Source organism: Barbus barbus (assembly GCF_936440315.1).
Source record: "Barbus barbus genome assembly, chromosome: 42".
Taxonomy (NCBI): domain Eukaryota; kingdom Metazoa; phylum Chordata; class Actinopteri; order Cypriniformes; family Cyprinidae; genus Barbus; species Barbus barbus.
Window position 1 is genome coordinate 705,632 of NC_136720.1, and position 277,756 is coordinate 983,387.

At 40.9% G+C, this 277,756-nt stretch overlaps 9 protein-coding genes across 19 annotated transcripts; 5 read left to right on the forward strand and 4 right to left on the reverse strand.

Moving 5' to 3' along the window:
• Nucleotides 1-1,398: 1,398 nt before the first annotated feature.
• On the reverse strand, nt 1,399-13,050 carry LOC306861588 (uncharacterized protein). The gene is made up of 3 exons (XM_079403956.1): nt 12,997-13,050; nt 10,927-11,304; nt 1,399-3,617 (listed from the first exon to the last, which is right to left on the reverse strand). Exons 2-3 carry the CDS (start codon nt 11,270-11,272, stop codon nt 2,443-2,445), a joined length of 1,521 nt encoding a protein of 506 aa, XP_079260082.1. The 5' UTR covers nt 11,273-11,304; nt 12,997-13,050; the 3' UTR covers nt 1,399-2,442.
• Nucleotides 13,051-36,976: 23,926 nt separating this feature from the next.
• On the reverse strand, nt 36,977-63,930 carry LOC306861356 (uncharacterized protein). The gene is made up of 3 exons (XM_079403574.1): nt 63,877-63,930; nt 59,541-59,918; nt 36,977-41,753 (listed from the first exon to the last, which is right to left on the reverse strand). The coding sequence occupies exons 2-3, from the start codon at nt 59,884-59,886 to the stop codon at nt 40,390-40,392; spliced, it is 1,710 nt and encodes a 569-aa protein (XP_079259700.1). The 5' UTR covers nt 59,887-59,918; nt 63,877-63,930; the 3' UTR covers nt 36,977-40,389.
• A 25,124-nt stretch (nt 63,931-89,054) lies between these two features.
• Nucleotides 89,055-138,679, forward strand: LOC306861602 (NACHT, LRR and PYD domains-containing protein 3-like). Of its 2 annotated transcripts, none has more exons than XM_079403974.1 (10): nt 89,055-89,138; nt 110,071-110,345; nt 110,457-110,519; nt 111,074-112,841; nt 112,984-113,157; nt 114,520-114,693; nt 114,793-114,966; nt 126,309-126,482; nt 137,341-137,387; nt 137,738-138,679. In XM_079403974.1, exons 2-10 carry the CDS (start codon nt 110,084-110,086, stop codon nt 138,265-138,267), a joined length of 3,366 nt encoding a protein of 1,121 aa, XP_079260100.1. In that variant the 5' UTR covers nt 89,055-89,138; nt 110,071-110,083; the 3' UTR covers nt 138,268-138,679. The 2 variants fall into 2 exon arrangements, with proteins under 2 accessions (XP_079260100.1, XP_079260101.1); XM_079403975.1 differs by having other exon boundaries at nt 89,068-89,138; nt 114,832-114,966; nt 137,738-138,677.
• Nucleotides 138,680-161,989: 23,310 nt separating this feature from the next.
• LOC306861658 (putative nuclease HARBI1) lies at nt 161,990-163,021 on the reverse strand (the record flags this gene model as incomplete). Its single annotated transcript, XM_079404059.1, has 1 exon — nt 161,990-163,021. The coding sequence occupies one exon, from the start codon at nt 163,019-163,021 to the stop codon at nt 161,990-161,992; it is 1,032 nt and encodes a 343-aa protein (XP_079260185.1).
• Nucleotides 163,022-167,040: 4,019 nt separating this feature from the next.
• LOC306861659 (uncharacterized protein) lies at nt 167,041-190,489 on the forward strand. 4 transcript variants are annotated; one of them, XR_013783492.1, is made up of 4 exons: nt 167,041-167,095; nt 172,879-172,995; nt 189,118-189,604; nt 189,774-190,481. XR_013783492.1 is itself a non-coding variant. In XM_079404060.1 (3 exons), exons 2-3 carry the CDS (start codon nt 172,911-172,913, stop codon nt 190,041-190,043), a joined length of 1,011 nt encoding a protein of 336 aa, XP_079260186.1. In that variant the 5' UTR covers nt 167,041-167,095; nt 172,879-172,910; the 3' UTR covers nt 190,044-190,489. The 4 variants fall into 4 exon arrangements, 3 of the variants coding, with proteins under 3 accessions (XP_079260186.1, XP_079260187.1, XP_079260188.1); XM_079404060.1 differs by having other exon boundaries at nt 189,118-190,489; XM_079404061.1 differs by lacking the exons at nt 167,041-167,095; nt 172,879-172,995 and adding an exon at nt 177,328-177,447 and having other exon boundaries at nt 189,118-190,475.
• An 11,946-nt stretch (nt 190,490-202,435) lies between these two features.
• Nucleotides 202,436-217,310, forward strand: LOC306861640 (polyglutamylase complex subunit TTLL1-like). Of its 3 annotated transcripts, none has more exons than XM_079404034.1 (10): nt 202,436-202,580; nt 202,873-203,031; nt 207,090-207,298; nt 207,378-207,558; nt 207,632-207,769; nt 209,622-209,730; nt 211,591-211,734; nt 213,878-213,964; nt 214,244-214,407; nt 216,160-217,310. In XM_079404034.1, coding segments are annotated over exons 1-10 (1,320 nt in total). In that variant the 5' UTR covers nt 202,436-202,578; the 3' UTR covers nt 216,287-217,310. The 3 variants fall into 3 exon arrangements, with proteins under 3 accessions (XP_079260160.1, XP_079260159.1, XP_079260161.1); XM_079404033.1 differs by having other exon boundaries at nt 202,436-202,544; XM_079404035.1 differs by lacking the exon at nt 202,873-203,031 and having other exon boundaries at nt 202,436-202,544.
• Nucleotides 217,311-222,411: 5,101 nt separating this feature from the next.
• On the forward strand, nt 222,412-241,741 carry LOC306861629 (protein kinase C and casein kinase substrate in neurons protein 2-like). Of its 4 annotated transcripts, XM_079404010.1 has the most exons (12): nt 222,515-222,631; nt 224,037-224,325; nt 226,791-226,846; nt 226,923-227,079; nt 228,895-229,130; nt 230,077-230,229; nt 231,390-231,565; nt 231,773-231,893; nt 233,158-233,282; nt 235,141-235,290; nt 235,536-235,720; nt 241,028-241,741. In XM_079404010.1, the coding sequence occupies exons 3-12, from the start codon at nt 226,793-226,795 to the stop codon at nt 241,135-241,137; spliced, it is 1,467 nt and encodes a 488-aa protein (XP_079260136.1). In that variant the 5' UTR covers nt 222,515-222,631; nt 224,037-224,325; nt 226,791-226,792; the 3' UTR covers nt 241,138-241,741. The 4 variants fall into 4 exon arrangements, with proteins under 4 accessions (XP_079260135.1, XP_079260137.1, XP_079260136.1 ...); XM_079404009.1 differs by lacking the exon at nt 224,037-224,325 and having other exon boundaries at nt 222,412-222,631; XM_079404012.1 differs by lacking the exon at nt 235,141-235,290.
• Nucleotides 241,742-242,716: 975 nt separating this feature from the next.
• LOC306861799 (ADP-ribosylation factor GTPase-activating protein 3-like) lies at nt 242,717-255,221 on the forward strand. 2 transcript variants are annotated; one of them, XM_079404281.1, is made up of 16 exons: nt 242,717-242,883; nt 243,157-243,275; nt 244,346-244,418; nt 244,500-244,631; nt 245,464-245,544; nt 245,631-245,709; nt 245,790-245,849; nt 245,937-245,986; nt 247,216-247,352; nt 247,446-247,577; nt 251,839-251,964; nt 252,034-252,129; nt 252,270-252,384; nt 253,537-253,624; nt 254,522-254,655; nt 254,726-255,221. In XM_079404281.1, exons 1-16 carry the CDS (start codon nt 242,815-242,817, stop codon nt 254,741-254,743), a joined length of 1,509 nt encoding a protein of 502 aa, XP_079260407.1. In that variant the 5' UTR covers nt 242,717-242,814; the 3' UTR covers nt 254,744-255,221. The 2 variants fall into 2 exon arrangements, with proteins under 2 accessions (XP_079260407.1, XP_079260408.1); XM_079404282.1 differs by having other exon boundaries at nt 242,726-242,883; nt 243,157-243,481; nt 243,522-244,418.
• Nucleotides 255,222-268,022: 12,801 nt separating this feature from the next.
• On the reverse strand, nt 268,023-273,378 carry LOC306861567 (cytoskeleton-associated protein 4-like). The gene is made up of 2 exons (XM_079403921.1): nt 272,626-273,378; nt 268,023-269,235 (listed from the first exon to the last, which is right to left on the reverse strand). The coding sequence occupies exons 1-2, from the start codon at nt 272,914-272,916 to the stop codon at nt 268,264-268,266; spliced, it is 1,263 nt and encodes a 420-aa protein (XP_079260047.1). The 5' UTR covers nt 272,917-273,378; the 3' UTR covers nt 268,023-268,263.
• Between the last annotated feature and the right edge of the window lie 4,378 nt (nt 273,379-277,756).

Genomic DNA, 277,756 nt, shown 5'->3' on the forward strand with positions numbered 1-277,756 from the left:
TGTCTTAACGGACTCAAACGGTGATTAAAATGCCGAAGCTTCATTTTCATTGTAAAGATGATGGCACACACTACACATGAGACCAAAATTTCCAAAATGCAAACTTAATGCACAGCTAGCTAGAAGCTAGCGCTAAACCATTATCCACGAGTGAACATGCTAAAGTTGTCCTAATATCAAACAACATCATTACAGTCATTAATATACATGATGATATCGATACATCAATAAACTTACTCAAGAGCGTTCAGCGCAACCGTGTCCCAGCAAAGAAAGTCTCCACTGATATGGCTCTCGTCTCGTGCTCTGTGGTTCAACCGTTACAGTAAAGGCGTCCGCCTCTGCGGATCCGACATGGGTCCGCTCAGGATCCGCTGAATGACCGTAGAATTTACGGCACCGCCCGGAGGCGGAGCTGATCCTCCAGGCGCCAAAACGAATGTGACAGTCACGCGGGTTTGGCGACTTGAAGGCGGATCCGCCTAGGAATCTCCTGCTGTGTGGGTAAGAGCTAGTAGCAGCAGTGAAGCAAGCCCCGCCTATCTGCTACTTGCTGAGCGCGTGAGAGAAAGTTCTCGGGTTTTTGCTAGAGAAGAGAGAGTGAGTGAGACGAGGCAGCTACACAGAGCGATCTTCAAAACCCCTCCATGTAAGTGATCAATTCAGAGAAAAGTGATCAGATACAACAGAAAAACAGGATTTCTGATCTGATGCTATGATATGAAGGAGTTGTTGCCGGAGTGGGAAGCGGATGAAGCGGAGGCTTGTGAGACCGATCGATGCAGACCCACGGAGCATCCATGTCCCACCAATGAACTTCCTTGTTTGAAAATATATCAATTCATTGCCTTGGTGAGTTAAAACGTTAAAGTCAAACATTAACTTGCCATTTAAAAAAAAAAAGTGCCGCGAATCTGATCGAAACGAGAGTATCGAAACGAGGTGTGTTTTATATAGGCCATGCGAGCCGAAGTGGATAGAACATGGACTAAAGCTAACGCACGTGTGAAAATGCTAAGGAGCTAATGAAGTATCAAAGTATGGTATTTAAGTGTCAATGTGTTCAATAAGTGTTAAAGCGTTAAGTTAATATATTATTTGAAGTGCATACATGTGATTTGATGATGAAATTGTTTGAATTGAAGATTAATTATTGTTCTGCCTTGTGTTTTGTCAAGGCTGGTTTTTTTGTGAGATTCAAGTTCTTCTGTGCTGAGTTCCCTGATTCCTGCTGGACGCACGAGGTGCAGTTTGTATATGGCGAGCCACCCACGGAATCATTTTCTCTGTTGAATTGTGTTTTGAGCATCGAACTGGTAGGAGGATTCTTTCTTTTACTTTTGAACCAACGGGACTCGGACTCATTGAGATCATCTTGTTTTTTATTTTTTCCTTTTTGATTTCTCAACGAAAGACATAATTGTGATCCTGAACTGCTCTGAAAGAGTCAACAGTTCTCTGAACTCATCTATCCAATTCATGAAATCAGGTTAACTGAATTAAATAGCCAAATCTTGAGCCTCTGATTCACATTGGACGGATCATTAAATTTTGTGGAGAAAGTGATTCATTTGCAATTGAAAGTGGAAATTCAGAACTTCATTCTGTATATTGGATCAAACTTATGGTCTATTTGATCATATTTTTGAGGTATTCAAGTTATTGATAACAATATTTTGGGTGAAAGCATTGTCTATTGTTTTCTTTAATTTTGTTGCATTACAAGGAATCTGACAGTGTTGAATTTTTTGCACGAGTTTTATTTTATTATTCATAAGCGTATGTCCAATTGAGTCGAAAGTGTTCAGAACTGTCCAAAACTGAGTCCACGCATCTGTAAAAAAACAACAACAAGAGTGTGAATAATATTATCATTTATTGTACTGTACTTGTAGTACTTGGGGTCCTTCACAGACCTCCTGGCACTCGGTATGTTTATTGAGTGAGGGGTCTGTGACTATTTGTTAATCGAATGAATAATTGATTTGTTAAATCTAATGAACAATTGTGTTTCGGATTACTCCAAATGCTACAATACAGATTGTGTAAAAGCAACTTTACAGAATTAAATAGGTACAACAGTGTGTAATAATGCAAAAGGACAATAGATGGACCAGCAGTTCAATTCCAGGCTGCAACACAGGTCAGATTGTGCAGAGGACCTCAAAACAAACATTGGTATGCAGTTTTCTCAATTGGTTGCCATCCCCTGGTCTAAATTAAAGGGTGTCTGCTTAATATTTGAAACTATAGCAAAGAAGATGGTCAGGTGAATAGTAGAAAGGTAAACGATATAAAAAAAAATATATAATACAAATAATAAAAAAAATGTAGTCAAAAAGTTAAATCAGATGAAGCTCACTTTCAGCTGTGGTGTGTGAAAGTAACATTGTTTTCTAAAAGATAAACATATTCTATTGCCTCCTTTTTCTAAACCTCTTGTCACGCTATGGAAATCAGAATTATCTTTACAGAATGAGTTTGCAAATGCTGTTTCAGGCTTGTGTTATTTTTGAAACTCTTTTCACAATGAGGACACTTGTAAGGTTTCTCTCCAGTGTGAACTCTAATGTGAATCCTAAGGTTTCCTTTAATTGTGAAGCTCTTTCCACACTGAGGGCAGGTGAAAGGTTTCTCTCCAGTGTGAATTCTTATGTGCTCCTCCAGCTTTGCTCTTCTTGTGAAACCCTTTTCACAGTGAGGGCATGTGTGAAGCTTCTGTACAATGTGACGTTGTACACTATTCTTCAGGCGATTCCTTTCAATGAAACATTTATCTCCAGCGTGAATCCTCATGTGCTGCTTAAGGTTTCTTTTATATCTGAAACTCTTTCCACACTCGTCACAATCAAAAGGATTCTCTCCCTTGTGAATTGCCATGTGACCCTTTAAAGTTTCGTTTCGTGTGAAGCTCTTCTCACACAGTTCACAGGAGTAAGGCTTCTCTCCATTGTGAGTCTTCATGTGGACATTAAGTTTTTTTTTCATGTCAAAACTCTTCCCACACTCTTGACAGGAGTAAGGCTTCTCTCCAGTGTGAACTCTCAAGTGACATTTAAGATCTCCTTTTAGTGCAAAACTTTTCCCACACTCTTGACAGGAGTAAGGCTTCTCTCCAGTGTGAAATGTCATGTGAGTCTTAAGATTTGCTTTTATTGTAAAACTTTTCCCACACTGTTGACAGGCATAAGGCTTCTCTCCAGTGTGAACTCTCATGTGAACGTTGAGACTTCCTTTTAGTGTAAAACTCTTCCCACACTGTTGACAGGCATAAGGCTTCTCTCCAGTGTGAACTCTCATGTGAACGTTGAGACTTCCTTTTAGTGTAAAACTCTTCCCACACTGTTGGCAGGCATAAGGCTTCTCTCCAGTGTGAATTCTCATGTGAGTCTTAAGGTCTCTTTTTATTGTAAAACTCTTCCTACACTGTTGACAGGCATGAGGCTTCTCTTTAGTATGTACTCTCATCTGGCCTTTAAGGTTCCTAGCTTCTGTTTCATGAGTCTGCGAGTCACTCAAAGATTTTTCCCCAGTCATGAAATCATGGCATTTCTCATCCTCATTGTTCTCTTCCATTTCATTCAGGTCTTGACTCTCCTCTTTCAGTGGCATCAGGTCTAACGTCAAAATAAACAAAAACAAGTTAACATCAGATTATTTGTACAAGCAACAGGCATGTAAATCATCAAATCCAACATGTATGCTAAGTCCTATATCCTCTAACCAACTACAAAAGGTTTAACCTGTAATCTTAAAACCAAAAGGTTATGAAACAGCATGTTAGATATACAGATTTTCAAGGCATTTTCACTTTTTTATTGAAAGTATAAAAAGGAAAGGAACAGACATGGGACAGGAAGAATGGGACATGATTGGGAAAGATCCACGAGGCAAGACTCGAACTTAGGATGCCCAAAGCGCACTAGCGTTGTGCCGACAGTATTGTGTGTCGACGATAGTCAGAGATATCGCCTGTTGCTGATGCCTATGACGATAGCAAGACGATTATTATTATAATCCATCAAAAATAGATCTAGGCGCTAATCTTTAGCGAAGCAGCGTGGAGAGCCACTTCTGAGATGCTTCAGATACGTGCGCGGCGCGGCTGGTATAAACACAGGCATTGATTAGAGTGGCCGCGATCAGCTCCGGTGGCCGCGTCGGAGCCGTAACGCACCGCAGACGTGTGCAGCATAAATAAGGGGGAAGAGATTTATTCATCATACTGTGTCAATAGCTTCACTGATTATAACGGGAGTGTTTTTAAAGTGCGTAATACTCGCGCTAGAGTGAATACTCATGTTCTTTGCTCATTTTCTGTAGCTGTTTTTTGAATAACTAAGCTTTATAATTAGTAACTTACAATGTTTCTATAAAATTGTTATACAAATACAGTCATATTAAAACATTAGGCTGCTTTTAGCCATATACTGGAGTTGGTTCACTATTCGGCAATGAAACTAAGTAGGTAAATAAATTAGCATGATAATATTGTGTATCGGCAATCTCACAGGCTGATGATAGGACAATATGTAAAATGAGCATATCGCCCAACACTAAACATGTCGGCATGCTGCCCATGAGGCTATCGGAGATACAAAGTGGACAGGCCAAGGGCGTACGTTTGCTTTTCACACTGGTGGGGAGTGTGAAAAGCAACCCCCCCCAAGTGTAAATGCATCTGGTCGTTGAAACCACATATGAACATTTTACTTCTCCCAAAATATGAAAATAATAAATGTGTGAGAGTGTTTTATAGGCTATATGGCATGTTATAGTCAGATATGACAGCGCTAATGCAACAAGCATCACCGTGGATGAGTAGCCGAATATTTCTTCAGGACGCCGACACGCAAACTGCTGCGAATGAATGAACTAAAAGTAAGTTGCAGACTATTAACACACAATCATCTTCTTTACAAGTACTGAGACTAATCTATCTTTCCAGTGCTGATGCCGCGCTCTCTCCTGTTGTGGTCTCTGATCTTGAAATTAGCTCATAATGAATAAAATGCAGCGCCTGTGTAGGATATCAGAGACTGAATCAGACAAAGTGAAGCTGCGATCAGAACATTGAAACATGAGAAGCTGAGATTCCAGAAAGAGAGGCTCCAAGAAACAGGATATCATAAATCTGTCCAGATTCCTAGCTCCAACTTACTGAAGCAATCCTAACTTAGCAAGCCTCTGTCACCAAACAGCTTGCAACACTGAGATAAACGAACACTTATTGATAATCCCAATTCAAGAAGGAGACTGTCAAATTTGTTGCAAGTAATCAAGACTGATGGTCACATGTAAGCCTGTGATAGAAGATAACTCTCTCTTGGGCGGGTCTCCACACATAGAAGACAGCCCAAACCAACATTCCTTTGTCTAAAGAACATGCCTTCGTTCTCCATAGAACTACACAAAGACTTTCTTTTTCATATGCCCATAAAATCATCCTAAAAGGACATTTTTATGCAGAACCCCACATATGATTTTAATATCATTGTTTTAATCACTCATTGTGTATGTCTTGCTTTTAATAAGTATTGAAAAGCTCGAGCCTTAAAGAGAAATATGCTGTGAATGTTTCTTCCAATCAATTCTTTGTCAAATGCATCATAGTCTTATTATGAAATCATGTTCAAAAGGTATACTTTGCCAAAGCCTGTAAAATTCAGACCATGTGACTGATAACAAGCTGATTTATTATGTAAGGCACACACCCTAGCTAAGATAATAGCCTATCTAATTGGTCAAGACATCCAGATGGGACGGTCTGAAAGCTGAGTTTAAAACTCTTGTCCGCTTTCTCCTCCCTCTCTCTTACTCTTTACGCTCTTACCCCTGCTCTCCAACCCTTGTCCCTCTCACCGAGTGCTGCTCTTTGAGCGTGCTCTGGCCCACGTGCCATAATGAGAAGGAAAACAACTTAGTCTCGTTACATCCTTTTAATTTTATTCTTTTACTTTAGTTTCTTTCCTTTCCGTGGAGTTTCGTGTGTTAATGTAAGTTTGATACAAAGTCCAGCTTCGACTGCACTCGCTTCAAACTTCCAGCAAGCCAATGCCCAAAGACCTCACTACAAAGACTACTGAACTTCCAGCCAATCAGACACTTCGGGGAACCGCCTTTCTGCAAGGAGACACAAAGGAAACCCGTAACACAGGCAAAGCAAGCAAGTACCTCCAGATTATAACTGAATTAGGTGCATTTAATATAAATTTTAGCCTCATTGATAAACTCAAAGCGAGGGTTAAATAAGTGATTGATGGTTGTTCAGGTCTATGCAATTGAACATATTGCTGTAAACTTGGGATTTCACATTTCCATTCTCTTAAACTCATTCTTTCCTTACTTTCTCTCTTTCTGCAGCGTGTGAATGTGTGTGTTCATGTGTTAGATTAGTTTATGTCTTAAGTTTATATAAATAAAATCTGATTTATATTGAAATCAGACACTCTGTTGGTTTAAATCTAGATTAAAGAACGATATGAAGATCTCTTTAACCTGGTTTACACACATTTCTATAAATCAAATCCTTTGGAATATTTTCCATAACACACAATGCACTTGTTACATCGTAAGAAGAATGACATCTACACTAATATTAGTCTGTTTCTTTCTTATTCCGAGATCACCGTAGCCACTCAGATCCAGACTGTATCCAGATCAGATGGTCACTGCAGCCACCAGATCCAGTCCCTATCTAGTCCAGATTGTGAATCAGCACCTAGAGATGACCTCTACAGCCCTGAATGTCAGCAGAAACCAACTAGTGTCAACTATATGAGCCCTAAACACAAATCTCCTGCGAAGATCTCGACCGCCATCGGCACAGACCACGGGAATCCAACGAGTCCTCTTCTCAATTCTGACTTCTTGTACTCTGGAATTTCATGGTTTCATCTGGCCAGAGGAGAACTGGCCCCCTGACTGAGTCTGGTTACTCTCAAGTTTTGTATTTTCCCCCTCTCAATTTCTGTTTTGGTGGAGTTTGATGGAGTTTTGTTTCCTTGCCACTGTCGCCGTTGGCTTTCTTAGTTGGGGACACATAATATCTAGCATTATTGTTGACTTGCTCGCACACTGATTGTGCATCTATTTGAACTGAACTATGCTGGACAATTAAATCATGGAATCAATGATGAACTGACTTTATCTGGAAAATTGTGTTAACCATCATCCTCTTGCATTATCGACATACTCTTTTTCTGGTTTATACTGTAAAGCTGCCGAAGTTTTGAATATTGCCAGCTTCCATGTGCATCACAGGAAAATGTGAAAAACAAAAACAGTGTTTATTACATTTCCTTCCAAAAAAGGAGAAAATATTTTTCAGTCTCATTTCCTTTTAAATGCTAGGATTTTGAGGAGTAAAGGTGTTTTAATCAGAGTTATTCATGTCTGGAGAGAAAGTAATGTTTACAACACCCTGAATTAATAAAGTGATTGTGAGGATGACAATAAAAAAAATTACAAAAATATCAATTATAGACAACAAATCTCACTCACATTCACACTTTTGCTTTTTACAAGTGTACTGGTAGATGGGTCAGAGACAAAAAGGTGTTGGCAAGATGAGAAAAAAAAAAAAAAAAAATTAAAAACATGTTTTACGTTTACCATCCAACCTGACAGAACTGGAGAGGATCTGCAAGGAGGAATGGCAGAGGATCCCCAAATCCAGGTGTGAAAAACTTGTTGCATCTTTCCCAAAAAGACTCATGGCTGTATTAGATCAAAAGGGTGCTTCTACTAAATACTGAGCAAAGGGTCTGAATACTTAGGACCATGTGATATTTCAGTTTCTCTTTTTTAATAAATCTGCAAAAATGTCAACAATTCTGTGTTTTTCTGTCAATATGGGGTGCTGTGTGTACATTGATGAGGAAAAAATTAACTTAAATGATTTTAGCAAATGGCTGCAATATAACAAAGAGTGAACAATTTAAGGGGTTCTGAATACTTTCCGTACCCACTGTATGCTGAAAACACCTCTGTTTTCTAAATAATCTTTGACAAATTATGTATAATAATATGGTTTTAAATATATTTTTACTAAACTAGATGATTGCATTTTATTCCACGTTAATGTTCCTGTATATAATTATATTTTTATGAAAAATACTGGTTACGCCAATTGACACAAACCAGTTACACCACTTGTCCATGTTGCCAAAGGCCATTGTTTGTTGAAGAAACTGACACTGAAAATCAAGCATGACTGTCAACAAGTTCAGCTTAAGTGTTTTTTTTTTTTCAATGTAAAAAAAATAAATAAAATCTGGCAACACAAAATTATCATAGTGATGAACAGTGAACTTATGTCTCATATTGTAATTACTTTTAAGAAACAATATCTGACAAGAAATCATCAGTGATGAACAGTGAACTCGACTCGTATATTTAATTTTCTTATTGTAATTTTGTACTGTATTGTGGCATCTATTTGGGGAAAAAGGGGCTCTGTTATATCATATTAATTATAAAATATCAGAAATGTAATGAATTGTACATGCTTAAAAAACTTAAAGGAACACTTTGAAAACACATCAGATCTCAATGGGGAAAACTATCATGCTGGATATCTATACTGATATGGACTGGGTAATGTGTTAGGAATGAAAGCATGCCACATTGTGTGATGGAAATTAAAATTATCAACCTAGAGAGGGTTGAATTCAAAGACACCCTGAAAATGAAAGTGAAAAAAAATGATGCAGCAGGCTAGTCCATTTTGCTGAAATTTCACTGCAGCCACTCAAAATGGTACTCAGTAGTTTGTATGGCCCCCACGTGCTTGTATGGATGCCTGACAACATCGGGGCATGCTCCTAATGAGACGACGGGTGGTGTCCTGAGGTATTTCCTACCAGATCTGGACCAGGGCATCACTGAGCTCCTGGACAGTTTGAGGTGTAACCTGGCGGCTTTGGATAGACCAAAACATAATGTCCCAGAGGTGTTCTATTAGATTTAGGTCAGGTAAACGTGGGGCCATTCAATGGTATCAATTCCTTCATCCTCCAGGAACTGCCTGTATACTCTTGCCACATGAGGCCGGGCATTGTTGTGCACCAGGAGGAACCCAGGAGCCACTGCAACAGCGTAGGGTCTGACAATGGCTCCAAGGATTTCATCCTGATGCCTAATGGCAGTCAAGGTGCCATTGTCTAGGCTGTAGAGGTCTGTGCGTCCCTCCGTGGATATGCCTCCCCAGACCATCACTGACCCACCACCAAACAGGTCATGCTGAACGATGTTACAGGCAGCATAATGTTCTCCACCGCTTCTCCAGACCCTTTCACGTTTGTCACGTGCTCAGGGTGAACCTGCTCTCATCTGTGAAAAGCACAGGGTGCCAGTGGCAGACCTGCCAATTCTGATGTTCAATGGCATATGCCAATCGAGCTCCACAGTGCCGGGCAGTGAGCACAGGGCCCACTACAGGACATCGGGCCCTCAGGCCACCTTCATGAAGTCTGTTTCTGATTGTTTGGTCTGAGACATTCACACCAGTGGCCTGCTGGAGGTCATTTTGTAGGGCTCTGGCAGTGCTCATCCTGTTCCTCCTTGCACAAAGGAGTAGATACCGGTCCTGCTGATGGGTTAAGGACCTTCAGTGGCCCTCTCCAGCTCTCCTAGAGTAACTGCCGGTCTCCTGGAATCTCCTCCATGCTCTTGAGACTGTGCTGGGTGACACAGCAAACCTTCGGGCAATGGCACGTATTGATGTGCCATCCTGGAGGAGTTGGACTGCCTGTGCAAACTCTGTAGGGTCCAGGTATCGCCTCATGCTACCAGTAGTGACACTGACCCTAGCCAAATGCAAAACTAGTGAAAAACTTTGCAGGGGCCTCCACCTGTAAAACCATTCCTGTTTTGGGGGTCGTCTCATTGTTGCCCATCTAGTGCACCTGTTGTTAATTTCATTAACACAAAGCAGCTGAAACTGATTAACAACCCCTTCTGCTACTTAACTGACCAGATCAATATCCCAGGAGTTTAATTGGACTTGATGCTATACTCCGATTAAAGTGTTCCTTTAATTTTTTTTAGCAGTGTATTTTACAGACTGCTACTTTGGCTAACATTTTTTATCAGTGAATTTATGTTCAGATATAGACACCCACTTCCTTCTGCCACATTTTTTAATCATTGACGTATGTACATATTACATTATATTATATGATACTATTTATTGCTTAAGGGGATAATTCACCCAAAAATTAAAAAAAAAATCCTTTGACATTTGTTTTGTACTTCTAATTCGTGACCTGTGTTCCTCTGTGATATAATTTCCTGTCACATGATCTTCTTCCAAAATATTAACAAAATGGCTTCTTAAATGGTGGTTACACCGCCTTGACACTCAAGGAATTTGACTTGACTCACATAATTCCCCAAGTTAATCATAATATCCAGAACAATGGTGCTCGATTTACTTTTATTTACTATTAAATAGTTCTAACGTAAGATTATGCCAAACTAGCTGATCTGCTGTTTTGAGAATTTCACCTTTTTAAACAAGATCAATTATTTGATTATCTTTTATGGTTACACCGCATTGACATTTTTGCAATCATCCCCCAAATATTCTCTTAAAAATAATTAAATCCAGAAATGTTAGACTTGGTCCACAAAAAAAGAGAATGTATGCAATTAATTTGCACATTTATTTTTAAATTCGAACCCTTTTAAGTTTAATTAAACCATATAGACACAAAAACAATTAGCATCACGTCATTGACCCAGATACTGTTGCAAAACTAAGTGATAGAAAGTAATGTTTTTCATTATTTTAAATTCAGAAATAGATACTGGGCTTAATGTTACACAAAATACTTGTTTTGTTTTGGCTATTTACTGTTTATCATCATCATTTAATATGTGAGATAAAGAGATTCATGAGACAGAATGAGTGATGAAACTGACCTGTTTGTTCCTCAGTATCTTCATGTTTGACTTCATTCTTCACGTCTTCACTCTCCTCTTTAATAATCATCTCTGTTTGTTCCTCAGTATCTTCTTGTTTGACTTCATTCGTCTCCTCTATAATATACATCATCTCTGTTTGTTGCTCAGTATTTTCTACAATCATCATGTATCCACTCTCCTCTATAATATACATAATCTCTGTTTGTTGCTCAGTATTTTCTACAGTCATCACGTCTCCACTCTCCTCTATAATATACATCATCTCTGTTTGTTGTTCTTCAGTATCTTCATGTTTGAAATCTTCAATCTTCAGGTCTTCTCTCTCCTCTTTAATAAACTCCATCTTTATAACCGTGTGCTTCAGCAGGAGTTTTTCTGTGTGTTTAAGATAAGAATAATTAACAGACAGATCTCTGTGTGTGTCTCAATCAGCTCCCTACTTCAGTAGTCAGTGCACTAGTTCAGAAGTCTGCGCACTAGTTCAGAAGTCTGCGCACTAGTTCAGTAGTCAGCGCACTAGTTCAGGAGTCAGCGCACTAGTTCAGTAGTCAGCGCACTAGTTCAGTAGTCAGCGCACTAGTTCAGTAGTCAGCGCACTAGTTCAGGAGTCAGCGCACTAGTTCAGGAGTCAGCGCACTAGTTCAGTAGTCAGCGCACTAGTTCAGTAGTCAGCGCACTAGTTCAGGAGTCAGCGCACTAGTTCAGGAGTCAGCGCACTAGTCAGCGCACTAGTTCAGTAGTCAGCGCACTAGTTCAGGAGTCAGCGCACTAGTTCAGTAGTCAGCGCACAGGAGTCAGCGCACTAGTTCAGGAGTCAGCGCACTAGTTCAGTAGTCAAGGCACTAGTTCAGTAATCAGCGCACTAGTTCAGTAGTCAAGGCACTAGTTCAGCAGTCAAAGCACTAGTTCAGTAATCAGCGCACTAGTTCAGTAGTCAAGGCACTAGTTCAGTAATCAGCGCACTAGTTCAGTAGTCAAGGCACTAGTTCAGTAGTCAGCGCACAGGAGTCAGCGCACTAGTTCAGGAGTCAGCGCACTAGTTCAGTAGTCAAGGCACTAGTTCAGTAATCAGCGCACTAGTTCAGTAGTCAAGGCACTAGTTCAGCAGTTAAGGCACTAGTTCAGTAATCAGCGCACTAGTTCAGTAGTCAAGGCACTAGTTCAGTAGTGAGCGCACTAGCTCAGTAGTGAGCGCACTAGCTCAGCAGTCAGCGCACTAGTTCAGCAGTCAGCGCACTAGTTCAGCAGTCAGCGCACTAGTTCAGCAGTCAGCGCACTAGTTCAGCGCTGAGTTCAGTAGTCAGCGCACTAGCTCAGCAGTCAGCGCACTAGTTCAGTAGTCAGCGCACTAGATCACCAGTCAGTTCAGTAGTCAGCGCACTAGTTCAGTAGTCAGCGCACTAGTTCAGTAGTCAGCGCACTAGATCACCAGTCAGTTCAGTAGTCAGCGCACTAGTTCAGTAGTCAGCGCACTAGTTCAGTAGTCAAGGCACTAGTTCAGTAGTCAAGGCACTAGTTCAGTAGTCAAGGCACTAGTTCAGTAGTCAAGGCACTAGTTCAGTAGTCAGCGCACTAGCTCAGCAGTCAGCGCACTAGATCACCAGTCAGTTCAGGAGTCAGTGCACTAGTAAGGGAGTCAGCGCACTAGTATGGGAGTCAGCGCACTAGCTCAGCAGTCAGCGCACTAGTTCAGTAGTCAGCGCACTAGTTCAGTAGTCAGCGCACTAGTAAGGGAGTCAGTCAGAGTGAGAGTTAATAACCTGATTAAACAAAAACACTCAAAACGAGCACTGCAAATTAATACAATAAGGCAAATTATGCAGAATCTTAACAAGTTGAAATCAAGCTGTTATTGTTTTTATCTCTATTTGTTTATCAGGACTGGTCAGTGAGCAAACAGTGTTTGTGATGAACAGAGACTGAAATGTTTACTCACAAAAACCGTTCGTTATTGTTGTTAGAAGTATGACAGTGTTACATTCATTAGTAACTCATCTCACAGTTCTCTATTTAATTATCAAAGAGAGTTGTTTTTGGTTTAAACTCCTGAAATGATTAAAAACAAACCTTTCTCCAGCAGAAACACGGATGCGGGAGCGCGGCGCAGCCTTATGACGTCACCACACCAAAATAAAAGTCCCGTTCACGCGCTAAAAATAATAATAGAAATTCACATACAGAAAACACATTCAAACAATCAGATCATGGATTCATTCAAAGAATAAATAAAAGGGTAACACTTTAGAACAGGGAACATTTATTCACTATTAACTATGACTTTTCCCTCAATAAATTCCTAATTTGCTGCTTATTAATATTTAGTAAGGTATTGTTAAGTTTAGGTAAATCCTTAGATCAACTTTGAAGTGGGAGATATTGGGCTTCCTTTCTGACCATTTACATTTGTGTATATAAAACTTACCTAATAATATTAGAAGATTTAACATAAAGATGTGACTCTTATCCATATCTTTTTTATCAAAATAAAATATAACATCTCTTTTTCTTATATTAATTTTAGATCCACTCAACCTAGTAAATAAACATTCAACATCAATCCAGAAAAATTGAACATACATACAATAAAAAAAGATGCAAAACAGTCTCTACATCCATTCCACAAGAAACACAACGTTCAGAAAGATCAGCTCTGTATCTCTGGAGAAAATGCTTAGCTGGATAAATTATATGTATCATTTTAAGTCCAAATCAGTTTCCAGTTGATATTTTCAAAGTGATTATTCCAGAAGTACTTACTTCGAAATGTTGCAGGGCAATGAATCATCCTTGCATAAAGCCTGACTGACTATCATCTATGATTGCATCTAAACATAACTTTATTCTTTGAGCAAAAATGTGGGACAACAATTTTGTATCATTATTAATTAATGTTATAGGCCTCCAATTGTCAAGAAGCAAACAATCCTTATTAGGTTTAGGTAACGATGTAATTAGGCCTTGACACATAGATGGGGGGAGCTTACGGGCTTCTATAGCTTCCTTAAAAAACAATAACAAAAATTCAGAGATGTAGGAATACTTTATAAAATTCACCTGTTAAGCCATCATTCCCCGGGGATTTATTGTCTTTTAACTTACTAATATTCTTTTTTAGTTCTTCTAAGGATATATCTTGATCACAAACTTCTTTCTGAGTTTCGTCAATACCTTGTGCAACATTTTTAATATGAGAAAGAAAATTTGAAATATGGCTACTTTGTTCAGAATATAATTTTTTATAGAAATCTTCCATAAAATCAGAAATTGTTTTAGGATCTTCAGATATCTGCTCATTAATTTTAAGTTTATATATATTATTAACACTAATATTTATTTTTTCTAAATGATGAAAATATTTGGTATTCCTTTCACCATGTTCTATCCATTTCCGTCTAGAACGAATGAAGGCCCCTCGTGCCAAATTTTGATAGATATTATCCAATTCAGATTGTAATTCAATTAACATATTAATATCAGATTGTGTTTGCTCATCCTTTTCATAAATAAGAATAATTTCCTTGTCTTGTCTCATTCTTTTTTCCTTAGATAATTATTTTCCCCTTTTAATTGCCATATTATGGATCTGAAATTTTGTATCTGAAAAAAACTGAGGGTTCTATTTTTGTTTCTTCCACACTATCTAATAATTAATTGGAAATAAGCCAAAAATCAATCCTGGATCTCTTGGATAAATCTTTGTTGTTCCAAGTGAACTGGATTTGATGTGGATTTTTTAGTCTCCACACATCACAACAGTTTAAGTGCAAACAGAGATTATTAAATTCTCCATAAGTGCCTCTTATGAATCTTTGAGGATGACAGTCCTTAATAGGATCATTTATGCAGTTCCAGTCGCCCCCAAATATTAGTTTAGCATTAACAAAAGAATTTAACAAGGCATTTATTTTTTCTTCAAATTCAGCAAAAAGAAGTGTGTTTCTTTGGCTGTTATTATGGCCATATATATTACCTAAAATAAAAATATCCTCCATAAATTCAACAATTATCCATCTTCCTGAGTCATGAACTACATTGTTTAGGCTTTTCCCCTGAAAGGAGCCCTTTAATATAGCAACACCCGCTGATTTACTGTTTCCATAAGACATCCATATATTGTCTCCCCACTGATTTTTCCAGAAATTAAAATCTGAGGCTAAAGCGTGTGTTTCTTGTAAAAAATAAAAATCTGCCTTGAAAGATTTACAAAACAAAAAAAACAGCTTTCCTCTTAATCTGTTCTCGTATACCCCTCACATTAAGCGAATACAATGAAAAAGACAAAGTGCAGAGTAGAACAAGTAGTTAACACAAAAACGTAGGTTTTGAGTAGGGATGAGCGAGTACAGCATTATCTGTATCTGTATCTGTATCTGTATCTGTACTTGGACTGGGCGGGGCCTAACTCGGAAGTGGGCGGGATTTAACCTTGAAGTGGGTCGGGTTGTCTTGGAATGGGCGGGGCTTTAACCGGTATGTTAAAAAAAAAAATCTCCGACAGAGACGCGAGTCGCATTCTACCAAGCACCACGTCTGAACAAACCCCACGTTTACCAAAACTCTACTGGTTAATAAGTAAGTACTGCAAACCAAAGTAAAAAACAAACCTGAAGCTGAAGAAACCCTAAACTTTAACGGAAAAAACCCGCGAACCTGAGTGACTGAGGGAGAGAGCGCGCGTGCTGTTCTCTTCTCAAGTGTTCTGTGTGTGAGTGAGCAGAGCGGGACACAGCAACACAATAAATCTGTATGTGTGTAGGGGAGGGGCGCTGTGACTAGCCTATCACAGAACGCAGACACAGTCAGCTACCCAATGATAATTTTTATTCAATCCGAACACAGATATTGACTCGTATTACTCGTATGATACTCGTACTCGGCAAAAGTGCTTTATCCGTACCGGATACTCGTTTCAGCCGAGTATCCGGCTCAACTCTAGTTTTGAGTAGAACAAAGAAACAAAATGATTTTCTAGACCTTTTGAGTGCAAAGTATTTAACAAGCAAACAATGGATTATAACTCTCTGGCCTTTCAAAATTCAAAGTTTATGTATACTGTATGAGCTTGCATGCCACTAACTGCAATTTAGAATGAAATAAAATTTCTTAACGAAAGGCATACAAATTACCCATCATTCTTCTCCTTAACGACATATCAGGGCTTTTTCACCATTACAATCTTACTTCTTTACCATCGATGATGGCTCTGGCTCCAACGAAAAAAGCTTTTTTTCCTTGCTTTTGTAACGGTCAGTGGTTGTAGTCACAGAGGCGCAAGACGAAGGTATAAACAAAAAGGAATCTTTAATAAACAGCTTCAACACACTTAAGACACTATATTTACTCTAGATCGGACAAACATAATGGCAAAACTGAGGACTTATAAAGGGAGAGTAGCAAACAAGGAAACAAGGTAATTAATTAAACACAGGTGATGACGATCATTAATGAACAAAACTAGGTCAGAAACTAAAACAGGAAGAACCAAATAAGGAAGAAACAGAACAAAACCAAAACTGACATATTACAGTATCTCCCCCCCCCCGGAAGGTGCGTCCCGCACCGTAACAGTAACATCGGGGAGGGGGGGCGGGCGTCCTGGAGGCTGGAGCAGGACCAGGATAGGACAGGGAAGTCTCCAGGACGGATCAGGAGCCTTGGGAGACCATGGCAGGACTGGAGACTCAGGAGTCCATGGTGGATCCGGAGTCTTGGGAGGCCATGGCAGGACTGGAGAATCGGGAGTCCATGGTGGATCCGGAGCCTTGGGAGGCCATGGCAGGACTGGAGATTCGGGAGGCCATGGCGGATCGGGGTCCTTGGAAGGCCATGGCGGATCGGGGTCCTTGGAAGGCCTTGGCGGATCGGGGTCCTTGGGCGGCCTTGGCGGATCAGGGAGCTCCGCGGCCTTGGCCATTGGCCTGGCCACACAGGCTGAGACTATTTGGCCCCCCCCAAAAAATTTCTTTGGGAAAGTTCCCCTCTGGGGGCCACATTGGAGGAGAGGGTTCATGGAGGCGCTCTGGAGGAGCGGGCACTTGAGGGCGCTCTGGAGGAGCGGGCACTTGGGGGCGCACGGGAGGCGCGGAGCTGGACAGAACCAGCGGAGACGAAGGAGAGCTGGACGGGACCAGCGTAGACGCAGGAGGGCGCTCTTGTAGCGCGGACACCTGAGGACAATCTTGCAGAGCGGACATTAGAGGGTGCACGGGAGGCGCGGAGCTGGACGGGACCAGCGAAGACGAAGGAGAGCTGGATGGGACCAGCGGAGACACAGGAGGGCGCTCTGGTAGCGCGGACTCTTGGGGGCGCTCTTGCAGCGCGGACTCTTGGGGGCGCTCTTGCAGCGCGGACACAGGGGATTCGGGATCGGCACTCCTGGCCGTAGTCTGGGAACTGGATTCAGGATCGGCACTCCTGGCCGTGGTCAGAGAACTGGATTCGGGATCGGCACTCCTGGCCGTGACTGGAGAACTGGATTCTCGGGGTTCAGGATCGGCACTCCTGGCCGTAGTCTGGGAACTGGATTCGGGATCGGCACTCCTGGCCGTGACTGGAGAACTGGATTCTCGGGGTTCGGGATCGGCACTCCTGGCCGTAGTCTGGGAACTGGATTCGGGATCGGCACTCCTGGCCGTGACTGGGGAACTGGATTCTCGGGGTTCGGGTTCGGCACTCCTGGCCGTAGTCTGGGAACTGGATTCGGGATCGGCATTCCTGGCCGTGGTCAGAGAACTGGATTCTCGGGATTCGGGATCGGCACTCCTGGCCGTGACTGGAGAACTGGATTCGGGATCGGCACTCCTGGCCGTGACATGAGAACTGGATTCTCGGGGATCGGGATCGGCACTCCTGGCCGTGAATTGAGAACTAGATTCTCGGGGGCACTCTGAAAGCGCGGATTCAGAGAGGCGCTCTTGTAGCGCGGAGCTGGACGGAGCCAGCGGAGATGAAGGATAGCTGGGCGGGACCAGCAGAGACGCAGGTGGGCTGGACGGGACCAGCGGGAACTCAGGTGGGCTGGACGGGACCAGCGGGAACTCAGGTGGGCTGGACGGGACCAGCGGGAACTCAGGTTCTGAGCTGAGGACTGGGTCTGCTCTGGGAGCTGAGAACAGGGGACGGGAGGCAGACTTTAGTGTCGAACGAACGGACATGATAGGTGGGTCCCGTACCACCGCTCTCAGGTCGGCGCTGTTTGAAACCCATTTACGGGCTCGTGGGCACTTAGAGATCGCCACGGGCGAAGTTCCGGCTAGCGGTCGGAGACTCTCCAGAACCCTGATGACTGTCTCACTCCAGTTGAGGCCGGAGGTGTCAGGGAGCTCTAGCCGCTGGTGACAAGTGATCCCAAGCAGGAACAGTATCCTTAGGGTTTCTCCCTTGAGGGAGCTGGCGAGGGCGAGCGGAACATATGCTCGTATATAGTCCAGAGGGTCCCTGGTGGAGTTGGCCAACGTGATGAATTGGAGGCGTTCATCCATATTCGGTGTGGTCCGATCTTCTGTAACGGTCAGTGGTTGTAGTCACAGAGGCGCAAGACGAAGGTATAAACAAAAAGGAATCTTTAATAAACAGCTTCAACACACTTAAGACACTATATTTACTCAAGATCGGACAAACATAATGGCAAAACTGAGGACTTATAAAGGGAGAGTAGCAAACAAGGAAACAAGGTAATTAATTAAACACAGGTGATGACGATCATTAATGAACAAAACTAGGTCAGAAACTAAAACAGGAAGAACCAAATAAGGAAGAAACAGAACAAAACCAAAACTGACATATTACAGCTTTCGTGCCTCTTCAATTTGTGGCCACAGTTTAATGCGTGTCTCTTTGTCTTTTGTGATCAGGTCTTCGCCGAACTTTAACTTCTTTGTTTTGAGGAATTCCGAGTTCTTTGCGCATTTCCATACTCTTTCTTTGGTTGATCTGGACGTAAATCTCGTTATCACCGGTCGAGTTTTGCCACCTTCTCTCCGTCCGATCCTGTGGCTCAGATCAGTTTGGGAGCGCAGATCCTCTCCGGAGTCTTGAATGACAGTCTTGCAGATGTCGATCACACGCTGTTTAACATCTTCTCCCTCTTGCTCTGGCAGACCATACAGCCTCAGGTTCCATCTTCTGTGATAGCGTTCCATTTCGTTCAACCTGTCCTCCAGACCAGTTATTCTCTTCTGATGATCATCACTTGCCTTCTTAACTGTTGTTATTTCTGTTTTCATATCTTGAACTTCGTTGAAGAGAAACTCTGATGATTCCTTTAAGGCCTCGATAGTGTCTGCATTTTTCTTTATCAAGCTTGCAAGATTATCCGCATTCTCTTTTATTTTTTCAGCCACAAGTCTCACAATGTTGTCTTGCAATTCGGAGAGTGTAGGTTCAGCTTTCCCCTTCTTTGCGACCGGAGTGCACGGACCTGAATCAGGAAGAGGGATAACTCGTCCATCGTAATTAGTGTAGGAATGCATATCACCTGCTTTAACAACTTCCATAACATCCTCCGTTAAATCTCTGTTTTCTGTTGTAAATGAGAGCATCTTTTTACCTTGGTCTCTTAGTCTTTTTTCTGTCATCTTTGGTTTTTGCAACTATAGTCTGACAAATGTTGGGCAACAGATCACGTCAACAAAGAGTCCGAAATCTTTATCTCAGTAAAACCAACAACGAAAAAGAAATGGGGAAACTTAAAAGAAATTAGTGCAAACACGAAAAATATTTCCACGTGTTTGCACTAATCAATTGTAGCGTTTAAGGTTAGAAAATCATTTAGCATCTCTTAGCCTTGAATATCGACAACTGTCCCGGCCGCCATCTTGCACGCGCCAATATTCTAGTAATATGCATGCTAATAAGCAGCTAGTTAAAAGACCATAAAATAAAGTGTTACCAATCAAAGCTGTAAATACCACTGATATTGTTAAAAAGCTTCAGGTTTATATCTAAATGTAAGAAAGTGTGAAGTGATTGCAATTATGACACCAACTGCTGAGCATTTGTGATATTCTCAATCATTAATAAAGTCAAGTATCTTGATCTTCATATTATAAAGATTAGAAAGAACTTAAATATTTCAAACTCATTAAGAATTTGTAGTTTATTAATTTGTGGTTGTAGAGAGATCTACACTTCAGTTTGTTAACTAAAACTCAATCCTTATTATGATGAATAAATAACCATATTTTTTTCATCTCATTTTCTCCATAGAATATAAAGGCAATAAATAAAATCCCATTTCTCTTTGTTTTACTTAAAGGGCAGTGACTGTAAAGAATTACGCTGATGGGTTTAAAAAATATTTTGTCTGAATGAAAAACGTACATAAAAATAGTTAAAATCATTTCCTCTAAAATCATTTCCTCTAAATAGTAATGAAATATAGCTCTACAGGTATATCCATTCTTGCAAACTCACAACAGGTCAGAAAAGTGACATAGTGTGGAATATAAACCTTGTAGGGGGTCTGGAGCTTGATCTCCCAGTTGATCGTCCAGAGTCTTGTCACGTCCTGTCAGTTGCACCCAGATCTTCGAGATTCATGAACTCCTCGTCTGTCCTGTCCTGTCACACTTATGAACTTTTGTCTGGCTCTGAACCAGCTGAGGAGGCCATCTCTGAACTCTCACCCTGTTCTGAACCAGCCATGTTTGTGAACTGTCTGTCCGTCTCGTCTCTAAAAATGTGCAAGGAGTGTGTATGTCCTGAATAAAATTGCGGATGCGAAGACATTATCTATATATAGATCCTTAAATGTTACAATGCCCAGTGTTGACGACTGAGTGAAAGTCCTATCCATCAGTGAGGATGGGAAGGCAACATTTGCAGCAATAGGTGCCAAAATTGAAAAGGTTTGTAATCTGAAATAATGTCTAAATTGCTTACAAATTCTCAGCGTAGTTTTAACAGTTATATTTTTGGTATAAGGAGAAGATGAGCATTTAATGGGAGCATGTAATAAAAGCTGCCAGTGAAGTAGGCATACAGTATCAAACTTCCATGGTGAGCCATCCAGATGAATCGTGAAAGTTATCTTGATTTAACCAGCATTGCATGACCCTAAAATTTGAAGCCCAATAATATAACTGTAAATTAGGTAAAGCCATACCCCCAAGTATTTTAGGACTCTGAAGGAATGTTTTACTAATTTTGGGGCCTTTTGTATTCCAAATTAATCTTAGAATCAGAGTATCAACTTTGTGGGAAAAAAAGTGTTGACATTTAAAACATTTTTAGCAGCAGAGTTTATTGGAAAAATCCCACTCTTGTTCAGATTCAACATATAACCAGAGATCAGCCCAGACAACTTTAAAGTATTCAGAGCTATGGGTACTGACCTGCCCAAATCTGAAATGTAAAGGAGAAGATCATCTGCATACAAAGACACTTTTTGTTCTGTGCCTATTCTTTTATTCCCAATATAGGGGAATCAGACCGCAATGCAATAGAGAGGGGCTCAATAGCAATGGCAAAGAGAACTGGACTCAGGGGGTATCCCTGTCGATTAGACCGGTGGAGGGTAAAGTATCTTGAACGAGTGTTATTGGTTTTGACAGAAGCTTGAGGGGCAGAATAAAGTAATTTCACCCATGAAATAAATTTCCCACCAAAACCAAATTTCTCTAATGTATAAAACAAATATTTACATTCCACCCGGTCAAAAGCTTTCTCTGCATCTAATGAAATTATAGCTTCTGGGACAACAGAAGAAGAGGGATTGTATACAATGTTAAACAGTGTTCTAATATTAAAAAAGGAGTGCCTATTTTTTTTATAAACCCAGTCTGGTCTGGGGAAATGATGGATGGTAAAATGGATTCCAGACATAATGCCAGCAGTTTTGATAAGAGTTTAAAGTCCACATTAAGAAGACTGATCAGGCGGTAGGAGGCACAATTTAAGGGGTCTTTATTTTTCTTTAAAATTCAAGAAATACAGGCCTGGTTAAGTGTTTGAGGGAGCCTAAGCAAATCAAATGATTCAAGGTACACGTCAATCATAATTGGGGCCAATTTATCAGAAACGTTTTATAAAACTCTATTGGGTACCCATCCGGGCCTGGACATTTACCACATTGCATCAACTTGACAGCCCGAGTGAGCTCTTCTATAGTAATGGGTTCCTCTAACTCAGAGGTCCCCAACCACCGGGTCATGACCCACTACTGGGTCGCGAGAAAGTTCTGGGGAAAATGTTTATTGATAAGACGTTCTGTTATTTATTGTGCGTAAATGTTTTTCTAATTATTCTGTATTTTCGTTGTATGCGATTGATATGGAGTAGCAATTTGACTGATCTGTCATGGCTAGGGCTTTAAATGGATTGCAGTTGATCCGTGATATACGGACCAGGTCCAGACCCCACCGTTTGGCATGTGATTCACAGATTAATTTGCCAGTTTACACGTTCAAGCTATTTAAAACCACAAGAAGAAGAAACAAAACAGACTCAATTCATTACTTGCGCGCTGTCCTCACACAAACCCGAAGTGCGCTCAAGCATAGAGACCTGTTTCAGACAGCGCAGCATACCAAATTGATTCCTCTTTCATGTATCCCTGCGTTTAATGAGACATATGCATGGGGGGTTGCAGTTACGTCACAATACTGTAAATATTTCTGTTTTAAACCATGAAGACGAGCCATTGGATATCACAAAACCAACGTGCAAACTTTGCGCAATAGTTATGCTGATGAACGTCTTAACTTCAGTCATACAGAAAGTGAAAGTAAAAAAAACTGGAGTTTTCTAATCAAGATTCAAGAGTTTTATTTGTCACATACACAATTATACAGGGTATAACCAGCAGTGAAGTGTAGGTCAGGTCCGCTCCAAGGACAGTGCAATTATATAGAATACAAATATTAAGAAGGAGAAGTACAAAACATAAAATAAAATAAAAGAATAAAATAAAATAAGATAAAAAATATAATATAAATGTGCAGGTCAGTATGTTGTTGACAAATAGTAATAAGAGGAATGTGCAAAAATAATGTGCAAAAAGTTGTACAGGGTATTTGAATAGCAGCAATATGAGGTAGAGAAAAATTATGAATAGCTTATTGATATATGATATTTACATGGAGTCAAGTGATATTATGACACAGAGTTAGAGTTTAGGAGCCTGATGGCCTGGGGGAAGAAGCTCCTCCTAAGTCTCTCAGTTTTTGCCATCAGGCTACGGAAGCGCTTACCAGATGGAAGCAAAGTGAATAGATGGTTACCAGGGTGATTAGAGTCCTTGATGATTTTGACAGCTCTATTTTTGCAGCGTTTGAGGTAGATGTCCTGCAGAGAGGGGAGAGCAGACCCTGAGATGCGCTCAGCTAAGCGCACAACTCTCTATAGTGCTTTGCAGTCCTGATTGGAGCTGTTTCCATACCACACTGAGATGCACTGAGTCAATACACTTTCTATGGTCCCTGAATAGAAAGTTTTCAGGATTGCTGGTGAGACCCTGAATTTCCTCAGCTGTCGCAGATGGTACAGTCTTTGCCTGGCTTTCTTAACCTGTGTTTGGATGTGTGTAGTCCAAGTCAGGTTCTCGGAGATGTTTACGCCAAGGTACTTGAAGCTACTCACCCTCTCCACAGGGGTCCCACTGATCCTGAGAGGAGAGTAGGGCTGCTGCTGTCTCTTCCTAAAGTCCATGATCAGCTCTTTAGTTTTGCTCACATTCAGAGAGAGACAGTTGTCCTGGCACCATGATGTGAGTCTCTCTACCTCATCCAAGTATGCGGTCTCATCGTTGTTGGAGATGAGGCCCAGAACCACAGTATCATCAGCAAATTTGATAATAGATGTGGAGCTGTGAGAGGACACGCAGTCATGCGTGTAGAGAGAGTAGAGCAGGGGACTCAGGACACAGCCCTGTGGGGCTCCTACGTTCAGGGTGATGGAGTTTGAGGTGAACTGGCCAACTTTCACCACTTGAGGTCTGCCGGTGAGGAAGTCTTGAATCCAGTCACAGAGTGAGGAGTTTAGGCCGAGGTCTGTGAGTTTAGATGCCAGCTTGATGGGGACTATAGTGTTGAAAGCTGAGCTATAGTCAATGAATAGCAGCCTTACATAATTCCCATTGTTGCTGTCCAAGTGTGTGAGGGAAGAGTGGAGAACGTGAGAAATGGCATCGTCCGTGGATCTATTTGGGCGATAGGCAAACTGAAGAGGGTCCAAAGTATCAGGGATGGAGGAGCAGATGTGGCTCTTTACAAGTCTCTCAAAAACCTTCATGACGATAGATGTGAGGGCAACTGGGCGATAGTCATTCAGGCAAGAGGGTTTATTGTTCTGCATTAACAGCGCATATTCTCTCAGAGACGTATCTACTTCAACGTGCTGATAACAGTATAAATGAATAGACCCGTTATACTGTTTTAAAGACCCCATCCACTTTTAACCCTCTTCATAATACTTGTATCTGGATCTAAGCATTAAATTATCTGCAGAACTTGATGAAAGAATGTCAAATTCTGCCTGTAGAGTGAGACGCTCCTTGTATGTATTTGGGCATGTAGAGACTGCATATTTATTATCTATCTGAGCAATTTTCTGAACAATTTCAGATAGTTTTTGTTTCTTCATTTTTTCCCTATATGCAGTGTATGAGATGATCTCCCTCCTTAAATACACCGTCATGGTTTCCCAGAGAAGGGAAGTTGAAACTCCTGGGGTTTTGTTTGCTAATAAAAAAAACATTTAATTGGATACAAATTCCACAAAACGTTCATCTGTGTAACGGAACGGGTCGGACACAGAAGGTAAGTGAAGTCACAAGGTGTTTATTTACAGGGTGAACAGCAAACAGCAATCGTGTGGATTCTTCGGACTTGGTGAGTGTCAATTTGTGAGGTTAAAGTAATAGGAATGTCAATCACAATCAGTCTCTCTGTCTTGACAGATCCTGGAGATGTGCAGCGTCAGAGCGGCAGAGACATACGAGGATTCGACCACGCCACCGGAGACAGACGAGGAGGATGACTGGAAGAGGACAAGGCAGAAGGTGAGTGATGACAGGTAAGTATTAACAGGTATCTATACTCAGCTTGTAGGGGAGTAGAGACGGTCCAGGTAGCAATCCTGAGATCGGAACTTTGCAGTGCTTGTCACGTCACTTCAAGATCGGAACCAGAAGTGAGCTGAGGGAAGTGCTTTTATGAGTGTGGTGATAGGAGATTGATGAGGTGCAGGTGCGGGTGATGATTGGAGATACAGGTGACAGTGATGAGTGACGGGGAAGACGGGCCATTCTGTGACAATCTGACAGCATGCAAGTGTTTGAATGCCAAAGAGGATGTATGCCATCAAGCTCCTTAATACAAATTCTCAAACTAACTGACACATGGATCGATTGCTTCAGTCTCTCCCTGTCTGTTGTGCTGCTGAGAGTTTGTAGCTCCGCTTTTTTATTGAATCTTTACCTTACTTTCACTCTCTGTTATTTAAAGTGATAATATATAACTTAATTCCCACCATATTTCTGGTATTATCTATCAAACTAATCTAATTTGATCATTCACTTTTTAAAACCGCGAGTGCAGCGCATCAGCTTGTTACTCGCAGTTCCATTTGTGTTTCTATTCGCGCCTATTATTGTTTTCTTTTTCTTGCTCTGTTTTCATTTCTCTCTCTCTCCGTTTTCACGAGTTCATCAAACAACAGTGGTAAGTGGTAAGTTAAGTTGGTATCATTCATCAGTCACGGTGAGTAATGGCTTCTTCTCCTGCTATTGTTGTTTGCACTTCATGTCACATGTATAGTTTATCTCTCTCTGTCGGCGATGAGGGATTCACATGTGATAAATGCAGGGAAATAGTTAGGCTGACAGAGAAGGTTTCAGAATTAGAGACACGTATCCAAACTTTAGTTGAGGATAGTAAGAATGTGTGGGCTGTAGATACTGCTTTGGATGCGACTAGCTCAGGGAGTCCTGTACATTGTTTGGTTCCGGTTGAGCCCGTGCAGCAGGGCAGCTGGGTGACTGTGAGGCGGCCTAGTCGCGGGCCAAAACACCACTCTTCCGTTTCGATCAGAACATCAAACAGGTTCTCCCCACTCAGTGAAGCACCCACTGAGAAACCTGATGAAAGTGCTCTAGTAATTGGTGATTCTATTGTACGGAACGTGAAAATAGAGACACCAGCCACCATAGTCCAATGTTTACCGGGAGCAGAGCGCCTGACATCTTGGCAAATTTAAAAGTGCTGGCTAATGCTAAACGTAAATTCAGTAAGATTGTTATCCACGTCGGCGCTAATGATGTTCGACAGTCGGAGATCACTAAAAATAATGTTAAAGAGGTGTGTGAATTTGCAAGTACGATGTCAGACACTGTAATATGCTCTGGCCCGCTCCCTGCTTACCGGGGTGATGAGATTCATAGCAGACTGTTGTCACTCAATGGCTGGATGTCTAAGTGGTGCCCGCAGAATAACATAGACTTTATAGACAATTGGACGAGTTTTTGGGGCAGAACTGACCTGTTGAAAAGAGATGGTCTTCATCCCTCCTGGGGTGGTGCCGCTCTTCTCTCTAGAAATATGGCACATAGTCTTAGAGTTCGTACTTGACTAACTGGGGCCCAGGTCAGGAAGCAGACAGACTGGCTAAACCGACCGTCTGCTAGCCGCCTCACGTCACAGAAATCAGATAATTCTCAGCACATAGAGACTCCTTCACCTAGATATCACACTATAGAGACTGTGTCTGTTCCCCGAACTAGAAAATACAGAAGACATCCCAAACCAAATTAAGAGTAACAATTTAATTCATGTTCAACAAATAAAAAAAGTCTACAATACAGAGAAACAATTGATAAAGCTTGGCTTACTGAATATCAGGTCCCTTTCTACAAAAGCACTTTTTGTAAATGATTTGATCAATGATAATAATCTAGATTTGCTCTGTTTGACAGAAACATGGCTAAAACCAGATGAATACATTACTTTAAATGAGTCCACCCCCCAAGATTGCTGCTATAAAACTGAGCCACATCCAAAAGGTAAAGGGGGAGGTGTTGCTACAATTTATAGCAATATTCTCAGTATTTCTCAGAGAGCAGGCTTTAAGTATAACTCGTTTGAAGTTATGGTGCTGCGTATAACATTATCTAGAGAAACACGTGTTAGTGATAAATCCCCTGTGATGTTTACTGGCTACTGTATACAGGCCACCAGGGCACCACACAGACTTTATTAAAGAATTTGTCTTTATTGTACAATTAAAGTCTTAATTGTTGGTGATTTTAATATCCATGTCGATAATGAAAAAGATGCATTAGGATCAGCATTCATAGACATTCTGAACTCTATTGGGGTTAGACAACACGTTTCAGGACCTACTCATTGTTGAAATCATACTCTAGATTTAATACTGTCACATGGAATTGATGTTAGTGGTGTTGAAATTCTGCAGCAAAGCGATGATATCTCAGATCATTATCTAGTCTTGTGTAAACTCCATATAGCTAAAACTGTAAATTCTACACCTTGTTACAAGTATGGTAGAACCATCACCTCTACCACAAAAGACTGCTTTGTAAGTAATCTTCCTGATTTATCTCAATTCCTCAGCATATCCAACAGCGCAGAAAAACTTGATGATGTAACAGAAACTATGGACTCTCTTTTTTCTAGCACTTTAGATACAGTTGCTCCTTTATGCTTAAAGTCCGGTACACACCAAGCCGACGGTTGGCCGTCGGGCAGTTTTTGTTTGTCGGCCGACGAAGTCTTCTCAGTGTGTTCCGCGGCGTCGGCTGAAGTTGGTCCTCGTCGGCTTGTTTTCGGCCGATTCGACATGTTGAATCGGCGTCGGGGCTCGTCGGTCAGTCGGGCCATCTGATCATTCTGATTGGCTGTTCAGCTGGCGAACCAGTGCGCGAGAAAAACCCCCCCGGAAGTGACGAAGTAAGTAAACGACGAAGTCAAGAGGGAATACACAGAACGCTCATCATTTGTTTGCATTTCTCATTCCGACACGTGAATATTTAAAAAAAGATATGGCTGCCTGGAACGAGGCAAGTGAAGATGAATTGATTAGCATGATCCAGGAAAGGCCAGCTTTGTATGACATTAAGGAAAAATGTTATGTCAACCGTGTGGCAAAAGCTGAGCTGTGGCGTGAGATCGAAAAGAAACTTGTTATATCAGGTAAGTTCTCCATTTTGTCAATTGAGGTCTTTAGAAACTTGTTTATTTTTCAATAGTCCATGAATTTTGTAGAGCAAAAAGTAACATTTGTTGGTATTACAAATAGTCATGACATTGACATAACTACACATAATGCTTACAAAAATTGACTTTGCCCCTCAGAGAAAGAGCTCAAGAAGCGGTGGGATTCATTGCGAACCCAGTACATGCGTTACAAGAAACATGGACCCTCAGGAAGTTCTGGAGCTCAGAAGACTGGCAGGCAGCAATGGATACTGAACCGCCTGCAGTTTCTAGAGCCTCACACAAAAAGGAAGGAGAGCACTTCAAATCTAACGATCAGGGTAAATAAACAAATCTCTCTCTCTCTTTTTTTTTTTTTTTTTAAATATATTGTATTGCAGAATTATACAAACTATTTTAGTCATTATACATATTCCAGCATAGTTTCTAAATTATAAAATAATAGACAGAATTTTAGACATCATATAAGTGATTTATTTGAGCACTAAAAAATACTAAAATAATTATTTGAGTAATAAAGGAAAAACAAATAGAAAGAAATTGCTTTGTATATAGTATGTATACTGAAGTATTCTGATTGCCAGACATGAAGTGATATTGGCAGACATGGTCATATAGTCAGTAATCACACGCTGATGTGCTTCCATAAAGATGAGCTGAGTCCACAGACATGAGAAAGGAGCCTTTGCAAAGCACATACATAAAGCCAAATACTCCAAGGCTAATGGGAAGCGCAGGAGGCTGCAGGACGAATCTTCCAGCGAGGAGTCCACATACTTGATACGCACCATCGGCAAAACTCTGGAAAAGTTGGCATCACAGGAAAACACCAATGATGCCATCTCAGCTTATTATCTGATATAATTTAGAACACAGAATGTGGAATTTGCCACCACATGTACTGCCACATTTCCAGCATGAGGTTGACAATTGCATTTTCAGATACTCAGTGGGCCACAACCAAGCACTGGATGCATCTGCAGGGCTCTCAAGTGTCACGCATTGAGCGTGACAGTCACTCATTTCGGTCTATTGTCACGCACTCCCGCCACACATTGTATTTCTCACGCAGAAAAAACTATAATATATTTAATATACCGCAGCGCCCAACATTCAAGCGCGTCTCCCCTGGAGTTCTTAGTCGAGCCTGCCACTTATCAGCCAATCAAAAAAAAAGAAATAGGCTACACAATAGCCAATCAGAAAATAGCACTATTGTATCTGGGTAAGATTTAACGCAACAACCAATGAAAAAAAGCATCCTGAAATTGTTCACCATCTTCCTCGTTCACCCACAGAGGAAACCACTGGAGCCCCGAGCATCACTTTGAGCACAAAGTAAGTAATGATCTCCTGTTACAGCAAATTCACAACTTGTTTGACAACTTGACTGCTGTTAGAGAATGTTTCCCAGATAATTAACATCAGTTTTTCATGAGTGTCTGTTACTTAGCCAACAGTTTTACAGCCTGTTCACTGACAACATCTGCTCAGAACAAGTAGTCTAGGCCTAGTCATATTTTCGTTATCACACGATGACTGACATATTGTCACATTATAAATATATCTCTCTCCAATAGGCTTAATAATTTTATTAGCACTAAATTAATTCAAGTGTATTGCATAGTTGATGTTATAGGTCACTTTTAAAATCATGTCATATTTTATAATTATATCCTGGCCATTGATGCATTAATCATTGCATCTGTCTTTCAAAGATGTCAGGTAAAAGGCAACTAAGCATCCTTTCATTCACCCTGAGAGGAAAGTCCCCCAAAAAGGGCAGGTTACAGGATGCTGGCCCAGAGAAGGTGGTGAAAATGGTAGGCACATTAGAGGAGGAGACAGAGGAAGAGACGGTGCAGGTGGAAGATGAAGAGACAGTGAAGGTGGAAGATGAAGAGACAGTGAAGGTGGAAGATGAAGAGACAGTGCAGGTGGAAGATGAAGAGACAGTGAAGGTGGAAGATGAAGAGACAGTGCAGGTGGAAGAGACGGTGCAGGTGGAAGAGGAAGAGACGGTGGAGGAGATGGCTAAGGCTATTGAGAAATAGAGGCCCCTGGTTCCTTTTTTCAAAGGTGACTGGCTTGAACCAATTTGGGAGGCTATCAAAGATCGCAGCCTTGGTTTTAGTGCTTCCACATTCTAATGCTGATGCTGAGAGGGTATTTTCGATGGTTGGTTTGAACAAAACCTCAACACGAAACAGCTTGTCTCTGGACGGGACATTGTCCTCAATCATGACCCTGAAAATGGCTGGGCTTGAGCCGAACTGTTTCAAATGGGAGCCAACACCACAAATGATAAAGGAGTACAAAAAGGCAACAAACACTTACAACAAACACCAGTCATAATCTCTCTCTCTCTCTCACACACACACACACACACTCGCACTCATACACACACACACAAAAATTGAATAAACACTTTGTATTTGGTTAAATTGTCAGTGTCATGTGTCAAATATTTTCTTCTGCAAGTCTGAGCAATTATTAATATTAACAACAAAAACACTAATAATAATATTATTAATGGAACACCCCCATTGCACACCCCCGGGTGGGGGGTGGGGGGGGGATGAGATGTCACTCTTGCCTGTCTTCAAAACTTGAGAGCCCTGCATCTGCCAATCAGTATACACACCTGTAATACATTATATAGCAAAAGTGTAAACAGATTTTTTTAGCATATTGTAAGCTGCATTGTTAATATGTTATGCACAGTTGTAATTATAGTTCTTGCAGTCATTATAGTTCTTGCAGAATTCTATGTAGACTTTAAAGTATCTATTGATTTTTTTTTTCTTAAATTTGGATAATCTTGGATTTTTTTACTGATTTTAGTATCTAAACAGATTTGTTTATCATATTGTAAGCTGTATTTTAAATATGGCATGCACAGTTTTATTATATTATAGTTCTTGCAGAAATCTGTGTAGACTTTAAAGTATCTACTGTTTGTGTTCCTTTTATATCATTGCCTTGTTTTTTTGCCTGATGTTATTTTTTTAAATAAAACACTTGACTTTGGGTAAAAGGTACTTGCATTCACAATTCTTTATGTAAAAAAGGATCACAAAACACAATGATGTAAAAACCTAACCTTTATTTAGCAATGTCACACCATCTTCATAAAACAGAAACCAAGGTTTTTATCAAAGACTGGAAACAAACAAGTTTGTCACATGCTTATATTTTGCCCCACTGAAAGGGCACTGCACCAATGTCTGAATTAAAATACTGGCACAGTTTATCCCTGAGCTGTTTGGTGTGTGTTGTACTGTTGGTTGTGTGTGGCAGAGAGGCCTGCTGTAGGCCAGGGTCTTGTCTCCATCTTCCTGGTAGAGTGTCATGATCTAGTCCTTCCTGGTCGATTCCTGCCATGTATACTTAACAGCACTCTGTACGCAGAAAGTTGTGCAAGGCACAGCAAGCCAAAACAATGTCTATGGAAAATGAATGCTTGTAATTGTAAAATGTTGATCCAGTTCCTGGTGGGGGACGAATGTTGATGTGCTTCCCATCCAGAGCACCCAGGCAGTTTGGGAAGTTCCACTGAGCCTGGAATCCAATGGCTATTTTCTGCCACTCTTCCACTGTGTCTGGGCACTGAAAATCAACAGAATTACAACAAAAGGTAGTTTTAATTGTCGACCCTTGATGACTTGTAGTCATTTTGGCATATTTCACTGTCTGAATGTGTACAAACTGCCCTATCAATGTTGAAGAAGAAAAAAGTAATAAAACCGATGCATGTATACCTTCAGGTATTTCTCTTTTAAGACCTGGTAGATTGCTGCACAGGTTTCAGGAATGAACTGCCGAATTATAGTCATTCCCACTCGGAACTGGTAAGAGAGGCTCTTGAAGCTTTCTCCTGCAAAGATTACAATCACATAACTCTATTATCGATGTTCCACACCTTTTACAGAGTCAAATCAAACACTTTTAATGCATTTTCATTACATTACATTAAATCAGATTATTGTTATCAATTATTAAAGGCATTGTGCTATAAACATCCACAATTATGTTTTATGTTGTCTCTTTTTAAGTAAGCTCCAACTGCCATCCGAAATAATCAAATTATTTTCTATTTTATAATGCTGAATGATACACCGACATAAACACAACTGAAAAAGCGTTGTAATGTAATATTCAAATAACGAATAACCTTTAGCTTGCTTACCTGTTGCCAAGAACCGTAGTGTAATCATCAGACGTTCCCCTACGGAGATACAATCCCGGTAGTTCGTATTTCTGCTCTGTACAATTGGACTGATAAGTTCTTTTAACCTATTAAACTGAACAGGAAAAAGCCGAGCAAAATTTTTAAAATCAGAGGTTTCACCTAACTCGAGCTCTCGACACAGGTTCGGGAAAGCCCCTTGAGCCTGTCTCTGGAGTATCCATGGTTTCACCCATTTAGTGCGCTTGCTCTGTATTTTTCGCGGCCACTTCTTCTTTTCCTCTTCAACAAGCAAAAGACCAAGGGCTGACAAAGCCAGTGCCATTTGCAACGTGTCAGACATTTTCAAAATATCAAGATTCCGTCTGTGGTGAGCGAGATTCTGATCTGATTTCAGGCACCTTTGTTTATGTTTTGTATCCCTTTAGCTCTTCCGGTTTCCGGCTTTGAGTAACAAACACAGACTACTGCCACCTGCTGGTACGGAAAGTAATTTCTTCTTTACGCAGCCGCAGACCGACGTGCTACTTGGTCGTCGGGTGTCGAGTGTCGGCTTGGTGTGTCAGGGCAACTTTGGACCCAGACGCTGCCGAAGTCGGCAGACGTCGGCCGACCCCGCAGTCTGCTTTCGTCGCCACTAGTTCGTCGGCGTTGGCTTGGTGTGTACCGGGCTTAAGGAAGATCAAAGAAACCCGTCTGACTCCGTGGTATAATGAGCACACTCGCACCTTAAAGAGAGCAGCCCGGAAAATGGAGCGCAGATGGAGGAAAACAAAACTAGAGGTATTTCGTATAGCCTGGCGGGAAAATACCCTATCCTACAGAAAAGCATTAAAAACTGATTACTTTTCCACTCTTCTAGAAGAAAACAAACATAATCCCCGGTATTTATTCAATACAGTCACTAAATTAACGAAAAATAAAGCATCAACAGGTGATGGCATTTCCCAAGAGCACAGCAGTAATGACTTTATGAACTACTTTACTTCCAAGATCGATTCTATCAGAGATAAAATTGTAACCATGCAGCCGTCAGCTACAGTATCGCATCAGATAGTGCACTATAGATCCCCTGAGGAACAATTCCACTCATTCTCTACTATAGGAGAGGAAGAATTGTATAAATTTGTTAAATCATCTAAACCAACAACATGTATGTTTGGCCCTATTCCATCTAAACTACTAAAAGAGCTGCTTCCAGAAGTCATAGATCCTCTTTTGGCTATTATTAATTCATCACTGTCATTAGGATATGTCCCCAAAACCTTCAAACTGGCTGTTATTAAGCCTCTCATTAAAATAACCACAGCTTGACCCCAAAGATCTTGTTAATTACAGACCGATCTCAAATCTCCCTTTTCTGTCAAAGATGTTAGAAAAGGTAGTATCCTCACAATTATATTCCTTCTTAGAGAAAAATGGTATCTGTGAGGAATTCCAGTCAGGATTTAGACCGTATCATAGTACTGAGACTGCTCTCATTAGAGTTACAAATGACCTGCTTCTATCATCTGATCGTGGTTGTATCTCTTTATTAGTGCTTCTGGATCTTAGCACTGCGTTCGACACTATCACAACATTCTTTTAAATAGACTAGAACACTTTGTTGGCATTAGTGGAAGTGCATTAGCATGGTTCAAATCGTACTTATCTGACCGCCATCAGTTCGTAGCAGTGAATGAAGAAGTATCATATCGATCACAAGTGCAGTACGGAGTACCTCAAGGCTCAGTACTAGGGCCGTTACTTTTCACGCTTTACATGTTACCCAGGAAACATGGTGTTAGCTTTCACTGTTATGCTGATGATACTCAGCTCTATATTTCTTCACGGCCCAGTGAAACACAACAAATTGAGAAACTAATGGAATGCATAGTCGATATAAAAAAAATGGATGACGTGTAACTTCTTACTGCTAAATTCTGAAAAAAACAGGTGATAATTATCGGACCTAAAAACCCCACATGTAATAACCTAGAACACTATCTAACACTTGATGGCTGCTCTGTCAATTCTTCTTGATCAGTTAGGAACCTAGGTGTGCTGTTTGATAGCAATCTTTCATTTGAAAGCCATGTTTCAAGCCAACCTCTTTGAACTGTTACCATCTGGTCGACGCTACAGAGCTCTGAGCACCAGAACGACCAGACACAGGAACAGTTTCTTCCCTCAGTCAATACATCTCATGAACACTCAATAAATAAACGTGGAACACACAACTAATACATTATCCATTCACCACACTCACTTATTTTATTTTTATTTTCTCATTTCTAATTTGCACATACTTGACCTGTACATACATAGTCGCCTATATTATATATTATATATTGTGTATTTTTTATTTTTTTGCTGCTTTGTACATTGGTTATTGGCTATTTCTTGTTATTTTGTTTTATTACCTCTGTCCTGTCGCTGTCTTTTCTGTTGCACTGTGGAGCTTCTGTCACTATAACAAATTCCTTGTATGTGTAAACATACTTGGCCAATAAAGCTCATTCTGATTCTGATTCTGATGTTTCCAGCATCTGTAAAACTGCGTTTTTCCATCTCAAAAACATATCTAAATTGCGACCTATGCTTTCAACGTCAAATGCAGAAATACTAATTCATGCGTTTATGACCTCAAGGTTAGACTATTGTAATGCTTTATTGGGTGGTTGTTCTGCACACTTGATCAACAAATTACAGATGGTCCAAATTGCAGCAGCTAGAGTCCTTACTAGAACCAGGAAGTATGACCATATTAGCCCAGTTCTATCAACACTGAATTGGCTCCCTATCAAACATCATATAGATTTTAAAATCTTGTTAATTACTTATAAAGCCCTGAATGGCTTAGCTCCTCTGTACTTGAGCGAGCTCTTATCACATTATAGTCCTCCGTGGCCGCTGCGTTCTCAAAACTCTGGCCATTTGATAATACCTAGAATATCAAAATCAACTGCGGGCGGCAGATCTTTTCCCTATTTAGCACCCAAACTCTGGAGCAATCTACCTAATACTGTTCGGGAGGCAGACACACTCTGTCAGTTTAAATCTAGATTAAAGACACATTTCTTTAACCTGGCTTACACATAACACATTAATACACTTGTATTATTCAAATCCGTTAAAGGATTGTTAGGCTGCACTAATTAGATCAACCGAAACCGAGGACACTCCTCATAACACATGATGTACTCTTTACATCATAAGAAGAATGGCATCTACGCTAATATTTGTCTGTTTCTATTCTGTTTCTCAGTCTGTGTCCAGATCAGATGGTGGATCGGTGGATCGGCGCCGGGAGATGGTGTGGCCCTGACCACTGGATGAGCATCGGGGACATATCCCCAGTGAAGACCTCAACTTAAAATACAATAAACTTAAAATAAAACACATACCTAAAAATATAATAAAACTGCATAATACTATTATTGTTAGAAATTGTAACAATATAAAAATAGAAATATAATACATTTATACATTTAAAGTTTTAATTAAAACAATAAGTAAACAATAATATCCTGGCCAGAGGAGAACTGGTCCCTCGACTGAGCCTGGTTTCTCCCAAGGTTTTTTCTCTATTCTGTCACAGAGGGCGTTTTGGTTCCTTGCCGCTGTCGCCTCTGGCTTGCTCAGTTGGGGACACTTAATTTCTAGTGATTATCGTCAATTTGATTTCACAGATACTATTTAAACTAAACTGAGCTAGACAATGACATCTCTGAATTTAATAATGAAATGCCTTTAAACATAAAATTTTCAGGTAATCTTGTTATTATACATTACTGACACTCTATCCTCCAATTTGATACTGTTAAGTGCTTTGACACAATCTGTATTGTTAAAAGCGCTTTATAAATAAAGGTGACTTGACTTGACATGGTCTGAAACAACAATAGCATTGTATGAGCATGACTCAACAGAAGAGACTAGCCTGTTGTCTATGAGACAACGTTAAACTCAACATTAAACACTTCCATAAAAGACAAAATCACACGTGCAGACTTTGAGGGTGTATTATGTCTAGCAGAGTCCAGTTCAGGATCAATACAACAATTAAAATCACCTCCCATAATGATATGATGCAAAGAAAAATCAGACAGTATAGAAAACAAATGTCTGAAAAAAAAATCATCATTATCCCAGTTTGGTGCATAGACATTACCAAGAAGTATTGGAAAGTCACTGCTTGTACCTGAGGCAATGACAAATCTCCCATTAGAGTCTGCAATGACATCGGAACACACAAAGGACACTGATTTGTGTATGAGAATAGTGGCACCCCTGGCTTTACCCTGAAATTTGGAGTGGAATACTTGACCAACCCATCTTCTCCTTAACAGTAAATGATCATGAATTTTGAGAAGAGTTTCTTGAAGATAAACAATGTGAGCACCTAGATGTTGGAGGTGATGTAATATCTTGCTTCGTTTAACTAAAGGGTGGGCAATTAATTTTCCCAAGGGGCCACATGACAAACTTGGGCGGTTGCAGAGGGCCATGGGGCGTGTCTATGGGGGAAGGGGTGGAGTCTTTTTCCCTGGAATATAGCCATATCCCCGGTAACTGCAGTAAACAAAGCCGCAGCAGCGCCTGACTTTGAAACTTGCAGTGCTCATATTTAATTAAACCATAGCCTTTTGAAGTGTAAGCTATATCTCAATTTACATGTATAGTTTTTTATTATTATTATTTTATTATAAGCACCAAGTATTCTCCTCCCATACCAGTGAACTTTTTCTGTCACTGCAACTTCCCGAACAGGCGAATACACACACACACACACAAAGTCGTATGCCTGAGGAAAAAATTTATTTAAAACATGTTCATATTTTAGAAAATGTAGTTAATATTTGCATCATTAATGATTTATCGTGTCCACCTGCGACCCACCCACAAATAATCAGAATGCATTTTTTTATTACCCGACCCACGGATTATCTGCGGATATAACCGCCATCCACACATCAGATATCAACAGCATCACTGGGTTGTAGGTTGCCAAGTTGAGGGGACAAATGGGTTGAAATTTGAGTCTCGATTGTGAGAGACGGATGCATTTCATACAAGATCTGGCAACTGGATAACCTTGGAATATGTTGACGCGATTATTCATATAATGAGTTTTGGGCCATACAAATTATGGGAGTTTTAACGGAGGCGAATGTAGCATTTACAGGTGCTGGTCATAAACTTAGAATATCATGAAAAAGTTGATTTATTTCAGTAATACCATTCAAAAAGTGAAACTTGTATATTAGATTCATTCATTACACACAGACTGATACATTTCAAATGTTTATTTCCTTTAATTTTGATGATTATAACTGACAACTAATGAAAGTTCCAAATTCAGTATTCCAGAAAATTTGAATATTGTGAAAATTTTCAATATTGAAGACACGTGGTGCCACACTCTAATCAGCTAATTAACTCAAAACACCTGCAAAAGCCTTTAAATGGTCTCTCAGTCTAGTTCTGTAGGCTGCACAATCATGGGGAAGACTGCTGACTTGACAGTTGTCCAAAAGATGACCATTGACACCTTGCACAAGGAGGGCAAGACACAACAGGTCATTGCTAAAGAGGCTGGCTGTTCACAGAGCTCTGTGTCCAAGCACATTAATAGAGAGGCGAAGGGAAGGACAAGATGTGGTAGAAAAAAGTGTACAAGCAATAGGGATAACCGCACCCTGGAGAGGATTGTGAAACAAAACCCATTAAAAAATGTGGGGGAGATTCACAAAGAGTGGACTGCAGCTGGAGTCAGTGCTTCAAGAACCACCACGCACAGACGTATGCAAGACATGGGTTTCAGCTGTCGCATTCCTTGTGTCAAGCCACTCTTGAACAAGAGACAGCGTCAGAAGCGTCTTGACTGGACTAAAGACTGCCCACATCTGTTTTCGCTCAAGATGACGACATAATAGTGAGTTTCAGACGATATGTGTGCACCTGCTATTGTTAATGATCTAGTTTCTCAACTGGTTTAAAGTAATTTTACCAAACTCTGCGAAAAATGTATAAATGGACCACTGTCTCGCGGAGTAGCGGGTAAACACGTCTTACATCCTTTGCAAGGAACAGTTGCCCCAGTTCATAACAACTAAGAAAGGATATTTTCTTGGCCACAGAAAATCCCTTCCTACAGTATTAATGCATTAGAGCAGGGTTTCTCAAATCTTTCCCTGGAGGTTGAATCTGATGCAGTTTAACTCCAACCCTGATCAAACTCACCTACCTGTGATTTTCTAATGATCTTGAAAAGTGATTAGCATGCTCAGGAGTGTTTGATTAGGGTTAGAGCTAAACTCTGCAGGAATGGTCCAGAATTGAGGATCCCTGCATTAGAGCATGTAGCAAGGGTCAAAATCATAAAGGGACATTATTCACCAGCAGGACCAGAAACTCATGTAATTTGTGCACAAAAGTTTTATTAACTAAACGCCAACACATTTAACCAAACTAAGGAAACAAACATACAATCATTCATACATGAGGAAAGAGCAGATGAGACTTAATAGATGAAAACATCAGGAAACCAGAGAATGAAGCTATGAAAAGAGTCAGTTAACTACCCGAGTAAAACCATCAGTGCCACTTATTAAGGAGTCTATAGCTAACACTAAACCTCTGTTTTGTTTAGTTAAATGTACAATACTTGCATTGCCTTTGTCATTGACAAAGGTCCAGATGCAGTCTCGGATATAAGTCTAGATGGTTTCAAGGTTTTGGACTTGCGATCAGGTTCTGCCGGGTTTGAAGAGTGATGAATTCCAAAGATGTCCTGACCCGATGGTGATTGGGAGTTTTTCCCCCGGTAGAAAGTGAAGAAGAGGTAAGAGATGCATCTGCTATGATCCGAGGACCTTTGGTTGAATGGAAAGACAAGACCGAAGCCTGGCACACTTAATGGTAGCTCTAGCTCATTTCCTCATTTTCTCAGCATCTAAAAGAAGCTAAAACTCTGTGTCAAGACCAGCCAGGTGCGTTTGCGCCAGCTCTGGGACTTAGTCACTAGAAGACGAGAAGGTGATGAGAGACGAGTGAAGAGACTAAAAGCTAGTCGGGTCACTGAAGTGAGGCCTTTTATGTTCTGTGGAGGTCACACCTCTCGGGGGTCAAAGAGCCAATGGTGACTTGTACTTCTGGTGGGTAAGTTTAAGACTCTTTGTCTCCAGACATGGTAATTTGCGTATGTAATTCAACTTGGTGTCGATGCAAAAACTACTAAAGATTCTTAGAACACCAATATGTTGCATATATACCAACATATAATATATACTCTCATTTAGATCAACAGAAGACAAATTCGTAGATACTCAACATGTCATAGGTAAGATTACATGAACGAGTGGTTCTATCATAAACATGCATAAAACAGTATATAATACAAAAGACCATATACAAGAAGGCAGTAATCATACACAATGACCTGGGGATATGCAAGATAGGAAGGTCATAGAAAACTTTGTCTATGAATTAATGAAAGAGGTCATTTCCTATAGCAGTATGTGTCAGAGAGCTGGGTTAGGGAAAAGATTCTCTCTACATACTTTTAGGTCGTAAAGTTATCTGATCTGGCTTGTCATGGTAACCAGGGGCCTGGGGTCCTTCACAGACATCCTGGCACTCAGTATGTTTATTGAGCGAGGGGTCTGTGATTATTTGTTAATCTAATGAATAATTGCTTTGTTAAAACTATTATTTGTCGAATTAGTCCAAATGATACAATACAGATTGTGTAAAAGCAACTTTAAAGTATTAAATGGGTACAATAGTGTGTAATAATACAAAAGGACAATAGATGGACCAGCAGTTCAATTCCAGGCTGCAACACAGGTCAGATTGTGCAGAGGACCTCAAAACAAACATTGGTATGCAGTTTTCTCAATTGGTTGCCATCCCCTGGTCTAAATTAAAGGGTGTCTGCTTAATATTTGAAACTATAGCAAAGAAGATGGTCAGGTGAAGAGTAAAAAGGTAAAGGATATAGAAAATAAAATACAAATAAAAAAAAAATGGCCAAAAAGTTAAATCAGATGAAACTCACTTTCAGCTGTGGTGTGTGAAAGTAACACTTTCTATTGCCTCCTTTTTCTAAACCTCTTGTCACGCTATGGAAATCAGAATTATCTTTACGGAATGAGTTTGCAAATGCTGTTTCAGGCTTGTGTTATTTTTGAAACTCTTTTTACAATGAGGACACTTGTAAGGTTTCTCTCCAGTGTGAACTCTAATGTGAATCCTAAGATATCCTTTATTTGTGAAGCTCTTTCCACACTGAGGGCAGATGAAAGGTTTTTCTCCAGCGTGAATCCTCATGTGCTGCTTAAGGTTTCTTTTATATCTGAAACTCTTTCCACACTCGTCACAATCAAAAGGATTCTCTCCCTTGTGAATTGCCATGTGACCCTTTAAAGTTTCGTTTCGTGTGAATCTCTTCTCACACAGTTCACAGGAGTAAGGCTTCTCTCCAGTGGGAGTCCTCATGTGGACATTAAGTTTTGTTTTCATGTCAAAACTCTTTCCACACTCATTGAACGTCTTCTCTCCAACATGGATTTTTAAGTGGATTTCAAAGCTTTGTTCTTGACTGAAACTTTTCCCACACTGTGGGCAGGTGAAAGGGCTCTCTCTCGAGTGAACTCTCATGTGGCTATTCAGACCTCCTTTTAGTGCAAAACTCTTCCCACACTCTTGACAGGAGTAAGGCTTCTCTCCAGTGTGAACTCTCAAGTGACATTTAAGATCTCCTTTTAGTGCAAAACTTTTCCCACACTCTTGACAGGAGTAAGGCTTCTCTCCAGTGTGAAATTTCATGTGAGTCTTAAGATTTGCTTTTATTGTAAAACTCTTCCCACACTGTCGGCAGCCATAAGGCTTCTCTCCAGTGTGAACTCTCATGTGTACGTTAAGACTTCCTTTTAGTGTAAAACTCTTCCCACACTGTCGGCAGGCATGAGGCTTCTCTCCAGTGTGAACTTTCATGTGAGTCTTAAGATCTCTTTTTAGTGCAAACCTTTTCCCACACTCTTGACAGGAGTAAGGCTTCTCTCCAGTGTGAACTCTCATGTGAGTCTTAAGATTTCCTTTTAGTGCAAAACTCTTCCCACACTCTTGACAGGAGTAAGGCTTCTCTCCAGTGTGAACTCTCATGTGACATTTAAGATCTCCTTTTAGTGCAAAACGTTTCCCACACTGTTGACAGGAGTAAGGCTTCTCTCCAGTGTGAACTCTCATGTGAGTCTTAAGATTTGCTTTTATTGTAAAACTCTTCCCACACTGTTGACAGGCATGAGGCTTCTCTTTAGTATGTACTCTCATCTGGCCTTTAAGGTTCCTAGCTTCTGTTTCATGAGTCTGCGAGTCACTCAAAGATTTTTCCCCAGTCATGAAATCATGGCATTTCTCATCCTCATTGTTCTCTTCCATTTCATTCAGGTCTTGACTCTCCTCTTTCAGTGGCATCAGGTCTAACGTCAAAATAAACAAAAACAAGTTAACAAGATTATTTGTACAAGCAACAGGCATGTAAATCATCAAATCCAACATGTATGCTAAGTCCTATATCCTCTAACCAACTACAAAAGGTTTACCCTCTAATCTTAAAACCAAAAGACAAGGTTATGAAACAGCATGTTAGATATACAGATTTTCAAGGCATTTTCACTTTTTTATTGAAAGTATAAAAAGGAAAGGAACAGACATGGGACAGGAAGAAGGGGACAGGATTGGGAAAGATCCACGAGGCAAGAACTTAGGATGCCCAAAGCGCAACAGCACTAGGGTTCTGCTGATAGTATCGTGTATCGATGACAGTCAGAGATATCGCCTGTTGCTGATGCCTATGACGATAGCAAGACGATTATTATTATAATTCATCAAAAATAGATCTAGGCGCTAATCTTTAGCGAAGCAGCGTGGAGAGCCACTTCTGAGATGCTTCAGATACATGCGCGGCGCGGCTGGTATAAACACAGGCATTGATTAGAGTGGCCGCGATCAGCTCCGGTGGCTGCGTCGGAGCCGTAACGCACCGCAGACGTGTGCAGCATAAATAAGGGGGAAGAGATTTATTCATCATACTGTGTCAATAGCTTCACTGATTATAACGGGAGTGTTTTTAAAGTGCATAATACTCGCGCTAGAGTGAATACTCATGTTCTTTGGTCATTTTCTGTAGCTGTTTTTTGAATAACTGTAAGCTTTATAATTAGTAACTTACAATGTTTCTATAAAATTGTTATACAAATACAGTCATATTAAAACATTAGGCTGCTTTTAGCCATATACTGGAGTTGGTTCACTATTCGGCAATGAAACTAAGTAGGTAAATAAATTAGCATGATAATATTGTGTATCGGCAATCTCACAGGCTGATGATAGGACAATATGTAAAATGAGCATATCGCCCAACACTAAACATGTCGGCATGCTGCCCATGAGGCTATCGGAGATACAAAGCGGACAGGCCAAGGGCGTAGGTTTGCTTTTCACACTGGTGGGGACATAACAGCAGGAATAATATTGTGTAATATTGTGTATCGGCAGTCTCACAGGCTGATGATAGGCCTGTGCTTTGTACATTCAGTTAAACAACATAGGCTATCACAGCGGTTCCCAATCCCAGTCCTCGCGCCTTTGTGTCTTTGTTTGTTTGTTTTGGTAAAATTATGAAAAAAAATCTAGAATTTAAGGAAAATAAATTAAAAATCACCAAAAATAACAAAACCTACATAAGTAATTAGAAAAAATATATATATAAAAAAACAATTCTGGACTGGAAAAAAAATTGTAGCGTTGAGGGTATTCGGGTCATTTTGACCCACGAGGGACTCTTTTGTTATAGGTTGGGGAGGGACGGATGAAGGTTAAGAAAGACTGTTTTGTGGCCTTACTAATGCTGAAGATAACTTTGTGAAGCTGGATGTTCAGCAATACAAATTGTGGAATGAGCTTGTGGAAGCTATGGCGGCCAACCCTGATAACTCTTCATTGGATAAGGCTCAGATTGAACTTCTCCTGTTGCGACAGGCTCAAAGGAAGGATTTTGCAGAGGAGTATGGTGCACTGCAAACAGGGAAAAGTGTTCCATCCAATAGTCGAAAGCATCTGGAATGTGCAAAATGGAAAGGTAAACCGACCGTTCCTAGGATGGCTGATCTTCCTTCACCTAAGCTCCCTTCTGGTCCACAGGAATGGACTGTATTGGGCCATTTGTGATCAAGTTTGGTCGCAAGACTGAGAAACGATGGGGATTGCTTTTCAAATGTCAGACCACTAGATGTGTTCATTTAGAACTGCTGACTAGTCTTGATGCTGATAGCTTTTTAATGGCGCTCTGTCGTTTTATAGCTCGTAGAGGACAACCTTATGAAGTGATCTGTGATTAAGAAACTAATTTCTATGGGGGCGAAAGTGAACTGAAGAGCGCCTTTGACCAATTAAGTCCAGTCTTGCAAGAGAAGTTTTGGAATCATCAAATCAAATTCACCTACAATCCTCCTTATGCTCCACATTTTGGAGGAACGTGGGAGAGGGAAATTCGATCTATCAAGTCTGCACTTCGATCCGTCTAGGGAAGTCAAGTTGTTACTGAGGAAGTTCTAACAACTGTATTGGTGGAGGTTGAGGAAATGTTGAATTCCAAACCTTTAGGTTATGTCTCTTCTAATGCTAATGATTTGGATCCTGTTACTCCTAATTTGCTCCTTATGGGGTGGCGAGATTCTTCATTACCTTAAGCAATTTTTGCAGATTCTAATACTTGATCTCACAGAAGATGGAGACATAGCCAGGTTTTGGCAGATCAATTTTGGACCAGTTTTATCAGGAATTATCTGCCAAGTCTACAAGTTCGCCAAAAATGGCAGCAAGAGCAAGGTAACTTGGGAAATTCTGATGTAGTTATGGTTTTGGACCCTCGACTTCCCCATGCTCTGTGGCCCATTGGCAAAGTACTAAACACTTTCTTGGTCAAGGACGGTCGTATTAGAGTTGCTGAAATAGAAATCAAAGGAAAATCTTATGTACATCCTGTCAGCTGCCTTATTCGTTTACCCTTTATTAAGGATCAGGTTTGAGTGTTATGTCATTGTGGTTTTCTAGATTTGAAAATTTGATGTCATATTTTGGGGCGGCTATGTTGGAAAACCCTATGACATGGGGACTGTAGCTCCACCCACTGTTGACAGCCGCAGCCTATTTTGACTCCAATTAGGGGCCTTTAAGAAGGGTTACTTCAGAGCAGCAGTCAGTTCACTCCTTGATTGCTGCTCTGGTTTTCTTTCATGTGGTGTTGTGGCTGTGTACCAATGTAAGTTCAATGTTTGTTTGGATTTTATGCAATTTATTGATTGCTTAACTTATTTATTTATATATTTTTCTTGTACATTTAAGTTCAGAAACCAGTCTGATACACCTATGGAGAGAATGATGTACTGGCATTGGTAAAATAAATCTTGCAAATGGATGTTGCCTGAAGATGTTTTTACTGACAACCCATTGTGATGCTCCCTTTACAAATTAGCTACCACTAAGAGTATTTTACACGCACACTTTAATGCACTTTGAAAGGAACACGTACACTCGTTTTGAACTGGAATCATGGCGGAATATCCTGTGACGTCCACTTCGAAGGGCACTTAGAACAAACTAAGTAGGTGGGGTGGGGTTGGGGGGGTTAACTGGGATTGGGAAATGCTGGGCTATCAAGTTAAAGTTAAAGAATGTCTGCGGCGACTCAGGACACTGTTCTGAATCCAGCCATGGCGCAGAGCACCATTCACATAGTTTTCCATAAACGGATTATCTTTTTACACTAACTCCGTCCACCAATGTGGGATTAGGCTAGTCAACACTGCAAAAGATGGCTGTCGGTCGTCAGCTCCAATGGCGCAGAGGATGCAGTGTGTGTTCTACTCTTTTTGACGTGATCGACCCGAGTTCGAATCCACCTTCTGGCAAACTTTTTTCAGGAGGTTGTCTGGGCCGCATTCCAGACAAAACTGGACAAGTGTAAACGCATCTGGTTGTTGAAACCACATATGAACATTTTACTTCTCCCAAAATATTAAAATAAATATGTGAGAGCATTTTTTAGGCTATATGGCATGTTATAGTCAGATATGACAGCGCTAATGCAACAAGCATCACCGCGGATGAGTAGCCGAGTATTTCTTCAGGACGCCGACACGCAAACTCTCAAACGCCCTCTCTCCTGTTGCGGTCTCTGATCTTGAAATTAGCTGATAATGAATAAAATGCAGCGCCTGTATTTCTTTCATTAACGTGAACTCCGTTAAATTTGCATATAGACGGTTTCAACGGCAACAACATAAACGTCACTGCACATGCGCGCTGGCCCTAATTTAACTTCCGGTAGACATCCAAATAGAATCAGTAACAACACTAACAAGTCCCACTAGAGCAGATTATTTTTTGATAACTAACAAAATATGCTTGCTGCGGAAATCAGACAGACTGAGATACAGCGACAACTACTTGGACGGACTTATTAAAAATGCAAATTCATTCTCTGCCAGCAGGAGGCGCTTTAAAGCGGGAGAATTAGAGGTTTCCCCGGAAACGGCCATTACACAAAGCAGCCATGAGCTTACAAACGAATATCATTAAAATAAATCCCGCCTACGGAAATTCAAATGTTTGGCTGTTGGGGAGAACGCTTGGTTGAGCACTGCACGTTTCAAAATCAAAGTTTTTGTGCACTATTTTTCAAGTGTTCTGAAGCTGTTCCATAGTTTAATCTAAGGTACAGATAAATATAGTCATTAAGTTCAAGTTCATGTAAACTCTTTTCTCCGCTGCGGCTGTCTGTCATCCTCCATTCAGCATTCAAACTGCGTGTCACGTTCAGTTACTACAGTCAAACTCTCTTCAAGAGCGCACAGTAACTTAGGTTTAAAACTGCTAAAAGAAAAGGATCAATAAACTTATGCACAGATTTAATACACTACGTATCAATATCTTTTCCCTTTGTACTTTGAACTTTTCTGTGTGGACTTGGAGGGCTGCTGTGACTCCATGTCACTTCAAAAGCATCATTCTGTGCATGGGATGCGCATAAGCGCTTTGTTCCGCTCTTTACTGTAGATTTTTGTTTAATAATACTTTTGCGCAATGAAAGATTAATAGTCTTTCTTGTTATGTCCTATCTAGCATGTGTTGCTGCCTTCATTACTGTGCTGATTGAAAATAAATTACTTTTAATTTTATAGTATATAGGCTATTTATATATAAATGCATTTGCTTGTTTTTTCATGAATGTATTTACAATACAAAGAGCAGTGTGTACCATTTTACCAGATATAGTCCTACTAGGGCTGGGCGATATGGCCAAAAAAAAAAAAATCAGATTTACGATTTAAATCGATTGCCCCCTACTTAAAATCAATCTGCAGATGACAAAGAAATTGTTCAAAACAAGTTCTAACTTTATTGTTTTGATTTCCCCTTCTGGGATTTGATCTGGATTCCCCCCATTGGGGATAACATGCAATCAGAAACAACAAGCCAAAAAGACAGTAAAAATGTAACATAAAATAATGTAACATAAAATGTAACATAAGACATAAAATTGTGTGACACCCTTTGGCCCGAATTGTGAATTCGTATTCAGAAAGGCACGGAAAACAAATAATGAATGCTAACTGTTGCCTGTGGCGACATATATGCAAATTCCTTCTCTGCCAGCAGGAAGCGCTTTTAGAGGCGAGAAATAGCAGTTTCCCTGGTAACGCTGTACACAAATTAGTGCTCTGCTCACAAACGCTGCTTTATCAGACATCATATGCAAGATGAAATGAAAATGACATCCAAAATGTTTTGAAGACAGTCGATTTCCTTCAGATATAAAGACACCCGCACCGTGTTTAGATTTTGAAACGTGCAGTGCTTGTTTATTCAACGAAGTCAAAGCGTTTTGAAAAACGAAGTTTTGATACTGTGGCAGCCCGCCACAAATAAATATGGTAAACACTGCATTACAGTACATCAAATTTCACTTACCACATAAACAGAGTAAGGAGAAATGACTGAGGACGATGACAAATGATTTGCAGATCCTGAGTACCATGAGAAACATCTAATCTTGTAAAATGTGTGGTAAGTACTGCCGCTCCATAAACAGAGTACGAGCGATCGAAAGTGAAACTAAAAAGCCATCGTGCATTCAAAGGCAGTTTCATAGCGGCTCCCTGATGCCCGCAATTTTATTTAAAGTATGATTACCTAATGATAAAACTGCGAGAGAAAGTATTGAAATATATATTTATCTGCCATCTCATATTTACACCCTTTAAGGAGTTCCGCAGTACGTGTCATATATTTTATTAGGAAAAACTGATTTTCATTCAAACAAGTCGAAGTTAACTACACATTCGAGTTAATCGATAAAATTGATTTATCGCCCAGCCCTAAGTCCTACACTTATTCACTTTTATTTGTGAATAAAAATGTTTCACTAGGGTTTATAAAATTGTGCACCCATGATTTTTCGAGAGTATCTTTTGCAGCTGAATCATCTACTAACCTAGTTTGTAATCGTATTTTTGACATTTCATTTGTTATTTTTCATTAAAATGAAGTTATCTATATGTAGTAGATTGTGTTTAACAAACAAAAGACTGACAATCAGGTTAAAACAGAGAAGTATAGAAATTCTACATCGATTTAAAAAAAACTGTGCTGGTATCAGATTGGATCGTATCGGCAGATACTCAGAATTTTCGGTATCGGATCGGTTCTGGAAAAATGGTATCGTTGCATCCTTAGTAATAATGTAAATTATATGAAAAATAATGTGATTTTTGTGAGCAAGAGAGCATGTTCTAGTACACCCCCAAAACAAAATCAAGACTTTGTAAAAGAGCATAATAGGACCGCTTTAAGAAAATATGCTATTTTCAAAGTGCAAATAGCTGCTGCCTTCCATAAATCACATTAGTCCCAATTTGGGACTCCCAAATTATTGTACATAATGACTTCATCCTAGGCTGGAAGATTGTATACTTTGCATCTTTCCGCACAGCGTTTGTCTTTCTATCCGTATGCTTTATATAAGTGAAGTGAAGTGACATTCAGCCAAGTATGGTGACCCATACTCGGAATTTGTGCTCTGCATTTAACCCATCCAACGTGCACACACACAGCAGTGAACACACACACACACACACAGCAGTGAACACACACACACACACAGCAGTGAACACACACACACAGCAGTGAACACACACCCGGAGCAGTGGGCATTTATGCTGCAGCGTCCGGGGAGCAGTTGGGGGTTCGGTGTCTTGCTCAAGGGCACCTCAGTCGTGGTATTGAGGGTGGAGAGAGCGCTGGACATTCACTCCCCCCACCTACAATCCCTGCCGGCCCGAGACTCGAACCCGCAACTTTCGGATTACAAGTCCGACTCTCTAACCATTAGGCCACGACTTCCTATAGATAGCTATATATAGAACTATTAATATACATACATAATTCCAGAAGTCAACTTTTGTTAACTGTTTTGGATTGCAGTCATTAACTTGCTGCAATACCTGTGAGTTGGCGCTATGCTTCTCGTCCGGTGTGCAACTACCTTATGTTCTTATGCCGCTCATGTATTAAATGTGGGTTCTTGATAGTGAGCAGTTTTCTAGCGTATTTACTTTAGCTTCTTAGGTAATATCAATGCTATGATATATATTAGATGTGTCCTAAATTACAAAAACATATACATTGTTAAGTCCTGAGACGTGTTTTTGATTGTTTTGTGTGTCTTGAGGTGTGTTTTCTTTTGTCATTGTTTTTCTCTTTTTCATGTCTACTGCTGTCACTGTCCTGGAGGTGACTGGATACACCTGTTGCTGATTTGCTACCTATTCAATTCAGCTCCACTGATTGGCTGCACTCAGGAGGAAGCCAGCATATAAAACCAGTATTGTCTCAGAGCGAACTGAGAGGGAAAGGGTTGCAGATTGTAACCTGTCACACAGACTTCTTTTCTCTGGCTCCAGACAACTTTATTATGTTTTGTTGCTATTACAGTACTTGAGTAAGCTCTTTGAGAAGAACTCTAATAGTTCTTCATGTCCTCTGCAATCTTAAAACTCTGGCCATTTGATAATACTTAGAAAATCAAAATCAACTGCGGGAACCAGATCCTTTTCCTATTTAGTGCCCAAATTCTGGAACAATCTACCTAGCGTTGTTCAGGAGGCAGACACTCTGTCAGTTTAAATCTAGATTAAAGAACCATCTCTTTAACCTGGTTTACACACATTTCTATAAATCAAATCCTTTAAAGGATTGTTTGGCTGCATTAATTAGGTCAACCAGAACCAGGAATACTTTCCATAACACACGATGCACTTGTTACATCGTAAGAAGAATGACATCTACACTAATATTAGTCTGTTTCTTTCTTATTCCGAGATCACCGTAGCCACCCAGATCCAGACTGTATCCAGATCAGATGGTCACTGCAGCCACCAGATCCAGTCCATATCCAGTCCAGATTGTGAATCAGCACCTAGAGATGACCTCTAGAGCCTTGAATGTCAGCAGAAACCAACTAGTGTCAACTATATGAGCCCTAAACACAAATCTCCTGCGAAGATCTCGACCGCCATCGGCACAGACCACAGGAACCCAACGAGTCCTCTTCTCAATTCTGACTTCTTATACTCTGGAATTTCATGGTTTCATCTGGCCAGAGGAGAACTGGCCCCCTGACTGAGTCTGGTTACTCAAGTTTTTTATTTTCCCCCTCTCAATTTCTGTTTTGATGGAGTTTTGTTTCCTTGCCACTGTCGCCGTTGGCTTTCTTAGTTGGGGACACATAATATCTGGCATTATTGTTGACTTGCTCGCACACTGATTGTGCATCTATTTGAACTGAACTATGCTGGACAATTAAATCACGGAATCAATGATGAACTGACTTTATCTGGAAAATTGAGTGTTAACCATCATCCTCTTGCATTATCGACATACTATTTTTCAGTTTTATACTGTAAAGCTGGTTTGACAATCTGTACTCCCATGGTGGCACAGGATGGTCAGGCTCACTGTGGGGATTGGGCTCTGGACAAGAGGTGGCTATAGGCTCTGGTTCCGTTGGGGCATCGGCTCTGGCTCCGTGTTCATGGTGGGCATGAGCTCCCTATCTGCTCTGGGCTCTAACATCATAACCATGTAGTGGGGGGTGCACTAGCTTGGCTCTGGAATCGGCTGCGTGAGAGGTGCAAGGTGGGGCTACTTCCACTTCACCCATGGTTTATTTCTACAACCCCAAATCAGAAAAGGTTGGGACAGCATGGAAAACGCAAATAAAAAAAGAAAGTAGTGATTTCTAAATTTACTTTGACTTGTATTTCATTGCAGACAATATGAACACAAAATATTTCATGTTTTGTCTGGTCAACTTCATGTCATTTGTAAATATACATCCTTTCCTGTCATTCAGACCTACAACACATTCCAAAAAAAGTTGGGACAGGAGCAATTTAGGGCTAGTAATGAGGTAAATTGGTTAAATAATGATGTGATTTGAAACAGGTGATTGTAATTATAATTTGGTAATCATACTATTTAGCAGAAAGTCTGTTGGAAAGCGTAAATGAATAGCGCATCGATGAAGGAAAAATTGTGTGTGTTACCACAGACAACGGCGCTAATATCGTTGCAGCCATACGGCAGTTAAATTGGCAGTGACTTAACTGCTTTGGGCATAATTTGAATGTAGCCATTACCAATTCACTACAAAAGGAGAAGGGCAGTACAGACCGAGCGTTTGGCGTTTGCCGGGCAATTAAAGGGCAGTTCTCGAAGAGCTGGCACAGAAGACGTGAACTCATGAGAGCGCAAAAAGAGCTTAACATCCCTCATCACTCTCTCGTAACGGTAAGCTATAGGCTATCCAGTTTTATATGTTTTGATATATTTTATTCCAACACCAATATCGATAAGTATTTAATAGGCCTGACATAGCCTAACATTTTTACATAACCACACTGTTAATGGATACAGTTTGACAGAATACAACATGCAAGTTAGATCTATCTTTAAAAAAAACAAAACAAATATAAAACACTATGTTTTATATTTATGTTAAATGACACTCATTTTTAGAAAAAAATACAGCCCGTGATTAATATTGTTTATTTATTAATTGTAGGACTGCCCCACGCGCTGGGGCTCAAAGCTAAAAATGACTGAAAGGATTCTGGAGCAGGCTCCAGCAATACGCCGGGTGTTTGCGGATGACAAAAGCCGGCGTCCACTACCAAACTTAACCTGGCAATATATTTCAGTCCTGGAGGCAGTAAGCAGCGGGTTAAAGCCTGTAGCAGACTTGACCGACGTTTTGTCAGGAGAGTCTTTTCGTCTGTCACCCCAGTGCTCGAGCACACACGTCGCACTTTAGCGGAATCAGATGACGACACACAGCTAAGCAGAAAAATTAAGACAGGCATTTTGAAGGAATTAGACTCCAAATATGACAATATCGCAACCCAGAAACTTCTCAGAATCAGCGCTATGCTTGATCCCCGCTACAGAGGTGGCTTTAATGTGGACAAAATGGAGCAAACTAAGAACGAACTCCTTGATGCAATTAATGACTGCCTTCAAAACAAAAATCACGAGAATACTGAAGAAGAACAACCAAGCACGAGCTCTCAAGAAACGCCTTTGAAAAAGAAAAAAAAAAATCACATTGAGTGGTCTCCTTGGAAAGGCCAAAAAACCCCCCACAAGCGACGCGGATCGGGCAGCGACTGAGCTTACGGCCTATCTTTTGGAGGATGTAATTGACGGAGAAGAGAATCCACATGCGTGGTGGAAGAATAACGAACGTCGCTTCCCCTCATGTCTTGTGCAGTCCGAAAATTCTTGTGTGTGCCTGCATCAAGTAGTCCGTCGGAGAGGGTTTTTGGCACAGCAGGTCAAATTGTCACTCCATTCCGTAACGCTTTAACCCCGGAAAAGGTGAATATGCTGGTTTTCCTGTCCAGAAATCTGCGTTAGATGAACTCCTCAGGCAATGTTTAATAAATGTTAGGTTCAATAGCCGTGTGGAGTTTTTCCGTTTGTTTGTTTTATTCTTAAGTGTTATAACATATATGTTATAAATATATTGGGTCTTAAATCGAAATAATGCATTTTAATTTTTAGTTGTGATTTTCGAACGCAGTTGATTTAATTTTTTTTTTTTTTTTTGGACACCCACCATTTGTTTTCAAACGGAAGAATTTGTTGAATAGCCTATGGGTTGCTGATAAATGCAGTTTGTCAATAAATGTAATTTGATTTGCTTTTTCTGTGTTTCATTTGCTTAATTATTATAATCCTATTATTTCTGTTCTGCTAGTGCTAATTAATGTTTAATATTTCTAAAGATATTTTAAACTGTAGTCAAAGTATAGGCTACAGTGTTGCTTTTTAACGCGCTTCTCTGCACAATGAAAATAGACAGCGGCTTCTTATCAACCTTTTAATGATGTGCTTTAAGGTGTATGCATGCATTAAAAACAAAAAAGGTAAGTGAATGATAGGCTTGTACTAGGCTATTAAAATTTATATTTAGCTCCTTCCTCTTTATAGCCTAATTGTTATTTTCCGATATTTTCGATTATCGTGTGGTACTGATTTTCAACATAGACATTGTGATTCTTAAGAGACATCGTCGATATATGATAATATCGTCATATCGCCCAGCCCTAGCCGACAGTAAATCACCTGTTGCCTGACATTTCACCAAGTTAAATCATTAAGTTAATGAACTGTCATTTTGTGGAATAGATATAATACTTCTGAAGCGTCGTCATATGAGTTTGGAATGTGAATTATTACAAACTGAAACTAACTGGATTTTTTTTTGTCTTAACACCGTACAACCAAATGGTTTGAATGAAGATTTCAATTTGTCTAGTTTTTTTTAAATAATGTATTTGTTGTTTTTTTTTGTTCACACATTGGTCAATTATATTATGTTGGATTGTATGGAGATTTAGATTTTTTTTAGATTTTGTATCTTTCTCTGATCACGGTTTGGTTCATCTTATTCCATCCTACAGGCAGAAACTTAAGTCTGCAAAGCCTGTATTAAGATCTGTTAAAAGATGGACTAATGAAACAGAGCAGGACTTACAAGCCTGTTTCGACCTGACTGATTGGACTGTTTTTGAAGCTGCTGCAAATGATCTGGACGAGCTCACAGAGACTGTAACATCTTATATCAGTTTCTGTGAGGACATGTGCATTCCTACCAGGACTCATCTATTCTACAACAATGACAAACCATGGTTCACTGCCAAACTCAGACAGCTCCGTCAGGCCAAAGAAGATGCTCACAGAAAGGGGGATAAAGTCTTGTACAAACAGGCCAAATACACACTGGAAAAGGAGATCAGAGCGGCAAAGAGGAATTATTCTGACAAGCTCAGGAACAAATTCTCTTCCAGTGATCCTGCTTCAGTGTGGAAAGGAATGAAGGATATCACCAGCTACAAGACTCCATCCCCCAGCACTCTGGAGAATCAACACCTGGCAGACGACTTAAACGATTTCTGGCCCCCATCTTCACACAGATCTTCAACAGATCACTGGAGCTGTGTGAAGTCCCCTCATGCTTCAAACGCTCCACCATCATCCCCGTCCCAAAGAAACACAAAATTACTGGACTTAATGATTACAGACCTGTGGCCCTAACGTCTGTGGTCATGAAATCATTTGAAAGACTGGTCTTGGCTTATCTGAAGGACGTCACTGGACCCCCTGCAGTTTGCCTACAGAGCAAACAGGTCTGTGGATGATGCAGTCAACATGGGACTGGACTTCATCCTGCAGCATCTGGACAGACCAGGGACTTATGTGAGGATCCTGTTTGTGGACTTCAGCTCTGCTTTTAACACCATCATCACGGAAACCCTTCAGAATAAACTAACCCAGCTCTCCGTTCCCACCTCCGTCTGCCAGTGGATCAACAGCTTCCTGACAGACAGACAGCAGTTAGTAAAGCTTGGTAAATTCACATCCAGCACTCGAACCATCAGCACTGGAGCTCCTCAGGGCTGCGTCCCCACTGCTCTTCTCCCTCTACACCAACGACTGCACATCTAAAGACCCCTCTGTCAAGCTCCTGAAGTTTGCAGACGACACCACACTGATCGGCCTCATCCAGGACGGTGACGAGTCTGCTTACAGACAGGAGGTTAAGGAGCTGGCTGTCTGGTGCAGTCTTAACAACCTGGAGCTGAACACGCTCAAAACTGTGGAGATGATTGTGGACTTCAGGAGAAACCCCCCTGCTCTCCCCCCACTCACCATCATGAACAGCACTGTGACTGCAGTGGAGTCATTCAGATTCCTGGGCACCACCATCTCTCAGGACCTAAAGTGGGATATTCACATTGACTCCATTGTCAGGAAGGCCCAGCAGAGGTTGCACTTTCTTCGCCAGCTGAGGAAGTTCAACCTGCCACAGGACTTACTGAAACAGTTCTACTCTGCCATCATTGAATCCATCCTCTGCACCTCAATAACTGTCTGGTTCAGCTCAGCTACCAAATCTGACCTCAGAAGACTACGGAGGGTAGTCCGGACTGCTGAGCGAATCATTGGTACAACCCTCCCCACTCTCCAAGAACTGTACTTATCCAGAGTGAGCAAAAGGGCTGGTAAAATCACTCTGGACCCCTCAGATCCAGCACACTCCCTCTTTGAACTGTTACCATCTGGTCGACGCTACAGAGCTCTGAGCACCAGAACGACCAGACACAGGAACAGTTTCTTCCCTCAGGCAATCCATCTCATGAACACTCAATAATAAACATGGAACACACAACTAATACATTAATACATCCATTCACCATATTTATTTTTATCATTCTAATTTGCACATACTTGACCTGTATATACATAGTTGTCTATTATATATTGTACTTTTTTTTTTTTTTTTTGTACATTGGTTATTGGCTATTTGTTGTTATTTTGTTTCATTACCTGTGTCCTGTCCTGTTACTGTCTTTCTGTTGCACTGTGGAGCTTCTGTCACTACAACAAATTCCTCGTATGTGTAAACATACTTGGCCAATAAAGCTCATTCTGATTCTTTCTAGATCTCCTCTGGATATATTTGTAAATTGCCATTGAAGTAGGCTAAATGGTCTGTTACAGATTCATTAATTGAATTGATTAGATACACGTGTGTTGAGATGTGGAAAATTAATAGGAAAATGAACCGTTTCAATAGTGTGTGAACACTGGAGGAAGGTCCTGCGTGACCGAAACGTTTGTTGATTTTAACATGCACTGAGCACTTTTTTGCACTTTATAAGAATAAAAGATAGCAAGTCTCTCGGCATGTAATCCTTTTATTTGGATATGCAACAAACGAATTAACATGTTTAGAAGCCTTCCACTGGACTTTATGATACAGAGAAACGCAACACGGCCTAAAAGAGAAAGTAATCTTTAGGAGAAATGAATTTTACTCCAAATACACCCGTTAAACTTGTAACTGCAAACAATTACATTACGGCTCTACTCTTGAGTGCGATGGGCAACGGTGAGAAATTCAGCGCGAGCGGGATCCAGAAAACTGTCTTGTGCAGGACTATAACCCAAAGACTGAACCAAGAGAACTGATTAACTACAGACAGACCCTCATCTGTAACATACTAGACAAATACTGTACTCTCAGCTGTGCTGTGAAGTTTTGAATATTGTCAGCTTCCATGTCCATCACAGGAAAATGTGACAAACAAAAACAGTGTTTATTACATTTTTCTCAAAAGGAGAAAATCTTTTTCAGTCTCATTTCCTGTTAAATGTTAGTATTTTGAAGAGTAAAGGGGTTTTAATCAGAGTTATTCATGTCTGGAGAGAAAGTAATGTTTACAAGACCCTGCATTAATAAAGTGATTGTGAGGATGACAATAAAAAAATTAATTATAGACAAATCTCACTCACATTCACACTTTTGCTTTTTACAAGTGTGATGGGTCAGTGACAAAAAGGGGTTGGCAAGATGAGAAATTAAAAAAAAAAAAACATGTTTTAAAAGCATGCTTCAGGCATTTTAAAATGTGCACGGCGTGTTTATGTTGATTTTATGTAATTAAAAATGACATGCACCATTTTTTACAAAAGTTAAGACTGATTGTACATGAAAATGTCAAGTGGTGTAACCGCCAAAGAATGAGAAATATTAAATATTTTACCCACCAATATGGCATGTAAGCTTACTCAGAAATAAATACTTCGTTTTAAAATATTACACAAAAATAAATCTTAGAGTTATCTCTAAATGTACATTTTAATGCGTTTTGCAATATATGGCGGAACATATGCTGAAAACACCTGTTTTCTAAACACCTGTTTTCTAAATAATCTTTGACAAATTATGCATAATAATATGGTTTTTAATATTTTTTTACTAAACTAGATGATTACATTTTATTCCACGTTAATTTTCCTGTATATTATATTTTTATGAAAAATACTGGTTACGCCAACTGACACAAACCACACCACCTGACCATGTTGCTTCTACAGCCAAAGGCCATTGTTTGTTGAAGAAACTGACACTGAAAATCAAGCATGACTGTCAACAAGTTAAGCTGAAGTGCTTTTTTTTTTTTTCAATGCCAAAAAAAAAAAATTATAATAATCTGGCAACACGAAATTATCATAGTGATGAACATGTCTGATACTGTAATTACTTTTAAGAAACAATATCTGACAAGAAATCATCAGTGATGAACAGTGAACTCGACTTGTATATTTAATTTTCTTATTGTAATTTTGTACTGTATTGTGGCATCTATTGGGGGAAAAAGGGGCTCTGTTATATCATATTAATTATAAAATATCAGAAATTAAATGAATTGTATTTTACAGACGGTTACTTTGCTTAACATTTTTTTTATCAGTTAATTTATGTTCAGATATAGACTCCCACTTTCTTCTACCACATTTTTAATCATTTATGCATGTACATATCACATGATGCTATATATTGCTTAAAGGGATAATTCACCCAAAAATGTTTTTAAAAAAATCCTCCAACATGTTTCTTTACAAATCCTCATTTTGTACTTCTAATTTGTGACCAGTGTTTTGTTCCACTCTCTCCTCTATGACTCCGCATTCGTCACTTCTCACCAGAGCTTACGCTACATCCTACATCATCCGCTGGAACACCACTCTCTCGTGAACACGCGTACGACAGTTAGCAGAAGCTAGAGATTACGGTTTATAAACGCGCATACAGCGGTTAGCGGAAGCTAAAGTTTTAAATACAGATATTTTGCTTACAAAAGCACATTGATTCGCTTCAGGAGGACTTTATTAACCCCAGGAGCCATCTGGAGCACTTTTTCATGATGGATGGATACAGTTTATTGGACTTCTATTTGACTATTGAATATCACCCATTCATTATAATGCTTGGAAGAGCATTATTTTAATATAATGCTGATTGTATCTGTCTGAAAGAAGAAAGTCATATGCACCTTGGATGGCTTGAAGGTGAATAAATCAGGTGGTAATTTTCATTTTTGGGCGAACTATCCCTTTAAAATGTTAAGTGAATAGTATAGAAATATGCATTAAAGCTAAACATTTAAAAAACACTAATGTTATGCAACATAATCATTTTATCCTAGACTTGCAGAGCTTTAAAGGTGCAGTGTGTAGTTTAGCGGCATCTAGTGGTCTCCCTTTAGAGAAGCTACGGTGGCCGATACAGGGCTAAGATGCCGTCGTTTGAGATCGCGGAGAGCAATGAGGTTTCTTTACAAAGGTAAATTAAGGAATTATATTTACTTAATTATTCAATAAACCGATGTCATTGCGAATATTGCTGTTACTTGTTCATCATTGTGTCAGTGTTTTTTCGCAAGAATAACAGTGATGAAACGCGCTCTGTAGAGCAGTTTGTCCGTTAAGGGCTACTGTAGATAGCTGTAGAACATGATGGCGTCTTCCATGTGAGGGGACCCGCGGTATATGGAGGTAATAAAAACATGACGGTTCATTATGTAAGGTCTTTATACTCCTCTGAAAACATAGTTATGTATATTATATTGCATTTCTGTCTATAGATCATCCTAAATATTACACACTGCACCTTTAATAATAAGGTTGTAGATAAAGAACCAGTTTCTCAAAAAATATAACATTAACACACTTGAAAATAATTTAAAACAGTAGGTTAGTTTATATTACATCTTTAATCAGCATCATAAACTAGTGATATTTGACTAAATTGGCCCCTAACAGAAAGGCTTGTAATAGGCTTGCACGTTTTAACCGGTTACACCACTTGACATTTCAATTTAAATAAAAAAAAAATAAAAAATTGACAGGCATTTTCACGGACACCTCTGTAAGTACATGGCCTTGGTGGAAACATTTCAAATGTAACTTTTAAAGTTCTTACTCATTTTTATAATAATGATGAATTATCAATGTATTCCTGAGGTCATACCATTTTACATCTATGCCTAAGAATACCTGACCATACCCTAAAATGTCAAATTATTTCACATTTTAAAGCGAGTTACTAACATTTGCATGCAGCAGTTAGTATCACCAGAGGTCCTTCTCTGTGATATAATTTTCTGTCACATGATCTTCTTGCAAAATATTAACAAAATGGCTTCTTAAATGGTGGTTACACCGCCCTGACATGCAAGAAATTTGACTTGACTCTCCTAATTCCCCAAATTAATCATAATAATCAGAACAATGGTGCTCCATTTACTTTTATTTACTATTAAACAGTACTACTGTAAGATTATGCCAAACTAGCTGATCTGGTGTTTTGAGAATTTCACCTTTTTTAAATAAGATCAATTATTTGATACAAAGTTTTTACAGTTACACCGCATTGATATTTTTGCAATCATGCCCCAAATATTCTCTCAACATGAATTAAAACCTTTTTAGACTTGGTTCACAAAAAAGGAGAATGTATGCAATTAATTTGCACATTTATTTTTAAATTCGAACCCTTTTAAGTTTAATTAAACCATATAGACACAAAAACAATTAGCATCACGTCATTGACCCAGATACTGTTGCAAAACTAAGTGATAGAAAGTAATGTTTTTCATTATTTTAAATTCAGAAATAGATACTGGGCTTAATGTTACACAAAATACTTGTTTTGTTTTGGCTATTTACTGTTTATCATCATTTAATATGTGAGATAAAGAGATTCATGAGACAGAATGAGTGATGAAACTGACCTGTTTGTTCCTCAGTATCTTCATGTTTGACTTCATTCTTCACGTCTTCACTCTCCTCTTTAATAATCATCTCTGTTTGTTCCTCAGTATCTTCTTGTTTGACTTCATTCGTCTCCTCTATAATATACATCATCTCTGTTTGTTGCTCAGTATTTTCTACAATCATCATGTATCCACTCTCCTCTATAATATACATAATCTCTGTTTGTTGCTCAGTATTTTCTACAGTCATCACGTCTCCACTCTCCTCTATAATATACATCATCTCTGTTTGTTGTTCTTCAGTATCTTCATGTTTGAAATCTTCAATCTTCAGGTCTTCTCTCTCCTCTTTAATAAACTCCATCTTTATAACCGTGTGCTTCAGCAGGAGTTTTTCTGTGTGTTTAAGATAAGAATAATTAACAGACAGATCTCTGTGTGTGTCTCAATCAGCTCCCTACTTCAGTAGTCAGTGCACTAGTTCAGAAGTCTGCGCACTAGTTCAGAAGTCTGCGCACTAGTTCAGGAGTCAGCGCACTAGTTCAGGAGTCAGCGCACTAGTTCAGGAGTCAGCGCACTAGTTCAGGAGTCAGCGCACTAGTTCAGAAGTCTGCGCACTAGTTCAGGAGTCAGCGCACTAGCTCAGCAGTCAGCGCACTAGTTCAGCAGTCAGCGCACTAGTTCAGCAGTCAGCGCACTAGTTCAGCAGTCAGCGTACTAGTTCAGGAGTCAGCGCACTAGTTCAGTAGTCAGCGCACTAGCTCAGCAGTCAGCGCACTAGTTCAGCAGTCAGCGCACTAGTTCAGCAGTCAGCGCACTAGTTCAGAAGTCTGCGCACTAGTTCAGGAGTCAGCGCACTAGTTCAGTAGTCAGCGCACTAGCTCGTTAGTCAGCGCACTAGTTCAGTAATCAGCATACTAGTTCAGTAGTCAGTTCAGTAGTCTACAGTTCAGTAGTCAGCGCACTAGTTCAGTAGTCAGCGCACTAGCTCAGTAGTCAGTTCGGTAGTCAGTGCACTAGTTTGGTAGTCAGCGCACTAGTTTCGTAGTCAGCTCCCTAGTTCTGTAGTCAGCGCACTAGTTCTGTAGTCAGCGCACTAGTTCTGTAGTCAGCGCACTAGTTCAGTAGTCAGCGCACTAGTTCGGTATTCAGAGCACTAGTTTGGTAGTCAGCGCACTAGTTTGGTAGTCAGCTCCCTAGTTCTGTAGTCAGCGCACTAGTTCAGCAGTCAGCGCACTAGTTCAGCAGTCAGCTTGGTAGTCAGCGCACTAGCTCAGTAGTCAGCGCACTAGCTCAGCAGTCAGCTCACTAGCTCAGCAGTCAGCGCACTAGTTCAGTAATCAGCGCACTAGTTCAGTAGTCAGCGCACTAGCTCGTTAGTCAGCACACTAGCTCAGTAATCAGTGTACTAGTTTAGTAGTCAGTTCAGTAGTCACTGTACTAGCTCAGCAGTCAGTTCGGTAGTCAGCGCACTAGCTCGTTAGTCAGCGCACTAGCTCGTTAGTCAGCACACTAGCTCAGTAATCAGCGTACTAGTTTAGTAGTCAGTTCAGTAGTCACTGCACTAGCTCAGCAGTCAGTTCGGTAGTCAGCGCACTAGTTTGGTAGTCAGCTCCCTAGTTCGGTAGTCAGCGCACTAGTTCAGCAGTCAGCGCACTAGTTCAGCAGACAGTTCAGTAGTCAGCGCACTAGTTCAGCAGTCAGCGCACTAGTTCAGCAGTCAGCGCACTAGCTCAGCAGTCAGCGCACTAGCTCAGCAGTCAGCGCACTAGTTCAGTAATCAGCGCACTAGTTCAGTAGTCAGCGCACTAGCTCGTTAGTCAGCACACTAGCTCAGTAATCAGCGTACTAGTTTAGTAGTCAGTTCAGTAGTCACTGCACTAGCTCAGCAGTCAGTTCGGTAGTCAGCGCACTAGTTTGGTAGTCAGCGCACTAGTTTGGTAGTCAGCTCCCTAGTTCAGCAGTCAGCGCACTAGCTCGTTAGTCAGCACACTAGCTCAGTAATCAGTGTACTAGTTTAGTAGTCAGCGCACTAGTTCAGCAGTCAGCGCACTAGTTCAGCAGTCAGCGCACTAGTTCAGCAGTCAGCGCACTAGTTCAGCAGTCAGTTCAGTAGTCAGTGCACTAGTAAGGGAGTCAGCGCACTAGTTCAGTAGTCAGCGCACTAGTTCAGCAGTCAGCGCACTAGTAATGGAGTCAGTGCACTAGTAAGGGAGTCAGCGCACCAGTAAGGGAGTCAGCGCACTAGTTCAGTAGTCAGCGCACTAGTTCGGCAGTCAGCGCACTAGTTCGGCAGTCAGCGCACTAGTTCAGCAGTCAGCGCACTAGTTCAGCAGTCAGTTCAGTAGTCAGTGCACTAGCTCAGTAGTCAGCGCACTAGTAATGGAGTCAGTGCACTAGTAAGGGAGTCAGCGCACTAGTTCAGTAGTCAGCGTACTAGTATGGGAGTCAGCGCACTAGTTCAGTAGTCAGCGTACTAGTATGGGAGTCAGCGCACTAGTATGGGAGTCAGCGCACTAGTTCAGTAGTCAGCGCATTAGTAAGGGAGTCAGTCAGAGTGAGAGTTAATAACCTGATTAAACAAAAACACTCAAAACGAGCACTACAAATTAACTTAATACAATAATGCAAATTATAGTTCAGTAATCAGCGCACTAGTTCAGTAGTCAGCGCACTAGCTCGTTAGTCAGCACACTAGCTCAGTAATCAGCGTACTAGTTTAGTAGTCAGTTCAGTAGTCACTGCACTAGCTCAGCAGTCAGTCCGGTAGTCAGCGCACTAGTTTGGTAGTCAGCGCACTCGTTTGGTAGTCAGCTCCCTAGTTCAGTAGTCAGCGCACTAGTTCAGCAGTCAGCGCACTAGTTCAGCAGTCAGCGCACTAGTTCAGCAGTCAGCGCACTAGTTCAGCAGTCAGCGCACTAGTTCAGCAGTCAGCGCACTAGTTCAGCAGTCAGCGCACTAGTTCAGCAGTCAGCGCACTAGTTTAGCAGTCAGCGCACTAGTTCAGTAGTCAGCGCACTAGTTTAGTAGTCAGTTCAGTAGTCAGCGCACTAGTAATGGAGTCAGTGCACTAGTAAGGGAGTCAGCGCACTAGTAAGGGAGTCAGCGCACTAGTTCAGCAGTCAGCGCACTAGTTCAGCAGTCAGCACACTAGTTCAGCAGTCAGCGCACTAGTTCAGCAGTCAGTTCAGTAGTCAGTGCACTAGCTCAGTAGTCAGCGCACTAGTAATGGAGTCAGTGCACTAGTAAGGGAGTCAGCGCACTAGTATGGGAGTCAGCGCACTAGTTCAGTAGTCAGCGCACTAGCTCAGCAGTCAGCGCACTAGCTCAGCAGTCAGCGCACTAGCTCAGCAGTCAGCGCACTAGTTCAGTAGTCAGCGCACTAGTTCAGTAGTCAGTGCACTAGTAAGGGAGTCAGCGCACTAGTTCAGCAGTCAGCGCACTAGTTCAGTAGTCAGTGCACTAGTAAGGCAGTCAGCGCACTAGTTCAGCAGTCAGCGCACTAGTTCAGCAGTCAGCGCACTAGTTCAGCAGTCAGCGCACTAGTTCAGCAGTCAGCGCACTAGTAAGGGAGTCAGCGCACTAGTTCAGCAGTCAGTGCACTAGTTCAGCAGTCAGCGCACTAGTTCAGCAGTCAGCGCACTAGTTCAGCAGTCAGTTCAGTAGTCAGTGCACTAGTTCAGTAGTCAGCGCACTAGTTCAGTAGTCAGTGCACTAGTAAGGGAGTCAGCGCACTAGTTCAGCAGTCAGCGCACTAGTTCAGCAGTCAGCGCACTATATCACCAGTCAGTTCAGTAGTCAGTGCACTAGCTCAGTAGTCAGCGCACTAGTAATGGAGTCAGTGCACTAGTAAGGGAGTCAGCGCACTAGTATGGGAGTCAGCGCACTAGTTCAGTAGTCAGCGCACTAGCTCAGCAGTCAGCGCACTAGCTCAGCAGTCAGCGCACTAGTTCAGCAGTCAGTGCACTAGTTCAGTAGTCAGCGCACTAGTTCAGTAGTCAGCGCACTAGTAAGGGAGTCAGTCAGAGTGAGAGTTAATAACCTGATTAAACAAAAACACTCAAAACGAGCACTACAAATTAACTTAATACAATAATGCAAATTATGCAGAATCTTAACAAGTTGAAATCAAGCTGTTATTGTTTTTATCTCTATTTGTTTATCAGGACTGGTCAGTGAGCAAACAGTGTTTGTGATGAACAGAGACTGAAATGTTTACTCACAAAAACCGTTCGTTATTGTTGTTAGAAGTATGACAGTGTTACATTCATTATTAACTCATCTCACAGTTCTCTATTTAATTATCAGAGAGAGTTATTTTTGGTTTAAACTCCTGAAATGATTAAAAACAAACCTTTCTCCAGCAGAAACTCGGATGCGGCAGCGCGACGCAGCCTTATGATGTCACCACACCAAAATAAAAGTCCCGTTCACGCGCTAAAAATAATAATAGAAATTCACATACAGAAAACACATTCAAACAATCAGATCATGGATTCATTCAAAGAATAAATAAAAGGGTAACACTTTAGAACAGGGAACATTTATTCACTATTAACTACGACTTTTTCCTCAATAAATTCCTAATTTGCTTATTATTAATATTTAGTAAGGTATTGTTAAGTTTAGGTATTGGGTAGGATTAGGGATGTAGAATAAGGTAATGTAGAATTAATATGTGCGTAATTGCTACTAATAAATGGCTAATATTCTAGTAATATGCATGCTATAGGTAAGAGACCCTAAAATAAAGTGTTACCAATCAAAGCTGTAAATACCACTGATGTAGTTAAAACGCTTCAGGTTTATATCTAAATGTAAGAAAGTGTGAAGTGATTGCAATTATGACACCAACTGCTGAGCATTTGTGATATTCTCAATCATTAATAAAGTCAAGTATCTTGATCTTCATATTATAAAGATTAGAAAGAACTTAAATATTTCAAACTCATTAAGAATTTGTAGTTTATTAATTTGTGGTTGTAGAGAGATCTACACTTCAGTTTGTTAACTAAAACTCAATCCTTATTATGATGAATAAATAACCATATTTTTTTCATCTCACTTTCTCCATAGAATATAAAGGCAATAAATAAAATCCCATTTCTCTTTGTTTTACTTAAAGGGCAGTGACTGTAAAGAATTACGCTGATGGGTTTAAAAAAATATATTTTGTCTGAATGAAAAACTTACATAAAAATAGTTAAAATAATTTCCTCTAAATAGTAATGAAATATAGCTCTACAGGTATATCCATACTTGCAAACTCACAACAGGTCAGAAAGGTGACATAGTGTGGAATATAAACCTTGTAGGGGGTCTGGAGCTTGATCTCCCAGTTGATCGTCCAGAGTCTTGTCACGTCCTGTCAGTTGCACCCAGATCTTCGAGATTCATGAACTCCTCGTCTGTCCTGTTCTGTCACACTTATGAACTTTTGTCTGGCTCTGAACCAGCTGAGGAGGCCATCTCTGAACTCTCACCCTGTTCTGAACCAGCCATGTTTGTGAACTGTCTGTCCGTCTCGTCTCTACGAATCTGCAAGGAGTGAATTTATTTTCTTATAAAATTAATTGTGAGGCCAAAACTCAGGAACTCTCCCGAATACAGATGCCATGCAAAACTAATCTGGAGAAGAGATCTCCAAAGAGGACAAACAACACCACCCTGACAAACTTAACTCCTTGATCATTTATGACCCCCTTCTCCCCCCGCCCCCTCTGGCTCTCCCCAAAAACCAAGAATATCTATATGCCAAAAGTGTTATATCTTGGCAATGTTGTTTTTCCCCTTCACGTTTGGTATCATTTTAAAGGTCTCTGTGCGATTGGTAAACTGGTCTCAATTTCACAGTAGTCACTTATACTATGAGAAATATTGAAAACTTAAGTGAATTCTGTACTTCTGTTGTGGGTGGTCTCATTTCAAAATCTGATAAGCATTGTTCTACACCAGGTGGGACCATTTGAGCACGAGAGCAGCTTCTACAGAGGCTTATCATTCCCATTCAAAGATGTAATCTGTGGGGGCTGAGAATAAATGTTTATGGCCCTTTTCTTCTGTTAGTATTTTAGGGAAATCGGTGGTCCAATAGAGGGCGCAACAGGATAAGAAATTATGCTTCGTTTCCAAACAAATGACAAATAAATGCATACTCCGAAAGCACTCCACGGGACATGAGAGATTATTACTGGATACTCTCAGTTGAACGGGAGAATGCACGTTTTAAACAGCTTATTGTACAGATAAGTTAATCGCCGTTCTAATCTAATGCACTGCTGCACTGTAACGCACACACATAGGCTTCAGACAGTGGCACATACATCACAAGCACATCGCACGTGCACAGAATCATTCAGCGCGGAAATGTATTGTCAACACTGTTCTGTGATTTCTCAATAAAATAGCTTAGAAACTGAAAAGTTCTAGCATATATTTCTTAACTAAATCCCACAGCTTCACTACTAGTAGAGAGACACTGCCAGGTAGAATTAATTCACACGCAATCGCTATCTCACTAATGCTGAATGTAATCTTTATTGTGCTACTTATCTGTATCTGATTTAGAACGAGCAGAAATCTGTGAGAAATATAATGACCCAAAGACAAAATAACTGACTAAAATGAGCTGCTATAGGAGCAATAGCCATGTGGGCAGCGCTGTGTTATATGCCAGCTTTCCACAAGGTGTTTGAGTCACAGCTTCAGGCTTTTTTGTTCATTAATGACGTCATCAGCGACTAGTCAACTTAGATTCGACTTTCATCACAAAAAACTTGACTTTAAAAAGCCAGAAGTCGTTCAACCCCTACAACATATACACATAGGCTAGTTAAGTTTAAAACACAGGATTACTTTACTGGAAGGGTTCTTTGAAATATTTAGGTAACAGTTTGTTGATGCTATGCATTTTAGACCATGTGTCTTGTGTTAAATTAGGATAACAGTTACTTGTGTGACTATGCTAAATTGTTTGTCTCCTTGCATAGATTACTTGGCTATTTCCCATATAGTCACAGTATCTATGTACAGGAGCAGGGTTGCCACGCGGCTACAATGTGCTTCACAATTGCATCATCCTTTCCAAATTGGCTTCGAATTATTTGGTTATGTAATTGGCGTGATACAACTTTACCTGATTAGTAATAAATTGTTATATTTAATTTATTCTGATCTCTTCAGAAATAATTTTTCAAGTAGATTAATGTGTAGTGGTATTTCCGCAAATCTGCGTTCAGGACAGATAATACCAAAGCACCAATAGATGAACCATGGGCAACACCATGAGGGAGACTTTGGATCTCTGACTGTCACTGGCTTAACACGGTGTAGCTCTCGGTTGTAGGAAAAATACACTTTTTGTTATGAGTATGCAGGCGCAGCTCACTTAAAGGTATTATAACCACTTTGCATCCTCTGAGTAAGTTCAGAACTGGCGAGTTTGTGTCTGTGGGTTCACTGTTGGCCGAGTGAATTGCTAAGAAATACCTGGTCCCTAATGAACGAATAATTAAAAGTATGGGATTTCCAGAATAATCAAATATCTAAATTAATATATAATCGATATTTGTGATAATTTTTTTATTAGAAACTTTGCCTAAACTTAGTGATCACTTAAAATTGGAGTCAGATTGAAAACGGAGCTAGACTAAAATTTAAACTAAATCCTGATAAATTCAGAAGCACTAGTCTGTTCACCCTATCCCAGTCAATACATCCTGTGTTTAGCTGTCTGCTTATCTGATTTCATTTCCAGTTTCAATCTATGAACCTGTTATTTGCCCCACTAATCCAGTTACGACCCCAGAAACCTTACCTGAGCTCCCAGTAGGCTCTAGTAGCCTTGTCACAGCCCAAAGACCCGCCTTTGAACTCTTAACCCTGCCTGTCATGAGCTCAGAAACTACAGATGCATTACATGTCTGTCCCATTACCCCTGTCAGTGCTAAAGGAACAGTTTATGAACTGTCTGTCCAGTTTCAGTCAATGAGCCAGATTTTGAACTATTTCCCTGTCCGGTTTCAGTCAATGAATCTAGGTGTGAACTGTTAACTCATCCAGTCTTTGCCAATGATTCCAACGATTAACTTTCTGCTCGTTCAGTTGTCACCAGGGAGCTTTTTGTGTTTCTGCTCCACCGTGGTGGTCTTCTGTCTGGTTCTGGTGGTCCTCTGCTCCACCATGGAGGTCTTCTGCTCCGTCATGGTGGTCCTCTGCTCCACCATGGAGGTCTTCTGCTCCGTCATGGTGGTCCTCTGCTCCACCGTGGAGGTCTTCTGCTCCGTCATGGTGGTCCTCTGCTCCACCGTGGTGGTCTTCAGCTCTGCCGTGGTGGTCCTCAGTTCCACCTATACTGCCGGATCTGTCCTGGTTTCCTGCTCTGCCAGCTTCACCCTGGCTCTCTGCTCCGCCTTGGCATCCTGCTCTGCTGTCTTGGCCTCAGTCCACTTCCACATGGACCTGGCCCTCCGTTCCTCCCCCTGTCCCGCCTCCACTCCACCACCCTCCTGTATTGTACTATCTGGGGAGCGTCTGGAAGCCGCTCCTTGGGGGGGGGGGACTCTGTCATAAATCCATTCCATGGACTTCTATCCGCTTGACTCTCACACAACACAGATGGTTACATGTCACTCCGGACTACAGTTCCCATCATCCATTGCACTGATTACACGCACACACACAGCTGCATCCAATTAGACACGCTTTATAAGCCTTGGATATCCTCTTTCGGATCACCGAGTATTGTCTGCGTATATCTCTCTCCTAGTGACAGCAACTTCACGGAGCCATTCCATGATTCCCGTATTCTGGAAGTTTATAGCCTGCCTTGTATTTTTCTCTTGCCTTGTCGTTTGGACTCTGTTTGTGCCTGCCTGGACTATTATATATCTATACTGTGTATTTGGATTATCTCTCTTTGTGTTGCCCCCTGGATTACGTTCGCCGCCGATCGACCCCATCTTCTCACTGAACAGCTCTTGTGTCTTGCCCGTGCCATACCTGTTTGCTGTTGTTTGACCCTGCCTGTGTTTCGACCAGGTTTACTAGTAAAAGCTTGCAGATGGATCTGCATGCCTCACGCCTCTGTCTCCCTGTTACAGGTTACACTGGTTGGCGCTCACGTGAATATTAATCAGGATACCACATCATGTGTGGGGTCATTATGTACAGGCGAGTGTAACAGAAATTATTAGAGTGCCTCAGATTGCATTTTGCTTTATGGATTATTTCAAGCAGGTAATAAAGTTGAACGACGTTAAGTTTAAACTACTTCTGTGACTGTTCACATTTTGTAAATAATTAATAGTTACATGTGTTTCTCAGTAGCCTATTCTGTTTACCTAATGATTACAGAACTGATCACCAATTAGGTAGTGTTGGAAGACAACGACAATAAAGGCATATTTCTCAGAATTTCTCCCAGATTATTTGTTGACATTCTATAACAGTAGAACTGTACGTTTCTCATGAATGACTGAGATTAAGCTTTTTAAATGTGTATAATTTCATGTTTAAATAAATATTTACAAATATATTGGTGTTGTTATTTTGTGTCTCCCAATGTTGTCTGTATATTTTTAAAAAATAGCCTTTAAATTATAGGCTGATAGCTCAAGACCACACAAGAACTTGGAATTGCATGTTTCCGTGCTCGAATGTTGTTCTACACTCAACTGAACATCATTTTTGATTCACAACCCTCACAATTTCATCAAAGGTTAGCATAAATATTAAGCTTCAGTTGCATTACCTGTTGTATTCTGTAGCAACGCTGTAGAATGTTGGTCAAATTAAGACAAGTTATTTCAATTGTATTTATGTCTAACCTCAAAACGAATTACAGCTCATCCATTCACCTCATCCTTCTCATAAGTGAACACGAAAATGCACCGGTGTTAACTAAAGTTATGTTATTCTTAGTCGAATAAGTAGTTTTAATATTATTATTAGCATTTTCTGTTGTAGTTGTTTTCCCTCTTCTAGCCTCATTAGTAACACAGACAATTTTTGTGCCAAAATGTTTACTAAATTACATTATGAGTTAGGATTTGCTCCATGAATATAGCTCTTTTCAAACAGAGCTGTACATATTATCCCATATATATATATAGATGTTCCTTGATGACATGCTCTGCGCGTTGAACAAAACTCAAGAAGAGAAGTAAGAAAGAGACTACTTTTATGTTTTATGCCATAATTCAAAACATTGGTGCCATTCCAAAAGGTAAGTGCAAGCTGTAATAAAAATGGGAAAATTGGTTTATTTGTGTATTAGTGAAGAGGATCGCACAGAACCTGTGCAAGCACGACTCTTAATTGTATGTTTGTTTGTTGTTGTCTCATACTTTTAGATACTCTGTTATTTGTAAATGCTACTGCTTCTGTTATCTTTTAATATATGGTTTTAGAAAATCGGATTTAGAACACGCAGAAATCTGTGAGAAATATAACATCCCAAAGACGAAAGAACTGATCAAAATAAGCTGTTATAGGAGCAATAGCAATGTGGGCAGCGCTGTGACATATGTGATAGCTGGGCACAACGTGTTTGAGTCACAGCTCAAGTTCAAGTCAAGTTGAGCTTTATTGTCATTCCGCTACATGTGGGGACATACAGTGGAACGAAATGTCGTGTCTCGCAGGACCACGGTGCTACATAAATACAGACATACAACAAAGTAAAAACACTATAAACCTATACACAACTAACCTACTGACAGATTTAACTATAAGTATACTATATATAAGTATTTACCCTATACAAACTAAAAAATAGAAGATAAAAAATACAAACTATACGAATGCTTTGAGTTCAGGGCTCTCACAGCCTGGGGGAAAAAGCTGTTGAGCAGTCTGGCGGAGCGGGCTCTGATGCTCCGATACCATCTTCCTGATGGTAGGAGCGGGAAGAGACTGTGGGAGGGATGGGTGGAGTCCTTCAAGATGCTGTTGGTTTTGCTGGAGTAAGAGCCAGGTGGAGGGTGGAGGAAATTGCATCGCCCATAGAGCGGTTTGGACGGTATGCAAACTGGAGCGGGTCGAGTGTGTTGGGGAGGCTGTTTTTGATGTTGTGCATGACTAACCTCTCAAAGCACTTCATCATGATTGGAGTCAGTGCTATGGGACGGTAGTCATTTAGACAGGACACAGGTGATTTCTTTGGTACCGGTATGATTGTTGTGGATTTGAGATATGTGGGGACGATTGCCTGGCTCAGCGAGGTGTTGAAGATATCTGTTAGGACATCTGTCAGCTGTGCAGCACAGTCTCTCAGAACACGGCCAGGTATGTTGTCAGGACCCGCAGCCTTGCGTGGGTTAATCCTAGATAGGGTCTTCCTTATGTCGGCTGGAGACAGACAGAGCGCCCGGTCGTTGGGAGGTGTGGGCAGTTTTTGTGCAGGTGTGTCATTCTGCATTTCAAACCATGAATAAAAGTGGTTGAGTGCATCGGGGAGGGATGTGCCATCATCACAGACCTGTGGCGGGGGCTTGTAGTCTGTGATGGTCTGAATGGCTTGCCACAGGCTCCGTGTGTCTCTGCTGTCTGTGAAGTGATTGTTGATTTTTTTAAGCATATGACCGTTTTGCATTTTTGATGCCACAGGACAGATTGGCTCTTGCTGTTTTGAGGGCCGCTTTATCTCCTGATCTGAATGCTTCATCTCTGGTCTTTATCAGCCCACGAACCTCTGTTGTCCATGGCTTCTGGTTTGCACGTGTGGTGATGGTCTTGGTGACTGCTTACATCAAAAAGTGCATTGATGATGTGACAGTCACAGTTTCAGTGTACTCATGCAGGTCTGTGTGGTTGTTGTAGGTGGCTGCCTCTTTAAACATGTTCCAGTCTGTGCACTGAAAGCAGTCTTGTAGTGTTGAGGTATCATCATTTGGCCAAATTGTGATGAGTTTTTGAACCGGTTTGGCAAGTTTGAGAAGTGGTCTGTATGCTGGGATTAGCATAACAGAGATGTGATCCAAGTACCCTAGGTGGGGTGGGGTTCAGCCTTGTAAGCGTTCTTTACTGTTGTGTAAACAAAGTCCAGTGTGTTGTTTCCCCTTGTTGCAAAGTTCACATGTTGGTAGAACTTTGGCAAAACTGTCTTTAAGTTTTTGTGGTTAAAGTCACCGGCTATGATGAAAAAGCTGTCGGGGTTATTTGTTTGTTGTTCGCTGATGGCGCTGTACAGTTAACGAAGCGCGTCCTTAGTGTTTGCACACGGGGGGGATGTATACCGTGACAATAACAATGGCTGTGAACTCCCACGGCAGATAGAACGGTCGACACTTCACAAATATAAACTCCACCAGCAATGAACAGTGTTTTGATATTACCGCAGCATTGTGAGTGCAGGTAGCGTCTGTAGGCGAGGCCGCGGTCCCGAGGTCTGACACTTAGCTTCTCAGTAGCCGCCGGCGAGAGTTGGTGTTTGTACGAGTTGTCGATATCCAAAATGCTTTTGCAATCATATATGCGTTTTGGAGTGACTCCTTGTGAGTTAGCGGTAATTTTACACTATTTGGAGACGAACAGACGACATTAAAAGACATAAAGCTTCGTTAGCGCGGCTTAAGAATGCCGTTGCCTAGCATCCTTCTAGCGAATCTCCACTCTCTACCCAACAAAACGGACAAACTCCTTCTGCTCTCCCAGACAAACAGCTATTTCTCAAACTCTGCTGCTGTGTTTCACGGAAACCTGGCTGAATGACGCCATACTGGACAGCATGCTACATCTGCCTAAATTCCAGCTGTTCAGAGCAGATAGTGACGCAGAATCAACAGGGAAATCACGCGGCAGCAGGATGTGCTTTTACATCAATGAGAGTAATCACAGATGTAACTGGGTTAGAGAAGGTGTGCTGTTCTGATCTAGAAACGCTCTTCATTAACGTCAAGCAATTCTATTTGCCACGGGAGATGTGTTCGTTCATTCTTGTGAGTGTCTACATTCCACCGCAGGCGCATGTGAGCTCAGCTTTACAGAAACTCACTGATCTGATCACAGACACAGAACAAAAACTCTGTTTTAATGTTTTAATCATTCTCCGGGACTTTAATAAAGCAAATCTCTCCCAGGAACTGCCAAAATACAGACAGCACATCACATGTCCCACCAGAGACAGTGATATATTGGATCACTGTTACACAGCGATAAAGGACCCATATCACTCTGTCCCATGGACAGCTTTAGGACTCTCTGATCACTGTTTAGTTAATACAGGTTTAGCTGATTTCAGTTTCTGTCTGTAGGTTGGTATGAGATTAAGAACTGTTAAAAGATGGACTAATGAAACAGAGCAAGATTTAAAAGCTTGTTTTGTCCTCACTGATTGAACTGTTTTTGAAACTGCTGCCACCGATCTGGATGAGCTCACAGAGACTGTAACAGTTTCTGTGAAGATATGTGTATTCCTTCCAGGACTCATTTAACCTACAACAACAAAAAACCATGGTTCACTGCAAAACTCAGACAGCTCTGTCAGGCCAAAAAAGATGCTTACAGAAAGGGGGATAAAGTCTTGTATAAACAGGTCAAATACACACTGGAAAAGGAGATCAGAGTGACAAAGAGGAATTATTCTGGCAAGCTAAGGAACAAATTATCTTCCAGTGATTCTGCTTCAGTGTGGAAAGGCATGAAAGACATCACCAGTTACAAGACACCATCCCCCAGCACTCTGGAGAATCAACAACTGGCAGACGATCTGAATGAGTTCTGTTGCAGGTTTGAAAAAACACCATTCACACCTCCTGCAACCCCCCCCCCCCCCCACTCCCACACTGCAGATAAGTGAAGACGACGTGCACCAGGTAGGGGTATGCGTTATTGAAAAAAAATTATATCTCAATATTTTTGGGGATTTTTTGATAACGATAATTAAACAATATTTTGTAGAGTGTGTTATTGTGCTGATATCTGATTACCGTGGACAGCTGCAGTTTTTGACATTCTTCATATTCTGTGTGGTCAGTTCACATTAGCGATTAATTAATCTTTTAATTTCAATTGATTTTTACCTTTAATAAAGCATTTTTTTCTAAAAGTGTACATCTTTCGAGTCAAATTGTTACATTTAATCAGTCAATTAAGATAATAAACATTTAGACTGTTACCAAATGGAACAGTATCTTCAAAATTAATCTTAGCAGAAGTTGCATCTGCAGTGGCATTTAGATGTATTTACACACTGTTAAATGCAGCTCAGAGGGACATGGAGTGCTTTAACCAGTTACAAATGCATATTTTTTTAAACATTTTAAATATAAAACATTGAATACTGATATTTAAAATTATAAAAAAAAATGAAAATATACTTTAGATGTGAAATTAAAACCACCAGTAGGTGGCAGAAAGTCACTGTTAATAAATGAGTCATTGCGACTGAACCGAATCATTTAACAGTTGATTCATTTACTGTGCTGTGGCTGTTTGGAATTCATTTTGTCGGCGAAATGGAGCAAAAACAGGCAATGGTGTCTAAAACGTAAGTCTCTTAATATTAACTTATTGTTTGTTGAACTGTTGTATAAAATCACTATCACATTTGTAATCATGCTTATTTTTGAAGAAAAAAAAAACGGCATAAAACGTACATATACACATTTCCTGCCCCCATATCTTGAATTTTGCAATCTTTCTTAATGCATTTTAATATACTGAATCATGCAGTGAAAGAACACACTCTAAATGTGCATGTGCACTGTTTCACCCGCTTCATCACCATGCAGGCTAATGTAAGCCTTAGGCATTTTGTTTGGTTTTTGCAAAATACTCAATATTGTCAAAATGCACATCGTTAAAACAACAATTACGATATTATCGCAGACGATATATATTGCACACCCCTAGCACCAGGTCTTCAAAAAGAACAAAAGAGGGAAAGCACCAGGCCCAGACGGTGTGTCACCAGCCTGCCTAAAAACCTGTGCTGACCAGCTGGCCCCATCTTCACACAGATCTTCAACAAAACACTGGAGCTGTGCGAAGTCCCCTCATGCTTCAAACGCTCCACCATCATCCCCATCCCAAAGAAACCCAAAATTATTGGACTTAATGACTACAGACCTGTGGCTCTAACGTCTGTGGCCATGAAATCATCTGAAAGACTGGTTTTGACTTATCTGAAGGCCTCCACTGGACCCCTGCAGTTTGCCTACAGAGCAAACAGGTCTGTGGATGATGCAGTCAACATGGGACTGCACTTCATCCTGCAACATCTGGACAGACCAGGGACTTATGTGAGGATCCTGTTTGTAGACTTCAGCTCCACTTTTAACATCATCATTCCGGACACCCTTCAGAATAAACTAACCCAGCTCTCCATCCCCACCTCCATCTGTCAGTGGATCAACAGCTTCCTGACAAACAGACAGCAGCTAGTGAAGCTGGGAAAATACACATCCAGCACCCGTATGATCAGCACTGGAGGTCCTCAGGGCTACATTCTCTCCCCACTGCTCTTCTCCCTTTACACGAACGACTGCACATCTAAAGACCCCTCTGTCAAGCTCCTGAAGTTTGCAGACGACACCACACTGATTGGCCTCATCCAGGACGGTGACGAGTCTGCTTACAGACAGGAGGTTAAGGAGCTGGCTGTCTGGTGCAGTCTCAACAACCTGGAGCTTAACACGTTCAAAACTGTGGAGATGATCGTGGACTTCAGGAGAAACCCCCCTGCTCCCCCCCCCCCCCCCCTCACCATCATGAACAGCACTGTGACTGCAGTCATTCAGATTCCAGGGCACCACCATCTCTCAGGACCTGAAGTGGGATATTCACATTGAGTCCATTATGAAAAAGGCCCAGCAGAGGCTGTACTTTCTTCGCCAGCTGAGGAAGTTCAACCTGCCACAGGAGCTGCTGAAGCAGTTCTACTCTCCATCATTGAATCCATCCTCTGCACCTCAATAACTGTCTGGTTCAGCTCAGCTACCAAATCTGACCTCAGAAGACTACGGAGGGTAGTCCGGACTTCTGAGCGACTCATTGGTACAACCCTCCCCACTCTCCAAGAACTGTACTTATCCAGAGTGAGCAAAAGGGCTGGTAAAATCACTCTGGACCCCTCACATCCAGCACACTCCCTCTATGAACTTTTACTGTATGGTTGACGCTACAGAGCTCCGAGCACCAGAACGACCAGACATAGGAACAGTTTCTTCCCCCAAGCAATCCATCTCATGAACACTTGACATTAAACGAGGAACACACAACACAATTTACATTATTTATTCATCACACATACTTACTTTTTCATTTCAGATTTGCACATATCAGACCTGTACACACATAATTGTCTATATTACATATTGCGTTTTTGCTATTTTGTAAATTGCCTATTTGTATATTATTTGTTTATTACCTGTGTCCCGTCCTGTTGCTGTCATTCTGTTGCACTGTGGAGCTTCTGTCACTACAACAAATTCCTTGTATGTGTAAACATACCTGGCCAAATAAATCTCATTCTGATTCATTCCAATTCTGATACTGATTCATAGAGAAAATATAATCTATAGCTATTTGCACTTAGTGTAAATAGCATCTTTTGTTAAATTATTAATAATTATTATATTATGCTTTTTCACTTTTTGAATTTTAGTCAGTGTGTAGTGTGTATGTTTGTGTATAAAAAGATCTACAAAGTTACAAATCTCAAAATCCACTCCAAAGGGAGATATTTCGTTTTTAAAAAAACCCTTTTCAAGAACTACAATGAGCATTTGTACTACAGCGTTGATTTCCAGTGTTTGTGATATCAAAAAGTGGCCCATTAGAATATCATTAAAATAAATCCCACGTACAGAAATTCTAATGGTTGGCGAGTATGGAGAACGCTTGGTTGAGCACTGCACGTTTCAAAATCAAAACCCGGTGCGGGTGTTTTTATATCACTGTATTTCTGAAGGAAACCAACTGTCTTCAGAAAATTTTGGATGTCATTTTCATTTCATCTTGCATGTAATGTCTGATAAAGCACCTTTTGTGAGCGGAGCTCTGCTTTATGTACAGCGTTACCGGGGAAACCTCGATCTCTCCAACAGCGCCTCCCTCTAGCTGAGAATGAATTTGCATATATATGCTGCCACAAATACTGTAACTCTGTCGGAATATGGTATAAATAAATTAAACTGTATAACAGTTTCACTGCAATTCATGTTATAATGTTAGAATTAAAGAACAATAAACATAATACATATTACCATTGCACTTATTTGTACATAGTCAATGCAGTTATTTTTAAGCGGTTGTTAACATCCTAAAATGTGATTTAGCCAAAAAAACCAACAATATAGGAGCAATAGCCATGTGGCCAGCGCTGTGTTATATGCCAGCTTTGCACAAGGTGTTTGAGTCACAGCTCCAGACTTTTTTGTTCATTAATGACGTCATCAGCGACTAGTCAACTTAGATTTGACTTTCATCACAAAAAACTTGACTTTAAAAAGCCAGAAGTCGTTCAACCCCTACAACATTGCACAGACAACACTGCGACCGTTGCGTACATCAACCGACAAGGTGGTCTACGCTCCCGTCGCATGTCGCAACTCGCCCACGACCTCCTCCTCCTCTGGAGTCAGAAACATCTGAGATCGCTTCAGGCCATTCACGTTCCGGGCTCGCTCAACCAGGCAGCCGATGAGCTGTCATGAGCTCACACTCCTAGCACACCAACATATGGAAGTAAACACAGAGGACATAATTAAACCAGCGAAATTATGCACAGGAAATATGAAAAATAAAGACAAGGATATGACAAAAAAAGAGGAGAGTTTTGCTTGTATAGAGTTGTCACTAGGGGTGCAACGGTTCAACTTTTTCACGGTTCGGTTTGCATCACGATTTCTTTTAGATTCACGGTTTTGGTTCGGTTCAGTATGTGCTATATTTAGGGAAAAAAACTATACTGTCAAATAAAAAATAAAGAAAATGAGAACAAATAATCTAACTACAAGCAACAGCACAAATAAATACAACAGAGCAAAGATACAAATAAAATAAATAGTGCTTTTCAGATTTATTAGGCAAGTAGGTAACATTGCTTATTTGGTAACAAAAACGGGGCTAACGTTGTGGAGGCTCGAGATCGAAACTACACTCGCAACAGAGAGAATCCATCCTGAATAAAGGTCTTTCTTTTGTTCCCACACCAACTCCAGAACTTTTCCAAAAGAAGGTTAAAATTTTTGTCAGATCAGGTTGTAATATTTCTATCATATATTTCAGTATATATTTAAAGCTACATTTTGCCCAACTGTGGTGAATGCATCTGTTAATACATTCTGTCGTTTGGCAAAGAGAGATGCAGATCAACTTTTTGAGCATAATTTTAAAGGGGTCATATGATGTGATTTCAAGTTTTCTTTCTCTTTGGAGTGTTACAAGCTGATTGTGCATAGATAAGATCCCTGAAGCTGCAAAGACTAAAGTCTCAAAACCAAAGAGATATTCTTTATAAAAGTTAAGACTCTGCCATGCCCCCCTAAAACGCCTCATTCAAACACGTCCCACGGCTACGTCACAATGTGGACATATTTGCTTAATGCCGCCCAAATGTTCACGCAAAGAAAGAGGGCATGGTTTCAGTAACTGCAGCAGTGTTGATGCAGCCGTGACAGGGAGACGCTGTGTGTTTCTAGGTAAAAAAGCACTTTATTTGGTTCCCGGAAGTAGATGTAATTAGGAATAATTAAGATTATTTACAACAGAACAGCACAACCCAAATGTTTGAATTTGTGCAATGCATTTTATGGACAACAGTTTTGTGAACCTAGTAGAGCACAATTCTGACTTTGCTCTGACAATCTGGTGCTTCTGAATCAGTGACTGTAAGTATGTTTTGTTATTAGTTCAAGTATTTGCTATTGATTTCATTAGTCATATATACGAGGCAGGTGTAATTAATTTAAAAGAAAAGTACATTTTTAAATCAATGATACATGCTACATGCTTCAAGTAGCCATGTGCGGCCATTAAAACAGGGTTTACCCTTTAGTCAGTTCTTAAGAATGAAACGGATTAGTTCTAACAGAACAGACTTTGATACTGAGTCAAGAGAACTGTATGATCAATTTTTATAAAAGACAATGGCTGGATTTGGCCTTGGAAAAAGTAAATAATTTGGATGACCTTTCAATTAAGAATCATGGAAAAAAAAAAAAAAACCGTCTGTTGTATGTTGTACTATGTACACACTAATTAGTAAGACTCTCAAAAACATTATTAAAAAACATTGGCATTTCTTAAGCACAGATTAAAAATATAAAGAACTGTTTAATAATGGACGTCTGTTTGAGTATTCTAGTGGAATAAATTAACGAGATCATTTGGTGCATGCCGATACAGCTACCTCTGAAATGCATCCAAAAACAATCAAAGGGCCATTGGGATTTTTTCAATGTAGACATCACTTGTCTTAATCTAAAAAAGTGAATAAATGTGTGAGTTATTCTAGGAATCAAGAATTTGCAATCAGACATTTTATTTATTGTCGTCCAACCAATGTAATATATTTACTTTCCTGTCCTTGTGGTCTTCAATATGTGGGGAAGACCAATCAACAATTAAGATTTTGCATTAATGAATACAGAAGTCCCATAAATGGAGCTGACAGTAAATCACCTGTTGCCTGATATTTCACTGAGTTAAATCATTCAGTTAATTAACTCATTTTGTGGAATAGACAGTGTTGGGGAAAGTTACTTTTAAAAGTAATGCATTGCAATATTGCGTTACTCCCTAAAAAAGTAACTAATTAAAGTAACTTTTTACTAAATCGGAATACTGAATACTAAATCAGTTTTTTGTGAGTGAGATGAATTAATGCACATTCACATTTAGTCTATAACTACAGTAACATCATGTTCACACACAACACCTCTGTACTTCGGATTTCTCCCAACATGAGGACCAGACACTTGTCAGTCAATAAATGGGAAAACAAAGTAACTGGTGATACTTTTTTGAAAAAGTAACTCAGATATTTTCTTGTAAATTAAAAAGTAATGCGTTACTTTACTAGTTACTTGAAAAAAGTAATCTGATTACGTTACTTGTAATGTGTTACCCCAACACTAGGAATAAAGATAGTACTTCTGAAGCGTTGTCATACTAATTTGGAACATAAATTATTACAAACTTAAAGTAATAGGATTTTTTGTCTTTACACTGTACAACCAAATGGTTTGAATGAATATTTCAATTTGTCTTGGTTTTTTTATAATGTTGAAGAAGTGGATCGCAGATCTACAATGGCCTTCATAATAATATTAATTATAATATTCCTTGAATAATTATTAATCAAAGTTATATTTATGCATGTTAGAGAATAAGTTGAATATGGCTTTAGTCTGCCATTCTACTCTCTAAGAAGCTGCTCTCATTGTGTGTAACCATGCCCGATAACGTTTAGGGCCGAGGCAACCTTGAAGTAAGATAAGTGTTTTTCTGCGTATTTGTGTTAGTATCTGTCTGTACAGGGAGAAGCTCAGACAGTCCCAGGACAAACATTCAACTGCCAATGTCTGATCACTCGTCACCAAAATAGTAATCAGAAGATATGCTTCAAGCTTGTGTCCATGTGGAAATTGTCTAAGTTTATCTAGAACCAATCAGAATTTTGATGACTTATGCATTGACGCAATTAGCATCCTCTGTCAGGGTATAATTGTGGTGATTTTTGTATTGTAAGGCAGAGCGGCCTACGAACTCCATCGCGAGTGTTGAAGCTGACTGCTGCGGATGAAACTGCAAACCATTTCTTCAGTAAATTTCTTTAATTAATCGCAATCTGACTCCTGGTCTTTGTTCATCATACCTTCATCATGGGTTTTAACTGTTAATTCCCCAACAATGTATTCAGGGTTTTTTTTTTTTCATATGTTGGTAAATTATATGATGTTGAATTGTACGGAGATTTTGATTGATTTTTATTGTATTGTGTATCTTTCTAGATCTCCTCTGGATATATTTGTAAATTACCAATGAAGTAGGCTAAATGGTCTGTTACAGATTCATTAAATGAATTGATTAGATACACGTGTGTTGAGATGTGGAAAATGAATAGGAAAATGAACCATTTCAGTAGTGTGTGAACACTGAGGAAGGTCCTGCGTGAGCAAAACGTTTGTTAATCATAACATGAATTGAGCACTTTTTTGCACTTTATCAGAACAAATGAAGATTGCAAGTCTCTCGGCATGTAATCCTTTTATTTTGATACGTAGCAAACAAATGAACATGTTTAGAAGCCTTCCACTAGAGTTTATGACAGAGAAATGTAACACTAGGGTTGGGTACCGTTCACTTTTGAACCGGTACCGGTACCTGGAATTCGGTACCGGTACCCAACGGTACCTATTTTTGGTAATTTACTCTCTGTGTAATAACAAAAACATTTGTTTCAGGTGAAACCAAGATGAGTACATTTATTCTAAAACAAATGGATAAGTGTTGATGAGGAGCTGGCTAAAATGATAGCCAGTGACTTTTAGCCATTTTCTGTTATAGAGGACAAAGAATTTAAAACTTTTGTCGGTAACACTTTAGAATACTGTTTCTTACTTACTGCATAACTAATAAGGAATTATTGAAGAACTAACAGGTAATGATTCATTAACACTTAGCGCACTACTGTTAACTACTAAGGAAGATGTGTTAACTAATCAGTATGTAATACAATTTTATGATTGTGTTAAGTAACAGTTAGCTAAACAATAACTAATGTATTCTGTCACACCTCCTGAAGAACTACTATTAATTATCTACTAGTTAAGGTTCAATAAAAATAATTATGAAGTAACTACTAATGAACAGTCATACACAATTACATTGAGTTGTGACCCTTTCATATAAATGTTATTAGCAGTAGTAGCAGTATGAAAAAACAATATTAATAAATGCAATATATTTTACAGAGGTTTTGCCTATATAGTGAATTGTTTTGAGTTTGTTTTGTAAGAAATCAGCATCCGATAGGAACCCCACCACCTCTCCAGTGCCATGCGATAACTTACCTTAGTTTTTATATTTTATATAAAGTACTGTATGTGTGCCTCCTCAGCATATACCATATTACTATTAATTCAATTTCTGTATGTAAGGCAAGGACTGAGGGAGAGGGGAAATACAGGTAACCCATTAGTAATTAATAAAGGATTATTAGATAATTCCGCAAGAATTACTTAGAACCTGAAACAGTATTCTAAAGTGAAAACATAGGGAGCCCATTAGTAATGAATAAATAATTATCAAAGAATTATGCAGGACTTATTTTGAACCTGCAAGAGTAGGCCTATTCTAAAGTGAAAATATAGCGAAACCTTTAGTAATTAATAAGGAATTAATTACTTATACGGGGCTCAGGGAAACTGCCGTTAACTAGGCATTAACACAACACACAAACTACCTAAGACTAAAAAACAAATATGACCCAACAGCTTCATCCCAGTGTTTCAGAAAATAAATTAATTAATTAATTGATTAATTAACAAACTACCATTTTACAGAGTGTACTGTATCTGTAGTAAGTTGGATAGTTATGGCAAGACAGTTGAGTTGCGGTTCCTTTCCGAAGCAGATTTCCTACAGAACAAGGAAATTATTTACCATACAGGCAAAAACATGAGGGGTGAGAACCAGAAAGGCTTAAGTGACATTTCACTAACTTTACAGGAGGGCCAAAACAAACACTTACCATAGGTTGATCTGACTTTGTATTCTTTTTTTATCTACCTTTTATCTTAATTTATCTACCTTTTAAGAAAAACAATCCTATGGCCATGAATGCTCTGTTGTCCTGTTTAGATGAAGTTAAATCTTGGTTATTTAAAAATTTCTTATCTCTAAATGAAGAAAAAACTGAGGTGATAGTTTTCGGTCCATCAGATAATATGAAGGACTCTGATTTTGACCTAGGACCTTTATCTGCTTTTAGGTCCTCACAGGTACGGAACCTGGGTGTTTTATTGGATGACACGCTAAAATTTGATAAACAAATTTCCACCGTGATTGGATCTAGTTTTTATCAGCTCCGTACACTTGCAAAAATCAAAAGTTTTCTCACCGACAAGACTCTGGAGATGGCCGTTCATGCTTTTATTACGTCGCGTCTAGATTATTGTAATTCTTTATATTGTGGCATCTCTAAATCACAAATTGCCCGTCTTCAATTGGTCCAGAACGCTGCTGCTAAGTTTCTTTTAAAAAAGAAAAAAAGGGATCATGTCACTCCGCTCCTGAAGGCCCTTCACTGGTTGCCTATCCAATTTAGAATACACTTCAAAATTTTATTATTTGTTTTTAAATCGTTACATCATCAAGCACCCATTTACCTATCCGAATTGCTCCACCAGTATACCCCTTTGAGAAGTTTGAGATCCGGCGACCAGAACCTCCTCTTAATTCCACACTCTAGACTCAAGCATAGAGGTGACCGTGCCTTTTCAGTAATTGGGCCTCGTCTTTGGAATGACTTGCCAGTTGAGATTAGAACGGCCCCTAGTCTGACGATTTTTAAATCACTCTTAAAAACCTATTTGTTTTCAATGGCCTATTAGGTTGTATTTTATCTATTCCATTTCTTATTTATGTGTCTTGTTTCCTTTTAATTTTTCTTGTGGATGCTTCCAAGTGTAAAGCACTTTGGTCAGTCTTCTGGCTGTTTTAAATGTGCTATATAAATAAAGTAAACTTGAAACTTTGTGCTCTGATTTCAATCGTTTATAATAAACATTTGTATACTCATGGATGACAGTATACTTTTGCCAGTATATATATATCACTTACGTCCTTCTGGTTCTCACCCCTCGTTATGTACAATTATAGTAATGAGTCCTTTTGGGTGTGCAGCAAACAAAATGCATATTTCATTTCCATTATAGGCTAATAATAGTAGTAGTGGACTGTAACAAAGTTGGTACTATAGTGTCCTTTTACTCAAGTAATTTTGAAAATTAATAGGCCTACTTATAATTTTACTGGAGTAATATTTTATTGGGTATCTGTACTTTTACTCAAGTACTTGATTTGTGGGCCACAACCTGATTATTATAGTGACTATTTGCGTATAATTGTTCAGTAGTAGTTATTTCATAGTTATTTTTATTGAACTTAATGTAGATGTGAATAAACAAATCAACTGACACCTTTTTCAGAACCTATGTCTCGCTCTTTATTCACCAAGCTTTTTTCACTTCCTATTCTCTCCGTGTTACCCATAATTCCCCCAGACCTCGTACGTCATCTCTTGTGGACAGCCACAGGGAAAAATAACAAGTAACCATTAATATAATCTACACTATCTAGTAGATAATTAATAGTAGTTCTTCAGGAGGTGTGACAGAATACATTAGTTATTGTTTAGCTAACTGTTACTTAACACAATCATAAAATTGTATTACATACTGATTAGTTAACACATCTTCCTTAGTAGTTAACAGTAGTTAATGAATGTGTTAATGAATCATTACCTGTTAGTTCTTCAGTAATTCCTTGTTAGTTATGCAGTAAGTAAGAAACAGTATTCTAAAGTGTTACCCTTTTGTCTAGGTCTTAAACCCCAAGTATTTTCTCCGCAGTAGAAAAACCTTGTCCTAAACAATTATTCCACGACTTTATAACACAGAACCGGGACTGTGGCAAGACAGGGTCAAAAAGGCTTCAGCAGTTTGCCTGACAACTGACTGCTGGACATCCAGAATGACATGCTCATACATGTCTGTCACTTGTCACTTGCCTTCTTGTTTTGAGTTTGCTTAGAGACACACACTGCAGAAAACCTAGCAGAGGAGCTACTAAGACTGGCAAGTAGACGACAAAGTGAGGAGCCGTGTTACTGATAGCGATTATCATCAATTTGAATTTACAGATACTATTTAAACTAAAATGATCTAGACAATGACATCTCTGAATTCAATAATGAAATGCCTTTAACTGAAAATTGAGTGTTTAATCTTATTATTATACATTACTGATACTCTATCCTCCGATTTGATACTGTTAAGTGCTTTGACACGATCTGTATTGTTAAAAGCACTATATAAATAAAGCTGACTTGACTTGACTACTGATAATGCAGCAAACATAACAAAAGCCATAAAAACTTTGCTGTAGACCCACCACCCATGTCTTGCACACACAATAAACCTGATGGTTAAAGATGCACTGTAGGTGGTGAAACCAAATGTGGACAAAGTGAAGGCCATTGTAGAGTTTTTCTACAAAAGCACGGTTGCCACAGAGAAGCTGGGGATGCCAGAGCTAAGGCCCAAATACAGTAGGTACAAGGTGGAACTCAGCATTTTATATGTTGAAACGCATCCTTGAGTCAAAAGATGCCATCATCTCCATCCTGGCTGTCATCAACGCTTCTGTAGATACTCTAAGTCAAGCGGAATGGGAGACAATAAAAGAGGTCTGCACCGTTCTGGAGCCCTTTGAGGAGGTGACTGTCAAGATAAGTGCAGAACGGTACCTTGAACAAATTAGTTTTTACTTTACCACTATACAGTTAAAGATTGCAGTAAATTTACTATTTATAACAGATAAACTGTTTCTTAATTATAAAAAGAGCAATGTGTCACATAACAAACAAAGCGTAATTTTCACATTTGCTGTTTTCTCTTTTTTAGCTATGTCACAGCCTCCAAAATGCTTCCTCTCTGCAAGGGTCTGCAGCGGTTAACAGCCCACCACCAGGCGTAACAGTGGATAAAGTAAAGGAGCTGGCCACCACTCTTTGTTCATCCGTGGACAGAAAAGTTCTGAGAATGGAGTACATCATTGTGGCTCCAGTGCAGTTGTTTCAAAAAGCAGTTTTAAAAGTTAGCATTTAGCGACAACAGAGCTGGGATGAGGCCCTTCAAAGAATAACTGCAAAAGCAGCAAAATGCAACCCCAGCAGCCTCTCGGCTCCTCCATCAGAGGGCCAAGAGGAAGAAGTTAGAGTGGGAAGGGATTCACAGGAACCACATGCTTCTGCTGTGTGTAGAGCAACAGGAGACACTGCAAGGAGAAATCATACAGCTGATGCTGTAATCAGGGGCGTCGTAGTTGGGTGAAAAGTGGGACTAAATTACCAGGGCCCCAAGTGGGGGGAGGGCCCCTGAGGAGTGAAATTTTATTTTCCTTTAAATATAATTTTAAGATCACAATAAATGTTGTTAACTAATGTAAATACTAATATTTTGGGTAAATGCATCAGTTGATTGATGTATTAAATGGTGTCCAAGTACATATAGTGTCCGAGGACAGGCACCCTCTCCCTTGCATGAAATGGTTTAGTCCACCTTCACCGGGCTTTATGACTAGGCGCATTTGAAGTGGCGTTCATTCTGCTGAAGCGGCAGACGGCAGTGCTGAACTGTGCAACGGAAGATGATATTAAACAAAGCAAAGTTCGGTTCTCAGAAAAGAAAAGAGAGGCAGGAAAGAGATAGAAAAAGAAATGAGGGAAAGCAACTGTTAACGGACTTCTTTTCCAAGAAAGGTGAGCCCAAAATGTGAGAGCAAATAGAATAGTCTACAAACGAACTCCTGCTGTGGTTACAAAACACTTCAATACCCCGCGATTATCAGTGCTAATATAACACAACGGCATAACACAAAATTAGAAATTACATGATGCCTTGTTTGCATAGCCTACACCATTTCAATAGTAAGTTATACTAATTCGAAAACTAAATTAATATTTGTTATTGGACTATAATAGTCTAACTTTGTAGGCTCAATGTCATATAGGTTCATGAGGATATCGGTCATATTAGTAGCAAAGCTAACTTGTGAAACGCATGGCACTCAGTTTCAGAAACTGTCACAGAGGGTGATGCAGCAGCAACAGACCCCTCATCATCTGATACTGTGGACTTAAGACAAGGGGAGCCTATACTGTAGTTTAAAATGAAAGCACATCATTTTAGCTGTTTATACTGTAATGTGTTTAGCAACACTATGTCATGCTCTGCCTTTTACTGTAGTCTGTTTGGCTAGCCTAATTAAGAGACTATTTTTTTTGACACATCCATAAGAAAAATAAAATGGCACTTAGTTTTTATTAAGTGTTATACAAAATATTTAAATGTTAAGCAAGTTCAATCACATCCATTAGGCTACATTGGACTTTCAGTAAGATGAAACTGGTTAAAAACTACCTGAGATCAACAATGAGTCAGGATAGATTGAACAGCCTTGCCCTTCTCTCAGTTGAAAGTCAGTTGGCAAGAAAACTGGACTTTAAGGACCTCATCAAGGATTTTGCCACCAAGAAGACCCGTCACTGGGCACTAACTGGGGTATAAATTTCAGTGTTTAGCACTTTGTGGAAGTTTTTTTTTGCCCCTTATTAATGGAAATTGACAAGCGAGTTAAGTTTTTTTTATATTTTACTGTAAATTAAGCATTTTGTAAATTAAGCATTAAAAAGCTGTTCTCTTCAGCCAAATGAAAAAGTGTTTCAATTTTCATGCATGCCTATAATGTTAGGCTACCTTTGGTGGCATCTACTCTTAGCTTTTAAGCATTCTGCAAATAAAATAGAAATTCAGAGAAGTTGTGTAATAAGGCTTTTTTTGTTATACATATAAGAGTTCTTAGATTAGTAGTAAGGGTAGTTGTAGGTAGTTGTCAACCTCGAGCTTACGGGGGCCCATGGCCACTGCTTGTGCATAGGGCCCAGAATTTGGTGCTACGCCCCTGGCTGTAATGGTGGTGAGGTCCTATCTTGAGGAGCCCCACATCCAAAGAGCTGAAGACCCACTGAACTGGTTGGGAGGGCAAGGCTTCGGTCTACCCAAGCCTGGTTAAGGAAATGGTAGGAAGACACTGCATTGTTGCAACATCGGTCCCCTTAGAGAGTCTTCCCAAAAACAGGACAAATAATCACAGAGAGGTTAAATAGCACCAGCCCATCCAAACTGAGGCATCTGATATTTCTGAATGCCAACCTGCACTAAAGACCAAAGTGTCTTAATGTTAAGACATTTGCCTTTATGTATTTGCTGTGGTTCTGTGTTCAATTGTTAAATTAAAGTTTTATAAATGTTAAATAATGGTAACTGTGTTTTTTTTTTGTAATGAAAAAATTCATAAAAACAAGGCTTTTATGAAAACACGGAATAAAAAAAATCGCTTACAAACACACAAACCATTCACAATTGCTAAATTGGGCTAAAATAGAAGGCTCTGAGTGATACTAAATGAAGAGCCATAAGAGCCAGCTCTTCTAAGGGAGCTGAGCCGAATCTTTGAAAAGAGCCGAACTTCCCATCACTACTGTCTAGCTAAAGTCCTATCAAAATAAAGGCATAAAATGGCACAAAAAACTGTAAAGCTGTTTTCACTCAATCTGCATTGTATAAAGCGCTATATAAAATTTACATTAAATTAATAAATTGGACTGAATAGAATAGAATGGGTAAGTGCTTTAATTAATTTATTCATTCATTCATATTATTTGGTCAGGTGCTGGCAAAAAAGATGTGTCTTTAGATGTTTTTTGTAAATGGTTAAAGACTCAGCTGCTTGGATTGAGATAGGCAGGTTGTTCCACCAGCTGGGAACAGTCCAGGAAAAGGTCCGTGAGAGTGATTTCATGCCTCTTTTGGATGGCACCACGAGGCGTCGTTCACTTCTGGAGGGCATGTAGGTCTGAACACCTTTATATAAGTGAAGTGACATTCAGCCAAGTATAGTGACCCATACTCGGAATTCATGCTCTGCATTTAACCCATCCAACGTGCACACACACAGCAGTGAACACACACACACCGTGAACACACACCCGGAGCAGTGGGCAGTCATTTATGCTGCAGCGCCCGGGGAGCAGTTGGGGGTTCAGTGTCTTGCTCAAGGGCACCTCAGTCGTGGTATTGAGGGTGGAGAGAGCGCTGGACATTCACTCCCCCCACCTACAATTCCTGCCGGCCGGAGACTCGAACCCACAACCTTTGGATCACGAGTCCAACTCTCTAACCATTAGGCCACGACTTCCCCAAAATATAAATAAAGGTGACTTCACTTGACTTGACTAGAAAACATTTAAATCTACTTTGAAGAAGATTGCATTCAATGAATCGGTTGCCGTATAACATATATATTGTGGAACATCAGATAAACACCATTTCCAGATGATCTGTAATATCATGTTTACACCACCACCATCAAAAAAAAAAAAAAACACTGTTTTTTTTTTTTATCGAAACCTGACAGAGAAATTACAGATGACAAAGTAGATAAGGCAGAGTGCATTCTTTGCACTGCAAGTATTTAGTGAAAGACTCAAGACAAAGTGTAATATTCTTGTTCACATGCATGCCAATTGCACTTTAAGGGATCTGCTAAGTGCAGTTGAGACTTTGTTAAATTTGCATCCTGATCCCAACCTTCAGTGTATTACGGTAAATTGGTTAGAAAATGCCTGTTGTCGTTTAAAAGCATCTTGCTGATTATGTGCATCAAATAGGCTTCGTTCAAATAGATATAATGACAGGAGAGTGAGTATGTGTGTTGACATTCATTCTTCTGACACTTCCTGAACAGCAGTTTCACTTCCTTTAAGTCAAAGGTGTTCAACACAACAGTTCGGTGGGGGAAATAGATCTACGAAAATAATTTGCAGTGAGTGTTTAATTTTTCTTTAGTTGTTTTCATGCACGAGTGTCATCTTATGATGTGTCATGGGTTACTTTGTTTTTCTGAGACTTTAATGCTGTGCTGAAGTCATTTTGACTATATTTATTTAAACAGATAAAATGTGTCTTTTTAAGTCAATCATGGAAAACTACATATTCAGATATTTTTGTCATAGAGATTATTCTCATTTTACTGTTTTAAAGTCAAAGTCAGCTTTATTGAAATTTTACCAAATCTGTAAAAATATATAAATATGTATATGAATGAGGTGGAGTAACAGTATTGTTATGTCTTTGTTTGGTAGGTCAGTCTTAGATTATGTAGTACACTATTGGTTTTACTTAGTATAGGGACCAATTCTTAATATTAACTAGTTGATTATTAACATGCCTATTATTAACATATTGGCTGTTTATTAGTAATTATAAAAGCACATATTCTGCATGGCCATATTCTACATCCCTAATCCTACCCAATACCTAAACTTAACAATTACCTTACTAACCAGGGTTCCAGACAATAAATATATAAATAAAGGAGCTATTGGCTCCTATAAGAAATGAAATTAGGTGCCAAAATATTTTTAAGTGCCACAGAATAAACGTGTTTTTTTATTATTATTATTATTTATTTATTTATTTATAATTGTTTTAACGCTTTTACATTTCAGTCATAGTCATGTTGATGTCTCATCTTTTCTTGTCTTTATTATCATTTTAATTTCTGGGAACTATGGTTCATTTACAGTGGGAACTAAATGTTGTTTCCAACTTGAGAACTTTATACAGTGACAGAGAGTTATCACATAGAATCTGTGCCAATATCATGGACCATAACTATGTCAGCATCACTGGGGCGACTGAGTATCATGGGGGCTCCTCCTTAATGCATTCTATAAATGTTGTCATATGTCCTGACACATCCAGTCTGTTTTTCTTCATTAGTAGCATGCAATTTTATAGGAGGTGCTGAATTTTATCTTTAGCTCCTTGTATTCTTTACAACGCAGACAACAGGTTAAGTAAGATCATGAATAAGCAATATAATGCATATAATTTAGCAAAATGCTTCTCTTCATAGCTTGTCAAAATCAAATCAAATCACTTTTATTGTCACATCACCACAGCACATGTGCCTTCGTGAGTGAAATTCTTGAGAGCGTGCTCCAGACAGTGCAGAAACAATTTACATATAGACATCACCATACATACGTACAGACTTATACAGATGACAATGTGTAATATACACATACATATACTCAGTACACACAGTGTACTATTAGACAGACATACAGTTACCGATACACATTATACACAGTATGTAGTACACATTCTACGTTATATACACACAGTAATATGCGAAGATGGAGCAGATTATATATAAACCGGATGTGCAAATGTCATGGATGTGCATTGGATGGTATCCAGTGCTGGCAAAAAGATTGTTGTATTTGTGCAGTAGTGTACTGGTAGTCCAGTTTGAACTGTATGGAATTAAAGTGCAGTGCGTGGTATATTGTAAAGTGGGAGTATGCTGTAGGGTGTATTAGTTTTGACTGTTCATTAGCCTGATAGCCTGAGGAAAAAAGCTACCCCTCAGTCGGCTAGTGCGGGATCGGATGCTGCGGAGACGTCTTCCCGAGGGCAGCAGAGAGAGCAGTCTGTGGGACGGGTGGCTGGAGTCATTGATGATCCTCCGGGCTTTCTTTATACACCGCCTGGTGTAGATGTCCTGGAGGGAGGGAAGCTCACCTCCAACAATGTGACGGGCAGTTCGCACGACCCTTTGCAGAGCTTTGCGGTTGCCAGCAGTGCTGTTTCCAAACCAGGCGGTGATGCAGCCTGTCAGGATGCTCTCCACAGTGCAGGTGTAGAATGATCTGAGGATGCTGGGGCTCATTCCAAATTTCCTCAGCCGTCTCAGGAAGAAGAGGCGTTGGTGTGTCTTCTTCAGCACTGCATCTGTGTGAGCGGACCATGTGAGATCCTCAGTGATGTGAACACCGAGGAATTTGAAGCTGTTTACTCGCTCCACAGGTGTCATGTCGATGGTGATGGGTGTGTGTTCTCTGCTCTGTCTCCTGAAATCCACCACCAGCTCCTTGGTCTTGTCGATGTTGAGTGAGAGGTGGTTCTCTTGACACCATTTAGTCAGGGTTCTCACCTCCTCTCTGTAGGCCGTCTCATCGTTGTCAGTGATCAGGCCTATCACCGTTGTGTCGTCAGCAAATTTGACGATGACGTTGGAGCTGTGTGTTGCTGTACAGTCATGTGTGTACAGGGAGTACAGGAATGGGCTGAGGACGCAGCCCTGAGGAGCACCAGTGTTGAGGGTCAGCGGGGATGAAGTGTTGTTGCCCATTCTGACCACCTGACATCTGCCTGTCAGGAAGTCCAGGATCCAGCTGCACAGAGATCCGTTTAGTCCCAGAGTCTGGAGCTTCTCAACCAGTGTGGCAGGCACTATGGTATTGAATGCTGAGCTGTAGTCCACAAACAGCATTCTCACATAGGTGTTCTTATTTTCCAGGTGGGAGAGAGCAGTGTGCAGGGTGAAGGCAATAGCATCGTCTGTGGAACGGTTTCTGCGATATGCAAATTGTAGGGGATCCAGTGAGTCAGGCAGCACAGAGCAGATGTAGTCTCTGATGAGTTTCTCAAAGCACTTGCTGAAGATGGGTGTCAGAGCAATGGGCCTCCAGTCATTCAAGCATGTGATTTTATTTTTCTTTGGTATGGGCACAATGGTGGATTTTTTGAAGCATGCGGGAACCACAGACAGAGAGAGGGAAAGGTTAAAAATGTCTGTGAAAACCCCGGCCAGTTGGAATGCACATGCTCGGAGCACACGGCCTGGGATGCCATCGGGACCCACAGCCTTGCGGATGTTCACCCGTCGGAAGGATCGGGTTACATCTGCAACAGAAAAGGAAAGTGCGCTACAGCCTACAGCCTTCTGCTACAGCCGCGGGAGCGCGCTCTGTGTGGGCGGTGTTGTGAGCCTCGAAACGAGCATAAAAGTGATTAAGTTCGTCCGGTACAGAGGCGGCAATGTTCACAGTAGCTGGTTTATTCCCTCTGAAATCTGTGATGTTATTGATACCCTGCCACATGCTTCTTGCGTTGTTGGTTTTGAATTGTTCTTCACCTTGGTTTTTATATTGTCATTTGGCAGCTTTGATTTTCCTGAGATCGTAACTGGCTTGTTTGTGATCGTCAGAGTTTCCGGATTTAAAGACATATGTCCGCACTGACAAGGCTGCTCGAACATCGCTGTTAATCCACGGTTTTTGGTTGGGGTAGATGCGGATTGTTTTTGTTGGTACTACATCCTCTACACACTTCCTGATGAAACACGTTACAGTATCTGAGTACGCCTCTATGTCGTCATCAGACGCTGCCCGGAACATGTCCCAGTCCACGTGATCAAAACAGTCCTGTAGTATAGCGTCTGATTGGTCCGACCAGCATTGAATTGTCCTGAGGGCGGGTGCTTCTCGTTTCAGTTTCTGCCTATAAGCAGGCAGGAGCAGAACGGAAGTGTGATCCGATTTGCCGAAAGGTGGGCGGGGTAGCGATTTGTAGGCGTCCCGGAATGGAGAGTAGCAGTGGTCAAGTACACGATCACCACGCGTGTTGATGGTGATGTGTTGAAAGTATTTTGGAGCTATTGCTCTGAAGTTGGCTTTGTTGAAGTCCCCCGTAACAATAAACGCCGTGTCTGGGTACGCGGTTTCCTGCTCGCTTATATTCCCATGCAGTTCCTTGAGTGCCTGGTCTGTGTTGGCTTGAGGGGGAACGTAAACAGCTGTGATTATGATCGCTGTAAATTCCCTCGGTAGCCAGAATGGTCGACACAGAAGCATATGAAATTCCAGATCAGGGGAGCAGGAGGATTTAATAGAGTGTAGGTTCCTTTCATCACACCACGAGTTGTTGATAAAGAAACAGACGCCCCCACCTCTGCTTTTCCCTGTGAGCTCTTTCGTTCTGTCCGAGCGGTTTCGTTCTGTTCTCACCTCGCTGGACAAGATGTTGTTGTCCAACCATGTCTCTGTGATAGCCATGACACAGGCACTCCGATACTCTTGCAGGTAGCGGATATTTGCAGTCAGCTCATCGGTTTTTGCTCTTAGGGACTGGGCGTTGATGAGCAGCGTGACGGGCAGAGGAAGTTTGTTTTTGTTTTTAAGTCTTCTCAGTCTTTGCCGAATACCCCCTTTTGATCCTCGATTGCGCTTTGTCCGAGTAGTTATTTTCTTTGGAATGGTCCTTAGATAGATTGGTATAGAGTTTACTACATCTACATGATGATCCGTAGATAAACAATCACGTATCTGTAGAAGGGATTCTCTGCTATATTGGATTCCACTCGCCATGCCAGAAACATGGCCATGATAGTGTCCATGGGCGAGACATTGTTTTAAAATCACTATTAGCAGTCCGATCATGCACCAATAAGCCAAGTCCATGTTTGCTTTTAGTGCAGTGCGCAATTACGAATACACTCACAGTATCGAACAATAAACAAACAAACAAAGTGCCGAACGAGAGGCAGCAGGGCAGCCACAGCGCAGCGCCCCGGAAGTAGACAGTAACACGATGGTCATTGAACCAGCTTTTGGTACCTTTGGCAGTGTGGGCAGGTGCCAAGTCCTGCTGGAAAATGAAATCAGCATCTCCATAAAGTTTGTCAGCAGAAGGAAGCATGACATGCTCTAAAATTTCCTGGTAGACGGCTGCGTTGACTGTGGACTTCAGAAAACACAGTGGACCAACACCAGCAGATGACATGGCAGCCCAAATCATCACTGAATGTGGAAACTTCACACTGGACTTCAAGCAACATGGATCCTGTGCCTCTCCACTCTTCCTCCAGACTCTGGGACCTTGATTTCCAAATGAAATGCAAAATACTTTAATCTGAAAAGAGGACTTTGGAGCACTGAGCAACAGTCCAGTTCTTTTTCTCCACAGCCCCGGTAAGACGCTTCTGACGTTGTCTCTGGTTCAGAAGTGGCTTGGTAGGGGGGGGGCGCTAGTGAGCACAGTATGGAGTAGTCATTTTTTTCCAGGGCTCCTCTCCACGTTTGAAATAATTCGGTCATTTATTTAATATTTCACCTAATTTCCCGGTTTCGCCTCATAAATACTTTCATTTAAGTGCCTCAGGATGACAAAACCAAAATCTGAAAGAGGGAAGCGGCAAGAGAAAGCCTCAAGTGAGGCTGATGATGGCCAGCCATGTGCGGAGCTAGCTGCTGCAACTCCAGAATTAGCCAACGAGTCTGCTCTGGAGTCTGAATCGAGCATCCTCGCAGCGATACGAAGTATGAGCAAGACGATGAATGACCGTTTCAACGACTTGGAGGCATCCTTGGCATCCACCCAGGCAACGCTGGCGAGTCTCGGTAATCGAATACAGGAGGTGGAAAATGCTAGCTCGGAGTATGACCGCCGCCTCTCGCTTGTTGAGCAGCAGTGTACGAAAATGCAGTCGGAAAACGAAATGCTTCGTTTGAAAGTAACCGACCTGGAGGCTCGCTCCCGGCGGCAGAATATTAAAATCATCGGCTTGCCTGAGAAAATCGAGAACGGACATCCAACGGAGTTTTTGGCCAAGTTCATCCCTGAGCTGCTGGGCGCTGACAACTTTCCCAATCCGTTGGAAGTGGACCGGGCTCATCGGCTGGGAAGACGGCTCTCTGAGGATGATACGCGCCCGCGCGTAATGATAGCACGGATTCATCATTTCCAACTGAAGGAGAAAATACTACTACTGGCCCGCCAGCAGTTTCCTCTGCGCTACAACGGCAAAGCGGTTCACTTCTTTCCTGATTACCCAGCGGAGGTGATGAAGCAACGACAGGCATTTGATTCCGTCCGCAAACGACTCCGAGATGCAGGTGTGAGGAGCGGTTTAATTTACCCGGCACGGCTGCGAGTCTCCAATGACACCATAGACAGAGTTTTTACGTCCCCACAGGATGCTGAGGCTTTTGCAGAGACTCTGTCTTTTTATGCTGTTTGTACATCAACCGGGACATTTATATGACAGCTTGTAAGGTATGTGTGTATTTGCGTTAACATATATAACTTTCATTGTTGATTTTCACAAACACTTGTCCTCATTAGTGGAGAGGGCGCGGGGTCCCTGCGTTAACTTAGTGGCTGGTTAGTTGTTCCTGTATGGTCCGGCAGCCCCCAAGAGAGTATGTTGGGTTTGTAGTCTCACTTTGTTTGGGAAAGTGGGAGGGGGGGAGGAGGGTGATGTTCTTGCTCGTTTTCATGTGTTCCTCTTGTCTTTCTTATTATTTTATTAGGGCACTTCATTTGTACGCTGCTACTATGCAAAATCTGTATGCATCCTGATACACTTTCGCCAGGTGGTGGCATCACTTTCACTAGTTGGAATGTGCGCGGCCTGGGTCACGTTCTCAAGCGAGCTAAAGTGTTCTCTCATTTAAAATCTCTATTTGCTGATGTAGTTTATTTGCAAGAAACGCATATCAGACCCACAAAGGAAAAGTTACTCAGATGTAGTTGGGCCAATCAGATTTTTCAGTCCACATTCTCCAGTAAAGCCCGGGGAGTGGCGATTCTGATCCGCAAGACTGTTCCTTTTAGGCATGTTTCTACTGTGAGTGACCCAAATGGCCGGTTTATTTTGGTAACTGGCTACATTCACTCATTTCATGTTACGCTCCTTAATGTATACGGTCCAAATTTTGATGACCCAGCTTTCTTCCGTAAGATATTTAGTTCACTGCCTGATCTCTCGGATACACATTTAATTGTGGGTGGTGATTTCAACTGTGTGCTTGACAGCCGTTTGGATAGGTCAGCCCAGTCAAGTCAAATATCTACCTCCTCCATGGTTTTAAATGACTTAATGACTTCTATGAATCTAGTTGATATTTGGAGGCTTGGACATCCTACAGATAGAGATTATTCTTTTTTCTCACAAATGCACAAGTCCTTTTCGAGAATAGATTATTTTTTAATTGACTCTAAATTGATATCCAACGTTACTGCCTCAAAATATCATAATATTCTCATTTCTGACCACTCTCCTACTTCATTGGTCTTTGATCTTAATCATAAAAAGCAGCAGTTTACCTGGAGTCTCCACCCATCATTGTTTTCCGATGCATCATTTTGTCAATATTTATCCACTAAGATCTCAGAATTCCTAGAGAGTAATGACAATTCTGAAGTCACAGACTCCACTTTATGGGAAACTTTTAAAGTTGTGATTCGGGGTCACATAATATCTTTTGAATCTTCTCTGAAAAAGGAACGGCAAAAGCGACTGTCAGAAATCGAAATTGAACTATCGCAGTTGGAACTTGTCTACAGGTCTTCCTCCAGCCCTTCCACCTTACAAAATATTCTTAAACTCAAATATGAATATAACACTATCCTGTCCAGTTAGATATGCGATCAATTGTTTAAGATCAGGCAGAAACACTTCGAGTTGGGGGATAAGCCCCATAAATTACTGGCCCAACAGTTGAGAGGCTTGCAAGCTAGTAGAGCCATTCATAAGATTAAATCAAAGACAGGAGAACTAATTATTGATCCTAAAAGTATAAACAATCGTTTTAGGGAATATTATGAAGAGTTATATATGTCAAAAGCAAAAGGGAATGTTTCTGACTGGCTGGAGCATCTAAGACTCCCTAAATTAAGTGCGGCAGCTTGTGAAGCTTTGAATTCTGACATTTCCACGCAGGAGATTCTGGATGCTTTAAAATCATTTCCCAATGGCAAGGCTGCTGGCCCAGATGGTTTCGGAATTGAACTGTATAAAAAATTTTCTATGAAGATCGCTCCCCTTCTTTTGAGGATGTTCAATCATTCATTTGGAACCCAGAAATTTCCACCCACATTGTATGAAGCTAATATTTCACTGTTATTAAAAGAAGGTAGGGACGAAGCTGAACCTTCATCGTTTCGTCCTATCGCACTACTGAACTCAGACATTAAAATTTTTACCAAGTTATTAGCAAATAGGTTAAATAAATATATATCATCCATCATTCACATTGATCAAACTGGCTTTGTCCCAAATAGATTTTCCTTTTTTAATGTCAGAAGATTGATGAATATAATGTATCATAGGTATAGTAAGGGCTCGAGGATGGCTGTCCTTTGCCTAGATGCGGAAAAGGCATTCGATCAAGTAGAATGGGTATATATGGTTAAGGCCTTGGAGGAGTTTGGGTTTGGTCGTCAATTTGTATCGTGGATCACAATGCTATATGCTCATCCATCTTCCTCCATTCTCACGAATCAAGAAAGATCATTGCCGTTCCGATTACACCGCGGGACACGCCAGGGCTGCCCCCTCAGCCCATTGCTCTTTGCCATTGCCATTGAGCCTCTTGCCATTAGTATCAGGAATCACCCTTCTATTGAACCCATCCGACTGAGTAATGTGGATCACCATATTTCCCTATACGCGGACGACGTTGTTCTTTTTATATCACAACCAGAGAAATCAGTTCCTGTACTGCTGGATCTTATTAATACATTTGGTGAAGTTTCCGGATATACAATTAACTGGCAGAAGAGTGAGTTCATGTCACTGGGCGCGGATCTCAATACTGAATTTTTGCATAATCTCCCGTTCAAAATTACAAACAGGCTGAAGTATCTTGGCGTAGTTTTGCCGAAAGACCCTAAACTAATTTTTAAGCTGAATTTTCTTGAGAAATTGGAGAAACTGAAGAGGGACATTGAAAAATGGAGGACTCTTCCTCTTTCTATGGTGGGTCGTATAAATGCTATTAAGATGGTTTCCTTGCCAAGGTTCTTGTATCTTTTTCAAAATTTATCTATTTTTTTGGCACGATCTTTTTTCAAATCTTTGGATTCGATAATTCTTCCTTTTATTTGGGGCTTTAAAGCGCACAGAATTTCAAAAACTCATCTACATAAACCAGGGAAAATGGGTGGGTTAGGACTGCCAAATTTTCTGCATTATTACTGGGCAGCGAATGCCAGAGCCCTGGTTTATTGGCAGGAAGGATATAATATGGAGGTATCTGCCGAGACTCCCCCCTGGGTTGCCATTGAAATGAGTGATGTCAAAAATAGTTCTCTTCCGGCACTTCTTTTCTCAACACCCAGCCCTCCTGCAACTGTTAAGAGGGATAATATGATTATCTTTAATTGCTTAAAAATATGGCAGCAAATTAGAAAGGACTGCAGACTACCAGACACTTCTATCCATGCTCCAGTATATCGCAATCATGCATTCTCTCCATCCCTCTCGGACGGGTCTTTTAACAGTTGGAGGCTAAAGGGTGACGTCACTTTGAAAGATCTGTATATTAATAAACAGTTTGCCACATTTGCACAGTTACAAAATAAGTTTTCTCTTCCCGCAACACATTTTTTCCGATACTTGCAGATTAGAAATTATGTTCGCCAATGTGTGCCTAACTTTGAGTCTCTCCCGGAAGATAAAATGATCTATAAGCTTTTGTTGGGCCCACCTGATTCTAGAAAATTGGTCTCTGGCTTTGTAAATATATTCTCTGAACGAACAGTTTATGCTACACACTCTTTGAAAAACTCCTGGGAGGAGGAGTTGGGAATGCAGATTGGAGATGATGTTTGGGGGGAGGGCCTTGGTAGGATCCGATCTTGTTCTATTAGCACCAGGCATCAGTTAATTCAATTTAAGGTGATGCACAGGCTTCACTACTCAAAGACCAAATTGCACAGAATCTTTCCCACCATTTCATCGCTTTGTGACCGATGTAAATCTGCGGAGGGCTCTCTGACTCACATCTTTTGGACTTGTCCGAAACTGTATAATTTTTGGTGTAACATATTTAAATGGTTTTCTGACATGTACAGCTGTGTATTTGAACCTGACCCAATGATTGCATTGTTTGGGGTTTCTCCTTCTCTACTTAAACACAGTGTTTCAATGCAAAGCACAATTATGTATGGAATGGTAGTTGCAAAGAAAATGATTTTACAACTTTGGAAGTCAGATACTGTGCCTCAGTTTAGGATCTGGTTAAATTAGCTCATTCGTATATTGCATATGGAGAAGGTCCGCTATGCCATGATGGACAAACTTAATAAATTTTCAGATATTTGGCAGCCATTTTTGGCTCACCTTGACAAATACAATACGGATTTTGACCAGCAAGGGAGTTCATAGAGTGCCAACCACCTTCACCATCTCTGTTTAGTACTTGTGTCGAGATTCTAGTGCCAGCGGTGCAGCAGTGTACTTAATTATTGTTGTTTTTAAATATGCCCTGTTTTGTTTTTTTTTGTTTTTTCTTTTGTGTCTGTGTCCTGTTTTGCTTGTGGTTTCTATTCTGTATTTTTTTTTTCTGTCTGTTTTTTTGTTTTTTTTGTTTTGTTTTGTTACTTGTATACAAAATTCTAATAAAAATATTATAAAAAAAAGAAGTGGCTTGGTAGCTCTTTTCCTGAAGACGTCTGAGCGTGGAGACTCTTGATGCACTGACTCCAGCTTCAGTCCACTCCTTGTGAGGCTCTCACAAGTGTTTGAATCAGCTTTGCTTGACAGTATTCTCAAGCTTGTGGTCATCCCTGTTGCTTGTGCACCTTTTTTTACCCAAATTCTTCCTTCCAGTCAACTTTGCATTTAATGGGAAAATACACATCCAGCACCCGTACGATCAGCACTGGAGCTCCCCAGTGCGTTCTCTCCCCACTACTCTTCTCCCCTTACACGAATGACTGCACATCTAAAGACCCCTCTGTCAAGCTCCTGAAGTTTGCAGATAACACAACAGTCATCGGCCTCATCCAGGACGGTGTCGAGTCTGCTTACAGACAGGAGGTTAAGGAGCTGGCTATATGGTGCAGTCTTAACAACCTGGAGCTGAACACGCTCAAAACTGTGGCGATGATCATGGACTTCAGGAGAAACCCCCCTGCTTTCCCCCCCACTCACCATCATGAACAGCACTGTGACTTCAGTGGAGTCATTCAGATTCCTGGGCACCATAATTTCTCAGGACCTGAAGTGGGATATTCACATTGAGTCTATTGTCAAAAAGGCCCAGCAGAGGTTGTATTTCCTTCTCCAGCTGAGGAAGTTCAACCTGCCACAGGAGCTGCTGAAGCAGTTCTACTCTGCCATCATCGAATCCATCCTCTGCGCTTCTATAACTGTCTGGTTCAGCTCAGCTACCAAATCTGACCTCAGAAGACTACGGAGGGTAGTCCGGACTGCTGAGCGAATCATTGGTACAACCCTCCCCACTCTCCAAGAACTGTACTTATCCAGAGTGAGCAAAAGGGCTGGTAAAATCACTCTGGACCCCTCAGATCCAGCACACTCCCTCTTTGAACTGTTACCGTCTGGTCGACGCTACAGAGCTCTGAGCACCAGAATGACCAGACACAGGAACAGTTTCTTCCCTCAGGCAATCCATCTCATGAACACTGGACAATAAAACGCGGAACCACACTTACTTACTTTTTTTTTTATCTTTTTTTTTTTTCATTTCATATTTGCACATATCAGACCTGTACACACATTTGTCTAATATATTTGCACATATCAGACCTGTACACACATATTTGTCTATATTATATATTGTGTTTTTAATGTTTTGTACATTGCCTATTTGTATATTTGTTTACTATTCTTTTATTATCTGTGTCCTGTCCTGTTGCTGTCTCTCTGTTGCACTGTAGAGCTTCTGTCACTATAACAAATTCCTTGTACAGGTGCTGGTCATAAAATTAGAATATCATGAAAAAGTTTATTTATTTATTTATTTCAGTAATACCATTCAAAAAGTGAAACTTGTATATTAGATTCATTCATTACACACAGAATGATATATTTCAAATGTTTATTTCCTTTCATTTTGATGATTATAACTGACAACTAATGAAAGTCCCAAATTCAGTATCTCAGGAAAAATACTGATTTTTAACTTTCATGAGCTGTAAGCTCTAATCATCAATTAAAACAAAAAAAAACCTTTAGAATTTTTTTACTTTACATGCAATTAATCTAAAATATATGAACGTTTCACTTTTTGAAATAAAGTTTGTTTTTTCTTGTAATTTTCAGGATATTCTAATGTGTTGAGATGCACCTGTACGTCAGCCTCTGATCGCAAATGCAGCTGTAAATACTGGCTGCTCTGCATTGGCACGGTTCACCGGCGTTTTGTTCATCATTGCAGACCACCCGCGGCTGACAATACACACACACCACTCTCAATAATGGTTGCAAATTTACTAATATTTTCAATAAACATTAAATATGCAAATACATTTTTGATAAAAGCATTTGATAAAAGCATTTTTGAAAGAGTACAACTAATCGTGAATTGAATGCTTCTCATTTTGTAAGTCACTTACATTAACCAATGTTGTATTTGCAGTAAAACATAGTAAAAACTAAATCAACCATAGTTTTATTACAATAACCATGGATAAACTATGACTATTGCAGTAAAACCATAGTAAGTACCAAATTTACCATGATTTCAAAAACTATGGTTGCTATATCAAAACCATGGTATGGGAAAAAAAACAAAAAAACATACACTTATGGTTGCTACAGTTTTACTATAGTAAGACGCATGGTTAACTGTTGTATAAGCACCTTTCACAATATTTATTTAAAAAAAAATGTATGTATCAAGGTTACAATTAAAAAAAATACCTTTAATCAGCCAGAGGTGACTGAGACTCACTGGGGAAGATCTTTTCTGGCAACAAAGTAATGTCCATTTGACAGCAGCGCAAAGATAATACAAGTCATGTGTTCAGTACTGTCAGGATCTAAGGCTATCTCTAAGGCTATTAGTTACAATAATACAGGAGTTACAAAAACACAAAATAAAAACCATGCAACTAATTACAGCAGTTAAAAGGTATATATATATATTAAAAGGATAATTCTACAGTTTTTTGGATGAAATGTTATTAAAGTCTCTAGCAATGTGTTCAGTTAAACACTATCCTTAAATTTTCAATCCATTCTTTCTCCAAGATACAGTTTATTTGTCAGCAAAACTGTTGCAAAACACAGCATTTTTTTTTTTTCATTTTGATGCTGCAAAAAGTGTCTTTGTAATTTTGTCACAAAAAGGTGCTTCTGATGGCACACGATCCCAATAAATACACAGAATTACAGTATTTCAGTATTCCCGCAAACATAATCTGTTCTGTCTTAAGTGAACGCTTGGGGAACTGATGGGGAAAACATCTGATGTGTAACTTTATATGATTTGTGCATTACAGTAGGCCGCCTGTCTCATCTAACAATTAAAGAAAAGGGAATCACTCGCTGCTCAAGAAACATTTCTGATTATTATCAACGTCGTCAATTATCAAAGAGCAAACATGTTTTAAATCAATGCTGTATTTTAAAAAATTTTAATTCAAAGAAAAAAAAAGAAGCATCACAACGGTTTAAACATTGATAATCAGAAATGTGTCTTGAGCAGCAAAAATCAGCACATTAGAATGATTTCTGAAGGATCCTGTGACACTAAAGGCTGGAGTAATGATGCTGAAAATTCAGCTTTACTATCACTGGAATAAATTACTTCACTAATTAAAATAGAAAAGTTATATTTAAATTGCATTAAATTGTATTCATTCCGTACATTAAGCTGTGGTTGGCATAAGAGACTTTCAAAAATATAGAAAAAATCATATCAACCCCACACTTATAAAACAGTAGTGTATGTTTGAGACTTTACTTACTAGTCCTATGGTTTATAGCATCTTGGAGATGTTGTTTTACAGGAGTTCACACCGACTCTGCTGGGTGCAGCAGGATCTAGGAACAAAAGAAGCAATCTGTCGCAGAGCCAACAATATTTAGTTTGCAACTCCAGGTTTATTAGAAGGAAACAAGGTAGAGCAGAGATAAAATACAGGTAAAAGAATAATTTGGTAAACAAAAAATACTACTGTCCGGATGGGATTTCTGCCCACCTTTTAAAAACTTGTGCGGTAGAACTTACTCCGGTTTGGTGCACAATTTTCCAACATTCACTGGATTTACACAAAGTTCCTGCACTTTGGAAAAAATCTGTGATCACCCCAATCCCTAAGAAACTATACCCATCTGAGAATGATGTTTATAGACCTGTAGCGATAACTTCGATTGTTATGAAGCATCTGGAGGATACTAAGGCATATGCACGCCTCCTTTTTATTGATTTTAGTTCAGCTTTTAATTCATTACAGCCTTATTTATTGTTGGATAAATTAAAGAAGATGCAGGTAAATCCATTTATTATTAAGTGGTACTTTTCTTTTTTAACAAATAGAATACAACAGGTAAAGGTTAATAGGACAATATCGGATTCCAAATGTATTAGTACAGGAGCCCCTCAGGGATGTGTGAGCTCCCCGGTCCTCTTCACAATATACACAAACTGTTGTGTGAGGAGAAACACCAACAACTATGTTGTAAAATTTAGTGATGACACAGCCATACTTAGTTTATTATACAAAGACCAAGATATATCATCTTATGATGAAATTAAACAGTTTGTGGAGTGGTGTGATGCACACACAATAAGTTTATTGGAGATCACAGTCCAGTATTTATTCGTAAAGTTCCTATTATGCAAGTGTCTTACAAATACCTTGGTATCCATACTGAGTGTTCATTGACATGGAATGTCCACGTTGAAAGTCTGTGTTCCAAGTTACAACGGAGACTGTATTTCTTGAGAAGACTTAGACTTTATGGTGTAAACAGTAAGATCATGAGGTTGTTCTATCAAGCTGTACTGGAGAATCTGATTCATTATAGTATTCATCTTTGGTATGGTAACTTGACAGTGCAATTAAAGACTAAGCTTACACAGCTTATTCGAAGAGCCATGAAGATTGTGGGAATGAAGGAGCATTCTTATCTCCAGACCCTGTATGATAAATCAGTGCTTAGGGAGGCATACAAGATCTTAAATGATACAACGCACATTTTGAATTTAGAATTTGAAATGTTATCATCAGGAAGGAGATTTAGAATGCCGAGGTGTAGACTTAATTGGTTTAAGAATTCATTCATTCCGTCGGCAACTAAGGCATTAAACAGCAGCATGTGATGTTGTTGTGTGTGTGTTTTATTGCAATGGTTGTTTATTTTTGTGTGTTATGTATTGTTTAAACGTGGTAATGCAGTGGCTGTTTTTGGAGCCCAAGACAAATTTCTTTGCGGAGACAATAAAGTATACCTTAACCTTAACCAATTAGGTTTCAACATACGGAACCCAGACCTCTACTGATTCTCACGGATTCATCAAGTGAGGCCCTGGCTCCAGACGCTTTGCCACGTCTGGTTGCCGAGGGAACGGAGGAGCTCGACAGGGTCTACAGTACGGACTCTCTGGAGCAGTTTTTAGCAAGCCGACCTGAAACCGGGGCCTCTTAGTGCTTCTACCCGTTTGAAGTGAGAACACAGGAGGAAACCGGTTCCACACGAAGGCTATAGAATCTAGCGAACGTGTTAGGGGTCGCCCAGCCTGCAGCTCTAAAAAAAATATCTGCCAGCGAGGTACCATGAGCCAACGCCCAGGAAGATGCCACACTTCTAGTAGAGTGGGCTCTCAACCTGAACGGGCAGGGCACACCCTGTGCCTGATAAGCCAGGGTGATGGTGTACACTGTCCAGAGGGCTATCCTCTGCTTAGAGACAGCATTCCCCTTCTGCCGGCCTCCGTGACAGACAAAGAGCTGGTCTGAGGTCCTGAAGCTTTGCATCCTGTCAACGTAGCATCTCAATGCTCGGACGGGACAAAGCAAAGCTAGGGCTGGGTCTGCCTCCTCCGAGGGCAGCGCTTGCAGGCTCACCACCTAGTCCCTGAAGGGAGTAGTGGGAACCTTGGGCACATAGCCAGGCCGGGGCCTCAGGATTACCTGGGAGTCAGCCGGCCCAAACGAATCGTCGACCGAAAATGCGTGCAGGTCCCCTACCCTCTTGATGGAGGCCAATGCGAGCAGGAGCAGAGTCTTCATTGACAGAAACTTCAGCTTGACTGCCTGAAAGGGCTCAAAAGGGCCCTGCTGTAGTGCTTTGAGCACTAGAGACAGGTCGCAAAGAGGATATAGAGGGGGGCCGTGGAGGATTTAACCTTCTCACCCCCCTAAGGAACCTGATGATCAGGTCATGCTTCCCCAGCAACTTCCCGTCCATGGGCTCGTGGTTAGCAGCAATTGCAGCTACATAAACCTTAAGGGTGGAGGGAGACAGCCTTCGCTCCAATCCTTGCTGCAGAAAGGACAGCACGACTCTGATCGGGCACTTCTGGGGGTCTTCACCACTCAAACAAGTTCCACTTCAAGGAGTAAGCATGTCTCGTAGACGGCGTTCTCGCCGAAGTGATGGTGTCAACTACCTCTTGGGGTAGGTCACCTAGAACCTCCGCGTCCCGTCCAGGGACCAGACATGAAGTTTCCAGAGGTCTGGACGTGGGTGCCACAAGGGGCCCCATCTCTGAGTCAGTAGATCCTTCCTCAGAGGAATCTGCCTAGGAGGGGCTGTCACGAGGAGCATCAGTTCTGGGAACCAAGTCCGAGTGGGCCAGTACGGCGCCACGAGCAGGACCTGCTCCTCGTCCTCCCTGATCTTGCACAGTGTCTATGCGAGAAGGCTCACTAGTGGGAACGCATACTTGCAAAGGCCCAGTGGCCAGCTGTGCGCCAGTGCATCCGTGCCGAGTGTTCCCTCGGTCAGGGAGTAAAACAACTAGCAATGAGAGGTCTCTAGGGACGTAAACAGGTCTACCTGAGCTGGTCCGAAATGTCTCCAAATTAGCTGGACCGTCTAGGGATGGAGTCTCCATTCTCCGGGGAGCGCAGCTCATGACAGCTCATCGGCTGCCTGGTTGAGCGAGCCCGGAACGTGAATGGCCTGAAGCGATCTCAGATGTTTCTGACTCCAGAGGAGGAGGAGGTCGTGGGCGAGTTGCGACATGCGACGGGAGCGTAGACCACCTTGTCGGTTGATGTACGCAACGGTCGCAGTGTTGTCTGTGCGGACCAGTACGTGCTTGCCTCGTAGACGGCTCTTGAGACGGGTCAAGGCCAGGCGTACTGCCAGCGACTCTAGGCTATTGATGTGCCAATGCAGTTGGGGGCCCATCCAAACCCATCGAATGTGGCACCCCATCCGGTGGTGGAGCCATCCATGAAAACCACAGCATGCCTGGAGACCTGTTCCGGGGCACTCCAGCCCGAAGAAGTCAAGTCAAGTCAAGTCACCTTTATTTATATAGCGCTTTTTACAATGCAAATTGTGTCAAAGCACTGCACAATATCACAAAAGGAAAATAATGTGTCAATAAGTTTAAATAGTGTCTTTGCAATAAGGTCGGCGATATCGCTGGAAATGAAGCGTCCCCAACTAAGCAAGCCAGAGGCGACAGCGGCAAGGAACCAAAACTCCATCGGTGATAGAATGGAGAAAAAAACCTTGGGAGAAACCAGGCTCAGTCGGGGGGCCAATTCTCCTCTGGCCAACAAACCAGTAGTTCAGTTCCAAACCGCAGCAAGTCAGATTGAATGGGCTCAGCTGGTTCCAGTGGTCTTTTCCGATGGCTGTCTAAGTGGTGGGGTCCTCAATGGGGATCTGTCTCTGGCGTTCATCCAGGTGTTGGCCTCTGCCTACGATTAGGGACACATACGTCATCTCCCGGCGCTGATCCTCCATCTCAGGTGTTCGGTCATCTTAGATCATGTAGTGGTTGGATCCAGACTGAAGTTCTGTAATTCCTGGCTACCACGGGATGTTAATCCCGTGGCAGAAACGTAGAGACAAGCAGAGACATGATTAGCGTAGCTGCTGTTCCATCTAAGCAAAAATAAATTGTTCAACCCAAGCTAAAGAATAATAATAATGTACATTTGATCAGATATAACTGCAGTACAAGATTATAAAATGCATTATGTGTATGCTTGACTAAAGAGATATGTCTTTAATCTAGATTTAAACAGAGAGAGTGTGTCTGAACCCCGAATGTTATCAGGAAGGCTATTCCAGAGTTTGGGAGCCAAATGTGAAAAAGCTCTACCTCCTTTATTGGACTTTGCTATCCTAGGTACTACCAAAAGTCCAGAGTTTTGCGACCTTAGAGAGCGGGTTGGATTGTAGCGTGGTAGAAGACTAGTTAGGTACGCAGGTGCTAAATCATTTAGGGCCTTATAGGCAAGTAATAATATTTTGTAAATGATACGGAACTTAATAGGTAGCCAGTGCAGAGACTGTAAAATTGGGGTAATATGATCATATTTTCTTGATCTGGTAAGAACTCTAGCCGCTGCATTTTGGACTATCTGTAGCTTGTTTATTGAAGATGCAGGACAACCACCTAACAGTGCATTACAATAGTCCAGTCTAGAGGTCATGAATGCATGAACTAGCTTTTCTGCATCAGAAACAGGTAGCATGCTTCGAAGCTTGGCAATGTTTCTAAGATGGAAGAATGCTGTTTTTGTAACATGGGAAATATGATTTTCAAAGGACAAATTGCTGTCTAAAATAACACCCAGATTTTTGACTTTAGAGGACGTGACAGTGCATCCGTCTAGTTGCAAATTATAATCCAAGAGATTCTGTGTACTGTTTTTTGGTCCAATAAGTAATATCTCTGTCTTGTCTGAATTTAGTAGGAGGAAATTATTGGTCATCCAATCTTTTACACTTTTTACACAATCTATTATCTTAGATAGTTGAGAAGTTTCATCTGGTCTTGTTGAGATATATAATTGAGTATCATCAGCATAACAATGAAAACTTATCCCGTGTTTTCTAATAATATTTCCAAGGGGCAACATGTAAATTGAAAATAGCAGAGGACCTAGGACAGATCCTTGTGGTACTCCATACTTTACTGGTGATAATTGAGATGACTCTCCATTTAAATGGACAAAGTGGTAGCGATCGGACAGGTAGGATCTAAACCATCTTAAAGCCTGTCCTTGAATACCAATATATTTTTGTAATCGATCTATGAGTATATTATGGTCTATAGTGTCAAACGCAGCACTAAGATCAAGTGAGAGGTCTGACCTTGTGAAGGGCCTGGTTCAAGACACGCAGATCCAGGTTTGGTCTCAACCGACTGCCATTCACCTACTTCATTTTCCACTGGAGCCCGACCGTCTCGGCGGCCCGGGCAAGCATGGCCACCATTTCTGAATCCGGCATCGCCGGCCACCCAGAAGGTGGCAGCTGTGCCGAATCATCATGTCCAGAAAGGTCTGGCTCACCCTCCGATGCAGTGATCGACATCCAATCGTCGGGGGGAGCACCAAAGGATACAAGTGGTACCCCACGAGAGGGTCCAGTCTGTTCCCTCGGCAGCTCCACAGGCTGCGAAGTACCGGTGGAAGGAGGAGCCCTCAGAGGTTGGTTCCTCGGAGGGGAATTCCTCACCGTCACCGTAAGACCAGTCTGGCTACTGCCAGAAGTAGCGCCCCCCCAGCCGCCACCAGAGGGAGCCCTAGATCTAGGCAGAGGCACGGGCATCCTGCCCCTTTGCAGGAAACGGATTCTGGTCCGCAACTCTGCGACGGTCATCTTACCGCAACGGGAGCATGGATCGTCCACGAAAGCTGCCTCAGCGTGATTAATGCCCAGACACGAGAGGCAACGATCATGACCATCACCCAGCACCAGGTAACAACCGCATCCAGAAACGCACGGGTGGAAAGGCATCTTTTAAAAAACGCATCTTTAAAAAGATGTTCTACCCGTGAATGCTCTTTTAGAGAAATAACTCTTTTAGTGTGCTGATGCGCACAGGAGAGATGGCAGCTTGCAACACAATCAGAGCACAGTGCAATCCGATGTGTGCAATCCACTCAACAGGAAGGAACCACTGCCACTGAAGTGCCATAACCCCAGCACGAGAGTCCTCCAGAGAGCGTGCTTGACTTGCAGATACCGCAGTGGAAAGACTTGTCAGGAGCAGAACGATGATCCGCTCGGCTCCGAAGCGAAAAGCTGAATATGCTTTGCACCTGCTGCCTACTTATACTCACGCTGTGATCAGCGGCAGCTGGATGCAATAATTGCATGCCAACGTGCATTGGCTCGTTTAGATACACTCGTAGTGGATTGATCTAAGCGAGATCCCACGCGACGTGACTCGAAGTGACCGACTGAAAGGGAACTTAAAATTTTCTGTAAAACTGCTTTGCAACAATTTGTATCGTGAAAATCGCTGTACAAATAAACTTGAATTGAATTGAAAGGAAGAAATTGAGAAGAAGAAAAAACCCTTGGGAGAAAGCAAGCTCAGTCAGGGGGCCAAGTTCTTCACTGGCCAGATGAAACCAGCATGACATGGTTTAATTCCAGGCAGCAACACAGGGCAGATTAAACAGATGACTCATCTGGTTCCCATAGTCTTGTGTCGATGGTCACTGAGGTGACGAGGTCTTTGCAGGGGATTTGTCTCTGGGGCTCATCTTGTTGACATGGTCTCACTGACATTCAGTGCTTTAGAGGTTGTCTCTAGGTGCTGATCCACCATCTGGACTGAATCTGTATGACTGCAGTGACCATCCATGCCACATCCATTCCCTCTAGCCCCTGAGTCCGCTCCAGTTCCTGAGTCTGTACCAACCATGTGTCCAGGGCACCCTCCCCTCCCCTCCAAACAGAAAATGCTTAAAATCCAACAGAAACAGCTTAAAAACACAATTGGCTCATTTTTAAATGCTTAGATGTCACTACCTACACCTCATAGCCACTGGCTACCATCTGTGTTTTTCGCTTCATAATTGCACAAAGTGAAGCATTTGTACTTAACACGTCCTCACTTTAAATGAAAGGAATGAAGGATTATAATTGTTTTGTCTCGATTATCACAATTTCATAATTGTTGGGAACCAAAATTGCCTTATTCAGATCTTTTCTTCTTGTCCAGCAGTGAAAGGTGAATGATGATGTCTGTTAAAGAGCTGCTTGTGGACTCACTGAAGGAACTGGTAGAAGCTGATCTGAAGGAGTTTCTGTGGCGCTTAAAAAATGATCATAATGATATTTCAAATTCTGAAATGGAAAATGCAGATAGGTTAAAAACAGTGGACAAGATGGTGACATGTTTTGGATCAGAAGAGGCTGTGAAGATCATGATGGAAATCCTGAGAAAGATGAAGCAGTATGATCTTGCTGAGCAGCTGGAGAACAAACACAAGCAAGGTAATGTTTACAAGTGTGGAGTTTTGACATAAACTTTCCCCTTTTTTCTTCTGATATGTTTCTTTGATTTATGTTTCCCAGTGAGTGATGATCTTTCTCTCACTCTCACAGCTCAGGCTGAGGGCAATATGAAGACATCTCCCCCTGTTGGAGCTGATTTAAAACAGAGCTGGGGTAAATAATATTCACTGTATGTTCATGGATTGTCCTCAGTGACACAGATTACAATCCTTATAATATGATTCAGTTGCTTGGTAATGTTGACCAATAGGTGGCACTGTCTCCAATTTTGTATTATTGTCAATAATGATACATGATACAATTAGTATTGTATGATACAATCACACATGTAAAGGCTCATTTAAGCAAGTCAAAACATACTGTAAATACAGCCTCATATGCTGTTTGATGTGCTACATGTCAATGGGTTGATAAGTCAAAGCATTGCTTAGCTTTAAATAACTTTGGTCCACATGGCCTAAAAATGATCTGAATCAAATCATGACAATACAGTGAACAGCCTGGAAAGAATTTAAATAAATAAATAAAAATTGAAAACAAGTTGTTGCAAATCAACAGTGCTGTTTCCAGCAGTATGAATTTAATTTGTCTGCATCAGTTATTAATGATTACCATTCTGATATAAAATTCATTTGTCAAATGTGTTTAATGCTGTTCACTTACTCTCATTTAAGTTGCTATTATCATTATTAATAATAATATTACAGAGCTTCAAAACTTCTTGGAAATTCACAAAACCAACATGAAGAAGAAAGCAGAACATATTTTTGAGGGCAACAAAGAAAATGAAGCACATCTCAAGGCTGTTTACACAGAACTGTTCATCACAGAGGGAGATATGAAAGATGTCAATCAGGAACATGAGATTCTGAAAATTGATGATGCTTTCAAGAACAAAAAAACACAGTACATACAAATCAAATGCAATGATATATTTACTGAACTGAGGAAAAATGATTTTAAAAAGACTGTTCTGACTAAGGGCATCGCTGGCATCGGAAAAACTGTCTCTGTGCACAAGTTCATCCTGGACTGGGCAGAAGGAAAAGCCAATCAAGATATAGACTGTGTGTTCCTGCTTCCATTCCGAGAGATTAACTTAATGACAAATGAAGATTTCAGTCTCCATGAGCTTCTGCTGGAATTTTATCCTGAACTGAAGGACCTGGAGAAATCAAAATTGTATACAAAATGTAGTCTAGCATTTATTTTTGATGGACTTGATGAGAGTCGCCTTCCTTTGAATTTTAAAAGTAGATCATTAAATATTGCTGAGAAAAGATCATCTGTAGATGTACTGTTCACAAATCTGGTAAAAGGGAATCTACTTCCATCAGCTCTGGTCTGGGTGACCTCAAGACCAGCAGCAGCCAATCAGATCCCTCCTCGCTATGTAGGTTTGTTCACAGAGGTGCGAGGATTCACTGACCAACAAAAGGAGGAGTACTTCAGAAAGACAATCAAAGATGAAACTGTAGCCTTCAGAATCATCTCACACATTAAGGCGTCTCGTAGTCTCTGCATCATGTGTCACATTCCTGTGTTCTGCTGGATCACAGCCACAGTACTTCAGAATATTCTCATTGGAACCAATGCAGAGAGCATCAGCACAACACTCACGGAAATGTACATCCACTTCCTGCTGATACAGATGAACATGAAGAGCCAGAAGTATGATGAACAAGAAGAAAGAGAATGTACAAAGCTATTAGATTCTAATAGAGAAATGATTTTGAATTTGGCCAAGCTAGCATTTGAACAGCTGAAAGAGGAAAATGTTGTGTTTTACGAGAAAGATCTGAAAGCATGTGGTATTAATGTGAGTGAAGGTACTGAGTTCACAGGAATGATCGCTGAGATCTTTAAGAGGGTACATGGAATTCATGAAACAAAGGTCTTCTGCTTTGTGCATCTAAGTGTTCAAGAGTTTCTTGCTGCTGTACATGTGTTCCTCTGCTACCTGAATAAGAAAATAGAGGAGCTTTGTTTTTTCTTTGATGAGCCAGAAGAAAATGTCACATTGCAGAAGCTACTGCAGAAGGCTGTTAACAAAGCCACGGAGAGTCAAAGAGGACATCTGGACCTGTTTCTGCGGTTTCTAATGGGCATCTCACTGGAATCTAGTCAAAACTTGCTCCAAGGCCTGTTCACACACACTGAAGACACCTCAGAGAGCATCAGACAAACAACTGTATACATTAAACAAGCACAAAACAAGAATATCTCAGATGAAGCTTCAGTCAACCTGTTTTACTGCTTACTAGAGCTCAAGGATCAATCATTATATCAGCAAATACAGAGACACCTCAGTTCAGATGAACATCCAGGACTTTCATCTTCAATGTGCACAGTCCTGACGTATGTATTACTGATATCAGAGAAGGTTCTGGATGAGTTCAACCCAAAGAGGTTTACGTCATCATCTTCAGACTACAAGAGACTCATTCCAGCTGTGAGATGCTGCAGAAAAGCCCTGTGAGTAATTTCACTGATCACTGTATTAATCACAGGTTTTATTCTATATCACCAAACAACTGAAGGTAAAATACTGTGTGAAATATCTTGCTGACCTGCTTATAATCTGAAAATAATCTGAGTAAACATTGTGGTTTGGCAGATTTGACAGCTGTGGTCTTAATGAAACATACTGTGAAATGGTATCTTCAGCTCTCCAATCATCAAACTCTCATCTGAGAGAGCTGAACCTGAGTAATAATCACCTGCAAGATTCAGGAGTGAAGCTGCTCTGTGCTGGAGCGAAGAGTCCAAACTGTCAACTGAACATACTGAGGTTTGGCTTTTACATTCACTCATTCTCTGTATTCAAACATGTGCATCAGTATGTGTTTTATAACTATATCTGGCAGATATTTACCCCTATCTATATTGCAATATGAATGTATCAGTGATGTATCTTGAGTTTTCTCAAGGCAGGCAATACTTATGAGGAAAAATATATAAATAAAAATACTAATGAGAAAACAACCAGGGTTCCCAAGCACCCTGGAAAACCTAGAATTTTCTAATGCAATTCAGGTAAATTCAGTTTAATGTTGGTTCAGTTCAAATAGATAGCACTGTGACTTTCATCAAATTTTGAAAAGAGTTCTAATTTGGCTATAAGCAGTTCTACAAAATACGGCCATTATAAAAATTTTATTATTCATCTGAAAATGGGGAAATGGATAATTTCTGCACCAAGTCTATTTTTGCTGTACTGCACGCCCTGAATTAAAGTGACAGCGCATTGTTCGTGGTAAAAAAATGAATACACAAAAATACAGCAATTTCACATAAATGCATACAATTAAAGTCTGCAATGTTTCACAGACAACATACGTGGCTTTTGGCTAGGTTTAAATCAAGAAAAAGTGGACTTTTAGATAAACAAGGCAATAATAGATGGCACTTATGGAGGTAGAAAAACAAAGTCCTTTATGAACTGCAGGATTGCTTGTCATGAAGATTTACATGCAACAGAAAAGGCAGGAGAGCCAAGTGTTTCTGTCAGTGGTAAGTTTTAATGTAAAATGTTTGTGATAGAATATAGAATATGCATATAGAAGAGCCACAGACTCAGCACCCTCCTACTTTCACTCACTATTATGAATATACATTCCCTCCAGAAGTCTGAGATCCACTAGGGAATGAAGTCTTCAGGTACCGTCACAGAGAGGCTCAAAATCACTTTCCAGAACATTCTCGTTCACCATTCCTGGCTAGTCTTCTTACTCCTCTTTCATCCTCCAGATCTTTAGGATCTTCTGACAGGGCTTTCTTAGTTGTCCCCCATTCACATGATGGGCCTTTTTCCGTTGCCGCCCCCATCTTTGGAATCAACTGCCACTGGACATCCGCACCTTCTATTACAACTTTTAAACAATGTTGAAAACATATATTTACTAATTGGATTTGATCTGTTTTATTTTATTATATGTCTTGCTTATTTTATGTTTTAGTACTTTGATTTTTGTTCAGCACTTTGGTCTGCTTTGCTGAAATAAATGTGCTATGTAAATAAACTTTATTTAATTACTCTGTAGTGTGGACACATGAACAGTATTAATTTAACACCAGCAATTTTGCTGTGGTGCATTGAAGAGTAAACCTGATAAACGCATTAATTTTGCTGCTTATTTTGTTCTCTACACAGGCTATGTGGCTGTACTCTCACTGCTCAGTCTTGTGAGAGTTTGTCTTCAGCTTTACAATCATCAAACTCAGTCCTGAGAGAGCTGGACCTGAGTAACAATGACCTGAAAGGTTTAGGAGTGAAGCTGCTTTCTGATGGACTGAAGAGTCCAAACTGTCAGCTGGAGATACTGAGGTTCGAGTTCAAATGCTTCCCCATGTGTTTTTTTTTTTTAACTAAACATTATACTAAGATTTAATCTGTATCCATTTACTATGTGTTTTTCTTGTTCAGATTGTCTTTATGTAATCTCACTGCTCACTTTTGTGACAGTTTGTCATCAGTTTTACAATCCTCAAACTCTGTCCTGAGAGAGCTGGACTTGAATAACAATGACCTGATGGATTCAGGAGTGAAGCTGCTTTCTGATGGACTGAAGAGCCCAAACTGTCAGCTGGAGATACTAAGGTAAATGATTTTCCATAAATCAAATAACAAAATGCTATTGCAATAAATGACCATTAAACACTGTCAAAAATGAATCTGAATCTGTTCTAAATGGAATGCTGGAACAGATGGCAAAAAAACAACAACATTGCAGGGATTTTTGTTTTAGGTGTGGGGTAAGTGGATTGTCTCAAGATTATAATGGTAAAATTGCCTGAAACAGTTATTTCTTTACTGTTACTTTCAGTTAGTGCTATTTCACTGAATTGTAAAGCTCTGACTTCTTGATTTGACTAACCATCTAAAAGGATTACTCCACCCCAAGATGAAAATTTTATCATTAATCACTTACCCCATGTTGTTCCAACCCTGTAAAAGCTTTGTTCATCTTCAGAACACAATTTAAGGTATTTTAGATGAAATCGGAGGGGCTCGTGACTATCCCATTGACTGCCAAGTAAATTACACTGTCAAGGCCCAGAAAAGTATGAAAAGCATCGTCAGAATAGTCCATCTGCCATCAGTGGTTCAATCTGAGTTTCATGAAGCGACAAGAACTTGGAACTTTGACTTTGAAGAGCACTGTTAGAACTTGACTTTGAAGAGCACTGTTAGATCACTGAGTCCAATTTTTATTTTTATTTTTTTATTTTTTGCTATTGTGCTGTAAGAATTAGCTTATTGGTTTATGCTTTTATTTCAGATTTTAAATTGAATTTTAGCTTTAGGGAATTTAAATCTTAAAATTATGGCTGATTTGATATGATTAATTGATATTAATCAAAATGTCCCAATTTATATCATGCCTGAGCAATTCTGTTTATTGTCTTGGCCTCAACAATAATATAATTAATTGGGTTAAATTTTGAGCATAGGTAACAGTCTCTAGGCAAAGTTTGATCTGAATATTACACAACAGAAGACAGAACATTTCTTTATGAATGAAACGTGAGTTTATTTCCTATTCTACTTAAGATACATGAACAGCTAACAAAACAAACACACATACACACACATACACACGAATGCGCTTTTGAAGAAAGTTAAAAGTCTACCCATTTTGGGCTATTTTGTGAATTCCGCCTAAGGAAGTTACACAAGCAGATAACTTTATTATCATTACTTTTAAAGATTAGTTTGACCAGACCAGCAGAATTATGGAGAAAGTATTGTTTATAATTGCTCTTTGTCCACATTGAGTTCGACAGCTGATCTGTGGTTTCCTTGCGTAGCTGAAGGGAAACCTCTGACTGCTGGTTGGCTATTGATGTTGTAGTTGTGTGATGTCACTGGGAAACTCTTCCTGTGATTGGCGGTTGCCTGGTTCTTTGAGAGAGAGAGAGCGACCCTTGAAGTCCTTATCTGAGTTCCTTCCTCGTAGCTTCAGGCTTTCAAGGTTTCTTCAGACGTTTGACTAAGCCCAGCTGGCACAAAACATGCACACAACGTCATAAGTTTAGAATTGGAAAATTTGTAATTATCAAGTTCTTGAATTCAAAACAAGCTGTTGTTGGGGAAGTCGTGGCCTAATGGTTAGAGAGTCGGACTTGTAATCGAAAGGTTGCGAGTTCGAGCCCCCGGCCGGCAGGAATTGTAGGTGGGGGGAGTGAATGTCCAGCGCTCTCTCCACCCTCAATACCACGACTGAGGTGCCCTTGAGCAAGGCACCGAACCCCCAACTGCTCCCCGGGCGCTGCAGCATGGCTGCCCACTGCTCCGGGTGTGTGTTCACGGTGTGTGTGTGTGTGTGCATTTGTTCACTACTCACTGCTGTGTGTGTGCACTTGGATGGGTTAAACGCAGAGCACCAATTTCGAGTATGGGTCACCATACTTGACAATACGTCACGACTTAAAAAAAAAAAAAAAAAAAAAAAAAAAAAAAAAAATAAGACATTGATATTTGGTTAAATTTCGGTTGCGACGTCAGGTGACCAAAATTCAATGTAAATCCAACGTCTAATGTCAATGTTAAATTGATGTCCAATACCGACCTCAGCTGACGTTGAGATTTTGTTGTTTTTAGGTTGTGTAACCAAAATCCAATGTTAAGTCAATGTCAAATTGACCAGATCGACCAGATTGTAAGGTCGTGGGCGCTTCAGCGTGATCAGTGAGCCAAAGCCAAAGTCTTTGCAAGTTTTGCGCATGCTAGCAGCAGGCTTTGTGTCCAGTTTTAAATGGGCGTATTTCAGTACGCCCACTAGGGTCTTCTTCCAATCAGATTGGCCTTGTAGGGCAAAGCCCCACCCCGCATGGCTCAGTTTTCAGTGCGTAAATTTATCTGCTTAGTTATTTTGTCACATGAAGAAAATATCCTGGCAGATTTCTATATGCGTTATAAACATACATTATGATGATAAAGGTTGTTGCATTTACCGTGACTATTCATACGAAACCAAAATCAACATATTTCACACACGTTAATAGATTTTCCTGCTAAAACACACAAAAGGGTTCAAATTAAAGATTAGAAATAACACATGCATATGATACTAAAGTCTAGTGATTCCTCTACAGGGGAAAATTATACGTTCAAAAGATTACATAAAAAATACCATCGGTTCCAATAACACAGCAAGCTTAATTTCATTTCATAAAATACAACCTGAATATATATTGGTCAGTCCTCTGTCGTGTCTGTCATGTGTTCCCGCCTCATGTTTCCTTATTTGGTTTGTTTCCTGTCCTTGTTTCATGTGATTATTAGTTCATTCTGTTCAGCTGTGTTTGTCTCTTTATCTATGATTTAGCTGTGTATTTATAGTCCTGTCTGTTCAGTTTCGTGTTGTCTGGTCTACTCGTTACTCCCTGGTGTTCCTGTCAGTGTCTGCCCTGCCTTGTCTTGTCCTGATGTCCAGTAAAGACTGTTTTTCAGTTACCTCCTCGTTTCCGTGTTTCCTGTGTCCTCCCTCGTGTGTGCACCGTGACAGAAGACCAGACCTAAACAGTAAGCGGCGCCCCTTCACTCCGTTTTGAAAAGTCTGTTTTTTTTTTTTGTTCCTGTGTCTGTCCGTCCCGCGGCAAGGAAGTCGCCACTCGGCATCCCGCCTTAGCCCACTGCAAGTCCACGTGAGAGTTCGGCGGGATCACCACGAGTCTGCTGGCCAGCCCGCCGATCGCGGGAGATCACGCCGCCGTCCGTGGGGAAAGCCAACCCACCGTCGGCGGCTCCCCCAAGTCAAGCCCGCAGGATCGCCGCTGAGTCAAGCCCGCCGATCGCGGGAGATATCCGCTGCCGTCCGCGGCTCCCAACCTCGCCGCTCAAACTGAGCCCGCCGTTCGCGGGAGTTCACGCCGCCGTCCGCGGCACACCGAGCCCGCCGTTCGCGGGGGTTCACGCCGCTGCCCACGGCTATCCCAAGCCTGCCGCTCACTCCAGCCCGCCGTTCGCAGGAGATCAACGCTGCCGTCTGTGAGGAAAGCCTACCCACCGTCGGCGGCTCCATATCACGCCGCCGTTTGCGGCTCACCGAGCCCGCCGTTCGCGGGAGATTCACGCCGCCGTCTGTGGGGAAAGCCAACCCGCTATCGGCGGCTCCCCCTATTCACGCCGCTTCCCGTGGCTCACCCAGGCCCGCCGGTCCGCCTCTGACTCAATGCCCGCCGGTCCACCTCTGACTCAATGCCCGCCGGTCCGCCTCTGACTCAATGCCCTCCGGATTGCCGCTGACTCAAGCCCACCGGATTGCCGCTGACTCAAGCCCACCGGATTGCCGCTGATTCAAGCCTGCCGGCCACCGCCTCTGACCCTATCCCCGTGGATCAAGTCCACACGTCACGGCCAGGAGTGCCGTGTGTATGTCTCGTTGTGCCCACAGGAACATTTTAATCTTACCTTGTCATGTCTTGTCTTGTCTTGTCCATGGAGACTCGTCTGGGGCAGGCGGCTCCTTGAGTTGTGGCCTGTCCTGTTTGTCTGACCCTGGAGGGTTTCCTGTCTTGTCTTGTACTGTCTTGTTTGGCTCCTGATACCCCCTGGATTCCCCAAGGAAATTTTTTTTTTGGGGGGGGGGGGGGGGGGGGTAGTAGAACTCTGGGTGGAGTGGGCGGGCCGAAGAAGGATGCCACGGCCACAAGTACCACCTGCCATGGCCTCCTGAGCTCCCTGCTGCGCCATGGCCTCTAAAGCTCCCAGCCCTGCCATGGGTCCTGCCTGTCTGTTCCGCTCTGGAGGTCCCCGTCCTGTGTTCCGGTCCGTGTCTATCCTGAGAGGCCTCCAGAGCGCCCACCCCACCTCCCCGATGGAACTGTTAAGGCTCGGGACAAGCCTTTCGGGAGGGGGGAGTTATGTCAGTCCTCTGTTGTGTCTGTCATGTGTTCCCGCCTCATGTTTCCTTATTTGGTTTGTTTCCTTGTTTCATGTGATTATTAGTTCATTCTGTTCAGCTGTGTTTGTCTCTTTATCTATGATTTACCTGTGTACAGTATTTATAGTCCTGTCTGTTCAGTTTCGTGTTGTCTGGTCTACTCGTTACTCCCCGGTGTTCCTGTCAGTGTCTGCCCTGCCTTGTCTTGTCCTGATGTCCAGTAAAGACTGTTTTTGAGTTACCTCCTCGTTTCCGTGTTTCCTGTGTCCTCCCTCATGTGTGCACCGTGACAATATTGTAAATATATTGTATATATTGCTTTTGAGTATATTGCTTTAATAGCAGCAGTGATTATTATTTGTCCTCTTTCCATAAAGTCCATGATGAACGAGAGAGAGAGAGCCTTCGTATTCCCTTGGAATGCGACAGAGCAACGAGAGGTGCCTGGGGTCATGAGAATGTCACTTTGGGTGTGCATCTGCAAAACTTCAGCGCTCGTAAAAGTCTTTCCTTGTTGATAAAATCATTGAATTACTGCGTTAAACGATCATCCTAGACCATGTCCAGATAGGGAGTTCTTTTGTCCTGTTTCGGTTGAATTATGGTTAAGTGATAAGAACCAACCGTGAAGTCCTGTTTTAAATAAATTCCAGATTTTCTCCACAAATCCATCCTTATTTTAGGGGGTCTCATGAGATGTTAGAGAGAGCAGAACAGGATGCTGTTCCGACAATTGAGCAGGGTGCTTGTCATATATTAATTTTACGACCATACATAATGAAAGGGGGAGTTCCTCAGGAATGTCCTGTTAATAGTTGTGTGTGTGTGTGTTCTTGTTTCAACAAGGTTCTACAGTGTGAAGTGCACCAGAGTAGCATGACAGACATCAAATACTGGGGGGACAATCTGTCCTTATATGATTATTGTTTTGGACATGTCCTGCTCAGAATCTATGGTGGTTACCTTCATTTGTGTATTGCTTTATATTATATAGCTAGATTGTGTCAAGGTAGCTTCAGTTCAGTTCAGTTACGGCTCTCGATCAAAGTGATTAATTCAATTACATACATTTAGATTAAATATGCCATTTTCATGATTGGAGTTTAGCAGGCAAATTACATAATTTCGTCACATTCTGTGTCTGTTGGTTTTCATTTTCATGGACAATTCAATTTAATTATTTATTTATTTAGTCATTTCGCAGACGCTTTTATCCAAAGCGACTTACAAATGACGACATAAGAAGCAATCAAAACCAACAAAAGAGCGACAACGTGCAAGTGCTATTACAAGTCTCAGTTAGCCTAACGCAGTACAGATAAATATTATTAATTTTTTTTTATAAAAAGACAGATAAAATAAAATTAGAATAGAGAGTGCTAGAGTTAAAGGGTCAAGTAAAGATGGAACAGATAAGTTTTTAGCCGTTTCTTGAAGATGGGTAAGGATTCGGCTACTCAGATTGAGTTGGGCAGGTCATTCCACCAGATGGGAACAGTTAATGAAAAAGTCAGTGAAAGTGTTTTTGTGTGTCTTTGGGATGGTACAATAATGCGTCGTTCACTTGAAGAACGCAAGCTTTTAGAGGGCATATAAGTCTGAAGTAATAAATTTAGGTAAAGGGGTGCAGAGCCAGTGGTGGTTCTGTAGGCAAACATTAATGCCTTGAATTTAATGCGGGCAGCTATTGGTAGTCAGTGCAAATTGATGAACAGAGGTGTGACGTGCGTTCTTTTCGGCTCATTAAAGATTAATCTTGCAGCGGCATTTTGGATTAATTGTAGAGGTTTAATAGAATTGGCTGGAAGACCTGGCAATTTAATATTTTTTTAATATTTAAAATTTAATATTTCTTGTTAGGTGTAGAAATCACTTTCTTCCTTTCATTTATCATATTTGGGACAGATCATCATATCATTTTTCCCTGTGTCATGTATCCTTATTCTTTGCAGTGGACTATTAACTCTTTCCCCACCGCAGTGTTTTTCTTTTCTTTTTCAGAGTTACCATCCACCCCCATTATTTATTTTTTTTAACGATTTTCACTAAAATTGGATGGCCCACAGAATATTTTCTGTGAATATATGCTATATATCAAAAAGAACTTGGCCTCTGCTTAAAACAAATAAACAAACAAACAAAACATTTTATTTTATCTTAATTTCTTCTTTTTTTTATCACCACTTGAACATAGGTAGGATTTGGCAAAAGTACAACATTCTGGACAAAAGGCTGTGAAAAACACATTTTTATTAAAGGAGTGCATTTTCAAGCAGAACACATTCAGATGTTGGTTCATTCATATATAAAACCTTCAAGAATTATATTAAGAATTAAGAATTTAAAATAAATATAAATAAATTCAATTTAGGGACTGTAATTAGCTTTTGAGTGGTACACAGAGTAATATTTCTCAGGATGTAAGGGTAAACCACAACTTTCACAGTAGAATGAGGTCTCCCTCCACAACCCCCTAAATTAACAATTCAATAAAGTTTACAGGTTATTCTGAATCAAGAGCAGCAGCATCACCATCAGGTGCTTTCACACCTGGCCCTTTGTTTCAGAAACTGGCACGTTTCCCCCCTTAGCTTGGTTCGTTTGGGAATATGTGAACACGGCGATCTCGCTCTGATCCACACCAAAACAGTCCCCCCAAAGAGCGGCTTCCAGACGCTCCTAACTTAATAAAATCCAGGAGGGCGGTGGAGTGGAGGCACTTCCTTGAACAAAGGAAGTCCATCAATATTTTCCTTGGTGGCAACTAAGAGGGTAGACAGTCCATAAGCAAACTCCCTGATCAAGACTGGACTGGCAGACAATTCAAAATGTAATTCATTGATTGGAACTGGACAGGAAAGCAGTTCATAAATGGACTTCCTAACTAGGACTGGCAGGACAGACATATTTGGAGAAACAGAACAAGACAATTCATGATTGGTCTCTATGGTGGTGACAGGGTTAACCATATAAGCATGTAGTGCATTTACAGTTTCTGGGCTCACAACTGTACTAATGGGGCAGGTTACATGTCTCTTGTTAGGCACTGGGCAGACAATTGGTTCAACATTAGACTCATTAGTTATGAATAGACAATCAGATAGTTCACAATCACCCTCCATGGCTGGTTCAGAACAGGACAAAAGTTCATAAGTGGCCTCAGTGGCCAGTTCAGGAACACGGCAAGAGTTCATGAATAGCCTCCATAGCCATGACAGGACAGGGCGGGAGCTCACAGATACCCTCCTTAGCTGTGACGGAACAGAGTGAGAGTTCATAATTGAGTACCACTGACACCTCTGAAGGTTCTGCAGCAGATGCCGCCACCTTTGGAGGTTCTACAGTAATATGACCTTCATTATGTATGTTTTGATTATACTATGTTGTAAATAAAATGCAAATAATTAAAAAAAAAATTTTTCAATCTTCTCACATTCTCTCTTACCTGCCTCAAAGTCACAGTCACACTGATGGGCCATTATGGGGCCATTAGGGGAGGGCCCTTTGTCTCTCAGGTGAAAATCATTTAATATTGAAGGCCATTGGCACTCCCTCGTATATTGGCTTTCAATCACAAAAGATGTTTTAAAAATTTAAATCAATATACTGTTTTCTGTGAATGATTAAGCTGAATGATTTTCACATAATTGTGAAGTAAATATTCTAGCCTACAAGACTGATTACTCAAGTCTTATTCAGGACTATTTAGTGTGGGTTTTATGGCCTTATTTCAGCTACATTTGTTTCCCCAAAACTTACTAACCACGCATATTTTTTTTCTAAAAAATGCAAACATGTACATCCATCTTGGTCACATATTACTGTAGCACAGTTTGTGCTGAATACAAAAAAATACATGTTGCTCAATAGTATGTTATAAGTAGCTAATAACAAATATCAGGGCATCTCAAGGGCACCAAAATCACCTCAGACCCCAGAAGGTTAAGCTTCTGCTGATCAAGAAAACAAATCTGTTCTGGAACAAATAATTTGCAGGCGGCCTAGCAGAACTCCTGCACACACCGACACACAGTTGTTTTGCTGACACCGAAAAGATGGCCAATACTTCTATAGTTGCTGTTGGTTGCCAGGTTCCATAGTGCAATGGCAAGTCTTTTCTTCAGGGGAACACTGACTCTGAAGTTTGTGTCGTGCTTTTCCATTGCTGGACACAGCTTGGCACAAAGGCAGAGAAATGTTTCTTCAGACATCCTGAGTTGTGCACCCACTGTGTGTGTGTGAATCCTGGAACAATCGCATCCCACCACTCACTTGTGCGGCTGAATGTCCAAATGGTTGGTCTGCGGCACTGATTTTGCAACAAATTTATCATCTAAAAAAATACAAATACCAAACTCATTGTCAAACACTATAGAATGTGAGATAAAAGACAGCTCTGTGTACTTCTACTGTCTCGTGTCATATATGTATGTTTATTTATATGAATTTATGTATGTATATATGTAACTTCTTTCAATTTTTGAGAGAAGAAAGCACCACTACAGCAACTTATGAATGTGAACAGTAGTTTACTCTAGCATTACATAAAAATGTAATTTTTAACATTGGTTTAGGAACTGAATAATAAAAAGAAAAAAGAAAACACTGTCTTCACTCTAAAAATAAAATATGCACTGACTCTTATTTAAGCTACAAGTTATTAATGAAAGAGCAGTGAGTGATTGTTCTCTTTGTCTTTTGTTCATGGCCCCAAATACCAAATATTGCAAGCTGTGGTGATATGCATATTGTGATATGTACGACCTTCACAGTGCTTTTAATATATTAAATAGACTATATTTGTTACATTTATACCAAGACATGTTAAGTGTTAATTTCGTTGACGACGACGAAAAATATTCGTCAACAAACCTTTTTTCTGTGATTAAGACTAGACGTTGACGAGCTAAAACTAATATCTGATGATAAAAACTATGACGAAATTTATGCCACATCTTCGTTAACAAGACGAGACGGGACTAAAATGTTATTTGAGGACTACCGGACATTCAAAATCCATCCTATAGGCTAAGTTAACTGCCTTGTCTTTCAAAATGTGCGTCTCTGTCATTGGATAAGGTGCGTTTGCATGGCAGCCGCGGTGGACGGATAGGCTACCAAAACGCGAACTAGCGATCTGAAACAATGGCCTCAGCACCCGAAGGGTTAGGGAGTGGGTGACCAGACGTCCCCTTTTTCCCGGGAGTTACAATTCATTGTTGATTATCTTAAAGTTAGTGAAGGTGCGATAGGCAGAAACGCGCTGATAGAAGTGCTCTCTCTCTCGTACGCTCCACTTCTTCAGTTCTCATACAGCGCGCGATCAGTTCTCAGTGCTCAAATACACACACAGCAGTCCAAATGTCTCTCATGTAGAGCATCTGAGCTTAAACAGGTGGGTGAAAACTGAATGTATGTCAGTAGGCTATTACATGCATACCTTCCGTCTTAAATGGACAGAATTCCTAATTATCTGTCATAAATGTTAACCAACAAAAGATGTTAAATAAATGTATACTTGTGAAGTAAACCTACTGTATCTGAAAAATACCAGTTTTTCCAAATTCAATCCTTGATTCAAATTTCTCATAACTAAGCTTAATTGATTTGGTCTAAAGAGAGAAGAATTGATGACTATTTTTGTTTGAATACTACATATAAAATAGCTACCAAAATAAATGTTGGTAACTGCAGTTTGACTAAAAGTAATGACTAAAAGTTGACAAAAATGCAATGACTTTTCGTCGACTAAAACTAGACTAAAACTATGAAAGACTCCAATGACTAAAATGTGACTAAGACTATTATGCTTTTTCATCTCAAGATAAAGACTAAGACTAAATCAAAAATGCCTGCCAAAATTAACACTGGTTAGTACATGAGACAAAATACATTGTCACACATGACATAAAAACATTAGCTTATTATGTTAGCTTACCCTCCTGCGCCGTCCTTTTGTCTTGCCTTGCCTTGCCTTAACTTGCGAGGTTGTCCATCTCGTCCCTGCTCCTTAACATTACCCCAATTGTACTGTATTTTTCAGCTGTGTTTCTCCTTGCAGCCTGCAGCGTTTGCTTAAACAAAGCTTGTCGTCTTCTTGTGACAAACAGCCACATGCCAAGAAGAAAGAACATGATCTGCTTTATGTCCCCCATTGTTGTTTATGGCCTTTTTTTTCTCGCAAGAATGACGTTGATCGTTACTTTCCGGCGTACACCACACCTACCAAGTGACATCGATTGCAACTTTCTAGCATACACCACGCCTACCAAGTAAGGGTACTATTGGCAGTGGAAATGCAAGTCTGATCAGGGTTACCCATACCAAATCGTACTGTAATGTACCGTACTGTACTGTACCGCTCAGTGGAAACGTGCCATTGAATGCAGATAGGTTTAATCAAAAATACAGCATTTTGGACAAAAAATGAGAAAAATGCATTTTTATCAAAGTAGTGCATTTTCAAGCAAAATACATTCAGATGTAATATTCTTTCACCTGTATATTTGTATGTGTATAAATATATATATATATATATGTGTGTGTGTGTGTGTGTGTACTGTATATATATATATATATATTAAATATATATTAATCAACATTTGAAGTAGATACAAGAAACACACTTTTGAAGTAAAGACAAGAACACATTTTGGTTTTAGGTTTTTGGACAACTTCGATGAAAAGTTTTGATCCACTTCAAATGTTGACTAGTGTGTATACACGCACACACACACATATATACATATATAGATCTCACACACACACACACACTAGGGGGCAGTCGTGGCCTAATGGTTAGAGAGTCGGAACCGTAACCCAAAGGTCGCTGGTTTGAGTCTCGGGTCCAAAACACTAACTGCTCCCTGGGCGCCGCAGCATAAATGGCTGCCCACTGCTCCGGGTGTGTCTTCACTGCTGTGAGTGTGCACTTGGATGGGTTAAATGCAGAGCACAAATTCCAGGTGTGGGTCACCATACTTGGCCATGTCACGTCACTTTCACTTTTCACTTTCACTGATGTCATGTGGACTGTCGCTGTGTGTTTCTGTAGGTTGTCTGGCTGTTTGGTGACAGAAGAAGGCTGTTGTTATGTGTCTTCAGCTCTGAGTTCAAACTCCTCACACCTGAGAGTGCTGGATCTGAGCTACAATCACCCAGGAGATTCAGGAGTCAAGCTGCTCTCTGAAAAACTGGAGGATCCAAAGTGCTCACTAGACAAACTCAAGTATGTTGAACTGGAAGAGTGTTTAGATTTTATTGTTTGAACTTTTGTGTGTGTGTGTGTGTGTGTGTGTGAGAGAGAGAGAGAGAGAGAGAGAGAGAACACACACAGTAGGTAGTCAACCAAAATGCCAATTACCACCACGTGTACCCAGTCGCATGAAACTCATTTGTGAAATCCCCACCAGGTGGCACAAAGGTGCAATTGGCACCATTGCTTTGTGAGGCTAGAATTGTGACATTGACATTTATATATATGAACATAAAATAATGAATTAATTTACTGGTAATAAAAAGCTACATATGCAAAGAAAGAAGGCGTTGTTTCAGGTAGTGCAGTAGTGTTATTGCTGCATGTTGTGATGAAGCGGTGTATTTCTATGCAAAAGCAAAATAACTTTATTGGGCTTTCCAAAAGTGGATGAAATTAGGAGTCAGTGGTTAACCCTCTGGGGCCAGCTGTCTTGCCGGCGAGACAAGCTCTTTTTTTTCTTATCAGTGTAAAAGATTCTAAAAATACTCTGTTGATTTTAGTCACACAAATAAGTGTTATACATCAATCGAAACTGTTAAGTGTCTACTTTTTTTGTGTGTTCACTCATGATTACAACAAAACTTTGTGGTTTTGGGAAAAAAAGAAAACAAACAGGGTGTGCTCTTTGTCTTCTCTGTCTCCACGAACTGCTTTTTGAAACACGTCACTAAAATTAACTGTAACTCAGCAAATACTCAACACACAGACATTGGAGTTATATCTATAGAAAGCCTGAAGTGTTTACTTTTAAATGAAGCAAGTCTTATCAAACATTCTGTGATAAAGTTATCCGTATGAAACCAACACGATGTTCAGTCTTTCCCGTCTAACTCATTATCTCTAATGCAATCCCGCCCCCTCACGGCTCGTGCATTTCATATTCAATTAAATTAAATTCAAGTTTATTTGTATAGCACTTTTTACGATATAAACGTTGCAAAGCAGTTTTACAGGAAATTAAGTCTCTACAATATATCTATATTGTATATATCTATGAATATATCTATATATATATTCATACGTACATACACATACACTGCAGAAACTCAATATATTTCAGTTATAGGTAATTTTGTATGTTGTCTGAGGGTTGGCTTCCTCTGAGATCCTCTGAGGGGTTGCCATCATCTCTTCTCAGGTGGTTGGTCATCTCAGATCTTTTAAGGGTTGGATCCAGACTGACGCTTCAGTAATTCCTAGTTACCACGAGATGTTAATCCCGTGGCAGAAACAGAAAAACAAATAGAGACATAATTAGCGTAGCTGCTGTTCTATCCAAGCAAAAATGATTTGTTCAACCCAAGCTAAGGAATAATAATGTACATTTTATCAGATATAACTGCAGTACAAGATTATAAGATGCATTATATTGCTATCCTAGGTACTACCAAAAGTCCAGAGTTTTGCGACCTTAGGGAGCGGGTTGGATCGTGGAGCGTGGTAGAAGACTAGTTAGGTACGCAGGAGCTAAACCATTTAGGGCCTTATAGGCAAGTAATAATATTTTGTAACTGATTTGGAACTGAATAGGTAGCCAGTGCAGAGACTGTAAAATTGGTGTAATATGATCATATTTTCTTGACCTGGTAAGGACTCTAGCTGCTGCATTTTGGACTATCTGTAGCTTGTTTATTGAAGATGCAGGACAACCAGCTAGCAGTGCATTACAATAGTCCAGTCTAGAGGTTATGAATGCATGAACTAGCTTTTCTGCATCAGAAACAGGTAGCATGTTTCGAAGCTTGGTAATGTTTCTAAGATGGAAGAATGCTGTTTTTGTAACATGGGAAATATGATTTTCAAAGGACCAATACAACACCTTGATTTTTAACTTTAGAGGACGTAGCAGTAAATCCATCTAGTTGCAAATTGTAATCCAAGAGATTCTGTTTACTGTTTTTTGGTCCAATAAATACTATCACTATCTTATCCGAATTTAATAGGAGGAAATTTTTGGTCATCCAATCTTTCAAATTTTTAACACAATCTATTAACTTAGTTTAGAAATTTCATCTGGTCTTGTTGAGATATATAGTTGAGTATCATCAGCATAACAATGAAAACTAATCCCGTATTTTCTAATAATATCACCAAGAGGCAACCTGTATATTGAAAATAGCAGAGGACCTAGCACAGATTCTTGTGGTACGGAAGATTTAAAATGGGTCTGTAATTTGCCAGATCACTAGTATCTAGTTGTGGTTTCTTAATAAGAGGCTTAATAACCGCCAGCTTGAATGGTTTTGGGACATGACCTAAAGATAACGATGAGTTAATAATATTGAGAAGCGGTTCTTCTGCTACAGGTAACAACTCTTTCAGTAGTTTAGTAGGTACAGGATCTAATAAACATGTTGTTGGTTTAGATGCACTAATAAATTTATTTAGCTCTTCCTGTCCTATAGTTATAAAGCACTGCAGTTTTTCTTTGGGTGATGAATGAAGCTGAAATACTAGACGCAGTAGAATCTACATTTGTTATTGTATTTTGGATGTTATCTATTTTATCAGTAAAGAAATTCATAAAGTCATTACTATTAAACTGTGAGGGAATATTTAGATCGGGCGGTGTCTGTTTATTTGTTAGTCTAGCCACTGTGCTAAATAAGAACCTTAGATTGTTTTGGTTATTATCTATGAGTTTGCGGATATGCTCTACCCTGGCAGCTTTTAGAGCCTGTCTATAGCTGGACATACTGTTTTTCCACGCAATTCTAAAATCTTCCAGGTTAGTTTTTCTCCTTTTGCGCTCAAGATTACGAGTTTCTTTCTTGAGAGAATGGGTATAACTGTTGTACCATGGCGCAGTATGTTTTTCTCGAACCTTTTTCAATTTGAGGGGGGCAACAGCCTCTAATGTATTAGAGAAGATAATACCCATGTTGCTAATCATTTCATCTAGTTCATTTGTATTTATGGGTACACAGAGCAGTTGAGATAAATCAGGCAGGTTATTTGTGAATCTGTCTTTGGTGGCTGGAACAATAGTTCTGACCGGACGATAACGTGCAGCCATATAGTTAATATCAGTAATACACAGCATGCACGATACAAGGAAATGATCAGTAACATCATCACTTTGAGGTACGATATCTGTATCAGTAAGATCAATTCCATGCAATATAATTAAATCTATCATATGATTAAAATGATGAGTGGGCCCGGTGACGTTTTGCTTGACTCCAAAAGAGTTTATTAGGTCAGTAAACGCAAGTCCTAACGCATCATTTGTATTATCAACGTGAATGTTAAAATCTCCGATAATTAGTGCTTTATCAAAATTAACCAATAGATCTGAGAGGAAATCTGCAAATTCTTTTAGGAAATCTGTATATGGCCCTGGCGGTCTATACACAGTAGCCAGAGCAAGAGATAGGAGAGATTTCTTTTGCATATCTGACAGTGTAACATTAAGCAGAAGTATTTCGAAGGAGTTAAACCTGTATCCTGTTTTCTGAGTAACATTGAGAATATCACTATATATTGTTGCCACACCGCCGCCACGGCCAGTCTGACGGGGCTCATGTTTATAACAGTAGCTTGGTGGAGTAGACTCATTTAGACCAAAATATTCATTTGGTTTCAGCCAGGTTTCAGTCAAACAGAGTACATCAAAATTATTATCTGTGATCATTTCATTTACAATAACTGCTTTGGGTGCGAGTGATCTAATGTTTAGGAGCCCAAGCTTTAGAAATTGTTTTTGTTCATTTGTTTTGCAGTTTTCTGGTTTAATCACAATCAGATTTTTTCTAGATCCTGCATTAAATTTATATTTTGACCTCGCTGTTCGGGGAACAGACACAGTCTGTATAGATTGGACAATGCAAGTATTTCTATCATTTAAGTCGGTAGAACAAAAGCCATCATAGCAGTTATTTGAGAGGTGGCTTACTAGTCAGATGGAACGTAGGGTCCTGGAGATGTTGTCCGACAGGAGTTCCGCTCCGACTCTGCTGGGGTGCAAGCCATCAGCACGAAAAAGCCTAGGACGCTCCCAGAAAAGATTCCAATTATTAACAAAGAGCAGTTTCTGTTCTTTACACCATGACAATAACCATTCGTTTAAAGCAAAATGTCTACTGAACCTTTCGTGCCCTCGTCGATACGTGGGAAGCGGTCCTGACATGATGATCTTCGTCGCGGGTGATGTGCTGTGTACCGTCTCGATCAGGCTCCTGAAGTCCCTCTTCAGTGTCTCCGTCTGCCGCAGCTTGCTGTCGTTCACCCCTGCATGCAGTACGACAGTGCCGATGCTCTCGTCTTCCTTCAGGATCATATGTAAATAACCATGTGAGCCACGTGCTCATGGAGATGCCCCACCCAAACAAAGAGTGAGAAGATCCTTCATCACGGCTACTGTTTGTTTCTGCAAGAAGACGTGCTGCATAAAGGCTGGATTTCCCTCAAAATAAGAGCAAGAGTTCATCCAGAAGAGAAGATCAATTTGTTGAGTAAGGAATGTTTGCATTAGTTAATGTGTTATTGTGACATAAACTTGAACATGTTTAGATGGGTTTTCCCAAACGACAACCTGATGAATGCTACCATCTAAAGCCCTATTCTCACGGGATTAGTATTATCTGGGGACCATGTGTGATTTTGAAATTACCCCCCCACATCTGAATTTCGTGTGGTGCATTTGCACGGGATAAGCGAAGCCTGTGATTTTACTCGAATTTACTGACTTACTTCCCAGATACCCGGATGTCAAGGTTTTGAGAGTCCCATTCTATGGTTCAATTAGATGGATTTAAAAAAAAAGAAAAAGAAAAAAGAAACTAATATAGTTTCGTGCCCTGTGTCATTTACATTTCACCAGGTTAAAATAATATCTCAAGCTTTATGCTTGATTTATTTGTAACACATTAAACCTTTTCAGCTTTCTCTTTCTGCAAATTGTATGGTGCAGCGATATGACAGCACCCAAAATACTATCAAACACTCCAACGCAGCTCCATTCTTTGCGAAAGATGGATAAAAAGGCACACGGGAAACAAAAACATTGAAAAATGATATACGATCCACCAAATGCTGGCCAAATCACAAGAGATGGCGATTCGCACGGGACTAATATTATCACAGGACCTCGGTGTTCTGCGAAATATGGTAGGTCATTTGCGGGGGAATTTTTACTTTACAAATTACAGACATGGCCGATTCGCACGGGATTAAGATCAGACAACCTCGGCAATTATTACAAATGACTGGTCACCAGATAATACTAATCCCGTGCGAATAGGGCTTAAGAATGTTTAGACCATGCTTATCATTAATAATCTGTTCACAAATATATTTTAATAGCGTGCTAAACAATAATAATTAGTTTCTCAGATATAAAATATCCCTTTTTTATAGTACAAAGTACATCCTTTTGTAGTTCAAAACATACGTGAGTCTATGGCTACTGAATCATAACAGCTACTATAAAATCATACATACATACTAGACTATATGACTATAAAACCATAGTTGTTTTTCGCAAACTGTAATTCCAGACTACAGTGTTTGAATATGATGGGCAATTCATTGTATTTAAACTTCTTACAGCGCGATAATGTCTTCATGCTCTATATAAAACAATTAAAGTAATGAGAGTACCCTGTAACACGCTGAAAGCTATGAGTCTAAGTATATTTAAAACATGTTTATTATTAATAGCCTACTGTTCAAAAATAGATTTTAATAATGCGCTAAACAATAATAATTAGTTTCTCAGATATAAAATGTATTTTTTTATGATAGTACAAAGCATGCATGAGTCTATATATATATATATATATATATATATATATATATATAAGATGGTCCTGATATTAACATGCTCACAATTTTTTTTTTTTTTTTTGGTTGTTTGTATTTTATTGACCTGCACCACAGATGAATCCTGAGGACTTTTTTCAAACTGTTTTCCTCTAAGAGCGCTGTACCAACATCAGATGTTCAACTACACTGACATTCTGTGGTAAAACAAGATCCTTGACTACTGATTGTTTTTTGTTTTTTTCTTCTTGAATCCATGGAAAAAAGCAGAAACACTTAAATAACACGCGTAAATATCAAGTATGATTTACTTGTTTCACTTGTTGAACAGAATCTTTTGCAGGAATGACTGAAAGTCTGTTCCCATCTCTGTAGTTAGATCAGTGTGCACAATAATGTGTCTTTGACCTTCATTATGTATGGTTTGATTATAGTGTGTTGTAAAATAAAATACAAATAATAAAAAAAAAAAAAAAAAAAAAAACATTTTTCAATCTCCTCACATTCTCTCTTACCTGCCTCAGTCACCGTCACACTGATGGCCCATTAGAGGGCCATTAGGGGAGGGCCCTTTGTCTCTCAGGTGAAAATCACTTAATATTCAAGGCCATTGCCACTCCCTCGCATATTGGCTTTCAATCACAAAACGTGCCTTACATTTTTTTTTTTTTTTTCTGTGAATGAGTAAGCCGAATGATTTTCACATAACTGGTTAGTAAATATTCTACCTTATAAGACTGATTACTCAAAAGTCTTATTCAAGACTATTTAGTGTTGATTTTATGGCCTTATTTCAGCTACATTTTCCCCCCAAAACTTACTAACCACGCATATTTTGTTTTTCTAAAAAAATGCTAACGTGTACATCCATCTTGGTCATATATTATTGTAGCACAGTGTGTGCTGAATACAAAAAAATACATGTTGGTCAATAGGTCAATATAAGTAGCTGAAATAAGCACAAATATCAGGGCATGTCAAAACATCTTAATCACCTCAGACCCCAGAGGGCTAAGATTTATTTACAACACTGTTCCAGAACAGTACAACCCAAATGTTTTAGTTTGTGCAGTGCATTTTATGTAGGACAGTTTCCTGAGTATAGCTGGCTGTGCATAAATGCTGTTTCTAAAAAATGGGGCACTTCAAACTTTTCTAGGACAATCTGGTGCTTACCATCACAAGTGCAGAGATGGAATTATGTTTATTCAATTCAAATTGTATTTGTCACATACATATACATACATAGTACGACATGTAGTGAAATGTATTGTACGACTGTCCAACAAATTGTCCAACAAAATTAAGAAAACCTCAAGTTTACAAAAATACAATAGAAATAAGTACAGTAAACATATATATAGAAATAAACTAGCAATAAAATAAAATAAAATAAAAATAGATATGAGAATAACAATAGAATATGAAGAATAAAAATAGAATATGATTCTGCATAGATTCTATAAAAAAGTAAAGTGTATATAAAAAAGTAAAGTATATGTCAGTGATAAGTGTCCGTGTGCTGTGCAGTGCAGTAAAGTGTATAAGTGAGTAAAGGAATACTAAAGACAAATGGTATGTAAATCCCACTCATTTATCCTCACGTAACCTTCTACAACTGAGACTGACATTAGTGCAGATTGTAGTTGAAAGTGTGGGGTGATGTGCTTAGAGTGGAGAGTGGTTAAGACTCCGAATGGCCTGCGGGAAGAAGCTCCTCCTCATTCTCTCTGTGTTTGCCTTCATGCAGCGGAAGCGTCTCCCTGAACGCAGCAGAGAAAAGAGTCCATTGTTGGGATGGCTGAGGTCCTTCACTATCTTCCTGGCCCTGGTCAGGCACCGCTTGCTGTAGATCTCCTGCAGGTCAGGGAGCTCGGTGTGGATGGTACGTTCCGCTGAACGCACCACCCTCTGGAGGGCTCGTCTGTCCTGCATAGTGCAGTTCCCGAACCAGGAAGTGATGCTGCCCGTCAGGACGCTCTCGATGGTGCAGGTGTAAAAAGTCTTAAGCACCCGAGAGGGAAGTCTAAAGTCCCTTAAGCGTCTCAGATGGTACAGCCGCTGCCTGGCCTTCTTCACCAGGGTGCTGGTATGACAGGACCAAGTCAAGTCCTGCGTGATGTGAACACCCAGGTATCTGAAGCTGTCCACTCTCTCCACTGGAGTCCCGCTGATCGTGGTCGGCTGGTATGACCGCTCCTGCTTCGTACTGAAGTCCACTATCAGCTCCTTAGTTTTGCTGATGTTCAGGTGTAGACTATTCACCTGGCACCAACTCTCCAGGTTCTTAATCTCCTGTATGTAGGCCGTCTCGTCGTTGTCTGAGATCAGGCCCAACACAACAGTGTCGTCAGCAAACTTGATGATGGTGGTGGAGTTGGAAGTGGCCACACAGTCATAAGTGTACAGTGAGTACAGCAGGGGGCTCAGAACACAACCTTGAGGGGCTCCAGTACTTAGGGTGATGGAGGATGAGGTGTGTTTACCCATCCGTACGGTTTGCTGTCTGTCCTTCAGGAAGCTGGAGATCCATTGGCACAAGTATGTGCTGAGACCAAGGACCTCCAACTTGGAGGTGAGTGTGGTGGGAATTATGGTGTTAAACGCTGAACTGTAGTCCACAAACAGCATTTTTACATAATTCCCTTTTCTGCAGTCCAGGTGACTTGTTGTGGTGTGGAGGAGGTGTGAGATGGCGTCCTCCGTGGAGCGGTTATGTCTATACGCAAACTGTAGTGGATCCAGTGTGTCTGGTAGTGATGCAATGATGAAGTCTCTGACCAGTCTCTCAAAGCACTTCATCACCACTGATGTGAGGGCTACAGGGCGATAGTCGTTGAGGCAGGTGGGCTGGGGTTTCTTGGGGACAGGAACAATGGTGGACTGCTTAAAGCATGAGGGGACTGTGGACTGTTCCAGGGAGAGGTTGAAGATCTCGGTGAACACCGGTGCTAGCTGGTCAGCGCAGGCCTTCAGAACCCGACCTGTGATGCCATCTGGTCCTGCTGCCTTCCTGATGTTCACTCTCCTGAATGCCCTCCTCACGTCATGCTCCGTGATGGTGAACACGTTGTCCTCACCGGCTTTCTCAGCGTGCATACAGTTAGCACTGCTAGCGCCGCTAGCGTGATTAGCTGCAGCCTCGAAGCGAGCATAAAAAGTGTTCAGCTCGTCAGCCAGAGAAGCGTCCGCATTCCCCGATCTGGAGGGTGGTGTTTTATAGTCCGTGATGGTTCTGAGTCCCTGCCACAGGCTCCTAGAGCCTCCATGTTGGAATTGCGACTCTAGTTTCCTCCCGTAGCGCTGCTTCGCCTCCTTCACCGATCTGCGCACGCTGTAAGATGCAGCCTTGTAGTCATCCATGTTCCCGGTGATGAGCCCTGTGTTGTAGGCAGCGGAGCGGGATCTCAGGGCGTCGCGGATGGTTTTATCCACCCACGGCTTCTGGTTGGGAAACGTCCTGATGATGGTTTTCTGCACCGTATCATCCATTAGTTTCTCTATAAATCCCACAACCGCTTCCGTAAACAAGCTGACGTCATCAGAGCTGCATGTAGAGCGGCCACCGATTGGTCCGTCCAGCGAGGGACCTCCCTCTGCACCGGGGCTTCCTGTTTCAGCCTCTGTTTGTAAACAGGCATGAGGAAGATGGTCCGATTTCCCAAACGGTGGTTGTGACTGTGCCTTGTAGCTGTTCTTGTATGAGGTGTAACAGTGATCTAATGTCCTTTCGCCCCTGGTGGGGCAGCCGATGTGCTGATGGAAGTTCGGCAGTGCACGCTTGAGGTTGGCACTGTTGAAATCTCCCAAAACAATGAATGCGGCGTCCCGGTGCTGTGTCTGGTGAAGGTGTAGTGTCTCATGTAAATCCCATATCGCAGTGTCCGTGTCCGCTTGAGGTGGAATGTAAACGGCATAGACGATGACCGAGCTAAATTCCAGAGGGAGATAAAAAGGGCGACATTTGATGGTCAGAAGTTCAAGATTCGGTGTGCAGGAGCGTGAGAGGGGAACAATGCTCGCGCTGTCGCACCAGTGTTTGTTCACCATCAGACATACTCCACCTCCCCTAGTCTTCCCCGAGTCCAGCGTTCTGTCCATGTGGTAAACCGAGAAGAACTCGGCCGGCTGGATGGCGTGGTCCGGTACCTCTGGGTTCAGCCATGTCTCGGTGAAGCAGAGAAGGTTGCAGTCCCGAATGTCCCTGTGGAACTTGACTCTTGCCCTGAGGTCATCGAGTTTGTTATCCAGCGACTGGACATTGGCGAGCAGGACACTCGGTAAGGGAGCGCGGTGTGCGCGTGCCCTCAGCCTGTTCCTGACGCTGGCTCGTTTCCCTCGAGGACGCCGGTACGGGTCGCGTCCTTTGTTCCTCCTCAGGATCTCGCTCGGCCAAGATGGGTCCGGGTTCAAAGACGGCGAAAGGTGAGTTCATTGTGCACCAATAGAAATAAGAGTGACCCTGTCGTATGTAAGGATGGCCATCTTACAAAAAGAAACCGGTGTTTATAGCTTACAATAAGAAAAAATAACAAAAGAAGACAAGGTTTAGTCGGAGCAGTCGTGACGGCAGTCGACCTCACCGGCGCCATCTTGTTCAATAACAAACATAGTATCCTCTATTATCCACTCTATTATCCACTTATAACTGGCAGCATAAAGACATCAAACATATATACACTATGTGTTACACATGCTTGAGGTGTTCGACCAATCACAACTGGGTCAGCTGGCCAATCAGAGCACAATGCCCATTTCAAAAGGACTGGGTTTAGAGGAGCTACAGTAATGTACAATATGTGAAAAATAATGTGTTTTAAACATTAAAACATACTCTGTTATACCCAATACACAAAATAATGAAAAAAGCATCACATGACTCCTTTAAATAACAAGTTAAACAAGACCATTCGGAAAATCATGTAAGCTGATTTAGTGATTTCTTTGTGTTGTCTTGTTGTCTAAGCAAATTGGCAAGCCTGCTGCTAGTGTTATTCTAGCATATTGTTTAAAGCACTAATGTAAGTGTGTGTGTTTACTGATTGAATGTGACCATGTTTCATAGTGTGGATCATGGAGGAGAGTCCAGGATTATAACAGGACTACAGAAATGTACGTCTACACACTCGCACACAGTCAAACTTTTTTTGTGGTGACTTTCCATAGGTATAATGGTTTTTATACTGACCTTATCATAATTTTGATCTCCTAACCCAAACACCAACCCTAAACATAACCTTCACAGAAAACTTTCAGCATTTTTACATTTACATTTTCATGATCAACAATAACAAGAAAAAAACCATAATTTGAATGACTTATAAACTGATTTATCCTTGTAGGGCCCAACAAAACGGCCCCACAATGACAAACATTCATAATTTACTGCCTTTGTGGGGACATTTGGTTGAAGAAATACACTCACACATGCTTGTTATAAATGTCTGTCTTCTTGTGTTCAGATGCCTGTTTTCTCACACTGGATCCAAACACAGCAAACAAGCGTCTCATTCTGTTTGAGGAGAACAGAGAGGCAACATGTGTGGAAGAGTATCAGTCTTATCCTGATCATCCAGACAGATTTGAATATTGGGAGCAGGTGCTGTGTAAAGAGAGTGTGTGTGGACGCTGTTACTGGGAGATTGACTGGAGTGGACGTGTGTGTATATCAGTGTCATATAAGAGCATCAGCAGGAAGGAATGGGGTAATCAGTCTTGGTTTGGAGGTAAAAATGAGTCTTGGAGTTTGTCCTGCTGTCCCTCCAGATGCACATTCTGGCACAATAACATGCAGACTTGTCTCCCAGTAGACTCCATCAGCAGTAGAATCGGAGTGTATGTGGATCACAGTGCAGGAACTCTGTACTTCTACAGCGTCTCTGACACAATGAGCCTCATCCACACAGTCCAGACCACATTCACTCAGCCGCTCTATCCTGGGTTTAGGGTTTATGGATCAGTGAAACTGTATGTACAGAATAGATTTTATTAAACATGTCTTTTTTGAAGAGTTTTCTGTTGTCTTACATGCTTTCTCAAAGAACTATTTTCCCACCCTCAGCATCCACATGTTCAATTACACAGCAAAATAAAATAATAAAAATAAAAAAGGAAAATAAATTTTGCTGCACATGGGCTAAGACAGACAAATATTACCACATCAAATAAAGTGCATCACATTTACATCAATCACTGGATTGAGAGGAATCTAACATTTCTTGTATTACTATTTCGTTGTTTTCAAGGAATTGTATAAAAATGTCCCATATTTTATGGTAATCTTTCAGTTTACTCTTAGTACTGTATGTCAGTGTTTTTTTTAAATACAGTGTGATAAATCTTTTAACCAATTACCAATTGATGGACCTTCTATTTTCTTCCAATAAAATGCTATTGACCATCTTGCGAGGACTAAACAGATGTCTATCATTTTAATTTGATGTCTTGATACTGATATACCAACAGGAACTAGACCTAACACTCATATTTCAGGAATCACTGGAATTGGTTTTAAAATAATTGAAGATATTAAACTTTTGCCAGAATGTCTGAATTACATCACATTCCCAAACACAGTGAAAAAACATTCCCTTATATTTTTTGTCATTTTAAGCAAACATCTGGAATATTAGGGTTAAATTTGTTCAACTTTACAGGCAGGGCTTAATTTGTGCCGGAACAAGCCGGATCCGGCACCTTCGAATTCCGATCTGGCACCTCATTTTGTCGGATCCCCCTCCTCATGCGCCAATGAAATACTTTGTGCTGACCTATAGTGTGCATATACGAAAAATCCTCTATAATGACTGCGCTTGCGGCACATCTACATTTGACATAAAGAAGCTGGGCGCGCAAAAGACGCAACATGCTTTGGATGTGACTGTGAGCGCTCAGCCTTGAAACCGCCTCTGGAGCGCGCGAGTACCAATTGGCTTAAAAAGACGTGCAAATTATACATTTTTGTGACGATACAACAATTAACCCAATTAAGCAAGTGACAATTATGTCAACTGTCCCAAAATGCAGGCGAAAGTCTTGGATCAGCAACAGCGTGCAGCAGCTCACTGTAGGCCAGACAAGATGCGCTGATGTAAAGCCACTTTGAGAGAAGACGCTGAGAAGACCCATCTGAATCATTCACACTGTTTTCAAATGACTGATTTAATCTGCTAAATTTGTGTGGATTTACTTACCCATACAGGGCTCTAGACTCATTCTTCCCACTGGTCGCACTTTTGCGACTAACTTTCTCAGTTGGTCGCACAAGCACATAATTTGGTCCCTTTTTTTTTTTTTTTGCTACAACATTTGATTAATCAATGCATGCGGATGAACTTTTATTATAGTTTATAGTTACATGGTAACGAAAGTGTTAAACATTCAACCCGTTCTTTTTCAACAGTATTGTTTGTGATTAAAATTTAGTGAACAGGAATTCCTTTTTTCGTGCACTTTCACTTTCAAATTTGCGATCTTGGTGTCACCTTTTACAAGAAAAGATAATTGTCTGATTTGCTTGTATCTATACACCTTTCACTTTTTAAGACTAAAACAAAAGATGGATTCATTGTCATTCTTAATTAAAAAGCACAACAACAATAAAACAGTAGGTTACAATGACAAACTAGCTTACATAAAATTTATTAACAAAAACGAATGAGATGAGGCATGGCCAAAGTATACTTCGGCCGTCCGCATCTGCGCACCATCCGCATTACATCATTTTTGTCATCAAGAGGACTGGCGGATAGCCGCGCACCCCGTCTGTGCGGTCTCAAAAAATTGTCTGCACGTGGACAGGGTGCGTGGCTGTCCACCAGCCCTCTTGATGACGAACAAGACGTGTACAACAGCGCATGCGCAAGGTGAACGTTGAGACAGCAGTCAAGTTGGTGGTCCTGCGCATGTGTCGAGCTTGTCCGTCCACACTCTTCTGCGGCTGAGTATACTTTGAAAGCTGTGTGGATGCGGATGTGTGCGAGACAGAATGGAATGCGGAAAGTGAAGTATACCCAGGCCTTAAACCAGGCTTTACTGAAGCGCTTGTGCTGAAAGTGCCTCTCTTCACGTGATCAGTGAAATCTGACTCCTTCAATGTGCCGCGGCTCTGCAGCGCAGTATATGAAGCAGATTCTTTGGAGCAGCGCAGACCATGCACTCGCACGAATGTGAAAAACCATTAAGTGTGTGTTTTTGTACACACACATCCAGTTATGTTTATCAAAGTTGAACTTTGTTTGTACAGGTGCATCTCAGTAAATTGGAATCTCATGAAAAAGTTAATTTTTTCTTGTAAGTTATTTAAAAAATTTTAACTTTCATATATTTTAGATTTCAAAAGTTTTTTTGTTTTAATTTTGATTATTAGAGCTTACAGCTCATGAAAGTCAAAAATCTGTATCTCAAAATATTAGAATATTTACATTTGAGTTTCAATTAATGACCATCTCTACAGTATAAATTCAGCGTATCTCTTGTTCTTTGAAACCACAATAATGGAGAAGACTGCTGACTTGGCAATGATCCAGAAGACGAACATTGACGCCCTCCACAAAGAGGGTAAGTCACAGAGGGTCATTACTGAAAGATGTGGCTGTTTACAGAGTGCTGTATCAAAGCATATTAAATGCAAAGTTGACTGGAAGGAAGAATTTGGGTAGGAAAAGGTGCACAAGCAACAGGGATGACTGCAAGCTTGAAAATACTGTCAAGCAAAGCTGATTCAAACACTTGGGAGAGCTTCACAAGGAGTGGACTGAAGCTGGAGTCAGTGCATCAAGAGTCTCCACGCTCAGACGTCTTCAGGAAAAGAGCTACCAAGCCACTTCTGAACCAGAGACAACGTCAGAAGCATCTTACCTGGGCTGTGGAGAAAAAGAACTGGACTGTTGCTCAGTGCTCCAAAGTCCTCTTTTCAGATGAAAGTAAATTTTGCATTTCATTTGGAAATCAAGGTCCCAGAGTCTGGAGGAAGAGTGGAGAGGCACAGAATCCATGTTGCTTGAAGTCCAGTGTGAAGTTTCCACAGTCAGTGATGATTTGGGCTGCCATGTCATCTGCTGGTGTTGGTCCACTGTGTTTTCTGAAGTCCACAGTCAACGCAGCCATCTACCAGGAAATTTTAGAGCACTTCATGCTTCCTTCTGCTGACAAGCTTTATGGAGATGCTGATTTCATTTTCCAGCAGGACTTGGCACCTGCCCACACTGCCAAAGCTACCAAAAGCTGGTTCAATGACCATGATGTTACTGTGCTTGATTGGCCAGCAAACTCGCCTGACCTGAGCCCAATAGAGAATCTATGGGGTATTGTCAAGAGGAAGATGAGAGACACCAGACCCAACAATGCAGATGACCTGAAGGCCTCTATCAAAGCAACCTGGGCTTCCATACCACCTGAGCAGTGCCACAAACTGATCAACTCCATGCCACGGCCAATTGAGGCAGTAATTAAAGCAAAAGGAGCCCCTACCAAGTATTGAGTACATATACAGTACATGAACATACTTTCCAGAAGGCCAACAATTCACTAAAAATGTTTTTTTTATTGGTCTTCTGAAGTATTCTAATTGGTTGAGATAGTGAATTGGTGGGTTTTTGTTAAATGGAGCCTAAATCATCACAATTAAAAGAACCAAAGACTTAAATTACTTCAGTCTGTGTGCATTGAACTTATTTAATACACGAGTTTCATAATTTGAGTTGAATTACTGAAATAAATGAACTTTTCCACGACATTCTAATTTATTGAGATGCACCTGTACTTGAGTAACAAAGTCTGCAAGTCTGGTGAGCAAATCTATGGCAATGTAATTAAATACAGTATGTTCTGTCAAGAAAATGTTTAGCCATATTTGCAAATACAGTGGATTTGTTCAAATTTACTTCTAGAATGACTGTTGTACACACATAAAAGTGCGCATTGTTAAAACGGTCATTGGATGCAAAATTCACTTTACAAGTTGTTTGAACATAAATGTGTGCTGGACGTGTGTGTACACATCCATCCTATAATGATAAAGTCCATCTGACTAGGACAATTGACTAGGACAACCAATCAGAACATGATACAATGAACAAGGTAACCAATAGCATGAAGACAAGAGGGCAAGGGAAGCATGACACAAACCCGAACTGAGACTAAACTTCAAAATAAAAGACATGAAAACAAGAACATGAAACAAAACCCAAAACAGACCTTACAGTTAAATATCAGTAAAAGGCTAATATAGAATTAAATTTCCTATTCATTGCAGATAATTCATTACAATGACATAAAATACTGTTATCAAAAATACAGGTAATAAAAAATGAATACATACCATTGATGTATTCGCCTCTGTTATTGTTTTGAAAATTCGACCTCTAGCAGTGAAAACATATCAGTTCTAGCATTGCTAACGTGACATTCAGCCATTCATCATCAAACTAAAATGCAGTCAACCAAACATAAAAGTTACTTTGCTCAGTGTAAATGGTTCTCTGTAAAATCAATGTGCAGCGCTTATGAAAGATGATGTTTTACACAGATATTGGAATACAAGTGAAGTACAAAGCCTTGTTTACATAATGAATAATCGTTGAGAAAAAAATAAACATTTGAATTCTTGTCGAATGAGAGAGGCTCGTGAGCTCAATGCTATTTCAGTTAAACATAAATCATAACATAAACATAAACAGTTTCACTTAAATCTAATTCATTTTAGTTTGATGTTTACAGTATATGCTGTTTATAATGAATGCCACTATAGCCTAATTTGTGTTTTATTTTATAGTTTAATACAGTATGTAATTTTATAGCTTTTTTTCATTCTTGTTCTGTTCTGAATACTGTTAAATTAAAAGGATTTGTTGTGCAGTGAGGGGAAATAAATAGGCTAATCTATATAGTGAATACAATGTTTGTGAATTTTTTTTTTTTTTTTATTTACTGGTACTTAATATACATATAAACTAATGTAAGTGTCTGCAATTACAAACCAATTTCTCTTTCATGATTTAACTTCCTCTTTTTGGCCGAGTTTTGTTTCTGTGTGTCGTAAACTCTAGGGGCAAGGCTTCTTATCCAGGGTGTTTTTAGGGGTGTGATATTCAAATGATTATTGTTTTCAGCCTCCACATTTATCAATGTATAATCATTCATACGATGGGATTGGTGGTATACAAGTGTTCCATGAATCACACGTGAACCCTGATGTAAGCTGGTTTGTGCACTCAGATCTGCACTCATTTCTATGTTAGACTGATAAATGAGGCCCACCGTTTGGTTTTGGTATCCTCTCTGTGGAAGAGTTGAGTATGCATGCCACTCATTACTATGAATGATGCTGCCTCTTTTTACATGTTTCTCTATGATTGGTAAAATGGTTGTCACCAACCACAGTACTGGTTTTGGGGTGGGCAAAATCTCAACTATTCTGAATACCCAGCTTATCCTTCTCTATGCACATCCAAAAAAAAAAAAAGAAAAAAAAAAAGTTTTACACACTTATTTTCAAAAATCAAAGCACTAGCCTCAAAATAACTTCTTTTTTTTTTTATTAAACTGACAGGTTTACACAACTACTAAACCAAATGTAATGAGTCTTACAAACAAATCTCAATTGCAGTCTCTCAGTTTCTTTTATTAGAACAATGTAACAATATTATGTCTTGTCTACACATTCACATTTGAAGAGAATAGATGTTTTCTGAGGTCATGGCTTACTTTTGGCTTGTGGCGGAACTTGCTTTATTCAATGTGAACACATATGATGAGCCCACCAATGATTGATGGATGACCAGTACCAGCTGCAGTTCAGCCTGTAATGTGCTGCAAAAAGGTTGATATTGTCAGCCCGAGATCTGTTGAGGGCCCGATGTGAGTCTATTTCTAAGATGATTAACTGGTTGATTTTATTATTTTCGCAGATTATAATCCACGGGCTAATTAATTGTTAATTGATTAATTGTTCAGGAAGTTGCAGTGACAGAAACAGAGACATTCTAGTTAAAGTTTGAAGGGAGCAAAGCCTGTGTTTATGCCACTAAGAAAGTGTAGGCCAATCTGGCAAAAGAATAACTTTTGGTTTATAAATAAATGTTAATTTAAAAGCAGCCTACAATCAGTGTATTATGTTATTTTTACCGTTACCTCTTATGGCTCCAATGAGGTTTTGTTCTATCCTCCATGCAGTGCCAACTCACACCAGGAGCAAAGCAACTGCATTCGTGAGACCACAAGATTTACTTGTCCAGTGTTGTTTTTCTTGATTTTCCGTGTTTTTCTTGATTTTGGGGTTCTACCATGGTTCAGTAGGCTAAATGGTTATGTTTTGTCTGGTATAACTGTGCTTATTGCTATTTTTATTGCTATGTCCTCCTTTTGTTGTGTTGTAGAAGTTAATACACTTAAAAGTCTATTTATAAATGACAAGGACAAAAGATTTGTAGTTATTTTTAGTAGTTTAAAATATATCCTCAATTATTTTGTGCAGCTTGGGTGCACTGAATCTGCTGTTAGAAATGAACCATGCATTCATCATACTATCATGAAAAACTAAGGATTGGAATCTTTGTAATGTGACGATCGGGATGTCTAAATCAGAGAAAAATATAGATGTGGTTGGGTGATGGATGGTTAATTTATTTGAGGCAGTGGATTCGGGTGATGTTGGAGCTGATCCGCGCAGTACCACTTTATATTGTGTCCCTAAATACCTGTGAACTTGATGTGTATGTAGTATGTAAACCACAGTATATGTACACATTGGTCCATAGTATCTACAGCTCTAATTATGGTGTAACTACATACATGTAACAACCAAATGAATAGTATAGGTAAGTACAAATGTGTCAAAGGACATTGGTAAAAACACTTTTTCACTTTGTAAAGTAATAATTAATAATAATTCATTACATTTATATAGCGCTTTTCTGCTTTTCTAAGCACTCAAAGCGCTCTACATTGTGAGGGGGGTGTCTCCTCGTCCACCACCAAGATTCAAGATTCAAGATTTTTATTTGTCACATACACAATTATACAGAGTATAACCAGCAGTGAAATGTAGGTCAGGTCCGCTCCAAGGACAGTGCAATTATATAGAATACAAATATTAAGAAGAAGTACAAACATAAAATAAAATAAAAGATAAGATAAAATAAGATAAGATAAGATAAGATAAGATAAGATAAGATAAGATAAGATAAGATAAGATAAAAAATATAGATATAAATGTGCAGGTCAGTATGTTGTTGACAAATAGTAATGAGAGGAATGTGCAAAAAATAATGTGCAAAAAGTTGTACAGGGTATTTGAATAGCAGCAATATGAGGTAGAGAAAAATTATGAATAGCTTATTGATATATGATATTTACATGGAGAAAAATTATGAATAACTTATTGATATGATATTTACATGGAGAAAAATTATGAATAGCTTATTGATATGGTGATATTTACATGGAGTCAAGTGATATTATGACACAGAGTTAGAGTTTAGGAGCCTGATGGCCTGGGGGAAGAAGCTCCTCCTAAGTCTCTCAGTTTTTGCCATCAGGCTACGGAAGCGCTTACCAGATGGAACCAAAGTGAATAGTCGGTTACCAGGGTGATTAGAGTCCTTGATGATTTTGACAGCTCTATTTTTGCAGCGTTTGAGGTAGATGTCCTGCAGAGAGGGGAGAGCAGACCCTGAGATGCGCTCAGCTAAGCGCACAACTCTCTGTAGTGCTTTGCAGTCCTGATTGGAGCTGTTTCCATACCACACTGAGATGCACTGAGTCAATACACTTTCTATGGTCCCTGAATAGAAAGTTTTCAGGATTGCTGGTGAGACCCTGAATTTCCTCGGCTGTCGCAGATGGTACAGTCTTTGCCTGGCTTTCTTAACCTGTGTTTGGATGTGTGTAGTCCAAGTCAGGTTCTCGGAGATGTTTACACCGAGGTACTTGAAGCTACTCACCCTCTCCACAGGGCTCCCACTGATCCTGAGAGGAGAGTAGGGCTGCTGCTGTCTCTTCCTAAAGTCCATGATCAGCTCTTTAGTTTTCCCCACATTCAGAGAGAGACAGTTGTCCTGGCACCATGATGTGAGTCTCCCTACCTCATCCAAGTATGCGGTCTCATAGTTGTTGGAGATGAGGCCCAGAACCAGTGTCATCAGCGAATTTGACAATAGATGTGGAGCTGTGAGAGGACACGCAGTCATGCGTGTAGAGAGAGTAGAGCAGGGGACTCAGGACACAGCCCTGTGGGGCTCCTATGTTCAGAGTGATGGAGTTTGAGGTGAATTGGCCAACTTTCACCACTTGAGGTCTGCCGGTGAGGAAGTCTTGAATCCAGTCACAGAGTGAGGAGTTTAGGCCGAGGTCTGTGAGTTTAGATGCCAGCTTGATGGGGACTATAGTGTTGAAAGCTGAGCTATAGTCAATGAATAGCAGCCTTACATAATTCCCATTGTTGCTGTCCAAGTGTGTGAGGGAAGAGTGGAGAACGTGAGAGATGGCATCGTCCGTGGATCTGTTTGGGCGATAGGCAAACTGAAGAGGGTCCAAAGTATCAGGGATGGAGGAGCAGATGTGGCTCTTTACAAGTCTCTCAAAAACCTTCATGACTATAGATGTGAGGACAACTGGGCGATAGTCATTCAGGCAAGAGGGTTTATTGTTCTTTGGCACAGGGATAATAATGGATTTTTTGAATGAAGTGGGAACCACGGAGGTAGCAAGGGACTCATTAAAAATGGAAGTGAACAAACCAGCGAGCTGATCGGCGCAGGACCTCAGAACACGGCCGGTTATCCCATCAGGACCGGCTGCTTTCCTGACGTTCACTCTCTTTAACGCCCTCCGAACCTCATCCTCCGACACGGTGATTACAGGATCATCGCTGCTCTGCCTGCTGCTTCCTGACGCGCTGGTCAGCAGAGACGCGCCACCGCCATTGCAATCGAAGCGGCCGTAGAAGATGTTTAACTCGTCGGCCAGCAACGGATCTGCTCTCACCTCCGCGGAGGATTTGTTTCCGAAGTCACAGATGGTCCTCAGTCCCTGCCACATCCGTCGAGAGTCGTTGAGCTGGAAATGAGACTCAATTCTCTCTCTGTATCTGTGTTTGGCGGCTCTTACTGCGCGTCGGAGAGCATAGCACGATGCTTTGTACTCACTCATATTCCCGGTCAGAAGAGCCTCATTGTAAGCGGCAGTGTGTGTGTTAACCGCGGCACGGATTGTTCTGTCCACCCACGGTTTCTGATTGGAGAATGTTCTTATCGTTATTGTTTCTGTAGCTTGCTCGGTTAGCGTGTTTACAAAACTTAATGCTACATCCGTGAACTCGCTGACGTCAGAAGAACTCGCCCGGAACATGTCCCAGTCGACGTCATCAAGCGCCGCCTGCAGCATAGTCTCTGAGTGGGAGGACCAGCGCGTCACTACTCTCTGCACCGGAGGTTTCTGAACGAGCCTTTGTTTGTATCCCGGTGTTAGAAAAATGGTGGCATGGTCCGATTTGCCAAAAGCCGGTAGTGAGCGGGCTTTGTAGGCATCCTTGAACTGAGTGTAGCAATGATCCAGTGTGTTTGGTCCTCTAGTTGGACAGGATACGTGTTGGTGGAAGTTCGGCATGACCTGTCTGAGGTTGGCTTTGTTAAAGTCCCCCGCGATGATAAAGGCAGCGTCAGGATGTTTGTTAATGTAGCCGCTGAGCACATCGTGAAGCTTAGACAAAGCCAAGCCGGTGTCCGCCTGTGGTGGAATGTACACAGCAGTAACAATGATCGATGAAAACTCCCGGGGCAGATAAAATGGGCGGCAAATAAAGGAAAGATGTTCCGGAACGCGACAGAATGGAGATATTCCTGGGATCACACCATTTCTTGTTGATCATGAAACACACTCCTCCACCCCTGGATTTACCGGCCTCTGCTGTTCTGTCCGTCCGAAAGACAGAGAAGTTATCACTCGGCATTACAGCAGTGTCCGGGACCGAGGACGAAAGCCACGTTTCTGACAAACAAAGGATGTTGCAGTCCCTTATGTCCCGTTGGAAACTAATCCTGGCTCTAAGATCGTCCATCTTATTCTCCAAGGATTGGACATTAGCGAGGAGAATGCTTGGAAGAGGAGGACTGTGTAGCGGTTTCCAATGTCCAAAAGTGTTTCTATGTTGTAGGTGATCAGTGCCGACGTGAAATGTGTAAAAAGAGAAAGTAAAAGTAGGTAAAAAAGTAAGTTTAAGCAAAATCTCAGCGGAGCGACCCGAACGGCGTCCGAACACAGCGGCGCCATCTCTGCACCAGTGTGCAGCATCCACCTGGATGATGTGACGGCAGCCATAGTGCACCAGAACGCCCACCACACACCAGCTTACTGGTGGAGAGGAGACAGAGTGATGAAGCCAATCAGTGTAAGGGGATGATTAGGAGTCCATGATGGTCAGAGGCCAAAGGGCAAATTTGGCCAGGATGCCGAGGTCACACCTCTACTCTTTTCGAAAGACATCCTGGGATTTTTAATGACCACAGAGAGTCTGTCATGTTAGAATAGAAAAGGGTTCTGTCCAAACTGTTGCTATAATATTAGAAGCACACAATTCCCTAGAATATCATTATATGCTTTAACATTACAATCCCCCTATTATGCCATTTTTAAGGTTACTAATATTGTTTTATGAGTCTCCTAAAACAGGTTTACATGCATCCAAGGTCAAAAACACTTTAGTTTTCTCAAAAAATAGCTTTAATTTTACCTCATACCTAAATGATCCCTAAACGATTCGTGTGAATCAGTTCAAAGAATCAGTCTCTCTAAACCCCTCCTTTCCGTGAGCACTCGCTGCTGTGATTGGTCAGATGGCACAGTCCTTTGTGATTGGTCTACCGCATACAGTGCGAATGACAGCCATGGGCGGACATTATGCAAATGTGTTACTTCATGACGTACAGCCGTAACAGAATAAGATTCGAAGTCCTAACGACTTGTTTAGGCGACTGTGAGACGACTCTCTTTTTTTTGATAGACAATAACTATATCGTGCACTTTCGGCTTCACAACTTTTCAGAAAGTTTATGATCACATTCTGCTACATGACACACTGCATGAAAGATAATATTCGAAAAGGCATAATAGGGACACTTTAAGATTTGTACTCATAGAAATTACAAAAGTAGTCAAACCTGTTCATTAGAAGGGGGCGACCCAATACTTCTGGCAATATAGTGTACATGGTATGCACATAGACATCATAGTGTATTTGTGAAAACTGAATTACAATGATACTGGCGGTACTAATGCTGAATTAGAAAGTCTCCCCTTTTAATAGCAGTGTACTTACAATGGTTACTCCTCAGGAACTGTCCACTCAGTCACAGCCACAATTTATATGTAAAGCCTGACTGACTAGGTGCTGCTGTGTAACATCAGTGTCATTACAGATTATCGCCACTGAATTTAAAGCATAATCCTTCAATCATAACTGTGTAACACCAGAGAAATTACATGGTAAATCCACAGCTTCAGCTGCTCTGAATGTTGCACATCTGGTGACTCTATCAGAAATAAATTGCAGTTTCACTTCACATTTATAGCCCTGAATTTCTTCAGGTGTGTCACTGAGTTATGGGTAGTATCTCCATCACCACAGCAGTTCAGATTGAAACAGATTTCAGATGAGTTTATGCTAGAACAGGAGATGTTTTATATATAGAAAGGATGAAAATAGGAACTTCTGTAAAAGAGAGTTTTTCCACAAAATCTCAAATGAAGCAGCAACACTTTTTGGTAGACCACTTGTAAGAAAGGTCACCCCCTGGAGATGGACTCCTCCAAAACCTCCCTTCTATTTTCGTGATTTGGACTGTTTCCGTCAAAATTCGATGTGCTCGAAACCATTTAAATTTCTAAATGTTTCGAAACTGTTATGACATAATGAAGCCTCATTTACTGAAATCATGTGACTTTGGCAGTTTGATACACGCTCCGAACCACTGTTTCGAAATAATTGATTCACAAAAGTTTCGGAGCATCACAAAGCAGTGATTCGAAAGCGCCCATCACTAGTTTATACTTATACTTAGGTTTGTACACTATGCTATTGCATATAAATGGCCTTAATGCCATATAATCTTCCCATGTTATTTATCAGTAAAACAATTTGATGCTGCTCTTTTTATATTGTGTAGACTTCAAACTGTGCCTCAGGGAGAATGTATGGGCATGTTAACACTATGTGCAATAGACTTGCAGTGTGATATATATATTTGGCTTAGGTCTATTTCTTTTACTTGCCATTTGATATGATACTTATAAATAATATTTAAATATTACTTGAATATTGTCTTATACAGTAGATCTGTAATTGTACATTTGTATATACAGTGCCCTCCACTAATATTGGCACCCTTGATAAATATGAGCAAAGGCGGCTGTGAAAATAAATCTGCATTGTTTATCCTTTTTATCTTTCATTCCAAAAATTCCAACCTATCATTGAAGTAAAACAATTGAAAATGGGGGGAAATCTCATTGTGTAAGAAATACTTTCTCTAGTTCACGTTGGCCACAATTATTGCAGTGGCCTTTTCCCAGGGTAACAGCTCTGAGTTTTCTCCTATAATGCCTGAAGAGTTTGGAGAACACCTGACAAGAGTATATTATTGATTTTTTATCTGTTGGTATTTGATAGAATCCATGATGCCATGTGTCTGAACAAGATGTCCAGGACCTCCAGCAGAAATATAGGCCCACAATATCAAAAATACAGCAGTATATTTCATTGAACACATGGGGTACTTTTTATCCCTGTGTCCACCAAACCCATCTTGAGTGTTTGCTGCTAAAAAGCTCATTTTTCAGTTTCATCTGACCATCGAAGCCAGTCCCATTTGAAGTTCCAGTCGTGTCTGAGAACTGAATATGCTGGAGATTGTTTTTGGATGAGCTAGAATAATTTTTCTTGAAACCCTCCCAAACAACATGTGGTGATTTAGGGGCTGTTTGACCATTTTTTTCTAATGTTTTCTGACCCCAAGACTCAACGATATTCTGCAATTCTCCAGCTGTGATCCTTGAAGAGTCTTTAGCCACTCAGCTCTCCTCTTCAGCGTGCATTAGGACGATATAGACACACGTCCTCTCAGGCGGTTTCGTAACATTTTCTGTTGATTGGAAATTCTTAATTATTGCCCTGATGGTGGAAATGGGGATTTTCACTGCTCTAGCTCTTCTTAAAGCCACTTCACTAATTTGTGAAGCTCAATTATCTTTTGCTGTACATCAGAAATATATTCTTTGGTTTTTCTCATTGTGATGGTGATTAAGGGAATTTGGTCTTTGTGTTCCTCATATTTATAATCCTGTGGAACAGGAAGTCATGGCTGCACAATTTCATGCTCCTAGTCACCCTGGTGTGCTAAAAAATTTAAATATGAATATGACTGTACTTCAGAGATATTTTACTCACAAGAATTTCTAGGGGTGCCAATAATTGTGACCAACATCCATTGGAGAAAAACATTTATTTCATCATGAGATTTTCTCCCCACTTTCAATTGTTTTACTTCAATGATAGGTTAGAATCTTGTAAATTTTTTTAGGGAAAGATCAAAAGGATAAACAATGCCGATTTATTTTCACAGCTGCCTTTGCTCATATTTATCAAGGGTGCCAATATTAGTGGAGGGCACTGTATATATTTATGTTTGCAGAACCACACACACATGCAAGGGAGTTGCATAATAAATAATCTTTAATTACAGACTGGTGTGAGATGTAATGTTCTAACCGGACATCCTGTGGCTGATCAATTCATCCGAACTAGAGTGAGATAGCAGAGAAGTCAACAGTTTTTTCACCAGGTCTGCAGTTTCTTCAACAGAGAACAGGAAACACACACACAGTAGTTTCTCAGCTCACTTCCTTTATTCACAGTCTGTCCTGAGAGAGAGGATTCTCTGCAATAAAGCATTGTTTTCCTGTAAACAGCCTCCTTCTGTGTCTTACTTTACATATATCTCATAAATGTACACAATTATTCACTTAAATTAAATGTTAAAAATTAAATTATATTAAACCACACATTTCTGAATAGATGATTGACTGAATGATTGAATAGATTTTTTTCAAAAGTTATGTAACCATGGCTGTAGCCAGGTTTTCAAATTAGTGAGGTCTGGGGTAGGGTTTTTGCTATAGTCAGTGCAGATAGCGTAGTGGTTAGTGTGCTGACATATAGCACAAGTGTGCTCACGGCGACCCGAGTTCCCATCTCTAGGTCCTTTGCCAATCCCGCCCCTCTCTCCAACCCAATACTTTCCTGTCTGCATTCCACTGTCCTATCTAAAAATAAAAGGCATAAAAGCCCCCCCAAAAATGACAAAATAGTCAAACAATTGTGCTATAATAAACCCAAATACAACTCATTACACTTTAAAAGAGACATTTTTTGATTTTGTGGAAAAAAAAATGAACGCACAATCGTGCACAAGATGGCGACGGTGAGCTTCGGCGATGCGAGTGTGTGTATATGAAAAGTGAAGTATACTTCCGGTCTTGCGATGTTCGCATTTACTGTAAGGGAAACTTACATAGGAAACTTGGCTAGATACAGTAGATATAATTAATGTTTTCAAATTAAATTGCAGATGGTGGTATATAAAAGACGAAATTCATCAAGTTAGTCAGTCTACAACAGTGATACTCAAATCTGCCTCGCGAGATCCACTTTCCTGCAGTGTTTGCATTTCCCTGTGTATTTCTATTAATATTTATCTGTTTTGTGAAAGATCTGTTGCTTTATCTTTTATTATTTCTTTTGCATTAATTATCAGATAAAACAAATCTTTAAATTAGTCAAGTATTAGTTCTATTCTTTTACAGAATTTTCTTCCCTTTTCTTCCATTTAAATAAATATGTTTGATGCAAAGTTAACTTTGTGTAAAATATTAAAATATGTTGTGAAAATGATGATGGAACAACCTGATGTATGTGCACAATCGAGAAATGGATATTTATGAAGATTAATCGCAGCCCATGTAACAAGGTAAATATTTCATTTAAAAAAATCAATGTCACAAACATTTTTGAGAAAATAAGTAATTTGTACATTTACATAATTGGTAAGAGGAAAAGACGTTGTGTAGCTGTGTGGACACACCATGTTCAGCTTTCATTTCGTGAACAGTAGGCTATAGGGATTAGTGTATTTCATTCATTCACCGGACCCAGACATACGTGAGTTTTAAATGCACTGGCTCAGTTAACATTTACAGTATAGTGATAATAGCAGTGTAGATCGTATTTGCATTTGAAGTGATATTCTAAATCCTGAAAACATATATAGAAGGTAATATTTAGATTTCTTCAGTTCTCTGCACTGGCTTTTAGTACAACCAGAAATATCTATACACACACTTGCTCGGCCGGAAATCCAAGATGGCGGAGATATGCAACTAGCCTTTTTCCATCACTTTTCTTCTTGAAAGAAAAAAAAGATTGTGTACAACACAATGCACTGTACAAACTTCGGTTGCTTAAACCACTACTCTTACAGTGCAACAATCCCGAGGAAGGTAAACATGTATGTTTGAACATTTGGTAACACTTTACAATATGTGTGCACTAATAAGCTTTTAACTAATGCACAGATAATACTGAATTAATGTATAACTCATGATTATCTAAGATATTCATTAATGATTGCCACATTAGCAACTAATAAAGAGTCTGTCTGCTTAATATATTAGTTCATATATGAATTGTTATCAATTAAATATGTCATTGTGGATTAATTACTTAATAACCTATTTTATTAACTAATAGTGTTAATTAACTTGTTAATTACCGCAGTGAGCCAAAGCCTTGTATTTCAACTTCCAGGCAAAAGAGGTAAAGTAATATGCATTAATAAATGATTAATTACTGCATTATTTGTGCAAATTCATGTGTGAATTACTACAATTATTAAATGAGTTAATAATGATGTGCCTCAACAAGTAAAGTCACAACATGATGATACATTCGCAAACCATCAGCTAATAATTAATTAATGACCATCACTAGAGTTTATAAAAAGCCATTTATTAAACGCAGATTAAACACTTAAGCACTTTGCAAAAACATGTTTCCATAACACATTACATTACAAAACAAAATAATATAAAATTAAATAATATACATTTCCCCTCTCTATGACAACTAAAAGGTTAATGTCAAATATATAGTGACATATGACATACAGATATAAATACATATGTCATGCTATAAATAGATTTTGGCATATATTCCCACTGTGTTTTATACATCAGTCATAACCTGCAACAAAAACAATGTGTCTTGTAACCATGAGATACTGTCAACAGGGCAAATGTAACACCTTTCATTTTTAGCAGCAATAGTAAAACAAAAAAACTTGTGTGTTTTGTGGTGAACTCCTACACAGGATAGTGATGGCGAATGTCTTTTAACAGTCTAGCAAGGGGACCCTGGCTATGTGTGTCAGCCAGCCAGTGAGTCCATTCAATGACTGAGAGGTGTTGCTTCAGGATTTGTTCTGTTCTGTTTCCTCTAAGTCTCCAAATAGCAGACTTGTACTTCAACCATGCTCTCTCGAGATGCTCCACTGTGTGGATCCACGAAGCACTGTCTGTGATTTACTCTAAAGTGAGTGTAGTCTAATGCACCTCTATAAGCTCTCCATTCGTCACTTATAATGGTGGTGCCAGGTCGCACATGCTTGACCACGATTGGTACAAGATTCTGCCTTCCTCTTCTCTTTACAAGCCGTAAGACTGGATGTCGTCGCTCATCCTTTACTCCTAGTATGCCAAAGACCCACTTTTTCTGTCTCCAAGTTGTGGCTGCCCTCCCTCTGCCATACTGTTAAAGTTATATTAAATTATATCACATCAGGTCTACAAAGACATGACACAACAACAAAATATATATAACTCAATGGCAAACGTAAAGAAATGGCTTCCAAAAAAATCACTCAAAAATACATATGCATGTTTAGTATGCCAGTAATGGAACAACATATGTATTATATACTATTAAATACAAACTAATCCGTTGTTATTTGCTCAAAGTTGGCAGAATTTAGTATTAAACATGGGAGTAAATGCAGTTACCATGAATAACAATGAGAACTGAGAACAGTTGAACAAAAAAGTTAAGCACACAAAAGTTTTGAGTTAATACACAAAAGTGATTATTAAAATACAGTGGATCAAAATTAAAGCACAACCTACAATTTCCTAAATTTCGTGGTCACTGCTTAGTCCTATTTGAAGTTATCCGAACAGGAGTGAAAGCACAGTTTAAGCATATTTATAAGAAATGTTAGTTATATTGTACAGTATAGAAAAACTTAAATGAGATATTTGAAAAAGAACACTTATCAAAATTAGAGAACACTTACAGATAACTTCCAGTTATTGGTGTTAATCTGGCACCCGGTGCTAATTTCTTTAATTACAGTATCTGACAAACCCTATTTAACTGGCAGTCTAACATTCCAGATTTCAATGACAAGATGGTGAACTGTTCTAAAGTGACAGCAGATTGTCCAGATGAAGGCCAAAGGGGTGACCCTTTCAGCCATAGCAAGAGAAGTTGGTCATTTCAAATCTGTGATTTCTAGAATATTGCATCTTTACAATGACACCAACTCATTCAAGTCCCCCCAAAAGGCTGGTCATCCATGAAAGATAAATGCACAAGAGGACAGGATAATGCAGAGAATCTCAATGGGCAATCAGCTCAACACTGCAGCCGGAATTGCTCGCCATTTCAGCTCTGAACAGGGTAAGCATCTGCCTCAGCATACAGTTTCTCGACATTTAAGAGAATTTGGACTGAAAGCATAGTCTGCAGTGATCTACTTGGCAAGAAGTTTGCAAGTGTGCATAGTGGAAGTCATTTGGATGAAACGCACAAACAGCGAAAAGATGAAATTTTAAGAGATAATTTTGATGTAACAAAGAAAAAAGAATGTGATGGTTCGGCTCTTGACGTGGAATTAACATTACATGAGATGAAACTGGTGTTAGAGGGAAGTGGATACTCGACCCCAGGAGAGGACCAGTTATGGTATGTTTAGACAGCTACCAGATGAAACATTGGAAAGCATATTACATCTGTTTAATAAGATATGGAGAGAAGGAGTAATACCTGATAGCTGGAAAAGTGCTCTGATATTACCTTTTAGTAAGCCTGGGAAAGACCCAACCAATGCAGGAAACTACAGACCAGTTCTCACTTCTCATCTGTGCAAATGGATGGAAAAGATTATTGTTGGTAGATTGACATATTATCTAGAACAAAGAGAATTATTAAGCCCATGTCAAAGTGGATTTCGTAAAGGAAGATCTACGACAGATGCACTAGTGAAAGTTAGCAATGAAGCAGAAAAAGCAATCGGCATGAAAGAGGTTATGAATATAGCATTCTCTGATATTGAGAAAGCGTATGATTCTATGTGGAGAGAAGGTTTAATGATTAAAATGCAGAGAATGGGTATTGGTGGAAGACTTTACAATTGTGTTTTAGATTTCTTAAATAATCGGATATTCCATGTTAAAACTGGAGATGCTTTTTCAGAAGTTTTTAATATTATAAATGGTATTCCTCAAGGTAGTGTTATCAGCCCGATCCTGTTTAATATTATGATAAATGATATTTTTATGAATGTTGGTAAAGACATTGGATCATCACTTTACGCAGATGATGGGTAGATATGGAAAAGGGGAAAAATATTAAACGTGACTAATAGTATACAGAGTGCTATATTGAATATTGAAAGATGGTCATATGAATGGGGATTTAAAATGTCAATAGAAAAGTCATGCTACATGCTTTTTACTAAGAAAAGGACAGATAAAGTACAGCTTAAATTATACGGTCAAAGCATGGAAAGGGTAACATAATACTAGGACTATGGTTTGATGAGAAATGTGTATGGAGGAATCATATTAATCAGATTGAAACAAAATGTAAAAAGGTAATAAACCTAATGAGGTCAGTTACTGGGTATGAAAGGGGAGCAGATAAATTATCACTAATGGATATATATAGGGCCTTAATACGGTCGTGTCTAGATTATGGCTGTATGGCATATGGAGCAGCAGCCAAAAGTATTTTGGAAAAACTTGACAAAAATCAGTTCAGAGCATTAAGAGTCAGTATTGGTGCAGTTAAAACAACGCCTACCAATGTGTTGCTGGTGGAAGCTAACGAGTTACCATTATATACAAGAATGTCAAAGCTATCACTGGTATATTGGGTAAAGTTAAAAGGATCTGGAGAGGAACAACCTGCTAGAAAGGTGTTAAATGATTGTTGGGAGTATGCACAACAAAGGAAATGTAAAGGATTTGGTTGGAATATCAAACTGTAGCTGAGGAATATGGACTAAACAGGGTAGGATATGGACCAAACACTGTATGGAGTAATGTTCCTCCATGCATACTCCCAGAGCCCAGGGTAAACTTTCATCTTATAGACAGAAGAGAGTATGGCCTGAAAGGAATGAGGATAATATTGGATATTTGGTTAATAATTATGTGGAAATGAGTTATTATAATTACATGACAGTTTTTACTGACGGATCTAATAACTCAGGAAGTGAGCATGTAGGAGCAGGAGTATATATACCTGAGTTTAATGTTGAAATAAGTAAAAGAGTTACTGATGGAGTATCTGGATTACAGGATAGAAGAGGTCAGATCTGAGAGAGCTGTCATGTGTTCAGACTCTGCTGCAGCTCTCAGTAGCTTGAGCTCCAAAGAAACATCTAGAGATCATTTACTGCTGGAAATATTTACAATAATGTTCAGAATACAAAGAGCTGGGACTGATGTACAGTTGTGTTGGGTTCCTGCTCATGTTGGTGTAGAGGATAAAGAGATTGCAAAGAGAGCGCTGAAATTAAATGAGAATGAAATTCTGAAAAGATGAGGCCAAATCCTTCATCAAAAGGCAGTGAGGGATTTATGGCAGAAGAAGTGGGACACAGATAATAAAGGGAGACACTATTATAACACAAATCAATCACGCTGGAAACATTTAAAGGGAAGTGTAGAAAAGAGGTTAAAAGGTTCAGATTTGGACTCTTCAACTTTGTATTTAAGGACTAAATGTGTTTCTAATAAATGTGACGGTTGTAATGGACCAGAAAACGCTGAGCATGTCAATAAATATAATATAGGATAGTTTTACCTGACAGGATGTATGGATTAAAACATGGATGGAATTTGGAAGAATTTAGGAAGGAATGAGAAAATGAGGGATTGCTGTAAGGCTTTATTTCTTTTTCTGAGAAATACAGGATTAGATCAGAAAATATAGATAGGTTATAATTCAAAAGGAAAGGAAATAAAGAGGAAGAAAAGAAAAGGAAAGAGAGAAGAAAGGAAGGAAAAGGGGAAGATAAGGGAAAGGGAAAAGAAATGAAGAATATATAGGGTTTTTTAACTAAAGTATATAAACCCCTGATGTTACACACTCCTGTACAGTAGGTGGCGGTATGCACCTATAAATGCTGGTTTGCGATCCGCCATTAAACTAAAAGAAGAAGAAGAACGGGACTCTTATTTTGATCTGCTCAGACTCAAGTTCATCTCTGGCTAGTTTACAATACAGCCACTCAGAGAGTAGACCAGACATTTTAATGGAAATTATGCAAACATTATATAGAATTCAAATGATGGGGATTATAGTGGTGTTTTTGTGGGTGCCTGCACATATTGGTGTGGAAGGAAATGAAATTGCAGATAAAGAAGCGAAGGAGGCTGTTAAAAATAACGACATTAACCTAATTATCAATTTAAGTAAGAATGAAATCAAAAGTTTAATCAAAAAAAGACTGAAGGGAAGATGGCAAAAACAATGGGATAAGGAGAAAAAAGGAAGATGGTTCTATAAGATACAAGGGAAAGTGGGTGAAATAAGAAATGCAGGGAAAAATAGAAAAGATGAAATAATAATATCAAGATTGAGATTTGGGCATACAAGATTAAATAGCACACTTCATAAAATGGGTAAACATGAAACGGGGAGGTGTGAGTTTTGTGGACAGGAAGAGACAGTAGAACATGTCATACAGTATTGCCAGAAATATGACAATGAGAGGAGAAGTTTAATACAAGAATTAGGTAAGAGGAAAATACAATTTATAATAAGATATATTTTACAAAATAATTCGAATAATGAATGTTTTAGTCTAGTTTTGCAGTTCCTTAAAAAAACTAAATTGTGGAATAGAATATAAATATACATTTAAATAAAAAGGGGAGGGAGAAACTCATTTTGATTCACACTCCATACCAGTTGGTGGCGGAAATACACCATTAAGTTGTTTGTCAACCGCCAATAAAATCACATGAAGAAGAAGAAGACTCTTATTTTGTACTGGTGATGGTGTGACGTCATCAGGCTGTTGTGGCTCTGCTGAAGAAAGGTTTGTGTTTTAAAATATTCTCATCTGTTTAAATAAGTGCTCAATTCAGCGATTCATGTGAAAAGATGAATTATATATAGGTGCTCCAATCTCTTCATTTATCCTGGAATCATTTACAGAAAGGTTTTGCACATTACAATCAAGACTAAATCAGATTACACATGTTTCATATTCATTCTTATGTTTCAGGAACCAGAGATATTTTAGCTGAATGTTGCACTTTTCTAAATCATTGCTTTATCTAAACATATCCTTCAGAAATCATCCTAATATACTGATTTATTATCAGTGTTGTGCTGCTTTACATTTTGTTGGAACAAGTGATATTTTTTGATGAATAAAATGTTAAACAGATCAGCATTTATTCAAAATAGACATCTTTTCTAACAATATAAGTCTTTACTATCACTTTTGATCAATTTAACACATCTGTGCTGAAACAATATCCTGACTGCAAACATTTGAACCGTAGTGTATATTACAAAAGATTGCTTTCTTTAAATAAATGCTGTTCTTTTTTATGTTTTATTCATCAAAGAATCTAAAAAGTATCACAGGTCCCAAAAAATATTAAGCAGCAAACCCATTTTCCAGCATTGATGATAAATCAGTATATTATTATGATTTCTGAAGATCATGTGGTACTGAAGACTGGAGGAATGATGCTGAAAATACAGCTTGTTTTAAAGTATATTAAAATAGTAAACCTTTATTTTAAATTGCAATAATTTGTCACAATATTACTGTTTTTTGTCTGTATTTTTTATTAAATAAATGCAACTGATGAGCGTAAGAAACTTCTTTAAAAAACATTAAAAATCTGTCTGATCCCAAACTTTTGAACGGTAGAGTATATTATTATTATTAATAATATACTATAGATTTGACATTTTTGATGTCTTTTACTTTGTATCTTTAACTTTTATTTGTATTTTTCATCTCAGACCTGATGCTGCATGAAATGGATGAAACAGAAGAGAAAACTCAGTTTGAGGAACATCTTGATTTAATAACCGGAGATAAATCTTTTATTTGCTCACAGACTGAAAAGTCCCAGAATAAGGTTTCTTCTCAGAAGAGAGTCCAAGAGACAAGCGCTAGAAGTCACTTCACCTGCCAGCAGTGCGGAAAGAGCTTCAAACAGAAAGAAAACCTTAAAGTCCACACGAGAACTCACACCGGAGAGAAGCCCTTCACCTGCTCTCAGTGCGGAAAGAGCTTCACTCAGAAAGTGAGCCTTACATTTCATATGAAAGTTCACACTGGAGAGACCCCTTACTCCTGCCAGGAGTGTGGACATCATTTCACTGAGAAAAGAAGCCTGGAAATCCACACGAGGATTCACACCGGAGAGAAACCTTACTGCTGCAGAGTGTGTGGAAGACGCTTCATTCGAAGAGAGGATCTTAAAAGCCACCTGAGAGTTCACACCGGAGAGAAGCCCTTCACCTGCTCTCAGTGTGGAAAGAGCTTCTCACAGAAAGGAAATCTGTCCACTCACATGAGAATTCACACCGGAGAGAAGCCCTTCGTTTGTGTTCAGTGTGGCAGCAGTTTCAGAAGTAAAGCAAACTTTAACGTCCACACGATAAAACACTCGTGAAACATGTCTTAAGTGTCATCAGTGTGGAAGGAGCTTCAGATACAGGTGACGCCTCTCACCGGAGACAAACCTTTCACTTGCCCTCAGTTTGGAAACTTTCACACTGGATCCTTGTGGCTCCGCCCCTCCACTGGCTCCGCCTCCTTCACCGACTCCACCCCCTCCACTGACCCTGCCTCCTTCACTGACTCCTGGCCCCGGTTTTTCAAAAGTAATCCACTAGGATTTTGGATAACGGATTGGATCAAATCTTGAAAATGGGTTTTTCAAAAGAAAAAACGGATTACATCATCGGATTAGATCACGTAATCCAATCTTGGTTTTAATACTATATTTGGATCATGCAGTATCTTACAAGATATCCTATTTATTCATAAGGTTTTAATTTGATTTGTTCATCCGTCAGGCTACAGTGATTAGGTAGGCTTTAACGTATTCAGCCTTTCAGTATAGGCCTACAGCAAAGTAGAAAGAGTTTGGCCTCATAAAATAACCCCCCAAACAGCTGTCAAAACAATACATTTTATTCTGTCACTAGTTGATATATATATTCATCACAATCGAAAATATTTTAGTTTTTAGAATATTTATTAGTGATGCATGCAATGATGACAGGATAACCAAAAAAATGCAAAGAATGGCAATCACTGATTTTTGAAATCCAAAACAAATCCAAATCAGAAATAGTGTCTAACTATTGCGTCCCTTGTGGCACGTCCTGTTTGCTCGTTCTGGCAGAATGCAGGAGGTTGGTTAGGGTCTCCAAGGGGCTCAGGTGCATCATTGTCAGCACAGAGAGGGACATTGCGCTTGGTAGCGATGTTGTGCAGGACAATACAGGCAAGGGTTATGTTGCATGCTTTCTGTGGTTCCGCTCTCAGGTAGTTAAGGCATGCAAAGCGCCTCTTAAGAACTCCATTTAAACGCTCAATTGCACATCTTGCTCTGCAATGAGCAGTGTTGAAGCGTGCCTGCGCCGGTGTATTTGCTGTTAGTAAAGGAGTCATCAGCCATGGTAGGAGTGGGTAGGCACTGTCTCCTAATATTATGCCATCCGGTCGGTTGGTTTGGAGGTCTCTATATAGAGCGCTCCCCCTCAGGATGCGTGCATCATGGACAGACCCAGGCCACTTGACAACGCAGTTGGTGATGATGAGGTCAGCATCACACACAAGTTGGACATTGATGCTGTGCCTCCCCTTTCTGTTTATAAACTCCCATTCATTCTCACGAGGTGCTTGTATATGCACATGTGTGCAGTCGATTGCTCCAATAGTATTGGGCATATTCCCCAAAAGAAAAAAGCTGCGCTTGGCCTGGGCAATCTGGTTGTCCTTTGGAAAAGAAACAAATTCATTGACCAGGCTGGCCAGTGCGATTGACACATCTCTCACCACATCACACACAGCTGATTTCACCACTCCCATATAGTCACCAACAACTTGATAGAAAGTCCCACATGCATAAAATCGGAGAGCAATGAGGATCTGGTCTTCCACAGGCAGACCGTGACTCCTTTGGGTTCTGTGTTGAAGTTTTGGCCTGAGAAGGTTCACAAGGTACTCTATATCAGCCTTCCCAAAGCGAAACCGGACATACAGCTCCTCAGTGGTGTATTGCTCCAGTGGCTTGGTACGTTCAACATACAACACCCTTTGACGGTATCCTCTCCTGGCAAAGTGGTGGTGGCAGTGGACAACACCTGCCATTTCACTGTCTCTCTGTGAATCCTCTGAGAAAGGCTGATTTATATGGCTGTGTAGTTGGTCTTTTCAAACACACCTATTACAACTGATTAGTTTTGGCTTGTGTTCAATTGAGGCAATTGGACCCAAGGCCTATAATTGATGAACAATGTTCACTATAGTAAAGCAACGGAACCATGGACTGAAACCAATGCACTACTAGAGGGTGTCCGGTGCCATTATGGAACAATAGTGGGAAGTTTTAATTCTGCTAAGGATACCAACAAAAAGAAAAATGATGTTTGGATTTTAATCACAGAAAATGTGAATGCCATAGGCTCTGGCCAGAGGAGGACCACAGACCAAATCAAATTGCGTTGGAAGAATCTTAAGGCCAGGGCAACAAAGGACCATGCTGGAGCCAAAAACAGGCAACAAGCCATTTAAGAGGGGAGATTACACAGATGTGGTCCTCGACATCATTGGAGGTGAGAAGTCGCAAGCTCTCCATGGTATTCAAGGTGTTGTAGGGGATGGCGAGCCTTGGATTGAGGAGGAGGAGGAGAATCTGCCAGTTCCTCCTGAGGCTGATCCAGAGAGCGCATTTATATTGAATCTCAGCTCTGTTCCTGAGGAAGAAGCTGGATCCTCATTGGTTGAGCCAGTGGTAGTTGCCACAGGATCTCAGAGGAAAGGCTTGAAGCGCCCTTCATCAAACAAAGATGATGATTACAAGGCACTTCTCCAAAAAGAGACTGAAAGGGCAGAAGCACAGCTTCGTCTGGCAGAGGAACAACTGATTCTGACCAAACTGCAGCAAACCAAGGCCAGACTTGAGATCCGCCTCCTGAAGGCTACGCTCAGACAAGCTGGTCTCTCCACATCAGATGAGGAAGTCTGAAATTATTGTGGAGTATTTGACATTAAGTCTTTTTTTTTTAATTCAATACATCTATATTTGAAACTTGTTATAAATATCCTCAATGTACAGTGTTTGTGTTGTAGGTCTCAGATGAGCGGACTGCTGGAAGAGGATGGGATGGGGTTTTTCTTGTTTTTAGTTTTTTTTAAATGTGTGTGTTTTCATTTCAAATAAAAATAAACTTATATTGACCCCACACTGGCTATTCTATTTGTTGCTCTTTACATATCTATAGTTCTACATTGTGATTTCCTATCCTGTTTGAGCACTGGTTATCCAGATTTAGTTCCTATCCGGGTCAGATTAATCCAATCCGATGTTGCTTTGAAAAACTGGCTCGAAAGTAAGATGGATTACGTGATCACGGATCGCAAAAAAAAGGATTACTAAATCCGGATCAATTTTATCCGGATTAAACCTTTTGAAAAACCGGGTCCTGGATTCTAGCTCTGGTGATTTCACTCAGCTCCTCGGCTCCTTCCACACGGACTACACCCAGCCTCCAGGCTCCCAGCTCTGACACCTGCCTTCGCCTCCGTCTTCTGGTGCTTCAAATAACGCTTGTGTCGATTACATTGGCCAGAAGTGACTCTTAAAGAATGTATTTGTCATTGAATCATTCATTCAAACCACTTTTTCATCATTTTAATTTTAAAAGTGAGTGTATTAAGTGAAGTGACATTTCACTTCATAATATTATTAAAAATATTATATTTCAAATGCATATCAAAATGTTTAAAAATTCATCCAAATTAAACCGTTTTAAATAGACTGTAGCCATAATATTTAGTTTAGTTCAGAATCGTGGTCTCTATTTGGTACACACACAAAAAATATCAGACTTCCAGGAACTGGAATTGTTCCCCTCTGATGACGAACTCTCAAATCTTCCAGAAATCCTGCTCAATTTGATACTGCTCTGCAGTGCCGTCTGTTTTGGGGGGCTTTTGAATAATCTTAGTTTCCTTAGATGGCATTTCCCTTTAATTCAGTAACCCTGGCTCTCTGTCTGTTTTGGGGGGCTATCAGAGCTCGAGTAGAATAGTCTCTCTGAGCCCTCTGTTGCAGACATCAAGCTAAATATGGTTATCACTAATGCTAAGATTATATGGACTCATGAGGTTCAAATAGGTGTAGAAATACGACACAATTATTAGTGAATGAGACTCATTGCATTTGTCCTGTGCTCCTACGTGTTTGCTTTTCTGTTTTGTTTGATTTCTTTATGTTTTTAATTACTGCTGCAATCATCTCCTGCCTCAACTACACGTGTTTCTGTGACCGAGGGAAACAAGACAGATTCATATTTTCAGCATCGTTTGTTCATCAGATATTCCTCATTAAAAGAACAGCTGTATGCTAAAGTGACACAGCTTTGTTTTTAACTGCTGAACATGAGTTTCTCATAGATTGGGTTGTGTTGCAGTTTTGGGGTCAGTCTCAGTTATGTTCGGTTATCTGTGGAATTAGAAGTTTACACAAGAACACTCTACTATTGGTTAAACACTTGACCAGTTTACCTTAAATAAAAAAACTCAATTATTTTTTTATTATTTTTTTGTTTGTCTGTTTAATTATTAAGTATTAAAGGAACATGGTTTAAAAGCAGTAAGACATGGTAAAATCACAAATTATAGTTAATGAATAAAAACAAAACACACAAATTACAGATGAATAGAAGCCAAATAAAGAAGACTTAAGTGTGAACTGGTCTGAGACGGAATGAAGTGAACTTGAGTGTTTTGGTCTGAGAGTGGCAGTGCATGACCTAGAGTTCTGTGTTCAGTTAGTATGGACACATACAGTACATGCTGTCAATCATGAGAGTACACAGATGAGTGGTCTGAGCACACTTATGAGCATCTTATTACTCGTGTAGCTTGCTTCAGAAAGTTGACATGTTTAACTCTTGAAGCGGCAGCTAATCAAATCCACTTTAGCAGCTTGACTCCACCGTACTGAAGGACAATAACTCTTTCACTGAGTTTAGTGACACTCCTCTGGTTTCCAGGGGTCTTCTTCTGGGTGTCTGAGACCGTGTCTCTGTCTCATCAAACCGTTTCTAGACTAAAACCATAATCTGTTTATTTCACTAAACAAAAACACATAAATGGAGAAAGGGAAAACAGTGATCAGTTGAACTGGACAGACACGACTCTAGAGAGAAACAAAGAGTGTTAAATAAAACTGATATGCAGAGTTTGTCAGCCCATGCTAAACACAACCACAGCTACAAAAGCATTCCAGTCAAGAGCAGCGAGTGCATCCCTCCTTTCTTTTATCGTTAGATTAACATTAACGAGGCAGACAGAGAATATTAAGACCTGCTGTAATGCATGGATGGATCTAATATAATGTTCACATCAGGTGTTTTCTCCAACAGCGTTTACTTAAGACATGATAGACTATGTTTGCGTGACCAAAGACAGATATCCTGAAATACTGTGATTCTGTGTATGGTGATGAGAGACATGTCTTGTGTTGAGGAGAAAACAGAAGACACCTCTCAAAAACATACAAATAAAGATGATTTTAGATGGTTCATTTCTATTTGGAGCTCTATACGAGGGGTTAATGAACTCATTTTTGTGAAAACGTGAAAAGCAACCAAAATTGCAACAACAAAAAAGAAATAATTCTTCATTTTTGCCTGTATCTTAAAATGAGCATTCCGAGCCATCATGGCCCTTTAATATAATGCACTTTAACAAAACAAAGTTTTTATTTTAATTATTGCTCTTATATTTCTGTGAGAAAACTGAGACGAAATAAAATATATACATCATGATTAGGATTCAGTTTTAGGTAGTCGATCTTTCTGAAACAACAAACTTAAGTTTTAACAACAAATTCTTACTGAGTTTGAAATATTCAACAGTTCTTTCCAATCATTTGTAATATGAAGATCAAGATACTGGACTTTATTTAGGATTGAGAATATCACAAATGCTCAGTAGTTGGTATAATTATATTTCGAAATAAGCCAACCTTTTGAAAAAAGTACAGTGGTATTAATAACTTTGTTAATCTGTGATTTATGCTTTGTAACAATCCTTTATCTGATCATTTGAATGTGTTTTCTGTGCGAGTTTCTATTAGATCTGAACAGGACTTTTATTTTGGCGTGGCGGTGTGACGTCATAACGCTGCGCTGCGCGACTCTGTTGGAGAAAAAGGTTTGGGTTTTTAATCCTTTAAAGTGTATAAACTAATACAACCCGCTCTTACAGTCGGATAGAGAACGTGCTGTTTGATCACTGGTAAGAAATGATAGAGAAACTGAGCTTTTTAAAACCAACTCGTTGTTAATAAGCACTCGAACAAGAACAAGAACAACACAAACGTGACTTCTACAAATCTGACGATTTCCATTCAAATATAATCCATTAAATATAATCTACTAATAAATGCATGCCAAATGTAGATCATAAACGCCTATATATTAACGGTCTGTATGATCTGTGTTCTTTTATTATTTTGCAGTGCTACTGAACTAGTGAGCTGACTCCCTTACTAGTGCTCTGACTACTGAACTAGTGCTCTGACTCCCTTACTAGTGTGCTGACTACTGAACTAGTGCTCTGACTCCCTTACTAGTGCTCTGACTACTGAACTAGTGCTCTGACTCCCTTACTAGTGCTCTGACTACTGAACTAGTGCTCTGACTCCCGTACTAGTGCTCTGACTACTGAACTAGTGCTCTGACTCCCGTACTAGTGCTCTGACTACTGAACTAGTGCTCTGACTCCCGTACTAGTGCTCTGACTACTGAACTAGTGCTCTGACTCCCTTACTAGTGCTCTGACTACTGAACTAGTGCTGTGACTCCCTTACTAGTGTTCTGACTACTGAACTAGTGCTCTGACTCCCGTACTAGTGCTCTGACTACTGAACTAGTGCTCTGACTCCCTTACTAGTGCTCTGACTACTGAACTAGTGCTCTGACTCCCTTACTAGTGCTCTGACTACTGAACTAGTGCTCTGACTCCCTTACTAGTGTGCTGACTACTGAACTAGTGCTCTGACTCCCTTACTAGTGCTCTGACTACTGAACTAGTGCTCTGACTACCTTACTAGTGTGCTGACTACTGAACTAGTGCTCCGACTCCCTTACTAGTGCTATGACTACTGAACTAGTGCGCTGACTCCCTTACTAGTGTGCTGACTACTGAACTAGTGCTCTGACTCCCTTACTAGTGCTCTGACTACTGAACTAGTGCTCTGACTCCCGTACTAGTGTGCTGACTACTGAACTAGTGCTCTGACTCCCTTACTAGTGTGCTGACTACTGAACTTGTGCTCTGACTCCCTTACTAGTGTGCTGACTACTGAACTAGTGCTCTGACTACTGAACTAGTGTGCTGATTAGATTAGATTCAACTTTATTGTCATTGCACATGTAAGGTACAGGGCAACGAAATGCAGTTAGCATCTAACCAGAGGTGCAATAAGCAGAGGTACAGGATATACAGTGCCTACAATATGTTACATATGTACAGAATATACAGATAAGGCAGTAGTACTATGGACATAATTTACAAGTTTTTAAATACTATCAGTATGATATACAGATGGGTGATATGAACATACTATACATATGGGTTGTGCAGTAAATGTATGTACACTATGAGCAAAAACTATGAATATAATTACAAATGGATATGAATAAGCTATACATTAAGATATATAAATACTAGTGCAATGAACATTGAAAGTGCATAGAAAATAAAAATTTACAGTACATAGTACTCAGTGTGTAGATGGGTTTTTTTTTTTTTTTACCGATTTAATGATGGGGAGGGGTGAAGAGTTTGTAGTGGTGTGTGAGGGGGGTATCATTGGGCAGAGTTTAGTAGGGAGACAGCTGTAGGGAAAAAGCTGTTCCTGAGTCTGCTTGTCCTTGTTCGGAGGCTCCTGAAGCGCCTCCGAGAGGGCAGTAAGTTAAACAGTCTATGGTCAGGGTGAGAGGAGTCCTTAAGAATGCCGCGAGCTCGACGTGAACAGCGTTTTCTCTGGACGTCCTCAATGGCAGGAAGTGGTGTCCCTGTGATGCGTTGGGCGGTTTTCACCACCCTCTGTAGTGCCTTGCGGTCAGCAGCTGAGCAGTTCCCATACCAGACTGTGATGCAGTTGGTCAGGATGCTTTCAATCACACAGTGTACACAGAAGTTCACCAGGATGGTTGGAGACAGGTGGTTCTTCTTCAGTGTCCTAAGGAAGAAGAGGCGTTGGTGAGCCTTCTTGACTAGGCTTGATGTGTTGGTGGTCCAGGTCAGGTCCTCCGAGATGTGGGTTCCCAGGAACTTGAAGCTGGAGACACGTTCAACAACCATCCCGTTAATGTGGATGGGGTCATGCGTTCCACTTTTCTTCTTCCTGAAGTCCACAATAAGTTCCTTTGTCTTGCTGGTGTTGAGGAGCAGGCTATTGTCAGCACACCATGCAGCCAGGTGCTGTACCTCCTCCCTGTAGGCAGTCTCATCGTTGTCTCTGATGAGGCCAATCACTGTGGTGTCGTCAGCAAACTTGATGATGGAGTTGGATCCATGCACAGGCCTGCAGTCATGGGTGTAGAGGGAGTAGAGAAATGGGCTCAGCACACAGCCCTGTGGTACGCCGGTGTTGAGTGTGATGGTGGTGGAGCAGGTGTGGCCTGACCTAACATGCTGAGGTCTGTTGGTCAGAAAGTCCATATTCCAGCTGCAGAGGGAGGTGTTAACACCCAAGTCTCCAAGTTTAGTGGTCAGCTTGGAGGGAATGACGGTGTTGAATGCTGAGCTGAAATCAACAAACAATATCCGTGCATATGTGTTGTTGTTTTCCAGGTGTGTGAGTACCGAGTGCAGTACTGTGCATACTGCATCCTCAGTGCTCCTATTGCTTCTATAGGCAAATTGGTGTGGGTCCAGTGTGGGTGGGAGGCAGTTCTTGAGGTGTGCCAGGACTAGTCGCTCAAAGCACTTCATAACAATGGGTGTGAGTGCTACGGGGCGGTAGTCATTCAGGCACGTCGGGGAGGAGTGTTTCGGCACTGGCACAATGGATGTGGACTTTAAGCATGTTGGCACAGTTGCTTGGGTGAAGGACAGGTTGAAAATGTCTGTGAAGACCCCTGCGAGCTGCTCTGCACATGTCCTGAGCACACGTCCAGGAATGCCGTCGGGGCCAGCAGCCTTGCATGCATTGATCCGGCAGATTACTGAACTAATGTGCTGACTGCTGAACTAGTGCGCTGACTACTGAACTAGTGCTCTGACTCGCTTACTAGTGTGCTGACTACTGAACTAGTGTGCTGATTACTGAACTAGTGTGCTGACTGCTGAACTAGTGCGCTGACTACTGAACTAGTGCTCTGACTCGCTTACTAGTTTGCTGACTACTGAACTAGTGTGCTGATTACTGAACTAGTGTGCTGATAACTGAACTAGTGTGCTGATTACTGAACTAGTGTGCTGATAACTGAACTAGTGTGCTGATTACTGAACTAGTGTGCTGATTGCTGAACTAGTGCGCTGACTACTGAACTAGTGCTCTGACTCGCTTACTAGTTTACTGACTACTGAACTAGTGTGCTGATTACTGAACTAGTGTGCTGATTACTGAACTAGTGTGCTGACTTCTGAACTAGTGCGCTGACTACTGAACTAGTGCTCTGACTCGCTTACTAGTTTGCTGACTACTGAACTAGTGTGCTGATTACTGAACTAGTGTGCTGATAACTGAACTAGTGTGCTGATAACTGAACTAGTGTGCTGATTACTGAACTAGTGTGCTGATTACTGAACTAGTGTGCTGATTACTGAACTAGTGCTCTGACTCCCTTACTAGTGTGCTGACTACTGAACTAGTGCTCTGACTCCCTTACTAGTGCTCTGTAGGGCTGTAATCAACCAAAGAAAATCTTGGTCGACTGAAGTCCTGAAACTTTCGACTAAAAATCGACTAAAAATGACGTTGTGGGGAGAAAAAAAACGTACGTTACATTAATTAGATACGCACTGTGCTCAGTACTTGGTAGCCTTGTTGTCTGCCTAAATTAATTATAAATAAACATAAAAAACTAATAGGCTATTTGCAGTATATTAAATCGTTTTTGACCTAATTATTTTGCACTGAAATGAGTCTGACACACGAGTCTGTCGTCTCTGACAGCGGTGCATCAGATGCACCTGCGCAATATCATAGCCTGTGATTTCTGAAAACAGTACTATGTTGTCAACTAGTGATATCACAAGAACTTTTGAGGAATGTGCAACATAATTTAGAAAATTATTTTTGTCATATGTTATAAGTATAACTGTCAGACACTATCATTTCAGCCGCTCTGCGCAGCTCGAACAGAGCGAGGCTGAACATAAGAGCTCAGCTTCGCGGCTGAGACACGAATAGACTTAAAGCTTTTACTCTTAATAAACACAAAAGGCGCGTCCACTTTAATAAAAAAGAATATTTATTAAACAAACAAGAGCAGAAACCAAATAAAGTGCATAACTGAAAAATAAAGCATCTTAGGCTCAAAACTAACACAAACAGTGGGCACAGCGCAATTGCGCAATATTGTGAGAACTGAGAACTGATCGCGCGCTGTGTGAGAACTGAGAAAGTGGAGCACTTCTATCAGAGTGATTCCGCCTATCGCGCCTTCACTAACTTTAAGTTAATCAACAACGAATTGTGACTCCTGGGAAAAACGGGATGTCTGGTCACCCTATCCCTATAACCATTCAGTTGCTGAGGCCATTGTTTCAGATCGCTAGTTTGCGTTTTGGTAGCGTATCCGCCCACTGCGGCTGCCATACTGTGAGATATACAAACGCCCCTCGTCTGATTGCGATCCAGTGACAGGGACGCACATTTTAAAAGACAAGACAGTCAACTTAGCCTATAGGATGTATTTTGAATGTCCGGTAGTCCTCAAATAACATTTTAGTCTCGTCTCGTTAACGAAGACGCGCATACATTTCGTCATAGTTTTTATCATCAGATATTAATTTTATCTCGTCAACTTCTCGTCTTAGTCACAGAAAAAAGGTTCGTTAACGAATATTTTTCGTCGTCCTCTTCGTTAACGAAATTAACACTGGTTCTTTGGAAGGAGACAGCTTCTTGTTTTTACACTAGCTTATTATTAAATAAATAATATTCAGCATCAAACCTTCTAAAGCCTACTTATCTGTCTCTCTTCTCCAGTGGGTTGGGCTAATCCAAAAAAAGTGAAAACAATGGGGGTGTTCTGAAAACAGACTGTTACCTGTGAAACAGGGGTGCTCTGAAAACACCCCCATTAGCAATTAGTGCTTTCCACCTGATGAAATGAGCGCGGCCAAACTGATGAAATGAGCGCGGCAAAAAATCGACCAATCAGATTTTTGGTCGAACCAGACCATATCGACCAATTAATCGACTAATCGACTGGGACGTTACAGCCCTAGTGCTCTGACTACTGAACTAGTGCTTTGACTCCCTTACTAGTGTGCTGACTACTGAACTAGTGCTCTGACTCCCTTACTAGTGCTCTGACTCCCTTACTAGTGTGCTGACTACTGAACTAGTGCTCTGACTCCCTTACTAGTGTGCTGACTACTGAACTAGTGCTCTGACTCCCTTACTAGTGTGCTGACTACTGAACTAGTGCTCTGACTCCCTTACTAGTGTGCTGACTACTGAACTAGTGCTCTGACTCCCTTACTAGTGCTCTGACTCCCTTACTAGTGTGCTGACTACTGAACTAGTGCTCTGACTCCCTTACTAGTGTGCTGACTACTGAACTAGTGCGCTGACTCCCGTACTAGTGTGCTGACTACTGCACTAGTGTGCTGACTACTGAACTAGTGCTCTGACTCCCTTACTAGTGTGCTGACTACTGAACTAGTGCGCTGACTCCCGTACTAGTGTGCTGACTACTGAACTAGGGAGCTGATTGAGATCTGTCTGTTAATTGTTCTTATCTTAAACACAGAAAAACTCCTGCTGAAGCACACGGTTATAAAGATGGCGTTTATTAAAGAAGAGAGAGAAGACCTGAATATTGAAGAAGATTTCAGAGTCAAACAAGAAGATACTGAGACACAAACAGGTTGGTTTCATCCTCAAAGTCTTTCTTCAGTTATTCTGTGTCTTGAACCTCTGATATTTGTCTCGTTATTTCTTCGGTCATTCATTTCTTTCCTTTTTTTTTACTGAGTCATTATGGGACCATGGTGGTGGAAAAAAATATTAGAAGTAAGAAAAAATTATAATTCGGTGCATTTGCATTTTTTCATCAAAACCAGTGACATCACCACATAAATTTGGGAAAACAATAAATAGCCAAAACAATCTCTACTTCTAAATGAAAAGGATTAATTTCTGTTCCTTAATTCTGTAAGAGTATTTAACAAATACAATTATTTTACAAAGAAGAAACCATGAGTAAAATGGGAGTGATTAACTTTATATTTGTTGTCTATAATTGATTTTTTTCTTTATTAAATCACTTTATCAAATTGGAGTCTAGTAAACATCACTTTCTTTCCATGGCATACTAATCAAAACAACTTTACTCCTTGAAATAATGACATTTAAAAGGAAATAAGACTGACAAAATTGTTCTCCTTTTGAGAAAGAAATGCAGTTTGTCACCTTTTTGTGTGATTCATTCAGTTTATTTGTATAGCACATTAACACAAACAGTTTTTTTGTAATGTGTCTTAAAAGATAGCAACCAGTTTTCATCAATGAGTTTACTTGATTATCAAATTTAGACTGCGAAACAAAGAAAACTCCCAGATTCTTCTCCTGCTTATGTACAGTACAGAGCCTAAGTAATCAAGTATATGTGTGAGTGAACGCTAGACATTTTGTTTTAGCTTCATTAAACTGTAAAAGAAAAACCTCTGCCATTCAGTTTAATTTTACCTAAGCAATTCATCAGTGCATTTATTTATTTGGTAATAAATATGCTTAAAAAAGACCTAAGCTTTTAAAATGACTAAAATTACACTTATAATCACAGTGAAGCAATAATATTTGATTCAAAAAGCAAATGATCTTGTGGTTTTGTAGAACACTGGGGTCGACAATATAATTGGCCCGGTGGCCCGGACGTGCTTTTAAAACCGTCAGGGCCACCAGATCGCTCCAACCACTAGCCCGGTGGGGCCAGTAAAAATAATGCCTCGATTAAAAAAAGTCTAATTTCACATTAATTACCTGTGGTTCTGTGTTTTGATTTCTGTTAAATCGTCTCGGTAACCACCGCTAACACGTTACGTGATCCCGACAGTTACAGATGCAGCGGTTTATGCGCTCCGTGACGTCTGCACCGCCTTGCTCGCTCCCGCGGTTACGCGCGCAAACTGCACACTGCTGCTCAGCACCTACCTATAGCTACTATTAAGCTAGGCTACATGTTTCTGAAACCCACATCACCCGGCCAAACGCCGGGTAAAAAAGAGAAGGCAAAGAAGAGAAAATCACCAGAGGAATTGAGGGAAAGCGAAAGGGAATACGAAAAGAAAAGGCAGAGAAAGTTTCAGCCCCAGTGGCCAGACCGCTGGAATTGGAATATGGAATATGACGATTTTTGATCGTGGACGATAAAAATGTCTCCACGATCTGCTTTTGAAGAAATATGGTAGTATCGTGCTACAGCACACATTATGTCAAATACAGTTCTGGCGCCTCCGTCTCTATATACTGTACAACACCACATACAGCAGTAGAGTTACTCTGACAGGACACTGCACTTATTCGCGATCGCAAAAGTATATTATTTGCACACAAGCCTTGCTGGTTAAATGTTTAATTCGCGCGCTGGTCTGACGTGCGCTTTTCTGAGCGGATACACCTGAAGCACGCGCACTAAAACCCTGTCTAACAGCGCGAGCGCCTGATTACTCAACTATCTTATTTTTTGCGCCAATACTGTCAAAACACACAAGGTTTACATACAGACTCAGTTGGTTATCTCTAAAATGAAAGTAAATAGTTCAGAGAGAAACGGATGCGTGCAGCTCTTAAAGGGACAGAACACTAAACATGCTGTCGACTGTCATTAAAGGGATAGTTCACCCTAAAATTTAATTTCTGTCATTATTTACTCACTCACATGTTGTCCCAACCCTCTATTAATTTCTTGTGCTGAACACAAAAGAAGATATTTTGAAGAATGAGGGTAACCAAACAGTTGCTGGTCTACATTGACTTTGATAGCAGGAAAGAAAGATCCTATGGAAGTCACTGAGGACCAGCAACTGTTTGGTTTTCCACCTTCTTCAAAATAGCATTTATGTTCAGCAGAAGAAAGAAACTCGTTCAGGTTTAAAACAACTTTTGAGTAAATGATGGTATAAAAATAAAACATTATGACAGAATTGACAGACAGATGACAGAATATTTATTTTTGGGGGAACTATTCATTTAACGTTAACAAAACAACAAAACACAAAGAGAAAAATCACTCACTATTCTTGACTGAAAAACTTTAATACAGTTGCTTTAGGAATCAGTCTATCTAGTGTTTTATTTTTATATTTGTTCATTCAATTTCATTGAATGCTCTGCTAAATACACCTATTGTACCTGAAAATAAAGAAGTTTGTTTTATTTGTATATTATGTGTATTTGTAATGTGTATCTTTGTTCTTATTTTTTAATAACAAAGATAGAATGATGACAAAGATTTTTATCTTCGCCCACTTTGGCCTAAATATCTGCCATGCATCTTTTTTTTGTTTTTTGTTACCTTGAAAGGCTTTGTCTTTCTAGTTTGGCTGTAATGCTCAGACAACTTGTAAAACCAACATGACAAAGAATCGTGATAAAACCGTGAATCGTGATATTTCAAAAAAAAAAAAAAAATTGTGATATGATATTTTTCCCATATCGCCCACCCCTAGCTGGGCTACGATCAAGAAAAAAAAGAGGTTTACTGTGAGCTCTGCAGATCAATGCCCACATATGCAGACAAGTAAGTTAGAGAAAAGTTAACGTGTATGAAACCTATGGTATTAACATAATATAATGAATTGCTGTGTGACTACGGAGAATGAATCCTATGCAATAGGTTTATTTGCACTTGTTTCATGTTTTTGCACAGTTTTGCTGCACTTTGCACTAAACCTACCTTAAAAAAAATAAATGCTATTCATGTTGTTAAAGCAAACTGTTCTTTTTTGTGATTATTGGGATCAATACCCGACGCGTTGACCTGGGCCAGTGAACTTCAAAAGACACTGGCCCAGAGGGCCAGTGGCAAATTTCCCTTATTGTCTACCCCTGGAACAACATTATAACAATCGCCTGCAGAGGGCGCCAACGGCCTGGTGTTGTTATACTTCACAGCCAATCACAACCCCACGTTTAATATTGGCCAAATGACATTTAATTCAAATGTTCACTTAACCTTTAGTATTTGGCCACTTCTTTATGAAAGGAAATGCTACAGCCGCTGTAATATCTTGAATAATAACATAGACATCAAAACATGCAAACTAAGAGCGAGGGTTTGAGCATTTATTTTTAAATCACGATGAACAGTTTGTATATTTCGAAACTTATTGATGTTGTGTTGGCGTATGTTTATAAATGATTTACATTACAAATCTGATGAAATGGTACACAGGTCCCAGATGAACATTACAAACAACCCAAACTCACAGCAATATGCAGAGATGGAGTTTGAATAATAACAGTTCATACACAGCCACATTTACTGTGAACGGAGCCGCTCTGAGATGCATGTTACCTACACGCATGTAAATTATTAAAGCACATACAGGTATATATGGAATCTGCAGTACATATATTATTTAATTGAATCACAGTGTTTGGGAATTCACAATAGTTCTATGCAATAGTATAGCGTTGTCAAAAGTACCGACCGCGATACCATTCGGTACTGAAATGTTTAAAAACAGTGATCAATGAAGCGATTGGTGAAGAGCGTGAAGCGATGGTCATTGAAGCCAATCACAGACGTATCTATTGAGCGCGTGAACACAATGACCAATCAGCGCTGTTTAAAAATCTGCTCAGCAGCGCTCAAATCTTAGCGGGAAATGGACATTTTTAAAATTTCAGTACCGAAAGGTATCGTGATCGGTACTGTAGCGGGCTGATGGATCACACGACAGAGGGAAGTGCAAGAAATGCCCCGGAGGGTGTATTTATTGAACATAAAACTCAAAAGGTGCAAGTGCTAACAAATCCAAAGTCCGTGCTGCGTGCTGGGTGCGCGGTTCCTCCTGTGGCTGCTGTGCTTGGTGATCCGTGAAACAGTGCGGGAGGAGTAGGGCTGACCGGTCACTCGCTGCTTTCTGCGGGAGAAAAGACAGGCTTGTTGGTGTTTCTCCTCTGTTGCCAGGGCGACGCTGATAGGTGCTCGGGACACGTCTCACATTCCCCCCCCCCAAGCGACGTCCTGGTCCTGCGAACAAGGGGAGAGACGGGGATTGAGGGAGGGGGAACCCTTGACAGACCTGCGAAAGCTGCCCACATCCGCGAGAGTCCGTCGGCGTTGGCATTGGCGGTCCCGGCCCGATGACTAGTAAGTCAAAGTGGAAGTCCTGGAGCGCCAGGAACCAGCGAGTCACTCGGGCGTTGGTGTCCTTGGCCCGGGCCATCCACTGCAACGGGGCATGGTCAGTGACAAGGGTAAATCTTCTGCCGAGGAGATAATACCTTAGCTCCAGGACTGCCCACTTGACGGCCAACGCCTCTTTCTTCACTGCGGCGTAGCGTTGTTCCGTGGGGGACAGCTTTCGGCTGATGAACATCACCGGGTGTTCCTCACCGTTCTGGACCTGGGAAAGAACGGCTCCCAACCCGGTGTTGGAGGCATCCGTCTGTAGTAAGAAGGGGCGGTTAAAGTCGGGTGCGCACAACACCGGTTCTGAGGTGAGGGCTGCCTTTATCTGTCGCAAGGCCTCTTCCTCGGCGGGTCCCCAGGGTAGCTTCTCCGGCCGCCCCTTCTTGGTCAGGTCTGTCAAGGGAGCTGCTAAGGAGGAGAAGTTAGGAATAAAGCAGCGATAGTAGCCCGCCAAACCCAAAAATGCTCGTACCTGAGTTTTTGAGGTGGGCCGTGGGGCCGAGAGAATCGCTGCCACCTTCGTCTCCTGGGGTCTAATCAGGCCACGACCCACCTGCTAGCCGAGGTACTTAACTTCAGGAAGAGCAAGGTGACATTTCTTTGGGTTGGCGGTGAGTCCAGCCCGGCGTAGCTCCAACAGCACCCTCCGCTCTAGGTGGCCGTTCCAGGTCTCCGAGTGTACCACGACGTCGTCTAGATAGGCCGCCGCATATTCCTGGTGTGGCCGCAGCAGGATGTCCATCATTCTCTGGAACGTCGCGGGTGCCCCGTGTAGCCCGAAGGGGAGAACCCGGTATTGCCAGTGCCCAGAAGGGGTGGAGAATGCAGTCTTCGGTTTAGCCTGTGACGATAGTGGTACTTGCCAATACCCTTTTGTGAGGTCCAATGTGGAGATGAACCGGGCTCTCCCCAGACGATCCAGGAGCTTGTCGACCCGAGGCATGGGGTAGCTGTCAAACTCGGAGACCTCGTTGAGCCGGCGGAAGTCGTTACAAAACCGGAGGGTGCCATTCGGCTTCGGGACCATCACGATGGGGCTGGACCAAGGGCTGCGAGAGGGCTCAATTACTCCTAACCTCAACATCTCCTGTATTTCCTTCTCGAACGCATGTCGCCGAGCCTCAGGGATTCGGTAGGGACGCTGCCTGATGACAATCCCTGGTGGTGTTCGCACGTCATGTTCGAGAACGTTGGTCCGCCCGGGCTGTGGGGAGAACAAATCCGAGAACTGACCGACCAGATGTTGAAGCTCCGTCTTCTGGGCGGCCGAGAGGTGGGTGCTGACATCCACGACCACGGGACTCGTGGCAGCCAGTGCCGATAGCTGGGCCCTAGTCCCGACCCAGCGCTTTAGGAGGTTTATGTGATAAATCTGCTCCTCTTTTCTCCTTCCGGGTTGGCGGACGCGCTAGGTGACCGGCCCAACCCGCTCCGTCACCGTGTACGGGCCTTGCCATTGGGCGAGGAACTTGCATGCTGCGGTGGGGACTAGGACCAGCACATGGTCTCCGGGTTGGAATTCCCGTGGTTGGGCCGCCCGGTCGTAGTGACGTTTCTGTGCTTCTTGGGCCCTTACGAGATGTTCTTTGACGAGTGGCATGACTCGGTCAATCTTCTCCCTCATGTCCCGGACGTGCTCAATGGTGGATCGATGGGCGGCGGGCTGCTGCTCCCAGGCCTCTTTGGCAACGTCGAGCAGCCCCCGGGGCTGCCGTCCTAACAGGAGCTCGAAGGGCGTAAAACCGGTGGAGGCCTGGGGCACCTCTCGTATGCCAAAGAGGACATACGGAAGCATTCGGTCCCAATCCCGACGGTCCTCAGCAGCCACGCGACGGAGCATCTGCTTCAACGTCTGGTTGAATCTTTCGACCAGCCCATCGGTCTGAGGATGGTACACGGTGGTGTGGAGCTGTTTTATCTTGAGGAGGCGGCACAGATCGGCCATCATCCGGGACATGAATGGGGTGCCCTGGTCGGTCAGGATCTCTTTGGGGAGGCCAACCCGGCTACACAGCAGGAAGAGCTCCTGGGCAATCGCTTTCGAGGTGGCTTTACGAAGAGGGATGGTTTCTGGGTAGCGGGTCGCATAGTCCACAATCACAAGTCCATGTTCGTGTCCCCGGGCAGACTTCGGCAGCGGTCCCACCAAATCCATACCTATCCGCTCGAAGGGCACCTCGATTATAGGGAGCGGAATTAGCGGAGTGGGGGGAGGGGTCCGTGGCGACGTCCGCTGGCACACCGGGCACGCTTGGCAGAATCTTTTAACATCGGCATCCAAGCCGGGCCAGTGGAAACTGTCTCTGATCCGTTGGATGGTGTTCTGCGCCCCCAGGTGGCCAGCTATCGGATGAGAGTGGGCTAACTCCATAATCGTCGCCACTCTGGAACGAGGTACCACTAGCAGTTTCACTTCCTCCCCCCTCCGCTGGGCGACACAGTATAGCAGGCCATTCTGGACCACAAAGTGGGGTGTTCGGTGTGGTGGCAGATGAGCGGTTTCCCCTTCAATTACCCGCACTTGGGCCCAGCAGTGTTTAAGCCGATCGTCCCCGAGTTGCTCCTTCGCGAAGGTTCCCTCCCTCCTAGCCTGTTGGAACACATCATAAAAGAGATTAGCGGCTTGAGGGAGGGACTCACCATCTCTGGCGCTGTCGGTCGTCACCAAGGCCGGTCGTCGTCGGGGACCTCGGCTCGGCTTCTTGCGACGGCGGTTCCCGGCTGGGCTGGCAGGCTGTGTGGCGGCGGCGAGCAGACGGTCGAACCCTGGCCAGTCTCGTCCGAGAAGAACAGGAACGGGCAGATCTTCGACGACGCCGACTTCGACTGGCCATGCGCCCGGGCCCGCTGTGATGGTGACCTGTCGAGCCGGCACGTGCCGTGTATCGCCGTGAACGCAGGTGATGGGGACGTGAGCCTTTGCCCTCGTCTGTGGCGGTAACACCGTGGGGCGGATCAAGCTGATGGCACTGCCGGAATCTAGGAGGGCCTGGTAGGGACGGCCGTTTATTTTTACCCTGGCATGCGGTCCCTCTGGTGGTGGTCTCTGATGCACGACACAACCTGCCAGCCAGGCCCGATTAGGGGAGCGCGGTGGATCCGTGGGCATGGGCTCATCCTGGGGGCCGGGAACCGCTGGCCTGCCACCTGTGCGCTGGGTGCCCTCCGGCGTGCGTCGCTCCTGGAACACCCTCCGGGGAAAAGGCGGTGCTCGCTCCCCAGCCCTTCCGACGTTGTGTCGCCTCCGCCAGCTCGATGGCCTCGACTAAATCCGCGATGGTTTGCGGGTTCCGCATACCTGCCGCCTGCCGAAGAGGACGGGGAAGTGCTCGAAGGAACCGGTCCACCACGACTCGCTCTGCGACCTGGGCGGCGCTGGGATCTCCTGTTAGCAGCCAGTGTTGGGAGAGGCGCGATAGTTCGGCAGCCTGGGCTCGGGCTGGCAACCGGCTATTGTATTCCCACCCGTGAAACAGCTGGGCGGCCGAAATGGGGGAGAGGCCGACACGGGCCAGGATTTCTTTTCGTAATTCATCGTAGGATTCCATCAGCGAGGCGGGAAGGGAGAAATACGCCTGCTGCGGCTCGCCGGTGAGAAGTGGCGTCAGTATCCGTGCCCACTCTTCCCGTGGCCAACCCTCCCGCGCCGTGATAGCCTCGAACATCTTCAAGTAGTTTTCTACGTCATCTTCGGCAGGAGTTGGGTGGCTTGTACTCGGGGGTCGGGCAGCAGAACCCGTTGGGCAGCGGAAAGGCGGAGGGCAGCGATCTCTCTTTCCGTCTCTCCTTGTCGAGCGGCCATGTGCTCGACTATTTGCTGCTGGCGAATGCTCACTTCGGTTAGGTGTTTTAACAGTTCTTCCATGGCTGGGGAGCAGCGGGCGCCTGGATAGGCCTGTAACAAACGAATAAGAGGAGAAAAAAAATTACTTGGGGCTGTTGTGGTAGTCGGTGATCCTTCAGCAATATGCCCGCATTCTCCACCAGTGTAGCGGGCTGATGGATCACACGACAGAGGGAAGTGCAAGAAATGCCCCGGAGGGTGTATTTATTGAACATAAAACTCAAAAGGTGCAAGTGCTAACAAATCCAAAGTCCGTGCTGCGTGCTGGGTGCGCGGTTCCTCCTGTGGCTGCTGTGCTTGGTGATCCGTGAAACAGTGCGGAAGGAGTAGGGCTGACCGGTCACTCGCTGCTTTCTGCGGGAGAAAAGACAGGCTTGTTAGCTTCCTTGCTTCTGGAGACATTGCTCACCCGAGTGTGCTTCCACACGGCTTTTGTAGCCGTCTGTGAACTTGTCTCAGCTGTGACCGATCAGCCCGCGGTGATTGGGAGCAGGTGTTTCTCCTCTGTTGCCAGGGCGACGCTGATAGGTGCTCGGGACACGCCTCACAGTACTTTTGACAACACTACTATAGTATAGGTTTTGAAGTTGTTGTAACACTTGGTGCAGCCTTAGAAACTTAGCTAATAATGCAGTTTGTGGATTCTCGTCCATGAAATGCACCACATCCGGTATTTTTCCAGTTATTCGACACAGGTAAATTGCAATTGAGGATTTTTTAAAATTGAGTACTCAAATTTAATGTGGAATCGTGACAGCCTTACAGTTATATGAAACAATCAGAATATAAATTACAGCTCCCAAATTGCATCTACATTGAGCAACAGTTACATTTCACGCTGTTATCTGCTGATTTGCATTCATTCATTTACATTTAGTCATAAGCAATCAAAATCAACGAAAGAGCAATGATATGCAAGTGCTATAACAAGTCTCGTTTAGCCTAACGCAGTACACATAGCAAGGTTTTTTTTTATTTTATATTAAATTAAAAATAAAATGTATAGAATAAGAATAGAGCAAGCTACTGTAGTGTTAGAGGCCTTTGCTTTTTGTTAAATAAAATAAAATAAATAGATAGAATACAAAAAACGAATCGAGAAGCTAGTGTTTTTTTTTTTTTTTTTTAAAGAAAGACACGCTGTTAGTAAATGAATAAAGTGCAAGTCTAAAAGGGGCAAGTTTTTTAAAGAATACAACTAGAATAGAGAGTGCTAGAGTTAGAGGGTCAAGTAAAGATGGAAGAGATGTGTTTTTAGCCGATTCTTGAAGATGGCTAAGGATTCAGCTGCTGGGATTGGGCAGGTCATTCCACCAGGAGGGAACAGTTAATGTAAAAGTCTGTGAAAGTGATTTTGTGCCTCTTTGGGATGAACAATAAAGCGATGTTCACTTGCAGAACACAAGCTTCTAGAGGCACATAAGTCTGAAGTAACAAATTTAGGTAAATAGATGCAGAGCCAGAGGTGGTTTTGTTGGCAAACATTAATGCCTTGAATTTTATGCGAGCAGCTATTGGTAGCCAGTGCAAATTGATAAACAGAGGTGTGACGTGCATTATTTTCGGCTCATTAAAAATTAATCTTGCTGCTGCATTCTTGATTAATTGTAAAGTGTGGTCTGAGAATGTCAGCAGATCATCAATCATAACTCCAAGGTGTCTGGCTGTTTTTGAAGGAGTAATGGTTGATGTGCCTAACTGGATGGTGAAATTGTGATGAAACGATGGGTTTGATGGAACCACAAGTAGCTCTGTCTTGGCAAGGTTGAGTTGAAGGTGAGGGTCCTTCATCCAGCAAGAAATGTCTGTTAGACACGCTGAGATGCGAGCAGCTATCATCAGATCATCAGGATGGAATGAGAGGTAGAGTTGAGTGTCATCAGCATAGCAGTGATATGAAAAGCCATGTTTCTGAATGGCAGAACCTAGTGATGCAATGTAGATAGAGAAGAGAAGTGGTTCAAGAACTGAGCCCTGATGCACCCCAGTAGTTAGATGTTGGAACTTCGATGCTCACCTCTCCAAGATACCTTGAAGGACCTATCTGAGTGGTAAGACTAAAACCACTGGAGTGCGGTTCCTGAGCTGCCCTTTCTCAATAGGGTTGACAGGAGGATCTGGTGGTTAACTGTGTCAAAAGCAGCAGACAGATCCAGCAAGATAAATATTGAAGATTTGGAATCCGCTCTTGCCAGTCTTAGGGCTTCAACAACTGAGAGCAAGGCAGTCTCGGTTGAATGTCCACTTCTGAAACCAGACTGGTTGCTGTCCAGGAGGTTTTTCTGAGAGACTTGGTTGAACGCAGCTCATTCAAGTGTTTTTGCAGTGAAAGGAAGGGAAACCTATCTGTAGTTCTCTAAAAGAGATGGGTTAAGGGTTGGTTTCTTAAGTAGTGGGGTTATACGATCCTGTCTAAATGCTGAGGGGAAAACACCAATGTGAAGGGATGTGTTAATATTGTGAGTGAGTGCAGGTACAACTGCAGGAGAAATGGCTTGAAAGAGATGAGATGGAATAGGACCAAGCGGACAAGTTAGTAGGATGATTAGAAAGGATGAGTTTGGAGACTTCTGCATCAGAGAGTAAAGAGAAGGATGTGAACGAGTGTATGTTTGCTGGTAAGATGTGCTTGACAGATTTTGGTGTGGAAAATTGTGCACTGATGGTTTTAATTTTATTAATGAAGAACATGGCAAAGTCGTCAGCTGTTAGAGTTGATGAAGGAGGGGGAGGATGTGGATAAAGGAGGGAGGAAAATGTTTTAAAGAGCATGCGAGCATTCAGCCAACAGCAAGTGCAATAAAAGATGTGTGATGAACATAAAAATGCCACCAATATTCGACATACTGCAAAAATGTAGCTGTATGTGTTCCTGATTTTAACATTTATTACATATGATATATAGTTAAGCAATGTTTCACGCCCAAGACTCCCGTCTTAATAATGTTACTAATATTTTACCCAATATTGTGTTTTTGCTTTCTTTCGCCATTGAAAATAGTTTCAAATAAAACCAAAGTAAAACTGTTGTTCCAAGCAACGGTGGTTCTGAATGAATGAATCTGTTTTGAACGACAGTGACATGCCACCACCTACTGATGGTTTTAATTTCATATTTGAAAGTATATTTAGGGCCCAAGCCAGTAAGGCGCAGGGCCCTATTGTTCTTCTAAGGATTATTATTTTTTTTTTTTATTTTTTTTATTTTTTTTATTTCAATCATCCGGGCACTTTTGGGGGCCTTAACGTGCCCGAAAACTCTCGAAAATTGGCACGCACGTTGGAACCTGCGGCCATTAGGACGCCGCTGAGGCTGGGACCCGGGCGTGGCACAGGGGCTCTACGGCGCCCCCTGGAAAATTGTCAGAAAGCTTGATGTATAGCTCACACATACTTGCACGTATTCATATGAAACTCGGTACACATATAGAACTCATTGAGCCGAACAACTTCCGCGCAGCATGTCATAGGCTCCGCCCAACAGGAAGTCGGCTATTCAGGGCTGTTTAAAAAGCGCATGCTCTGGAATTTGATATACTCCTCTGAGGATTTCCATACGATTGCCACCAAACTAGGTGAACATGATCTCAAGACATTGGGGACGCTAAATTGCGAAGATATTTTTGATATGTCGAACGGTTTGCCCGTGGCGAGGCGATGAAGTTATGGCGAAAAATGAGACCCAGGAAATGCCTAATAACGTCCACATACATTGTATGATGTATATCAAACTTCAGTGATTTGTTCGTTGTATGATGCCGATCGGATAGATGTGACTATTATGACTGAAAGTTATAGCGCCACCAACTGGCTGCAGGAAGTGTGTCGTTTTCAAAATGCTTTGAATTCAGCATCTTCTTTTACCTCGATTTGCTTCAAACTTCACCAGAATAATGTCAAAACACGGCCGATGTAAAACTGTGAAGGGAATATTGATATCTAAAATTATGTTGCCATGGCAACGTGTCAAAGTTGAAAATTCGTTTCTGGTGATTTTGAGGCAGATAACATGTTTAGAATGTCATGAAACTCAACACACATATCAGTATTAATGATAGTTAGACACTGGAAAAAGCTCATAAACGGGCGTGGAAGAGACACTCTATAGCGCCACCTTTTGTCAAAAATGAGGGGGTTAGTTTTAGCTACAGACACCAAACTCGGTACATAAATTGTTCTTATTAATCCGGACAATTTTCTAATTTACAGTCATTAGCTACGACCAACAGGAAGTCGGCTATATTTATTTTAATGTGGGTTTTTTTTAAAAACGGGCTGTAAACAAATTAATACTCCTCCAAGCAGAAACACGGAAATCACACCAAACATTTTTTATCATGATGCCAAAATACTGAAGATGCTAAATTGCGGACGGATTTAGGATATCTTGAACGATGATTTAATGGCAATTTATTAAAGTTACAGTAAAAAAGATAATTTTTTTTTTTTTTTATCTTTTAAGAGCAGCTTCCAAACACTTCATAAAAAATTACATACACAGAACAATACAGTCTGAGGATATGTGATTAATTTCATGAATTTACAATACACTATGCTTAGGAGAAAATTTAAAAACTATCAGAGAGCTCTTAGACTGCTTCTGAGTGAGAGATCCCTGTCAGCCTGCAGCTGAGTGAGGGGTGGGGTGGGGTGGGGTGTGAGTGACTGTGTGAGTGACTGTGTGGATTGAGGAGCTGGGTGAGAGAGAGAAAGAGAGAGAGGGTCTGTTTTTTAAAATCTTTAAAAAATGCTTATAAATCATTAAATAAGGTCTCAATTCTTAACATTAGGAAATGCATTAATTAACGTGAACTAACAATGAAAAATATATTTTTACATCATGTTAATTCTTCCATGATAGTATGAACTAACAAAGAACAATTTTTTTAAAGCATTTATTAATCTTTTTAATGTTAGAAAAATAGTCATGTTCAAAAGATAAACTTTCAAATGTAATAATATATTAACACATTTTGGAATTAATATTGATCAACATTAAATGGTATATAATTATTAATGTTTATATATATATAATGATAGCTACAGACACCAAACTCGGTACATAAATTGTTCTTATTAATCCGGACAACTTTCTAATTTACAGTCATTAGCTACGACCAACAGGAAGTCGGCTATATTTATTTTAATGTGGGTTTTGTTTTTAAACAGGCTGTAAACAAATTCATGCTCCTCCAAACAGAAACACGTAAATCACACCAAACATTTTTTCTTATGATGCCAAAATACTGAAGATGCTAAATTGCGGACGGATTTAGGATATCTTGAACGATGATTTAATGGCAATTTATTAAAGTTACAGTAAAAAAGAGAAAACTTTTCTTTTCTTTTTTTCTTTTAAGAGCAGCTTCCAAACACTTCATAAAAAATTACATACACAGAACAATACAGTCTGAGGATATGTGATTAATTTCATGAATTTACAATACACTATGCGGAGGAGAAAATTTAAAAACTATCAGAGTTCTCCTGTCTCTGTGCTTCTAATGTGTGCGGTGGGTGACTGGGTGGGTGACTGACTGTGTGAGTTCAGTGAGTGTGGAGGGGGAGAGAGAGAGGGAGAGAGAGAGAGGGTCTGTTTAAACATCTCAATAAAATCCTTAAAAAATGCTTATAAAGCATTAAAGGTTTTGATAACACTTTATAATTAAGTCTCATTTGTTAACAGTAGGGAATGCATTAATTAACATGAACTAACAATGAAATATATTTTTTACAGCATGTTAATTCTTCATTGATAGTATGAACTTACAATGAACTAACAATGAACAAAATATTTTTTATATTAGAAAAATAGTCATGTTCAAAAGATAAAACTTTAAAATTTAATAATATATTAACACATTTTGGAATTGATTTTGATCAACATTAAATGGTATATATTTATTAATGATGTAAATTAACAACAGTTAAATAATGTTGTTTTTTAACATTGGTTAATTCACAAATAACATTAAATATTAACAATATATTTTTTACTTTATTAATTTGTGTTAGAAAAAATTATTCATGTTAGTTAATGGAAAAATAAATCATTAAAAAATGCTTATAAATCATTAAAAGCTTTGGTAACTATAATAATTTCTCATTTGTTAGCATTAGTAAATGCATTAACTAACATCAACTACCAATGAAAAATATATTTTCACAGAACTTAAAGTTTTATATGTTCTGTGTGTGTGTGTTTCACAGAGTTGATGGTTTGGATTAACCCTTTAATTGCCGTATCCCTTAAAACCAAACTGCCAGAGGGTTACTGTGATGCTTGTGCTCGCTGGGCACCGTTTTATCGATGCCACCGGGGTGGCATATGCTGACGGCTTGGGCCCGTCATCGCTGCTCGCAGCTATATTATTTTTTATATTTAATATTTCTACAGTTAGGTCCAGAAATAATCAGACACTGACGGAGTTTTTGTGCTTTTGCCTTTATACATCACCACAATGGATTTGAAATAAAACAATCAAGATGTGATTGAAGTGCAGATTTATAGCTTCATTTTAAGCAAAGTACCTCCATTTTAAGGGGCTCAGTAGTATTTGGGCAAAGTGACATAATTGTAAATATCAGTACATTTTTTAATACTTGGATGAAAATCCTTTGCAGTCAATTCCTCAGGTTCCATAGGCAGCCAAACATGCCCATGCCATGCCAAAACACAGCTGCCAACATGTTTGGCACTTGATGTTGTGTGCTTTGGATTGTGAGCTGTTCCTTTCTTTTGCTGTACTTTTTTCTTCCCATCATGCAAGATCTCATCTCGTGGAGTTTCAATGATCATGAGAACAGTGAGGAATCAGCCCAGAACTACACGGGAGGATCTTGCCAATGATCTCAAGGCAGCTGGGACTGTAGTCACCAAGAAAACAACTGGTAACACACTACGCCGTGAACGACTGAAATCCTGCAGCGCCCGCAAGGTCCCCCTGCTCAAGAAAGCACAAGTACAGCCCGTCGGAAGTTTGCCAATGATTCAGAGGAGAACTGGTTGAAAGTGTTGTGGTCAGCTCTTTGGCATCAACTCAACTCACCGTGTTTGGAAGAGGAGGGATGCTGCCAATGACCCCAAGAACACCATCCCCACCGTCAAACATGGAGGTGGAAACATTATGCTTTGGGGGTGTTTTTCTGCTAAGGGGACATGACAACTGCACCACATCAAAGGGACGATGGATGGGGCGATGTACCGCCAGGGCATTGAAAATGGGTCATGGATGGGTATTCCAGCATGACAATGACCCAAAACACACGGCCAAGGCAACAAAGGAGTGGCTCAAGAAGAAGCACATTAAGATCCTGGAGTGGCCTAACCAGTCTCCAGACCTTCATCCCATAGAAAATCTGTGGAGGGAGCTGAAGGTTCGAGTTGCCAAACATCAGCCTCGAAACCTTAATGACTTGGAGAGGATCTGCAAAGAGGAGTGGGACAAAATGGCCAACTACAAGAAACATCTGACCTCTGTGATTGCCAACAAGGGTTTTGCCACCAAGTACTAAGTCATGTTTTGCGAAGAGGTCAAATACTTATTTCACTCATTAAAATGCAATCAATTCATAACTTTTTTTAAATGTGTTTTTCTGGATTTTATTGGTTTTTCTGTCTCTCACTGTTCAAATAAACCTACCATTAAAATTACAGATTGATCACTTCTTGTCAGTAGGCAAACGTACAAAATCAGCAGGGGATCAAATAATTTTTCCCCCACTGTATGATGATTTGTGACATTAAACTGGTGTTAATGTGTTTTTGTTTCTTTTTACTCTAGACCTGATGGCACTGAAAGAGGAGAGTGAAGAACTAAATGAAATGGAAGAGAAAAACTTCATGACTGGAGAAGAATCATTTAGTTACTCACAGACTGATAAAACAGAAACTGTAAACCTTAATGCCCACATGAGTGTTCACACTGGAGAGAAACTTTACACCTGTGAACAATGTGGAAAGAGTTTCCGTCTAAAAGACAGCCTTAGAGTCCACTTGAGAATCCACACTGGAGTGAAGCCTTTCTCCTGCAAACTATGTGGAAAGAGTTTCTTAATAAAAGGAAATCTTAAGACTCACATGAGAGTTCACACTGGAGAGAAACCTTACAACTGCAAACCGTGTGGGCAGAGTTTTACTCAAAAACAAGGCTTTGAAAACCACTTAAAAATCCATGCTGGAGAGAAGCCGTTCATCTGCTCTCAGTGTGGAAAGAGTTATAGTCAGAAAAGAGATCTTAATGCCCACATGACACATCACACTGGAGAAAAGCCTTACTCCTGCAAACTGTGTGAGAAGAGCTTCAGACGAAAAGATAATCTTAAGAATCACATGAGAGTTCATACCGGAGAGAAGCCGTTCATCTGCTCTCAGTGTGGCAAGAGTTATAGTCAGAAAAGAGATCTTGATGACCACATAACGAATCACACTGGAGAAAAGTCTTACTCCTGCAAACTGTGTGTGAAGAGCTTCAGACGAAAAGAAAATCTTAAGAATCACATGAGAGTTCACTCTGGAGAGAAGCTGTTTGTCTGCTCTCAGTGTGGAAAGAGTTTTAGTCAGAAAAGAGATCTTAATGCCCACGTGACACATCACTCTGGAGGAAAGCCTTACTCCTGCAAACTGTGTGAGAAGAGCTTCAGACGAAAAGAAAATCTTAAGAATCACATGAGAGTTCACTCTGGAGAGAAGCCAAACCCTGCAAACTGAGTGGGAAGGGCTTCATGCAAAAATAGCATTTTAAAGGTGCCATATAATGCATTGATACAATATTTTTAATTGTTCTCTGATATCTACATAAGGTATGTAGCTTAGGTAAGGGGAAAAATCTCCAGAAAAAGTTTTACATGTCCATTTACAACCCTAGGATTTCTCCTTAGAATTAAATTGTCTGTTATTACCTTTTTGGAAGGGTCATGAATAATAATGTTGAGGTCTGCTCTGATTGGCTGTTTTACAGTGCGGCTAAATGTTGAGCTCTGCTCTGATTGGCTGTTTTACAGTGCGTGGCATTTCAGTAGCTCACACATCAGGAAGGAAACACAGGGAAAATGTATATTTCAATACTTTCTCGCGCAGTTATATCATTGGGTAATTATACTGCATATAAAATGTGGGCATCAGGGAGCCGCTATTAAAGCTATTATCAAAAATTTAAATTCTGTCGTCATTTACTCACCCTCAAGTAGTTCCAAACCTGTATTCATTTCTTTGTTCTGCCGAATACAAAGATATTTTGAAGTAAGTTTGTAACCAGGCTGTTTTGGGGCACCATTGACTTCCATAGTAGGAAAAAAATAAAAATACTATGGAAGTCAATAGTGCCCCAGAACTGCTCTGTTTCGCTCATTCTTCAGAATATCTTCCTTTGTGTTCAGTATAAAGTTGCGCTGCTGAGGCAAGGCTCACACAGCCTCTCTAGGAGAAATCAAAACGCGCAACACTAAGAAGCTCAGCATACTGAAGTAAAAATTCAAAATGAAAAGTTTTTATTATTTAAAATACAGTTAGTTAGGCAATATCAGACAGCGTTTTCACCATTACGACTGTTTAATAGTATAATAGCCGTTTAATAGCCTGTTTATGTTCTTTGTTAAAGAATATGACAATAGAAAATGCATATCCATTTGAAATAAGCAGCTGAATGTGAGCTTCATCTGATTTCCACCTCATGACCACTTCTTGTATTTGTATTATTGTGTTAGTTATATCCTTCATCTCTTTATACTTTACCTTTGAGTATTTTTGTTTTCTTTTGACCATTTTACCGCAGTAAGAACTAGGGCTGGGAAAATAAATCAATACATCGCGAAATGATTCAGCATCGATTCTGAGATTTTCTTAATACATTGCAATTCTTCGAGTCGATTCTGAGCTTAGTTTGAACAGCAGATGGCACTGCATGCTTTACAAACAATTACTCTGCTTGTTGCCAAATCCTTACACGCTTGAACCTAAAATACATTCATAAAGTTCGAAAAGATTGAAGTTGTTCACAGTAGGATGTTTACATTAATCTTGCGTCATAAAAGTATTTTGAGACAAAGTGAAATTACATGAGCATTTGAGATTGTGGATAAAAACTACATTAGAGCGCCATCTGCTGTTCAAATCTAAGATCAGAATCAATTCCAGAGAGAATCGAGATGCATTTGGAAGATCTCAGAGTCTGCATCGATTTATCATCGCAGCCCTAGTGAGAACACCTGACCATCTTTAGATTTTTTTTTTTGCAGTTTAGGTAGTCGTCCTTTAATTTAAATGATTTAGAGGTGTTGCTAAACTTCTTTGCAATGTCTTTGTGGGGTGTTTTGAATGTGCTATAAAACAAAGAATTTTCTGGGGATAAAACACCAGGACTGTCCCCGAAAGTACTTTCCACACAAAAGAGGCAAGCTCAGAGGATGTTGGTATTGTTTGTGTCAACATATGCAAAGAAAAAGTTTCTTGAAAGCTTTTGAACTGATTTAATTGCATGTGTTCAATAAAGACACTACATTCACAAATCTGTGTAAAAAGTTTCTACCTTGTTGACCTGGATTACAAATGATTTCTGAGTTTCATGAGATGTTCATGAGCCTCTTGTTTGTAGTCCTGAGTAGTTAAACTGTCCACTGTTCTTCTGAAAAATCCTCCAGGTCCTGCCCTTTTTTTGGTTTTCCAGCATCTGCATATATGAATCCATTACAACTCTGACTGTATGGTTATGAGATCCATCTTTTCACAATTAGGACAACTGATGGACTCGCACATAACTTTTACAAAGAGTAAAAGAGGTTGTAAACTCTTTGATAAGTGTCACAAACTCACAGCTCATCATCAGCCACTGCAGCATCTCACTTCCCTCACGGAGCAGATGAGTAAAACACTTCAGGCTTTGTGTAGCACTGCATCGTCAGCAACACCTACACCGCCACCGGCTATTCAAAGTTCCAGCCAGCCCGCGACTAGTCCACACCTGGCGTTTCCCGAGAAATACGACGGTGCTCCCAACAAGTGTAAGGGTTTTCTAATCCAATGCACAGTATTTATGAACCAACAAACCCTTCACTACCCCACTGAGGACAGTCGTGTCTCTTTTGTATGTTCATTACTGACGGGGAGAGCGCTAGACTGGGCCACGGCGGTGTGGGAGGGCAGTAATATGACTTTCCCTTCCTTCAGAAGCTTTATGCGACAGTTTCGTGATGTGTTTGAACATTCTGTTGATGGAAAGGAGGTTGGAGAGTAACTACTAGCCCTACGTCAGAGAAGCAGCACAGCGGCTGATTACGCACTCACCTTTCAAACTCTCGCTGCACAAACTGGTTGGGATAAGGATCCTCTTAAGCTTCTGTTCCGCAAGGGTCTCTCGACTGAGCTCCAATCAGAATTGGCCTGCCCCGATGAGGGTAGAACACTTGAACAGTTTATCGAACTCGCCATTTGCATTGACAACTTGATGCGCTCAAGACGCCCCTCACGTCGTTCCTCTGCTGCCCTCTGCTGTTATGTTGCGAACTACGCCAGAGCCCGAGCCTATGCAGGTGGGCGTGACCCATCTCACGTCAGAGGAGAGAGAGCGTCGACACCGTGAGAATCTATACCTCTACTGCGGTCTGTCAGGTCATATGAGAGTCTCCTGTCCCACGAGACCAGCCCTCCGGGGTTCATCCTTGGTGAGTTCTAATCCGTCTAACTTATTCACACTCGAAGTTCCAGTAACTATCATGTTTGAGAACTCGCAAATTAGATTCTCTGGCTTTGATCAACTCTGGGGCAGCAGGTAATTTCATTCATGTTAACTTTGCTAAGACACATTCTCTCCCTCTCATTCCATGTGAATCTGCTGTGGCAGTGGCAGCGTTAGACGGCCGTCCCCTGGGCACGGGGCACGTTAAATTCATCACCAAGGACATCACATTGAGGACAGGCTCTCTTCACATGGAAAGCATATGCTTGTTTGCCATCGAATCACCCCAGAAACCAGTAATCCTCGGCTTGCCTTGACTGGAGAAACACAACCCCTGCATATCATGGTCCACACGTCAGATCGTTCGGTGGTCAGAGACATGTCACAAGAACTGCCTTATTTCTCAGTTTCACTCACCTGTTACTTTTGAATCCCTTCCCAAGGAGGATCCAGCTCTTCAGGGGTTACCAGCCGAATACCATGATTTGTGTGAAGCTTTCAGCAGATCTAAAGCCACTCAACTTCCACCTCATCGTCCCAGCGATTGCGCTATTGACCTTCTCCCTGGGGCAGTACCCACTAAGGGCCGTATTTTCCCTCTAACACAACAAGAGTCTGAAGCCATGAAGGCTTGCATTGAGGAGGAGCTAGCCAAGGGTTTCATTAAACCATCCACATCACCAGCGTCAGCAGGTTTCTTTGTCAAGAAGGATGGAGGATTACGCCCCTGTATTGCCTACCGTCACCTCAATGAAGTCACAGTCAAATTCCGCTACCCTCTGCCACTGGTTCCTGCCGCCTTAGAAATGCTCCGTTCAGCGAAATACTTTACCAAGCTTGACCTTCGCAATGCATACAATCTTATCCGCATCAGAGAGGGGGATGAGTGGAAAACCTGGGCACTACGAATATCAGGTTATGCCATTCGGGCTTCGGGCATTCATCGATGATGTGTTCTGGGACATATTGGATCAGTGATTGATTGTTTATATTGACGACATATTAATTTATTCTGACACATTTGAATCCCATGTGCAACATGTAAGAGCAGTTCTAAGATGCCTCATCGATCATCAGTTGTATGCCAAGATGGAGAAATGCGAGTTTCATCAGACATTGACATCTTTCCTGGGATACATTATCAGTGCTGACGGGGTGGCGATGGATGAGAAAAAGATCAGCTCAGTGTTAAACTGGCCCACACCCAGGACCACTAAGGATCTGCAGCGTTTCCTGGGGTTTGCCAACTTCTACAGACGTTTCATACGCAACTTCAGCACCATAGCCGCACCGCTTACGTCGTTGCTTAAGGGAGGCAAACGCTATCTTGTCTGGTCCACAGCAGGATCAGAGGCTTTTCTGCAACACAAGGAACGTTTCACCTCCGCACCGATTCTTCATCACCCTGATCCAGAACTCGAATTCACGTTTGAGGTGGAGGCCTCTAACACGCATTGGAACCATCTTGTCTCAACGTCAAGGTAACTCAGCTAACCTCTATCCATGTGCTTATTTCTCCAGAAAACTCACCGCTGCTGAGAGAAACTATGATGTTGGGGATGGAGAACTACTAGCCATGAAAGGGGCTTTCGAGGAGTGGAGGCATTGGCTAGAGGGCGCCAAACTACCTTTCATTGTACTCACGGATCACAGAAACCTGGAATACATCAGGTCAGCCAAACGCCTTAACTCCCGTCAAGCAAGATGGTCACTGTTCTCTTATCGATTTGACTTTCAGGTTACTTACCACCCTGGCTCAAGAATGGTAAAGCTGATGCTCTCTCCAAGCAGTTTGAATTCACCACATCATCAAATGGTACCAATGAACCAGTCATCCCGACATCCCTCATTCTCGCTCCCGTACAATGGGTCATCATGACAGAGATAAGCGAGGCACAAGCCGATGATCCCACGCCACCTGAATGCCCACCTAACTTAACTTATGTTCCAGTAGATCTTCGACAACGCATCCTACGGATGATTCACGAATCTCCTAGTTCCGGTCATCCCGGCATCACAGCTACTGTTCACCTTATTAACAACCGTTTCTGGTGGCCATCGGTACAGAAGGACGTTGCCATGTTCATCCAGCACTGCGCTACCTGCAACATTACCAAGTCATCTCATCAATGCCCAGCTGGCTTACTTCAACCTCTACCCATACCTCAACGACCCTGGTCCCATATCGCCATCGACTTTGTCACTGACCTCCCTCTTTCCAGAAATCATACCACCATACTTACAGTCATCGACCGCTTCTCCAAGGCATGCCGCCTCATTCCTCTCCCCAAGCTCCCCACAGCCTTTGAGACAGCAGAGGCTTTGCTGGAACAGGTGTTCTGATTCTACGGACTACCCGAGGACATTTGTCTCTGTCCGTGGACCACAATTCACCTCCAGAGTCTGGTCTGCCTTCTGTCAGCAGCTCAACATAAACATCAGCCTAACCTCTGGCTATCACCCCGAGTCCAATGGCCAAGTGGAACGGCTCAATCAAGAACTAGTTCGGTTTCTAAGGTCTTACTGCCACAACAATCAGAACGACTGGAGTCGATATCTGCTTTGGGAGGAATTCGCTACGCAAACCTCCGACTGGTCTAACACCGTTCCAGTGTGTTCTGGGGTCTCAGCCTCCCCTATTTCCCTGGTCAGGGGAACCCTCTGATCTGCCCGCTGTCAATGACTGGCTACACCGCAGTGAGGAGACCTGGAATTCTGCTCATGTTCATCTCCAACGTGCCGTACGCCGGGTCAGAGAACAGGCCAATCATCGTCGGAGACCTGGTCCTCCCTATGCTCCGGGTCAGTGGGTGTGGTTGTCCACCAGAGATCTTCGCCTTCGTCTCCCGTGCAAGATGCTCAGTCCCAGGTATGTGGGTCCTTTCAAAATAATCCGCCGGTGGTCCGAGAGGGGAGGCGAACCAGGAGGAGGCCGCTGAGGAGCGCACCCCTCCTATCGTGGTGAACGGCGAGGAGGCATATCGAGTCAGGGAGATCTTGGATTCCCAACGCCGAGGCGGAGAACCGCCCCTCGCTTCAGGAGCCGCTCGCAAGAGGGGGGCTCTGTCACAAACTCGGCCTCTGTGGCCCTCCCTGAACACCACCGGAGGGCACCATCACTGGAATATTAACAGAACTGCATTTTCCGCAATGCCCTGTACCTGAGACTGATTGCGGCACAGGTGTTTCCCATCACCGTCACCCCATATAAGCTGCAATCTCCAGTAACACTTTGCGAAGTCTTGTATTGCCCCGGCTTACACCACTGAGCGTTTATCTTATGTTTATTGATCTCCCGTTTTCGACCTTGGACTGTTACCTGACTCTTTGATTCTTTGTTACCTGCCTTTGTGACCCGATCTCTGAACTGTTGTTTACTTCCCCTGTCTGCTGCCTGCCTCGACTCAAGCCTGGTTATCGTTTATGGATTATGATCTATCTCTGACACCCCTGTCGCTGTTGAATGATCCCTGCCTGTTTGACCCTGTCTTATTAATAAAGCTGCAAATGGATCCCCGTGCCTCAGACCCATCATTACCATAAGGATAAGAAAATATAACATCCTGTTCAGAAAATTGTAGTTATTGTAGCAATTTAACAGATTAAACAGATTGTTTAACAAATAATCCAGCAACCATCCCAAGTACACTTTGGAGTTAACAGAGACACATTACAGAAATAAGACCGTTTGCAGTACAAAAGGAATGTAACTATTCTGCCCTGGCAGTAGTGTTCCAAACCAAAGCGTTGACAGATATTTAACAGAAATAAAGCACCATCACTTGTTCTTCTTGCACACAAGATGCATACTTTACTTGATTTCCTTGTAAAACTAAAAAGAAATCACAAGCAGAAATTACAAAATATCGTAAATATCATACAACTTCCATGTTTTTAAACATTCGCTAGCATATTTAAACAACTAAATAAAGCGCATTAGTGACGTGCACATATGCAATTGCACAGCTCCGTTAGCATGTTAGCTATCAGATTGTGATGGATTTCAGGACAGAACATCAATCTTTAAACATGTCAATATTGACCCTTTTTCATCAAACTAACACAGAGGAAGTATTACAGATGTTTTCAAAATCAAATTAGTGACTTATGGTCATATCTACCACAAGGACTGAAAGCAAAAAACGTGTCCCTAGATGCCGATCACAGTCTCTTCTTCTTAACTCTTTAAAATTCCGGTTACGTTCTAGAGAATAGTGCAATAACATTTTTTACCACTAGATGTCACAAACAAACCTCTTAAATAAATCAAGGCGCGGCTTACAAAAATTAAACAAACATTATACGGAACAGTAACGGTCCAGTCAGGGGAAGTTAGCCACATGCAAAAGACACATAAATTCCATTAAAAGGCACTTTTCCCCATTCATGTACAGACATATCTTGCCATGAAGTAAAGGTATAGTTCTTCTAAAAATGAAAAATACCCCCAAGATTTACTCACCCTCATGCCATCTTAAGTGTTTATGACTTTCTGGGATGTTACCTGGGCCTACATTGTGAAGGTTCACTCTACTCAGTGACTTGTAAACCTGTGTAAGGGTTAGTGTAAGAGTCTGTTTCATCTCATCAGGAGTCATTTCCAGCATTGTCCAGGGTTCTGTATTCAGGTCTTTAAAGCATGCATACAAAAGGTTAAACTTATCAGGCAGAGCTGTTTGGAAATTTCTGGACTTTGTACTTTGTGATGTGTGTTAGGACTCACCACATTTTCCAGTGGTAGATTTTCCAGTTTCTATATGATGTTTTGGCTGCTTCAGTGCTCCTATGAACATTATATCTTGTCTTTTTGTAAGCTTCAGGATCACTAGACTTGAAAGCCAAAGAGCGGGCATGAAGACTATAGTGGACCTGAGCAGTAACTGATGGTTTCTGATTTGGATATGTGTAGATGGTCTTCTATTGATTGGTATTTTTTATGGATGTGCTGATTTAGGCTGTAACAGTTGATGTATATTCATCAATATTGACTGAGGAAATCTCCAGTTTACTTAAATTTATTGGGTCTTAGTAAATTTTGCTTCATGCATAAAGAATTTGGCAAGAATTAATACATAGTGATAACGTAAAAATAACATCCAAATAATACATTTGCTTTTAATCAAAGACACATCAATGCATTAACCCACTCTAAAGTCTCCTTGACACACACTTATTTCTGAAAGATGATCAGTAATTTCAATATAATTGCAGCAAAACAGTTATTTTGATCAGACTAGGAAGTCAGATAGATAAATATAGATAGAAGAGGATAAATGTCATTTAAAATCTTAAAATTAACCGATAACCAATCAGGTTTCAGAAGTAGCAATTCAACTGAGACTGCATTACTGTCTGTCACTGAAGCCCAGCGGATTGCGAAAGCTGATCCCAAATCACCAGTTCTCATTCTGCTGCATATATCTGTCGCCTTCAACACTGTGAATCATCAGATCCTCCTGTCCATCCTCTCCTCACTGGGCATCACTGGGATTCCACTTCGCTGGTTTGAATCCTATCTCACCGGTTGATCTTTCAGGGTGGCCTGGGGAGGGGAGGTCTCCAAACCACATCAACTGGTCACTGGAGTTCCTCAGGGATCGGTTCTTGGACCCCTCCTCTTCTCCACATACACTACATCGCTGGGTCCCATCATACATGCACATGGCTTTTCCTATCACTGCTACACCGATGACACGCAGCTCTATCTATCTTTTCAACCAGATGACCCAACGGTAGCTGCACGGATCTCAGGCTGCCTGGCGGACATCTCGGCATGGATGAAAGAACATCACCTACAGCTCAACCTGGCAAAGACGGAACTTCTTCACTTCCCTGCCACTCCGACTCTTCAGCATGACTTCACGATTCAGTTCGGCTCATCAATGATTACCCCATCAACTTCGGTCAGAAATCTTGGGTGTACAGCTGACCTTCAAAGAGCACATTGCAAAGACTGCTCGATCCTGCAGGTTTGCAATACACAACATCAGAAAGATCAGGCCCTTTCTGACAGAGCATGCTGCACAACTTCTTGTCCAGGCCCTGGTTGTTTCTAGACTGGACTACTGCAATGCTCCTCTGGCTGGTCTGCCATCAAACGCAATCAAACCTCTACAAATGATTCAGAATGCAGCGGCACGACTGATCTTCAACGAGCCCAAAAGAGTGCATGTTACACCTCTCTTCATCTCCTTGCACTGGCTACCAGTGGCAGCTCGCATCAAGTTCAAGACACTGATGCTTGCATACAGAACTACCACAGGCTCAGCACCCTCCTACTTCCACTCACTATTACGAACCTACATCCCCTCCAGAAGTCTGAGATCTGATAGTGAGCGACGCCTTGTGGTACCATCACAGAGAAGCTCAAAATCACTCTCCAGAACATTCTCGTTCACCATTCCTGGCTGGTGGAATAATCTTCCCACCCCTATCCGGAACGCCGGATCCCTGACAATCTTCAAGCAACAACTGAAAACTCACCTCTTTCGGCAGTACTTGACTTCATCCTAAACTCAAAAAAATTATTAATCTTTCCCTCTTTCTCTCCTTCCCTTACTAGCTTGTACTTATTTGAACAATGACTGAGACTTGGTGTTACGAGCACTTCCTCTGTCTGACTGCCTCTTCAAGATTAATTGCTTTTTGTATTCCCCAATTATAAGTCGCTTTGGATAAAAGCGTCTGCCAAATGACTAAATGTAAATGTAAACCCTGGTTATAACACATGAAACCCCACAGATGCTCATGTAACCAAGTATATGTAGCATTCATGTGTCGTTTTCACTCATAACTTCATCAGATCGTGGAAAATGGCACATCATTACGTACAGTGGATGCTCCTGATTGAAATGAGTCCAAAATCAACAATCCATTGTAAATATTTTAGAAGCTCTAACACCTACCTCTATATTTGGGAAAAGCGATGAATGATCATAACTGAATCACACTGTACTGTGTGTGTTTACTGACTGAATGAGTCTCTGTGTGTGTTTTCTAGTGTGGATCATGGAGGAGAGATCAGAATTACAGCAGGACTGAAGAAATGTGTGTCTACACACACACTCTCTCACACACATACACTCTCACACACACATCAGACACACACACAAACACAAACACACACACACACACACACGTTGTTTTTTTATGTTTTACAGGGACTCTCCATAGGTGTAATGTTTTTTTCTACTGCACAAACCGTATTTTCTATCACCCTACACCAGGGATCTGCAACCTTCAACATCAAAAGAGCCAGTTTGGCCCCTTTCCCACCAAATAAAAATCATGTGGAGCCACAAAACCTATTTGATCCCTAAAGTGAAGATAACACGGCATATAGCTAAAGTGATATATTCAGTTATGCAATAGTAATAACATATAAATATACATATTAAATTTAGCACTCTGTCATGTTCACATTGTTTTGGATATGAATAAAATGTATCCAAAACGATGTGACTATCTTGTGTCTGAAAACCTCTTTGTGAACACACTTAACCGAAAAAAGTGCAGGGGAAGAGTTTAGCTTTTATTAAAATAAAACTTTTTTACATTCACAAAAAAATCATTCTGTATGATTTATAAGCTTGTTTACCCATGAGGACCTCAATTTAGGTCCCCACCATGACACGAGTCCCCATGAGTCTGTGTGTATTCAGGATTAAGTCCCCACTGGGATAGAAAATCATTATACACATACACAATGTTTGTTTTTGTGAACAGTGGGGACATCCTTGTAGTGAGTGGAGCGGGGCCGAGTGCCGTGGGAACGGAGCGAGGCCGGTGGAGTTAATGATAACGAGCGACACCTGCGACACTCACCGGTCTCGAGTCCCACGGAGGAGCTCCGGAAGGATAAAAGGAGGAGTGACGACAGTGCAAGACGAGAGAGGACCAGGCCTGGACTTTATTTTGTGTTTTGTGTGCGGCAGTCGTCCGTGAGGGGCTGCCACTTTCCTTTTGTGTTTGTTTATTTTTATTATAAAAGTCTTTAAATGTTTGCCGGTTCCCGCCTCCTTCTTCCCGATCTATGAACTGCGTTACAATCCCATAGGCGTAATGGTTGTTATATTGTACAAACTATAGTGATTGTTGTTCTAAATGTCTCTGTTCTTGTGTTCAGGGATCTGTTTTCTCTCACTGGATCCAAACACAGCAAGCACTCGTCTCATTCTGTCTGAGGAGAACAGAACGGTGACGTGTGTGACAGAGCAACAGCCGTATCCTGATCATCCAGACAGATTTGATGTGCGTCCTCAGGTGTTGTGTAGAGAGAGTGTGTGTGGACGCTGTTACTGGGAGCTGGAGTGGAGTGGAGGTTATGGTGTGTGTATATCAGTGTCATATAAGAGCATCAGCAGGAAGGGACGGGATAATGAGTGTGTGTTTGGATGTAATGATCAGTCCTGGAGTTTGTTCTGCATTCCCTCCAGCTACTCATTCAGACACAATAACATAGAGGCTGTTCTCTCTGTGAAGTCCATCAGCAGGAGAATAGGAGTGTATGATGATGATGATATCAGGAGAATAGGAGTGTATGATGATGATGATGATATCAGGAGAATAGGAGTGTTTGTGGATGAGAGAGCAGGAACTCTGTCCTTCTACAGCGTCTCTGACACAATGAGCCTCATCCACACAGTCCAGACCACATTCACCCAGACCCTCTATCCTGGGTTTGGGGCTGGTTATTATAGATCATCAGTGAAACTGTGTTGGTCAGTCCCAGCGCTCTCTATACACTGAGTATGCAGTTTCTGTAGGGAACCAACTCCCAGGGGGCACCATCCCAGTTCATTCATGATGAATATTTATGTATTTATATGTAACTTCATAAAATTATAAGAGCAAATAAATGGTCAAAATAAATGAAATGTGTGCTGTTTATTACTTTAGTGCATGTCTCGTGTTTGAACAGGTTTTATGTTGTTCTAACATGATCTTTATATCTACTGGTGCTAACGTTACCTAATAATTTGAGACAATCAGTCAATGTAATTAAATCAGCAGTTTTTCAGTAACGGAAGAAAATGTGAAAGAGTTTGAGGTAAAAGCACTTAACGACACTATAATTAACATGATAATTAATAATTAGCTGACATTTGAAGTCATGACATGATTAGATTCAGATCAATATCATTTATTAAGTTAGGTGTCCACCTACATAATCATCATATTTATAATAAAAATATCATAAGTTAATAAAAATCTTATTTATTGTAACTACAATAAAGTCATATTAAATCATTAAATCTTTTTTAAACAGTGGAAGAAAAATCTTTCAGAATCTTTACTTTTTGTGAATATTTTCTCTGTATTTTAAAAACAGCATTATTCTTACATCATGATGATCAGTGTCTGATGATGTCTGGAGCGTCACGTGCTCTCCTCTACAGGTCCAGCAGGCGGCGCTGTCTCCGGAAATGACGCGGCTGGTGTGAGGCGGAAGTGAAGCGCGTTGCTATGGCCGCTGCTGCTGTTGTTATGATGCTGTCGGATGATCAGAATAAAGCAGTGTTCAGGATGAAGCTGTGATTGTGAGTACAGGTGTTCATTCATCTCTGAGCACGCATGTGAGGATAATAATAATAATAATTCTGATGATGATAGTCTGAGCAGTGACTGTTTAAGAAATCCTCCTCTAAAGGCATGAATCTGTGTATCAGACACATCACTGAATTATCATCTGCACACACATGTTCATATCATCATGTGTCTGAAGCTCAAACATGAGGAAACTAACTGTGTGGAATATAATACCTGCATGCATTATTGATCAATGACTCTGAGAGGTGTATTATCATGGAGCTGTGTATCACAGATGATCATCTCCTCGTGTTCAGCAGATGATCATGTGTCTTTCAGGAGTGTGTGTGTGTGTGTGAGAGATCTCTCTCTGTGTGTGTGTGTGATGGCTGGGAAGGTGAAGTGGGTGACGGACATCGAGAAATCAGTGCTGATCAATAACTTTGAGAAGAGAGGATGGATCCAGGTGACGGACAGCGACGACTGGAACTTCTACTGGCAAGACTTCGTCTCATCCGTTCATAAACACACACTAGTGATGATATAACACTGATGTGATCAGAACATTACAGCTGCTGCAGGTCTGGTCTCAAGCACACTGTAGGATCAGAGACAGAGTTATTACAGCTAAAGATGAGATTCATCATCAGTTACTCTCTCTCAAGCTGCTCCAGACCTCTGTGAGTTTCTGCTGAACACAAGAGAAGCAACCAAACAGATGACAGCAGCCATTGACTTCCACAGTACAGAGAAATAATATGTTTGATTAACAACATTCTTCAGAATGTCTTCTTTTGTGTTCAGTCTGTAAACTATAAAACATATTCATTGCTACAAATACAATAAACATTAACTGAGATAAAATAAACTAACAGACTTCAACATAGTTGATTTCAGCTCGTTTCTCAGGCAACATTGTAACATTGAAGCACTAAAATGAAATAAAAATGTATGCAAACCAATGTCTTTTTAGTATCATAGAGATACTTTTATAGATTTTCTGCTCATATTTAGGGGCCAGACACTGAAGGTTTTTCTTCTTCTGTTCTTGAGCCCATAGAACCGCTTGCAGGAAAGTGATGAAATTTGGCACAGCGATAGAGGACAGTCTCAACAATAATCATAGCAAGCCTCTAACTTAAACTCTCTAGCGCCACCAACAGTTCAAAGTCATACTCATGTTTATGATAATAACTTTTGAACCGTAAGTGTTAACATTTTATTTCTTTCTTCCCTGATTCCTTGATTCTGATTCCATGACAAATTGACAGCACTCTATGATTTCATGATTTTTTTTTTGGAAAAACCTACTTTTTCAACTTATGTCCCTTAGATATTGGAGAAATAAGAAAGGGGTAAATGGGGTAAATGTCTATCAAAATGGAGACAGTTCTTCCTATTTTCACCCAAATTGGCTCAGATCATATTCAGATTGTGCTGACAACAAGTTAAAAGATTATCAAGAGACCAAACCAGTCATATATAGTGCAGCAACAAATTTGATGACTCGACCGGTACCCAGTTTTCATCTATTGGCCATTTTGAACTTTGCAGTAAAATACTGAAACTTTCAGCTCAAGTCCCTAAATCACATTTACATTTAGTCATTTAGCAGAAGCAGCTTATAAATGAGGACTATGGAAGCAATTAAAATCAACAAAAGAGCAATGATATGCAAATGCAACAAATCTCAGTTAGATTAACGCAGTACACGTAGCAAGGATTTTTAAAATTATATAATAAAAAGAAAACAAAAAGATTAGAAAAGATAAGTGTTAGCACTTTTTTTAAGAATAGAATTAGAATAGAGAGTGCTAGAGTTAGAGGTCAAATAAAGATAGAAGAGATGTGTTTTTAGCCATTTCTTGAAGATGGTTAAGGACTCAGCTGCTGGGATCGAGTTGGGCAGGTCATTCCACCGGGAGGGAACAGTTAATGAAAAAGTCTGTGAAAGTGATTTTGTGCCTCTTTGGGATGAACAATAATGCGTCGTTCACTTGAAGAAAAATCACCCCATGAAGTTGAGCAGACGCCACCTGGTGATCACAAGATGTAGCAAAATGTACAAATATGCTTACAACTTTTGTGAATCTTGTCTAGTGGTCATGAAATCTCTCCTCTTTGTATTCTTTGGGTCATTCAGAATCCAGTGGTATACTCTTCTCAGTAGACTGCAGTTTTTTTCCGTCGGCCATTTTTATTTAATTCAAACACTCTTTTTAAACTCGTCCTAGACCTCTTGTACAATCTTCACCAAATTTCACACAGATCTTTAGCTGACTATGCTAGAGAAAAGTTATTAAAAGCTTTTTGATATCTCAAACCGTTTTTGTGAAATTTGAAGGCATGACGCCAAACTGCATCTAGAATCAGAATGAGTTTTATTGCCAGGTGTGTTTGCACATACGAGGAATTTGTTTTCGTGACAGAAGCTCCACAGTGCGACAGAATGACAACAGGACAAAAACACAGATAATAAAAAGAAGAATTAAAAATACAACAAGTAAATAGGGAATAACAATATACAAATTGACAATTGTATGTACAGGTATATTATAATAGACAGTTTTGTATGCACAGGTATATTATGTGCAAATTGAAATGTGGACTAAGTATGTGTGTTAGATAAATAAGTGTGTAAATAGTGTGTGTTCCACAATTATTGTCAAGTGTTCATGAGATGGATTGCCTGAGGGAAGAAACTGTTCCTGTGTCTGGTCGTTCTGGTTCTCAGAGCTCTGTAGCGTCGACCAGACGGTAACAGTTCAAAGAGGGAGTGTGCTGGATGTGAGGGGTCCAGAGTGATTTTACCAGCCCTTTTGCTCACTCTGGATGAGTACAGTTCTTGGAGAGTGGGGAGGGTTGTACCAATGATTCGCTCAGCAGTCCGGACTACCCTCCGTAGTCTTCTGAGGTCAGATTTGGTGGCTGAGCTGAACCAGACAGTTATTGAGGTGCAGAGGATGGATTCAATGATGGCAGAGTAGAACTGCTTCAGTAAGTCCTGTGGCAGGTTGAACTTCCTCAGCTGGCGAAGAAAGTACAACCTCTGCTGGGCCTTCCTGACAATGGAGTCAATGTGAATGTCCCACTTCAGGTCCTGAGAGATGGTGGTGACCAGGAATCTGAATGACTCCACTGCAGTCACAGTGCTGTTCATGATGGTGAGTGGGGGGAGAGCAGGGGGGTTTCTCCTGAAGTCAACTATCATTTCCACAGTTTTGAGCGTGTTGAGCTCCAGGGTGTTAAGACTGCACCAGACAGCCAGCTCCTTAACCTCCTGTCTGTAAGCAGACTCGTCACCGTCCTGGATCTTATGCTGGATCTTATGCTGTCTGTCTGTCAGGAAGTTGGTGATCAGATGGAGCTGGAGACTGAGAGCTGAGTTAGTTTGGGCAGGAGAAGGTTTGGAATGATAGTGTTAAAGGCCGAGCTGAAGTCCTCAAACAGGATCCTCACATAAGTCCCTGGTCTGTCTAGATGTTGCAGAACATAATGCAGTCCCATGTTGACAGTCCACAGACCTGTTTGCTCTGTAGGCAAATTGAAGAGGATCCAGTAAGGGTCCAGTAATGTTCTTCAGGTGGGCCAGCACCAGTTTTTCAAAAGACTTCATGGCTACAGATGTTAGAGCCACAGGTCTGTAGTCATTAAGTCCAGTAATTTTGTGTTTCTTTGGGACTGGGATGATGGTGGAGCGTTTGAAGCATGAGAGGACTCCGCACAGCTCCAGTGATCTATTGAAGATCTGTGTGAAGATGGGGGCCAGCTGATCAGCACAGGATTTTAGGCAGGCTGGTGACACACCATCTGGGCCTGGTGCTTTTTTCCTTTTCTGCTTCTGGAAGACCTGTCACACATCGTCTTCGCTGATTTGAATTGCAGGTGTGGGGGAGAGGAGGGTTGCTGGAGGTGTTAATTAGGGCGGTGCGATTCATCGAAATCGAATCGCGATTTGAGACGTTGTGATTTGCTAATCGCAAAGCCTGCGATGTGGACGCGATATTACTCTGATCCAGATCATATGCATGATGACTGCCAGCCTTGAGTGGTGGTCTTCCTGCGCTTCGTGTCTAACTGAAATTACGTCCCTCAAGGTAACCTTAGTTACGCGTTGTAATTGGCAACAACAAATCTGATTGGTTAATAATACACATCGTGATTTGATTTGAATTATTGAATAACTCGAACATAATCAAATCTCTTTTCATAGTCAAATCCCAAATATTCAAGTATAAATATACAGTATAATATATATATATCCTATATTTTTTTTATTCACAACAGTTTACAGTTGTCCACAGAAAAAAGTGCTCCACTAGTGATTGTACTTAGATTTCCAGCCATTTTGAATAAAGTCATCTTAAATTACTCACTTTTTAAATAGACTCGTGCTCCTCATTTTTCTCTGTTGTGCTTGGCCCCTTAACTGTTGCTTGCAGCTATAGTTTGAAGTATTTTTTTAATATCAGTGAAAAGTATGCTAGTATATCAGTGATGCTATAATTGCTGTCAGACTGAGGTGTTGACAGTCTTGTGATTCCGTCATGTGACAGGATGAGCATCCAGACCATCCGTAATGTGTTCAGCGTGGACACCGGCTACCGTCTGTCCGACGACCAGATGGTCAATCACTTCCCCAACCACTACGAGCTGACCAGGAAGGACCTGATGATCAAGAACATCAAGCGCTACAGGAAGGAGCTGGAGAAGGAGGCCAGTCCTTTAGCCGAGAAGGACGAGAACGGGAAATACCTCTACCTGGGTAAAGCTCGCCTCTGCTTCTGTTTGTGTGAGATAAGCTCTGAGTGTGCTGTGACCGACTCTCTCTGACTCTGGGACAGATTTCGTGCCGGTGACGTTCATGCTGCCGGCCGACTATAACCTGTTTGTGGAGGAGTTTCGTAAGAGTCCGTCCAGTACGTGGATCATGAAGCCGTGTGGGAAGGCGCAGGGCAAAGGCATCTTCCTCATCAACAAGCTCTCTCAGATCAAGAAATGGTCCCGCGACAGCCGCACCTCCACGTGAGCTGATCTCCTGAGTTTGATCCGCTGTGATCAGATGTGGCCGTCTGTCTGAGATGCTGTGCTTTGACAGGTTTGTGGCGGCCAACAGCGGGAAGGAGGCCTACGTCATCTCCCTGTACATCGATAACCCGCTGCTGATCGGAGGGAAGAAGTTCGACCTGCGGCTCTATGTGCTGGTCACCAGCTACAGGCCGCTGAAGTGCTACATGTGAGTATCTCCATCACCGCACGCAGACGGGTGATTCTTACGCATTCAGATGGATGTCAGTATGTTCAGACCTGAGAGAATGTGCAGTAAATCTGAGGGAAAACTATTTATTTAGTCGAGTGAGTGGACTGTTTGAATGTGAAATTGCAAAATGGCTTTAATTATGTTTTAAGATACGCTTATTTAATTCATGGATTTCTGCTTACTGCACTTCATGAGCTAGCGGGGCTGTGTATTAGCTGTGTGCAGGACACTGTTAACATCTTAGCCATGAGCATATGAAAGTGTGTTACTTTCCAGTTAGCAATTACTCTTAATGAATTCTAATGATGCATGATTGTGAGAACATGGTATAGGCCTAGGCCTAGTTTAGTGTGATTATCAAACTGCCAAGGCTTTGATTAACATGGTATAATTATAAAGTCTGTTTCTGAGTGAAGTGTGTTCATTTTCACATGAGCAGCTCGTGATTCAGGATTTTCAGTATCTTGAAGCATTTTTTATATTTATAGTCAGTGTTGGGGAAGCTACTCTGAAACTGTAGTTTGACAAGCTACAAGCTACTCGTAAGTTAAAGTAGTTAAACTACAGTCAAGCTACCCTTTTGGAAAAGTAGTTAGCTACACTACAAGTTACTATCAAAAAGTAGCTAGCTACATTGAAACTACTTTTGATTTTTTTGAACAACGTATATTATAAATAACTGAATAAGTGTCTGAGGAATGTTTTAAGTAAAATATTTAGTGTTTAAAACAATGCAATACAATTATGATTTCAAAGAGTATTGTTTTATTACACACAACACTCAAATATCTCAGACTGTTACAAAAAGTGTCATCTTTACTTGTCGTTTCTTTGAGAGACATGAACTTGGACAAATAAGGCCATGGGTAATTAACGTTAGTTGTTTCTCCATCCTCCAAATCTGCCGCCACGTCTTGCTCCATCATGGATAATATGGGTGTGTCAACCCACTTCAGTACGTCAGTGAACTGTTAGCCGCAAGATGCGTGATTAAACAACAGGTGGCGGTAATGGCAAAAAATGAGTTTGTAATCAAACAAGAAGAATATCCTTGCTTCGCGCTGATTCGCGCAGGCTCGACAAAACGCAATGTAGCTTTTGCTCGCGCTACACCGCTACTTGCTGCAAAAAGTAGTTAGCTACTGGAAAAGCTACACTGTTTAAAAAGCAACTGAGCTACTGCCAAGCTACTGAAAAATGTAGTTAAGTTAGTAGCGTCGCTACTTGTAGTTAACTACTCCCCAACACTGTTTATAGTACAAATCTATTATTGCAATAGTGATGAATTTCTGAAGTGGAAAACGTGCTATTGCCCTACACCTAAACTTAGCCCTCACAGGAAACTGTGCATTTCTACATTCCTCCCCCTCAAAAACTCACTCTGTATGATTTATAAGCGTTTTGAAAAGTGGGGACATGGGGCAATGTCCTCATAAGTCACCTTCACCTTGTAATACCTGTCATACCTGTGTCATTATACACATTTATGTCCTCATTTGTCACAAAAACACGCACACACACGCGCACATACACACACAAAGTAATGTCCAAATGCCTGTCTTGCTGAGTTTTTACATAAATGCAGTTGCTTATGTCTTAAGTGATCATAAATAGCTGGGAAATAAATATATGCCAGTGTATTAGATCTGTGCATTAGGTCTTAAAGTGACAGCAGCATAATAAACCTGCTGCTGTCTGTGCCATTCAAAAAAAAAGTGGAAAAAATCAGTGAATTCCTGGTGTGACTGAATAATAATTCACAGATGTCTGGGATACTTGATTGACCACCGCATCTCTTGATCTGCACTAAACGGCTTTGTGTTGTCAGGTACAAACTGGGATTTTGTCGTTTCTGCACGGTCAAGTACACCCCGAGCACCAGTGAGCTGGACAACATGTTCGTGCATCTCACCAACGTGGCCATCCAGAAGCACGGCGTAAGTTAGTGTTCATAAAACCTACACTATATGGACAGAAGTATTGGGATACCTGATCATTACACCGAGAGGAGAGAAGATGATCAGCTGTGAGTGTTTGCTGTGAGTTCCTGGGTGAGTGGAGCTGAGAACTGACTGCTGATGGAAGTGGATTTGTTTGTGAAGTAATTATCAAAATCATCAGCTGTTGAAGAGGTGTTGGGAGGTGGTGGAGGGGGACAGAGGAGAGAGCTGAATGCTTTGAAGAGGTTATGTGTGTCTGATGTTATGATGAAAAAAATAAGTTTTGGCAGCATGAACCTTGGTGGAAAACGAGGATAGCAGTCATACCTACTTTTACACACCAAGGACAGTTGTGGCCCAATGGTTAGTAAGTAGTAGTAGTAATTTTATTTGTCACATACATAATCATACAGAGTATAACCAGCAGTGAAATGTAGGTATTATAGAAAAGATACAGCTTGACATGAGGAGAGGGGGGAGAAAAAATAATTCACAGACTATATTCTTATGAGAGTACAGTGTGAGAACAGAAAAAAACACCCCAGCAACAAAAAGCACATTGTAACAGGGGAGACACACGACTTGCAACGGGGGATGGGGATGGGGGGGGAATCCAGTTCCGACAAGCAGCCATCCGGTCCTGCAGCCATTCTCGGCGCCGGTCAGACCCGCCTATCAGAATGGCAGTACAAAGTGGCGAAGGCATTGGATGGGGGTTTGGGAGGTGAGTGTGTATCTGTATGTGTGTGTGTATGTATGTGTGGCCTGGGAAGTTGGCACGCTGGCATTCGAATCAAGCTGCCTCAGTCCGCAGATTGTGAAAGCGACACAGCAGGTTGCCACGGAGACAGCCTTGATCAGGACCCCAATCGAGTCAACAACAGCAGGTGTCTGGAAGGGGGGAGGAACGCAAGAGAGTCTAACTGCAGTGCTCTTCCCGGGGAAATTCTCCAGCTTCGACCTTGTCCGAGGTTGCGCTGGTTAGGAGAGCCAAAGAAGATAAGATTGTTTGGTCTTGGGGCGAGTAGCCGCATTCCAATTTCACAGCTACTCTCTTAGTCCATTTCTGGTCTCCAAATCATCAATTTTCCTTTAACCGTGAGCTTCTCCGTGATGGTATCCATATTGCGGTTAATAGTCTCAGACAGTGCTGACCGCTCTGCCCACTACTTCATGACGGGCAGCCTTGAGGCTTTGGACAGCTGTTCCGTCTCCTGAATTCTAAAAATAACAGAGCAAAGCCTAATCCAATCAGCAGAAAACCCGTTATCGTGGTTCCGAATAGGTAGGTGTCTTCAATATCCTCCACGGAAAGAGATGCGTCCATCGTGTAGCCAGTTGCGAACGTTCCGCCAGGGCAGTCAGGTTCCCCGATCCCAGGCTTCTCTTCGAGAAGATGGTGTACATTTCGTTGAGAGACCAGTTGATCAAATCCATATTTTTCAGTTTGGAGTGCAGTGCAGAAAGAGTCTCTCTAGTGAGACGACACGAGACGAAGAGGCGGGAAGGGAGGGAGAGAAAAATGCAACCGCCTTCGCTGAGAGCCAAACGAGAAAGGGGAGTCTGACTTGTAACCCAAAGGTCACAGGTTTGAGTCTCGGTACCAGCAGAGACTGTAGAATGATCACCTCTATAACACCACTTACAGCAGACCTAAAATATCCAGCAGGGATGAAATTTCACAAACTGACTGATTGCAAAGGTGGTGTCCTATCAGAGTACCAAGCTTGAATTCACTGAGCTCTTCAGAACAACCCGTACTATACAATACTTTCAGACATTGGTAAGCAAGACAGGAGTGCTGGGATAGTTTTAAGACAGCAGTGCAGCTCATATAGTGTGTGTGTTTGTCTGCAGGACGACTATAATCACGTCCACGGTGGGAAGTGGACGGTCAGTAACCTGCGTCTGTATCTGGAGAGCACCAGAGGACGGGACGTCACCAATCACCTGTTTGATCAGATCCACTGGATCATCGTCCAGTCCCTCAAAGCTGTGGCTGTACGTCAACATCACAACAACACACACCAGCTCAAAGAAACACCAGCCACACTGCACATTATATATTACATACACACATTACATACAACACAACTAGAGATGCACCGATACTGAATTTCTCTGCCAATACTGATAGCCGATTGTTCAGAAAGATATCGGCCGATGCCGATCGTGATGTGCGAGTTCAAATTGGACGTGGTCGCATTTTGCCAGTGCATGGTCTGCTCTGCTCCAGGCATAAAGCACGCGTTGCAGAGCCGCCGCACAGTGCAGCAGGAGTACGATTTCTGATCGCGTGAAGAGAGTGAGAGAGGCGCTTTCAATGAGAGCTCTTTGGGAGCAGAGCCTGGTTTATACTCACTGCATCAGCACAAGCGGCAAAAATGACGCGAATACTGAGGAAACGATGGCGGACGGGATGGAAGATTTGGTTTTCAAGCGAAAGTAAAATAAAAGACTGCTTCTGAAACCAGAGAAGGTGAACATGTTGGTTTTGTCTTTGCTGTATTTCTCACGTTACACTATGGAGGCTTTCTTTAAATGTTCTTTATTTATTTGATTCCTCAGTGTTTGCTAAATGTTCTGGTGTAGCCTATGCCATGCCTCGTCTTATTCGTATGTTAATTACATTATATAAGTTAGTTTGTAGCATACTGTTTTATTGTTGTGCTTTTCAATTAAGAATAACAATGAATCCATATTTCAATCATTTGTTTTAGTTTTAAACCGTGAATAGATTTAAGCAAAACAGACAATTATCTTTTCTTGTAAAAAGTGAAAAGTGAAAGCATCCGAAGCCCGGCTTATAGCACAGAAAAAGAGGAACTCCCGCTCAAATAATACTGATGAAAGAGAACAGGTTGAATGTTAACCACTTTTGTTACCATAAACTTAAACAAACTTTGCTTTTTTCTTCATAAATACCTTAATGCCAGATTTATTCAAACATACATATATAATTATAAGTAAAAAAGCTCCTCTTCAGTGTTGTTTTAAAGCTAACTAATGAGCTTGCTGTGATAGACGGTGTTGGCGCTGATACCGGTGTTAAGCCGTAAAACCATCCTCACCATCATTTAGATTCTTTTTAATAGCAATAAAAATCATTTAGTTCAGTTAGAGAACAGACACTAGAAATGAAAACTGAAGAACGACAGTCGTGCATCACAGATCAGATTTATCCCGTGAGCTGACTGATGAGAAGAGTGAGGTGAGACAGACAAGAGTTTCAAAACCAAATGTCTTAAACATATTTAGAAAAGCCTGTCATTGACCTGCCAAAACACCTGCCATTTATCTAAGGTGATATCGGAAGGTGTTTTAACATTCGTTTCTCATTTATTTGGTTCCACAGTATTTGCTGATTTTTATTTTATTTAAACTGTGTGCCCCCCCCCCCCCCATGATTTTACATCAAGGTGTATGCCGTCCATGCCTCCAAACTTTCTTAATCGTTTTGCTAATAAACGTTCTCCGTTTTATAATGATTTGTTCCTCAGTCTTTACTGATTTTCAGTTTCGTATACCTATTTAAAATTTGTAAGTTATTTGTTATATAGGCATATAGTGGGGTGTATTTTTATCCGTTTTGTTAATAAAAGTTATATGTTGTATTTTGTTGTTGCTTGAATTGAATTCAAGGAATTGATGCCGAATTGCCACTAATTTAAAAGTGAGAGTAAAATTTGCACGGTGCTTTTACGAGCTATTTAAAAGCAGAGGAAAGTGAGAGGAAACTCAAACGACCCCCCCCCCCCCACCACCACCACCACCACGGTGACATCTGGCAATGCTGACTTCGGATGATTCATCTGGTCCCATAGAGCTAATAGATGCTATTCACATTCATTTTGACAGCCCTAAATTCAACAGAGATTTTCTTCACTCACAGTATGAGTTGCAGCCTGACGTGTTTTTCCACCGCCTTTTGATTGACAGGATATAATCGGCTGATGATTTTGAACAATCTGCCGATGGCCGATAGTGACATAAATTCCTTTTATCGGCCGATACCGATTGTTGGCCGATACACTGGTGCATCTCTAAACACAACCTTTATTATGTTCTTACATTAAAAAAATAAAAAAGTTTTGCATTGAATGTATTGATCTTATATTATATTATGTTATCTTGTTCACTGCAGCCCGTCATGAATAACGACAAGCATTGCTTCGAGTGTTACGGGTACGATATCATCATTGACGACAAACTCAAGCCGTGGCTGATCGAGGTGATTATACTGATTATATACTGGCTTTCATTTTTACATTTTCAGTTTCATTTCAGTTCAAGTTTGCGTTTGTCATTTTATTTGGTTTTCTTTTATTTCAGTTTTAATTTGAGTAATTTTACTACGTCAACTTAAACGTATTCATTTCAGTGACTCACCAAGGCAACATTTTACATTTTGTTTAAGATATAGGTTTTTCATTCAATATTTTCTTTTCTTTCAGCTTTATTTGAGTGACTGAGTGTGATAACAGCACTTGCTGATGTGTGTGTGTCTCAGGTGAACGCGTCTCCTTCGCTCACCTCCAGCACGGCTAACGACCGCATCCTGAAGTACAACCTGATCAACGACACGCTGAACATCGTCACGCCGAACGCTGAGATCCCAGACTGCCGCTGGAACCGCTGTCTGCCCAAAGAGGCTCTGGGACACTACCAAGTGCTGTGAGTGACCGCCCTGCTGTATTCACAGCCGTCACACGTCCATCAGAGATCAGGAGTGCTTACTGTACAATAACTGATGAGTGCTGCACAGTCACAACAGGAATTAACTCTTATTATGCTATCGTGTTCTAAAACATGTCTAAAAATGCTTAACCTAACTTTAGAAATGTGTCAAGACTATCAACATACACATCATGTTTTTTGGGGGGTTTTTTTTAAACAAATTTAGATTTAGCATCTTTCTTATATTTCACACTCAGACATTTAAAGGTGTCATAGAATGCATTGATACAGTATTTTAAATTGTTCTCTGATATCTACATAGAAGGTATGTGGCTTAGGTAAGGGCAAATAAAATCTCCAGAAACGGTTTTATATGTCCATTTACAACCCTAGGATTTCTCCCCAGAATGAAACGTCTGTTATTGGCTTATTTGGAAGGGTCATGAATAATAATGAGCTCTGCTCTGATTGGCTGTTTCACAGTGCAGCTCATTTCAGTAACTCAAAGGGAGGAAACAAAGGGAAAATATATATATTTCAATACTTCCTTGCGCAGTTATATCGTTGGGTAATTATACTGTAAATAAAATGCAGGCATCAGGGAGCCGCTATTAATATGTGGGGCATTGAAACTGCTTTTGAACGATCGGTCGCATTTTACGTTCAGTTTCAGTTTCATCAGCACTTACCACACATTTCACAAGATCAGATGCTTGTCAGTGGTGCTCAGCATCTGTAAATCATTCTCCATCATCCTCAGGCATCTCTCCTTACTCTGTTTATGTGGTAAGTGAAATCTTATGTACTGTAATATAACAGGCTACCGCTAGCAAGGAGCTAACCGTGTCCCTTTAGTGTCTCGCGTTATTTTAGTAGAACCCGTTATTTGTTTTCCGTGTCTTTCTGAATACAGACCCCAACCCATCCCTGCACTTCACCCCCCCGCACAGCCTGGAACATAACACTTATTTCCATGATCTGCCATTTTCACTGTTGTCCGCGCTGGTTTATTTATAATACCTGCAGAGCTTCTGATGGTTCAGCTGGCGGCTGGCCTAGAACATGGGCGGGGTTATGCAAATGTTGGGGGCGTAGTGATCCCGACTGTTACGTCACAGTCTGTGTTCTGTTCTGATTCGCCTGTTTATCAGTGCTCTTTTATTCACGAGATTTACATAAGGAGCAGGAAACTATGGTGTTTGAGGCTCACTGTATGTCATTTCCATGAACAGAACCCTTATTATTCAACTATGCCAAGGTAAAGACTTAAAGTTTTTCATTCTATGGCACCTTTAAGACTGAATTTTTCTGACTGGAATATGCACACAAACGCAACTAATGTAAGTGACATAAACACACTCTGTGAAATGAACTACAGCTCAAAGAGCAAAAGATCAGATTTAAAATAAAAAGATCAAATAAAAGATTTAGACCTAATAGTCTAAATATGAGAAAGGAGATGTGCATTTCACTCTGCTACCGTCTTTTTCATCTGAAACTCAATGTTTATGCACTAAAATGAATATTTTGTTTGAAAACATTCCAGAAAGAACTAATTATGAAAACATATATAATTGCAATTATTATGACTATTTATTATATATACATACAGTATATAAATTTAGAGATATCACTGTAATACTATTGAACTGTTTTTAGAAATAATTTGAATTTAAATTGATGATTGTAATGCAATGTAGGGGTTGTGTTGTTTTATCTGATCTGCACGTATCTGTCCGTCTCTCTCAGTTATGATGAGGAGCAGGCTCTGAGCGAGAGCACTGAACGGGACCTCAGGAGCCGCTCGGGTCAGCCGCTGGGGTCAAAGGGCAGCAGGTCGAGCAGCGTCAGGCCCTTCCCGGCCACCTGGAAGTGAAATCCCATCTGGAGAACTGAGTGATGGCGACGGCTCCCTGCATGACACGCATGAGTCTGCATGAGCATATGAGTATATCTGAATAACACAGGACACAGACTGATGCAGCGAATCATGTACATACATGTGTGTGTGTTTATATATTTAACTGACTGATCACAGCTGGATTTGAGCGTATGCTCTCAGTCTGGACTGCTTCTCCAAGCTCAAGTCTAAATGTGTTCGATCACTGTGCCGAATAAACCTTCACAGCTATCAGTACAATACAATACAATTCAATTCAATGCTTAATTAGAACGCATAGTTTAAAACAACCGAAGTTGTGCTGCACAGAGTATACAAAAGAAAACAGATAAACAAGATTATAAACAAACTGTAAAATGGGTGACGTTCATCAAAATAGAAAATCATTACACAGCAAGTCAAGAAATATCGAATGCAAAGAAAAAAGTTTTAAGAGTAGACTTAAAAAAAAAAGATAAAGTCGAAGCAGTTCCGATATACACCAGAATATTATTCCATAACTTATGGCCGACAACAGAAAAAGCACCCTCTCATCTGTTTTTGAGTCTTGTCCTGGGAACTTGCAGTAAACCAGAATCAGCCGATCGGAGTGATCTTACTGAGTGTATGTAACGTATTAGATAGGTACTGTGGAGCCTGATTATGGAGAGATTTATAGACAAACAATACAATTTTAAAATCAATTCTTTATTTTACCACCAGCCAATACAATGAGATCAAAACTGGTGATATACAATGAGTTGCGAAAATCCAATCGAGATGTTACAAAAGCATGCATAACCATTTCAAACTTCTTTAGGGACAACAATGGCTTCACCTTCGTCAGAAGACGCAGATGATAAAAACCACAGACTTGACCACAGTACTTATCTGCTTATCCAATTTAAGATTGTTGTCAAACCAAACACCTAAATCTCTGACACATATGGTGCTGTATGGAGTCAGAAGTTCATGTACACGGTGCTCATTTGAGCCAAACAATAAATTCAGTTTTACTCTCATTAAGGCTTAGGAAATTACTTGCAACCCAAAAGCCTGCTTGTTATCATGCTTCAAGGGGATAAAGATTTGGGTGTCATCTGCATACAGATGAAAAGAGACTCCATACTTCCTAGAGGCAGCATATAAAGGGAAAACAGCATCGGACCAAGAATTGAGCCCTGGGGAACACCAGACCTTAAATATATATCAGAGGAGGATTGGTTTTCCATTACTGACAACGTACCTCCTGTTAGTGAGATATGAACGAAACCACTGCAACACCATGCCCCTAAGGCCAACACATGTTTCAAGACATGATATAGGAGTATTATGGTCAACTAAATCCAATACAGAACTGAGGTCTAAAAGAACCAGAGCCATAGACTGCCTAGAGTCAGTGATTAGCATGATAGCTGATTCATTACTGTGATAGGATTGAAAACTTAATTGAAATTTTTCAGAAACTGAATTGATTTAACTTAAATTTTCACTTGCCTAAAATGTAACACTATAGAGTCTGGGAATGTGACGTCAGCAGTGCAATGCATTTTGGGATTTAGAGACACAGACGCTGCTGTCTATACTGTGTTGGATTGGCAATAGATGCTTTTGTTTGCTTTGTACAGCTAAAAATATATTACAGTGGTGAAAGCTTGTTGTGTAATTAACTGCCATAATCGCACTCACGACCGGCATGGAAACCAGATACTGTTCGAAAACTCTCACCTTTTCAGATGCTTCTTTCAACACTGAAGCACCTCAGGCTGAATCTCCCAATACAGCACACTGCATACCTCTTCTCTGTGGATCGAAAGACCGTGTCCACCACATTCAGAGAAACCATAGGTACAATGTTTAAACATCTCAAACCTTTGGTGCAGACAAAATGCATCAGTTCTGTATCTCTGTATTTGTGCATCATAACACTGAGGTAAATGTGTACAGTTTACAATAACACATACAACATACAAAACCGGTAAAGGGGCAGTGTAGGCTTTACACATAAAATGGTAAATAAGTAAACAAGTATCAAGACCACACAGGTAAGGAAAGTCAGCATGAAATCAAAATGGACTTTATTTACTTTACCATCGCACATTGCTAGTCTTGATGTAAAAAAAAAAAGTTAAATAGAGAAACAATTAAGTTCTAAGTTCAGTGCAACTATATTGCAAATCCAGCAGGTGTAAGATGTAACAGCAGTGTAAGCTTCAAGTATCAAGAACAGAGATAACTGCAATAAGTGAAAAAGCAGATGGCAGCTGAGGTTGCTGTTTTTTTGGTATAGCACACTTTTGACACAGTTGATGTAGGTGGTTTCTCAACACTAGCGACACTACGCCATGCATATTGGAAGCAGTTATTCTTCTGCTCTTGATGTGTACCAGACAGATGATCGATGTTGCAGTCTCGTCTGAACTTCAGTTGCAGCTGCCAGTGTCTCTGTTACTGCTACCAGGTTTGTGATGGTGTTGCAGTGCTGGAGCAGGACAGGCAGCTCGCATCCATCTTTTCCTGGGTCACTAAGATGCTGTAGGGCAGAGGTGCCCAATCCTGTTCCTGGAGATCTACCTACCTGCAGACTTCAGTTCCAGCCCTGCTCCAACACAGCTGTCTGTAATTATCAAGAGATTAATTAGCCGGTTCAGGTGTGTTTGATCAGGGTTGGAGCTGAACTCTGCAGGATGGTAGCTCTCAGGAACAGGACTGGGCAGCCCTGCTGTAGGGACTTTGGCACTGTCTTAACAGGGTAGATGTAATGATGGTAATACTCCTCCATCCCAGATAGACAAACAGCCTTGCTGTGTGTGCGTGCAAAATCTGAAGCAGGGGTGACGGGTCTGAAAGTGTGGGCTCATGTGACTCATGGAGCCTAAATGAGTACGTATCCCTGACATTCCTCTCTGATGCACTTGTCAAGTGCCACCCTCTTAGCTGCACCAGAGGTGAAGTGGATCACCTCTGCTTGGACCTTATCAACATTAGCGGGCATCATCCAGTAGGCTGGAACATCAGTGAGAGTCTTGGTCCCCCGTGTCTGGACTGCTGCTTCAATTCAAGAACTGGTACATTTGTAAATTGCAGGTGGGCCTTGAGAGATTTATCATTTTTAAATTGCACATGTGTATGCACTGACACCACAAACAAGGTCAGAAAATACATCAGGGAAGGTTATGTGCGGTAGTTCGTTAAGATCATCGGACCACTCTTTGTCTTCATATGGATCGAGTTCGTTGATTGTCTTGATTTTTTCTAAGCACCGCAACTTTGCTTCCTTGTAGAGTTTTTCTTTATATGTGATCTTACACTTGATCATCATCCGTTCCATTGTTATTCCTTATTATCGCTGTGTACTAATATCCTGACGGGTGATGAGTGTGTCCCCAAACATGGCCGTGATGACCCAGAATGCAATGCGCAGTGACAGAGTTTCTCAAGCTCTATAGGCCCGTCCTGATATTACTACGGTCACTAATGCGAGTACACAACGCTCTGGAAGCTTTACTGACAAGAGAACACAGGACAGCGGATTAGATAAATCATGTGCGTAGAGGAGGAACAAGTAATCGCACCACGTACTGTATCAGAATATTGTGACCAGTATGTGGATGACTAAAAGATGAGGACCATCTTTAAAATTATTAGATCGTTTCGGAACACTAGAAATGATCTGATACACTTGTAAAACAAAGTCATTCTGAAAACCAAAGTAATTACTGGTGAGTACAATATTTGTTAGATCCAATAGACGTGATGTACTAGGTACTAGACATGACGTACAACAGCTGATCTTTGTTTTAAAAACTGTTCAAATGTTAACCCATCCAACGTGCACACACACAGCAGTGAACACACACACAGCAGTGAACACACACACACCGTGAACACACACACACCGTGAACACACACCTGGAGCAGTGGGCAGCATTTATGCTGCGGCGCCCGGGGAGCAGTTGGGGGTTCGGTGCCTTGCTCATGAGAGCAGAAACACATGAAGAAGAGCTACTGAAGAATGCACAGAAAGAGAAGATCATGTGCTGTCTCATCTGTGCTTAGTACACACTACAGGAGACACCGGGGCAAGTTGTCACAGCGTCTTTAATATCTGTATACATGAGGTTTGCTGTGTTCATTTTATATCTACTGAATCCTGTCCTCCAAACTAAAATGTAATAACTTCTTTCTGTAATATCTACTGAAGAGCCCATGAACACACCTAACCCCACATAGTGTGACAACATGCCCCTCTGCTGGACGTGTGCTGTGTTACTTTATTTATTGACTTTTATTCTGAGCAATATGAGGGTGAAGATGGACTTTCAACACTAAACATGATTCATTTTCACCCATGTAATTATATACTGTAAGATACATTACAAACGTCAGGTCAGATTTATTTGCAACAAAATATTTGAATATTAAAAAGCCTATAGTCTCATTAGCAGATTAGAGCTGTGTGATAGTATAGATTTTATGATGAAATAAAGAGTTATTTGTGAGCCTGGAGCACAAAAGCAGTCATAAGTAGCACAGGTACAGGTGCATCTCAAAAAAATAGAATATGGTGAAAAAGGTCATTTTTTCTTGTAAGTTATTTCAAAAAGTGAAACTTTCATATATTTTAGATGAATGATGCATTTATATAGACCCACACAGACCACAGGTGAGCACCCCAGCTGGCCTCACTAACACCTCTTCCAGCAGAAACCTAGTTTTCCCAGGACGTCTCCCATCCAGGTACTGACCCGCTCAGCCCTGCTTAGCTTCAGTGGGCAACCGGTCTTGGGCTGCAGGGTGATATGGCCGTGGCAAAGATTCATTGCATGTAAAGTAAAACACTTCAAAAGTTGTTTTGTTTTAATTTTGATGATTAGAGCTTAAAGCTCATGAAAGTCAAAAATCAGTATCTCAAAATATTAGAATATTTCCTAAGATCAATCAAAAAAAGGATTTACAAAACAGAAAAGTTGAAGTTATGTAAAGGTATGTTTAAAAGTGTTGATTTCTGCACTCAGTACTTGTTCGGGGCTCTTTAGCACAAACTCCAGCATCAGTGAGGAACGGCATGAGATCAGCCTGTGGCTCTGCTGAGGAACTATTGAGTCTTCAGCTCGTCTGGATTGTTGGATCCACTGTTTCTCATCTTTCTCTTGATAATATCCCATAGATTCTCTCTGGGGCTCAGGTCAGGCGAGTTTGCTGGCCAATCAAGCACAGTAACACCATGGTCATTGAACCAGCTTTTGGTACCTTTGACAGTGTGGACAGGTGCCGAGTCCTGCTGGAAAATGAAATCAGCATCTCCATAAAGCTTGTCAGCAGAAGGAAGCATGAAGTGCTCTAAAATCTCCTGGTAGATGGCTGCGTTGACTGTGGACTTCAGAAAACACAGTGGACCAACACCAGATTAGTAATATGCATTGCTAAGAACTTCATTTGAACAACTTTAAAGGAGATTTTCTCAATATTTAGATTTTTTTGCTCCCTCAGATTCCAGATTTTCTAATAGTTGTATCTCAGACAAATATTGTCCTATCATAACAAACCATACATCAATGGAGAGATTATTTATTCAGCTTCAGACGATGCATACATCTCAGTTTAGAAACATTGACGCTTATGCCTGGTTTAGTGCTCCAGGGTCAGATGTACTGTCTGCTTTATTACTCTGGTGCTATTATATTCTGTATTTTGATTATACTTCAGATGCTTTGGCAATAATATGATACGCCAATAAAGCAACTTGAACTATAAATACTGTGAGATACAGTACACACCTCAGGCCAGGGTTATTTGAAATACATCGTTTGCTAATGTTTAATAATTATATTTTAAAGTCTCATTTAGCAGATTAGAGGTGTGTCATAAAATACAGATTTAAAAAAATAATCTAGAGTGATCTGTCATAGTTTCAGAAAATACGTTATTATTGTTATTAAATGAAAATAGTGTCGGTTTTACATGAAAACAAACCTTTAATGTCCTCAAGATAAATCTGATCTCTAATTGTTTAATATTAAACTACACAGTAAACTTATTATTTTCCAGGAAATAAAAAAAAGTGGAATATAAGATCGGTAAATATGCATTATGTTTTTATCCATTTCGATGGTTTTATTAGTGTGATGTTTAGTTATTTAACTGTCGTAGTGCAGCTGTAATGTGTGTTTATATAGTGTGTGTGTGCGTGTGTGCGTGTGTGTCTCTCTGGGAGGCGTGAGCAGGGGATGTGACGTCAGAGAGGCGCGCGGTCAGTCAGAAGTCGGTGAATATCGGTGAAAACGGAGAAAGTCTCTCTCATCGACACCGAGCGGCGGATCTGGACTGAAACACACTCAGGTAACGATAACCCCCGCGATCACTGACACCGAGCCACCGGGCGACGCCTCGCGCACTTCTGACGCAGTCTGAGGAAACTTTCCTGGACGCGCATTATTGATCATACGCTGTCTGTCATCATCATCACACATTTATGAATCATGAGGCGCTTTATGTCTTCATCTGAGCTTTCAGAGCGGCTTCCGTCTTCCTCGCGACGCTGATTACACTATAAACGCGTTCACAGCTAGATCTGTGCTCAGAACTCATATATATATATATATATATACAGCTGTGTGTGTGTGTGTGTGTGTGTGTGTGTGTGAGAGAGTGTATAAACGCGTTCACAGCTAGATCTGTGTTCAGAACTCATATCTGTGTGTGTGTGTGTGTGTGTGTGAGAGAGTGTATAAACGCGTTCACAGCTAGATCTGTGTTCAGAACTCATATATATATATATACAGCTGTGTGTGTGTGTGTCTGAGTGTGTGTGTGTGTCTTGAGTGTGTGTGTGTGTGTCGAGTGTGTGTGTGTGTGTGTGTGTGTGTGTGTGTGTCTGAGTGTGTGTGTGTGTGTGTGAGAGAGAGAGAGAGGTCAGTGTCTCAGGGGTCAGGCCGTGAAGAGAAGCATCTAGTGTGAAACACAGGCCAGATTCTTGCTCATGTGGATTTCGTGTGGTCTTGAAAGACTTCTTAAGCTGTTTTCAGGATGAACATCAGTCTAAAAATGGCATTTGGTGTAACCATAAAGTAAGAAGTACTAACATCATTTATTTCTACATGTAAGAAAAATACATAAACACTTTCTTACAAGTTTTGAGGGAAAACAAACAAACTTGGAACTAAAGTACATCTTCATAATTAAAAATCACCACATATTGTAGTTTTATAAACCTTTTATGATTATGTTTACAGGTTATTAAACTAAAATATTAACTGACTAACTGAAATTATATAAAATGCTTAATGATTTCCTTTCTGCTACATTTCTCATTTGTTTAGATGAAGTTCAAAGTAAAACTAATCAATAAAAGTGAATCAAAACCATATAGACATATTTAAAGAACACACACTAATAAAAATGAATTCTTTGACTTCAAAGTTATAATAAAATCAGTAAATATAAAAATAAAATCTATTATAAAGAAAAATGAAACGGCATATTGTTCGTAAGATGTAAGGAAAAGGTGTTTTTACTTCATTGTTTCACCAAATCTACATGGTAAAATCTATTTTAATTATTTCATGAATATCATAGTTTTTTGTAAAGATAGGCGTATTGACCAGTCGACCAGGCTGTGACCTCACTTCCTGTTGTGGTGTCATGGTGGTCGCACCGCGTGACTTTGGTTTTGCAGATGAAAACATTGTGTGTTTTTCCAGAACACTTAAGGTTTTCTATTCATGAATGTTTGTTATTCGTGTAGAGACAGAACCAGCACAAACCCTCGTTTGACATCATCTTCAAACACACACACCGTGTCAGTCAGCTGACCAATCAGATTCCAGCAGCAGCCTCTTCTGACCAATCAGATTCCAGCAGCCGCCTCTTCTGACCAATCAGATTCCAGCAGCAGCCTCTTCTGACCAATCAGATTCAAGCAGCAGCCTCTTCTGACCAATCAGACGGCCTGGATTCGGCTGCTGCTGAATGATCGTCGCTGCACAAGACTTTATTTATAACTGCTGACAGGAAGTGATTCAGGAAACGATGATGTAGGTCAGAGAACCTGTTTGAAAGCATGCAACTTAATACTTTAATCAAAAACCATTAAAATAAAAATCAGAATTATTAAAACAGAAAAGACAGAATTTGTGAAAGAATAAAACAAATTTCATAGGAATACAATGTATACAAGCTTTAATTTCAGTTAATTAAACATTACTTTTTGATTTAAAATAGAATTTTAATATTAAAATGGAATCCAGAAAAAACAAAACAGAATTTGGGGTAATTTTTTTTTTTACTGATTTTATTGGGCCCTTAAATGTATATATTTTTAAATGTTTAATTCATAAGTTTCATGAATTATTTAGAGATTCTTTTCTATTACTGAAATTGAATTTTAATATTAAAATTGAATCCAGAAAAATTAAACCCCCGAGAAAAAAATTCACTGGGTCCTAAAAAATAATTTGTTAAACTTTTAATAAACTGATGTTAAAGTTTCCTGATTTCGATTTAGCCTTTTTATAAAAAAATTTTTATACTAAATTATTTTTTTACTTTTAATTTTGAAAATTGTTTTGGATATTAGAGTTAGGTTTGAGCATTAAACTGTACTTTGTGAAAATGATCTGATAGAGCTCTGAGTGTTTAGGAGGATCGTAAGAACTTACGCTTACATGCGCACGAATAATGCCATCATTTCCAATAATCAGAGTAAGAACTTAATCACATTGTGATGTTTACATGTCATGAGCAAAGCTCTTACTCCCGTTTACATGCAATTTCCATTATTATTATTATTCACTAAGAATTGTGGTCATTTTGTTTACTGCCATTATTCACACACCCCACTGGACAGCACAAATGATGGACTCAGAAAGAGCAGGTGTGTTTGCTGGCCGCTAGTTTAATTTATTTACGTCTAATGCATTTTCTATGGCTGTATTCCACGCTTTTTCGGCGCCATAGAAATGTGATGGAATTTGTTAGCCTACGCCGTTTCTGGATGAGGGTAAGGAACAGAGACTGGTGGCAGCACACCAAGTGAAGTGACATACTGAACGGAATTCGTGCTCTGCATTTAAATCGAAGTATTGCATTTACACGATGTAAAGTTTTAATCGCAATATTGCCAAAATCTCCTTATAATGGCATTAAGAGGGTGCATGTAAACGCAGTCATTGAGTAACACACACTCGAGCGGTTTGTGGTGTTCCTGTGAAGCTCATGAAGGAGCGTGAATGTGTTTCCAGCACGGCTTGTGCTGTTCATCAGCGTCGCTCAGTGTCTCAGACATTCAGCTGATTCGAGACGGCTGTCCCTTTAAGATCCAGAAGTTTCCCTGTTCCGCTTTCACACCGCCAGATCTGATGATGTAACGCTGCTGGAGTTATGCACTCATAGAAACTGTGTTTGCTCTGTGTGTGTGTGTGTGTGTGTGTGTGTGAAAGCGGCTTACGGCAGCTCAGGAATGCTGCGGGAAGAATGACAGGAATTTCCATCACTTCCCTGGAAAGAGTGTGCTCATGTTCAGGTTTTCATTCATTCATTCAGTACAGTTTCAGTGCTTTAGCACACACTTAAACACCGGTTCTCAGCTCCTGAACGTCTGTAAAACACTGATGCTGTTTACTGTAGCACAAACATCAGGAAAAAAACACAAGAAGTGCTTTTTCCTCATTTTAAACGGTCACCATTGTCACATAACGCAACAAAGATTGCTAAAGTCAACAGATTTGACTAATAGAGCTACCAGTCTCTGTGAAAATAACATCATGATGCTGTCAGCTTTCTGAAGAACTAAAGAAGATCTGCTGGAATGATTCAGTGACTCACTCAAGACTCCCTTGATTCATTTCTGGATGAGTCAGTGTTTTTGAATCAATCTCTTGAATGAAAGATTCAAAGACAAATATGTTTTTAACAGCCCGTTTTCACCACCTAACTCACACTGGAATTGAAATCTTAATTTTACAACAAGTGTCCGATTCCTGACCTAAAGTGTCTGATTCTGGCATTGGACTTGATTTTTTGATTCTCAACCCTACTCTTTTGTGGTGAAGTTGACATGGAGTGACCCAGTTTTCATTCATTTCTTTTCTGTTTTTACATTTAAGTTTTATATCCAAATGTATTATTTAATATTTGTCACTTTTTCATAATGCCTTCACTGTTTAGGTTCAGTGAGATGTTTAATGTTTCTGAATGAAGTCTTTGGCTGCGTTTATTCCACCAAAACTACAGTAAAAACTGAAATATTGTGATCTGCAGCTGTATTTTCAGCATCATTACTGCAGTCTTCAGTGTCACATGATCTTCAGAAATCATAATAATATACTGATTTACTGCTCAAGACACATTTCTGATTATTATCAATGTTGAACACAGCTGTGCTGCACAATATTTTTGTGGAAACTGAGTTTTCATGTTTTTTTTGACGAATGAAAAGGACCTAATTTATTTGTCACAGAAATCTTTTGTGAACCTCATTCTCTTGTTGTTGTGGTTTCAGCCATGTCAGACTTGACCGACTCTCTGGTGGACGTCTCCAGCGACAGCTTCTGGGAGGTGTGTATCGCTCACCTGTGCGTGTTTCTCTGCTAGCGTTGTGTGTTTGTAACGCTCACGTGTCTCCCTCTGTCAGGTGGGCAACTACAAGCGGGCGGTGAAGCGCGTGGACGATGGGAACCGGCTGTGTAACGACCTGATGAACTGTCTGCACGAGCGCGCACGCATAGAGAAGAGCTACGCCACGCAGCTCACCGAGTGGGCCAAGCGCTGGAGGCAGCTGGTGGAGAAAGGTGAGCACAAACACACACTGATCCACCAAAGCTCACAGCTGCGTCTGAGGAAGTGCAGGGGCTGACGCTGTGGTCACTGAGTGTGACCTCACTTCCCATAACAGGCTGCTGGTGGGATTGTGGATCATCTGAGGAAACCGTATCGTGTGGAAGTGAAAGCCAAGCTGTGCTTCTCGAGAGGGAACCGTGATCACACATACATGACTCTCAGTGTAATATGAGATCTGTGGCACATCATCACTACTGAACAACGAGTTTATAGACGGAATCATTCATTTGATTATAACTGATTCAAATTTGATTCAATAATAGCCTGTTTGACCAGGAGAATTCACTAGTGTTAATAACTGTGGCTCGTTGTTCAGTAGTAATGATGTGAATCTTTGAGGACTTTGCTGCAGGTGTTCAGGACAGATCTCTGGCAGCGGTATCAGCGTGGCGTAATCCAGATATCATGGCAGTGCTGTTATCTTAGGTTCATAACAGTCCTGTATCCAGCTAGCTCAGTTTGCGCTCAGCATTGTTCAGTTTCAGTCCTTCATGCAGTGTAGTGAAAGATGCTGTGTTGATTCTTGATAGCACACACAGTTGTCATGCAGATTCTGGTGTTAGCTTCATGTCTTTGTTTAGCTAAACACCGTGTTTAAATGTGGCCACGATAGCAGAGGTGTTTCCATTCTGACTGGCTTTCTTTCGTACCTTGTGGCTAATGTTGCACTTTTCTGCTCATACTTCAAGCCAGATAATACTAATACAAAATGTTCAGAGCCGGGGTGTCCAGTCATGCTCCTGGTGGGCCAATATCCTGTGTATTTTATTTCCAACCAGCTCCAAAACACCAGCCTGGAAGTTTCTAGTAATCCTGAAGACTTTGATAAGCTGGTTAAGGTGAGTTTGATTAGGGCTGCGCAATCAATAACATTTCTAATCGCGATTACAATTACAGATGCCACACTTACATAATCGATTTTAAAGGGGCAATGAATCGTTCACAGTCCACTTGTGTTATTCTGTGTGCTTCAGATGTGTTTTGTTCTTTCTTTAGGTTATCTTAAGGGTTTTTTCCATTATTTTAATTTTAGTTTTAGTATAGCATTATAATACCATGCATATTTTTACTTTTTGTTTATTTAAAGAAACCAATCCAAAGTATATTTGACATTTGAGGCTTAATACTATAGAAAAGCAATAAGTTTTTCAGCTTGTTTATTTTCATATAGAAATATGGTATGCCGTACAAACAATGGTATAGGCCTAAACATCATTCATTGTAAATTGTGGTAATCGTAATTAATAGTCGTAATTACAAATTCAAGGGAATAATCAACACAATTTTCGTCATAAATGTGCAGCCCGTGGCTGTAGCTAAACTCTGCAGGACCCCTCTGGGATCAGGTTTGGACACCCCTGATTTAGAGTGTATGCCTCAGTCGGTTAGTAGTAGTTTGTTATGAGACCTTCATCTTCATTTCGCCAAACACTTAATGTGTCCAGATGAGCGTAGTTCTTAATCTCAGCTTTGCTCACTTGAGGTTAGGTCATCCACAGCTGGTCCGTCGGGAGTGTTTATAGCAGGGGATAAGCCTGCAAGAGCACACACCATGAGAATATCAGCGGGCCCAGGACCAAACCCTGTGGTACTCCTGGGAAACTAATGTCGGTCAATGTTGTTTTTGAAAAGTGCTTGTGACCCAGAGGTGTTCTCGTGTCTCAGATCAGCAAACAGGACAACATGTGGAAGAAGTAGCACAAAGGCAGCAGTATCATTGGATCTGATCATCTGAATAAAGGTCTTGTCTGTGTCGTCTCCTCTAGGGCCTCAGTATGGGACGGTGGAGCGAGCGTGGTTCGCTCTGATGACCGAGGCCGAGAAGGTGAGTGACCTGCACATGGAGGTGAAGGCTGCTCTGATGGCCGAGGACTTGGAGAAAATCAAGAACTGGCAGAAGGATGCTTACCACAAACAGATGATTGGTGGCTTCAAGGAGACCAAAGAAGTAGAAGATGGCTTTCGCAAGGCACAGAAACCCTGGGCCAAGAAACTCAAGGAGGTACAAGCACACCAACTCCACACAGCCAGCAAACACGGGCTTAACGCTGTCAGGAAGCTTCGGGATGTGTGGTAGAGTTAACAAAAGCCTTCATTACATATGGGTGTGTTCAACTTATTTGCATTTGAGACTGTTTAGCACATCACCCACAAAGCATTACACTCAGTTTGCTGGATTGTGTTACATTTGATCAGTGAGATAGACGTTAATTAATATATTGTTGTTTTGTTATAATAAATATGACTTATTATAATTTATTTACTATCCCGACCACCAAACCAGCGGGACCATAATTATTGTACTTGAGATTCCTTTAACAAAATCTTAATAAAAAAAAGAATTCTACTTATGATTCCTTAAATTTGTTCTGTTTCTTATTCCTTAAAAGTCCTTAAATTATTCTGGAAAACAATCTTTCTTCTTATAATTCCATAACAATTTGCTTTAAATTCTAACCCTGATTCCCTTAAATCGTTCTACCTCTGATTTCTTAAAAATGCCCTTAAAAAGATCATTTTAGCTCTGATGCCATAAAATAATTTAAATCATTCTACGTCTGATTCCTTAAAAAGAAAAACATAATTTTTACTTCTGATTTCTTAAGATGTAGATTTTCTTTAAATAGTCATTTTATTTATTACTTAAACAAGTTTAAAAAAACATATACTTCTTGTTCCTTAAATTATCTGAGTCACTTTGGATAAAACTGTAAATAATTCTAATGAATAATAAATAAGCATTACATCTGTCAGTGCAGTCATGAGAAGGAAGATGCAGGCTTGAGAAGGATTTGAGGGCTTGTTCTGTCAAGCGTGTGAGATTGGTGTGGCCCAAAAACATCTGCCAGGTGTCCATCCATGCGTGCATGCACTCTGTGCTGTTGTTCTCTGATGCATTATGAATACGTTACTGTGGTATGTTTGGCTCACTGTAATGATGCTGGCAGGTGGATGCGATGAAGAAGGGCTACCACAACGCCTGTAAGGAGGAGAAAACCGCCACCAGCCGAGAGAATTCAAGCAAGCTGGACAATAACAACCCAGAGGCCCAGAAGAAGCTGCAGGAGAAAGTGGAGAAGTGCCAGCAGGAAGTTCAGAAGGTCAGTGGTTTCTTCAGCCACAAACCGCCTCTCTGTGACGTGCCTTTAAGACTTCTGTGTGCTAATGAGCTCTGTTGAATGGTTAACTGCTTCACTTGACATGAGATGAGCCTCAAACTCTTATTTTAAAATGATAAGAGTTATCATGTAAGCCTTGTAATATCTCATGTTTTGATCATGTTTGGAGTGGCAGCGCTGTGACAGGTCTTGTGTTTTCATGGTGTTTGAAGGTTCGGTCTCTTTCAATGACAGTCTTTTCACTTGGTGGCCATATTTGCAGAGCCTCCAGGCAGCTGCTTCAATAAGCTCGTATCTGCTTGAATAGAAAAACCATAAACTCTTATGTAAATATCATATCATATTTAAAATGAACTGTCTCTTAAACGTTGTTTTTATGCTCAAATAGCATTTAAAAAGAGCGTATTTCATATTCATTATTTCAAAATGGCAGCAAAATCTCTTAAAGTCATTGCACACGGAGTCTGAAATTTTCATATGCGTTTTTCCAGCTTTTTTTCTCCGTATTCCTCATCCTTTCCTATCAAAATGCTACGGATGCGAAAACGCAGAATATCGAACCTGACCCAAATTTTTTTATGACGGACGAAAGTTTCGGAGGCAGTGTGTAAACATGATTGACACAACGTGAGGTCGTATTTATTTCTTAACGTGCACAAACTTCAGACGAAGGTTTCTGACTCCGTGTGCAATGACCTTTATAAATGTTAGGCTCAAATACTGTTAAAAGGGGATATATTTCAATAGTGCATTTAAATTAACAATAAAATCTGTCATAACTTCTCACAAATAGTTTTTACTCTCAAATAGCCTATATGAGAATAAAAATATATATTTTGCACTTTAGCTTTATAAATTAGCAACAAAATCTGACATTAAGTGTATCATAAATGCTTAGTGTTAGAAAATTGTATATTTTACATTTCAATAGCATTTCAAATCAGAAACAACATCAGTCATGAACGGTCTCATAAATGTTGTTTTTATGCCAAAATATAGCTTTAAAAATATATTTGATTTATACAATAACATTTCAAATTAACTGCAAAGTCAGTCATGAACTGTCTCATATTGTTTTTACATTAAAAAGCATATATTTCAGGCTGGTCCAACTAATCCAAGCTGTTTGTGTGGCGTTTCAGACGAAGGAGCGCTACCAGAAGTCTCTGGAGGAGCTGGATAAGGTGACGCCTCAGTACATGGAGAACATGGAGCAGGTGTTTGAACAGTGGCAGCAGTTCGAGGACAAGAGACTGCGCTTCTTCAAAGAGCTGCTGCTGAGCGTCAAGCAGCACCTCGACCTCTCCTCCAATCACAAGTGAGCACCTGTCCTCATCTCATCTACATATCCATGCCTGGGTGAAGGCCGGAGGGCGGTTTGTTGTCATTTGCATAGAGAAGCTTGGGAGCGCTGTTATTGAGACCAGCATGCAAAGCGCTCCGATGAGTCACCCTCCAGCTATGATAGTCTGCTAGTTGTTATTCTCACACACATGACGGCGTGTTAAACGTCTCTCTCCTTCAGGTTCTCCACCGTCTATCACACACTGGAAGACACCATCCAGGCAGCCGACGCTCAGGAGGACCTCAAGTGGTTCCGCTCCAGCCACGGGCCCGGCATGCCCATGAACTGGCCTGAGTTTGAGGTACGAGACCCACACTGAGCCGCAGGGAGCTCCAGACACATGTGACCTCCTCCTGCGGATCACAAAACATACAGAGAACGTGAACAGGGCGGGCAAACACCAGAAATGACCATAACAGTGTCATGGCAACCGTTCATATGACTCCTAGTCAGTGTCCTCAGAAGTCATATGATGCTTTTTGTGAGGAACAGAGTGAAATTGAAGACGTTATTCATTCATTCTCCCAGGATAATGTTACTGACCTCACATAGCATTAGTGTAACACCAGCATGAATGAGATTTAACAGCTCTGGAGGAGGAAAGATGAGATCATGAGATACTGTCATAATTATGAGATAAATAGATGAAAGAACAAGATAAATGGCTAAAATCGTGAGATATAAAGTCATAACTATAAAAAAGGTCAATATAATTTTAAAAAGTTGAAATCATCAGATACTGTCATAATTATGAGATAAAAAGCCAAAATCGTGAGATACTAAGTCATAATTATAACATGGCTAAATGTAATTTAATTACGTTGAAATCATGAGATTGTCATAATCATAAAACACTAAGCCATAATTATGAGATGAATACTCAAAAGAACAAGATGGTCAAAATCTTGAAATGTTAGTCGTAAATATAAAAAGCTAAATGTAATTAAAAAGTTGAAGTCATGAGAAAAAAAGTTTAAATTTAGAAATCATGATACGGTCATAATTATGAGATACTGTATTGTTGAAAGAGATAAATATTTAAAATCGTGAAATACTAAGACATAACTATAAAAAGTTAAATATAATTTTACAAAGTTGAAATCATGAGGCTCAATTATGAGATCAATAGCCAAAAGAACGAGATAATCATGATACTGTCATAATTATAAAACACTAAGCCATAGTTATGAGATAAATAGTCAAAAAGAATGAGATAAAAAGTCAAAATCATGAAATATTAGTTATAATTGTAAAAAGCTAAATGTAATTATAAAAAGTTGAAATCCTGAGGTACTAAAGTTGAAATTGAGAAGTCAAAATCCTGAAATGCAGTCATTATGAGATACTAAGTCCGTGGGGAAAGATTTTCCTGAATTTGAGTCCGTTCCTCACACAAAGCATGGTATGAGTTCACAAGCGTTAGAAGGACTACTCGTATCATATTCATGCTGCTTTTTGTCATTTTGGAGTTTGATCTCGATGCACTCTGACTGTGTGAAACCAGAAGATTAAAGCTGTTTCACACATGATTAGAAAAGACATGAAGGGCCGTGTGTGTGCTGCAGGAATTGTCCATGGACTTGAACCGAACGCTCAGTCGACGAGAAACCAAGAGGAAGCACACTGATGGAGTGACTCTGACGGGGATCAGTCAAACCACAGAACAGGCCTCAAAACCCAGCAGCAGCAGGTGAGCCGAACCACAGCAGTGATCTAGCCAGCGCTCGTGTGTGTGTGTGTGTGTGTGTGTGTGTGTGTGCGTGCGCTCGGATGCATGTGTTACAGTGTGTGTACTCGAGTGATTGAGCATATTAAACACCAGACCAAACCTCAGACTCGCATGTTTTCTCCTCGCTGACTCTGACATTTGACCTCTGGTGTTTCCTGTTCCTGAGCCACTGCTGCGTGAGGTTCTCCTGGGGCTCATTTACATAAACATCCTGACTCGGAGTCCCAGAAAACAGCACAGAAATAGTTTGAAGTGCTTTCAGGGAAAGAAATGTGTGGGAGCCGGTTTCAAGCATACATTGGTCAATTATAATTGAAAAGTTGAAAAGTCAAAATCATGAGATGCTATACCAGGATTTATTAGATGATAAAAATAAATGAATTATGAGCTAAAAAGGTGAAATCCTGAGGTACTATAATTATTTTGATGGAAAAATCTAAATTATGACATGTAATAATTATGAGAGAGTTGGAATTATAAGATACTAAATCATAATTATGAGATAAAAAGTCAAAATTCTGAGAAAATTATGTAATTGTGAGATATTAAGTCATAATTGAGGAAACTCAATTAACTCCAAATTATGAGACTAAAAAGACAAAATTGTGAGATACTGTCATTATTATGAGAATAAATTTGATTTATGAGATACTAAATTATAATTATGACGAAGTTTAAATGTTTTTAGTCATTTTTTTACTTGTCTCAAGCTTCACTGTTCATCTCAATTATGATTTATCTCATAATTTCAGTTTTGAATCTTGTAATTTTGGCTTGTCTCATAATTAATGACAGTATCTCATAATTGTGACTTTACTCCAGGAGGATTTTGACTTTTGTGACGTTGTGTTTTGAGTTTATCTGACTGTTTTGATTGAAGTGAGTATGACTCCTGGTATTGAGTTGATGTGGTGTTTTCTTCAGTCAGATCAGGTGCGCATGAAGAGTCAACGAGCGTTCATGAACAAACACCATGTGATCATATTGTGCTTTCTGTTCATCTGAAACCAGTTCTGTCAGTTTAGCATCTGACGCTAGCGCTCTCTCTGCTGAGTCACACCTATTAGTCTGTTAGCGCTGGCTCTGGTGATGTGTGAAATATCTTGTGAATAGAGCCGTGTGATTGGCTGAGCCGAGTCATGTCTGGGGTGTGTGTGTGTCTGATGTTTGGTGTGTGTGTGTGTGTGTGATGTTTGGTGTGTGTGTGTGTGTGTGTGTGTGTCTGATGTTTGGTGTGTGAGTGTCTGATGTGTTTGTCATGTGAATATCATGCGAATAGAGCCGTGTGATTGGCTGAGCCGAGTCATGTCTGGGGTGTGTGTGTGTCTGATGTTTGGTGTGTGTGTGTGTGTGTGATGTTTGGTGTGTGTGTGTGTGTGTGTGTGTCTGATGTTTGGTGTGTGAGTGTCTGATGTGTTTGTCATGTGAATATCATGCGAATAGAGCCGTGTGATTGGCTGAGCCGAGTCATGTCTGGGGTGTGTGTGTGTCTGATGTTTGGTGTGTGTGTGTCTGATGTTTGGTGTGTGTCTGATGTTTGGTGTGTGTGTGTGTCTGATGTTTGGTGTGTGTGTGTGTGTGTGTGTCTGATGTTTGGTGTGTGAGTGTCTGATGTGTTTGTCATGTGAATATCATGCGAATAGAGCCGTGTGATTGGCTGAGTCGAGTCTTGTCTGGGGTGTGTGTGTGTCTGATGTTTGGTGTGTGAGTGTGTGTGTGTGTGTGTGTGTATGTGTGTCTGATGTTTGGTGTGTGTGTGTGTGTGTGTGTGTGTCTGATGTCTGGTGTGTGTGATGTAACACTGTCTCTGTGTTGTTAGCGTGGCTGTGCCCAGTAGCTCAGAAGCAGCATGCTTGAACCCGTTTGATGAGGATGAGGATGATGATGAGGATGAGGAAGAGCCTGTGGTGGTGGAGTGGCCCAAGAGCAGCCCGGTCGTGGTCAAACGAGATGAAGTGACCGCACAAACGTTGGTGACCTCACAGCCTCTGTGTGTCTGCTTGTGTTTCTGCTGCTGCTGGTTTCTTTCAGGTCCTGTGTGTCTCTGCATGGCTTCGCAGCGGCTCACAGCCTCACGTGACACACGCTGGCTCAGACTGGCTGCAGCAGGAGTGTCACGTGCGGTCGAGCCGCTCTGGGTCTGTCTGCTGCTCTCTGTCTCTGTCAGCTGGGTTTGACTCTGTCTGAGCTGTGTGGTGTGTCCTCTCCTCTCAGCGCTGCTGCAGCGGAGAAGACTTCGGCTGACGCCTCTGATGAGGAGGCTGGGAATCCCTTCGCTAATGCTAACGCTAACAGCAATCCGTTCGAGGACGAGCCGTCTTCACCGGAGCTGTGTGTGCCGGTGCGAGCCTTATACGACTACGACGGACAGGAGCAGGACGAGCTCAGCTTCAAAGCAGGTGTGAGCAGTAACTGTCATCTGGATTACGTCATCAGGTTACAAAAATGGAAAAATTAGATGTTATTCATGCAATAGTAATAAATAATTTGAAATGGCACACAGAGATCAGTCATTAATGGCTACACAGCATTTGAGCACTGGATTTACACATCAGTTCAGGTTTAACTACTAATGAACATTCATTTTGGTTTGAAATTAATGCTTATTTAACCATGCATTACTGTATCTTTTGGAAGGCTTTTGTCTTTCAAAAACATTAAAATGCACAAATTGACATTATTTCTTAATTACATGTAATGCAGGGATTCCAAAACGAATATATTTACTTGAAGTACGTCCTGAGAACTTAAAGTGAATATGTCAGTAATATAGAGCCAGTTTTTATTAACAGCTTGTGTCAGCGAAAACCGTCTTTTGGCGTCAAAATACTACTGTCAGGATTTACTAAAGTGAAGAATTAGCGCTGAAAAGGCATGGACAGTTATTTGTGCTCCTGACTTTATTGAATATGCATTTGTAGGAGTTTCTGTTTCAGACGCAAAATTTATGGGAGGAGAGTATTCAAATGAATCACGAAACATGATTTATTAATGTTTGCGGTCGTCAAATTACTGGTATTTGTGCCATTATTTAACGCCCAATAAAAGCATGTCTTGAAAGCAGGCGGTAATTTGCGTTGCTCTTGGTAGATGGCGCTGGCACTTTAATGCACTTCATGTTAATAACAACTAATGGGATATATTTTCTTAGTCTTTGTATTTTTATATATGGTACACAATTATTTTTTTAAATCAAAGTGATAAATGATTTAGGTCAAAAGTAGGGGTTTTTGCTTTTTATGATATCAAAGGTTTTGATACCATAGACTTTTAATAAATCTTGTGACACTGTTAACTGTCAATATCACAGAAGACCTAATACAAGCCTAATAAAGAGAAACTCAAGCTCATGAAGATAAGCAACTAATTACAAGCAACAGGACAATAAACTACAAGAAATAGCTTTCCGGCAGCCCGTGCTGGCCTGGAGGAGAGAGGACAGCTGTCGTCTAGACAAGAGGTTAAGGTAGAGCATAAAGTGTCAGTGGCTGCATTTACATCCAGAGAAGAGAAATGGGTAGGCGAGGGAAGAGAGGAGGATACTACAGAGGAAAGAAGGGAGGGGGAAAGGGAGCGTAGGTTGCGTCTGAAAGTAACCGGTAAGGGAGATGGTGGCACCTGAGTTGCAAAATGTAACGTAAATGTAATGAAGAAATGGTGAGAGATATGGAGTGGTTGTACCAGAATGTTATCTGCAGAACAGTTGCGTGTGTAAATTAAGTCGAGTTGGTTACCAGATTTGTGCGTGCTAGTAGTGGTGAGGCGTTTGAGATCAAATGAAGCTAGGAGTGACTGGAAGTCTGTAGCATAAGGCCTGTCTAGGTGAATGTTGAAATCGCCGAAGACTAAGAGTGGACTGCCATCCTCCATGAAAGACGACAGCAGTCCGTCCAGCTCGTCTAGGAAGGTTGGTGGTATTTGGCCCGGCGGACGATAGATTACCACAATCTGGAGTCTTAAGGCATCTTTACACAGCCGATTTAAGGCTGCTCTAAAGCGGATCTGTGTCTGCTCAGAATTCAGTGTAAAGACGCAATGCCGCATAAAAGCAGACCTAAAATACGCCGGGTCTGACCCACCTCAGTCCCTAGTATCAAAGGCGACGCAATGCTGTTTTGATTCAGTGTAAATGAAACGCGAAACAGTGCCGCTCTAAAGCAGCGTCGTTGTCATGACAACCCAAAGGACGCCTGTCAGTTCGAGCCAAAAACACGTAAGCTAGCTCCATATCTTTTAGCTAACGTTAATAATAATAATAATAATAATAATAATAATAATAATAATGTCTACCAATAGGGGAAACAACTGGTCCGACAAAGAAGTAAAAGAGCTTATTTTAATAAGAGCAGAGGAAGAAATTAACCGGCAAATTGACGGAACCGTAAGAGACAGCAATGTGTACTGTACTATTGCTGAGAGACTTCGACTTTGCGGTGTGCAGAGAGATAAGAAGCAGGTTACGGCTAAGCTCAAAAGTCTGAAAAGTTTTTACCTAAAAACAAAAGACCACAACAACACGAGTGGAATGACTGCCAGATCATTCGCTTATTATGATCTGTGTGATAATATCTAGCTAACGCTAGTATCAATAATTTTATTTTGTTGTGTCTACGCCTGAGTGACTTTCTGGCTCTTTGAAACTAATTTCGGCCTCTTTTAATCGTGCGGCGATGTTCCCGATGCAGTAATTCATAATTTATTTTAAGTGTTTTTTCCAGTTGGAACAATTTTGTTAAGAAAAAGAAAATAACTGTCAATACCACAGAAGCTAACATTGTGACAAACGTCCAGCGCAAGATACACTGTAGCACGCGCAGGAAATTTAAATTTAATGTCGTTACATTTTAAAATGTTGTGTTTTTATTTATTTTGTGTTTATTTCGTTTTATATTATTTCTTCTTTTTTATATTTGTTATTTAATTTTATAGCATTTGTTTTTAAAATTGTAGTTATTATAAAAGGTATATGTTTCCCACAATTTTAATTCCTGTGTAAATGCATTTATGCCGCTTCAGAACAGCATTAAACGGTCTGTGTAAATGCACATTTTCGTGGTTTTATGCCGCTTCAGGTTTGGTTTCAGTGCCGCCTTTGCTGTGTAAAGATGCCTTTATAGGAGCTGTCACAGTAACAGCATGCGATTCAAATGAGTTGAGATTGCCTAGGGGAGAGTGGGTAGAGTATTTCCAATTGTTAGAAATGAGCAAACCAGTGCCCCCACCCCGGCCAACTTGCCTAGGGGTGTGAGAGAAAGAGAAATTGTGAGAGAGAGCAGCTAGAGTTGCCGTGTCTTCTGGACGAATCCAGGTCTCAGTCAAGCCCAGGATGCTGAGTGTGGAATGTAAGGAAAATGCAGAAATGAAGTCGGCTTTGTTGACAGCTGACTGGCAATTCCAAAGACCTACAGAGAAAGAAAGAGGTGCAGTGGAAGATGTAGAGATTAGCAGGTTAGCAGGGTTACGTGACCTTCTGCGTGTGTTTTTAGAGCGAGGTAGAGAGAGAACCGGAATGGTTTGGAAACACATGATAGAGGATAGGAAAGTGTGAGGGAAGATAGAAACAACACTTAATGCTACACACATTGTATAAATGAATCAAAAACAGTTTTCACTCTGTAAATTAAAGTTCTTACTATTAAAGTTACGAAAGAGATTTAGTCAAGCAGTGAGGGACTTTCTTTAACTGTTGTTTGATTAAAGCCGGGCTCACACTGTGCGATTTTTTTTAATAGTCTTTTGCGATTGTTGCTTGTCACACTGTACGAACATGATCCCCATGTCAGACTGTAGGATCTCAGTTGTCTTAATGTCAGACTGTACGACAGTCAAGACGCGACAAAAACGGACGTACTCAAGAAGACTTCTCCGGAGTTTTACGTCATCAATACGTGACCCGCGTTCTCTCGCTATAATGGTAGCTAGCAAACAACAGCAACGTGCAGCGTTAGTTTTATTAATTACATGCCTTGATGTAAAAAAAAAAAAACGAAAAAGACGACGTGTGTGGAGCAAGTCATGGCTGGCCAAAAGAGGACTTTATGGACTTCCAGTTCTACAGAGCGAACTTGAGGTAATTTTGTTATTCGAGTTTAAACATCCTGCCCCTTAATAAATAAACTTTAAGTAAACTTTACGTTGTACATATATTGCTTTTACAAATAATGAATGGTTTGAAGTTGTCGCGCTAATTGCGTCATCAGGTTCAGCGCTCCTATTGGTTCTTGGTTTGACGGTCGTCGTAGGAGATGATGTCACACTGCAGGAAAGTGTCTGAAATCTTCTGACGCTGCCAGAATTTAATCGGAGGAAAAAATTGATTGCAACGGCCATTAATCAGCTGTCAGTGAACATGTCAAACCAGCGATCTAGACAACCGATTTTAGCCGAGGATTATAGGAATCTTTTAGGATTTTAGGATTTTCAAAATTTGTCTCAGATGACCAAATCGTGGCCAAAATCGCAGAGTGTGAGCCGGGCTTAAGAGGAATGACAGACAGACTGCGGTCACTGTAAGACCTAACATACACATGCGTTTTCTTTGTCAGCTGTTGACTTTCACTTAAGACTTAAATGACTGTGTTTATAAGGATACTTGCAAAGAGGGGCATTTTGACACATATAGCTATGTGTATTTAACCGTTCAAGACCAATAAAGCAATACACATGCTCTTGTGCTCTGAGCAGCGGATCCATGTGCTCGCCTGCGCTTAGAAACAGCCTCACAGACCGTGCACACATCTGTGTCCCTGCAGCACAGAAGCAGTCATGAGTAACACAGGTATATCTGTAGCAATAGACAACAATACATTGTATGGATCAAAATTATACATTTCTCTTTTATGACAAAAATCATTAGGATATTAAGATCATGCTCCATGAAGATATTTAGTAAATTTCCTACCATAAATATATCAAAACTTAATTTTTGATTAGTAATATGCATTGCTAAGAACTTCATTTGAACAACTTTAAAGGAGATTTTCTCAATATTTAGATTTTTTTGCTCCCTCAGATTCCAGATTTTCTAATAGTTGTATCTCAGACAAATATTGTCCTATCATAACAAACCATACATCAATGGAAAGATTATAATTTCTGAAAATTGACCCTTATGCCTGTTTTTGTGCTCCAGGGTCACATTTATATTTTAAGTTAAGTTGATGTGAGTGCATAAGCACAATAAAAACCATAGTCTACAATCTCTAGTAGTTGACATCTCTACGGTTAATAGTGTCTATCATCCTCCACTAGTCTAAAGTAATCTAGAAGTAGTCTGATTATATTCCCTTAAATGTGTAATGAAATGCTAGACACCTCGAACACATCTCACATTATCAGTTTATTCACGATCATAGCTTAGAAAATGGCAGTAAAATCTGACAAGAACTCGTTAAACTGTCAGAACACATTCATCTTGATGTCAGAAAACTTAGAAAGGTATGAAACAAAACATGGTCAAGTGTCAAATCTCATTTTTAGATTAGATCTGATAGACAAATCAGTTTTACTGGTAGTCCACTGTCTGAAGAATGTTTGGGTATAATACGTCACAGTGGACTTTATCTGCTCTCCTCTCTTACATGAACTAGTGTCCTGCTCCCACTCGTACAGAATCTGAGTCATTTCTGGTTTGCTGGACAAGATGTGTGGTGTAATGGGGGTCGGATCCCAGTTTGTAAAGTCTGACGGGTGTGTTGTGATGTCAGGGGATCAGCTGATGAAGATGAGCGAGGAGGACGAGCAGGGCTGGTGTACAGGACGTCTGAGCGACGGCACCGTCGGCCTCTACCCCGCCAACTACATGGAGGACCTGTGACCCCGCGGCATGATGGGACACACGGCAGACCTCTAAAGCAGTCACACTAGAGCTGGCTTCATCAGAAACAGACGTGTGCTCAGGGTCAGCTGTATTTTAAAGAGATTTTTACCAATGCTGTTTGCTTTTAGGAACATGGATGGACAGGATGATTTTATGGCTCTGACCTGTTGAAATGAGCCGGCTGCACCTGACCTCTGACCTCTGCGGCTGTGTTTTTAAGATGAGGGTCGGTCAGGTGGGCTGGATCTGGACGTGCACTGGAGGACATGCTGTAGAGCGCCTCATATATCTATATATTACTGAGTGAATGTGGCTTGATGCAGTGTCCCAGAGCACAGATGTGTGGTCACTCTGAGAATGTTACGGCACATGAATGTTGAGGTGTGTAAATATGAGTCTGGTTTCTCTCAGGTGTCAATGGGTTAAATACAGTTACCGGTGCAGTTCAGATCAGGGTGTGTGTGGTGCCATGTGTTTCACAGTTGTTCGCTGAAATGGATTGAATGAGTTAAATATTGCTGTTCACGTCACAGTTACACACTTTACTGGAGTTTATTCACTTTTGTATATTGTCAAGCTTACAATAAATGAATTGGTTACATTTCTTGATTTATTCTTTTACTGTTAAAATATATATATACACAAACTATTTTTTCTTTATTTTAATTTCTTCATTTTTGACAATACATATGTGACCCTGCAGCACAGAAGCAGTCATGAGTAACACAGGTATATCTGTAGCAATAGACAACAATACATTGTATGGATCAAAATTATACATTTCTCTTTTATGACAAAAATCATTAGGATATTAAGATCATGTTCCATGAAGATATTTAGTACATTTCCTACCATAAATATATCAAAACTTAATTTTTGATTAGTAATATGCATTGCTAAGAACTTCATTTGAACAACTTTAAAGGAGATTTTCTCAATATTTAGATTTTTTTGCTCCCTCAGATTCCAGATTTTCTAATAGTTGTATCTCAGACAAATATTGTCCTATCCTAACAAACCATACATCAATGGAGAGATTATTTATTCAGCTCTCAGAAATATCAATGAAACAATGAAAGTGATTAAATGATTAATGTGCTGCTGTTATGTATTTTTAGTTTATATAAACAAATCAAACTCATTTGGCAGCAAGAACGTGTTAATAATAATTAAACTATAATAACATTGTGGTCAGTTTTCTCTTTTTCCATTTCTTGAATCATTTCTTTGTTATATATGTATGTGTTTATATAATGAGTGGTTTTTGTATAGTTTAACAAGTACAAGTCAGAATGAAGATGTTTGTTATACAAGATGTTATTCATACACAAATCTGAACATTATTATTGTGTGTACATACTTTTATTACTATAATTATATATATATATATATAGTGTGTGGCAAGTCAGGATGTGGTTTAATTCTACACAGATGTATCAGAAGGTTATTTCTGAGTTATTTGAGCTGAATGCACTATATTTGTGTATAAACTGGTTTTTGGGGGCGGGGCGTCTGCTCTCTGCTCGCGCGCCTGCATCCTGTTTGTGTCAGAGCCTGCTCTCCGCCAATCAGCGCTCGCCGGCGCGGGACGTCACGGCAGCCGGAAGTGCGCTGCTCCATAGACTCGGACTCGCTAGCGCTAGCAGATGCAGACTTTCCTCTCGGCTAGACAACATGACAGACCCCAGCAAACACGACATCTCTGCCGTCCTCCGGCGCCTGCGCTCCGTCCCCGCGAACAAGGTGAGTCCGAGACCCCCCGCAGACCCGCTCCTGTCCGGAAGACCCCGACACGTCACGTGTTTACAGCAAACATATGGCGAACCAGTCATCACAGTTATTAATAAACGAGCTTTATTCCTCAAAACATGTGCTGCTTCACCTGCGAACAGAGCAAATGAGTGGAAAGATAGCTAGAAACAATGTTAGGTGATTGTGTTGAGATGTTTGAAACGGATTAACTGCATGATGATGATGATGATGATGATGATGATCTGGTGTGTTTGTGTGTTGTAGATGTGTTTTGACTGCTCTCTGAAGAACCCCAGCTGGGCGAGCATCACATACGGGGTGTTTCTCTGCATCGACTGCTCCGGGACACACCGCTCGCTGGGAGTTCACCTGTCCTTCATCAGGTAACCCTCACACCTTCACCAGGTAACCCTCACACCTTCATCAGATAACCCTCCATCAGGTAACCCTCACACCTTCACCAGGTAACCCTCACACCTTCAGCTGCTGCACATCCATCAGAGTCTGACACAGGACGAGATCACCTGCTAGATGTAGGAGCGCGCTTCTGTTCAGTAGCATCCAGGGGGTGGAGATGGTTGGATTAGGGGTGGAGATGGTATGTTTAAGGGTGGAGATGGTAGGATTAGGGGTGGAGATGGTAGGATTAGGGGTGGAGAGGGGTGGGTTCAGGTAAATGTAAGGTGGGAGGAGTTGGATCTGGATCTAACCACACCCCCTGGATCTTGTGTTCTGCCGTAAGGACCATCTCCTTCTGTTTCCCTCAGAACACAAGGGAATTGTTTGGTAGATAATTTTATATAATAAAAGATCTAGAGATGCACCGATTGCAATTTTCTAGGCTGATTCTGATTCTGATTCTTGTTTTGTGTTCCTGTGGCTCAGTGGTAGAGCATTGCATTAACAGCACAAAAGGTCATGGGTTCAATTTCCAGGGAACACCCATACAGATAAAAAATATATAGCCTGAATATATACATGTACTATACTGTAAGTGGCTTTGGATAAAAGCGTCTGCTAAATGCATAAATGTAAATGTTGTGTGTGCAGTGTCACAATGCAATCGTGTTAATATTCAGGGAAACGTCATGCAATATTGCTTTCCTAATCATATATTAATCAAGTCAATTCAGGGTTTTTTTACTACTGTGATATGCATCTATAAGTTGTTGTGAGTGCTCTTGTGCTCATTAGTGTTGATTTCTGCACGAATCTCTCTCTCTCTCTCACACACACACGCAAGCCTCATCTGACACGACATCAAGACATGATCAGTCGCCGTAAGTGCACCGACACACAGCGCCTTCTTAATAAAAATAAATCTTAATGAAAGGTAGAATCACCTAATCCCGAGCGTCACGCTAGAGCTGGATCAGTGCTGGTGCGGTTCATTACTCTCTCGCAGCGCTGTCAGTGTTTCTGCAGAGATCAACTCTTCTGTCCTCTGCTGCAGGTCCACAGAGCTGGACTCAAACTGGTCCTGGTTCCAGCTGCGCTGCATGCAGGTGGGCGGCAACGCCAGCGCGGTGAGTGTCTGTGCTGTCTAACATCTGTATCCTGAGCGCTCCCCTGGTGTGTGTCCGTTAATGTGAGTGTGTTCCCCACAGAGTGCCTTCTTCAGTCAGCACGGCTGTACCACCAGCGCAGCCAACACCAAATACAACAGCAGAGCCGCAGTGCTCTACAGAGAGAGAATCAAGAGTCTGGCCACACAGGCCACCAGACAGCACGGCACAGAGGTCACACACACACACTATACACACACACTCACTCACACTATACACACACACTCACTCACACTATACACACACACTCACTCACACTATACACACACACTCACTCACACTATACACTACACACACACTATACACTACACACACACACACACATACACACATACATCAGACTCACTCACACACTCACACACACACACACCAGACTCGCTCACACACACACACACACCAGACTCGCTCACACACACACACACACACACTCTCTCACACACACACACACGCACACACACACACACCTGGGGCCTGTACCATGATGGTAGATGAACAAATTCAGAGTTACAGGATTAGTTTAGAATAAAACCAAACCACTCCAGTCCAGGTTTGTTTGTCCAGGTACAAGATTCAAAACCTTTTAGATAAAGGTTATGAAAAGAATATGAGGAATTTAAACACATTTAAACTGAAGAAAGTACTTGTTCATGAAAGAGGACAAATAAAGCGTTGTCTTGCTCTATCAGTGTAAGTTAGATCTGTGTCACTGCACATGTACAACAAAACTCTGGTGGAGCTACCTTCAGGTGCCTTCTTCATACACACAAATCAGTGATGTACCATGTGCATATACACTAAAGACTCTACTGTTAGACATAATACTCTCTACAATACCATATACACAGCAATATACAATAAACACAATACAGTATTCAGCACAGTCCAGTGCAGTCAGAAGTGAAACTTGTGAGGTTCCGGCTTCATGGTACAGGCCCTGCTCTCTCAGAGTCACATCCAGAGCTCGTAGTGCTAGTGATGATGCTCATGTTGTTGTCTGTGTGTTCAGTTATGGCTGGAGGGTCAGGCTCCTCTGTCACCCACGTCACCCCTCGACAAACACGAGGACTTCTTCACCACACTCACCCAGGTGAGGACCAGCCGCACGTTTCATGTGCATGCATACGTTATCATATTTGTGCCATCAAACTGTCTGAGTTTGCCATTTTCCCACAGGCTCCCCTGAAGGAGAGACTCAGTGTTCAGCTGAACACCAGCCAACTACAGAACACAGTTGAGGATAAGAATAATAACGGTAGGCTAACTGAGGAAGCACGATATGCTCAGATCAGTGTGATTGTTTCTGGAAGATGTTTTTGTTTTTCTTGAGCACAGGTGAGAGAGAGGTGGGTCCCAGTGTGGAGCAGCTCAGTGTGTCTCCAACATCTGCTGCAGGTAAAGCTCACCATCCTCCTCCTCACTGACACACGCAGCTCCAATCATAACTCACTGTATCATGAACGTCTGATTCTCCTCTCACAGAGATCACATCCTCTCTGCTCAAGAAGAAGCCCACCACAGGAAAGAAATCAGTGAGTTTCCTGCCAGCGTAACACTCAGGATCTGCTCATTTATTATTCATAAGTACATCAAAATGCAGTCGTACACACATTGACTTGAACACATATCTTCTATAATGAACATGTTTTTCATTTCTGGATTAAAAGTAATTTTAATATCTTTTTGACAGGCATAGATTCAAATAAGTCAGGGTGGTGCGACTGTCCTAATATTATGATGTAGTAAAAGGCTGCGTTTAATTCAGTTCTAAAAAAAAAACCTTTAAATAGTTTATCATCCTTTATTGTTATTTCTTAGAAAATAATATTTTAACAAGCTGTTTATCAGTATTTTAAAAACTTGTCCATCAATGTGGAGTGACCAGCATGACATGAAACAGGAAATGATGTCATAGAGTGGACCCCTGCAGACCTTCATGAGTGCGTGTGAGGCAAGGGTAGATCAAATTGTTGAATGTCATGTGGCGTAACTCCTAAAAAGAAAAATGCAATAATTTCTACCATGAAAAGTATATTTTCTGTATTTTTCTTGTATTTTAACTTTTTGTAATTTAAAAATTATGAATCAATGAAATGATTTGAATACTTTTTACTTGATGCTTCCACCACCTGACGTTTGTAAGAGTCAGTGAAATGCTATTTGTCTGCAAACTCAAGTCATGTGGTGCAACCATCATGCAGAGGTCAGTAAGCCCTTGATCATTTGATCTTGAGTGAGGTCAATTCAAGCTGTAAATCATCATGTGGAATTAAAGATATTTGTTTAAAAAAAATCTTTATACCTTGAAAAATAGGTCAAACTTTTTTGAAAATAATGATTTAATGATTAAGACATATCCACTTAAAAACATTCAATGTGTAAGGGAAGTATTTTGGTGTGGTTATGCCATATGACGTTTTTAGAGTCAGTAAATTGAATAAAGGTTCCACATGAAACCATCATGATGGCAAGGTCAGTTTAGGTTGGAAAATGTTGTGTGGTGCAACAAAAAGTCATGCTTTTTATGATTTAAGAATAAAATTCGGATATTAGATCATTTGATTGTGTTTGACGTAACAGTGTCGGTTCAAAACTGTCATGTGGTGCGACTTCAAACTTTCAGAACCACACAAAACCATCATGAACCCAAAGAGCACGTTTTTTTAAGAGCCTGACTCGTGTTTTACACTGAATTTTGAAGGCCTGTCTGCAGTCTTGCGCTCTGTGTTGATTTGTGATTGATTGGGTGTGATTGAATGAGGCGGGCGGCAGGAAGGTGGGTCTGGGAGCTCAGAAGGTCAGCAGTCAGAGCTTCAGTGCACAGCAGAAGCAAGCTCAGGCCGTGGACAGACAGCAGGAGGAGAGGAGCTCACAGACGAGCAGCAGCGCTGAGCCCGAGTGAGTGAGCGAACACGGCCATCTGAGGATCAGACTCAGAACACATGCTCATCCTCTGTGTGTGTGTGTGTGTGTGTGTGTGTGTGTGTGCAGAGTGTTGTCTCTGAGCCATGCTTACCAGAGTCTGGAGCTGCAGCGGAGGAGAGACCAGGAGCAGCTGAGTCGTCTGGACGGCAAGAAGCAGGAGCAGGCGGAGCGGCTCGGCATGGGCTTCGGCGGACGCAGGTCAGCGCTGATCCATACTACTCCTAAAAACAAAGAAATGTCGTCTTCCTTGTATTTTTTTCCTCTCTCTAACTTGTTTCCTGATATATAAAATATCGCTGGCTGTTTAACATATTGATTTAGTTCCAATCACATCTCATTGGTCAAAATCATAATCAAATCTCACTGATTAAAATCACACTCTGCCCAGACTCGTGTCATTGGCCACAATCCAGCTCCACCCATACTCACATCTTATTGGTTAAAAATCACACCTCAAATCTCATTTGTCAAAATCATACTTTGCCCAGATTTACAATTTAAAAAAACAATTTATGAGTTTGATTTTGTCCAGTATATTGTGAGTGTAGGTGGAGTTAGTTTTGTCCAGTATATTGTGAGCGTAGGCGGAGTTAGTTTTGTTCAGTATATTGTGAGCGTAGGCGGAGTTAGTTTTGTTCAGTATATTGTGAGCGTAGGCGGAGTTAGTTTTGTTCAGTATATTGTGAGCGTAGGTGGAGTTAGTTTTGTCCAGTATATTGTGAGTGTAGGTGGAGTTAGTTTTGTCCAGTATATTGTGAGCGTAGGTGGAGTTAGTTTTGTCCAGTATATTGTGAGCGTAGGCGGAGTTAGTTTTGTTCAGTATATTGTGAGCGTAGGCGGAGTTAGTTTTGTCCAGTATATTGTGAGCGTAGGTGGAGTTAGTTTTGTCCAGTATATTGTGAGCGTAGGCGGAGTTAGTTTTGTCCAGTATATTGTGAGCGTAGGCGGAGTTAGTTTTGTCCAGTATATTGTGAGTGTAGGTGGAGTTAGTTTTGTCCAGTATATTGTGAGCGTAGGCGGAGTTAGTTTTGTCCAGTATATTGTGAGCGTAGGCGGAGTTAGTTTTGTCCAGTATATTGTGAGTGTAGGCGGAGTTTGATTTTGTTCAGTGATATTAGTGATTGGCGGAGTTAGTTTTGCCCGGTGATATGAGAGTGGGTGGAGATGGTTTTGGTCCGGTGATATGCGAGAGTGGGCGGAGTTGGTTTTGGTCCGGTGATATGCGAGAGTGGGCGGAGTTGGTTTTGGTCCGGTGATATGTTAGTGTGGGCGGAGATGGTTTTGGTCCGGTGATATGTGAGTGTGGGCGGAGTTGGTTTTGGTCCGGTGATATGTGAGAGTGGGCGGAGTTGGTTTTGGTCCGGTGATATGTGAGAGTGGGCGGAGTTGGTTTTGGTCCGGTGATATGTGAGTGTGGGCGGAGTTGGTTTTGTCCAGTGTGTTATGAGGGTGGGCGGAGTTAGTTTTGGTCCAGTGTGTTATGAGGGTGGGCGGAGTTAGTTTTGGTCCGGTGATATGTGAGTGTGGGCGGAGTTAGTTTTGTCCAGTGTGTTATGAGTGTGGGCGGAGTTAGTTTTGTCCAGTGTGTTATGAGTGTGGGCGGAGTTAGTTTTGTCCAGTGTTATGAGTGTGGGCGGAGTTAGTTTTGTCAAGTGTGTTATGAGGGTGGGCGGATTTAGTTTTGGTCTGGTAATATGTGAGTGTGGGCGGAGTTAGTTTTGTCCAGTGTGTTATGAGGGTGGGCGGAGTTAGTTTTGGTCTGGTGATATGTGAGTGTGGGTGGAGTTAGTTTTGTCCAGTGTGTTATGAGGGTGGGCGGAGTTAGTTTTGGTCTGGTGATATGTGAGTGTGGGTGGAGTTAGTTTTGTCCAGTGTGTTATGAGGGTGGGCGGAGTTAGTTTTGTCCAGTGTGTTATGAGGGTGGGCGGAGTTAGTTTTGGTCTGGTGATATGTGAGTGTGGGTGGAGTTAGTTTTGTCCAGTGTGTTATGAGGGTGGGCGGAGTTAGTTTTGGTCTGGTGACATGTGAGTGTGGGTGGAGTTAGTTTTGTCCAGTGTGTTATGAGGGTGGGCGGAGTTAGTTTTGGTCTGGTGACATGTGAGTGTGGGTGGAGTTAGTTTTGTCCAGTGTGTTATGAGGGTGGGCGGAGTTAGTTTTGGTCTGGTGATATGTGAGTGTGGGTGGAGTTAGTTTTGTCCAGTGTGTTATGAGTGTGGGCGGAGTTAGTTTTGGTCTGGTGATATGTGAGTGTGGATGGAGTTAGTTTTGTCCAGTGTGTTATGAGTGTGGGCGGAGTTAGTTTTGTCCAGTGTGTTATGAGGGTGGGCGGAGTTAGTTTTGGTCTGGTGATATGTGAGTGTGGGCGGAGTTAGTTTTGTCCAGTGTGTTATGAGTGTGGGCGGAGTTAGTTTTGTCCAGTGTGTTATGAGTGTGGGCGGAGTTAGTTTTGTCCAGTGTGTTATGAGTGTGGGCGGAGTTAGTTTTGTCCAGTGTGTTATGAGTGTGGGCGGAGTTAGTTTTGTCCAGTGTGTTATGAGTGTGGGCGGAGTTAGTTTTGTCCAGTGTTATGAGTGTGGGCGGAGTTAGTTTTGTCAAGTGTGTTATGAGGGTGGGCGGATTTAGTTTTGGTCTGGTAATATGTGAGTGTGGGCGGAGTTAGTTTTGTCCAGTGTGTTATGAGGGTGGGCGGAGTTAGTTTTGGTCTGGTGATATGTGAGTGTGGGTGGAGTTAGTTTTGTCCAGTGTGTTATGAGGGTGGGCGGAGTTAGTTTTGGTCTGGTGATATGTGAGTGTGGGTGGAGTTAGTTTTGTCCAGTGTGTTATGAGGGTGGGCGGAGTTAGTTTTGTCCAGTGTGTTATGAGGGTGGGCGGAGTTAGTTTTGGTCTGGTGATATGTGAGTGTGGGTGGAGTTAGTTTTGTCCAGTGTGTTATGAGGGTGGGCGGAGTTAGTTTTGGTCTGGTGACATGTGAGTGTGGGTGGAGTTAGTTTTGTCCAGTGTGTTATGAGGGTGGGCGGAGTTAGTTTTGGTCTGGTGACATGTGAGTGTGGGTGGAGTTAGTTTTGTCCAGTGTGTTATGAGGGTGGGCGGAGTTAGTTTTGGTCTGGTGATATGTGAGTGTGGGTGGAGTTAGTTTTGTCCAGTGTGTTATGAGTGTGGGCGGAGTTAGTTTTGGTCTGGTGATATGTGAGTGTGGATGGAGTTAGTTTTGTCCAGTGTGTTATGAGTGTGGGCGGAGTTAGTTTTGTCCAGTGTGTTATGAGGGTGGGCGGAGTTAGTTTTGGTCTGGTGATATGTGAGTGTGGGCGGAGTTAGTTTTGTCCAGTGTGTTATGAGTGTGGGCGGAGTTAGTTTTGTCCAGTGTGTTATGAGTGTGGGCGGAGTTAGTTTTGTCCAGTGTGTTATGAGTGTGGGCGGAGTTAGTTTTGTCCAGTGTGTTATGAGTGTGGGCGGAGTTAGTTTTGTCCAGTGTGTTATGAGTGTGGGCGGAGTTAGTTTTGTCCAGTGTTATGAGTGTGGGCGGAGTTAGTTTTGTCAAGTGTGTTATGAGGGTGGGCGGATTTAGTTTTGGTCTGGTAATATGTGAGTGTGGGCGGAGTTAGTTTTGTCCAGTGTGTTATGAGGGTGGGCGGAGTTAGTTTTGGTCTGGTGATATGTGAGTGTGGGTGGAGTTAGTTTTGTCCAGTGTGTTATGAGGGTGGGCGGAGTTAGTTTTGGTCTGGTGATATGTGAGTGTGGGTGGAGTTAGTTTTGTCCAGTGTGTTATGAGGGTGGGCGGAGTTAGTTTTGTCCAGTGTGTTATGAGGGTGGGCGGAGTTAGTTTTGGTCTGGTGATATGTGAGTATGGGTGGAGTTAGTTTTGTCCAGTGTGTTATGAGGGTGGGCGGAGTTAGTTTTGGTCTGGTGACATGTGAGTGTGGGTGGAGTTAGTTTTGTCCAGTGTGTTATGAGGGTGGGCGGAGTTAGTTTTGGTCTGGTGACATGTGAGTGTGGGTGGAGTTAGTTTTGTCCAGTGTGTTATGAGGGTGGGCGGAGTTAGTTTTGGTCTGGTGATATGTGAGTGTGGGTGGAGTTAGTTTTGTCCAGTGTGTTATGAGTGTGGGCGGAGTTAGTTTTGGTCTGGTGATATGTGAGTGTGGATGGAGTTAGTTTTGTCCAGTGTGTTATGAGTGTGGGCGGAGTTAGTTTTGTCCAGTGTGTTATGAGGGTGGGCGGAGTTAGTTTTGGTCTGGTGATATGTGAGTGTGGGCGGAGTTAGTTTTGTCCAGTGTGTTATGAGTGTGGGCGGAGTTAGTTTTGTCCAGTGTGTTATGAGTGTGGGCGGAGTTAGTTTTGTCCAGTGTGTTATGAGTGTGGGCGGAGTTAGTTTTGTCCAGTGTGTTATGAGTGTGGGCGGAGTTAGTTTTGTCCAGTGTGTTATGAGGGTGGCTAAGGTGCCGTCTCTTGCTGTGTTTTCCAGCGGTCTGTCTCACTCGGTGACGGAGGGCATGCAGATCATCCAGCAGGAGTCTCCGGGGCTGAGCTCCTCCAGCAGGAGAGCGTATGAGGAGGACGAGGAGCAGGAGGACCAGCGCTTCTCCTCCAGGTGATGCTTCATTCCTGAGGCCTCTGTTCGTGTCTCCTGCTGTGTGTTCATGTGCGTCTCTTCTCACAGGCTCCTGGATGAAGCTGAGGGATCATCAGATCAGTTCTTCTCTCAGTGGAGGCCAGCGACCAAGCAGACCGACGTCTACCTGCACCCAGACGACAGGTCAGATGAGTTACTGGAGATAAAATTTGACATGTATAGTCATTATCAGTGTCGAGCCTCTCTCAGATGCTGAAACGCTGTATAATGCACTAGCCCTCAGCAGTCAGTGCAGCGTTCACTCAGTGTGTCTGTGCTCTCAGGGTCTCGGCGAGGAGGAAGGAGCCGCAGGCCGTCTCTGATGATGCTCAGAGGAAGTTCGGCGACGCCAGAGCCATTTCATCAGACATGTTCTTCGGGAAGCAGGACCACTCCGAGGTGAAGTGCTGCGAACACGTCAAACAGATGCCGCTGAGAAACATGAGCTCTGTGGTCTTTAACGCTGTTATTACGGATCTGCTACTTGAGCTTCTTATTACTGTTCTTCTGAGACAGTTCTCTAAAAACTAAAGATTAAAAATCATAATCCCATAGACTTACATTGACGGAATCAATTGTTCAACATGAGCCAGAACCAGAGCATGTTCAACTGAGAACTTTAACTCCCAGAATCCTTTGAGGCTAAATGAAGCTTCGCTTCTATGTATGATTTCTAATCCACTTAAACTCATTCAAGCTTCCATTCTATTTAATATTTCTTATCTATCTATCTCTCTCACTAGCCAAGCCTAGCAACTAGCCTAACACCGTGTCCTAACTACACGCGATGTGACGCTGCGACAAGCAATAAAAGTCCTAACTAGCCGCGACGACGACATGCAAAATTTCTAATTTAGAAATGGTTTCTATTTCCGCAACATCGTGGCTGGAACAACAACACAAACTATATGACTGTAGATAATCTCAGGTACAGATTATGTGCTTTATTCAATGTTAGAAGTGTCTAATGTGAGTTTGAATATCACACTGCGTGGCATTTATAGCCATACTGAAAGCAACAACAGATTCTCAGATCTTGAAATAAATTAAAGCAACGATGTGAACTCGATCTGAACCAAGAAGCGTATTCCATGGCAAAGATGGTATCAATCACTAAGTATGTACATTCAATGAGGTTAAAAAGGTTTAATATTTATGAATTAGTTTCTAAACTCGTCTGGTGCACTTCAAGAGAGGCTCCGCCCACACACACTTCTGATTGGCTGTGATATTCGATTGATTGTCACGTTGCGTTGTCGTGTTGTGTCTGGTGTGGACGGACATTGTTTGTCGCTGGAATCTTGTCGTGTAGCGTGTAGCTAGGACACGGTCTAAGACATGCTAATCATGCTATCAATGTGTGAAATCATGCTAATAATGTATTAAATCATGCTAGCAACATGCTAATCATGCTAGAAACATGTTATCAACATCTATCTAAATGTTCAAGCTTTTACAGCTGCTTTAGACGTTCAGGCTAGGTCTGAAGCCAGCCTAAGGTTTGTCCTGACGATGTTTTGAATGGAGTTCTGTGGTGTTTTCTGAGTGCAGTATGAGGTTCGAGCGCGGCTGGAGAATTTCTCGGGCAGCTCCGCGATCAGCTCAGCCGATCTGTTTGACGAGCAGAAGAAATCAGCAGGTGCGTGATTAATCGTGAAGTAATCCTGAGGATATTGAGCTGCTGGTTATTTATTATCCTGAGAACACTGTCTTCACTGACGTTTCCTGAAGCTCACGTAGCCAGTGTTACAAGTAACGCCAGGTACATACTCAGATGGCGTTTTTCAAGTAACTAGTAAAGTAATGCATTCATTTTAGATTCACAACTAAATATAGTTACTTTTTAACGGGGTCATATGATGTTGCTAAAAAGAGCATTATTTTGTGTGTTTGGTGTAATGCAATGTGTTTGTGGTTTAAGGTACTGTACATTATTGTTGCGTATTGGGGCGTGTTTGAATGAGCTGTTTTAGGGGGCGTGGACAAGTCTTAACTTTTATAAAGCATATCTTTGGTTTTGAGACTTTAGTCTTTGTAACTTCAGGGATCTTATCTATGCACATCAGCCTGTAACACTCCAACGAGAAAGGAAAACACAATATATGACCCCTTTATAATAAGTAATGCCAGTTCCTGTGTTTCTCATGTATTGTCTGACAGCTCTGGTGTTGAGAGAAATCAGGAGAAAGTGCAGCGCTGTGTAAATACGATGCTTACTGTAGTTCCTGACTAAACATCATGCATTTACTCATCTCACCTGCACTAAAACAGATCCAGTGTTCCTCAAAACAATAAAAACTGACATGCAAACTCAGAATATTATAACATGTTAATCATTATTAAACATGTTAATAACTGAATTTATATGTCCTTCAGCCTGAGGCGCATTCATTTCACTTTTTTTATATTAAAAACAAACAAGCAAGCCCGGCCCAGATGAGAAAAAGTAATGTGATGTTGGTTCTTTAGGGCCCAGCTCAGTATTGTACTGCGTTAGCTGCAAGAGCAGTGCTTGTAACAGTGTGTTGTGTCTCAGCGGCGTCCGGCGGCTCCTACAGCCTGAGCAAGGTTCTGCCGGCCGTGCCGGACATGATGCAGTTCAAGAGCGGCGTGCGCTCGGTGGCCGGGAAGCTGTCGGTCATGGCCAGCGGAGTCGTGTCCAGCATACAGGTCAGTCTCTGAGCCCGTACCTCACCCCTTCTCCTGCCGGGATGAGCTCTGACTCTGTGTGTTTCTGCAGGATCGCTACAGCACATGAGTCCCGAGGAGTCTGCGTCCAGCAATCATTTACTCGACAGCATTCATGGCTTTCTTTGGGATTGTGTTTGTTTAATGTTGCAGCTTGAGTTTTGACTGAAACGAGTCGTCATCTGATCTCTTGGGGACCAAAACTCTTGTTTATTTGATATGTTTGCTCTCAGATTGCACTATATTTGTTTCCTACAGTGATGCCATAAACCGTTTATGATCATGAAGGATAGCTTTATACGATGTATTATGTAGCATTGCATATGTGATGATGATGATGATGAAGACGCACACTACAACTGTGACAATCGTTCACCTGAAGCCTTATTCATCTCATTGCCTTATCTATATTTGTTTATGGTATCTATGTTTATCTTGCTTTATCATTTATGATCATGTGTAAAACATACGGGGCTCATTAAATGCGGTGAGTGATTAATGCGGTAAATTGGTTTAACTCAATAAAGATCAGACTTGATAAGTAACTGAACTGTGTGGCTTTTTCACTTATCGCTATAATATAAATAATAATTTAGAATTTGTCATAATGCAAAAAAAAACGATAAGAACTGTTGTAAAATTCATTCTAATATGACCCTGCAGCACAGAAGCAGTCATGAGTAACACAGGTATATCTGTAGCAATAGACAACAATACATTGTATGGGTCAAAATTATACATTTCTCTTTTATGACAAAAATCATTAGGATATTAAGATCATGTTCCATCAAGATATTTAGTACATTTCCTACCGTAAATATATCAAAACTTCATTTTTGATTAGTAATATGCATTGCTAAGAACTTCATTTGAACAACTTTAAAGGAGATTTTCTCAATATTTAGATTTTTTTGCTCCCTCAGATTCCAGATTTTCTAATAGTTGTATCTCAGACAAATATTGTCCATCATAACAAACCATACATCAATGGAAAGATTATTTATTCAGCTGCAGATGATGCATAAATCTCAGTTTCAGAAAAATCAACCCTTATGCCTGGTTTAGTGGTCCAGGGTCACACATGAATAATCAAATAAAATCTCTGCTGGATCCCTGTGCTGCACAGATGTGTGTAAAACATCAACTTTTTATTATTTAATCTTTTTTAATTATTGTTAGTAAATCTAAAAATTTACAGTTAACTATATTATTTTAATAAAGATATATTAAAATAAACATATCAAACTATTTACAGCTGCTGAAAAAAATATGGTGTTTAACAACCATTCATTTGTATGAATCCTTAAGCTGAGGTTTTCCAGCGACGCCATCAGTAAATACAGCGGAAATAATCTCCAGAAAATTATCAATAAATAAATAACACACTTAACGGTGATTGGTCAGTTCTGAATAAAGCAACCGGTATCACGTGACAACGCTGCTTATTCGCCGTTTCAACAAAAAATATTTACAGCGAAGCAATTACACTTAATAACTTTAACAGACATTGAAATACACAAACAGTGGAGAGTCAAAAAATTGCATTATTATTTAGGCTCGCCTAAGCCCCGCCCACTCTGTTACGTCAGTGCGCGCCTCGCTCTGATTGGCTTCCAGCGGAAGTGCTGCGTGGCGATATATCAGAGAGAAGACTCCTCGAGCATGAGATGTTTCCTGTAGACTAGAGCCCTGCACGGGCCTCAAATTGAGGCCCTAGCCCGGCCCGTGTCCGACAGCTCATCAGAATTACCAGCCCGAGCCCGTCTCTTTTTCCCTCTTCTCCTAAAAGAGTTTATACTACTGTTTCTGCTATTAAAATAGCTCAGTTTTGTGTGTAATGGCAAAATTATTATATTTTGTTTCGTTTTTTTAAGTTAATTTAGAAAAACGTTTGGAGCATTTTTCTAAGGCCTAAGACTCCTAAATAGATATTTTTCCACCTTTTTTGTTAAAAAATTATGTAGGAAACTAATAGATTAATTTATGACAAGAGTGCACCTGAAAAATCTACATCAACAGGAGAAATCATATTACGCTTTAGAAATCATAAGAAATTATATAGTTGAAAACTTAAAATCTCAAAATGCATCCTTTGAAACCCATTTTAAAATCAGACATTGCATTACCATGGAAATGGTACATAAAAACCATGTTACAAAATGTTTTCGTTCATGAATTATAAACATTTAAGTTTGAATAGTGCTCTATAATCTCTATGTTCAAAACTGTGAGTGACAGTTAAGGGGTTTTAAAGTAATGACCAAGCGGCCAGCGGCATGAGCTGATCATAGCCTATGTTTGATCAATTTATCCTTCTCATATCATCACCACTTGCCTAAAATAACATCTATAGATATACTAAAACAGTTCAAGCATATAACAATGTTTAAACGTTAAACCTGCTATAATAATAATGTGCACTAGCCTATATCTGAGTCTGTGCTGAGAGTGGAAGCTAAAGCTGCTCTGCAGGACATGGAGACACCAGCTTTAGATTGTTTTCAGTGGAAACACATTAAAATAGCCTACGCCCTCTTTTTTTTTTGGTAAAGGTAAGAGTAATACATCATTGGGACCTGTAAAGGGTCTACTTGTATTTGTGTGCACTCACAATACCAACAAAAGGTAGTTCTTTTATAAAACACTTATGAACAGCAATGATACAGTGTTTTCTTGGTTACGGCTGTAAACAAAGCGCTTATGAACAGCAATGATACAGTGTTTCCTTGGTTACGGCTGTAAACAAAGCGCTTATGAACAGCAATGATACAGTGTTTTCTTGGTTACGGCTGTAAACAGAGCTTATGAACAGCAATGATACAGTGTTTTCTTGGTTACGACTGTAAACAGCGCTTATGAACAGCAATGATACAGTGTTTTCTTGGTTACGGCTGTAAACAGAGCTTATGAACAGCAATGATACAGTGTTTCCTTGGTTACAGCTGTAAACAGCGCTTATGAACAGCAATGATACAGTGTTTTCTTGGTTACGGCTGTAAACAAAGCGCTTATGAACAGCAATGATACAGTGTTTCCTTGGTTACCACTGTAAACAAAGCGCTTATGAACAGCAATGATACAGTGTTTTCTTGGTTACGGCTGTAAACAAAGCGCTTATGAACAACAATGATACAGTGTTTCCTTGGTTACCTCTGTAAACAAAGCGCTTATGAACAGCAATGATACAGTGTTTTCTTGGTTACGGCTGTAAACAGAGCTTATGAACAGCAATGATACAGTGTTTCCTTGGTTACCTCTGTAAACAAAGCGCTTATGAACAGCAATGATACAGTGTTTTCTTGGTTACGGCTGTAAACAAAGCGCTTATGAACAGCAATGATACAGTGTTTCCTTGGTTACGGCTGTAAACAGAGCTTATGAACAACAATGATACAGTGTTTCCTTGGTTACCTCTGTAAACAAAGCGCTTATGAACAGCAATGATACAGTGTTTCCTTGGTTACGGCTGTAAACAGAGCTTATGAACAACAATGATACAGTGTTTCCTTGGTTACCACTGTAAACAAAGCGCTTATGAACAGCAATGATACAGTGTTTTCTTGGTTACGGCTGTAAACAAAGCGCTTATGAACAGCAATGATACAGTGTTTCCTTGGTTACGGCTGTAAACAGAGCTTATGAACAACAATGATACAGTGTTTTCTTGGTTACCACTGTAAACAAAGCGCTTATGAACAGCAATGATACAGTGTTTCCTTGGTTACGGCTGTAAACAGAGCTTATGAACAACAATGATACAGTGTTTCCTTGGTTACCTCTGTAAACAAAGCGCTTATGAACAGCAATGATACAGTGTTTTCTTGGTTACGGCTGTAAACAGAGCTTATGAACAGCAATGATACAGTGTTTTCTTGGTTACCACTGTAAACAAAGCGCTTATGAACAGCAATGATACAGTGTTTTCTTGGTTACGGCTGTAAACAGAGCTTATGAACAGCAATGATACAGTGTTTCCTTGGTTACAGCTGTAAACAAAGCGCTTATGAACAGCAATGATACAGTGTTTCCTTGGTTACGGCTGTAAACAGCGCTTATGAACAGCAATGATACAGTGTTTCCTTGGTTACCACTGTAAACAAAGCGCTTATGAACAGCAATGATACAGTGTTTTCTTGGTTACGGCTGTCAAGTCAAGTCAAGTCACCTTTATTTATATAGCGCTTTTAACAATGTAAATTGTGTCAAAGCAACTGCACAATATCAAACATATCACAATATCAATATCAAACATATCACAATATCAATATCAAACATTGGCCTCTGGCCAACAAACCAGCAGTTCAATTTAACTGCAGCAAAGTCAGATTGTAAGGTCTCAACTAGTTCCAGTGGTCATTTGGTAATTCTGTATGTTGTCTGAGCGTTGGCATCCTCTGAGGGGTTGGCATTATCTTTTCTCAGGTGTTCGGTCATCTCAGATCATTTAGGGGTTGGATCCAGACTGAAGCTTCTGTCATTCCTAATTACCACGGGATGTTAATCCCGTGGCAGAAACAGAGACAAATAGAAACATAATTAGCGTAGCTGCTGTTCCATCCCAAGCTAAAGAATAATAATAATGTACATTTGATCAGATATACTACAGTACAAGATTATAAAATGCATTATGTGAATGCTTGGCTAAAGAGATGTGTCTTTAATCTAGATTTAAACATAGAGAGTGTGTCTGAACCCCGAACGTTATCAGGAAGGCTATTCCAGAGTTTGGGAGCCAAATGTGAAAAAGCTCTACCTCCTTTAGTGGACTTTGCTATCCTAGGTACTACCAAAAGTCCAGAGTTTTGCGACCTTAAGGAGCGGGTTGGATTGTAGCGTGGTAGAAGACAAGTTAGGTACGCAGGAGCTAAACCATTTAGGGCCTTATAGGCAAGTAATAATATTTAGTAAATGATACGGAACTGAATAGGTAGCCAGTGCAGAGACTGTAAAATTGGGGTAATATGATCATATTTTCTTGACCTGGTAAGAACTCTAGCCGCTGCATTTTGGACTATCTGTAGCTTGTTTATTGAAGATGCAGGACAACCAGCTAGCAGTGCATTACAATAGTCCAGTCTAGAGGTCATGAATGCATGAACTAGCTTTTCTGCATCAGAAACAGGTAGCATGTTTCGAAGCTTGGCAATGTTTCTAAGATGGAAGAATGCTGTTTTTGTAACATGGGAAATATGATTTTTAAAGGACAAGTTGCTGTCTAATATAACACCCAGATTTTTGACTTTAGAGGACGTAACAGTGCATCCGTCAAGTTGTAAATTGTAATCCAAGAGATTCTGTGTATTGTTTTTTGGTCCAATAAGTAATATCTCTGTCTTATCTGAATTTAATAGGAGGAAATTATTGGTCATCCAATCTTTTAAATTTTTTACACAATCTATTATCTTAGATAGTTTAGAAGTTTCACCTGGTTTTGTTGAGATATATAGTTGAGTATCATCAGCATAGCAATGAAAACTAATCCCGTATTTTCTAATAATATCACCAAGAGGCAACATGTATATTGAAAATAGAAGAGGACCTAGGACTGATCCTTGTGGTACTCCATACTTTACTGGTGATAATTGTGATGACTCTCCATTTAAATGAACAAAGTGGTAGCGATCGGACAGGTATGATTTAAACCATCTTAAAGCCTGCCCTTGAATACCAATATGGTTTTGTAGTCGATCTATGAGTATATCATGGTCTATAGTGTCAAACGCAGCACTAAGATCAAGTAATACTAGCAATGAGATGCAGCCTTGATCTGAAGCAAGAAGCAAGTCATTTGTAATTTTAACAAGTGCTGTTTCTGTGCTATGGTGAGGCCTGAAACCTGACTGAAATTCCTCATAGAGATCATTTTTTTGCAAGAAGGAGCACAATTGAGCAGACACAACTTTTTCTAAAATTTTTGACATAAATGGTAGATATGAAATGGGTCTGTAATTTGCCAGTTCATTAGAATCTAGTTGTGGTTTCTTAATAAGAGGCTTAATAACCGCCAGCTTGAATGGTTTTGGGACGTGACCTAAGGCTAACGATGAGTTAATAATATTGAGAAGCGGTTCTTCTGCTACGGGTAACAACTCTTTCAGTAGTTTAGTGGGTACAGGATCTAATAAACACGTTGTTGGTTTAGATGTACTGATAAGTTTGTTTAGCTCTTCCTGTCCTATAGTTGTAAAGCACTGCAGTTTTTCTTTAGGTGCGATGAATGAAGCTGAAATACTAGACGCAGTAGAATCTACATTTGTTATTGTATTTCTGATGTTATCTATTTTATCAGTAAAGAAATTCATAAAATCATTACTATTAAATTGTGAGGGAATATTTAGATCGGGCGGTGTCTGTTTATTTGTTAATCTAGCCACTGTGCTAAATAAGAACCTTGGATTGTTTTGGTTATTATCTATGAGTTTGCGGATATGCTCTACCCTGGCAGCTTTTAGAGCCTGTCTATAGCTGGACATACTGTTTTTCCACGCAATTCTAAAAACTTCCAAGTTAGTTTTTCTCCATTTGCGCTCAAGAATACGAGTTTCTTTCTTGAGAGAATGGGTATAACTGTTGTACCATGGTGCAGTACACCATGGTTACGGCTGTAAACAAAGCGCTTATGAACAGCAATGATACAGTGTTTCCTTGGTTACCTCTGTAAACAAAGCGCTTATGAACAGCAATGATACAGTGTTTTCTTGGTTACGACTGTAAACAAAGCGCTTATGAACAGCAATGATACAGTGTTTCGTTGGTTACAGCTGTAAACAAAGCGCTTATGAACAGCAATGATACAGTGTTTTCTTGGTTACGACTGTAAACAAAGCGCTTATGAACAGCAATGATACAGTGTTTCGTTGGTTACGGCTGTAAACAAAGCGCTTATGAACAGCAATGATACAGTGTTTTCTTGGCTACGACTGTAAACAAAGCGCTTATGAACAGCAATGATACAGTGTTTCCTTGGTTACGGCTGTAAACAAAGCGCTTATGAACAGCAATGATACAGTGCTTCCTTGGTTACTGCTGTAAACAGCGCTTATGAAGAGCAATGATACAGTGTTTCGTTGGTTACAGCTGTAAACAAAGCGCTTATGAACAGCAATGATACAGTGTTTCCTTGGTTACAGCTGTAAACAGCGCTTATGAACAGCAATGATACAGTGTTTTCTTGGTTACGACTGTAAACAGCGCTTATGAACAGCAATGATACAGTGTTTTCTTGGTTACGGCTGTAAACAGCGCTTATGAACAGCAATGATACAGTGTTTTCTTGGTTACGGCTGTAAACAGCGCTTATGAACAGCAATGATACAGTGTTTTCTTGGTTACGGCTGTAAACAGCGCTTATGAACAGCAATGATACAGTGTTTTCTTGGTTACGGCTGTAAACAGCGCTTATGAACAGCAATGATACAGTGTTTTCTTGGTTACAGCTGTAAACAGCGCTTATGAACAGCAATGATACAGTGTTTTCTTGGTTACGGCTGTAAACAGCGCTTATGAACAGCAATGATACAGTGTTTTCTTGGTTACGACTGTAAACAGCGCTTATGAACAGCAATGATACAGTGTTTTCTTGGTTACGGCTGTAAACAGCGCTTATGAACAGCAATGATACAGTGTTTCCTTGGTTACGGCTGTAAACAGCGCTTATGAACAGCAATGATACAGTGTTTCCTTGGTTACGGCTGTAAACAGCGCTTATGAACAGCAATGATACAGTGTTTCCTTGGTTACGGCTGTAAACAAAGCAGAGCTGCACTTATAAACACTACTTAAATATGCATCGTTCAGAGGCGAGATTAACAGAAAATACCATCTAAACTTTTCTAAAGAATTTTTCTCTGTTCCCCTCAGAGGAATACTCCAATTGTATCACGATTTGTTTGGCATCTCAACCGATTTGAATCGTCACATATTAGAATCGATAGAATCGGCTCGTGGTGCATGGTTACATCCCTAGCTGCAGCAGTGGTGTTACAATGTGAACGCAGATCAGGCTCAGCTGATGCGGTGTGTTGTGAATGCAGCTGCAGGCCTCCTCCTCCGTCAGCTCTGTGCTCAACACCTTCACTCCTCCACCTTCATGTGCGGAGCGTGACGGAGGTGCGGCGGAGCGCTGTGAGCCAGGAGCTGGAGGAGCTGAAGAGCCGCTCGCGGGCCGCACACTCGCACGTGACGCAGCAGGTGAACACGGTGGAGGTGAGTCTGAGGGAGCTGAGCGAGCGGCTGCAGGAGGTGCAGGACGGGACACGGAGGAACGCGTGGGCGCTGGAGCGCAGCGAGGAGGAGGACGCGGGACGGGTGCGTGATTAGCTGGACTGGAGTGAGAGGAGCGTCTCAAGGATCCAGGAGCAGCTGCAGCGTCTAGAGGAGCAGGAGCTCGAGCTCCGGCAGCGGCTGGAGAACAGCGCTCCCCACGCTCAGAGCTGGCAGGATACACACCTCCCCGCCGCCGAGGAGGCCATGCGCTCCATGATCAGGGTCCGAGCACAGCTCAGCGCCACCTACAGGAGGCTGGAGCAGCTTCAGGTGCACGTGCAGAGCGCAGAGGAGCAGCTGAGGACGACGCCAGACACCAGACCACAGCTGAACTCTGAGGAGATCACAGGAGAATAACTGTTCATGAGAGATCTGACTCATGTGCTGCATCTACTGTACTTCTGACAGAGCCAGATAAAGCACACAACTCCATTACTTGAGTCAAAGTACAGATACTGCTGATCAAATATTACTCCGTAACGGGTGAAAGTTGTAAAGACAGATTTTTACTTAAGTAAAGTACAGAAGTGCTTGAATACTAAAACTACATTTAATTTTTTGTCAATACAGTGTTTTATTATTGTTATAAATAATAATAAGTAACTGTGTAACTTTACAACAGCAACACTGCTTTAACAAAAAGAGCGAGAGGCTTGACCAGACGCACAGCTGAACTACTGCATGTCCAGTGGCGTCTCCGAGGAGTATTACAGCTCGAGTTCAAGCTCAGTCCATGGCATTTTAGCCATAATGTTGATTCTTCCATTTCCGCTTCTTAAAAACAAAGCAGAAATCTGGGTTACAGCATCAAAACAGGATGTAAACGATGTACGTGTTGAAGGAAAAACACTTACTAAAGAATTAGAGTACAGTTCTATCCAGTTTTACAGCAGGCCGTGACATGATGCCCAACACACAGAAACTCTGCAGAGCTGTGGCCCTCCAGGAATAGAGTTTGAGACCTCTGCTTTAAACTGCTTTAATAAACTGTGAGACCTCTGCTTTAAACTGCTTTAAATGATTCGGTTCAACCGCAATGACTCATTTATTAACAGTGACTTACTGCCACCTACTTGTGGTTTTAATTTCACATTTAAAGTATCTTTTCATTGTTTTATGCTTAAAATATGAACACATTATATCTGTATTTGTGCAGGTTAGATGCATCCGTGTTCCTCTGAGCTGCATTAAACCGTGTGTAAGTGTCTGAACGCACCTTCTGTGTTTCCTCTGCACAAATGAGTTTTGTTGAAACTGATTTCATTTGCTTGGTAACAGCCCAAATGTCTTATTATTCTAATTGACTGATTAAATTTAAACTTATTGGAAAAGATTAATTTCTATCAGTGTGAACTGATCACCACACAGAATATGAAGAATATCAGAAACTCTAGGAGTCAGTCCACGGCATAATATTGAGATACTATTTTTATCAATATTACACACGCCTAATTGAACCTGGAATATTTCTTAAAGTCTGAGATGTGTCTTAATAAATGTTGTACACTACATATTTTAGTGTAAATGTACAGTATGTAAAGTGTGTCTTTCACACAGATGTCATAATTGTGTGCGTGTGCCTGTACTGGGTGTTAAACATTACATCAGAATGAACTCACAATATTTACATGTCTGCTGATATTGTGACTGATTTATTCATCTGTGCAGTTTGCACATTATTCCAAAGATGGAAAAAAAGTTCTTCGTGCAAAATATATATTTATTTTTTGGGTGTCACTTGGGCGTGGGCAAAGAAAACAGAGTCCCATACGAGTCTGGCTGCATTCTGCTATAATCACCCACTTCTCATGAGCTATTCAATACTTCATCCAGTGAAGTCCTGCCCTACATTTGTTTCCCTCAAACAGCCTGTTTCACTCAGATTAATACATCAGATTATCAAACTAAAACAGACTGTGAGCTCTCAGACGGTCAGAATAATCTGTCAGGATTGTCCCTCTCAGCCAATCACAGTTAATAAGCTTGATGACATCATCCATAGCAACGAGCTCAACCCCACCCTTTTCTTCCAATTCCTAGTAAAAGTTGCTCTTAGCAGCGCTGTGAACAGGTTTGAAGAGAAAACTCTTAGTTAAACAAGTTTAGTGCTATTCAGGAGAGCCCTTAGTGCCAAGATTAGATGTGACCCTGGACCACAAAACCAGTGTTATAACCAATATAACACTATAATAATATACTAATATTTGCATATTGTTGCTCTTTTGTTGGTTTTGATTGCTTCTATTCTCCTCATTTGTAAGTCGCTTTGGATAAAAGCTTCTGCTAAATAACAAAATGTAATTATAATGTAAATGTTAATAACAAAACTAAACTGAAATTTTAAAACAAACCCCAAATCAAATAAATAACACAAATAAAAGAAATCTCTCTCCAGCGAGGTGACCTCCAGGCTGGCCTCCATCTGTACGGACGTGCGGCGCATGGCTGGGCTGGAGGGCGAGGTGGAGCTGCTACTCAACCAAACTCAATCTCTGGAGGAGAAGGTGGCTCAGACGGAGAAGCTGATGGTCAGGCGCGTCGGTGATCTGCTGAGATCAGATCAGCGGGCTCGTTCACCAGCTCTCTGCGGTGCACCGTGACTGTCCAAGCGAATCCTGGCACTGGAGAGCGGACAGGCCAAGCTCCTGAGGACCGCCACCTTCGCCAGCGACCTCAACCCAAGGTCTTCTCCATCATCGAGCCCAAACTGGACGACCTGACGCTGAGGATCGGCCTGCTGGCTGATGAGCTGAGAGGAGGAGCCGAGCGAGCGTTCAAACGAGACGACACGCGACCAGCTGACGCCCTGAGAGAACGTGATGTTCAAACAATCTGGGACACACTGACATTAGTCACAGAGCAGCTGTGAGCTGTTCAAGAGCTCCTGCGTGAAACCTGACGACTACAGCAACACTGAGAAACACTGAAATGAACATCACCATGATATTGACCGCCAGACTCGTTTATGGTGGTGTTGACGTGGTTCTGCATGCAAAGTGCATCAAAGAATAAGCATCTACAAAGCATGGTACACTACCAGTCAAAGTTTGATGCTAAAAATTCAGCTTTGAAATCACAGGAATAAATACAATTTTAAAATACATTCTAATAGAAAACAGTTATTTTTAAATAGTAAAAATATTTCAAAATTGTACTGTTTTTTTGCTGTACTTTGGATCAAATAAATGGAGGCTTGGTGAGCAGAAGAGACTTCTTTAAAAAAAAACATTAAAAATCTTACTGTTCACAAATGTTTGACTGGTAATGTGCCTGACTTTAAGAACCACATCTGACCAGGTTGAGTCTCAAGCTCAAGCCAGATCCTGTATTCAGGCGATATTGACCAGTGAATTCACGTAATGAGATGTTTAAGAAGAGGACGTGGAGTGATCTGTGGAGGAGTGTACAAGTTCAGCTGAGCAAACCTGTAATGGGTCAATCTTTAACACACAGTGACCCCAAAAAGTCATCGATGGAAGTCACACATCAAGACCAGTGTCATGTGATGGTCAAATGATGAGCTGAGCCAGTGATCTCTCAGTGATCTCTCAAGGATGAAGTTCTCCTCACGTTCACGTCCTGCAGAAACACCAGCAGTCCACTTCATTACATTCACATCTGAACATGTTCAATCAGGTTTGACGAGCGCCTAAGACTTCTGTCTTTATTCTGAATATATTGATAGCTTCATATTTTAAAACCTAACAAACTTTGAACATTTAAAACATTTTTGTGAAAAATGTGAGTGCTGTTTGTCTTTGAAATAAATGTTGATATGTTTAATGTAAAGACCATTTTTAATTACTTCCCAATACAGTAGTCAGCATTTGAAGTGGATCAAAAAGTTAATCAAAGTTGTCCTGAGACAAGAACGCATTTAGGTTTTAGGACACCTTTGAAAGGTTTTGATCCACTTCAGATGTTGACTTCTATCATTTCTGTGGCTGCTGTGTTTGGAGTCTGCTGACACAAATATCAGTTTTATAAGATAAGTTACAGACAGTTCGGCAGTATTCATGTATTACAGTCGTTCTCTCTCATTTCTACAGTATGCACAAATAGTCACTGCCATGATGGACAGGTTTATTTTACCGTGTGAATTTCTATAGCAAGCAGTCACTGACGGTCATGAAACTGAGTGATTCGGTGATTTCAGGGCTGTTTTTTGATTACCATGATCCATGTTTGCATCCAAATCATCCTTTGGTTGTCATCTGCTCCTGAGACATTGTAGAAAAATGGGGTGAATTAAAAGAATATGTTTTGATTTTAGTTGTTTCCATTGATTTTAATGTTTTAAATTATTTTAAGTCATCTTGAGACACTTTTGGATGTTTGCTGATAAACAAAATTATATAGAAAATGTATTAATAAATGTAATTAAAATGCATAAATGTGAGAAATGCTCTCGTCATGTAAAAAAAAAGATTCTCAGTAGTTCACTTTGAAACAGTATGTTTTTAACTGTTATTTATGTGTAAATATCAAGGGAATTTAGATTTTCCATTTTATGACCTCTTTAAAGTGCAGAAATGTTCAAAATTTGTGAAATGTCCTCATTTTATATTAATATTCAGTTTTTATGTTTAGGTATTTTATTGGTCATTTGACACAATGGTTTAAAACGTTTTATTGGAGAACAACTACAGTGTTGATGCATTCAGTGATTGTGTTTAGGTTATTATGATGACCAGTAACTCTAGAAAACGACTGAGCAAGATCCGGTTCATTTACACAGCTTAAACAAATCATACTTTTGCAATCAAGTTTGGTCCTGTATCCAGGTTTGTCCAGACTCTGTGAATCTTGGTTCTTCAGTGACAAAAGGGTGTATTAAAATCATAAAATGTCTTGATTTCAGTTCTAGTTGATTTTTAGCGGACGAATGCTTGTTTTGTCTTACTTCAAGTTGTTTTAAGTTATCTTGAGGTGGGCCTGGTTGAGAACCACATAATTAATTAAATGATTTGAAAAATGCATTTATAAAATATAGAAATGTTAAATGTTAAACTGCCATTCCCATTTCATGTCTTTCTAGGTGTTTTGTAGATGATTTGACGAGGTAAAAACAGTAACACACTAGTGTGGAAGAGTTTTAATAATTTTATTGGAAAAAGCTACAATCGTGATGAGTTCAGAGAGAGAATGACCGATAGCCCTTGAAAACATCTGAGCAGCTAGGAACTACAGTGCAGTTATGTGTCGACTGAAGAAACAGCAGTTCACCCATTCATCGCTCGGATAGAGAGCTTTCACGTTCCCACCACCCACAGCACCATCATCCTGAACAACAGCTTCTGCCTCCAGCAGCTCACCTCAGGCTCACTAACTAATATTTTTAATTGCATCGACTGGTTCTTCTTCTTGAACAGCATCCTGTTCAGATACTTGGGTCTGCAGCTCCTCCAGACTGCTCTTCAACTCGTCCAGTCCGTCTCTCAGCGCCTGGCTCTCTTTGTCTGTGGTCGTCTTGTAGTCGTCCAGTGAGCGCTGGTGGGATTCGTGCTTGGCCGCGAGAGCGTTCACTCTGTTGGTCTCCTCCGTCAGCAAGGACTCCATGCCCTCCTGGCTCTCCTCCACACTCTTCAGCCGGATCTCCACGTCCTCTCTGTGTTTCTCCAGCTGGAGCAGCTGGTCTCTGGTGTGCGTCTCCAGGCTGTGGAGGGCGGTGCTGGACTCCTCCAGCCGGTCGCTGAGGCTCTGGATCTGGTCCGAGGCGCTCTGAGCGTCGGCTCGAGCCGTGGACACCTCGTCCCTCAGGCTCCCTGCGGTGCTCTGCAGCAGCGTCCTCACGGCCTCCACGTCCTCGGACACGGACGCCACCTCCCTGTTCCTGGTCTGCAGCTCGGTGCTTACCGCTGCGATCTGCTCCCGCAGCACGGCCGTGTTCCCCTCGGACACCTCGCTGGCGGTGCGGAGCGTGGCCACGGCGCTGCTGAGGGACGCCAGCTCCTGCCTGAGGAGCGCCGGAGAGTCCTGCTGCTCCAGACGAGCCCTGAGCTCCTGCAGCTCGCTCTGGAACCGGCTCTGCTGGACGGAGGACTCGGCCGTGGAGCGGCTCAGCTGGGACAGGCGCTCCTCCAGGGATGAGCCGTCCTGCTCCCGCGCCTCCTTCACCTCCCGGACGGCCTGCGTCAGCTCCTGGGAGACCTTGCTCTGGAGTTTCTGGAGCGAGTCCTCCAGCCGCCGGGTGTTGTCCTCTCCTTTCTGAGCGGCTCGGCCGGTGCGCTCCAGATCACTCCTGACGCTGTGCACCGCGATCTCCAGAGCCTCCAGAGACGCCTGCATAGACCTGATCTGGAGACACAGATGGACAGAGACACTTAGACTTCGTTCACACTGCAGGCAAATGTGGCACAAATCGAATGTTTTTGCTCACATGTGACTCAGGGACCAGTTTAGACTAGTCTTAAAAAGTTAGTCATCAAATTTTTTTTCTTCAAGACTGGTCATAACTTTTTTAATTCAGTTAAGAAAAGGTAGATTGATCTTACGTGTATAGGTAAAGTAAGACTGATTACCCCTTAGCAACTGCTAGTTGGCCAAACTAGTTCTTAAGACACAGTCTGAACATGCTGGCTAAGTTTATGCAGCTGGCCCCAGATCTGTTTTTCTTGTGACAGTGTGAACAGCACAAACCGCATGGAATCTGATCTTTCAATTCAGATTTGTGCCACTTCCGTATGTGGTTCTAAATCAGCCACAGGTCAGATGTTTTGCGATGCAACCGCAGTGTGAACATTCATATCAGAATTCATGTGACTTATGTCACTCTAGACTAGATCGACATTGGTCATAATTCCGGTAAATAATCATTTACCCCCTGAACATGATTGGGCTAGTTTTAGACTAGTTTTGAGAGGCATTTGGGTGGATTTTGTTGTGAAAATCTGGAAACCCTGTTTAGCGGTCTCGATCGCTTGTTTGGTGCACACCAGGGTTCGGATGGCAGCGTTCACACTTACTCAAACAAACCACACTAGAGCAATCGCACCAGAGTTCATTTTAATCAAACCAAACATGACAAGTGTGAACACACTCTCAGGTCTTCAGAAGGTCACCTCAGAAAGGTGTGTTTCCTCCTGTTTTGAAGGCTGTTTTGCATACTAGGGACCGTTGAGCTCCAAGTCAAATATATGGTAAGTCATTATTCAGTGACGTTCTGAAGATTTCCAGGGAATAGAAACTAAGGTGGGTTCTAGACTGTCTATCAGAGTGAGTTTTAGAAAAAATGCATAATTCAGTGCAGAGGTAGTGTGTGTATTTGAACAGACTGTCTAAAATCACTACTCACAGTCATTAACCTTCACTAATGCGTCCATGTCTAAGGGTTAAATTTAGGCCTGTTCCTCACATGAAGACTTGGAAGATAGAGATTTGGGTTAGGTTTGCTTCCTATGTACTTCTTTCATGGTGCTTTGATGCTATTATTTTAGGACAGATTTCACCTTGATTGCATGGAAAAGAGCAGCACAAACATTGTTCTAAACATCTCCTTCAGTACTGCACTGACCAGATATGGGTTTGGAATGAGCTGAAGTTCAATAATTAATGACCGAATTTAGTAAAAAAACAAAACAAAAGTGCACTTTAGCATATTTGTATAAAGTGTACTTATTACACAAATAATACACTTTAAAAGAATGCATGTTAGTGTGAATTAAGTGTTTTATGTTTTCAAAAACATAATTGTATAATGTAATTATATTTATTATTAATTATAATCACTACACATATATAATTTGTAATTCATTTTCATTTTTGTAATTCATAATTCAAATGTATAATAGTTTAAATTTATATAAAAATCAATTAGATGGACTTAAGAGTGATTTTTTTTAGTATATTTAAAATGCATTTCAAGAACCATTAAAGTGTATTTTAAATAAACACACTATAATGTATTTTAATAAGTAGTCTGATAATAAATTAACATATTTTAGCAATTTAAATGCAGATTAATTTGTTTTAATGATGGGCCTTAATTTAGAATGAATTTTAAAACATTAATTCTGTGTTCAATTTAAATTGCCAGTGTACTTTACAACACTATAAAGAGGCTTTTTGGCCTAGTTTAGTATTATATACAGTATACACACACACACACACACACACACACACACACACACACAGTAGTCAACTTTGATGAAAGGTTTTGATTCACTTTAAATGTTGACGTGTGTGTGTGTGTGTGTGTGTGTGTGTGTGTGTGTGTGTGTGTGTGTGTATTAGTGCTGTCAAACGATTAATCGCATCCAAAATAAAAGTTTTTGTTTACATTATATGTGTGTGTTCTGTGTATAGTTATTACGTATACATAAATACACACACATACAGAATATATTTAGAAAATATTTACATCTATTCATATTTATATTCATATCATTTATATTATAAATAAATATATTTAATCCTCGCTGAGGGTTTAACATGTTTTATGTTTAATATTTAAACATATTTTTCAGAAATATATACATGCAAGTGTGTGTATTTATATATACATAATAAATATAGACAGCACGTATATGCATATATTATGTAAACAAAAACTTATTTTGGATAATTATATCCACATTATATTAAATATAAATTGGAGTGCACAAGAGTAATAAACATGCAATTTAAAGCATATTATTCAACATTGCTTTAATCTTCATCTTTAAACATTTGATGATTTTTAATTCTATTGCTTGCATTTTGTTCATTTGCCATATAATTACTTTACGATGCGTTACATTTCATTTACATTTTACACATTAAAAACAGGACTTTTTACAGTCAAAATAAATGTATCATGTACTGACCAACACCAAATTAAATTACATTAAAAGTGTAATGAAGTTTATAAGAAAAGTACATTTCAAATGCACACAGTATAGATATATGATGTGCTTTAGTATGTTATCATCACGAAAGTGTCTCTAAGTCACTCAAGAGGCCTTTAATCTGAGTAATACTATATGATCTGCAAGTACACTGTTTAAAATCTGTACTTTTAAGGTTTGAAGTGCACACTTCTCTTTCATGTGGGTGAATATCCTTCAGGTTTTAGGACCGACTAGAAGCCAAACCTGAAGGAGCTGATCCCCTGGAACCGAAGAGCTCAATTACAGGAGACGGAGCAAGAACAAAACCCTCGTCTCTTTCAGTTCCAGCTGCTGTGAGAAACCCCGTCAGCTCGGAGAGAGCAAACATCTGCCGCTTCAGCCAACATCTAGTATGTACTGCAGTGTTTGTGTGTGGTCCCTGCTCCTGAACCTCGTCCAGCGGTCAATACAGGCCGATTCTGAGATTATAGATGTTAAAAATAAAGCTCTGGAAACATCTTCACAGCACTAGAAGTGTGTCCCATCAGGTAATGAAAGTTCGACACACACTTGGGCCAAATACTGGAAATCTGGACCAGGGGTCTCTGACTGAAGGAGGAAATCACCAGCAGCCAATCAGAGAGCACCACATCGTCCTGGGGTCAGCCCAAGAGAGTTTACTGTAAACTTTCCTCACATGTGCTGCTGCCTTCTTCTCACTGCATCTGAATGAAAGATGAAGCTCAAGCTCTCCAGACAGCTCTGAGCACAGAAGAGTGTGATGCTGGAGCAGCAGTACTGTGTCCTCATCTATGGGAATGTGTTCCCAGTGAAACACTCTCTCTCACACACACACACTCACACACACACACACACTGACCTGTTGCTGCGCGTCCGCGCTCCTCTGGACGCTCTGCTCGTGTCTGGAGCTCGTGTGTTTGATCTCGGACAGCTCCCGGTAGAAGCACACGGACACGAGCACGGTCCCAGCCACGAAGCCCAGGTAACACAGCGCGGACAGCAGCTTCAGACGCGAGCCCGACGCGTTATTCTCCGCTCGCGCGGCTCTCGGGCTCCGGGTCTTCGCCGCGTCCTCGGGCTGCGGGCTCGCCGGCGTCTTGTCGCTATTATTGGGCTGCGAGCTGTTCTTGTTTCTGTTCTTCGCGGCCATGATCGCTGTTCCCTGCGTCCAGATGCGTTCCGATGCTCAGCGAGCGGCGCGTTGCGATCGCGTTGTGTCTGTGGGACAGACTCTCATTCCTTTAAGAGCTGGAACTTCTAGAAGAACCGACTTCAGTTCTTCACGAACTCGCGGTTCAGAGTCCCTAAAGGAAGGAAAGTGGCTTTTGCTGAAGTTTGAACGCGTTTAGGAGTCGATCCGGCGCGCTGCTGCAGAACTGACGCGGGTCAGAGTCGGGTGTGAGTGTGAAGGGCGTCGCGTCGCGTGCTCGTTCGCTCCGCCCTTCTTCAGACGTGGCACTGATTCTCCTCGAACATCTGCATCTGTGTTAGTGCACTGTATAGGACTAGCAATTCAACATCATCAGATAAGATCTGTGATTAAAAACTACTCTACTGTTCAATAGTTTAGGGTCATAAGTGTGAGGGGTTAGTTCCAGGCCGGTTCTTGACTATAGAAGGGATGGCAGATATTCTGGGTGGGCGTTTTTTAGTCATCGTAGCATCATAAAGTCTAGAAGATATTTATACTGTAGATATTGCTATTTTAACTATATTATGATAAAAACGCTTTCATGGGCAGCCCAGAATAGCATGCACTATCACAGCAAAATAAACGTTTTTTTAAATATTATTATTGAATAGTAAAAAAAAAAAACTTTACTTATTTTGTAATCAATCTAATAATAATATTTTTATTTTAACATGTGCACCCATTGAACTTCAGTTGTATTGTTGAAAACACAAAACAGAAAAATGCTATTGTCGTCATAATCAATTCATTCAAAACTGTGGACTTCGAATAGTTTGCATCACTGGATATAGTTGTTGGTTTATGTCATAGAAGCGGAACGCTACGTTTCTGTTTACACCTGGTCACTTCATGTGTTTTGTCTGATCTGATAGCTCTCCGATCATGAAGACCAGGTGTAAATGCCCTCTGAAACACATTCGAGACGGATATAAATCCGATCGCTCAAACCACTTCAGGAGGTGGTCTGGACAAGAGTAAATGCATCTGGTTGTTGAAATCACATATGCTAATTTTAACGCTCTATAATAAAGCTGTTAGAGCGTGTTATAGGCTATATGACATGTTATAGTCAGATATGACACATGCATCGCCGCAGACGAGTAGGCTACCTTCAGAAAACCGAGGCGCAAACTGCAGCGAATGAAACAAAGTAAGACGCTCAACACACAAAAATAGTAAGACAAACTTATCTTTCCAGTGCTGATGCACTCTATTGCGGTCTTTGAGCTTGAAATATGCTGATAATTAATCAAATGCAGCGCTTATCTTTTGATTTTGTTGGCGTGAACTTCGTTAAATTTAAATAAAGAGCAGGAATTAAAGATCGGATGCGTTTTGTGAAGACACATTTATGTGGCTAGGTGTAAATGGAAACGTTTTAACAAATCAGATAGATATAGATATTTCATTTTCTGTTTGACCCATGGCAAAGCCAGTAGTTGGAGAGATGGAGATGCACAGTGTTGCCAATATAGCGACTTTGCAGACCCCTTTAGCTACTTTCCCCCCCACTCTTCAAAAAGCGCCTAGCGACAAATCTTTAGGGTTTGCTGGAATCTTATTTAGTTACTGAGACTCACTGGTACTGCCACGCGCGTGCACACTCTCTCTCTCTCTCCCTCCCTCTCCCTCTCTCTCTCTCTGTCTCTCTCTCTCTCTCTCTCTCTCTCTCTCTCTCTCTCTCTCTCTCTCTCTCTCTTTCTCTCCCCCTCTCTCTCTCTCTCTCTCCCTCTCTCTCTCCCCCTCTCTCCTCTCTCTCTCCCCCCCTCTCTCTCTCTCTCTCTCTCTCTCTCTCCCCCCTCTCTCTCTCTCTCTCTCTCTCTCTCTCCTCCCCTCCCCCCCCCTCTCTCTCTCCCCCCCCCCCTCTCTCTCTCCCCCCCCCCTCTCTCTCCTCTCTCTCTCTCTCCCCCCCCCCCCCCCCCCTCTCTCTCTCTCTCTCTCCCCCCCCTCTCTCTCTCTCTCTCTCTCTCTCTCTCTCTCTCTCCTCCCCTCTCTCTCTCTCTCTCTCTCTCTCTCTCTCCTCTCTCCTCTCTCTCTCTCTCTCTCTGTTCAGCGAGCGGCACAGAGGAGCAGCGCTTTCAGTTAAACACAGATATTATGTTTCTTCTCTAATTTTACCATGCAAGTATAGCCGAGATCACAGCACAGTTATTGTCTTTATCTTATGCGTATTTGATTTAATCAGACAACGACTCGATTATCAGGATTTTTGTGCAGATTAACATCTTGGAAGTGAGCTGGTTATGTAATAATAATAATAATAATTCGTTACATTTATATAGCGCTTTTCTAGGCACTCAAAGCGCTTTACATAGTAAGGGGGGTATCTCCTCGTCCACCACCAGTGTGCAGCATCCACCTGGATGATGCGACGGCAGCCATAGTGCTCCAGAACGCCCACCACACACCAGCTTACTGGTGGAGAGGAGACAGTGATGAAGCCAATCAGTGTAAGGGGATGATTAGGAGGCCATGATGGTCAGAGGCCAATGGGCAAATTTGGCCAGGATGCCGGGGTTACACCCCTACTCTTTTTCGAAGGACATCCTGGGATTTTTTATGACCACAGAGAGTCAGGACCTCGGTTTAACGTCTCATCCGAAGGACGAGTCTTAATGTAGTCTTAATGGGTCGCGTTTTAATCACTATTTCATATTCATTCGGTTGTCTGACAACAGAAACTGTAAAATATATCAATGAAAATAGTTTTATTGAGAGCTGCATCAAAATACAGTATGTGGGCACAGAGAGAGAGAGAGGCAAACAAATCTAATAATAAATAATAATAAATAATAAGTGAAAGTGACGTGACACGTGGCCAAGTGTGGTGACCCATACTCGAATTTGTGCCCTGCATTTCACCCATCCAAGTGCACACACACAGCAGTGAACACACACACACACACACACACACACACACACAGCAGTGAACACACACACACACACACACACACCGTGAACACACACCCAGAGCAGTGGGCAGTCACTTATGCTGTGGCGCCCGGGGAGCAGTTGGGGGTTCGGTGTCTTGCTCAAGGGCACCTCAGTCGTGGTATTGAGGGAGGAGAGAGCGCTGGACATTCACCTCCCCCCACCTACAATCCCTGCCGGCCCGAGACTCGAACCCACAACCTTTGGATTATGAGTCCGACTCTCTAACCATTAGGCCACGACTTCCCACAATAAATGTACATTTTTCATGTTCAGAAGTGAGCTGCCCTGTTGTGCAAAAATGTAAACAGGTTTGTGTAAGTAAATTGCTAAAGTGCAAAGAAAGAGAAGTAATGGGAACCTGGTATTTATTTTTTCATGTGTTTAATAGACATGAACAAGTTCTTTGAAAAACATCTATGACCTTTGAAACATATCTAGTCTTCATGCTCTATGTTGATTATGGTTTCAATAATAATAAACATACATTTGCATAAAGCATCCATATTTGTCCATTCCCATGTTGATTAGAGTATTAAAAACTAATTTAAGGTACATTTAGAACAAATAAAAATGTGCGATTAAGTTGCGATTAATCGTGAGTCAACTCATGGCCATTATGCGATTAATCACTGTGGTGAGTGGAGCGGGGCCGAGAGCCGTGGGGAGCGGAGCGAGGCCGGTGGAGTTAATGATAACGAGCGACACCTGCGACACTCACCGTCTCTCGAGTCCCACGGAGGAGCTCCGGAAGGATAAAAGGAGGAGTGAGGACAGTGCAAGACGAGAGAGGACCAGGCCTGGACTTTAGTTTGTGTTTTGTGTGCGGCAGTCGTAAAGGGCTGCCGCTTTACTTTTACGTTTGTTTATTTTGATTGTTTAAATTGTATTTAAATGTTTGCCGGTTCCCGCCTCCTTCTTCCCGACCTACGAACTTTGTTACATTGGTGCCGAAACCCGGGAGGAAGGATTTAAAAGAACGTTGTGGTCGATAGTGTCAAACGCGGCACTAAGATCCAGTAGAACTAATAAAGAGATACAACCACGATCAGATGATAGAAGCAGGTTGTTTGTAACTCTAATGAGAGCAGTCTCAGTACTATGATACGGTCTAAATCCTGACTGGAAATCCTCACAGATACCATTTTTCTCTAAGAAGGAACATAGTTGTGATGATACTACCTTTTCCCCAAACCCCAAACTCCATCCAACTTATCCACGCTCAACAGCTAATCTATCTCTTACTTTATTAAACCTAGTGAGACAGACCAAGAAAGAAAGGGCCACTACATCTACATTTTCAACCTCCCGTCTCCAAATCAACCGTCGTATCGAATCACGCTGCTTATTCGGCGGCAGACGGGGCTCAAAACAGTGAAATATCACTATGATGTTTTCTCTGTGAATATGTATTCAACTGTAATGTATTTCTGTGATCTGCAGCTGTATTTTCAGCATCATTACTCCAGTCTTCAGTGTCACATGATCTTCAGAAATCATAATAATATACTGATTTACTGCTCAACAAACATTTCTGATTATTATCAATGTTGAACACAGTTGTGCTGCTCAATATATTTGTGGAAACTGATAAATTTTATTTTTCAGGATTCACAAATGAATAGAAAGTTCAAAAGAACAGCATTTATTTGAAACAGAAATCTTCTGTAACATTAGAAATTAATTTACTGTCACTTTTGATCAATTTACTACAGCCTCGATGAATAAAAGTACTCATTTTTATAAGAAAAATCATACTGCCTAAACATTTGAAGGCTAGCGTATATAAAGTCAATTTTATATCCATTAATGGATTGCATCGTGTCGTGAAACACGTTTGCACATTTGTGATGGCAAGAAATGTTCT

Coding starts and splice junctions, on each gene's coding strand:
- LOC306861567 (XM_079403921.1), bottom strand. CDS start 272,916: ATGGCCGCGAAGAACAGAAACAAGAACAGCTCGCAGCCCAATAATAGC. Junction 269,236..272,625: donor GCGCGGACGCGCAGCAACAG/GTCAGTGTGTGT, acceptor CTGTGTCTCCAG/ATCAGGTCTATGCAGGCGTC.
- LOC306861588 (XM_079403956.1), bottom strand. CDS start 11,272: ATGGAGTTTATTAAAGAGGAGAGAGAAGACCTGAAGATTGAAGATTTC. Junction 3,618..10,926: donor AGATACTGAGGAACAAACAG/GTCAGTTTCATC, acceptor TTTTGACGTTAG/ACCTGATGCCACTGAAAGAG.
- LOC306861629 (XM_079404009.1), top strand. CDS start 226,793: ATGTCAGACTTGACCGACTCTCTGGTGGACGTCTCCAGCGACAGCTTC. Junction 226,847..226,922: donor CCAGCGACAGCTTCTGGGAG/GTGTGTATCGCT, acceptor TCCCTCTGTCAG/GTGGGCAACTACAAGCGGGC. Junction 235,721..241,027: donor CGAGCTCAGCTTCAAAGCAG/GTGTGAGCAGTA, acceptor TTGTGATGTCAG/GGGATCAGCTGATGAAGATG.
- LOC306861602 (XM_079403974.1), top strand. CDS start 110,084: ATGATGATGTCTGTTAAAGAGCTGCTTGTGGACTCACTGAAGGAACTG. Junction 113,158..114,519: donor TGTCAACTGAACATACTGAG/GTTTGGCTTTTA, acceptor TTCTCTACACAG/GCTATGTGGCTGTACTCTCA. Junction 114,967..126,308: donor TGTCAGCTGGAGATACTAAG/GTAAATGATTTT, acceptor GTGTTTCTGTAG/GTTGTCTGGCTGTTTGGTGA.
- LOC306861659 (XM_079404060.1), top strand. CDS start 172,911: ATGGCGTTTATTAAAGAAGAGAGAGAAGACCTGAATATTGAAGAAGAT. Junction 172,996..189,117: donor AGATACTGAGACACAAACAG/GTTGGTTTCATC, acceptor TTTTTACTCTAG/ACCTGATGGCACTGAAAGAG.
- LOC306861799 (XM_079404281.1), top strand. CDS start 242,815: ATGACAGACCCCAGCAAACACGACATCTCTGCCGTCCTCCGGCGCCTG. Junction 243,276..244,345: donor GTTCACCTGTCCTTCATCAG/GTAACCCTCACA, acceptor CCTCTGCTGCAG/GTCCACAGAGCTGGACTCAA. Junction 244,419..244,499: donor TGGGCGGCAACGCCAGCGCG/GTGAGTGTCTGT, acceptor TGTTCCCCACAG/AGTGCCTTCTTCAGTCAGCA.
- LOC306861356 (XM_079403574.1), bottom strand. CDS start 59,886: ATGGAGTTTATTAAAGAGGAGAGAGAAGACCTGAAGATTGAAGATTTC. Junction 41,754..59,540: donor AGATACTGAGGAACAAACAG/GTCAGTTTCATC, acceptor TTTTGACGTTAG/ACCTGATGCCACTGAAAGAG.
- LOC306861640 (XM_079404034.1), top strand. Junction 211,735..213,877: donor AGTCCCTCAAAGCTGTGGCT/GTACGTCAACAT, acceptor TGTTCACTGCAG/CCCGTCATGAATAACGACAA. Junction 214,408..216,159: donor CTGGGACACTACCAAGTGCT/GTGAGTGACCGC, acceptor CGTCTCTCTCAG/TTATGATGAGGAGCAGGCTC.